The sequence below is a fragment of the Platalea leucorodia genome (genome assembly GCF_965183815.1).
Source record: "Platalea leucorodia genome assembly, chromosome: 12".
NCBI classification, from domain to species: Eukaryota; Metazoa; Chordata; class Aves; order Pelecaniformes; family Threskiornithidae; genus Platalea; species Platalea leucorodia.
The window spans coordinates 8,087,919-8,325,285 of record NC_138834.1 but is presented as its reverse complement, the minus strand read 5'-3'; the positions used below and the strand labels follow the sequence as shown (position 1 = coordinate 8,325,285).

The 237,367-nt window shown below is 44.5% G+C and overlaps 11 protein-coding genes across 28 annotated transcripts; 5 read left to right on the top strand and 6 right to left on the bottom strand.

Annotated features, from left to right (window-relative positions):
* The first annotated feature begins 12,615 nt into the window (after window positions 1-12,615).
* Window positions 12,616-89,868, top strand: HECTD4 (HECT domain E3 ubiquitin protein ligase 4). 3 transcript variants are annotated; one of them, XM_082324639.1, is made up of 76 exons: window positions 12,616-12,952; window positions 24,687-25,204; window positions 27,760-27,849; window positions 28,216-28,346; window positions 30,599-30,707; window positions 31,362-31,500; window positions 32,464-32,634; window positions 33,811-34,003; window positions 35,378-35,539; window positions 35,635-35,748; window positions 37,133-37,273; window positions 37,656-37,888; window positions 38,304-38,449; window positions 40,556-40,626; window positions 41,307-41,412; window positions 42,046-42,166; window positions 43,089-43,211; window positions 44,453-44,577; window positions 45,633-45,786; window positions 46,088-46,188; window positions 47,263-47,461; window positions 48,911-49,057; window positions 50,272-50,376; window positions 51,202-51,365; window positions 51,711-51,944; window positions 52,192-52,384; window positions 52,560-52,664; window positions 52,746-52,834; window positions 53,405-53,580; window positions 54,025-54,160; window positions 54,306-54,447; window positions 54,562-54,728; window positions 55,302-55,448; window positions 55,770-55,954; window positions 56,499-56,652; window positions 56,778-57,058; window positions 57,375-57,564; window positions 58,697-58,778; window positions 59,420-59,622; window positions 59,813-59,948; window positions 60,643-60,825; window positions 61,092-61,262; window positions 61,670-61,839; window positions 62,267-62,382; window positions 63,301-63,404; window positions 63,689-63,850; window positions 63,984-64,132; window positions 64,407-64,486; window positions 64,613-64,776; window positions 65,322-65,559; window positions 66,004-66,140; window positions 66,313-66,439; window positions 67,062-67,199; window positions 67,332-67,468; window positions 67,638-67,798; window positions 68,268-68,449; window positions 69,880-70,085; window positions 70,392-70,522; window positions 70,767-70,972; window positions 71,930-72,109; window positions 72,422-73,725; window positions 75,446-75,653; window positions 76,562-76,785; window positions 76,867-77,018; window positions 77,222-77,328; window positions 78,228-78,351; window positions 79,126-79,316; window positions 79,950-80,096; window positions 81,252-81,371; window positions 81,514-81,669; window positions 83,581-83,684; window positions 84,614-84,835; window positions 85,312-85,478; window positions 85,955-86,150; window positions 86,634-86,856; window positions 87,348-89,868. In XM_082324639.1, the coding sequence occupies exons 1-76, from the start codon at window positions 12,782-12,784 to the stop codon at window positions 87,482-87,484; spliced, it is 13,278 nt and encodes a 4,425-aa protein (XP_082180765.1). In that variant the 5' UTR covers window positions 12,616-12,781; the 3' UTR covers window positions 87,485-89,868. The 3 variants fall into 3 exon arrangements, with proteins under 3 accessions (XP_082180765.1, XP_082180766.1, XP_082180764.1); XM_082324640.1 differs by having other exon boundaries at window positions 43,089-43,217; window positions 48,938-49,057; XM_082324638.1 differs by having other exon boundaries at window positions 43,089-43,217.
* On the bottom strand, window positions 80,110-101,043 carry TRAFD1 (TRAF-type zinc finger domain containing 1). Of its 2 annotated transcripts, none has more exons than XM_082324645.1 (11): window positions 100,863-101,043; window positions 99,356-99,491; window positions 99,229-99,282; window positions 97,758-98,031; window positions 96,470-96,739; window positions 95,655-95,728; window positions 95,244-95,459; window positions 92,656-92,962; window positions 91,841-91,916; window positions 91,577-91,696; window positions 80,110-80,608 (listed from the first exon to the last, which is right to left on the bottom strand). In XM_082324645.1, the coding sequence occupies exons 1-11, from the start codon at window positions 100,910-100,912 to the stop codon at window positions 80,506-80,508; spliced, it is 1,680 nt and encodes a 559-aa protein (XP_082180771.1). In that variant the 5' UTR covers window positions 100,913-101,043; the 3' UTR covers window positions 80,110-80,505. The 2 variants fall into 2 exon arrangements, with proteins under 2 accessions (XP_082180771.1, XP_082180772.1); XM_082324646.1 differs by lacking the exon at window positions 80,110-80,608 and adding an exon at window positions 93,274-93,400 and having other exon boundaries at window positions 90,874-91,696.
* Window positions 101,044-101,240: 197 nt separating this feature from the next.
* NAA25 (N-alpha-acetyltransferase 25, NatB auxiliary subunit) lies at window positions 101,241-134,382 on the top strand. Of its 4 annotated transcripts, none has more exons than XM_082324642.1 (24): window positions 101,241-101,360; window positions 104,760-104,845; window positions 105,784-105,922; window positions 107,596-107,714; window positions 109,656-109,730; window positions 110,609-110,716; window positions 111,165-111,243; window positions 111,759-111,870; window positions 113,013-113,102; window positions 113,462-113,631; window positions 114,407-114,519; window positions 117,178-117,385; window positions 118,000-118,086; window positions 119,493-119,673; window positions 120,318-120,417; window positions 124,883-125,034; window positions 125,342-125,467; window positions 125,780-126,023; window positions 126,246-126,369; window positions 126,732-126,794; window positions 127,272-127,369; window positions 127,592-127,702; window positions 128,146-128,292; window positions 131,038-134,382. In XM_082324642.1, the coding sequence occupies exons 1-24, from the start codon at window positions 101,303-101,305 to the stop codon at window positions 131,158-131,160; spliced, it is 2,913 nt and encodes a 970-aa protein (XP_082180768.1). In that variant the 5' UTR covers window positions 101,241-101,302; the 3' UTR covers window positions 131,161-134,382. The 4 variants fall into 4 exon arrangements, with proteins under 4 accessions (XP_082180768.1, XP_082180767.1, XP_082180769.1 ...); XM_082324641.1 differs by having other exon boundaries at window positions 126,729-126,794; XM_082324643.1 differs by lacking the exons at window positions 105,784-105,922; window positions 107,596-107,714 and having other exon boundaries at window positions 126,729-126,794.
* An 843-nt stretch (window positions 134,383-135,225) lies between these two features.
* ERP29 (endoplasmic reticulum protein 29) lies at window positions 135,226-140,489 on the top strand. 2 transcript variants are annotated; one of them, XR_014229559.1, is made up of 4 exons: window positions 135,226-135,361; window positions 137,261-137,399; window positions 138,584-139,446; window positions 139,550-140,489. XR_014229559.1 is itself a non-coding variant. In XM_082324954.1 (3 exons), exons 1-3 carry the CDS (start codon window positions 135,242-135,244, stop codon window positions 139,084-139,086), a joined length of 762 nt encoding a protein of 253 aa, XP_082181080.1. In that variant the 5' UTR covers window positions 135,226-135,241; the 3' UTR covers window positions 139,087-140,489. The 2 variants fall into 2 exon arrangements, 1 of the variants encoding a protein (XP_082181080.1); XM_082324954.1 differs by having other exon boundaries at window positions 138,584-140,489.
* Window positions 140,490-141,543: 1,054 nt separating this feature from the next.
* TMEM116 (transmembrane protein 116) lies at window positions 141,544-153,991 on the top strand. The gene is made up of 10 exons (XM_082324951.1): window positions 141,544-141,584; window positions 141,706-141,769; window positions 145,604-145,735; window positions 149,709-149,813; window positions 151,370-151,419; window positions 151,858-151,941; window positions 152,021-152,159; window positions 152,639-152,783; window positions 152,893-152,966; window positions 153,511-153,991. The coding sequence occupies exons 1-10, from the start codon at window positions 141,571-141,573 to the stop codon at window positions 153,709-153,711; spliced, it is 1,008 nt and encodes a 335-aa protein (XP_082181077.1). The 5' UTR covers window positions 141,544-141,570; the 3' UTR covers window positions 153,712-153,991.
* Window positions 153,992-154,638: 647 nt separating this feature from the next.
* Window positions 154,639-157,383, bottom strand: LOC309596442 (disintegrin and metalloproteinase domain-containing protein 20-like; the record flags this gene model as incomplete). Its single annotated transcript, XM_082324656.1, has 1 exon — window positions 154,639-157,383. The coding sequence occupies one exon, from the start codon at window positions 157,381-157,383 to the stop codon at window positions 154,726-154,728; it is 2,658 nt and encodes an 885-aa protein (XP_082180782.1). The 3' UTR covers window positions 154,639-154,725.
* A 1,607-nt stretch (window positions 157,384-158,990) lies between these two features.
* LOC309596443 (disintegrin and metalloproteinase domain-containing protein 9-like) lies at window positions 158,991-162,651 on the bottom strand. The gene is made up of 2 exons (XM_082324657.1): window positions 162,613-162,651; window positions 158,991-161,323 (listed from the first exon to the last, which is right to left on the bottom strand). Exon 2 carries the CDS (start codon window positions 161,304-161,306, stop codon window positions 159,015-159,017), a length of 2,292 nt encoding a protein of 763 aa, XP_082180783.1. The 5' UTR covers window positions 161,307-161,323; window positions 162,613-162,651; the 3' UTR covers window positions 158,991-159,014.
* Window positions 162,652-165,696: 3,045 nt separating this feature from the next.
* Window positions 165,697-189,942, bottom strand: MAPKAPK5 (MAPK activated protein kinase 5). 8 transcript variants are annotated; one of them, XR_014229513.1, is made up of 16 exons: window positions 189,665-189,942; window positions 184,934-185,007; window positions 183,578-183,653; window positions 182,282-182,379; window positions 180,699-180,811; window positions 177,934-178,019; window positions 177,223-177,318; window positions 175,883-175,963; window positions 171,898-172,085; window positions 171,730-171,798; window positions 169,458-169,578; window positions 168,686-168,816; window positions 167,917-168,038; window positions 167,453-167,557; window positions 166,231-166,699; window positions 165,701-165,789 (listed from the first exon to the last, which is right to left on the bottom strand). XR_014229513.1 is itself a non-coding variant. In XM_082324658.1 (15 exons), the coding sequence occupies exons 1-15, from the start codon at window positions 189,698-189,700 to the stop codon at window positions 166,605-166,607; spliced, it is 1,491 nt and encodes a 496-aa protein (XP_082180784.1). In that variant the 5' UTR covers window positions 189,701-189,942; the 3' UTR covers window positions 165,697-166,604. The 8 variants fall into 8 exon arrangements, 7 of the variants coding, with proteins under 7 accessions (XP_082180784.1, XP_082180785.1, XP_082180786.1 ...); XM_082324658.1 differs by having other exon boundaries at window positions 165,697-166,699; XM_082324659.1 differs by having other exon boundaries at window positions 165,697-166,699; window positions 167,923-168,038.
* Window positions 189,943-190,910: 968 nt separating this feature from the next.
* Window positions 190,911-201,990, bottom strand: ALDH2 (aldehyde dehydrogenase 2 family member). Its single transcript, XM_082325236.1, has 13 exons — window positions 201,847-201,990; window positions 200,535-200,639; window positions 199,011-199,151; window positions 198,648-198,727; window positions 197,989-198,100; window positions 196,993-197,121; window positions 196,377-196,490; window positions 195,898-196,000; window positions 195,007-195,191; window positions 194,484-194,648; window positions 194,012-194,169; window positions 193,120-193,234; window positions 190,911-191,469 (listed from the first exon to the last, which is right to left on the bottom strand). Exons 1-13 carry the CDS (start codon window positions 201,970-201,972, stop codon window positions 191,437-191,439), a joined length of 1,566 nt encoding a protein of 521 aa, XP_082181362.1. The 5' UTR covers window positions 201,973-201,990; the 3' UTR covers window positions 190,911-191,436.
* A 2,124-nt stretch (window positions 201,991-204,114) lies between these two features.
* ACAD10 (acyl-CoA dehydrogenase family member 10) lies at window positions 204,115-219,751 on the bottom strand. Its single transcript, XM_082325520.1, has 15 exons — window positions 219,669-219,751; window positions 218,574-218,784; window positions 217,912-218,060; window positions 216,891-217,085; window positions 215,119-215,277; window positions 214,171-214,330; window positions 213,584-213,725; window positions 212,724-212,792; window positions 211,735-211,916; window positions 210,994-211,144; window positions 209,600-209,745; window positions 208,581-208,754; window positions 207,325-207,680; window positions 205,169-205,237; window positions 204,115-204,876 (listed from the first exon to the last, which is right to left on the bottom strand). The coding sequence occupies exons 2-15, from the start codon at window positions 218,737-218,739 to the stop codon at window positions 204,799-204,801; spliced, it is 2,196 nt and encodes a 731-aa protein (XP_082181646.1). The 5' UTR covers window positions 218,740-218,784; window positions 219,669-219,751; the 3' UTR covers window positions 204,115-204,798.
* On the top strand, window positions 219,708-235,686 carry BRAP (BRCA1 associated protein). Of its 4 annotated transcripts, none has more exons than XR_014229630.1 (13): window positions 219,708-219,989; window positions 220,178-220,336; window positions 221,144-221,345; window positions 222,160-222,349; window positions 223,875-223,988; window positions 224,484-224,632; window positions 226,851-226,926; window positions 227,547-227,685; window positions 228,178-228,287; window positions 229,955-230,044; window positions 231,957-232,060; window positions 233,316-233,827; window positions 234,433-235,686. XR_014229630.1 is itself a non-coding variant. In XM_082325521.1 (12 exons), the coding sequence occupies exons 1-12, from the start codon at window positions 219,908-219,910 to the stop codon at window positions 233,674-233,676; spliced, it is 1,776 nt and encodes a 591-aa protein (XP_082181647.1). In that variant the 5' UTR covers window positions 219,708-219,907; the 3' UTR covers window positions 233,677-235,686. The 4 variants fall into 4 exon arrangements, 1 of the variants encoding a protein (XP_082181647.1); XR_014229631.1 differs by having other exon boundaries at window positions 233,316-233,836; XR_014229632.1 differs by lacking the exon at window positions 234,433-235,686 and adding an exon at window positions 232,772-233,064 and having other exon boundaries at window positions 219,709-219,989; window positions 233,316-233,452.
* Window positions 235,687-237,367: the final 1,681 nt, after the last annotated feature.

Below are 237,367 nucleotides of genomic sequence, written 5' to 3'. Positions count from 1 at the left end.
TATGACAATGCGCTGAAGTACATACAAGAATAAAAAGTCTATGCTCGGATGACACTGAGGAGGGGACTTGATCCATTATTCTCATCTTCCCCTACTGAGATCATATCAACATTTAATGCTAAAAAATAAAAGCATTGTGAGGTGTCGAAGACTGGCACAGGTGGCATGAGGAATAAATATTTTCATATTCCTCTTTATCAGCTGTAATGTCATTTTTTGCAGAACTTTGTCCATTACATCTGTACAGCTAAAAGATTTAGTCACTGGTGACATTCTGTGTTTCTGCATTTTGCCCAATTAGCAGCTCCTAACACTTTGCCCGCAGAATTTTTTTAACAATCATAATAAACAACTTCTCATACTCTACATACACTGAACATATTGGCCTCGTGATACCAGCAGAGGTAAAAACTGCCATTATAACACCAAGAAGCTGTACACAAAGGTAAAATGATTTATTCAGTCCATTGGAGGAAGTCAGTGGGATGCAGAGAGCCACACCAAGCAGCACTAGGAAAGGCTTTAAACCTCATGAAGAAAATAGGAGACTAAACCAGAAGCAATTACATCTTCATTTATTTTGTCAGTCCTACTTGATCTAGAGGTTTTTCGCTCGCTTGACAGATGCACTTAGGATGTAATTGTTTTTAAAATTAAGGCTTTCAGATATCACCATGTGCTATACATGGTATCCTATTGTTCAAAATGCCCATTTTCACATGAAGAATAAAATACAAAGATAAAATGTACAAAACCAGTCCTAGGCAGCAAGTTTACGTCCTTGATATACAAAGGAGGAAGGTTATTTTTCAGAATAAGGAAATATGAAGGCCCTAAAAAGAATGATGCATCCTCAAAATGTTTCACTGGAGATGTTTAGGTAAAATCAGTATTCAAATTACTGGTGTGAATGTCCTGCTAAGCTGAAATGAAGATCTGTTTCATGCGATTTCATAGAAATTGGTGGGTAACCATAACTGCTCCTTAAAATAAGCACAAAAAATAAACAAATGCCCCTCTAGAATCAGAGAACTGAAACAACAGCAACTATTACTCAAATGACAGGCACATGGCAAAGCTTCTGTACATTGCACATTATCCGCATGGCTTCCCTCTGGACTGACACGGAAAGTGCAAAAAGGGCGTTTGGAGTTTGGAGCTTTGTGTTTGTGTGAGAGAAAAAAAACAAACACATGCACATACTAGGGACACAGAGGGAGAAAACGGAAAACTGCATTTTGAGACTGCTGATGCAAGAGAAAACTTTGAGAGCACTTTTTTTTTTTGTCAAAATACGGGCTTTGTTCAAAGCACTGTGCACAAAAATTTGTGGTTTACTTAATCCAGCACTCTAGGAAAAAAGACTTTTTCACTCTTTGTAAATAAACAGGACTTCATCAAGGCAATGTCTAGCATCATCACGTAACCGTCTTCTAACACAGGCAATCCATTAATCTCCAAACTGGTTAACAGCTTGAATAAAAAAAATGAAAATAATACAAATAACATCCCAAATTATGTGGCTTGGGCTTACTTGAAATAACAGCTGATTTCACAAGTACCTGAGAAGGGTGTCCCAGCGTGAGCCAGTCAGTGCAGCTGTCTCCTGGGGATTTATAAGAATACTCATTAGAATTTCTGTCATTCTTCCCATCCTGTCACCCCAAGCTGCAACTTTTCATGTCATTCAATTGGCCACCGCACCAAGCCTGGGGGGACTGGATAATCAAGCCTAAGAAATGGCTTTTTTATGTGTTTGTCATGCACAATCAACAGCCATATGACAACAATCTGGAAGAATGGAGGAACGAGCACAATACACGTAATATGGTCACCGTATTGCATGGGAAAGGCTGGGCTGATGCTGCCTGTTTGTGAACTAATAATCTAATGAAGGCGGTGATGCTGGTATAGTCCTCCAAATAGTCAGTTGGCTTTGGATGACTGACAGATAGCGCTGCTCTCAGTTCTTCTGTTGATTGATTGCTCATGGAGTTATTTTAGTTGAAGGGCAATTAACTGTTCTTCATGGTTTATCTGTAGGCTACTTGTGATGTTGTTCTTTTTAAAGAAACACTGCTATGTTGTTAAGCATAAAGTCAAGGGTTTATAAAACAATTCCAGAAAAGACTGACTTTTACCTGTCAAGACCAGGATTTTATTAGCACTTGACATTCCACTGCAGCATTCATAAACTCAACTCTACAATATTACAAATGAAGAAACTGTCCTACCTGTAGCAGCATGAAAAGATTTTCAACCATCCTGGCTTCATCTGGGGGCCAGCCCATCACAAGTCTGTGGAATGATGAATTATTTGGCCTTTACTGGTTTATGCCATCTGGCTGTAAGGAAGAGAGGGAAAAACAGGTGAGTCATAGTGAGCATAGGAAGATTGCACCTCTCACAGAAATCAGCAACAAATCCACTTCTCTAAGAAAACCACAGTAGACATCTACATCATTTTTTGTTTGTCTCCCTCATATTTATATCCCATCAAGTTGTTCACTCACTGTGACTTTATTGTATAATAGTTCTTACTCTTCCTTTAAAAGTAGGTTATTGGCTACAAATTATAGGAAAGAGATACTGGAAAGAACAGGAGAAATCCTTCAAGAACAAAAGGAAGGGGAAGTAGGCACGATGGGAAGCACACCTTTGGAGATGTGGGCACTTATAGCTGCAAAACAACACCACACAGAGAGCAAAATTGTTCTCCCCAGAGGAAAAGGCATTCCAATTTGCGCTGCATGGTTTCATTTCTCAATTAGTGGCTTTCAGTTTCAAGTTTGTTTTGAATGCCTGTCACCACTGAAGAGAAAATCAGTACAGACTATAGCATTTTCTCAGGCCAGGGATTCACTGACCTGGCTTCCTTTTCTTAGGAAAAAGGGTAGTTATGGCTGCCATGCCTGTGAAAACCTGCTAATTAAGACTTCACAGGATCTTGGAACTGATTTCTAAATTTCGAGTAAAAGACAAAGATAATAAAAGTTCAAAAGCCACCTCATTTAAAATTCTCATTTAAAATCCTGCTTTGACTCTTTTCTTTGGTGTCCTGTTGTTTCAGACTCTCTAGTCACTGTTATCTCTTTTATAACACCCTCGCAAGTTATCCTTACTTAGAGATGTGCTTCTGAAAGGCAACTCATTTTTGGATGAATAACATGTAAGGAGTTGTGGGTTTTATTCCCAATATTGCTCACTCGGCATGGGCGACTGAATAGATTCTTTTGTCAGGATTGGCATACCTTTTTCTAAAACTTATATAAAGATCCAGCTCTCACCTTTTGTAGTAAGCAGCTGCCTCAGGCCTTTCATTCTGGATGACACCTATGAAGCTGGAAAAATTCTGCTTCTTGCCATCTTTGAGGAATTCCTCCCTCATTCCCTCCATCACTCCTTCTCTCTGTGGACAAGCTATTACATGACATTCCCAAAGCTGCCTTTTTTTGTTTTTGTCTTTTTCCTTCCTACAGGTCCTTCTGCTTTCTCCCTGCCATGGGTATGGAAATTACTTTGAACAGAATATAGGAAATTAGTAAATGGACTATGAAAACCATCTAATCCTGCACCATGAGATCAGCTAAGTCCCCACCAGGCGCAACAGATACTTGCCCAGTGCAGTGCCAAAGCCCTCCGTTAACAGCGATCCCACAAGCTCAGAAGGCAACCCAGTCTCCTGCTGAACACGCCATACCAATGGGAAATGTTTCCTGATGGCTGCCCCGTATCTCCCCAGCTGCAGTTTAAGCCCATGACTTTTTGTCCTCTCAACAGCAGCTTACTTCTTCTCTCTCTGCTTCAGCCTTTCACTCGTCTTCTCTCTGCCTTCTCTTCTCGAGACCGAACATACCAAATCCTTTCAAGCTGTCCTCACAGGCTGTGTTTTCAAGATGCCTGATTGCTCTCATCAAGACTTTCCCCCAGCCCATCCACGGGCTTCTTGAAACACAGTGATCAATTCCAAATGCAGCTATCCAGGTGGTGCTTCATGTTTAGCTTTTCAGCAGTTCTCTTCTCTGTCTGTAAAATATCACAGTAAGATTTTGTTTTTGAATGAAGCTTACAGCTGCTACAGAATTACAGATAATAAGAAAAAATAAGTAGTATAGACAAATTCTTGCCAGTCATAGTAATCCCTGCTTTCCACCCACTTACTTATTCATACATTTCATTTTGCTGTATTTATTATATGTATTTTAAACTCTCAATGTCAAAATATTCCTAACCTTACCGTATGATGGATAGAGACTGAGATATATGAATGAAATTAAACTAGCCTAGTATTTATAAGTTTTCCTAGATAGTTTGACTTTCTGGTACACTAGAAAGCCATGAACACTTATTGTTTATTTTATTCCTCAAATGTTTTCTGTAACAAATCAAGACTTTTATCAACAAGAAATGAAAAAGCCAAGATGCACTCATTTCAATTTTTTTATTAGTTCTGCTTTGTCACAGAGGAAAAGCATCCTTATTTGTGAAGAGTAGCTCCTGAATTGGAATAGTTTGAAATCTGTTTAGGGTAGGCTGATTATTACTGCAGCAGAAAAACACTGAAGCCTGATGCATATATTTAGACACGAGAGAGACAGATATGATGGGATATTTATGTAAGAAATAGAAGTTACAGAATACCCGTAGTAGTTAATTCCTGCGTTTCTTGACCTGACCTCTACAGTTCATAGGAAATATATCTTTCACTAGCATAGGAAGGATATGAGCACACCGGCCTACCTATCCTTTCTTCTGACTTTTCATTTACCTCCAATTACCAGTTCATTTCATTTCAGTGAGCCATTGTTGACGACGTTAAAAGAAAAAAAAAAAAAAGGAAAAAAAAAAGGGGTGACAGAACTGTCTAATGTCTTCGTGTCTGTCAGAATTAGGGAAATTCCGATGGGGCAGATACCTTCACAAGCCGTTACATTCCTCCCCACACTCATGGCTTTGTGCCAGTGCAGACCATCCATCCCAAGGTGAGAGTGAAAGAAAAATGCTGTACTGGGAAGCTTCTCCCAGGAATTTTTGTTTATCGTTCTGATGGGATGAGTGGGATGTACAAAGGTGCTAGAATGTATGTACCATAATTTTAAGATCTCCTCGGTTGCTAGCAATGATATAAATAAGGATAAATAAATTATAAATAAAATAGAAGCTCCTGTAGATGTCACAACAATATTTTTCGGCAACACTATGCAGACTGTCCCTAAGCCAGTTTTAATGATATGGGAGATCTTAAGAAAATGTACCAGTAATTGAAATCAACTCATCCTGTGAATGAGTCATATTTAACGAAACTTCATTTTGAAAAAAAGGAAGTATAATGTTAAAACGGATTTTTTGAGTTTTCTTTTAAATATTAATTTTATTCAGCATCAAAATTATGAAGATATTATATCAAATAAAAATTAATTAAAACAACATAACATATGGATTAAATTAAAATATTATATGATAAAAAGTAAAATTGAAATAAAAATAAAACTGAAATAAGTTAATTGCCCTGAAATGTACTTTTTCCCCTGAAATTTTACATTGCAAATGTCAAAATTTCAGCTTTTTGTTCTGATTGGAATTAAACATTTTTGATAAATATTCCATAAAACTCCGCCCAGTTCTCAGTCAACTTTAAAACAATGTCTGTGTAGGGCCATCCTGATGGGGAGACCGAACTCATTTCTCCTACGGATAGAAGTTTTGTAAAATACAGATCTTGTTCATTACAGCTCAATATAAAGTACCATGAGCTTAGCCTCCCCACCCACGCCGTGAAGTTAGCCAGCTAGTTAACCAGCTGGCTAGTTAACCAGGGGCAGACTTCCCACGGCAGAGTGTTGGTGGCCCAGCCACAGGGAGCTCCTCCCCTCCTTAGCACCTGCAAGTACAAGGTATGATGCTTCCCCGCCTTGCGATGCAGCTGCAGCTCCTAGCCCCATGCTTCACGTTTTCATCAGGCTTTGGTGATGTGAACATCCTTATCCTCCCCCGGGAAGTCTGATGGCAGGTTTGACAACATGCTTCAATCAGCGCTGAAGGAATATTTCAGGGAGTCTAATGAATCAGACGCAAACCCTGGCAGATCACCGCACCCAGCTCCTGGAGGAGCTAACATCCTGTTTGCCTCTCCGTGCCCAGGGGCCCTGCGCTGGGACAGCAGCGTGATCCAGAGGTTAACGCATCTGATTTTCTGTATGATGTACTGAGATGGACTTTACATTGTAATTCCTCTTAAAATACAAGTGTGAAGTGTTCATACTATTTAACGAAAAGGAGGCAAATAATTTAAAAATGAGAGGGCTTGAACATGTTTAATGGACCTGTTCTCATTTTTTAACTATCAGAGATTTAAAATTATGATATAGGGCTGTGACTCCAAGCCGGACTTATGCTGATTTTACTAAGATTAAAGCTGAGGTCTTTTAACACAAAATAGAAAAAAAAATGGACATTTTAGATGTCTGCCTTGGAACAAAGGACATCTTTGAGTAACCAGGCGATGCTCCTAGAAGAAAAAACAAAAGTCTGTATGTTCTGTGTCAGTAACTGGAATTCTTGTTATCAACGAATGGCTCACAAACACGGAGATTTGCAAGATGAATATTTCAACCGATTTACTTGGAAAATTATAGAAAATTATTGAAATACAGACGTAGAAACTCAAACTATTTCTTGGGAGTCTACTAGAAAATCAGCTTCATGCCACTTTTTCTTTCCAAGCGTTTTAAATAAAACTTGATGTAAAATACACAGTATACATGAAGCTAGAGATAGTTCTGATGAAAGATATATTTTGTATTTGTGTCTAAGTATCAGCCCCATCTCTATGCTGACCACTTTCAGCATTACAATAGCATTGCCAAGTGGTCCTCTCTTTTACAAGAGGAAGAAAACACTGCCAACCTTGCAGCATACATTGATCCAAAAAACTACCATTTTTGTAATTCATTCTTGAGAACTAATTTTAAAATCCTCAGATCTCAGCCGCACTATTAGGGATTTTGTCAATTTAACATTACAAACCCTGAGAAACACTTTATAAAGTGGACTTTGTGATAATTTGTATGAATTATATAAAACCACCTTGTTACATTTATATTTTTACAATATTGAGCAGAATATTGTAGAAGACTTTTTATTTTTTTTTTTCCTCATTTTACTGCACCAGTTTTCAGGGAGGTTGAATTTTAAAACAGTACCGAATAGCTGTATTTAAAACCTACCTATTTTTGGATATTAATAATGAGTCTTCTGAGACATTAGAGATTCAGAAATTCAGGACAACTACTGAGGCATCTGTTCAGCTCCCAACCACTCTTCCTCACTGATGGGCAGCATTTAAATACTTCCCTCCATAAAAGGCTACTTGTGTTAAATTCCTGAATAAGAAAATGAGACATGAGATTACCGAGAGTACTGCTAAATGCCAGCTTTCTTTGTTTCTGCATGTGAAATACCGCAAACAGAATTTAAGCGTAAGTTGTTATTTCATTTACAAGCCCAGTATGAGTCAACAATATCATACAGCTGCAGAGAAAGCAAAGATGATACTGAGACACTTAACAGGAGTATTGCGTAGAAGACACAGGAATCTGTCCCAACAAATTCACGCTGGTAAGCCTTCATCTAAAGCACCAGCAGCTCAGGAGAGATGTCGGCAAGTTGGAGGAAATGCCAAAGACCAGAAGAATGATCAGACTTCTGGAGTACATGGCCTACAGAAAGTTTGAAAAGAAGGGGATTATTTAGCGCAGAGACGATGGAGAGGAGTTGTGGTCACAGCGTTCATACAAGACTGCACGTAAGAGGAAGGAAATAAACTGTTCTCTGTGTCTACAACAGCTGCTCTCTGTGCCTACAAAAGCTGAAAAAATGAAAAGGCTTAAATTACAGTAACACAAGTTCAATTAAGCGTTAGGAAACTCCCTAACTGTAATGACAATTCAGCAATGGAAGAGATTGCAGGTGGAGTCTCCATCACTCTAGATGGGACAAGTCTGTGTCACAAGGAGCGTAGTTACAGCTTGGCTCACAGCATCGGATTAGGTTGCTTCTAAGAAAACATTCCAGAATTTTATTATGATTCTATAAGTTACATTTGTTTCATGTCCAATTTAACTAAGGCTATGTTTGCAAGGTAGGTGAGTCATACTCATGTTTCCTATAATAAAATTGTCCTTCATTTTAATAAAAATCTCTTTTTATTTGTTCTTCCTTCCTCAAGCCTCCCTTGCTATCAGTCAGAGCCTTCTTCAGAGATTATTGCTAATATATCAAAATGAGAAAAGTGTGAATATATTTCCTTTGCAATTAAAATACATTTCTGACGTTTGAAATTATTTTATTTCACTGTCTAGTTTGTTCTTTCTCCTCTGTCAAATACTGATTTTTCCACTTCAGTCCTCTCTAAGTTTTACTTGGAGAAAAATAGAGAAACTGTATTTTTTAATCACAGTTAGTGTGCCCAGAAATGCCAGTATTCCTTGCATAGTAGCCTTATTAATCATGGCATTCAGGCTCTCTAAATAACATATACTAGGCAGAGGAGCCAGGATTCAGGGCATGGAAATCTGGTTATTGCAGACCACATAAAAATAGCAACTATTTCTTCTGTTTCACACATTTCTTAGTGCTACAATGGTCATTAAAACTGAATCTGCCATTTCTAAATTAACACACAAAGCCGTACAGCAAAGCTTTAGGATGAAAAGAATTTCCACCATATGTTATAGCTGTTAATATAAAATTAAACTGGAGGGCAAGACAGTGTTCCTTTACATTCCTTTATATAATAGGCAAATGGTCAATTCAAAGCATGAACAGTGAATTTCCATTTTTCGGCTCACAGGACTTAATTTTTGCCCATAGACCATGAGCATCTTCTGCTAAATCTCAGTACCCGTGATGCACAGAGAAGCACAGGGGCACATCCAGCTGCAGGACCGGGGACCTGCACGTAAGGAAGCTCATTCCAGAACCGGCCACCAGAGGCAGAGGCGACCCCGCCACAGCAGCCGCCAGCCAGCTGCAGAGAGCTGACCCACCTGCTCAAAAATAATTACAGCAAAAGACTGGTTTTCCGTGCAAGCCTAGTTACAAGTTAAGGGGTTTATTTCTTCAGCTCGACGATTTATGTCACGAAGTTATTCTAGTCTGTTTTTTAAGTCACACCATCTCCTGTAATGTAGTACAAGGCTTCTTTGTAGTTATTGCAGTACACCTCTGAATGCTACATTGAAGTTAGCGGCTGACATTTTCTGGTGACATGCAGAACAAAAATAATATTATTTTTTTCATTATATTGTACAACATCTTCTGCAGCAGACACCAGACAAACTGCATTATATTTGCTGAATTCATTACAGGATCAGGGCCTTAACATTGACAATTTCTTGCAGAAAGCTATGTCAGCATTCCATGCTATGTAAGCTTATAGGTTGTAAAACATACTGTTAATTCCTGAATATCGAGCACCTAAAATAATTTAGTAAAACTTACATTTACCAGTAATTATTTTGTTTACCTGCACTGAGGCAGGACACGTTTCTCAGTTTTATGGCATTAGATTAATTCAATAGCTGATATCAAACTTTGAATTGTCAAATCAATACAATTCAGAAGAACTCCAAACAAGCAAATAAATAACTATGGTAAATATCCCCTGTGTTCTGCTTAGGATGTCTTCACACAAATACGGCTAAAAGGGATTTCTAAAATGCCTGCACAATATCCAATTCACAGTTAAGTGGCCTGGTTTTCACTCAGGGGCAGCTCGGGTTACTTACCACACAAAAACACAGGTATCAGGATCCTCGCGGTGAGAAATTGTTTGCCAGTCCCCAGTCAAATGCCAAAGCACAGCCTCTGGCCAGTGCATAATTTAGCCATGCACCTCTTTCCATGCTTGGCCTGGTATAAATGCATCCAGAGTCACACATACCTCTCTTCTACTTCTGAGTCAGCTCCTTATTCAAATACAAGGCCCTGGTTTGTATTTCAAAGCAATTAGTGGATTCAATCGACAGCTATATCAAAGCCTGACTCTCCATCTGGGAGCTACTGTGACAACCATATTCCTCTGGGATAAAGCGGTCCAGAAGGCCCTGGAAAGAGCGCGTGAGAGCTGGAGACAAAGAATTTTCAGCCTGGGGCTTACCCAGCCTATGAAACAGTCCTTTGGAGAACAACAGATACATCCAAAACTCGGCCACCTCTAGAAAACACTGCAAACCTCAAATGAGTGCTGCTTGTGAAGTGAACATCCCATTTTACTCCCAGCTCTGCTATTGGTATCGATTTTGTGGAAGATACTCAACTAGTACCATGGTAGTATCACAAAATCTAAACACAGAATTTTTTTCAGTGTTACTCCCACTAAAATGTATACACACTTTGCGTTTCTCTTCCTCTATTCCTGTCTCATGTGAATGAATGAAAACAATGTAAAACTCCTACTCTGGTAACAAAACAATAGCACCAGTCGCTATCTTGCAATGAAATATTGTGACTAATCTAACCTCAGCAGCTTTCCCATTCCTCCGAGGAGACCTTGTGAGCACAGCTTATCTCAACTGCCAGAACTCAGCTGCCACGTCCCACCTGCCATAAAATCTTCAAATCTCAGCATTCTCTCTCTTCTGAGCGCTAGCAGGGCACCTGCAGGAGGATCAGGGTGGATTTCATATCTATGTCTATGTCCATCTGCAGCCGTTGTTCTCAGTGGCATGTCTTGACCAAAAATAACAGACGCCCATGAACGGTCTCCCCCTCACAAAACCCTTTGATACCAACTCTCCCACACTCTTCCTGTTCAAAAATGAGACTCTTTAGTGCAGAGGAAAATAATATCTATTTCTATAATAAAACCATGCCTGGATACTCTTTTGCTCTGCGATACATGAGTGGCAGTGATATGCCACCAAATATAGTGTACTGAGCTATTGCACAGATCTGTAACCAACTACTCACATGAACTTACCTGAACCCTGTGTTGTCTGAACTGGCCTCAAAGACAAACTACGCGATTGCGTGAATGCTCACGCTGCCAAATCAGTGATACGAAGACGCTTTGTGTGGGTCATAACTTCCGTGGTGGTTCATTACATGGAAAAAATGCTTCTTCCCAACCAGATTTAATAGGACATAAAGCATTGGCAGTAGATCTCATTTTACGACAGCTTTGAATATGCTTTTCCTCCAATACCACAGCGCATTTGTTATAATGCACTAATATATTAAATAATTTAATCTGATCAAACAGGTAAATAAATCTGTAGGGCTCCATCTCTGTTCAGTTGTGCATAGTCACTGTTTCATGAAAAGCAGCCACTTGGAATGGGAATCCCCACAGTAATTATACACTAAAAATATTTAACATTTATCATCATGTCTTTCTCATTAACATGATTTGTCTCACAAGCACGTACTTTGCTGAACAGTCAGGTACGCTGCCTGTGACACTTCGTGCCTCTCTGAACAGGCTCGGGTGGAGGTCTGAGGCAACCGAGTGTGAAATCAAACTGATGGAAAATGGGCAAGGTTACACAACGGTGCCCCAAAGACAGAGACTGAGAGAGAGAAGGGTCAATTTTTGTTTGGGTCTCATTTTTTCCACATATACTGTGGCGCTGCGAACCTTTTGCTTCGCACCCTCTGGCATCCTCATTACATAGATCAGCCTGGAGGTATGGATTTGAAGGGACATACCTGCTTGCTCACAAGTCCTTCGGGAAAAGGCTCCCTGAGAGGTGACAGGAGTCCTCTGAGGCGGTGACGGACGGGCAGACAAGGGAGGGGGAAGGAGAGAGGGAGGTCATTCTGGAAGGAGAGGGGGGCAGACAAAAAAGGGTGCCAGGAGGGGAGAAACTACTCTGTGGGGAACGTGAGGCACCAAGAGGGATCAGTCCTTAAGGGAAAAGGGTAGTTTCAGAGGGGCCCTGACTAGCCAAGAACGTGAGGCTGAAGAGGGAAACTGAGGGGAACGGCCTCACCCTCGGGGTAAAACGCTGAGGGGAGCGGCCCCGGCGGGGGTGAGGTGAAGCGCTGAACGGAGCGCCCTCGGTGCGGCGTGAGGCGCTGAGGGGATCGGCCCCGGCGGGGTGAGGCGCTGAGGGGATCGGCCCCGGCGGGGTGAGGCGAGGCGCTGAGGGGAGCGGCTCCGGTGCGGGGTGAGCGGGGCGAGGCGCTGAGGGGATCAGCCCCGGCGGGCTGAGGTGAGCCGCTAAGGGGAGCGCCCTCGGTGCGGGGCGAGGCGCTGAAGGGAGCGGCCCCGGCGGGGTGAGGCGAGGCGCTGAGAGGAACGGCCCCGGTGCGCGACGAGGCGCGGGGCGGCGGTTGCCGCCCTTGGGGGCGGAGTCTCCCGGGGGCGTCGCCCCAGCCCGCGGGGCGGCACCGGGGGGCGCCGAGGGGGCGGGCCCGGCGGGGGAGGGGCGCGGCGGGGGGCGGGGCCCCGCGGGGCCGGGAGGGGGGAGGGTGTATTGTTCCCCGCGCGGTGCATGCCGGGCCCGCCTCAGCCCCCAACATGGCGTCGCGCTGTCACCTGTGTCTGTGAGGAGGGAGCGGGACGCGGTGGCTGCGGGCGGGCACGGCGGCTCCCGGAGGTCCCCGGTCCGCTGGCGCCGCGGTGGCAACGCGCCGCTCCTCGCTGCTCCCCACCGCGCTCCGGCTGTCCGGCGCCCAGGCCGCTGGGGACCCCCCTGCCCCCGCCCTGCCCCCGCCATGGGGGGGTAGCGGGAGCCGCCTCGCCTCAGCCCTGCGGAGCCCCCCCGCCGTCCGCGTCATGGGGTCCCCGGCGGGCGCCTCGGCGGCGGCGGCCACCGACTCGGCCCAGTGGCTGTCGGTGAAGGAGGAGACCATCTTCCTGCACGACGGGCTGATCCGGGTCACCGACCTGGCCGAGCTGCCCAGCGAGATCATCGGGGTGGCCGAGCCCGGCGACACCGAGCTGGAGGTGAGCCGGGCCCACGGCCTCCCCCGAGCTGAGGGGAGGGACGGGGCTAGGGGCGAGGGGGTGGTGAGGAGGAGGAGGAGGAGGATGCCCTCGAGGAAGGGGGGACAGTGGCAGCGGGGGCCTGAGGAGAGGAGGAGGGTGTTATGGGGGGCGCCGGGAGAATGACTAGGGGAGGATGGGGGGGCCGGGATGGAGAATGGTGGATGCGGATGCAGGGTGAAAGATTTGGGGTATGGAGCCAGCTGGTACTGAGGCAGCCTACTTGTGTTAAGTCAATCTAATTTATTTCGAATAATGATGAAAGTGGAGCTGGGCAGGAGGGTGCTGAGGCGCTAATGAAGATGGAGGGTGAAGTATTGGTGCTACCTCCTTGTTTTGAATCAGTAGGGTTAGGAAATCCAAACCACGCTCCTGTATTTCAAGGTGGCCTTTGGCTCGTTTATTTATGATTTTGTATCTTTTTGCTGTTACTTTTAGATAGCTTGTAATTAATCGGCCTTACAAGAAGATGCTTAGGGTACTGGGGTGTCTGGGTGTTGTATTTAGGCTGTTGACAGTGATCGTTATTAAAGAGGCAGGAGGGCAGCTGAGATTTTCATTCCAGCTTTTTGCCTTCTCAAAACTGCTGGTGGTTTTGGCTGCAGGCAGATGGTACAGCTGTTTTATCTTAGGAGGAGCCGGTGAAGGACTGAATGTCACGGATTGTAGGTTGCATCTATTTTGTAGACTGCATTTTTTTTTTTTTTCCTCCTGTGTGCCTCCCTTCTCTTCTTTCACCCCGCCCTCTTCTCCAGCAATGTGGCTTGCAATGACACAGGGTCTTTGTCAGAGGAGCTGAGTGGTGTGAGCTGAGAGGGGATGGTTCAGCAGGAGCTTTATCTGTGTGCTACGTTAGGTCACAAGCATTTAGGCCGCAAAACCCTTTAGCGAGGCTTTGGCTACTAACTGGGGTGTTGCTAAGAAGAAGCCGTGAGCCAGGCTTGCAGTTCTGACAACATCATTGTTCGCCTTGTGCCCTGAAGTCTTTATGGTGTTTATGAAAACTTCCCACAGCCTTATCGAAGGAAAGATGTTTTTTGCTGAATGTGCGTTTTCTTTTCTGTGTGATGTGACACTGGGGATTGGGATGGGAACGTTAGCTGCTCCCTTGAAATGGATGTTGGCAAATATCACATGAACAGGAAAAGAGAGACTCTTAAGGTGGATGACTTATCTCGATGTGTATAAGCATGGAATGATTCTCCCTTGTGATCAGAGTCCGCTCGGGCATTCAGTGCAGCTTGTATTCAAGAACATATTTCGATTCCATTACATAGTTCTAGAAGCAGCATTGAGTCTAATAACTGTGTTAGAAAAATACATGCTCCCACAGCATTATTTGTGTTATATTGTAATAAAAGAGGATATCCTTTAAAAAAAAACAAACCAAAACCCAAACCAAACCTTATTTTTAAGATCTTGCAAGCTAGACCAGAAATATGTTCCAGCATGAAATTTGACACACAGCTTCACTTGACAAACACTTTAGCTCTGGAGAATGTTTTGTTAGTGCTAGGAATGTCTATAAAGCTATAATTGTTTGTGGGAGATAGGGGTGGAATTAGTGTTACTGTGTCTTGTCCTTTATGACACTTTTATAATGAGTTTTTCAGCAATCCAGTGCCGCTGATTCACATAATTTTTCCCGTTTCAGAGATTTTTTTTTCTGTAGTGCATGTTTGCAGTGTGAAACTTTACCATAGCAAGAAGTCTTATTTATTTATTTATTTTACTTATTTTGATATGTAGTCTTAAGGCACAGAATATTAAAGCATTTTATATCCTTCCACTGAAAAAGTTGATGACCACAAGTGGCTTATTTTTCAGATCTTGTTTGTAAAATGGTTTATAGTTTTTGGTATTGAGGGGGGAGGGTTAAAAAAAAGTGACATTTAAAGTGGTGTAAATGTAAATTATTTAGCTCATAACTTCTCTCTGCTTTTTTTTAAATGTTGTTTGTTGTTTGGTTTTGTTTTTTTTAAAAATATAGGGCTACCTTGGTAAACTGGAATGGCTTTGAGGAGCCATTTTGTGGAAACAGGTGCATGCATCTTATTGAAGCATGGCCATGCAATCGACTAATACACTGAATAGCTCATTTGCACTGTCTCTATTCCTACTTGCAATGTAATAAATATGTTTGAAAATGGTCCAAATAGAAATCTCTTGGGATAGGTTATTGGACAAGGGTAGGAGATGCTGCAGCTGCTGCTTTGATTAGTAAACTTCTTTAATACACTACTTGTGCTTGATCAATGGTGGTCAGAACCCTTACTGAATTTCTGATACGGCATGCTTAATTAAAAAATGTAGTATACTTAAATGGATATTGGGGGGGAGGGAAGTGTCATTCTGGTCTGTTTTGCTTAAATATCCCTTTAAAGAGCTTATTGGTGAATAATGTCAATGTATTTGGATGTGTTTCCTTTGTCCTTCTGTTCAAAGGTTTTGTCTCTTTATAAAAAGAAAAGCAGAGGACAAAACAGTACCGGTATTATGCCAAGAAAGTCTTACGAAAAAATATTATTTTGTTATTTTGACTCCCATACAACTTTTACTTATTTTTTAAAATATATTTATATGTGTATGTATGGTTGGGGTTTTGGGTTTGTTTTTGTTTTTTCCTTAATGGTAGGTTATGAAAGTGTTACTGTTCTCTTTCACGTAAAGGCAACTTGTTCTAGGAGTATCTTTAGGTTTAAAGAGTGTGGGGGTTTTGTTTTTATTTTTTACATGATGTAAATAAGGTATGCCAACTTCTTAGACTGTCAGCATATTTACAAGGAATATGTATTACCAAAAAGAAAGGGGGCACTTTTTTTTTTTCATTTGATAGGATTTTGTAATGATATGCATATAAAAGCTGCTCCTGGTATGGGTTTCCCAATAAAATCTTCTAGTCAAGAGAGGCCTGGATTAGTTAGCAATTATGCAAGCCTTTGCACCCTTATTGTAAAGCTTTTCATACAGACAAATGACTTTCAAAGTGCAAAGTCTTCTGCTTCTTGGAGACAACCTTATGTGACTAACAAGTGAAGATGTTGCCATGACATTTTGTCCGGTCTCTGCCCTGGATGTCAATGCCTGCACAGGAGGGACAGCTTAATGGAAGATGAGCTGTTCTTTAATGTGCCACAATGGAATCTGCAGCACTTCCAGAATCCTCCCAATCAAACACCTTTCACAGAGACAATAACCCCTGGGAGCGGGGCAAGAGGTATGTCTGAAGGCAGAGGTCCCTTAAACCATGTAGTTTTAATCTGCCAGTACGCCAGAGTCAACATGCTGAGACTTATGAGAGTGCCAGCAATATAATTGATGTGTTAACCCTTGGTAACTTAATAAGGAGGACCCTGCTGAACAGTGGTTGTTCACATAGACTACGACACAGCCATCTGATGGCCAAAAAGCATTCACTTGTATCTAGGCAGTTTAGTTTGGTTGACATACGTTACTGTTGTAATCGTTCCATTTGAGGAGGCCTTCTTTCTGATCTTCACATTTGTGGCCGGTATTTTCATTGGTTTTAAATTTGTAGTATCGGCAATTTTTCAGCTAACTACTGATAGGCTCAGTTATTTTTTTCCACAAGGAAATAAATGGGAAGAAAGACAAATCTTCAATGTATAGTCCTAGTATAAAGTAGAACAACCTTATGTGTCACTCTACTTAACTTGTAAGCACTCTGTTTTACATAACAGCCGAACAGAGAGAATAGTCATTTGGATATGTGTTCTTGCTGCTCTGCTGCATAGCCTGGAAAAGTTCTAAATACCTGATTTTTATTTTTTTTTCTTTAATGTATTTTTAACATGAAGCTAGAAGTGTAGCTTCTACCTTAGTACCTGTCTGGATCATGTACATATCTGTCCTCATCTGATGTTTTGACTCTTGTCAAGCTCTGTTATTGTAGGACAGAGTATGAGATACCACTGGGCAGCTGTTGCTCTGCACTGCAGATACGTGGTTTTAATCAAATGTAAGTTGGGGGGGTGGGGGGGAAAGGTGCTGTCCTTTCCTTTTGCCCCCAGTATGGTCTGGGCTAGCCCTCTAGGGAGAAGTTGAACAACTAAAGTCCAGTGCTATTTTAACAGCATGTGCCAATCCTGTGACTAACTTGTGTTCTCTGTCAAAATGATTTAGACTTGAAGGTATCTGCTAAACTTGAAGCTCTCACCCATTTTGCTCATGGACTAGAAGAAACGTTTTGTCACTTTTCCCTGATTGCTGAAGGAGAGAGTAGTTCTCTGTAATTATCTAGGTCAGTGCTTCCAAATCTTTCTGGTTGTGACCTTACTTCCATCTACAAGCTTCACCTCTGTCAAGAGAAAAATCCCTAATGCCAGCATAAACAATTGACTTTTTACTAAGTGGATGACCCCTCTTGGGGTTACGACCTGTAGCTTGGGAACTGCTGATCCAGGCATGTATGTCAGGCTTGTAACTTTTCTAGTCCTGCCTTTTGCATCCCCTTCCACTTCAAATACTCCAGTATTCCTCTTTGAGAGTGTTTATAGTTTTCAGAGTAACACCAGATGAAGCTAGTTCTTGAAGTTAGTTCTGCACAGGAAGATAACCTTACAAACGTGAGCCTTGGGTGTTACTTTGGCACAGGAGTTGATGGTGTTCTTTCAGGCATCACTGTAAGTCTCTCATTGCCTTTTGAGAGGGCTCCGAAATCTTGATCGCTTTCCTCTTAAGCTTGCTTTCATTGTATAATTGTGTAAACCACCGATATTATGTGATTTAATTTTCAGCAGAGTTGCTGTTGTTATCATCAATTGTCATAAAATGACCTGTTTGAATTTATTAAACTTCTATAATGTGGGCTACCATGCCTCTTGGCTTTTTCTTTTTAAAGTCATGTTTTAGTTATCCTAGTAGAGAAATAATAGAAAACTTCTAAAGAACGATTTTGCAAATATGTTTCCCAAATATAGTTCTTATTACCAATTGGAGTGGATTAGTTGAGTGAGCTACGCTCTCAGATGTTTAAATTACAAAGATTTTTCTTTACCTTTTGCAGACATTTTCATCTACTAATTAAATAAGAGCCAAAGAAATATTTTAATAAACAAATGAACAAATAAAGAACACTTTAAAAGAAAGTAGCATTTTTTTGTGTGTGTTTACAGCTTGCTTGTACTCTGTAATTAATCTCCGATATCAAGGGTATTTGGTAGATCTGTACAGTTACAAAAAAAAATGTTCGGTACAATATTGTGTATGCAGTAAAAGATACAGGTTTCTTAGTGCTTATTTCTGAGCAAGTAATTAGGTTTCTAATGCTTTCACAAGGGAAAATAGTTCATGCTTTTAGCTGAGTTGTTAAAAAGCTGTGCTGCTATATACGGGATTATGAATCAGTAGAGGCTTTAAACAAGGTGATATGGTTAAAATTTCCTGGAGCAGAAAAAATCAGAACAATCTTGAAACTTGTAGTTTTCAACTGCAACACTAAAAGCCTGATGCAAAGTATGCAGCAGCTGCTAAGAACCTATAAAATTTCAATATCTAAAACATCAGGATGAAAACATTTGCACATATTTATGTATTTTACAAACACACAGGTGTATCGAACAGAAAGCCTTGTAGAGGGTTTATAAAAATGTTTTAAAAGAAATCAAGGCAGTGTTTGTGCTGAGACAGCTTCCTACTGTGTGTCTTCAGAAATTGCCATAAGCAGAAAGGCTATTACCCAGCAGAGCAACAGAAAGTGGAAGACCAGGAGTATGTATACAGTGTTGTGTATGGGAGCAGTTTAAATTTTGGTGTGTATTTCAATTTTCAGGGTACCTTTAAAACTGTCAATTCTGGTATTTCTCTTATAGAATAATCTATAAATCTTGTAATTCAGTCTTCTTTACATGATTTTATTTGTATTTCTAGAGACAAAAGAACCAAGTAAACAAGTGGTGCTCCTTATATCTTAACTCTCTGGTACAAGAGGAATGACCTTATAGCTGTAATGTGGTGTTGAAAGTAATGTAGTTAAATTTTTTTTCATGCCGCTGTTAAAGATACCTTGTGATTTTGAGGTTGTTTCTGTTTTTGTGTGTGGTTTGTTCCTCCTGTGAGATGGGAATAAAACTTGTTTAAAACTCAGGGGGGTATTACGGATCTAATTGATATTGGTGAATGTACCACCATCTTCAAGAAGTGGTTATCTTTATGTGTGAAGTTCAGCCAATTTAATTATGTACAGAAAGAATTAAATACTATTTTGGAGACTTAAAGGCTTTCACTTGCAATATGTAACTTTAGGGAAAAAATACACCTTTGTGAACAGCTTCATAGCTCATCAGTTCCCTGTGTAGTAGAATTAAAACTGATCAATGAAGCCAGCATATTCAGCCCAAGACTGTCGCTTAAGCTTGTACGCTGGGAGAGCTATTGCAAAAAGCCCTCGTTCATGTCTGTTGCTGGCCATGCATTTTCTTCTTTCTTTTCCATTCTACTACTTTCCATTCTACCTGCTGTTCCACTTCAGGGAACTGGTCTAAACCGAAAATCTAGCTTAAAAAAAACCAAACCCAACAGAACAAATAAATAAAACCCCCACAGGCACTACTGCCAGCACCAGGGGGAGGATGAGAGAGCAGGAATTTTAGCCAGAGGAGCAAGGTGCCTGTTAGTGGCAGCTCACTTTTAAATTTACTTAATGTGGTCATAAAACCTCAGGCTAAAACTCTACATGTAGATTAGTGTGTCTTAATTGTGGTATGTCTGGTATTTACTATCAGTAGAGAAACACTTTACCCTAATAAGAGTGAATGCCACTGACTACTTTCTGGAGCAGTATTGACAAAAATACTGTTTAATGGGAAGAAGTGTCTGGTTAAGGTCATGTAGTAGGATGAAACAGGACAAAAATTGGATACAGCAGGAAAGATGACATCCTCCCCATAGCTGATGATCTAAAATTAGATACCCTTCGTGCCTCTCAATGTTGAAGATGATGTCAGTGACCAATTAGAGTGATTGACTTTGGATCAACCATTTTCAAATTAGAATATTTATTAAAATTGATTTAAAATATTAAACAAAGAAATGATATTTAAGGACAAGATACTGCAAAATTAAAGTAGTGACAAACGTTTTACTAATACAGTTTTGAATTATATGTAACTTCAGGCTGTTGAGCGTGAGACTTTAAAACAAAACTTTTCAAAGGTAGTCTTTGCTAACTAGAAGTAGACAAAGTTGGGAAATAGGTAATGATCACAGTCACGGTGTGTGAACTGTAATTTCAAAGTGACTGAAGAGTAGGTTTCTCATTTGCAAAAGGTGTCAATGTGATGTTTACCCTACTTACAAAATGAGATATAGAAGATCTTCTTAAAAAGAGATGTTGGTTTATTTCTTCCCCTAATTCTAGTGTCTTGGTTACACTAGAATTTATAGTAGAATTACTTGGTTACATTAGAATCACACTTTTTGCACTGACACTGCATATTTTTTTGTTGTTCATTAGAAGTTACTCTTTAAAACTTTGCATTTCTATTACAAAGATTTTTTTTTTTTTTCAACATTATTGATTGTTCCTAAGGAACATGTTAGTATTTCTTATCTAAAAGCAGAAAATGGACTATTCTAACACTACCAATGTATGTAAGGTAGACAGACTTTAAATTTTTCTCTTAATTCTCTTTACATTTGTCATTGCAAAATGACTATGTTATTTTAACTGCTACTGAGCATCTTAACTTTTTCATGTCCTTGTTTTCATAGTATATTAATCTGCATTATTTTTGTAGCTTGGCTAGTTATCTTTTGCTAATTCTGAATATAATCTGTATGTTCAGATTTTGTTTAGTGTTCTTCCTTTAAGCATCTGTTTGTTTGTGGTTTTAGTTTGATGGTGTTACTGTTAAGCTGCTATTTCTGTTAGAGATTGTCTTTTGAGATGTAAGCAGATACTTGGGTAACTTGTTTTATGGCAAAGCAATGTGATTGTTACGTCCTTTTCATCCTCTTAGATTCTGTTTAAGCCTTGTTAGTCAAAAATTATTGGTGCTGTGAAGTGATTGATTATTTACTGGTTCAGGTGACTGCTTGTGATGTTCTGGCTTTTGGTTTTCTGCTTCTGAGATCTCAAGTCTTGTATAGGTAAATATTGAGGCAAGGTGCCCAAATACCACTAACAAAAGCATGCTGGAAGTGAGTCCTAAATCAGAGCTTAAACTCAAGTGTAAATACTGAGGCACCAAGGAGGCAGGGAGAAAGGGAATTTTACCTCTTGCTGAATGAGGAATAGTTGGTTGTTCAGTGAAGTATTGGAGAGGACAGCTTGAGTAACAGACATGTGCATCTGCAGGGAAATGCATCGTTATTTTAATGAAGCGAATGGTCAGATCTTCTGCATAGGAAGAGAATGAACTAATTTGGGGGAGAAGGATTAAATTTTGCTGGGGGATTTAAAAAGGGAGATTTGGCAGAGTATACCAGCTTTTATAGCGTGAAGAAACCCTCTTCAGTGGGTGCAGCATTTCCGTTCTTCACCTGTATCGTTTCTAGACACTGGTAGTTGTATTGTCTGTTTCAGAAGTTGTGAATAAATGTGGTGTGGTTTTTTCCTTGCATTTTATTTTAACTTGCTTTGACTTCAAATAGCTTCAAGATAACAAGCTTTGCCTGGAGATATGAGAAAAGTGTAGTCAGCGTGCTGAGGAAACCTTGGCAAAGGCTGTGATTCCTTTGTGAAGTCTTTAGACTATCCAAATGGGAGCTGTATATGTAGTATGGACCGAGTGAAGCCTTGTTATTAGCGTTGGGTTAGAAAGAGGAGTGTTTTGCTAACCAGTGAGAACCAGGATGGTTCCCTGGTGTGCGGCAAGATCTTAGGAGCATGTCTGAACCCTGAAAGCTCCCAAGTTGGTTGTCACAGCCAGTCACTGTGAAAATTTGGTCTTGAAGCTCCTTTTTGGAGGTAGCTCTGAGCGCTTACCTCTAGTCAGTAAAATGTGTTTTGAGGAAAACAGACTTCGACAAAATATTCTGGAGAATCCTGTATAGTAGATGACCTTACACCTTTCTCCTAATATCCTGTTATTTTCTGGAAGTGCAAATGCCTACTTGGACCTTCAGATGATGTTGAATGGTTAAGTTTTTTCACTGGTTCCATAAGCTGTGTATGAAAACTAGATGATGTAAATTGCTTTGTTTTCAAAAATCCGTAAGTCCCATTTTGGAACTGTCTTCTAAATCTGTTGAATTTAGTATACTTCATAGATTGTTAACCCAAATTAGTGCATATTTCCTTTATGAAAGACCAAAGCAAAACACTCTTAACAGTTCCAGACAGACCATACTATGCTTATAAAACAAATTATAAACTGTGAGATCCGTGAGAAAATAAAACTTCAGTAGGGAAAGGCTTTTCATCAGCATATCTGCAAATATTTGACACTGACTTCTTGCCTTGATTTATACAAGACAGACTTGGAGATGTAGAGCAAAATCAAAGACAAAAAAATCCATCTTCCTGCTAAACTGTGGGACCTGAGGAATAAGAGCGTGTAACAGGGTGCGACGAGTTTTCGTAAGCGTACCTTCAGTGGGACCCTAATGAGTGACAAAATTTGCAAGGTTAAATTATATCCAAAACGTGGACCTTTCTGCAACAATTTGGTTACAGTTTTGTTGATGAGAACCCACCAAATGTAACGTTGGTAACTTGAAGGAAACTGAAAACACATTCCTCAGTTGCAATTGGAGCTCAGTCTTTGGTTGCATTTGCAATTTGGCTGAAACAAAGCAATTTTCATGTGTTTGAATATTTGAATATTTAAACCTGCTTGTTATTACATACTGGATACAGATTTCATTCAAAGTCCACAGGAGGTTGTGCAAAGTTTGTGAATTAACATAGTGGTATACTTATAATTTAGGCGGGCGCAACTTTTTGACATATTATCTGGCATGGATTGCAGGGTTCCACTGCGCTTATGGGAAGGGGAGAAGACTACAGGCAGCTCCCCCCGTCCCCTGGCATTACAATCTAAAAGGAAAAGCCAGCTAAGCATACCACAATTTGTCTTTTGTGGTGTCTTTGTTATTAGCGTAGCCAAAGACCATAGACCTATTTTTTTCAGCATTTAACTCTCAAGATGAAAACATTAATTCTTTTTCCTCCATTTCTGCAGCTTGTTATCACTTAGTTGAGGATCTGTCACGTATTTAGTTCAGGTCAAGAAAGTCAAAAGCAAACTGTTTTAGAAAGTGATTGCATCTATAACAGGAAACTATTAAACTTATTTTTGAGACAATAGAGCACACAAATCAACATGAGGTAATTAGTTTAAACATGTAATATGTGGTTTAGGGATTAATATTCTTAATCTCTTTGAACAAATTAATTAAAAGAAGTTCATTAGTTTTAAGAAGCTCAATACTAACAACTATTCAAGTGTAATTATTATGTGAATTACTTTAAAGTGAACTTTTCATGACTCTAATGATGTGTTCTACTGAAAAGCTGTTTCATTGACTTTGGTAAGGGTGTTTGTAGAAATGGCAGATGTGATTTGTCCTGAAGTGTTTTATGAAGCTGTTCAAAATTCTACAATTAGACATAAACATAAACTTCTCACATTCCTCGCCCCCCCTTTTTTTTTTTTTTTAAATTAAATGATGGAAGGACAGCTTTACAACATAAAGATGGGCCAAAGAGACTGTGTTTGGGGGTGGATGAAATGAGGCAGTGTGGCATGCAGGCAGAAGCCCTTTGGACACTGGATCCAAAGTATCAGAAAATGTTTGGCTCATTGCTTTCCTTGAGCTTGCCATAGCTTAAGTAACTTTGCTGATCTCAACTGTTGTTGTATGCTGTAGGCAGAAAAGTTGTCTGTAAATTACTTAACCTTCAGAGTTCTGTCAAGTACCAGGCTGGGTACTAACCCATAGATACGTTTCTTTCTGTCGTGATTTACTTGGTTTCTGTTGTTCCAGCTTTGTCTCCAGTTTTACTTAGAAGTGCCAAAAAGGCCTCTTTCTTCTGTCTGAAATGATGAGACTTTTAGGTTTTTAAACTATGGCAGCAACTGGAAATATTTTGAGAAAGGTGTAGCTAAGTGCAATATGATAAAATCGAGGAGGGAAAAAACAGGGGAGGGAGTGTATAACAAAAATTCTTGGTTCATTTTAGAGAACTGGTTTCTTTGTTTGAAAAGCTCTAAAACTAGAACATATACATTCTTATTACAAAATATTGTTGACCTATTAGTTTCCATAGAAGGGCTCTAAAGTCAGCCCCTGGGACCCTCCACCCCCTCAGTCCTTTTGAAGTTCTTAGCAAAATTGCCTCGATTAAAAATAAAATGCTCCAGGGGAGGCAAGTCTTTCTTTTCAAAGGTACTATTTCATATGTATTTTTCTTTACAATCTATATTGTTGTTGTTTTAGCATCACGATTGAAAGTTTAAAATCTCTGTCAGCAACCCCCAAGCCCAGTCTTCAGTGACAATGCTGACTCAGCAATAACAGACTCCATACCACTTGCATGTTCTTTGGCCTCCAGTGTAACTTTATTCATACCCAGAAATTTAAAAAAAAAAAAAAAAAAAAAAAAAGCCACAATCTGTTGTAGAGGACAGCTGATCTAGAAATCATACTACAGGCATAGATTACCCCCCCCCCCCCCCTTAAGGAAAAGAAAACCTATATTAAACTATATAAACTTTTTCCCTCCTTTCAGATACTAACATTTGAGACCAAGAATCCGACGGAGCTGGCTGAGCGCTTACGATCTGTGTGTGGAAACCAGAGCAATGCTTATGCTCGACTGCTGGAGTACCGACTAAATGCTTTGCGTGGACTCTGGAATGCCCAGCGCCAGCTAGCCTTGGAGGAGCAGCATGACCGGGAGAGCTCGGGGGATGAAGAAGCGCTGGCCCTGCTCAAGCGTCAAGGCTTGTTACAGCAGCCTGAACAGGCACCGTTTACTTCACGAATGGGGCTTCTATTGGTCTTTCCCCTCATTCAGTCTCAAAGTAGAACAGACCCTTCTCTCTGTAACATAACTGCTGAGGTGCTATTGAATTGCCTTCGAGACTGCCAGCCTTTGAGTTTGACTAAGGAACCAGCTGACTGTCTTAATGGGATAGAGTCTTTGCTGTGCTCCTGGCTGGAAGACACTTCTGCTTCAGGCCAACAGATTCCATACAAGCAAAAAGAAAATGCTGCTGCTGCCCTAGTTGCCTTGGCTTGTGCAAGGTAAGGAAACTACTGAAATGACATGTTGTGGTTGATATTGGTAGTGAGTGTTTATATTTAAATGCAAGAATCAAACCTGATGTGACCACACTGTTGATACTAATTTTGGGGTTCCGCTAGTCTTTTTCTTTCTAATATTTAAATATTGGCTTGGAAAGGGTGAAACTGATAAGCTAAGCGTTTATTTTTTGCGTGTGTTTAGCATATGTAAAAACAGAAGGATCTAGGTTAGAAATGCCTCTTGTGCATATTGCTGCTTCTACTGCAGTGATCTGTTCTAGGAATGGTTCCAAATGTTTTTATCATGGAGGAAAGTTGTCTCACTTTTCCCTTTGTACTGCCCCTTTCATCCTGTAGCTTATGCACCTTCATTTGGCTGTAGAAGGCATTACTGCCAAGTTTCAAGGCAATTCATTTCAGATTTCAGGGTTGCTTGTGAAACATCTGGAGGCATTTTTCTGATTTTGTTGCCGGTGAAGAATTCAATCAGTGTAGGCTGAACTATCCTGTGCCCTGCATGGGTTTAGCACAGCATCAGGTGGTTGAGGACGGAGTGGACATAATAGCTTTTGATTAAAAACTTACTCTCTTTAGGGGATGGGGCTTGGGGAGAGGGGGAGGAGTATACAAAACTTAGCTTCTGCAAAGTACGTGGGTCTAAAGTCACTATAGCCTTTTGAAAATCTTTGCTTTAATGTTTCTCAGATTGCAGCCTTGTCTGTCAAGTTTAACTCTGATTTAAGATGTTGGAAGTTCTCAGGAGATGTCATGATTTGCTTTAGAAAAAGGTTTATTCAAATGAAAAACACTTAATTTCTAGTGTACTTGTTCTAATGAAGTCAATGAGAAATCTACTCTATGTGGCAAACTCTTCTGCACCGACAACTGCCTTATCTAAAAGGCAATGTACTTGAACACAGCTCAGATAAATTGGATTTGATAAACATGATCTCATTTATTTTTTTTCCAGATGTCAATTTTCAGGAAGTATGGGATGTTCTTTTGCAGCTGAATTTGTAAAAGAGCTAAATTTCAAATACAGCTTTTGAAATGAAGGTTGATCTTATATTTTCTTTGCAAATGTGTCTTGCATTGCTTACAGAGTTGTAATATCCTGACGTGCTTTGTTCACCTATGAAAGTCTTGCATTTTTCCTTTAAATATGTAAGTCATGTTGCGTACCATTATGAAGAAGAAAACCTTCAAAATGAGGCTATTATTGAGATTCCTAGTTGCAATCTTGTGTGCTTCATATTACTAAGAATAAAACAACAGGGTAAATATTGCTTTAAATAATTAATTGAGGTGCTTTGAAGTATTCAGTGTCAATTTTCTCCAAGCTGAGGTTTATCAGTGAAAGCACACAGCTGAAAAATGACAGTGGGGAAAACAGAGTTTGGGGTGTGGAGGAGGAAGGCTAAGGAGCGAAGACTGACCATGTGTGACAGAAGGCAAAAGGCTATATTCAGCAGAGTGCATGGGAAAGATCTCTCCAACTGATCAGTCACGCTTCTGAAGACATCAATTCATAACTGTCTACTATCACGCCTAAGATGCAGTCAAGATTCTCGTATTTAGCTAGGCTATTATGCCCAGAAATAAAGCCACTACGTCTTTTGGAAAATGACTTCTTCCTACTACCCTGACCTTTAAAACAGAAACTGTAAAATACATTTTTTTAAAGACCTCTATATCTCTTTATTTCTACAAAAAACAGGTGTTTTCCATTATGTTAATATACAGATTTCATAGGTTCTCCAAAAAAAGTATTCAACTTATAAATGAACAAGATTATAATTAGAGTTACAAATTCCATATGTTTGTAAACACCACAATAAAATTTTAAAGCAACACCCTTTTGGGCAAGATTAGAAACAACTTCTACTTGGGTTTAATTTTGTTTTCAGAAGTATCTAGTCCTTATATACATTTAAGTGCATCACTTCAGAAGGGGAAAAGCTTCCAAATTTGTGTTTGGAAGCAAAAGTCATCAGAATCTTGATAATAAATTAATTAGTCTGGTCTTTTCTATTTTAGTCAAGAAAGCCATCTCTAGCTATGTCTGCAGCAGCTCTTACTAATACTTTGGCTCAGCCCCAGGAAGACCCGCAGATTGTATTTGAAGATCTAAATATGATTAATCAGCTACAAGAAATATTGAAAGTAGTTGTGTGTAATAGATGCAAGATTGAGGTATTTCATCATGTGCCTAGATTGCCTTTACTATACGTGTTGTTTATGACACAGCCGTGGCTGCTGATCTCCCCGCCTGCATGGTGCTTCATCCTCTTCCAAAAAGATAGCGTGATTCAGGCTGGCAGTTTGCCAGCATTCTTCCTTTATGTTACCCTCTCTTCCTCTTTTCACTTCCTCCATGAAGAAAAGAAATGCAAATTAGAAAAGAAGCGCAAATTAGAAAAGAAGCTTGATGACATATCTTGGATATTGTCTCTTTATGGTACTGGATATTATATTCTACATAGATGCTGTTGTCTGTGTGCATTCAGTCTTGTCTCAATAGACATCTTTAATTCATGTTTTTCTTATCCTTTTAGAGGGTCGCTGAAAACCTTTGTTCATACAGTGCATCTATTACAGAAACAGACTGATCTAGGATCCTTGCCTGTGGCTGATGTATTATACAGGTTTGTAGTGACTTTTCTAATTGTGGCATTTTTACATCAGCTCTGAAAATGTGTAAGTGCATTTAAGGATAAATGTCTTTAAATGTGATTAAAAGGCTTTAGAGTTATTGAAAGCTCTAGCAAAGATCGAAATTTAGTCAATTGCAGAAGGAAGACATTAGAAAGTTGAATCTGAAAGGATCTACTAATTGTTTTTTTGGGTGTTAAGGTTTTGGTTTTTTTTAATTAAATATTGATGATTCCTTTAAGTGGCTTATGAACTCTGACAGAATAATTACTTAAAATAAATCTTCATCCTAACTTTTGATTTAGCTAGTTTTTTCTATCACTGTTCTCTATGCGTATTATTTTATTTTCTGCTTAAAGGTTGTTGCTTTTGGAGGGAGGACCTGGATCGCCCTCTTGTTTGCTCGGAGGAAAGCATATAGTGTCTTGGGGCTTTGAAGACATGTTACCTGCACCTGATGCCAACAGTAGTTCCAGCAGTGAAAATAAAGGTGAACTATTTCATGACTGTCGATATTAGTAGGGGAGGTCAAGATGCTTTTAGTGGTGATAATTGTTTAAAAATTAATGTAAAGCTTTAGAGTTGGAAAAGATTTCTCCATTTTTGTTGGAAGTAATGTAAAAGCAAGTACAGTACATATCAAATAACTGAAAGCTGAAGGGTTTAGAATGACCATCTGGAGAGAGAACTGGGCATCACAGGAGTGTCTCGAAGCCTGATACATAATGAGAGGGGGAGGGCAGCAACTGCCTGGGCATTTTGTTGTCTTAGCCTGTACATTCAAAACTGAAGTTTTGAAAACGTGGTCCTAATTTATAGCAGTGCTAAATTGTTTACATTGTTTGCCTTGTCATACCTATTCCCATTAACTTAATCTAGCTAGAGATGTAAATGATTTGTTTGCTCTTTAAAGTTGATTTGGGGATCAGATGGAAAAAATTAAGAGGCTAAATCTTAAGTCTGCTGTGTTAATGGTAGCATGGCTTATCATTTTTTTTTAAATACAAGATAATGGGGTTCAGAAGAGTGTTGCTTTTTGGTTGCTGAAGACCAGATGCTGTTTTAAATTGTCTAGTAATCAGGCTGTAGGAAACCATCAAAGGCAGTCAATATAGTGGCCCTCCCTGACTTCAGGGGGAATTTTACAGAGAGGTCAAACTGAGTTTGGATATTATCCACTCGTTAGTCTTGCAATAAGCGTAATTTTTTTGTCCTGTGCAGTATCACTGTATTCAGTAGTATCATTGGTAGAGCATGTTTATTTTTAGAAGTACAAGTGCATTGCTTTTTTTTTTTTTTTTTTTTTTTTTCCCTTTTCCTATTCTGCTTTTGTTTTGGTCTGGTCTGTTTTGTATGCTTTTTTCCCTCTTTTATTTCTTTCCTTGAATTAATTCTCGGTTTTTAGCTTTGTTTGCTTACTATTTTTGCACTGAATGAGAGAGTTCACATTGCTTTAGAAATATTAGTTCAAGCTTTGATGACATCTCATTAAGTTCAATGCAAGCCATAGGAATTTACAAATCTGAGTTGTCATTTTAGGCAAATTTAATGGAGACATCTATATTTCGAAGAGGTTTTCTTGCTATGAGAGTGACTAGAGTTGTTGTGTGGGTTGGTTTTTTTTTTTTTTCTTCTGTTCCTAGCTGACTGTTCAGATTCTGTGAACTTAAATAGGTTGATTGGAGTGGTTTATTGACAACTCTGTTACAAGGTTTTGCCTTGTGTCCCCTATCTTGATTGTGAGTGACAAAGCTATACTTGAAATACATTTTGTCTTAATTTAACAGTGTCCAGAGGTGGAAGGGTCTGCTTACTAGCTTTAAGAGAAGCCCAGAGTTATACCAGAGATTAGATCAAGGCTTGATATTAGATAATTCCTTCCCCATGAGCAGTATATCAGCGGTGCTGAGCAGAAAGGTTTGCATAGTCATAAGCCTTGCTTGTATTTTATCTTGCTGCCAGTTCTGAACAGCATTACCTGTTGCAAAAGCAGAAGAGAATGGTCTTCTACTCCTTTGCATGATTCTGAAGGCATTTAATAACAAGTACTCAAGTTGTTTTATATTTAAGTAAAGGAATTTTACACTTGAAATGAGTTTGGTTGAATAGTCCTGTGTTCCTAAGCATGGTTGGGTATGCTAGTCTAGTTCCCACTGTATTTATAATTTTGAATAGTGTGCAGAAAAAGCCAGTTCAAACTTACTGTTGTGGTTTTTTTGTTTGTTTGTTTGTTTTTTATGGAAGCTTGGGCCATAATACCCAAAGACAAGTCTTTAACACTGAAATGAGAACATGACACAGGAAACAGACATTATTCAGAAATGGATGATGTACATTTGAATAATGAAAAACCAACACTAATGTCATTTATTGTCACTCAGCTTCTCTTTTGAGACTAGCACCTAATTATTGTTGTTTATTTGGCAACGGCAGGTTTAAATAGCCCTAGTATTCATGTGAGTGAGTGAGGCATAATCTGAGCACCTCCGTAAGTCTTGAAAGAAATGTAAAGAACCTACTGTAAAAAGAATGGACTTCAACTATGTTGCAGTAGCTCTTAGAACACTGAATAGTAAATTCATTATTAAAAATGTTTCTGACCTGTTGGTAAGGACCTGTCATGAGCATCTATTGGTTTTCAGTTGCCACGGTAGCTACCACAGCAGTGTAATGACCGTGGAGAATTTCCAGTTTTGTACGTTACAGAGGAGGTCTCTGCTCTATTCTTTCTTCCTGATTCAGATGCAGACTTAGGGCGCTGTCTTGCAGCAGATGGGCTCTATCTTTATACAACTAATTCAGTGGGCAGAGGAATAAGCAAACTAGGATCTGGATTACATGGTACTTTGCGGTAAGTGACAGTTGAATATTTGCTATTCTGCAGATCTGTTTAAAAAAAAAAAAAGTTATTGTTTTGGTAAACCACTCTTAGATGTTAGGTGTAACAAGACTAGAGTATGTTCTGCATTTTCATTAAACTCTATTTTAATGTTTTGGTTTTCTCATCTGAAATTCTTCTTGAGTATGTTCTCTCTAGAATCGTAAGATAATTTAGGTTGAAAGGGACCTCTGGAGGCCATCTAGTCCAGCCTCCTGCAAAGAGGTATACTAGCAGAATAGCTAGTACTTTAAATTTGATTTGATTTTATTAATGTATAGTAAGTTGGTTTACTCTTTGCTGAGAGGCATATACTAGAGACTAGTTTTGTGACCTTTTTATTTATAGTTGTACAGTTGCTGAATTTGTAAGGCTTTTTTTTCTCATTATGTCATTAATTATATAAATGATTAGTGCAGATGTGACTCACTGTACCTTCTTGCCTCCTTATTGCTTGGAAGCCATGAGGCTTCTTATGCTTTAAGTCTTACAACAGAAATAGCTGCCTTATGCTGACTTGAAGTTACGTTCAGTCAAAGTTCAGGAATGTGGTTGTGAGTTGTTCTTAGAATAACAGAAAGTAGCACAGAGTTTTAAAGAGTGTTAATGTGCTGCTTTTTTTGCCAGAGGTTTTGTGTACTGCCGTAATGAGGAGCTGGAGACTGGGTGGATTGCTTTTGGCAACAGCAAACTTCTTCACCGGCCCGTCTCCTTTGATAATAAGCCTCACTCCCTTTTCCAGGTTGTGGATCAGCATACCCTTCAGGTAAAAGGAACGGCTAGGGTGTTCATTGCAGGGTTATAGTAGAGTAAGAAAACGTTCTTAATTAATCACAATCATTGCTAGCTTTAATTAGTTTTGTCCTTGAAGTTTCTTCTTTTTACTTTGTGAAAATGCCTTTTTATAAAGCCCCATTGAATGCATTGCATGATAGAACTTGTAAGTTATGTTACGGATATTACTGTTTCCATGTGTTAGTGTGTGTGTGTATATGTGCATGTATATGTATATACATATATATGGATATGCATATACAGACGTACACTGTACTATATTATGATGGTATTGTAAAAGCTAGAATGCAGTATGGTCACATTATAAAACAATCAAACAATAGCAAAATGGACTTTGACTTGAACTGAAAACATAGTCTTCCTGAACAGCTCATTATTCTTCTACTCTAACAAAATTCAGGTATTGTTTCTGATCTAATTGTGTTTTGTAGATAAACAACTGTCATCCTTTGTAAAAATGGATAGTTTGTTTACTTTGAGTTTTTTCCTGCCATGGTTTTAAGGATGGATATGCACGTTTATGTCCAGTGTGTTTCCTGAAACTGAGAATGTTTGAATTCCCCTTTTCTTCCAAAGTTTCAAGTAATGTTTCAGAGAAGTTGCAGAAAGCAGATAACTCTTTAGTATATATATTTTCCTTATGGTACTATGGGTATGCTCTCAGTCATTAGAGAGGAGATGATCCTTTTATTTTTAGATATGTTAAATGTTTAGATATATATGCTGTTTTGTATGCAGTAGATCCATTTTTGGAAAACATTATAGAATAGCTCTTTAACAAATAAATGTAATAGTACTATTATGTCCAATAATAAGCCTCTCCTGGACTAACTGCACTTGATCGTAATTTATTTATTTATTTTTAAGTACACTGTTAATACTTCTAAGAACAAACTTCAAAATAAGAACGATTAAGATGCTCTCTGTCTCATAGGTATGTCAAATAATCCCAATGCCAGTAAATCACTTCCCAGTTGGCAGTACTATGACTACCGTGCATCTTTCTTCAGATGGCACATATTTCTACTGGATTTGGTCTCCTGCAAGCCTCAATGAAAAAACGCCAAAGGGCCACTCTGTCTTTATGGATATTTTTGAACTTATAGTAAGCAAATTATGTGTTTTCAATGACTCTGGAATTGGTGCCGTGACTACTGCTTAACTAAATACCAGCATTTTCAAATCAACGTATTAGGTTTGCATATTGATATGTGTAATCTGAATAATGTGTTTATGAAATAACTTTTAACTGAACAGAAGGTATATTGTTCAATTCTGTCTTCAGAGGACATACAACTATCGTATTCTAGCAATATGAACTGTCTTGTAACATAAAACGTATTTTATTATAACTAGCAATTAAGTTTTATGCTGGGACAGTAATTCAGTGTATTAAGATTTAAAGCATTGTTTACTGTGGATCTGCTTCATTGTGTTAAAAGCCAATCAAGCCCCACAGGTTACAAATACAATTGTTTTGTCTACACTGCATTTTATAACCTAATTTATAACCTAAGTTTTTTATGTTTTATGGCAATTATTGGTTTTAGTGTAAAATCAAATGCATTTGTATATACGTGTGTGTATATTTTAATTTGACAATGAAGCATCTCGGTCTAAAAATTGATTCACTTATGCAGCAGAGCTTACAGCAATTCATAACCCTCCAGTATTGATAATTGAAATTGTACGAGGATTTAGCTGTGATGGAGTACTTTGAGTGCAATGTCTGTATATCTGCTCAGCAGTTGCTGTACAACAGCTGCACTTAGTGGAAAGATGGAGCTAGAATTGGTAGGCTGTGGTAGTACAACTTATGGAAAATAGCTAATGCTGCAAATCAGATCTTATCTTCATTAAGAGATGCATTCTTTAGTAAAACATCCCCTGAAGATTATGGTCTAAGAAAATCATCGCTTACACTTTTTGGCTGGCAAATTATTTACGGGCCTCTTTTTACAAAACTTGCCAGTGAAACATTGCTAAGAAAATACAGGAGGGTTAAATATTTTTAAGTAAAGTTCCATAAATACAGTTAAGATTACGACAAGCAGTTCTGTCTTTAAGGACAGACCAAACAGAAGATATTCTATTGAACCACAACGTTGCAAACAAAACAAGTACTCATCTGTCCAGCTTTTGTAGTGCTTTTTTTGCAAGAAATCCTGACAGCAGAGTTTAAGTTTGTATCCCTACCTGATAGACTGTACTGTTCAGTTAAGGCAACCGGTCTCCTACAGATTTCAATATCTAAAAGTATTTTTCTTCTCCATTTTAATAGGTAGAAAATGGTGTATGTATAGCAAATCCTCTACAGGAACGAATTATATTAATGAGAAAAGAGGGTGAATCTGCAAAGAGTATAAATGAGATGCTTCTGAGTAGGCTGTCTAGGTATAGAGCCTCCCCGTCAGCAACGTTGGCTGCTCTCACTGGCTCTACAATCTCCAATACACTGAAGGAGGACCAAGCAGGTCAGAAGAGGTTTTACTGACTCTCAGTAATTTTTCATGGTTTGTTTCTTAACACGTATAGTATCGGTTCTAGTAATTACTGACCTCTTAGGACATGTAAAACAAAAAGTGTGCTTTTTTTTCCCCCAAAAAATAAGTTTTTGAAATATAGATGCAGTATTTGCTTAATGTTTGAATTACAAGTTCCTTTGATAAATTAGGCATTGATTGTGAGAAAAGCTTAAGACTGAAAAACAGGAAGAGTACTTGTTAGCACCCTTTTTTCCCCATGTATTCAATTATAGGACTGGTTTATGCAAGATTTGATCAAACTGATAATTGCATTTCTGTACTGGCAGTTCAACTGGGCTTCTAATTGTTATGCAAAAATAGACTGCAGTTTAGACAATGAAACTCTTGTTTCACAAGCAAGTGGAATACTATAAATTGGAGGTAATTTGAAAAATGTTTGGATATTATTTTATGGGCTTGCTGAAACTACCCGTTAATTAGGGAATCCTGAATGAACAGCATTGATGGCTTTCAGAATGATCTGGGGCTTTATAAGATTGGTCTTAAGATAAGATCTTATTCAGTTTATCCTGAATTACTTCTCTTCTTCCTTCATACGTACATGAGGGTTTTTTCTTCAATTTTAAACAATTAAAGGTATTTCCATAAAAATAAACTATACAGGAAATAGATATGCTTACAGGGAAATTGGCAAAGAGTTAGCTTGAAGAGCTATTTTAAAGCCTGTGTTTTGTCAGTTAACGACTAGAGTGCTACAGAAGAAGAAGAGTAAGTGGTTATTCTTGGCTAATTCTTTAGTCAGTGCTCAGAAAAGTGTTGATCAGCAGTGGCAGGAGCTAAATCATTATGACTGTATACGTTTCATGTGGAGCAGGAGAACTTAAAATAGTAAATGCGTAGTGAATCTCAAATGATCTCTCTATGTTAGAAGATTATTTGGTTCTAAGGTACTGCTTTCAATGTGTTTATCACCATACAATTCTTAAAACAGTTTTGTTTATACTTAAATTTTAAGCTCCAAATTTTCCTGGTTTGGAAATTAGAGACTGCCATCTTTTTTTTTTCTTTTTTTTTCCTTTTTCTTTCCTTTTTTTTTAAGGTTGTTCTCTTTAGTTAAATAACCTATGAAACTGTATCCTTATGGGGATTGGTGTTGAATGTGCGGGGTTATGAGGCCACCCCTATAAACAACTACTTAACGCAATTTCTAAATGCTGCAAAATGTAGCTTAAATGAATTTCCATATTGATTTTTATGAAGCCCTAAATAGAAATCTGCCTTGTTTGCTGCCTTTTATTATGAGGTTTTTAATGTTATGAAGAAATACATGTTTGTGTCATGTTTTTCTGTTTAATATTTCAGCTGCAAACACTAGCTGTGGGCTGCCACTGAAAATGTTAAGGAAGACTCCAATATACACATGTGGAACGTACTTGGTGATGTTGGTCCCACCCCCAGGTGGATCAGGCAGTTCTGCAACACGCTCGCTCTTTGGAGGAACAAGTGCTTTGTCATCTTTAAAAAGTAAGTCGGATACATTTGTGGCAGATTTTAAGTCCCTGGTTTTCTGAAATTCAATAAACTTCTCAGAAATTTATTGGAGACTTTTTTCTATGTAGTTCTTGCTTCAAGCTTGGTGTTCAATATTTCGGATGGGCAGTTCACAAGCCGAGCAGATCTCATTGATGCTGCAGGAAGTTCACTTGGACGTGGTGCTCTAGTTCCAGGACTTGGTAAGAAGTAGATCTCTTCTTCTGGGAATATTCTGGGAATAATCTATCTGGATTTTAATTTGCAGTAAGCAACTCTGCAGTTGGTGAGATTTCATGTCTGTGGTGAAATTTTGTAAATTTAACATTGTTGAAAGTTTGGAATTCCCTGAAGGATTTTCCAGTATCTTGCTTTTGCAGTTTCAGCTGCACACAAGCTCAAGAAAAGTGTTTTCTGTAGCAGAAAAGAATCTTGAAAGAAGTCTGATTTTTTTTTTTTTTTTTTTTTTATACCCTGCTTATGTTAGAAGGTGCTATAAAGTTTAGAGTATCTTATCTCTATATTTGAAAATACATAAATGCATCTTATCTGGAAAGATATTCCCGATATTTCCGATTTCCCTATCACTTTATGACCGAAACATCGTGAGCGTTTTCTTCAGGGCTTTTTTTTTTTTTTTTTAAACCTGCTTAATATAATAAAATAATCTTTCAAACAGGGTCCATGCTACTTAAACACTGCATATCATTGCTAGCATTTTAATGAGCAGTGTTTTTATGTTACCGAAGAAAGAATGTGTTTCTTAAAAATGTTTGAGATAAATAGTTTTAAATAATATTCTAAATGCTAGGATGCATGGATAGGTATAATTGTATGTTAGCCCGTTAGCTACTGTTACTGGAGATCTACCTCATTTGAAACATGTAGACAAATGTTGTTATTTTTGAACTTTTAAGATATGGTAAATGCATCTATCATAGAACAGTTGTGTCCATAATCCACTCAACCCTTTCCTTTTGCTGTTTTGGACCTGCTTGTGTTTGTAGGCTTTACACTTTTTAGGAGATGAGTCTCTAAGTTTTTAAAATTTTTTTAACAGTTGCACCATGCAAACCGTCAGTTTTATTAAAGCTATTATGTATTAACCACAAGGCCCATAAAACAGGTTCTAAGGTGCTTAATTGTCAATAGCTGTAGTAAAATAAATTTGAAACTTTTTTCCCTTATACTTTTTCTAGAAGTTACTGGTATCTGCTGCCAGACTCAACTATTTTTAGTTTATGCACTGTGGCAGTGTGTGATAAGTTTGTGGAGGAATAATATATGTTATGTACTTATCCTTATAAATAATGAGCACTGTGGAGTATTTACCTGAAAAGGATGCTGTTGTACATTTACTTGGAACATCAAAGGCGATGTGCATTTGCTTCAGTCCTTTGTTAAGAAATCTCCTTCTAATGTTTTTCATTCCAATGCATTGTTATTAAATTGCTGTCAGATGACAGAACTTTTAAAGCAAATAATTTGGGTTTATATCTGCTATAAAAATACTTTAGTCTGGTTTTCTAACAAACATTCAACTAACAAACATAAAATTTGACGTGCAAAATATTTTCCTTTTCTTAGGTGCCTGTTATGATACTATGAATAACATGATATGGACATGCTCTAATGATTATATTGATCAGTGGTGTAATCCCGGGAACCAGGCGTTCCATTGCGTCTGTCAGAGGCTGGGAGTGAGTCATGTCATTACAGAGCCCAAAGGTGAGCTAAACCTACAAGTCAGTGTTTTATACGAAGTGGAAGTGAAATGTACGATTATCATAGCATAAATATACAGAAACTACCTTCTGAAACTTTCTATTAAGAGTTGAGTTCATTCTTGAAAAGTTGTTTATAAATATTGGTCATGATTTATCTTTGCTTTAAGAAAGGAAAAAGTAAAAAGGGAGATGTGTTTGGAAGTTTCCAGACTCTTGCTACCTTTAGCACATTAAAAAGTGATGTGGGCAATTCTTTTGTTTATCATGTGGGCGGGTGTCCTGAAGTTAGAGATGATGACAATGATACATTGCATTTTAGAAGCAAATGCTAATGCTATAGTCTGTGTTTGTAGACAGCATTTGAACTGCTTTTCTTCTTCTAGGGGATGCAACAACCACAAATGAGGTTATTAACCAGTTACTGCACCATGTTGGTGCCATGTGTATCCACCAACTCAACCTGCTTGCAGCCAGCAACAATCTTCCCATAACAAATTTTTTGGGCAAGCAACATCCAATTGAAGCACATCACCTCAGCAGTATTTGTGACATTATGGAAAAAGCTATGGTGAATGGAGATACTTGTATAATACGCTGCATCCTTGTCGTCTTTCAGGTACAAGGGCATCTTAAATGTACTTCACAATAAACACTAAAAAAAAAAAAAAAAAAAGTTGTTTTAGAGTAGAGGCAACCACTTGATTTTATTAGGGTTTTTTTTTCCTCCATTGCATTCAGTTTAATGGAGATCGACTTAGCAGTGGCTTTGCAGTATCTTATACACCCATTTAAGAGTCCTAACTTAAATGCAAGTGTAATTGTCACTTTTACAGATTAAAATAAAATCCAGAGAGGTTACTTCCTTATTTCTTTCTTTTTTTTTTTTTTTTCCTTTTTTTGGTCCAAAGTCAGTTTCTGACTCTTGAGATTTCTAGTGACCTAGACAAATAGTTTGAGAAACTGACTGCAGAAAAAAAGTTAATGTGAACGATGTTTAAGTTTTTAATATTGTTATGTTTAATTTTTCTTAGGTGGTTTTTAAATTTTTCTTCAGCCCACAAACCGAAAGAAACAGAGATATTGTTAGAAGGTCTGGCCTATTACTTTGGCAGTTACTGATGGCACCAAGGGATCAGATTTGCTCTGAGATTCAGAAGGAGGTTTGTCTAGCTATTAGGTAAATATTTGTTTTGTCAAATTAAACCTAACTTAGAATTTAGGTTATTTGAAAATGTTGTAACAGATGAATATTCAAATTGTATTCAGCAGTTTAATTTTAAATTAATGTGATAAAATTTAGGTTAACATAGTATGATAAAATTATTACGATTTGTATCTGTGGAAGAAGGGAAATACAGTGTGTTTGTCATGATGACAGTGAAATAAGAGACAGTAATTACTTCTTTTCATTTGTTGCTTTTTATTGGCTTGCTTTAGGGTTTTTTTTTAATGTTTATTATAATATAGCTGGTAAATTCAAGCAAAGTTTTCTGCATTTCAGTGATGGCTAGAATGACGTCTGTATTTAGCTTATATACCTTATTGGTGTTCTGGAATAGGCAAAGCTAACGTTGTCAGCTGTTATACCGGTGTTTCAAGTGACAATACTGAAATTCTCCTAAACAAAAAGAATGCAAGGGGAAGCAGAATGAATAATACTTGAGGAATGCTATAAGATTGAAGGCCCAGGGGAAAAAAAAAAAACAGGCAGGGTACTAAGACTGTCTTGAGAAAGTAGGTTTATGTTTAGAAAACAGGAGTCTATTCTGGTGGAAGGGTGGGCATTATGTCTCTGGGCTGGTACACCAGGTCATCAAACACTTAACCAGGATGGTTGCTTTAGCTCCACATCATATTAGCTACTGCATCTCTTGAACCTGATGCCGTGTAATTTCCTTTCTCCAGCTTGTCAAAATAGCAGAATGACTAAGTACAGGGAAGCAAGCAAAAAGTGTGATTGTGTATCACGAAAACGAGATAATGTAAATCTCAAGGACAAGGAATGCTGTCTCAAAGGTCCTAAGTACAAATTTAATCTGCTTTCAAGTGGGAAGTGCTCCAAAGGTTGAGAACAAAATCTTCTGAAGATCAACCTGCGTTTTTTTTTTGTGTGTGTGTGAATCACGACATTCCAAATTTCAGTGGCTTTATGCAGCTTTGTAAGTGAGTGAAGAAGAATAGTGTATCTTTATGATTATGTAGCATTTTCAGGGTCTTCCTTTTTGATAGGGAAAAGTGTATCCTGTCAACTGTATGGGCAGCTGCTGCATTTTTCCTGTGTTTAACACTATATCCTCCAATGACTTGTAAAAAAATCAGAGGTGGGGATTAGGTAATATCTCCTTCCTCTTGTTTTCTCATTGGGGGGATTCTGATACCAATGGAAGCCTCAAACTGAGCTTGCAACGTATGATAACTTTTCCTGATGTTTGTATCACAAGTTGGTCAGCATGAGCCAGAGGGAGGGAAGCTGCAATAATCTCTGCTCTCAGTATGACTCTGACAAACATACCAATTTTCTTTTCTATGAGAGTGTTATTTAAAAAGAAAAGAAGAAAAAGTCTGCATAATAGTTTCAACACTTCAGACAGTCACGAAGTACTCCTTTTAAGTTATTCTGATCTTCTATCTTGATGTGGTAATTCATGTAGAAAGCACAAAGTTCATCACAAGTTACAGGGGAAAAATATCTCCACAAGGAGTATTCATACATAGCTGTGTTGTTTCCGAAATGCTACTTCTAGAATCTTCTGCTTAGCTTAAACCAAGACTTCTATAACGAGCCAGTATTTAATAAAACTGTAACAGTAGTGACTTCTTGATTACTGTCTCTTGCATTTTCCATTGTTCTTATCACAGATAAGCCACAGCTTTTACCCCGTCACCAGAGTTGTTGGAGTCGTTCTCTAAGCCTTCATCCATTTGTTCTGACATCTGTCTGTTTCTTGAAAAAATGATTGTGCTGTCACATACACAAGTGATTAACGTGGAGTTTCTCAGAGGAAAGCAAATAGCTCTTGAAGAAGCTTTGGGACCTAAACAATAAAATATAGTTGATTACAAGAGATATCTGGAGAAAACAGCTGCATATTTCATGACTAATACAAATGTTAAAATATGGAGGATGCCTTTCTAAGTTGGAAGAAGCTATTACATAGTAATTCCAAATGTTACATCAGATACTAAGCTGAGATTCTGTGACGACATTTTTCACATGTCCATTGAAATTATTTTGTTTTCTTTTAAATACATTAAATAATACATGGTTTTATCTTTTTTTTAGCTCAGGTTTAAATATCCTGTATCCTGGAGAAGCAGAAATCAATAATTTATTGAAATTGGTCTTAACTGAAGGTGAGACTGTCTTATTGACATGTGAGAGTGTTTCTTCTAATTGAAAACAGAAAGTGAAAATACTTCTCGACCTCTGGAGGGAGAACAGTTCAGAATATTGAGCACTAGTCTGCTTTAAACCCACCCTATTCTAGGAAATTACGGAATGCTTCGTATTCTGAAGCTGCCTTCCAAATGGCTACATGGTCAAGCGTATGTTAGCTGTAGAAAAGGAAAATTTGTCTCAATCAGGCAACTGTTTGAAATTGAAAAGGATTAAAGTTCTCTTTTGTCAGTATTAATAATGTTTCTTGTCCAGGTTTTGTTTTAGAACACCTGGTTAGCAGTTAGTGTTACCCACGGCAATTACACAGTAACCAGAGGTAACTTTAGTCCTCAGAGAAAGGGTAATAATCTACTCGCATTTACCATGGAATGGGAGTCTGGACTTGGAAGCAGCTGATGCACAGTAATTTGTTACTTCATAGGAACGTGTTCATGTGTCAAAGTCTGTGGAATTTAAAACAGTGCTATGTGCAGAGTAAGTTTTAACAGTCTGTAATATCAACAGGGAATTGGGTTGCACTGTAAATATAGTAATTTCTGAAAAGTAGCATATATTAAGCAAGATATCTGAGGAAATAAAAATAAATTAATATTGTAAAATGCTGTTTTGCAAAAGTTTTTGCATTCCATTTTAGGAGAGAGAAACAGTGGTCTCTCTCAACTTCGTGACGTTATCCTGACTAATTTAGCTGAACAGCTTCAGAACAACAGATTTGGAAGTGAAGATGATGATCATTATAGGTAAAATGCAACAATATGCTCCCCCCTTTTATAATGTATGTTTCTGTTACTTGCTTTAGGGAAACTTGCATAAAATTCTGACGAAATTGCTTGTTATCTTACTAGCAGTGTGAACTGAAATACTATCTTTGTGGCCGTGGTGGGTAGGATTTCATTAGGACGAGGGAAAGAGAGGTTTGATGTTTTAGAGGAAACTTTGGAGACTTTTGTATGCAAACTTAAGTTTGGATTCCCTGCTACTTACCATGTATATGGTGAATGTGGATGATAATTCATAAGTACGATATTATGATGTTGCTCTCCATATCACTATGTTAGGTGACTTTTCAGCAGTAAAACCGTCAATCTCAAGTACCTGTTCAAGTTGGGAGGAGTCTTTTTTTTTTTTTTTTTTTTAGGAGTCATTACAAATGGTAGATTTATATCAGCGCAGTGCAGGAAGTAACTGGTAATCCATTGCATTGATTGTTGTTAAACATTTCAGGCTTGGTTTTCTTTGTGTCTGAATCTCTAAAGTTTGTTTTGGTTTCACATAATTTGTGATACAGCTTGCAGAGACTTTTGAGATGAGCTATACAAAATACACAATAATTGGACTATTAACATTTTTAATCTCTCCTGCATTTTTTGAAGACTAAATGATGAGCTGTTGCACTACATTCTCAAGATTGTTGTCCGAGAATCTTGTGTCTTAATCACCAAGTGCCAAACTGTATCTAAAGATGATTTTCAAAGGCTTCTTTCAACTGTGCCTGTAAGTAAAATGTATTTTGATAAAAGTAAATTTGCCTCGGGCTTCCTTTTCCCCCTTAAATCCATCATCTTTACTGAGTATATAGAGGTAGAACTTTTATAGTTGTGTGTCTTACCAAATACAGGAAAAGAATGTCTTTTGTTTATGCTGTGCAGGAAAGGAAGAAACAATTTCTTACAGCAAAGCAAGTCATATAGTAATGCTAAAACAGGTTTATATATGAATATATTTCCCAGTTGCTCTGGTAGCTGTTTCAATTTAAAGGAAGTTTGTGTATCTCAATCTTCAAAGCATTACAACAATTTAAAAAAAAACCCAAAACAAAAAAACACCAAAATAAGCTCTCTCTACAGTTGTGTATAATGATTCACAGACAAAAATGAGTGAAAGTTAACGTTATTTAATGGTAAAAGTATGCGTAGATGTGTTCAGCAGGATCAGCTCCCTGGTCCGGCTGATGGCAAAGGCGGGCGAGCTGGCGTGCAAACACTGGGGAGGGGACAGGAGGTCACAGCCTGCAGGAGGTGGGAAGGGAGTAGTAGCATGGAACATCGCCTTCAGGAGTGTGAATTAAATTTAGCTCTATGGTGGCATTATCTTTCAAGAATTAATTAATGTTACAGGACTGGAATATTACTATAATGTTGTCTACTTGAATAAAACGGTACTGCTTCTTTATATGTTTTGCAAGTTATTTCACAAAATTCAATATTTTGCAACCAGTTTCTTCTCTTAAATATGTATTAACAAGCTCACTTTAAATCAGCAAAAAGAATTTCTGTTCAAGAGAAATTATTTTTTGCTTTTGCTTGTCCTCTCCCCCAACTTTTTTCCTCTTTTATATTTCAAAGTACAAGGATTGCCTGAATCAAGGTTGATTAAAGGGTTTAGATAATGTAAAGTGTACTTATTTATGTTAAAGGCTGCATCTTCATGTTTGCGGTATCTGATGGCTGTACAGAACCACCTCCTCAGTAACACTATTTTGATTAAACCTGATGAAAATGATGACAGTGACAGCTCCTTGCAGGGAGAGACATTGAAGGTACAGGTAAACACCAAGTTTTATTCTAGTATGGCTCTCTACAGTCAGTGTTCCTGTGACACCTCTTGTTTCTGCAATGCATTCTACTTACACTGTTTTGTTGATTCTTTTCCTCTTGATATATTTAAATTACTGTAGACAGTTTTGGGTTTTTTTTTTTCCTGTTCTCCAGCTAAAGTCTGCAGTTGTTGTGTGTCAAGTTGGGTTCAACCCAAGAAGCAGCTTGGGTTCTGTATTGTCAGTGAGAGCAGAGACTCCCCTTCCTAAACATCCATATAATGACATTTAAAATGTATTTCAATTAATATGAGCTAGTAAGAAAATGTATCTGCCAGGAATCCTTTCTGGACACGTTGCCACCCCCCCAGTTTCTCTTGTCCAAATCACTTAGGTGGTCTTTGAAAAAATATTTTTCAAATTTAAATAGGAAGAGGTTTTCTCGTTTGCCTTACCTGGCTCCTGCTTTTTTGCAGTTTAACTTCTAAAGCTTGTGTAGAACCACCTGCATCTGTTGTCTGAAATAGCGTGAATAATGTTTGTGGCAAGGAAACTGTTAGAGGACAAGGTTTGCGGACGGTGGTTGTTTTGTTGGTATAAGGTTTATTAAAATGGTGTCATTTCGTATTACTGCTGGAATAGTCTTGAATGAACTCATAGAAGCCAGGTTTGTCCTAGCATGCAGGCTGTCTTGTCACAGTAATTTTTGTAACAGCAACAATTCCTCTATAATGGTATTGACTTCTGAACTTCTGGTAATGTTTGTTAAGCTGGGTTTGTCTGCTACTCTTTGAGACTTTGTGTGCTTGTAATCTGCTGCAGTTGAAAGTTATTTGTTCACGCTCATTGAGTAAATGCTAAATATTGCAGTACTTTTCTTGTCTCACTATTCACCCATGTTTTCATTGTTCAGTTTCTCTCTCTACAGTGATCCTCATACCTGCTAGGACATTCTGTCACCAATGCTGTACCTTGGCTGGCTAACAGCTCTCTCTCCTGTGCTGGACTTGGGGATTCCTTCCCTCTAGAAACTGGATGTGCATCCTGTAAAATATGCACCTAGTTTCTCCCAGCACTTTGAGGCTTAGCATTAATCAAATTTAAGTCTTGGATGAATCTACTGCTGCAGGCCTGCCAGGTCACATTATCATTATTTTAATTTGGAAATCCATCGTTTTGTTCTGTTGTCGGTTTTTTTGTATTCTCTAAGAATTTAAGTATCCTATAATTCTTTTTGTACCTAGGAGCTGAAGACCAGCATTTTGTCTCTTGCTACGCAAATTCTGACAGGATGTGATGAAGTCTTAGAAATGCTGCAACAAGTCACTACGGCACTAATAAACAGTGACATTTCTGATAGAGAGCAAAGGTAAGACAAGTATGAGTCTGTTAACTTGAAGAGAGTAAATGGTTGCTTTTTGTGGCTTGCTGTACAAGCACAGTTAGTGTTACTTGTTCTTTATGTTTTAACTTCATGCTTGAGCTTTGAATGTATAGGAACTGGTTCTTACTATAGCATTTGCTTAGCACTTATCTTTTGAAGAATTTAGAATCTGACTCTCCATGTCAGTACTACTCTTCAAATTGCTAAGGTTTTAGTGAGTGACAGTGGTATTTATGAGCAGAGTAACTGGAAACAAACTGTAGTTAGTCAGCTGGGAATATTCCTATAAGCCAGGGCAATTTTTAAACTTTTAAATTCCTGACTTACATCTCTAGTAGCTGGACTAGATATTGTACCCGTGACAAGTCTTGGATGTTGTTATGATACCCTGCATGTTTCATCAGATAGCATAACATTGCCCTTCCCTCTCTCCCTTCCACTTAAAAATATATGTTGGGAATGGGACGTAAACAAAAGGTGTGAACCTTTTCTCTAGTTAAACAAACACCTCCCTCTCCCACTTCTGTTTCAGGTTTAGGTTTCTATGCTTTTCTGTGCCTGCAAGAATTAGTTTTGTTTATTGACAATACACAGTTCCTTTGAGATGTTTTCAGATGGGTTTCATGCTCAAGTACATTTTAATAGATACAGGTTCTTTTAAAGTGCTTTGAGCTACGTGTGCTAGCAGCCTGATGTACATACTGAACAAATACATTTGTGTTTGATGTGGACTTTCATCTCATGCCCATGGGAGCTTAAAATTTTCTAAGTAGTTATTAAACTCTTGATTTACTGTCTTCTGATCTATCATTGTTTAGTAAGAATTGACAGCAAAGAGTAGGACGAAATTTGGAGAATTTGTAATGTTTTCAAGGTATTAAGTTTTTGGTTGTTTTTTTAAAATATAATGCAAATGTTCTCTGCTGAATTTTGAATTGCCTACTTATGTGGTCTGATACAAGATTAAACAGATGACTAAAAATAGTAGTGATACTATATGAAAATAGTTGTTACTATACAAACCTTGACTCTCCTTACAGATTAAAAGGCCTGGAGCAAATTACAAAGGCTACTATGCTTGGTCATCTGCTTCCCGTCCTACTGACATCTCTGATGCATCCAAATTTGCAAACTCTAACTATGGCTGATGCCTTGATGCCTCAGCTGGTGCAGCTGGTTCTTTACACAAGTCAGGTATGGTCTTTGTGTCAGCAGTTGTCTACAATGGAAAAAAAAGATGTGGCATGCGTGTTCTAAAATGCTGCAGATCTTGGTCAATTTTCTTCAGTAAGTGATCCACAGATTATAGTTCAAGAATTGCTTAGCAGCTACAAAAGTTGATAATGCTGAATATTAAATTTTACTTGGTACAACAGCTACTAAGTAATGATTTATTGTCAATAACAACAGTGCGATTGTTAATATATTTCAATAACGAGATCTTAAAATGATTTACTGTTTGCATGTTTCTAACACTGTATATTTTGTGCCACAGACCGCACTGCTGCTTAAAACTCAGTCTCCAGTTTTCTCAGAACTGAACAGTTCCCCCAGTGGTGCATCAGAACAGAAAGGGAAGCTGTTACCTGATGAGAGGTGATTTTCTTTACATTTGGGTCTTTTCATAGGATAAAATATTTTAGCTGTAATGCTCATTTGACCATTGCTGTGGGATAAATCTTAAAGCAGCAATCTTTTTTTTTTTTTTTTTTTTTTTTATTAAGGGCAAAGCTGTAATAGTTTGTAAGGCTGTCTTGGAGATATATAAACCTTTACAAAAGGCAATTCTAAAATTTTTTTGCATATAGAATTAAATGATTAATATCTTCAGGTTTTTTGCACAGGGTATGCTTTGTTTTGTTTTTTCCCTCACCTCAAGCATTAGGAATTAATTCTAAATGTTCCTCTTACAAGAAATTAGGCTAAGGAAGACCATCATGAGAAAATGTAAATTGCTCTGGCAGCATGAGATACAGTATTAAAACCATTGGAAAGATACTAAATGGTTTCATTTACATAGAGAAATGTAACGATTTTAAGTCCTGCATTTAAATCCCAAGTCTCAGCTCAGAGTTATACAGCTTCTGCTTAGAAGCAGAAACATGCAGCTAAATTAAATAACAAATGCTTATCATAGCTATTTGCGGTGTTGCAGAATTTGTAGTATTAAACAGTTTGTGATAATGTATAATATGCTGTCTGAAAACTCTGAAGAATTTATTTTCAATCCTTCTCCAAATTATAAGCTTCAGTGAAATATTAGGCATATAGTTTTATGACAGTATAATCAGTTTTGGGTGCTATCCCAGGAGGGAAGTTTTTTTTATGCTGCCAATTGTGTGTTAGGATCCGTATATAGTACCATTTACTTTTTTTTATGGTCCACTTAGCTTGTTTACCATAATTGGGAAATTGGAAAGCATAGGGAAAAGTTCAGATTTTACAGGTTAGAGATTGGCATAGTTATTTCTATGCTATGAACTCTGTATTCATGCTATTTGTTCTGCGTGTTCCCTCAATACAGTTATGCTTAAAATGAGGAGTCAATACTTTGTGTTGCTAGGTATCAATACTGAGAGGTGATTTTAAGTACTTTATAGTTTGATGTCTGAATATATAATAGAAATCTGTGTTTTGAATTTTAGGACTAATTTTTCACTCTAATTTCAGAATGCTGGAAGAGAAAGAAGAACCGGGTTTTCTTACGGGTTTGAAGATCCCTGCTCCCTGGGCTGCTGGGAAGACTGTAGAAACAGTTCATCCCGTCAGGGATAACTATAAATTTAAAGAAACTGTACATATTCCAGGAGCCCGCTGTTTATATCTTAGATTTGACAACAGATGTTCTTCACAATATGATTACGATAAGGTAAGCAAGGACCAATTCAGAAATCATTTCTTTTGTATATATTTCCATCAGCAGCACTTCCCATTTTCATCTTTTCTGCCCCTTGTCTTTCATGGCACCTGATTTCCAGTGATCAGGAAAACGCAGGAGGTTTTTATTGTTAGGAGTTTATTAGCGCACACTGTAATGTAACAGTTTACATACTTCAAGGCTGTAAAGTACAGGGATGCGGAGAGGTTATTTCTTGTGTGGCACAATTGTGAATAACTTTTCAAAACAATTCTTGAGTTTCATCTTAAGGTTAGACTTAGCTAAATGATAGAAAATGTACAAAGAGTCGTTGACATGAAAAGGCAGGAAGACGAAGATAAATGATTCATGTTTAATTTCTATTGTTTTTGAAGAAACAATCCAAAAAGAGTATATGCTTAATTCTTCTTGTGTATCGTTTCAGAACATAATATCCAGTGATTGCTTCAATGTTTAAAACCTATCAGTTATGAGGATCATTTGTTAAGAGTTAGGCTCTGTAACTAGGAAGTTTCCTCAAAAGATGTCAGAAGTAGTGGTAGTTATGAAATAGGAGAAGTGTAGTAGGCACCAGAGGTGTGGGGTTTGAGGGCGGGGGGAGGTTTGTTTTGTTTTGTTTTTGTTCTCCCTCAGATATTCATACCAACTCATCATTTTTTTTTTAGTTCATTTCATGATGGCTCAGATTGTCAAAGTTTGACTTCCTTCTTATTTTTGCTGTTGTTCAGTTTTCCTTATTTCTCAAATTTTAATCTAGCTGCCTACTTTGTAAATCAGCATGGTTTGTTTAAACTGGGCAGAACTGGAAACATTACTTTTTTTTCCCATGATGATAAATGACTTGTTCACATGGATTAATATAAACAAGTCTTTTCAATTTCAAGAACACAACTAATAGCACTTATTTACTTTGTATAAGCAGAGAGCTACTTGTGCTGCTTACTAATTGTTGCCATATATTCTTTGACATAGAGCAAATCCTGTGGTACACACTCCCATTAGTTATTTATAAGCGTCTTCAATATTAATGTCACCTATTACTGGTTAAACTCCTCCAGAAAACTTTGGGCCCCGTCATGTTCCCACTGAAGTCACTGACAAAAATATTAACTTTGATGGGGGAAGGATCAATCTGTTTATTAGTAGAGAGGCAATGTGTTCTAGTTAGCTCAGCATGAGGCCTGGAAGTTAGGATTTCTCCTGACTTCAGCTCCCAGTTCTGCTGCTGACTTGCTGTGTGACCTCGGGGGCAAGTCACTCAATTTCCTCTCTGCCTCAGTTTCCCCATCTGTAAAATGGGGATAATAATACTTGCCTACTCACCTCACAGTGCTGTTGTGAGGATTTGTTAATGTTGATAAAGCGCTTTGAAAATATGAAGCGCGGTGTAAGTGCTAAGTATTATTATTATTATTAGATTTTCTTGTTTTTCTCTTACAGTCTAACAGTGTATTTTATGTTTTGAAGTTGGTGATCTATGCTGGTCCTAACACAAACAGTAGGAAGGTTGCTGAGTATGGAGGCAATACACTGGGATATGGCAGCCGTAGTGTCTTAGGAACTGGTTGGCCGAAAGACTTAGTAAAGGTACAGTATTATAATCCAACAATATTTCACGTAGAAAAATCCCCTTTGGAAACCGTGTCGAGTCCATTTTAAACCTTGTAGCAATGAAGTCCAGGCTTTTAAGCCTACAGTTATCCATGATGAGATTACTTCTTAAGTGGGCTGTTATGTCCTGGGGGAATAACTTTAAACTCAGCTGTATGTTATGTGTGATTATAACATCTCTTTGAGGTTATCTTGTTTTGTTATGTCTTACTGGAATTCATTATCGGTATGTCTCAGTCCTGGAGTCTCTAATGGCACCACTGTTCTCATAAGTATGTCTTCCTAGGAGAAATTCTTGCACAGTCTGAGGCTGTGCATATTTTCTTAAGGTCCGTGGGCATGACTGCCTTTTTTTAACAGTAACCCGCAAATATAACAAGTAGTAAATGTAGCAGCTTTCCAACCATTTGTGTTTGGGTTTTAAAATTACATTGGATGCTTTTGGCAGTAAAGCTAAGACAGAAAAATCCCCCAAACTTCTTGAAAATTCAGTATTTCAAGAATTTTGCAGTATGTTCTCTCAGATTGTATGCAGTATGATTTTTTTCTTACGTGTTTGTGCTGCTACGTTGTCCCACACTAAAACTGGGCTTATATACATAACAAAAAATAATTTCAAAAAGAAAACCAAGAAGTAATAAACTGGAAAGCAATTTCAGACAAAAACTCCATTGTTCACAATTAATGGAATTTCATTTATTTTTCAGACATATAGATTTTTATATTGCTCTTTTAGGAAACTCTTCTATTAATGTGTTGACATTCTTCTCCTTGAAGAGCTTGTCTGTCTTCCTTCAGGAAGAGAACTGTTGATTATTGCATGGTTTCTTGCAGACAGATAATGAAAGCGTTTTGATGAAAATCAACGCCAAGTAACACAGACTGATAAATTCTACTTTTGATTCTACAGCTTACGGTGTTTTTTTTTGTTTTACTGTAGTTAGCCAGCAGCAAAATTAAAATCAAATTGTCCACTAAAAGATATCCTTACAAAAAAGGAAGACTCTTAAATCAGAGTATATCATTGGAGATAAAAATAATACTTAGATAACTGTCATTAAAAACGTTAATTCATAAAGTAAGCCACTTTTATGAAAAGCCTGATTGTTTGCCTCAATTCTTAAATGTATCTTCTTCTTTTTTTTTTTTTTTTTTTTTGTTTTTTCCCTCCTCCCCATCAAAATTTTAAGGTGGAAGGAGATACAGTCACCTTCTCCTTTGAAATGCGGAGTGGTCGTGAGCACAACACTCCAGACAAAGCTATGTGGGGCTTTGCTTGCACTGTTCGAGCACAGGTACTCAAACCTGACAGATTCCACGGGATAGGTTCCGCTTCGCTTTATCTTCTGTCTGTTACACACTTCAGATCAGATAGAAATGTACTTCAAAGTTTGAAGTTAATGTTTGAAATTTAAAACAGTAATAGTTTTCTTATTTTGGCAATAAGAAAAATCATCTTTCTACAGTGTAAAGGCCCTAAGTTTTAGACGTTTGGCTTCCTTAGCTAGAGAGAGCCTGTGGCATGGTCTGTAGCATGCTTAGGGTTTTATGAAGATAGTTATTACCAAATACATCTTACCTGTCTCTTGTCTTTGGCACTGGACTTGGATGAAGTCACTTTAATATCTCTTGCTGCTTGTAGATCAGGATTTCTTTGGAGAGATGGGTATCTTGTAACGACCTGGAAATCAGAGATTTAATGGGGGAATAATGATTCCAGCCTTTAAAGAAGAGAAGGGAGGGACGCTGGGATCAAACAAAAGGAAACTTGAATCCCACCACCAGGAAGCTAGGATTAGGCCTGTGAGATGACAGATCTGCAGGCCAAAGAATGACTGAACCAAAAATAACTTTACCTTTTCTTCTCTTTCTTGGTTCAGGAAAATAATGTTTAAATCCTTTGTTTCTTGCCTTGAGTTGTTCTTACAAATTGCTTTTAATTGTTAAGCATTTTTTCAGTATAACTCTGTGTAAGAGACATATGATTGATAGATAGCGATATCTATATCTTTTATATAAAAGATTATGTATAAAAATATAAAATCTCCTATCTTGAAATGTATTGGGGAAGGACTTCATGGTTGATTGATTAGTGCAACTTATCACTATTCCTACTACAGGAGTCTTCAGAGGATGTGTCAGGAGGCTTGCCATTCTTAGTTGACCTGGCACTTGGCCTTTCTGTATTAGCTTGTTCTATGCTGCGAATATTATACAATGGACCAGAAATTACCAAAGATGAAGAAACCTGTCAAGAGCTCTTAAGATCTAAATTATTACAAAGGTAAAAAAAAAAAATTGATCTGAGTTCCCATGTGTTTTTTTTCTGTGAGAAGGTGACTTCTGTAGTTGTGCTGAAGTCGTGTGTTTTAAGGTGATGTTTTGATAATTTTTCCTGCAGAGTGTGTTCAGCAGTTCTGTGTTGTCTAAAATTAAGGAAATGTTCTCTAGAATAGGGGTTTTCTTTAGAGTAAGTAGAGGAGGATTGGGCTAGGCTTGGTACAAGCCACACTTAATATGTAGTCTGTCCTTGTAACGTGCTGTTGACTAATGTGTCTTTCTGAATGAGGGGGAGAGTTAGGAGGAGGAAAAAAAAGAACTTTTCATCTGTTTTTCTTTATTTTTCCAGGTGCCAGTGGCAGGTGGAAGCTAATGGTGTAATATCTCCAGCCCTTACACCAAGTCCTTCTCCGTTGCCTCTTACTATAGACGAAGACAGAGAATTTACATATCCCTCTGATGTTCTAGTGCCTCCCGTTGGACATTATTTTGATCTGCCTAGGATTAGGCTGCCTCCAGGAATCATGATTAAACTCAGGGAAATTTCTGGACGTGCTCGGCCTCAGTTTAGACCTAGTATAAAGTAAGTAGTCGTTGGTTTGCTCTATTTTTCTAACTTGACTTTTATTTTTTGAAATGTTTGGTGCCAAAGTAAGTGAGCTAAAAAAGTGATGGTAAGGATGTGGCATGCCTGTCATGTATGATGGTATGCATTTAATATTCTGTAAGTACTTGTTTGTGAATGCAGCATCTAGTGAATTGTAAATATGAATTGTCAAAGTTTGTCCGTTATTCTTGCTTAATCAATTTGACTTTCCCTATAACCCTAGGGAAGTGATTCAGCCAGAAGTAATGGAGGAAATGGTAGTTTCATGTGTGATTAAACATTTGAATTTGGTTGATGCACTCCAGTCCCTGATAAATTTCCAGTATCAGGAAGAACATGCTGAAGAATATGACTTACTTTGTAAAATTATGGGAGAGACCTTTAAGAAGCTAAATGCCATGGAGAGACAATTGCAGGTAAAAATGAAAATACACAAAAACCCAGAAGGCTTTTTTTGAGAATAAAGGTGTATTAATAGAATTTTAGAAACATAGAAATACAAAATGTACTCAGATTTCTTCTTTTAAGATCTCTTTTACTCCTCAAGATGAACAACTGCAGTAAGTGTTATTTTTTTGTCTCCTTTGTTAGAGTGTGGCTGAGCTGGAGCAGAAATGGCAGAATGAGGTAGATGATGCCATGCATGGGAAGCTGGAGAACAACGTCCCGTTCTTTTATGATTATCACTTCAATGAGGTAAGCATTGTGGCCGCTGTGCGTGCTCATGCTTCATGCTGCTCTCAATACACGTTCATCCTTTTCCTTCACTTTTTTTAGAGCAAGATGAAAGAACTAGAACTTCTGTGTTCAATGAAAGAAGTTTCTTTTGATGGAAGTGATCTTGAGAATGTGGTCCTGGCATTAAGGTTAGTAGCTGGCTGCAGAGCATACCATTTAGGCAAGGTACTTAAGACAGGCAACTTTAAGCAGCTGTGGAATTTCAGTGAGTTCCAAAAGTAGGTATGCAGGGTTAAAGTTGCATACATACATAGATGCTTGTTGAAGTGGGCACTCGGACGTCATTGTACCCTGTGACACTGTGAAGCAGAAGCTGGCACTAAATGTTGCAAAAAAAATTTATGCCTAATTCCATTAAAGGCTGGTAGACCTATAGAAATAAAACAGTCTTTGGGAGCAGGAACATTCAGATGAACTTCTAACCAGGGATGCGGATACTTTAAAACTTCATTCTCCTGTCTGTCTAGCAATAGCTGATTAAATCCTTCAAAAAATTTGTGATGAATATATTAATATTAGTACCTACAGCTACTAGTACTTACTAGCAAATCACTTGGTTATTTTTTTTCTGCTTTCTACTTTATTGGCATAGAATAGTTTGATGCTATATGTCTTCTTTCTCACAGTAACACTTTACTTCAGAAGGCATTAAAACGTAATTGAGTTTTTGCTTCTTTATTTTTCTTTCATAATCTTAGGGAGAAGTTTTTTCAAGAGGTGAATTCACTGATACAGAAGACCTCTCATCCCCTAGCAAAAACAAAAACATTAGTTAAGAGCTTGATGAACAGAGCAGAGCTGTTATTACATGTCACTATTGCAGCACAGTCTGGAATCACAAGAAGTATATCTGGTACCCCTGCAGAGACTCCAGGTACATATCTCATTACCAGCATTGTACTTTCTTTTTATTTCCTGAAGATATAATTTATTCCTTTTCTCTTTTTTCCTTTTTCACTTAAATTAAAATTAAACCTTTTTTTTTAATTTTTCAAATTAATTAAACTCTTTTGCAGTATATGAAGTTGAATCTTTGTTTTCTGATTGCCATGATGATGGTCTGAGTAATAATATGTGGAATTTAAACTCTAGTCTTCTGAATTATTGGAAAAAATGCTTAACCTAATCAAAACTAGCTTGAAACAATACCTGAAAGCAGGAAATTCGTCAGAACTGAGTTGCAAGTTCTTGCGTAGACTGTGTTTTCGCCATCCTATGTTGTAGCTTTCACTGGAATGTCCACAGTGATTTTAAAAACAGTTTGCAAATAACCTCCTACGCCAGGAGTGACATTCTTTCGTATTGTGTAATATTGCAGCCTGTAAATCAGCATCTGAAACAAAAGTGATATCTCACGCAGTCCGCCAGCCTGTCTTCCTTCGCAGCATGTCGGCACCATCTGACTTAGAAATGATTGGTAACGAAGATATCGAGTTTGCTAGATCAAGTCAAAGGTATACAAGGGTTTATTCCGCTAAGCTGCTTTACAATAATGTGGCCTGTGTTGTTAAAATCATCATAAACTTTGCAAGCATAGCACTTTTATTTTCCTTGGATCAATTTAGTGCTGCCAGGTGTAATTATCCTATATTCTCCTAGGCGACGCCATGTTACCAGCCATAGAAGCAGCTCTTTCACTCTTCTCCAGTCACTGACTATTGAGGATAGCAGAGATAAACCCACGTACAGTGTTTTACTGGGGCAACTGTTTGCTTTCATTGGAACAAATCCTGACCAAGCGGTATGTCATTTTAAATGTGCTAAATCATTACATTTTCAAATTCAAACTTTCACAAAGAAAGGAGGTGTCTTGCCTGTGTCTCACTAACAAAACCAACCAAACAAAATCTCGTAGGTATCCAGCAGCAGTTTCCTGCTAGCTGCTCAGACAAGGTGGCGTCGTGGGAATACGAGGAAGCAAGCCCTAGTGCATATGAGAGAGTTGCTGACGGCAGCTGTTCGGGTTGGTGGTGTGACGCATCTTGTAGGCCCAGTGACCATGGTGCTTCAGGGAGGCCCAAGGTTTGTTTGTTTCTCTGAAAATAATTAAATGTTTTGGTGTCTGTAGAAGATAATAAATTGCTTTGTGCAAGTAAAAACCATGAGAAGTGACTAGCTGTGAGGGCTCAAGTTTGCAGAACAAAGCTTGCAACAACCACTTTTATTGGCCCTTGTGGGGTGAAAAGGCAGAAACTTCCAAGAAATGCTTTTATTTGGCAGTAGATGAAATTTCCTGTTGTACTGGGACAAGATATCCACAGATATGTATATAGGGTATCTTACTTTCCTGACTTAATTCTAAACTTGTGTTAATTAGGTATTAGTGGTAGATTTAGCTGATACTAGTACTGTCATCTAAATTTGATAAATATTTTGTTTGTAGTCAAATTTCAGTCATGTCTGAGGTAAAACTACCATACTATCTTGTTTACATATGCTTTGTACTAAAACATTGTGACTTGCAGTTTTGCTTCTAAGTCTTCATTGAGTAGTTCTTAATATGTGCTGATTATTTTTTTTAAAGTTATATTTGGAAGTTTGTTCATTTTATTTAACCTAGAAGGCCTACCATTTCAAATATCTAACTACCAACAGAATTGAAGAGCTCACGTGCGGCGGGATGGTGGAACAAGTCCAGGAAGCTTTTGGAGAAACGATGACGTCTGTGGTCTCGCTGTGTGCTCGCTACCCCATCGCTTGTGCAAATAGCATTGGCCTCTTATGCACTATACCTTACACGAGGTATGAAAATATTTCTCTCAGAAAGGGAAGGAGGACATCCACAGCTGTGCTTGTTAGGTTTTGACTTAAGGAGAAGCATTATATGGTATAAATATACTCCCTTTCTTCATAATGAAGAGTATCTGAGAACATTCTGTTAAATTTTCTCAGAGTACAGAATTTCATGTGGGGAGGACAAGGGAGAGACAGAACCATCTTTCTGCAAAGTGAAGTAATTAATGGCTAAGTAAACAGCAAGTTCTGGATTTTCATCGTGTCTGTTGTTAGTGACTGAAAGTAAAATCTGACTTAATTAAAATCTGAATTTCTCTTCTCATACAGGAGCGAAGAGAAGTGTTTGGTACGTAGTGGCCTCGTACAACTTATGGACCGGCTTTGCAGTTTAAGCAGCCAGACAGAATCCAGTTCAAATGAAAAACAGACCAAGAAACAGAAGGTGGCCACCATGGCTTGGGCTGCCTTCCAGGTGCTAGCCAATCGCTGTGTCGAATGGGAGAAAGAAGAAGGTAGGAACACTGCCAACTATATTTCTACTGCGTACTTCAGAATTGTGCACGCGCCTGAGAAGTGGTGTAAATGTGTTTAAAATAGGGCATTCACTCACCATGACTTCAGTACTGTTTGAGTCCTTTAGAACACACAACTGGATACAAAAATAAGTTGATTTTCTTATTGTTGTGTTTTGTTTTGTTTTTTAAATTCTAGCTTTTCCTCCTCATGGGAGTGTGTGTGTTGCACATAACTCCAGGTCTGCCACCTGGCTAGACATAACCATAGAACCAGGAGACCCTGAGTGATCACTTATGCACTTCTCCTGTGTTAGGATTCACCCATAACATATGTAAACTTATAGATACGTGGCTATTGGCTAATGGAACACAGATGTTGTGGCAGGTTTTATTTTTAATTAAAGACATTTTATATATAAATGTTTTGCGATAGCAAAACAAAAATATTTTCTACTATTTTTAGTTGATGGGTAAGGCATTTGTAGATGTGTACATTCATTTTTGTTAATTACAATTGTTTATTCTTGCATTACTTTTAAAGGTGGTTCAACAGAAGCTGTTCACTCTGGTCTGGCTCGTCAGGTTTCCAGCCTTCTTACCAACCACCTCGCACGAGCCACGGAGTGTTGTGGTAATCAAGCTGCAGGAAATGACGCACTTCAAGATGTTCTCAGTCTTCTTAATGACCTGTCAAGGTATTTTTTTTTTTTTTTAATTACATTGTGAAAACAAATCAATTTATTATTTACAAGAGCATCGTCGAACTATCAATTTTTTTTTTTTTCCAAAAAGCAACTACCTGTTTTTTTTTCCCTTGCAGGAGTCATATAGGTAAAGCAATCCTGAGCCAGCCAGCCTGTGTGTCCAAGCTTCTGTCACTTCTCTTGGATCAGCGTCCTTCTCCAAAGTTGGTCCTTATAATCCTTCAGTTGTGTCGTGCTGCACTGCCTCTGATGAGTGTTGAGGACTGTGGAAATGTGGAATTGCCTCCCTGGAGTTACTCTGTACCCTCTCTGAACAGTGAACAGGATGATCCCAGTGACCCAGCCTCCAAGATTGCCTCTCTGCTCTTGGCAAAGCTGGCGGATTATGTAGTACCAGGTACCAGCATCTTTTTTGGTGTTATGCTAATTTGAGAAATTGCCAAGCAAGTCATGTTTGTGCAAGGAGCTCTTGTATTGATAGAAAACTCAAGTAGGAAAAGGTATATGATATGTCAGTGTTGAAATATAGGACAGTTCTGTGACTTTCCATCTGCCTCTTAATTTAACTGTTCTCAGACTAAGGTGTGTGTCACAGTGATGTTTTAGATGCATCTTGGGTGTGTTGATGTTAGTTTCAAGGGCAAGAAAGTATGTTGATGGAGCTGATGGTTGTGTGTTTTTCTTTGTTTTGGCTTTTTCCTTTCTACTTCAAGGATGCCAGACGGTTCTTTCTCCAACTGCCTCTGAGCCAGATATTGCTTTGGCAAAAGCCAGCCCTAAAAATTCCATAAAAGGCGATAAAGATCCTGGAGAAGAAAGCGAGGCAGTGGATGGTAAACTTTCAATTTTTATTCATAAACGGGAAGACCAGTCATCCCATGAAGTCCTTCAGCCATTACTAAGGTAATCTTAACTCACTGGATTGGAATCAGCAACCAATTTCACCAGTTCCATTTCTTTTCTTTTTTCAGTGCTACAGCTGTAGAAAAATGCATCCTAGACATAAGAGTAAATGGGAAAGCAAAATGTCTTCCCAATTTGTTGCATTTACTGGCAAAATAAGAAGATAATGCAAAAATGGTTTATAGGGCTGATGCTTAGCATACTGTTACCTGGATCAAAATGCATACAACTATACTGAATTTGTGGTGAGGCAGCAGCAGCAAGAGTCTAAATCCCAATGCTTCCTGGAGTAGTCTGTTTTGTAGGAGACTACTTACAATGATGAGAACAGCAAAGCTGAAACAGAGCAGAGTATACAGATGTTTAAAGGAGGAGGGGGATGTGAAGTGTGACGTTTTGCTTTTGCCTTGCTTACAAGCCATGTAAGCCACTTGCAAAGGAACATAAAAACATCTTAATCTGTCTGAAGACAGTCACATGAAAAATGAGCTACTTACTTTTTCCATCAGAAAAATTGAACGTATCTTGTTATGGTATTACAGACTATGTAGGACTAACAAATAGAACTATCGAAGTAAAATGGCTTTAAAAGCATTGCTTTTAATAATCCATATGCTGGATAATAATTTGCTATTACAGCTTCTTTAGTAGTCTTAGTACCCACCTGGATTTTGAGATCTCTGAATGTCAAACAGCCAACATGATCACCTCTTGCCTTTTGTACTATCTGTCTCATCTTTCCCCACTCCAAGTCAGTTTTGAACCTGTGCCCTAAAAATGTTACTAAAAGGTACAGCTGTTGGGTGTTCTTAGGCGAAAGGTTAACTCGGAGCCCTCAGGCATTTGTGTTCAGTAAAAGCCAATTTCATGATGCTTCTTTTTGAGGGGGGAAGGGTTAAATTGCTGTGCAAATAACTACATTCATTAGTATTAAATTCCTTTTGTAAATTACAGTGCAATTGGGTATGTCCTTAACTATCAGGTATTTCTATTACTGTTGAGCAATTCAGTTGCAAGGGTTGCTTTCAAATAATTTAAAAACACACATAATACATTAAATTGGACTGTATCATTCAGCTGTTTTTTCCACCAATGAAAACAAAGCTAATGTGTTTTGTTTTCACTTTAATAGTAGCTCAGAAGGTCGTCCATTCCGACTAGGAACTGGAGCCAATATGGAGAAAGTGGTGAAAATGGATCGAGACATGACAAAAGTAAGAAAAGGAATAACTAAAGAATTATTCAACATCATAAAAATTGGTGGCCAGTCAGAATTCTTGTTTTTTACTGATGTTAAATCTCCTTTGTTAAATGTTGTTTAATTTACAGAACTGTTCAGAAAGATATCTTTATATGTAATGTTAGCATTATGTAGTTATTGATGTAAATACAGGGGTAAATGATGAAAAAGAATTTCAGCTAATGCTTCCTCCAACCGCTGTAGGTCATGTTTAAGCCCCTTTAATATTCTCTTTCCTGAAGTGTTTAATGCATGTTGATAGTATGAATTTTAAACCACATATTTAAATGACATTTTTTTTCAGACATGTTCTTGAGTATTCGCACCAGAAATACTCATGTGTGGCTTTTTGATCAGAGAAGAGAAACTATACTGTTAAGCGAAGAATGTAATATTAAAGGCAATGAATCCACATTGATCTCTGATCTCTTTGTAGATGAGAAAAAGCAACAAAGAATTTGTCTTACGACTGTGACTAATACACATACAGGAGGATGTTTTGATGTGTTCTCAGTACTTTTACGTATGCAGAGGGAGGAGAGTTAAATGCATCACATAGTGTGGCCAAATAGAGCTAACATTAGTATTTGTCTTATATGGAAATTTTATTTTCAGAGTGGCTGCTGTGAAGTTATTACAGAAGAAGCTGCTGCAGCTCTTCGAAAGGCAACTAAGTGGGCACAGTCTGGTCTAATAGTTAGTGTTGGGCCACCCATAGAAACCATCAATCCAGAAACTACCAGTGGGTTGTCCACTGGGGACAAAAAGAAGACCGCACAAACATCTATTTGCAGAGAGAGGAATTCTGAGCTTGCCAGGTAGGTCACTTTGATTCTGTAGAGTCTAGATCCTGCTTTTCTGTATACCAGTATTTGTAGTGCACTAGAAAATAATCTGGGTATTCATAAAATTCCCTTTTTTGTGCTGTGTATTGTTGTTGACAACTGAAGCTTCTTTTCCTCCTCTGTTTTGAAATTAATGGGCAAATTGCTTTCTTCTCCTGTATAGGACGGACCCCGTGAGGCCGTTCATTAGTGGTCATGTTGCAAACAGCATGGCAGCAGAGGTGATTGCTTTGCTACATAGCTTGTTGATGGCACCAGAATCAAATGCAGCTCAGATATGGACAACAACTGCTGAAAAAGTAAGCAAACAGAAGATTAAGTATCAAAATCCACACCAAGCATGTATTGAGTAGTTAAGAGAACTTAATTATTAGGAATTTCCTAAGCCACTCCTTCCCGATTTACTACTTCTAACACTTCAAACCAGGATGTATAACTGCGTAGAAGCAGCCCTTTCTGGTAGATGGTATCTATCTGACATCTTAGGGTGGAATAAATAATCAAAATTTCTCCAGCATTAGAGAATGTGTTGTCATTCTGTAATTCACCTGTCATTCTTGTCAGTAATTAATAATGCTGTTTGTTTAGGGAGTTATCTTGCCTTTGCCGGATAGTTATTCTACCTTTGCTATTCAGTCCTCTGCCATGACCTCTGATGAGGGTCTAAAGCGTTGACTGGGAAGTGTAGCACGTTGCTTTTATGTTCCTCTGAATCCTGTAGCACCTAAGCTGTTGCTTAGGCTAAATCCTTGAGCGAAGACTTTTGCTAAGATTACGTATGTAACTCTGTGATTCTAAAAGTTATTAGGGAATGGAGCCAGCTTTGATGGTGTTCACACTTCAGAGAACTTAGAATATTCTGAGTTATATAATTCTCTTCAAGAACAAAAATAATTCTTCTGAGACTGTGTGTGGGCTGGATGCTTGGGGCGTTGTTTTTTGTTTGAATTGTGCTTTGAAGTCATTCTCTGGTATTTTTGCTTCTGTCTTCAGGTTCTGTCTCGGGCTCTGATGTACATTCCACAACTTGGGAAATATGCAGAGAGTATTTTGGAGAATGGGAGTAGCAGTGGAAGGAAACTTGCTAAACTTCAAAGAATTGCTCGGCAGGCAGTAGCTGCCCTTTGTGCTCTGGGTGGCTTTAAGGAGACAATTAAAATAGGTTCTGAAGTTCAGGTAATTTAGCGCCATTCATGTTTTATATCTTAAATGACAGTCGGTGCTTTTGATGGTGTTTTGCCTGTATTTGCATACTCGTGAAGCAGCGTGCAGATTGCCTGCGATTGTGAAGCAGTTGCGATAACAGTTGCGGAGATGGCTATTGCGTGTTACTCCTGTTTCCTAAAATACCCAGCTCGCATTGTGTGTGGAGTTGGTGTGTGGTGTTAAACACTCGCTGTTTGCAAAGCCTGAAATCTCACGCAGACCTTCTTTGGTTGTAGGTTTTAGGTAAAGGAATAGCAGGAAGCATTGGAGTTGTGGCATCTATTAATGAACAAGAAGGTATAGCAACGGTCAAATTTCCACCTACCAGTATAGACAGTAGAAAGACCTCACAAGCATCAGACACATTAACTATTCCATTATCTAGGCTCTGTGTTCCAAGATCCGAGGTACGGTAGCTTTAATAATCCAATATTAAGTATAATATCAATTATTTATTTTTTTGTCACAGCATACTGGCAATTAATCTATAGCCTATAAAAAGTCTGTTTCATCTTTGATTAAATATTATTTGTAAAGTTTGCCTCGTTATTTTAAACATATCTTAACAATATCTATATTTAAGTTCTCATTCAAGTAACATGGATATTATTCATCTTTTGGTGCTTAAAGATGTTCCATTGCATACTGTGTTGGGTTTTTTGGTTTGGTTTCTGTTTTTTCTTTTTTTGACTGGTGTTTGATGCTGGTTTTGTGATAGTACAAAATGAGAATTAACTCCAGGTAATAAAACGCCCTCATTTCTTAGAAACTAACTACTTGAATTTAACTTTTTACCGTGCCCCCCCACCATCAGGCATTGCCTCTTCATAAACTGTCCATTACTGAGAAGGTAGTACAGGCAGTCCAGTCCATGTTGCTCCCTCAGGAGGGAAGTCTATCTATTCACACCTCACTTCCTGCAACAGGAGATGGCTCAACTCCAGTAATGGCAGTGGTCCGGCTTCTTGCTGAAATAAGAACCAGGTGAGTCGTTGGGTTTTGTGCAGCACCCCAGTCTGTTTTGATATTGTACACAAACGTTCAAGAAAATTGCTTGGGTTCTTGTTTTCTTCCCCTGTGGGTATTGACATACGACAGCAGGGGACAACGCAAAAATTCTTGTTTGCTTCCTTAAGTACATTTAGTGTCTGGATGTTGTTAAAATGAGCACCAAAAATAAAGTGCCCCTATAACACCGACAATGCATTGAGCAAATGCTTCATACAAGTAAATGTTATAATTAGGGGAAAACTGTCATTGTGGAAGTTCTAATAGATAGCTAAGCAACCAAAGAAATAGATCAGTCGGCGTGCTGTCTTTTGAAATGGTCTTGAATTCAATACGTGTAAAGACAACTTTGAATTCAGCGTACACTTTTGTAATGCTTTAAACATATTATTTTTCCATTAAGAGCATGCCTGGTGATGGCTCAGCTGTTAGAAGACAGCTCATTCTGTGAAGAATTCATTCAACAGTGTCCAGCTGCTGTAGAAGTTCTTAATTTGGTAGCGCAGGAGTGCAGCCCTGGTAGGTATTCAAGGTGTTCTTGCAGCTTCATTGACGTATTCAGTTCAGAGACATAACAGCTTTTAAAGTCATTTCAGTGTTTTGTCCTCCAGCTACTTAGAGTTTGATAGCTAGCACAGTACAGCATGTCTTGTTGTAGCTGCAGAGCTGTTAATGTAAGAGTAGCTAATAATCAGACTAAATCATTTTAAACATTAGGCATAAGGTTTAGGCCAGAACGTGATTATCCTATGCATCACAGAAGATGCAAGTCCTGGGACTAGCTCTCTGCTACTGTGCTTCTGAACCCTCTCTGCTTTTCTTGCTTCCAGTGTAATTTGTGTGCCTTGACATTACCACTTATATGTTTTCTTTTTATGACCTTTTTGCTGTTTTTAACAATGCTTTCTTATATTCCTTATCACTGAGCTTTTGATTCCCTTCCCTCTTGATTAAGGATAAGCAGTGGGCCCAGCAGAAGTCTTAGTTCAAGGGCAAGTTTTAGGAACATGTCAGAACCTTTCATTGGAGGAAAAGTGGCTGAAACGAAGGATGTTAGGGTAGGAACCAAGTGGATTTCAGTAGGATCTCCAATGTAAAAGGGAGCATACTGATTTTTTTGACAGTAGGCATAAATTCTTTTGACTTCCTGCTTTTGCTGGGTCATAAACTTGCTCGCTAAAGTCAACTTTATATCTTAATTAACGTAACAATGTCTTTGCTAACCAAGTATAAATTAAACACGAGGAAAACAATTGCTTGTCTACATTAGATTTTGTCCTTCGTTTTGTTGATTAGTTAAGTGAGACTATTTGATCAGATCTCTTAAAATGCAAATGTCATAGTTGTTTCTGTATACTGGTATTAAGATTGCATTGTTGGACTCAAGTAACTAGATTTGCTTGGAACCTCATGACTTGGTTTGGTTTGTTGTTACAGGGGAGAGGCTCCTTGTTGTAGAAATGCAGTGTGAAAGATTACGAATGTTGTATCGTGACTGTGCTCGACCTCCCCCTCCTCCGCTCCAAGCAGACAGAAGACAGGTGAGCACAGAAACAGTGCTGAGTCTTCTGCCCCTTGCAAATGAAGCCAGCCACTGAGTGCAGAGGGGTCTGCCTGTGGTGGTGGAGCCAAACCGGTTGGATTCTTATTTAAACACTTCACTTAATGTGAATTTCTGTAATGGGATGTGATTTGCTGTGACTGCAGTCCTGGCAGTTGCATGTATGGTATTAAATGTGCACTTCATGAAAGAATGTGTCATTGGATTTCAGTAGATGACTTCAACTGCAATTGGTAGAATGAAATGCTCTGTTCCTGTTTGTAGCCCAAAGAAATCACTTGGAGCCCATCAAGAGTGTTTCCCCCTGTGCGAGCATGCATGTTTTCATCGCATCTCACGGCTGTGACCTTTTTGGCTGATCCTAGCGCAGGTGGGGGACTTCCTCGGGGCACATTTATCTATGCCACTTCACCAGTTCCAGTACAGGTGAGAACTCACAACTGTACAACAGTTTTTGTGTTATTTAGTACTCAATAGTGCATGAAAAGAAAAAGAAAGACAATTTTTGATTTTACCTATGTTTTGTAAATACTTTTTTAAAAATTATTATTATTTCCAGGCACCATCATTCTACTGGGAAATTGAAATAGTTTCCTATGGAGATACAGATGATGACACTGGACCAATAGTTTCATTCGGATTTGCTACAGAAGCTGAAAAACGGGATGGTGCTTGGACAAACCCAGTGGGCACGTGTCTTTTTCACAAGTACGTTGGAGATGATGTACATCAAAAATCATGGTCTTGCTCAATACATTTGTAAGCTTCTTAAGGAGGAGTATTGTGAGCACATTGTAGTAGGCAGCACATACATTTTAACTGAAATGTTAAAATGATGAACTAGAATATCTCCTTATCAAAATAAGGAGAGTTGAGTTTGCCTTTTGTCAGTATCACAGCTACCTAGACTTCAACTGGTAGCGAGTTGTAATCCTTATTTGTTTCAGTGCACTTCTAATTTTCTTCTTGTGTTGCTTCTCAGCAACGGGCGAGCAGTGCATTACAACGGCTCCAGCTTGCTACAGTGGAAGAGTGTTAGACTGGATGTGACTCTGTCTCCTGGTATGTAAGAGTACAGCTAACTTGCTTATCTGGTAAATCAGAAAATCCTCTAAATGTAAGGGAAACAGTGGATGGGAAAACAGATTAAATCCATATTCTTCTTTGGGGGATTATCTTTTTCTACAGGTGATGTAGCAGGAATTGGATGGGAAAGAACAGAAGGAACTCCACCCCCTCCAGGGCAGCCAGCTAAAGGCAGAGTTTATTTTACGTATTGTGGGCAGCGACTTGGGCCGTATCTAGAAGATGTCTCTGGTGGAATGTGGCCAGTCGTCCATATTCAGAAAAAGGCAAGTTTTTAACAGAAATATGTTGCTCTATACATATGCTTTCAGAAATATTGAAAATATTATATAGAAAGTATTGAGCCTGCTTACCTATCTATAAAAAAAGTAGAGTGACAGTTTTTACCTTTGAGTTCAGTTGAGGTATTCCATTACCATTCCCAGGTGCATATATAGTTTTTTTTTCATTATTTTGAACTTTTTCTGCCCATTAGGAGAATAATGTGCAGCTGGCTTGATGAGATGGCATTATCTGTGCTAGTACCCTTCTATTAGTATTCCTTCCCATCAGTGACCTTGCTTCAAAGTATACTAACTAAGCATGCTGTATCTTGAAGCTAGAAAAAAGGCAAGTTCAAAGTTTGTGTTCAGAAGCTTAATACTTTCCCTGTTGCATCCAGTTTTATAGCTAGCGATGCTGGGAAAACCATATGGCACGGAGATGTGATCAGCCTATCGCTTTGGCTGAGTTTTTTTTTTAAAAAGAGCAAAGAGAAGGATCAAAACAAGCCACAGCTCATGTTAATGCTTTTATGTGCGTCTCCTTTCAGAACACGAAAGTCCGTGCTAACTTCGGGTCTCGCCAGTTTGCCTATGCTGAAGGACAGGCTCACAGGAATGCTGCGGATCTGTGTATTGACCTAGCTGAAGAAATAAGTGCCAACTTTGAAGCGTTGCCTTTTGCCATGGCTTCTGATAGTGATAACGATGCTGGCACCAGCATAGCATCTGACCCTGGGACCCATGGACCTCCTTGTAGAATTGCTGCTGTTGCTACGGCTCAACAACGTAAAGTGATGATTAACTTTTTTTTTAAAATCTCTTTCAGGAGAAATTAAAATCAATTAAATAGGATTTAAGCACATCCTGACTGCAGTCCTTAGGTACTGCCTATTTAGGTAAAGCAGTACAACCCGCACTGTCAAATACATCCTTATTTGATTTTAGACAAGGCAATTAAAAAAAACCTTACTTTGGTCTTCCTTTATATGGATGCACAAATTATTCGCAATTAATGCAACTACAATGAGAAGTTATCTTATTAGGGCTTTGAGAACATTGAGATGTTATAGTTGATTGAATCAGCCAATTGGTTATGCTATGTCAAAATGCATTACATTTCCACAGACTGATTGGAGACCACGGAATGCAATATATCTCAAAACTTCATGGAATATTTTTGCATGCCTTCTAGTGCATTATGATCTCATGATTTCCATATGTGTCTTGCAGAATATGACAGTGACACATCTTGCCACTATAAAATGGAGCTAAGCTATGAGAACTTTATCACATCGGGCCCCGATCCTCACCCCCCTCCTATTGCAGATGATGAAAGCGATGATGATGATGACGATGATATTCCCCGGGTGAGGAACATGGCAAGCTCTGCCTGCTATAATTTGTAGTCTAAATACAGATCTTGTAATTCACATTTTTAAGTTTTGCCATACAAGGGTTTTCCCTGCTTCCTTAAGGAAAATATGGCTGTTGTTAACTTGTCTTTCTTTTTCGTGTTCTAAATAACTTTTGTCTTTGTAGGAGGATCACTATGCCCTGTTGGTTAAAGCCTGGGAAACTAAAGTGTTCCCTACAATTAGAAGAAGATTCCGTAATGAGGCTGAGAGGAAGTCCGGGTTGGATCAGATTAAAGGAGCTTTACAGTTAGGTATGGCTGTGTTTATTTCCACACACATTGTTTTATATGATGTGCAATAAGTGTGAAGATAACACCTGCGTTTCTTTTATATTTTACTATATTCAGTGCTGGAAAATTTAAAGAGAAAAATTCACTTGGTGTTTTTGTCAAGTGCTTAGAATTTGGTTTGGGGTCATAATTTTTCTTTAATGCTTTTACTTAAATTGGACTATTTAAATAGAGAAAATGGCTTCAGAAATAGTGGCAGAATTTGTTGTGCTGTTGTGATGTGGATGCAGCAATACTTTGGAATAATAGTTTGGGAAGATATTATCTACATACATTTTCTGTCTATGACTGTATCAAGGTAAAACTTTTGAGGAACACTTTCATAAGGGGGGATTTGTAAACAAACACAGTTCTGGCAAGACGACCTGTTTGTGGGAAAGTCACAGTAACAGCAAAGTAGGAATTCTGAGCCCGAATGAGAAGCATACAAGTGTCTCTCAGGAAAGCTCCACTCCCTATCTATCAGCCTGACTGAAAGAATATTTAAGTAATTAGATAGCTCATCTGCTTATGATGTTAATGAGAATAAGAACTTACTTCAAGTGGCTGGGGAAAATAACTAGTACTCCCTTTTGTCTACCAGGAATGGTTGATATAGCACGACAAACTGTAGAATTCCTCTACGAGGAAAATGGTGGCATCCCAAGAGACCTCTACCTTCCTACTATCGAGGATATCAAAGATGAAGCAAACAAATTTACAATTGATAAAGTACGAAAAGGTAAGGTCAGCAAAAAGTATCTTGAGGGGAAAATAAAAGCTAAGGGGCTCTGGTACTTGGGATCTACTGCATAAATTGTCAATCTGAGGAAAATGCTGTACCTTAAAAATTGTGTTGTCCCTTTCTGACCAGGTCTCACAGTGGTGACTCGCTCTCCTGACAGTAACAACGTTACCAGTAGTGCTGTTGGAACAGCTTTACCCAAGTTTGCCATTCGTGGGATGCTGAAGACATTTGGTCTTCATGGTGTTGTTCTGGATGTTGATTCAGTGAGTAAAGATACATTGGGAGGGCTTTTAATATATCAGCATCACACATCTGTGAGGAAATATGATTAAGCGTACTAAACTGCTTAGAATGCTGATTTGGTGCCCTTTTTGAAGGAAAAAAATATTATCATTACTGTGTTTATTGACAGTGTTGGGTTTGGTGTTCCAGGTAAACGAATTGGTGCAAGTAGAGACCTACCTCAGAAGTGAAGGAGTTCTGGTGAGATACTGGTATCCTATTGACATGTTAGAAAGGCCACCTGCTGGTTACAGGAGAACTGCAACAAATGGATTGGTTACCCTGGATAACACCAATATCCAAATTCACAGGTAAAAAAAAAGTGCAGTTAGAAGGCATTTGTATAAATGTTAGGATTAAAGCTGACAAAGATTCATGTTTTAATGGGTAGTGGGGTTTTGATCTTTTTGTAATAAAGGAAATTGGTTAGAATTGTCTTGTTGGAAGGATTTTGCTTAGTCATGTGAAAGTTTTTGTACATACTGGTCTAACAGGTACCTTCCTTGAAGCTTAGGTTTCTTGTGCCATCAGTCAGTTGCTATCTAAAAGCTCAAGAACTCAACTGACTTTGTGGAGAGTTGGCTTCTAATTCAAGTGCCTTAATTTGGTACCAGAATTAGATGGGCTATGGGCTATCTTAAGTGAATAAGAAAGATTTTGGTCTACTTGAACCTTTTAAATAATTAGGTATATATGTTTGAATTCAGGGGCAGGTTGCTGGATATGTCTTATTTTAAGTGTGGTGAAGCAATTTTATGTTTTGATGTTTGTGTTTTCTAGAGAGCTTCTGCGAAGTGAAGCTGCTCTGGCCAAGCTATACTGCCGCATGGCTCTCCTCAATATTTTTGCCCCCAAATCTCCGCATATGTTTACTCGGCTCTTTCATATTCCTGCTATCCGTGATATCACTCTGGAGCACCTGCAGTTGCTATCCAACCAACTTCTTGCACCACCTCTTCCTGGTAAACGCTAATTTTTATCACAGCTCTTTTCTGGTACAGTAGTTTTCTGGGGACAAAAAAATCTAATTAATTTGGCACTTATTGATTAATTAGTTAATAATGATGGTATTTGAAAAAATGTCTCAATGGACTCCTGACCTTAGTGATAGGGTGCTAAACTGAAGTTCTTGCTAATGATCTAATTAAAAGTGTTCAAGAGAGTTCAGAGTCCCTCCTAAGATTCCCTTCAGTGTGCTTCTGTCCCTTTGTCATCGGCGATCTTCTGTTTTTATTTGGGGGCGGGGGGAGTATCCGTATGGGATACTTGTACGGAATTGAGGATATTTTATAGTTTGAATCCAGCGTAGTAAAACTAAATGCCAGTTGGGTCTCACAGTTTTCAAAATTCAACTCTTCTTCATTTCACAAAGTGGTTTGTCCTTTTCCTACTGGAATCACAGATCTGGTTAGAGAATGTATGTGCTGAATCATGGAAAAGAATCTTTGGCTAATTCAAGTGAGTGTTAACAAAGACAATTGTCGTGACAAAGCTATTCTGCATGCAAAGAAATGTGTGTAACGTGGCTGGAGCATAAGGAGGAAGTAGGAAGTGCTAAATATAGGCTATTAATAATTGAAAGTAATTATTTACCATTGGAGAGAGTCCTGTTCCCTCCTCCTATTACTTTGAAACTTGGCTACCTCTAACAGATGCTGCATTGTAAAAGATCCTCTTGCAGAGTACAGCACTACTTTGCATGGCTTTGAGAATAATTTTACAAGCTTTTATTTAGTTTTTCCTCTTTAAAATACGTCTAATTCTAGTCCTGCTAATACATGCAGTTTCCAAACTGGCATTTTGGTGAATTGCCCACTCCTTTGTGCGCTGCACTTTGTTTTTCTTTGACTTCTCCCATTAGCTCCAGAATGACAGCCATGAGATGTCGGGGCTTGCGACCCACTCGGGGCTGCCCAAAAGCTGTCTTGTTCATATCTGGGGAAAGCTTGAGAACGGATAAAGCCGCTTTCAGCTCATCTAGAATGGGTGGGGAAGAGAGCGCTTCCGGTCGCTTGTCCTCATTGTACCTCACTCATAAATTGAAATATCCCTGCCTTCATACATGGGCCAAAACGAGGCAGCTGTGAGCCTCAGCTCAGTGTACGTCCGGCAGACCCTCCCTAAGGGTTGGCTTGAGGCAGGTGAAGAGCACAGCTGGCATTTAGAGGGCCACCCCATCTGCAACCAACTATGTCGGGGGGTGCAGGCCTAGTCTTGGGTGGATCCTTTCTACTGCTGACCTTTGGGAGGAGTTTTGCACTTGCTCAGGAGTGAAGATAGAGGCTTGTAATCTTCCAAGTGTTTTAAAACTCTTCCCACTGTCTGTTTCCCAGGCTACATAAACCATGTTGAAGGGATCTCCAGATTTGTCTTATCTTACTTGTTATTACAGATGGAACAATCAGTTCAAGTTCTATTCTTTTGGCCCAGTCCCTGCAACACTGCGTCCATTCCCAGAACTGTGCTGCCACAGACCTCTTCTACCAGGGCAATTCGCAAGCCATCAGAGAGTGGCTTACTGTTGCCATTACTCGGACGCTGCATCAAGGAGAGGAGAGTTTGTTAGACCTCACTAAACAGATCTGCTCCTTTTTGCAGGTAAAATATTTAGTAATGTTTTACGAGCAGTAGAGTTTTCCTTTCTAAGGAGCCCTTGCTTTATGCGTGATTCAAACTTCCATAGTACTGTCTCTCACACCAGATTGTTTTCTGGATGGATTGTATTCCTATTCTGATCACAGCGGGCATGCTGAAAACACAAGCAATAGCAATACTCTGGATCATATTAAAATGAAGCGGCCTCATATTATGTCGTTATTTACAATACTATATTTTATTTGAAAAAAGAAGAGGGAGATGGTTTGCTGCTGCTTGGGGGCTTTCATTATGAAATTTATGTTACAGACGGCACCAGAACAGTTTCCTGCTGAAGAATTCCCAATTTCAGAATCCAAAGTCAATATGGATGTTAATTTTCCTGGGGCTGCATTTGTAATTGTGTCCTGTAAGGAAAGTCAGTCTGGATTCCGCAAAGAGTAAGTAACTGAGGGACCAAGAGTGGCAAAGACGAAAGAAGTGCCGCTGAGCCTCTGTGAACCCTGAGGATGTAGTTGCTCTTGTTTTGGTTTGGTTTTTTTTTTTTTAGATTTTTCTCTTCTCAGAGACTCATTTTCTGGGTGGTGGGATAAATACCGCAGTGTGTTTCATGTTTCTGTGATTGGGTTGGGATTTTTAGTAGCTAGTTACAGTCTAACCGAACTGTTCTTGCTCTTTTCTTAGTTCATCCCTGTATAAAGCTCCTTGGGCTCGAGTGCTTGTCTACGGGCTCGGGCATAAAGTTAAAAGGAATGGTCAGTTAAACCTAATTGAAGCAGTGTGCTATCCTCGAGATGCCTCTCCAACCAACACAGGCCTAACACCTCCCCCAACAACCAATCAGTACCCTTCGGTGATCACCCCTACGGACAAGGTCCACATCAAACTAGGTAAAAAAAAGAAGAAAAATTAAAAAACCTTTTTAACTCTATTCTCAGAAGCGAGACAAGCATCATCATTGCCTCTGTAAGACCTTCCTGTATTGTCACCAGTCCTGCCATTGGTTATGACAGTATTTTTGTACAAGGTATTAAGAAATGTGTCCTGGCAGAAATACGCAACCATTCTTAACCAAGAAAGCATGGATTTATAAACGTTGGAAGCCATCTGACTCTGATTTTGTTAGGTCTGTTAAATCTGTCAGGATCTACTTTTTTCCTGATTTTTGTGTTCCAGGAGTTCACAAAGCAGTGTTTTTGAATATTTCTGCAGTGTTCAAGTTGGTGCTATTGCTGTTTGAGATGCTGTGTTTCAGACGGAGATTAATTTTTTTTTTTTGCTTTTGTAGGTGATTGTTGGGCCCTTTAATATGCACAGGAATAGATATGCAGTATAGTAATACATACATCATCCCAGCTTCTCAAGCAAGAGCAATCATTAATATTCTTTTTACTCTTCCAGCCTAAGGGGGAGACAGTGTGATTTATTTAGAGCAGTGAAGGTGACTTGAGTGCAGTACGCTCTTAAAACTTTCCATTGGAGGTCTTTAAGTTCTTTTGCTGAACTACAGCATCTCTGATGTTTTTCTCAATACTGATCAGACACGTCATACTACAAATAAATGGTTTTGTGGAAGTCCTATATATATTTAGATATGTACAGGCTAAAAATAATTTTATTTCTTATGTCACGTAAACAAAATGTTATCTGTATGTTTATAATTACAGATTATATCAACTTAGCATTATAGATAAACATTCCTATTTGTTTATTACAAGGTACTTAATAGAGAAAATTCTCATTTAGCATAAATTTAGCCTCAAAAAAGTCCTAAAAGATATGTTACTACTTTTATCATGACTCTAGGCATTTGTAAAGTAAGTATTTTCTTTGACCTTTTTGGTTAGGAGTATCTCCTCCTCCTGGAGCTGTGTTGGTCTTGCATTCTCTTCCCCTTGAATTCCCCCTGGCAATGGCATTCACAGAACAGCTGTTAACTTGGAAATTGGAAGATGGGGATGGAAAATCAGAAGACGAACTGGATACTATTCCTGCTTCTGTTCTTTTGCAAGTAGTGGAATTTTTAGGTGAGAATGCAGTATTTACTTAGTAACGAGCACCAATAATGTGCGGGCTCAGATGGAGAGGCTAGGAAAAGAAAAATTACAGTCACAAAGTATTTCTGAGCTCTTCCATTGTATTAAAATTTTCTTCAAACTCCAGAAGTTTTCTGTTGATATGCACTTCTTGGAATAGCCTTCCTGTCTTTCTTACTGCTGACATAGGGCCATTGAAATGACCTCTTCTTGTGCTTTTTTAATGTTACTGTTGCAACTCGTATTATAAAGCTACTAACAGTGAAATACTGCTGACTCCCATCTCTTGCCTTCCACACACAGGGAACTTTCTCTGGACAACTGACATGGCAGCATGTGTGAAGGAATTAATATTTCATCTGTTGGCTGAGTTGCTTCGCAAAATTCACAATCTGGAGCAGAAAAAAAATCCAGCGGGATTGTCATCTTCTATTGCCCTTCAGCTGAATCCCTGTCTAGCTATGCTTATGGCCCTGCAGTCAGAACTTCACAAGCTGTATGATGAAGAAACACAAAACTGGGTGTCTGGCAATGCCTGCGGTGGCTCTGGTGTTGGAGTGGCTGACCAAGGAAGGTTTTCAACGTACTTTCATGCTCTGATGGAAGTCTGCCTTGCTGTAGCAGAAGTAACTTTACCTATCAATATGAGTGTAACGGCTAATGTGATGTCTTCAACAAGTGCCCCAAATCTTAGTGACTCTTCCTCCTCATCTTCATCTTCTCCAGGACAGACGCCACAGAGTCCAAGCTTGCTGTCAAAGAGGAAAAAAGTCAAAATGAAGCGGGAAAAGACATCATCTTCAGGCAAACGGTCTTCATCCAGAGCAGCTGAAACAGATGCTGCAATCCTCAGTATAGGAGGAAGCAAGCCTGAGGATATGTTGTGGTTTCATAGAGCATTGACTCTGCTTATAATTCTCAGACACCTAACCAAAAAGGATCCACAGGGATTGGGTGTGACAAATGATGCCGTAGCAGATGCCTGTCAAGCACTGGTAGGTCCCACAGCTCATAGCCGCTTGCTTGTCATTTCTGGAATACCAACGCACTTGGAGGAGAGTACTGTCAGAAGTGCAATCAGAAAGGCATGTAATGCACATGGTGGGGTCTTCAAAGATGAGATCTACATCCCTTTGCAGGAAGAGGATCCCAAAAAAATCAAGGACAAAGCGGAAGGAGGAGAATGCAGAACCGAACTGGAAAAACCAACTGTTTCAAGTAGCGCGGACAGTTTGGATATCAGCAGCTCTAGCAGTGTCACACCTGCCATGAGCGTTAGCGCTTCAGCATCTACAAGTCAGGCTTCCCTCTGCAGCTCGCAGGGTATATCTCGGACCGTCAGTGATATCTCAGTTGACCAGTTTCAAGCTGGACTGGAACTGGCCATCCCACCAGGATTGCTAGAACCACATGTTGTTTCCAGCCAGGAGAGTTTGGATCTTTCACACTGCAGTACTGGAAGCCTTGGCAGCCTCGGCAGCCTCGGGGAACCACTTGACAACGTAGAAACGGCGTCTGTGTCTGACGTTGGATCAATGTACACGGTCACATCTCTGGACAACCAGCCGCTTCTGTCACGGCCAATCAAAGGTTTTGCTGTAGTGGAGGTAATAGCCGTCAAGCAGGAGAGGGTGCCTTTTGCGTCAGTTTTTTCTGAATGAGATCCTATTCTAGTAGTTTTTTTTTAACCTCTGGCTTTGAGAGATACTATACTTCTTGTGGTTTGTGTGTAACACCATGACCTGGCTTTTAAGGAAAAAGTGTGCTGCATGTTTTCTTCTGTAAAGATTCTTCTGCTTGACTGAGGCCACAACTTGAATGATGGAGAGTGAAAGGTACCGTTAGCAAGGTGTAGCTCAGCACAGGTCAGAGGTGCAGAATAAATGTCAATGTGCACGCGAGACTAAGGAGACTAGGAGTTTGCAGCTTGGACAGGACGGCTGAGGAACACAGAACTTTTATTCTCCATTGACTCTCTGTATCATTCACAGTCTTACAAGCGTTCACTGTCTCTCAAAGGACAGTGGGGACCTCACAGTGGAGTTATCAAGTAGCAATTTTAAAACAGATGGAAGTACTCTTGCGTGTTCCAAGTTGTAGAGCTCATTGCTGCGCGGTGTTGTGGAAGCCAAGAGTATAAATGAATTCGTAAGGGATTAAGTTCATGGAGGATGTGAAAATTGGTAGCTATTAAGCACAGCAGTCAATGCAGCCTTCAACTGAGGAAATCTTTAAACCACTCGTTTCTGGAGGCTGAGAGAATATGTAAAGGAAAAGATCTATTCACTTCCTCTTTCATGTAACTTTCTTCAAAGATTTGCTACTGGCCACTGCTGGAGATTAATTTAGAGATAGGTGGCCCTTTGGTTTGACACACAAAGCAATTATTTAATGTTTAATGACTACATTTTCACATATTTTAAACCATCTCTAGATTCCTCTACAAAGTTACTTTAGAAGAGATGGTAAATTTTGTTGATGTCTGGTTCCAAATTCATTTTTAAAAGCATTGTAGGTGGTTGTCATTGACGCCAGATCACTCCAGGTTTTCAGCTACGCACAAGAACCCTTCCTCTCTGTTGTGACACTAACTGCACGCTGCAGATTTATCAGAAGCTTGCAAAAGCACAGCCATTTCTGCTACCTTGTGAATTTAGAGGGACATTTTTCCATAGTCTGGGATTGTATCAGTTTCCCTTTTAGAAGAAAATCAGCTTATTCAGATAGAAAATCTTCAGTTGCTATTCTTAAGCTGTTAATTGACATGAAGACGCCAGAGTTGAAATAAACCATAAAGTGTGTACAGAAAGCTGTCAGCGTATTCACATTGAGACCTACTCCAAGTCTGTAGCTGCTCTGGTAATGAAGCATGGTGGTTATTCTCGGAATCAAAGGAAGTTATTGTTCCTGTTCCCAATTTGTGTAGCTGAGACTTCAAGGCCCGTGCTAATTTAGATATTTCTTTCTAATCGGAGAATTGAAGCAAGGACAGCAGAGTTGCAAATAATGACAGGTTACCTATCTGAAACTTTCAACTTCTTATCTGGTATTTCTAAGGGCTGTCTCCAGACTAAGAAATGGAATAGCTGTTTCAGAGCTGTGCCTGATTAACTCACAGCATGGTGATTTCAGTGGCCAGGTGTTCTTAGAAAGGATGTTTTCTAGGCTGAACCTGAATTCTGGTGTCAAATTATTGATGGAGAAGAATGTTAGAAGAGATGCGATAGTAATTATCTAGATGGGGAGGGGAGAAAGCTTAAGACCCAAATTCATATAAATGGAAGTTAATTTGTCTTGTCCTGTTAACTAATTTCATTATTTGTACAGATAAGGTCAAGAGCTAAAATAGAGAAAATCCGAGCCAGTCTGTTTAATAGTAGTGATCTCATTGGTTTGTCAAGTCTGGATGGTGAAGATGAACTGATGGAAATGTCAACTGAAGAGATTTTAACTGTTTCTACTGTAAATCAGAGTTTATTTGACACACAAGGGAGCCCAGCACTAGAAGATTATTTCAATGATAAGTCAATAAAAGGTATGTGGTTTTCATATTGGCCAATATCTTACTTGTACTGTGCATTTTTGGGGGACATCCCAGGGTCAGATTCTCCTTGCTGGTGTAAATTCAGTGTGACTCACTAACTGATGGGTGACAACAAGGGGGAACCAGGGAGTAATTTCAAAGCAAGTTTCCTCCCTCTCATCAGTTGGCAAGCAGCTATTTGCAATCTGAACAAACAGTAAAAAGAAGAAGAAAAAAAAACAAACCCAAAACAAAACCAAACCACCAAAAAACCCCACCAAAAACCAACTAACCAAAAAAAAAAAAAAAAACCCAAACAAAAAAAAAACAACCCAAAAAGCTCCCCACCAACCCACAAAACTACTGAGTTGTTTAGTAACTTTTTTGATAAAATAGCCACTGTAACAATTTACCACTGTTAGACCCAGCATAGTTTTAGAGTAGAAACTGTTCAAGTAGAACAGCTAGTCTTTCATATTCTCTAACAGAATGAAAGCTATACAGACCCTAATATGCCTGGAATGGGCCAGAATCCTGAATTAAGGAACAGGGGAGGATAACACTTGGAGGAAGTTCAGCTGACTACTAGTTCAATTGATAGGTGTCAGCGTGTACCTACACAACATAATTTTTATACTGGCTTCATAAATAATCTACTTTTTCATTACCACTACAGTCACTCAAATAATAATTACAGTATGTGGCCAAAACAGGAGAAGGCATTCAATTCTCTGTCATAAATGAGGGGATTGGAGTGCAGAAAGTTCAGGTCTGCTAGTAGAATTTTTCCAAGTGATTTTCTTTCTTGGAGCAAGGGGCATGTGATACAATATTTTAGCTGAATGCAAAACGTTTTTTCACATTTCAAATTCTAAACAGTTGTCATGGTATTTTGTGCCATACTGCATTTTTTTAATTAGGTGAGAAATTGGTCCCAGGTGCTCGAGAAGTCCTCACAGAAATATTTAAAAGCTGCATCCATTCTGAGCAAATGCTGAGCCTAACTCCAGCGAAACCCATTAAGGTTGCTGATATCTATCTTAGCAAAGAACAGATAAATTCTCAGACGCCTGGAAACCTTCTTCATGTGTTCTTCACAAATGTCCGCCCTCCAAAGAAGGTGCTAGAGGACCAGCTTACGCAGGTAGTGCTTTGAAAACTATTTTCAGCATCTTTTTGTGTAACTTGAGAGCATTGTATAATTATTCACTTTCTATGTTGGAAGATTTTAAGGAAATACGGTGTGCCCAAGCCGAAATTTGACAAGAGCAAGTACAACAAGACGGGCAAAGAACAGCATCCAGTGAAAGTTGTGAGCACCAAGCGCCCAGTGACTAAACCACCTACAAAGGAAAAGTCTATGCTCAATAGTGTCAGGTTGGTGTCTTCAGCCTTTTGACAGTTGCGAAACATTTGATTTCTCTTTAGGAATCCAGATTTTTATTCCCCCTCCCTCCGTATGTGTACGGATTGGAAGAGGGAAATGTGACTTTGAGATTATAAAAGACCTTCAAGGAATGTTTTGGCTTCTTGAACAGACAAAAGAAAACTTTCATCCTAACATTCCCTTTGTCCCTTAGCCGAACAGCCTTAAGTGAGAAGAAACCTACCGTAAAGCCAAAATCTCCTGAGAAGAGCAAACCTGAAGAGAAGGACCCTGAGAAGTCTCCCACGAAGAAACAGGAAGGTAGTAGCTGTATAGAATTTTTCTATAGCATTACATCGTAGAAAAGAAATATGGTTTTTGTATTGGCATGCTTATATGATGTCACGATAGATTTGGTTTGTCTTTGCTCTTAATGAGGCTAACTATTTTTTTTAAATAGTGATTTAAAATGCTGCTTTTATTTGTAAATCTGTAAATCTGGACTCATCAACGTAAGTGAGAGCAAACCACACTCATGCAGTTCATGCAACAGTGTGCGTAGCCTGTGTGAATACACTGGGTAGAGAACTGACTTCCTAAGAGGCATAATTTCAAGGCTTTTTTTGTACAGTGGCAGATTAGGATATCATGGGGTGGAACTAGGTGCTTTTAAATCATGTTTCTCAACTTATATAGGAAAATTATTAAGCTACAAGAGGAAATTTGGATGAAAGAAGCTTCACATGCCTCACAACTAGTCTATCCGTGGAGGAGACAGCACAGCCATGCCATGACAGGGGTTAGTTCCAGGGTCTTGCTTGATATTTCTTTCTCTAGTCAGGTGGAGGAGTGAATAGACGTGAGCTTGGACTCTGCTCTTCACTGTAGGAAGTGCCAGGTTAGTTCAGAAGAGGGGAATTTAGGCATTCAGCCAAGTATGGATCCTTGATACCTGGTTAGATACATTGGTGGAGCTATTCCAGAGGGCTGCTGGGGGATTTGCATCCTTGAGAAGAAAGAATGAGTGCTGTTTCCTGAAGGCCAGCTTGGACCTGAATAGCATGATGTTTAGAACGACTCAAGAAATGAGCCATGGTGGGATGGGTAGAACCAGGAGAAAGCTGGCAGGTAGCCACCTTGTACACCGACCGTTTTCCTGTGTGGTGCATAGACTTTATAGTAAGTCATTAACTATTTGATGGTCATATCTTTGCTGTCAGTTCCTGAGGAGAAGTATTTGACACTGGATGGATTTCACAGATTTGTGGTTGACCGATCTAAACAGGATATCCGTAGTGTATGGAGAGCTATTCTGTCCTGTGGATATGATCTACATTTTGAAAGGTAAGTTTTGCAAATCTTTTTGTAAAGGCAATGCTGATTAATTGTGCACACTTCAAAAAAAACTTGATCCCAAGTGTTCCTACTCCAAGTATCTGTAACCAGTGTGTTACTAACACACAAACTTCTGTTTGTCACCATGGCTGCAAGGCCTGTAGAGAAAATTGTTGGTTATTTTCTTAAAACATGCTTTAAAAGAGTCACTATGATGTCAGAATGCAGATTCCTGACTGTCTTGTACACAACATAGCTAACAAAATCGTATGCCATACTGTCCTTTGTCGCTTCCAAACTGTATAATAAACTGGCCTGATGAGAATTATAGATCCATCCGGCTGTCTCTGATTTCTTTCCACAACAGATTTCTGTTCTGTGCACTGGGTAGTTGTTTAAACTGGCAGTGTTGTTAGTGGGTCAGGAGTAATGTAGAAGAGGGAACAGGAAGAAAGTCCCTTAAATGAATCCTCCTTATCTCCCTGTGTCAAGCCACAAGCTAATTGCCACATCTCCTTCCCCTATATCCGCTTCAGAGCGTAAAGAAGATAGTGCAGTAAGTAAGCTTAATAGGCAGTTCCTTTTTTTATTATTTAATAACAGTGAGGCCAGGTAGGTGATAAATCAGTTCTTATTCTCAAACTGGAATTTTGGTAATGAAACAGCTCCACTTAAGAAAAGGGGAGAGAAGCAGAACGAGCTACCTGGGGTTGTGCGCAACGTGCTCTTAGTAAGCGGTATTGCACTTACGTTTCAACAGGTCTCATGCCTTTTACGTTTCAGGTGTGCCTGCATTGATGCAAGACATGCTCAAAAAGCGTCCCGGAAATGGACGCTGGAAATGGATGTAGCCCTTGTCCAGTATATTAACAGGCTTTGTCGTCACCTTGCAATTACACCAGCACGACTCCATCCCCATGAAGTTTATTTGGATCCAGCTGATGCAGCAGATCCCAGAATTTCCTGTCTGTTGAGTACGTATAGATCGTTTGCATAGAGGCTTGCTTCAACAGAAGAGCTGGGTAGTGCTCCTGAACGACCTGGCTGTCGCCCAGGTCGTTGGGACATTCCTTGGAGGTTGCGGATTGGAGCCTCTGTGGGCTGAGGGGGACACTGAGCCTAGGTCTTCTCTCCCCTTGGGTGTGCTTGGGCACCGCGGTGCCTTTGGCAGCATTGTTGGAAATGCACTGCAACTGTTCTCCGCTCTCCGAGCGTACCTCCCAGATCAGGCTGGAGCAGGAAGATAGCTGGTGAGTTTAGCTTGCGGGGGAAGGAAGGCTGGATTTTGATTCTGGACCTAGGCAGACCTTAGTCACCTACATCCTGTTCCAAGCACCAAGTTCCTTTAAAAGGGTCTCCAGATAATGCAAATTCAGTGATGATGAAAGATACTGGACTCAGACACCCAGAGGCTTGAGGTCCAGGAAGGAACATCACGGATCACGGCTGTTCTTGCATCTCCAGCCCTCTTGTTGATGTGCAGGGATCAGGAGGGGCTGCTTTAGAAGGAAGCTTCTCTGGCTTCTGGACTGAATCTGCTGGGAAGATGGACTTTGCAGTAGGTAGGGAATCTCTTTATCTCTCTGACTGGATGTTTCCCACCTCAGATGTTCCCGTCGAAAGTCTACGCCTACGGTTTGCACTGCTTCAGTCTCTCAATACAACATTGGAGACGTTCTTCTTGCCGTTGGTGGAGCTTCGGCAGACCGAGATGTACGCTAATAGTATTGCTGCCTTACTGCAGGAGGCCAAAGGTCGGTTTCTGAGGGATCGTGATTATTGCCTGAAAGGGTGCACTAAGCACCACAGTGAATTTCTTAGTATGTTTTGCAGAAGCTTTTAACGCTTGTATACATGTGACAGAAAGGAGAACATGGAGGGGAGAGGGAAAGAGAGACAGTGAGTGGTTTCAGTGTGCTGACAAAGGCTTATTGGCTTTGTTCTCAGCCCAGTAAGCTGGCACACGGTCTGTCTGAGGTGACAGCCAACAAACGGCACTCACCCAAGGGCACTTCTCAGTGTGGGAGCGTTTGTTCTTTCTCTTGGTTTGTTTTTTTTAAAGGCGAGGGGGATTATTCTTGCAAGTAGACACTGTGCACCTTTCTTGACCATGGAGGGAGTTGGCCCGTCTTTTCTCTCTGTGGGCGGCCTTCAAATGTGCCTTTATCTTCTTGGGCGTATCCATAAATTAAAATTCTTGTTAGTCAACAAGCAGCAGATCAGGTGAAAGTCCCAGGACACGTTGGCATCCTCGTTGTCATCAAAGCTGTAGAATTAGAGAGGTCAAGAAAATGCTTACCGTGCATGAGCGTTTAAAATAGTTTTTACAAGCCTTCATTAGACAACAAACAAAACCAAGATTTAGGTCATTACATTTCCCAAACTTGTTTTCTGCTGAAGAAGATGATACAGAATTCACCGACGGTGTCAATGTGTGTAAGCAGGCTTTTTATTGGCCCAGCTAGGAAAAAAACTTGTAAAGCCAGTACGGAGAAGTGAGGAATGTTCAGAGATTTGTCTTTATAGAGCCCGTATTTATGGTGCAACGTGACAGCCCTATTTTTTTATCATGTTTTCTTGCCTCTAGCATTACTGTCAAAACATCTCAGATTTCTGAAAGCTATTTGGCAAAGGGTTTCTGATTTGCAGATACTCTGGTGGAGTTGCTAGGATCTGTTTATATAACATGAGAAGTGTGTTCATCAGTGTTCTAACCCAATGCGCTGCTTCCAGTAAACGTTAGTAACAAATAATTAGGAAAAAAAAAAAGTGAAGAGGTGGATTAGCCATATCTTACCTACCTAAGGAAGATGAAGTTATGACTCTACCGTTGTCCATTAGAGAATTTCAGAAAATAAGATTGTAAAGGGATAGATTAACTAGACTGAAATATGTGTTTCTTTATTTAGGCTTAATCTTTTATGACACAAAGGTAACTGTAATGAACAGAGTGCTGAATGCCACTGTCCAAAGAACTGCTGATCATGCAGCTCCGGAAATCACCCTGGATCCCTTGGAAATAGTTGGAGGTATGGGAAACGCTTATCCTTTTCAAAATTCTTTTTAATCCATTGCAACAAGTCAGATCTGCTTGAAACAAGCTCAGATGCTTATTAGTGCAAAATACGCTGAGTATGGGGACTTTTTTTTTTTTCTTTTGTTTTTAAATAGGGGAGATCCGTTCTTCAGAAAATTCCTATTTCTGTCAGGCAGCGAGACAGCTAGCCTGTGTGCCGTCCTCCCAGCTCTGCGTTAAACTTGCCAGCGGTGGAGACCCCACGTACGCGTTCAACATTCGGTTCACGGGGGAGGAGGTTCATGGAACAAGTAAGTCAGGATTACGGAGTTACCAGCGTGGGTGACATCAGGTACAGTCGTGAGGGCTTGTTCCAGGTGGAATCCAAGTTTTCGCCAGAATGTGGCTGGTGTTAACTTTAAAGAGCAGCGTCACCTTTCTGGTGTTTGTAGTGCTGCAGATGAAAAAGAATGAAGCTTCCAAGAATTAAGCAAGCCAGATGGATAACTTTCATATTTTAGCTAATACAGCAGAAGTATGAGTGCCTGGGCTGCGACTTGGCTAACGAGAGCAAGTAAATAAAGTAAGAGTAAGTTGTTTGAAGCATGGGGAGAGCATTTAGTAAGATGTCTCTTCAGGTTGTTTTGATGCTCAGCCATGGTAAACCCAGACTGTGCTGATAAAGATTTTTTTTTTTTTTTTTAAGTACTTTCTTGCCAGTAATGAGCTGGGTAACGCTACTGTGGCTTTTATTGTTAAAGTAATGTGAGATTGTATAGCCAATAGGCTAAGATACCGTTAAATACTAGTGTAGGATACGTGATCAAACATAGCTGTCAAGGAATAGGCAAGCGTTGACAATTAAAAATGGTCAGGCCCAGGCAAGGTGGTTTTGAGAATTGTTTCCAACTTGACATCAGAAGTATGAACTTCAGCTTGTCCCAGCCAAGCTGAAGAGATGCTGAGTACGGTAAGGGTTTTGTTGCTTTAAAAACTGTCCTTAATTTTTGCCGCAAATAGTATTAAAATTGCATCTTGCTCATTTTTGTGAGGAGACGTGCAGTATTTCTTGTAATCATTTTAATAATTTTCATGTGACTGGTTAAAAGAATGAACCTCAGAAAGGAACAGACATTTAACTGCCCAGACTTCACTCTAACCACTACAGAGACAGGCTCCTCAGACATAGCACTACTGCTCTTCAACAGAAAGTGTTAAGCAATAATCTTACTTTATTAAACAAGATTATTATGCCTTTTCTTCTCTTGACACTGTATTTTAATTTGCGAGCTTTACGTGAATGCTGTTTGGCCTCATTTGGGTATTGACTTTCTTTGGGGGTGCTGGCTCCCTTGGATGCTACGCAGGTTGCGCGTACTCCGGGAAGAGACTTCGTTTAAACACGAGCCGAGAAAATCTTGCTTTGCAGATCTGTTGAATAATTGATAGGGTATCAAGGGAAATAGCAGTTGCGTCTCAAAGAAGAAAATTGATCGCCACTATCTAAATTAATGCGGTCTCTGCGTGCTGATTGTAAGAGGTCCTTTTTGGAGACTCGTGGGGGTATATGGAGTTAGGGAAGAAAAGCCCCAAATGCACTTCTCGTATTAGCAACTGGTGTCATCTATCGCATTGTGTAAAGGAAAATTCTTGTCAGTGTGCACCTCTTAGCTGAACAGAGGGCTCCTTGATGCCTTCTCTCAAGGGGAATTCTTTTCTTTTCAAGGTCTGTGGTGGTTACTGACAGTATCTATAAAGAGATAAATGTTATGTCCACAGCTCAGCATCTGTAATGATTTCTGATGCGTTGCCTCGCTGCTTTTAGCAGTGGAAATGCTCGGTTGCTCTGAAGACAGCACCATTCATCTTCTAATCTAACAAATTCCATTTGCAGGCCAACTGGTATAACAAATGCTTGTGCTGGTCTTAGGCATAGAGTGCTGGAGGACAAAGCAGCACTTAGGAATTCAGCAGGAAGCAGTTCATGAATATTTTTTTGCCTATAACTAAACTATTTAAATGTGGACTTGCACGTGAATGGTAGGCTGGCATGGCCGGCATCTACCCCACCCTTTAAGCCACGTGTCGGCGCAGTCGGAGAGGTTAAGCATGCGATCTAAGGCGTGAAACGCGATTTCAAGAAGAACGGCAAATTCTGGATTAAAATGTGGTGGTGACAAACCCCGGAGGGCATTTCATTGTTTTGCCCCTCTCTCTTTCAGGTGGATCTTTCCGTCACTTCCTCTGGCAAGTCTGTAAAGAGTTACAGAGCTCCTCGCTCTCCCTTCTCCTGTTGTGCCCAAGCTCTGCAGTCAATAAGAACAAGGTGTGATACCTCAATGCAAGAAACCAAGTTGCTTTTCTCTTTTTGAATGCGTGTGTTTGAACAGGAGTAGAACACATTCAGTTAGCAACACAGAGAGAAGCTTCCGATCAGCAGCCCCCGTTAGCCCAGAGAGGTCTCACGTGCCTAATGAAACCGAAGATGACTGTTGATGAATCCCCTGTTGCACTTCAGAGGGTATTGCAGGTACCTGAAGAAGTAGCCAAGTAGCAAAACTGCAAAATGTAGCAGAATTAAAACTCCTGGTCAAAGTTCACTTAGAGTGAATCTGGTTCAGTTGTCCCATTTAGAGATTGTCCGTCCCAAACTGGTGAAGTTGTATTCTGCTGGTATTGCTCCAGGAATGTCGCCAGGAAAGTCACTCGCATTGCGAGTAGAGTCAGAGGCTCCATCCGTGCTATTTAATGCATATTTAGTGTCCTCCTGTTTTGTGCAGTAGATGTATTACAGAAACAAGATAAAGCTTAAGGCCCAAAGAATGTACGGTAGTTGAGGCATAGCTCCTTCCTAGGAATATTCACAAGGTAGGAAAACAGCCCGCTTCCCGCAAGGCCAGCTACGTAGCAAAGCTGGCTTCGCGTATCCAGGCTGAATTTCAGAGACATCCCCCAGCTGAAAGGCTTAGATATCGAACTGGTGACATAAATACAGAAAGGTCTTGTGAATGCTGATTAACAGAGCTTGTAAAAAGTGGGGCTTGATCATTAAATTATAGTGTGATGTGATCACTGTATAATATATACGGACTCCATGCCACGCTTGAGCAAATGCTTTTGTAGCCAACTAAACAGTATTCATTGTGGTCAAAGCAGTATTTTCAGAAGGCTGTTAACTCGTGGCCCTGCAGGGTATGCACCAGTTGTTAAATACTGGTTTGTGTGCTCTATTCTGGTTTGGTTTTTTTCCTGAAGGGGAAGTACATTTTGACGCCTGGCCCTTTAACCTACGCGGAGGAGCAGTTATTCCATTTCTTCGGGCAGCTCTTGGGTATTGCAATTCGAGCAGATGTTCCTCTGCCACTTGACCTCCTGCCCTCCTTCTGGAAGACGCTGGTGGGAGAGCCACTGGATCCTGACGTTGATCTCCAGGAAGCTGACATCCTCACCTACAACTATGTCAAAAAATTTGAAAATGTAAGTAAAGTTGTTTGTGTTTTTTTTTTTTTCCCCCCTCTTCCCTCCTTTTTTTTCTCAGGGTTTCCCCCATAAGCATGTTGTTCTAGCAGCAGCTAACTTTACTGCCTGCCCTAAAAGGCAATGGTCGGCTTCGCTGTCTAGCAGATGATGTTTTTCATGTGAGCAGGGTCGTGAAGTGTTTTGACTCATCTTCTGGGGGCAGGATTTTACATCCTGAGGGCTTGGAAAAGCTGCTCAGTCTCCTCTGCTGCCAGGCACGGTGGAATTAAGGCTTCTGAAATGTCTACTGGAACTTGGCAGCGCTAAACCAGAAAATAACCCACCGAAGCAATTGCTGGCTTTCGCTGTCGGCGATGTCTCCGGACGATGGAATGAGTGCACTTTGTACATCGTGGCGATACCTTGAGCGAGTCACAAGAATACCGCAGTACGACATGCCGGTCATCGGACACTATGCTTGTGTTTCCTGACAGATAAATGATGAGACAGAACTGGAAGCTCTGTGTGCAGAAATTGCTTCTCAGCATCTGGCAACAGAGAGCCCTGACTGTCCGAACAAGCCGTGCTGCAAATTCACCTACCTGACCATTGCAGGGGAGGAGGTGGAGCTTTGTCCCAGAGGCAGGCACATTCCAGTGGCGTGAGTAACAGCTGCCTTGGCAGGATGTTGCCCTGGGTTACATGGGAAAGAAGCATCTCTGGGATAATTTTCCAAGCACCAGGCTCTCCGGAGATGCTTTTGTAACAAGCTGAAGGCTGGAACGATCTGGGAAAGCTTTACATCTCTTGGCAGGAGCTTGGAATCACTGGTGCTATTTACTGCCTTTTGTTCTGTAAGAAATAGCCAGCTGAGGAGCAGCGCTTATCGGCCGTTTGCTGCCTTCAGGGAACGCCCGCAGTTAGGAGGCTTGTGAGAAAGGGGCAAGTGTGAGAGACGAGGAGGAAGCTGAGGAAAGCGGAATTAAATTGGGAAGCATCAGAACGCAAATAGCTTAATGCTCACTCTCAATTATTCCAAAGCAGCATCTCCCTGTAAAAACCCTTCTGTATGTAACGGTCTGGGGTAGGGCAAGAGGGCTCTTCAACGCTCTCCTGTTTTGTCCTGAATCCTTGCAGGTGGGAGAACAAGGATGTGTACGCAGCAGCGATCCGGAGCTTGAGGATGCGTGAGCTGCAGACTCCGGAGTGCATGACCGCAGTGCGCGCTGGGCTCGGGTCTATCATTCCCCTGCAGCTTCTGACTACGCTGACCCCTCTAGAGATGGAGCTGAGGACGTGTGGGCTTCCGTACATTAACCTGGAGTTTCTCAAGGTGGGAAGAACGACTTCTTTGGCAAAACTTTCCTGTCTGACACATAGAGGAGAGGACCGTTTTGAATTGCAGATAACTTCTGAAAAATCTAAAATTAACCTGTAACAGACAACTTCTGGTCCTAAATACTTCCATTTCGTTACCATAAGAATTACGCCATAAGAAGAACTGTTCTCTCGTGTCAGAAGTTGTAGAATATTCTCAGCCATGGGTGTTAGCGTTGGTTCGTCTTTTCCTTAAACAGCAGCAATGCTGAACTGCCCCAGTCCTGCACATTAAACAAAAAAGTAATGTCCGCTACCTGCCCTCCAGGGGGGACGCGCTAAGAGGAGCCCGTTACAGAAGCTGGTGGGCTCTGCCATGGCGGGATTCCCTAACGATTTTGAAAAGGCAGGAGAACCTGGGGAGAGAGGTGGAGTCAGTGGGGAAGGTTTGCGAGGGAGCAGAAAGCAGCAGCGGGCTTCTTGTGTTCTTTTCTCTTAGGCGCACACCATGTACCAGGTGGGCTTGATGGAAACCGATCAGCACATCGAGTTTTTCTGGAGCGCGTTGGAGATGTTCACGCAGGAGGAGCTCTGCAAGTTCATAAAGTTCGCCTGTAACCAGGAACGAATCCCCTTCACCTGTCCGTGCAAAGACGGAGGCCCCGACACTGCCCACGTCCCGCCGTACCCCATGAAAATAGCCCCCCCCGACGGAGCCGCAGGTACGTTTGCCCTCTGTCTCCTAAGGCAAAGAAAATCCGTTCTGCTCGCGTCGTGGTTCTAGCTTTCAGTTCCCCTTTCTTTTTAATTTAATTTTTAATTTAAAAGTGTATTTAATGCAGAGAATGACAAGAGGGAGGCAGGTAGTTATGGCTGTAAATAAGAAGAGAGCGAACTGGTTTTTAAATGGCGTAAAAATAAAATTTAAAATAAACTTTTAAGTACTTAAAACATTGCCCGCTAGAAACGGTAAGAGATTTTGTATAGTGTTTGTCTCGTATGCTTCTAAAATGATTGGACTGTCGGAAAAATGCCGGCCTGAGGACTGACTGAGAAGCACAGCGGTGTTTAAGGTTCAAGAGACGCGTTACAGGCAGGACTCTGGTTATTTTGGTACTTCGCGGTAAGGGGCGTGGGGGAAGGACGCTTTTGGGGAATGAGGTGGAAAGCGGAGGGCGCGTTCAAACCCCTTCTGGCGCTTCCGCCCCCGCAGGTTCTCCAGACTCTCGGTACATCCGTGTGGAAACGTGCATGTTCATGATCAAACTTCCTCAGTACTCCTCGCTGGACATAATGCTGGAGAAGCTCCGCTACGCCATCCACTACCGGGAGGATCCGCTCAGCGGCTGAGCGGGAGCAGGGGATGCCTGGAGGTGACGGGCTGGCGTGCTTCATGGCTCTGCTAACGTTGGAAACCCTTCAATTCGCATAAAAATACCTCCTGTAACACTGTGTGACGAGCGGGAGGTTGAGTTTCTTTTCTGAACTTTTGTTCCCGTTACAATAATTACTGGAAGACTTACATTTTGTATTTGTAGACTTTGTGGTGGACTGGTTATTTTGCTGCCTTGTTTGTGGAATATTTGTAGGATAGTTTAGTAAAGACCAGTTTGTGTATAATTTAATTTCAACAAACCTTTAAACATGTACATTTCTAATTTTGTAATTTAGAACGATATTACCCATGCAAACACAACAAAAGTGAGGGCGTTCTGAGTTCAGGAGCACTCGGAGGCGAAGGCTCGTAGATCGCTCTCCCCTGAAACATTTTTGAATACAAAAATGGAAAGAATCGGGTGCGGGGAGGGAATCGCTGCTGGGCGCCTGCAGGCACAGAGCACGGCACCTCTTCTGTCGCAGGCAGGGATCATGCTTGAGTTTTAGAGCAGAAACTCTGCTGCCAAACTGCATGTTTACGTTTCCACCATTTTCTTGTAACTTTTTAAACTAGAAGCAAGCACACGGGTAGCTGCCGCAGTTAATTTGGGGTTTCAGCTAGGCACTTTTGATTAGGAAGACTTCCAATTGAAAGAACAGTGAAAGGGCCGCAATTCAGTTGGGTTCTTGCCCTAGATGTTCTTGAATGTCTGCTTTGCTCAGTAACAGAATAATTTATTGTAATTAAAATATTAGCAGAAACAAAACGACTTCTCTCTGTATGGTGTAAAATACCACCGTTCAAGCTTACGACCTGTGACTCTCTCCTGTTTCCGAACAAGCTTTCAGAACGCTCAGCCTGTGGTTTAGCACCTGGAACTCATTTTTGTGCTCAAAAATGATCTCTGATCTAAGAGCAAATTGCCCTAGCGGCGTGACACCCGGACGGAGGATGAGGCGGGGGGAAGGCACAGAGCTGGGCGTTTGAAGAGAAAGCTTCTATTTTCTGTGGAAAAGATAATAGCAGACTACGGCGAGAGAACAATTCGCCAAGTTGAACTTTTGTATCTTGTGAAATACGTTCTGGGCCGGTTTCAGACCGACGCATCGACACGCCTGTCTTCCTTCGCTCGCGTCAAAGCGGTTGCCCTGCACCGGGTGCGTTTCCAAGTACGGCGTTGCTTTGTTGATCGCTCGGAGCCCGGCACGAGCGAGAATCGCCTGCGTGCTGAAGACCCGAAGAGGACACACCGAGATCACCGCTGTGCTGCTCGGCTCGGTACTATACCTACATTAAGTGCCAGTACTGAGCTACGCCTTCGTTCTTTTCCTTCCGATGTGCTTGGCGCACATCGACCAGGCGAAAGGTCGACGATGGTGCGTAACTGTACTTAAGGTGGTGTTCTACGTCTCCTTAGAAGACAGCATACGCTAATTCGGCTTGTCGGTGGTCATGGGAATTGAAAAAGCTGTATTTATTGTATATTATTGTGAATATTGGGAATGGTGAGCGTGTGGTACTTGGAAGCCGTGAGTAAGAGAGGAGAGCCTCAACAAGCGTGTATATTCTTGTTCTTCTGTGAGCGAATGGAAAAACGTGCGTGCACCAGTTGTAGAGGTAGTTGTCGGCACCCAGAGTCTGCAGATCCTGTGGTTAGGAAGCTGTTACCCTCCTCTTGCATATTGCCCTTTCAAAGGAACAGATCCATGTAGGAAGAATATTTACTCTTGAATCTTGTCCATTTCCTGGTAGAAGCATATATGTAGCTGAGAAATCATTCAGAGTAAGCGCAAACACACGTGGAGTTTACAAAAACCGAGGGGAAAACTAAGCAGAAGGAGCGGCTCGGAGCCGGTTTATTCCCACCCGGGCCGCGTGCTCCCAAACGGGTGCCGCGAGGAACCGTGAAGGGCGGCGGCCGAGTGTCACGGCAGAACCGCTGCCGACGAGGATACCGGTGGGGTTTCTTTCTGGCCGGCGGATCCTGGCTTTGTACCGGGTTTAAAATCGCCCATTTCAAGCCCATAACGCTTTGGGTGGACTCGCAGTGCAGACACCTCGCTCGCCGGGGCTCGGGAGCTCGGTGCGCCAGCGTTTTCCAAGGCTGTGGTTACAGCTGTGAGTAAGAAACTGCTGCTAACGTCTGTCTTCTCCTTCCAGAGAGCACATTTGAGTGGAACATATCCGCGTCTTGGCCCTGCAAAGCGTGCTGTAAAGTTACTTGATACATATTTATTACAATTAATTATTTATGATTACAAATAACAAACTTTTAGTCAATGCTGTTTACACCTCGCTGTGTAAATGAAGCTTCTTATACAGGAAAAATGTCACACCAATAAATAACCTTCATTGACCTTGGGGTTTGTTTTTTTTTTTTCTGAAGAATGGTCTGAGCCCTGCAGGAGACGGAGTTGTGGTGGGGGCTTGGGCTTGCTTTGGTTTTGTTTCGTTCCGTTCCTGGGAAGCGCGTGCTGCAGTGGTTCGCCTGTAGCTCACCTGGCCTTTAATTAAAGCTTTTCTAATCATCATTACTTCCTTGTGCTTTAAATGAACTTGACATTGTCTGTAATAGGCTTGTTTGTCACAGCGAAGGTTGGTTTGTGATGATTTTTTTTTTAATATATATTCATTCAGAATGTAAAATTATGCTAAACAATGGAAAAACTCTGGAGCTGGGTATTAGTTCTAGCTTGGTGTGTGTCCATCTTGGTACCGTACACAGCATTAACCTGTTAAGTGCTCTTGGCCATCCAGTGTACACCTGCATAAAGGAGATTCTTAACATCCCTTTAGATGTTGTGTGTCCTTCTTTGGGGCTGGAAATAACGAAAGAAATCCTCTGCTGCTGAAGCTGCCCTGAGGCAGAGGATGAGAGCCGCTGGAAATGAAGTGGCAGGTTATCTGCTTTCAAATCCCACTTTTATGGGTTAGTAATTTGTATTTACTTGGAACAGAAATGTAAATATTTTGTACAAAAGGGAGAGCAAGCACAATGATTGCTAATATTTCTCTTAATGGAGCAAGTGCAGTTTTTCTCACGCCCGAGGAACAACGCAGCCGCGCCCCGCTGTCAGCTCGGTAGTTGGTGATTTTTCACACTCCCAGTTTCCGAACGAGGCGTCCCGTGAACCCTCACAAGCCAGAAGAGCCAGCTTAGATTCCCTGTCCTTGCCATAGCAGTTTTCCCCCAAATGCCATCGTAAGGTTGCTTGCCACCAGTTTTTAAATACCTTTATTCTGCTTTTCTTGTATAAATAAACGCTTACATTTGGTGGAAGCGTCCGTAAAATGTCTTTATTTTAAAACCAAGACCCCTTCAGCCATCGTTCGTCCTCCACGCCGCAGCTTGGTGCCGGCAGCAGCAACGAGGCCTCCGGCAGCAGCCTTGCCCCAGCAGGGCGAGCGGCTAATTAGCCCCGCTCATGCCATCTGCTGTACCCAGTTAATTAGCCAGATGCCCATGGTCATTAGCCAAGCCCTGCCTGCTCCAGCTTTTGCATTCCTAATACCCTAACACTGGGCCAAAGCACGAGGGGTGAAACAGCTTTAATTGTGCAAATTACCCACGACCTAATGCAGGTAGTAACAGCGGAACAGCAGTTAGCAAAAGGGTCCGACTCGGTGATAAACTTCCCCAAAGAGCGTTCGTGATCCCGCCTCGCCTCACGTAACAGATTTTTTTACTACACAATGGTTTGGGACATCGTTAGATAAATTTTATTACAAGGAATTTAAAAAGCACGGACTAATACAGCATTAAAAAGCGTCTTACAACACAGCCCCGGGCTCAGAGCTTCTCCGCTGAGAAGCGTAATCCCCCTCTCCGTATAACAGCCGAGGACGCGCAGCCCCCGCGGCATAGCCCGGGTGGTTCCCAAGGCAGCAGCAAATTTGCCATTCTGGGACGTTGCTAGCATAGATCACAGAAGTAAAAACCTGTAGTATACTCTCACAAATTAAAAATACATTTTTTTATATATATATATATATATGATGATCGCGGCCTATAAAAATTTAAATTCATAGAAAGTCTGCAATGCCATGGCGATACAGGGCTTTACCTGCGCTCAGACAAATAAGCACCGGAGTGCAGAGTGACAGCGGGCAGAGCGCTACGCGTGTCTCCCGTAAGCGGTGGGTCACTTCTCTGGCTGAGCAGATGCTGGGCTCTGGGCTTTTGCCTAAAGGGAAGGGGGAGAAAAAAGTAAAGATGCTGTTTTCAAAGAGTACTTGCTAACGAGCGAGCGCTAGAAACCTCCCTGTAGCAGGAAGGAGTGTAAAATAAGCTCGTCGTCCTGGCAAAGCCGTCACAAAAAGACGGTTACCTTTGCGTTCCTGCGCCTGAAGCCGACGGGGCCATCCGACGTCCCGAGGCGCCTTCCTCCCCCATTGCTGGTGCGGCTGCAGAAGAACAGGGACAGGCTCAGAGGAAGCAAGCCTACCGCCTTCCGCGCTCTTACTGCTGCATAAACACAGCGCCTTCGCACCAGGGCGACTTTGGAAGGTGAAGGACGAAGCCTTCGTGCTTCTCCTGAACCCCGACCCAGTTATTTTTGTGGCAGAACCACATCCCAGCCAGCAGCCCTCAGGCATTTCGCTAACACACACTGCGCAGCAGGGAGGGAAATAAAAACCCAACCGGCGACCGAGGCGAGGGGTGCGGCAGGCTGAGTTAGGCAGCAAAGGAAGTAGGTGATGAGCCATAAAGGCATCGCGCTAAAATGTTTGGATTCCATTTTAGCTTTCTGTGCGTTTTGAGTTTTGAAGGAGCAAAGAGAAAAGCTGCAAGTGCTACGATGGAGAGGGAACAAGGCGTTATCCTGCCCTGTCTCCCAGTGCCCATTTTGTCCGTTCTATTTGGATGTAAAAGCCAAAGTTCGCTGTTTGAAACTCAGGAAAGCGCCAGCCAAATTAAGCTGAGTGAAACCAAACACGAGGGCATCCAGATTTGCACCATAAGGAAATGAGGCAGAGGACTGGAACGGACTTGTCACTCCTGCTGCTGCGGGCTTGCTGCCACCCGAAGATCAGAATGCGCCAGGCCTAAGGCTGCGCCCCCGCTTTCAGCAGAGCAGAACTTGCTCATACGGCGCCACTGATCCCTTACGCTTCAGGGCGTAAGGGAGGAGAAAGGCATTACCTTGGTTGGGTTGGAGAAGTTCTCGAGAAGCTGGGTGTGACGGCTTCGGAATGAAAGTTCTGAATAGGTCTCGCCCGTGGCGCCGTCCTATCTGCAGATTCACTTGCACCTCTGTTCTTCGGTCTTCCCTCGCTGCCAGCCACCTTCCCGGGCTTCCCTCTCGCGTCGGGAGCACCGCCAGCTCTCGCCGCAGAGGGCAACGGTGCCTTCCCGGCGTCGGCCGTCTCTCTCGGTGACTTGGTCCCTCGCGCAGGATAGCTGAGCCTCTGCTGCCCGAAGCCTTCTGTGCACCAAGGAGAAACATCTCCTGAGAGGACAAGACGACAGCACTTAATAGGAACAGTAAATGCAGCATGAGACACTAGAGACTATTCAGAAACAAAACTAGACCTAATTTCCACTCCAGCGGCATAGGGCTTCATAACCACCATCTTTGAGGATACCGAGTTTCAGCGATTTAATCTTTCTTAAGTAAAACTAGACCAATCGCAGGGGATCGAAGGGTTTTTAAATTTTGGAGACAGAAGAGGGTAACACATCTATTCAGCTTGGAACATGCACAGCGTTCCTGCAAACGTAAAGGAAAAGGGTGTGCGTAAGTCTGTGTTTTGCCCACACCTTGATGCCTGATTCGTCTCCGAGCCAGCTCTGGTGATTCTCTTCTCCCTCTGTTGGCTTGAGGAGACAGCAGCTGCTGAGATGGAAAGCTGGCTGCTGGGCTGGCTGGGCGCAGATCGCAATGGTGCTAAAGCAAAACACACATTCGACTTTAAATGACAGCTCATTCAGACTTAGTCCTGTAAAAACACTGCAGAGCACCATCCCTCAGACAGATTAAGGTTAGTAGGGAATTGCTTTTAGGAAGAGGCAGATATTGCTTGCCGACACCCACGTTTTCTCGTACGCAGAGCTTAGGAATAAGCACTGGCTGTCACAGGACCTAAGCAAAAGCGGAACTGGCAGCGTGAGCCAGTCCTGCTGAACAGAACCAGCCTGTATTTGGGGCCTCACTGCCAGCCAGCCACCAACCAGACGCTCTCTTATTCAGCCTCTGCCTCTCACACCTAGAACTGACCCTGCAAAGCCAGTCCCAGGCGTGGGGAAAGCAGCCCCGAAGCACTGTCACTGTAATTCTGATCAAGTTCCTGATATCAACCCGGTATCGGTGCCATCATAAAATCCAAGGACAGAAATCAAGTTAAAAGTGATTTCCAAGTCATGCCGCCCGCAGAAGTGCCCTTGCTGGCTCTCCTTGTCATAAAGTCATGTTTTTCTGCAGGTTAATTACATCAAGGAACAACAAAACAGGCAGACAGACACCCATAGGACACAAAACAAAAATATGAACTAGAAAGGAAAACATTTGTTACCTTTGTTAGATACCAGGAATACTATGTGGAACACAAAACTTTAAATACAGGGCGTCCTTTTCGTGGTTTGCAAACAAACTATGCTGTGGCAACTCAGCTCCCGTCACTAATTCTTAACAAGTCCTGATTATCGTACACAAACATCACCAAAAATATTAGAAGCTTGTAGATAAAGCAGTCTTTGCATTCTGCATTTCCAAAATAGTTAGATTAAAAAAACAGTCTTCCAACAGGCAACCATAATAGGAAGTGGATGGGACTTCTCCTTCGTGGCAAGCACTGCTATTTAGCAAAGGAAAAGCTATGGAATTTTATCAGATCTCATTTCTATTAATATTGAATTTACTATCACCAAGGGGAGGAAAGGCCTAGAAAAACAAACAAACAAATGCAGCTTCACTAGTTTGCTAGTCAGGGCTGTAGGAACTGTTAACTTCCCAATTCCTTCAGCTGTGAAACAGAAAATGAGCAAGCTCAGCATTTGCAGAACTTGTCTGTAACAGCAGCAAATTCCAGAGGACTGTCTCTTCCACGCGCACACCGCTCCCCAGATCTGCTCTTTGGGCGTACAGAAGCATTAAAGCACCCAGCGGTCCGGCTGGTATCTGTCCAGCATTCTTGAAAAGCAGTAACAGCTTCAGCAGTACCAAGGCCTGGCGTTCTTTCCACGTCAGAAGCACCAGACAGCGATGTACAGGACAATCAGCATGCCCTAGTAAGCGCTCTGCAGCACCCATCATTTCATAAACCCACCACTTCTCTCTTAGGCTGAGCTTTGGATATGTTCACGCTCTTACCCTTCCTCTCTCTGCACATCCCCCCGCCGAGACATTCCTCCATCTCCCAGATTTGTAGTCTGCGTTGTCTACTTCCCCTCTCACCCCACGGGTCATACGCCTGTGCTCCTCTCCCACCTTAGCCGTGATTCATACATCCTGGTTTCAACATAACTTTTACGTGCAAGTCAAACATTTATATTGCGCAATTTCAGGGCCTTTTGTTTAGCTTTTGCTATGAGGGCTTTCAAAAATGATGGTTATTGTTCAGTAAGAGCCTCCCATCCCATTTTAGATGGGACCCAAGAGGCTTTGTTTAGGAAGATCTGACACAGGGGACAGTTACTGGGATTCCTGAAGCGTGCCACAACAAGAGGCCGCAGGACTTGGCACAGTTCTTGACAGCTGGCTGTGATACAACAGATCAAGTTCTGTTTAGTACCTGGTGATGAAAGAGCGTCTCCTCTTCTAGTTGGACGCCACAAAATTCACACGGAATCATAGTGTCTCCTTCTGCCGGGGCAGCTTGGGGCTGGGATGAAGAGAGAGACCTACAGCTTTTGGACCCAAGAGCACGCAGACCGTCGTATTCTCGTGGACTTGGAGAAGAACTTCTTTTACTGAACGAGGCAAAGGCACTTGCTGGGTTACAACCTGTCTGTTATGCAAGCAACATGGAAAAATTAGCTCTCCTGTTGAGCACAGATGGACTTTAAAAACCACGCTTTGCAAAGACAAAATTGCTAGAGTTGTCACAGTATCACTGAGTGACGACTGCAGCCCTGTTCAGCCACGGTAGCACAAAAAAGTCTTTACTGCAAACCCCTAGATACAATACAAGAAAGTACTAAACCTGATGAAGAATCAGGTCTTCGGCAGGGTAGAGGTCCTCGCAAAATTCACATGGCAACATGATGATCTCATCGTCTGCAAAATAAGTAACAACGGTTATATCCTCTGCCATAGAGAAGTCTGATGCAGCTGCACCTTGCAGTTGGACTTATCTTCAGAATTCCTAAGGAACAGACTCCTGTTTTGTGCCACGGGACAGCAACCAGAGCACATGCTAAGGAAACAGTTACTCTAATCCCACTTGCTGAATTTCACATAAGCAAATTCACCCAGAGTGAGAACAATGTTTGGGGGTCAAAGATAATATCGAACAGTCTGGTAAAAAACCCTGTTACTGCCTTCAATAAATCCTTTAGCACCATTTCTCCTTTCCAAATAAGCTGGCACTTCAGGTCTCCCCCAGATCCTCCCGCTCACGTTGACTTCAACAAGAAAGTTGTCACCTACTCAGTTGTTACGAAGCTCTCGCCTCATATCAAGGTCAGAGATTCACTACACCTTTTATTGCTTCTTCCCTTGCTCTATTGCTTTAGTAATACCTCTTTGAAAGAAACTATTTTAAACACTAATGTTGCCAAGTTTTGAGGAAGTGGAAGATAAAATTTAAGAAAGGAAGAATGGAAGTCATGGAGAGTCTAATCTCCTGTGTATCAATTATCTAAAAATGATTTAGAGGGAGTCCCAGAGATACTCATTTTGACATTTTAAAATACCTAAATAATCTTTGACATTCCCAGTCCCAGAATCCTCTCTTTCCTTCTCCACTCTCTCAAACTTTAAGGGAAAAAAACCCACCACAACAGCATTTATCCTTACTTTTTACGTGGTTTGATGTGCTAAAAGACACTAAAGAGTCACAGGAGAAGAGATTTGACTCGTCTGTTTCATTAAGACGGGCCGATGGCAGAGACTCTTTGGTGTAGTAGTTTTCCCAGAAGTCACCGGGAATTTCAGCTGCAGTATTATTGTGAGGATTATTCTCATTTTGTAGGCTAAGAGCCAACACGTAGTCTAAATCAGCATTCCACTCTTCATAAAGTGAAGAACGAGTGTTTTCTTTTCTCTCCAGCTGCTCCAGTTCATCCTCTTCAAAAGACAAATACCATAAATGTGAGAGAACGTTAAGCCTGCAACAAGCAGTTCACTTCTGCGCACGAGACTAGCTCAACCGCGAGGGTTTCACACGTGCACGTGTGGACACTCATGGAGATCAGCGTTTCAAAGCCTAGGAGGACACCTGCGTCAAAACACTCATTCTATTTTTGTTTGTAACAAGCCAAAAAGGAGAAAAAGAAGAAAGTCGTTCCTCTTACTCCAAAAGCTTGAACTTAAGCTTCTTGGGAGCTTTACGAAGTCACTGAGGAACCTTCTGTGACCTACACCGTGGACAAGGTCCAATTAATATACTGTAGTCTCGGCCCTTTTACAAGGCTGAAATGTTTCCGCTTTGTTTCTTCAGTATATTGATAGGAAAACAAATTCCTTTTAATGATATTACACTTGACAACAGTGGGAATTGTACAGAAGAAAACCACGGAATCTTTTCTGGTAGGAAAGCTACGGGATGTCACTGCAGAAATGCGCAGCATTACATACGTGAACCCACGTCCAGACCTTACCTACCCTTCTGTTGAACTGGAGTAGAGAGGAGTGCAGCTGCTCAACAAAAACGGACAGAATTTGCAGTGAGCAAACAACTCCAATTTCATTTTTAAGCCAGATACTCAGAAACAAAAGAACAGGCAGCGGCCTGGGCTTTCACACCGGGTACCTCCGCAGTCCTCTGTTTAGCTGGCTTATACCTTTGCCGTTCTATTCCACGGCAAAACGGTCCCACTCACGCCTGGAAAGCGCCTCTGGAGCTTTCATTATTCAGTATTTTCACAGAAAGCAATTACAAAACATTAGACTTGGATCAGCTGCCAAATGTCAAATTAGAAGCCAATTATTGCTCTTCTCTACACCTTCCCTCACTTTTGATTTCTTTGTGCTGCTGCAACATTTCTTCCGCTAATGTCCTTAAGTGTTTTGTCTCCTACACAGCTGCTCTAAATCTGCTTTTCTAGCACCAGGGGCATTCTCCACAAAGGCCCGGCACAGTTACCTGATCTCAGTCGGTTTCTAATGTCTCGAAGGGTGTGCAAATCTGCATCCTCATCCTCAAAGCCAGGCACTGTTCTGCTTCCTCTTACTTGTTTCACTTCTTGCCCACAGACTGGAGGATGCTCTTTCAGATCTTTCACCATGATGTTACGACCGCACCCACCACATCTCTCGGTCCTAGCTCCGCAGTAAATTTCATGGTCCTGGAGCTTGTTGAAAGTGAGCTGTATGTCACAGTACTGGCAGACGGCGGGACGCAGAGGGCACGCCGACGCCTGGAAAAAGAAAGAGGGGTTATTCTTAACACATGGAAGACTGAGGCAAAGGAGGAGGGAGGTTCTCAGTTTGCTTAAGAGCTGAGCAGTCTATTGTTTGTTTAGCCAGATCCAAAGCTACGCTAAGGAACAGCCTGAAATAAGATACTACGTGAGAAATATAAGATCAGCACGTCATATAAGCTGCGTAGTCATAAACATGCTAGCTGAAGCACTCAGAATACTCAGAACATTTTTTTTTTAATCTGTAACGCTTGGACCGCAGACTCACATGGTGCTTTTTGAAGTTAGCTTTTACATACAGTCTTGACATCCAGTACTAATCACATTTCATTGAGTACTGCTAAAAACATGCTCGTGTGTGTTATATTAGGGAACAGATTTACAGCACATTTACTACTCAAAAAGAATTGCTTACATGTGTTCGTTACCCGACACTGAATGACAGGTAAGCTGCCCTTCAAAAGGGGTTAAACATAAACGAAATACGTTATAATCACAGATGCTGCAATAATACATCGTCATTTGCTTTATAAACAAAACTAAAAGCACTACACACAAACGTGCAGGATAAACGACTTCCAAGGTTTTGAACTGGACACATCTCCAAAGAAAATCCTTTTTTCCTCATTGATAAGCAGACCTGTGTGGCACTTCCAGAGCTGCCTTTAAATGAGCCCATAGGAAGGGAAGGTGCTGACATTTATAACAAGATTGCCTGTGACAGCAGCCAACTGGATTCAGAAACTCAGAAAATCCTACTGTGTCCCATTTTAGTTTACTTTGTAAGCTATTTTAAAAGTCTGTTTGGACACAATGAGTTATTAAAACTCACATAACGACTGCAGCGGAGTCAGAAATGTGTAATGTTAAAGGAATGAAAAAAGTCAAGTTAATCACGTTCTGTACTTTGGAAATAGCGTACCATTTTTCATCTTCCTCACTAATAAGGACAAAAATCACCCATTATCACAGATACCCCTTTTATAAGAAGGCCTGAGCAGGCTCCACCACTTTAAGGCTGTTTCCAGCCACTTTCTGTCAGAGGGTGTGAATTTAGAAAGCACAGTTCAATAAAAAGGAACCATCAATCACAGGTTGGAATCCAGGTCTCGGCTGACAGAAAGGCTCTAGAATCAGTGCTTGGAAATACCACAGAGTACCTGCCAAGCGTCTAATAACACAAAGTGCACCAACCTCATGATCCTTCAAGAGACATTTTTCTATCTTCATCCTACATTTGCAGGTAACCTACAATAAACAGACCTCGTTAGATTAATTGCCATAGAAGTCAGCGATTTTAGAGGAGAAATTTGTTTCTCACCTGCACGTGTTCAGTCTCAAAATGGTTCTTCATTTCAGTCTTTGGGATTAATTCACTGCAGTAGCGGCATACTTCAATATTTCTCCTACAGTGGATTTCATGCATGATGAAATTAGCAACAGGAATATCCTTTTTGCTAGGAGAAAGTCACAGAGGTTACTTTTCAGAAAATACACTGACAACAATTCCAAGTAGTTTTTCATAACAAAAAAAAATCCTAAGACAGCTTTCTATGAACTCATGGGTTAGAGAACTGAGTAACTAAAGAGAAAGGCAAGCCCAGCCAGGCCTCCATGTTCCTTTATAGTTGGGATATTAACACATATAGCATGCAAAAGTCACAGTTTTCACACTGCATTAAGATAAAATCAAGGTGGATTTATCTTCTTACGTGAAAGATAAATTTTGCAGCATAAACAAGTTATCATCAGGTTCAAGTTAACAAACTAATCCAAGAAGATCAAAGTTTCTTCCTGAAAATAACTTGGTTATGAGAGGTCGAACAGTGCTCTGCTTGGAAAAAATAATTAACAGATCCTGTTAGGCCAGATCTGTTCAGGGAATGATAGCGGTAACCATATTACTCCGTAGCCAAAATTCCCCAACTCACCTCATTTCCATGATACTCATTTTCCTTTCTTAAGGAGGATGCAAGGCTTACGAACACAAAAGGTGCAAAAAGAACTGAGACACTAGGAGCTTAGCCCTTATTCCTGCCTCAAGCAGTAGCATCATTCCCCCCCTGCACACAAGAAATCAGCCTTCACAACACCAACATTAACTTTATAACCTATTGCTTAGTGCCTTCCTTGTCTCAAAGGAAAAACACTATGGCTGTTCAGTTTTCTCCCTTGCCAGATCCCAAGCAGCCAACAGCCTAGCAAAGCAACGCAGTCCAACAGCAGCGTCTGAACCGCGCATACTCGCTGCCTGCAAGCAAACCGGACTGAGGTTGCAAGAAACTGTTTGGATTCCCATGTCTCTTTAAGAAAAAAAAAAAGTTGATTTCTTTAGTTGCTTGTATTCAGGACGCAACTTCTGAGGTTACGTCATTATCAGTAAATGTATTACCAACACCAGCGCTTTACAGAAAGAGAACTGTTATCAGAGAAACAACTGCCACAACAATATGTGCCTATTGATTCTATTTTCGCATCTCTGAGCCACGCAGCTGCTAAAGAACAACTCGCAGTCATGTACCTCATGTGTACCTCACTGAAAATCGAGTCTTCATTTCGACTGGAATACTTTCGTTTCTATCTAGTTGCCTGTTAAGTCAGAAACGTGAGTAAAGGTTGGCAAAACTACTTTATAAGACACCAATACCTGACAAGGTAAAACCAAAACCCAAACATTTCTAAAAAGGTGGTATGTTCGTTATTAATTTGCACCTTTATAGCGTTTCAAGGGAATACACGCCGCTTACTTACTGGATCGCCAGCCTGCCTGCCGAAGGACAGGCCCGACACAGAGTCAGCCCTGCCAACCGTGCAGTTTCATTTCTTACCAGTTGCCACACAGCCGGGTTTCCGCCTCGGTAACTGCCGCTATAGCCATTTTCTGTCCGGGGGCCGAAAGCGAGGCACCCCCTTTCCCTCAGCCCCTCAGGGTACCGGTACCTCAGCGCGGGGAAGGGACGGCCCCGGCCCCTCAGCGCGGCGGGCGGCTGCTCCCTGCCCCCGGCCCGGGGAGAGGGCGGGGGGCGGCCGCGCCTCAGGCAGCGGCAAGGCGGGAGGGAGGAGACACCCCCGCCCTCGGCAGCGCAGCGCGGCCCGGCGGGGAATCGACCCAGCCCGGAGAAGGGGAAAAGCACCGGCCCCGCTCCGCCGGCTCCTCGGGAACGCAACGGCGACCGCGGCCCCGCCCTGCGCTTCCTACCGGCCCCGTCACCCCCGCCCCCGGGCCGGCCCGGCCGGCGGCTGCGCACTGCCGTTCTGCGCTCTCATCATGGCGGCGCGGGGCCATGTGCAGGACCCCAACGACCGGCGCCTGCGGCCCATCTACGGTACGGACCCCGCGGCCCCCCGACCCCGCTCCCCCGGCCCGGCGGGCCGCCCCGGCGCCGCGGCCTCGCGAGGTTGCCCCGGCCCGCCCGGCGGCGCCCGGGGCCGGCGCGGAGGGGCCCGCGGGGCGGCCCGGCCCGGCAAGCGCTGGCTGGCTCCTCCGGCGGGGCCCTCCGCCCGCCTCTCCCGCCCCATCCCCGGCGGCGGGGGAGCGCGGCCGCGGCCGCTCCCCCGCGGAGGCTCTCGGCCTCCCGCCGCCCCGTCCTTCCTCCCGCGGGCGCCTCCCGGCCGGGCGCCGTTACCCGGTGAGCCCGCGGCGTGCGGGCGTGCGCGTGTGCGGGGAGCCGCCGCGGAGGCCGGGGGAAGCCCGGCCCCGGCTCCCACCCGGGCCTGGAAGCGGGAGTTTGGGCGGGCCGGGGAGGACCCGGGCTCCCTCCCCGCCGCCCGTCCTCCTGCGGGCAGCGGCGCCGTGCCCCCGCTGCCGGGCCGGGGTCCCCCCGCTGCCGGGCCGGGGTCCCCCCGCGCGGAGCCCCGCAGCCGCGGCCGGGGTGGGCGCAGCCCGCTCGCAGGCGGCCCCGCGCTCCGGCGGGGGGCGGCGGTGGCTTCTGTGCCTTGCTCTCGGTCGAGGTAACTTTGGCCGGCGTTTGTTGTCTGCTGCGGGGAAGTTAGAAATCGAGGAATTCATAAAAGGAGCAAGAGCAGTCACGGAAACCTTAAAGTTGGATGGTGAGGTGTTGTGGCACGGGCTAAGGGCGGTGTTATGAAAATTAATTGGGAGACAAGAGTGAAGTAGCGAGAAGGAGGTGGTCTTGTGAAGAAACCTCTTGTATTAAGCTGTCCCCAAGTATTTCCAAGGGTATTACGTGCAATTGGGATTGCTTAAGAGATGGTAGACAAGCTTGTCTCTCTTTATGCAAATACAGAGAAAGAGAAAAGAAAAACACTTCCCCAGGCTACGGTGCCGTTTCTTCCCTCAAATTGAAGGCTGGACAGAGATTTTGGAAAATGTTCTCAATTTTTTAAACACCAGAAAAAAAAATCTCTCCCTTCAGACACGTGGAGAGCTGCCCTCATTTGGGGATGAGCGTGCTTTGGGAACGTCCTGCGCTGCTCGGGCAGCGGGGACGGTGCGGCGTAGGCTTGCATCCGCGATGGGTTCCAGTGAAAATGGAGGAAGATGGTTTTGTCTGATTAAAAGTGTAAACACATAGCTGTCTTAAAGTTCATTGCATAATTATGAGCGCAGCTGTGCAGTTTGTCGTTGTGTAACAATTTTTTTCCTTAGTTTTCTGTGCATGCTGTGATTGCCATTTTTATTAATGTGCAATTATTTGTGTTATCACCTGTGTAACATCTTAAATGTTCTTAAAAGAAAAAGCTTGGTAAATTCAACCGATACTAAAGCAGATGGTGTTGAGATGTTATTTCACTGTATTTATTTCAGAGAGTATAGCTATTGGGGAGAGAGCTTTAAAATAGCATTCTGCTAGTTCTAGAAAGGATTATCTGCAGCGTAAGATTTGAATTTCAGGCTTTGGTGCTGCAGAACCAGAAATGAAGTGTCTACCCTTACAGAGGTAAATACACAACTTCCCGAAAGTCAGGAACTGGAGATGTGCAGCATGAGGTCGAAGTCTGGATCTTGGCACGGTGCTTTTCAGTTTGCACCGTGTGCCTTGGTTACTCAGGGTTCCTTGACAGTTACGCTTATCTTTCATCTTGATTTGTTCTCCCTTCACCTGAAGGTTCATGTGTTGTGTTTCCAGCCATTGAACATCTCCACCTACAGACTTGCAACTAATGTAGGCTTAAGTTTATTTTCCTTTAGCTTGAACTCCTTTGGAAGTTGCCAGCTACTTTGGCTTCCAACAAACTTACTTGTTGTTAGCAAAATACAGTCTTTTTATTCTGCTGCAGTTTAGAGAGGTTTGTGGTTTATTTGATTTACTTTAGGAGACCTAAAGTGGAGATCTTATCAGCACAGTTGCTAAACAATCCAAGACAGGCAGTGCAGTGTGGCAGATAATTTGTGTGTAAGTGAACCGTGCAACACAGATCCTTAAATCAAGAAGTCTCTGCTGGTGTATGAAGAGATCACCAGGATGTTCTGTTCCACAGAAACCTCTTCACCGCGGAGTCCGTGCTAAGGTTTAATGTTAAAAGTGATGCGCAGGTTTTCATAAGTTAAAATGGCCATCTAACCCATGTAAAGACAATGTATTACAGTTTCAAACTATATTTTATGCAGCAACATTTTGTTTTGGTTAGTGTGGGCAGGCTGCCTCGTTTGAGGTTTTGTCTGTGTGGTCTCAGGAGTCCAATTAGCTCCACTTTAAATCTGCAGCACGCACTTGGCCATGGAAGCAAATGTTAAAGCTGCTGAATATAAATCTCATTAGTAGAGATGCACGCTTTGTACCATATACCAAGGAATTACTAAAGGTCACCTCTCTACTCAGTAAAAGAGTTCTCCTTCGTTATGAGAACTACAGTCCTGACGAGAGAAGGATGTCATTTCAATTAACTGGCTTTAGCTCTGTTCGCAGTTTGGTAGGGGAGAGGCCAGAACAGCGTGAGCAGCCCCTTCCCTGTTGGCACGTCAGGCGCAGCTAAGCTTTTCTGCTAGGTTTTGGTTAGTAACTATTAATTTTTGAGGGAGGGGAAGCATATAGAGGTCATGTTCTAATCTAAAATTGCTTGTTTGTAATTGTGCAATAACATGATGATGCACTGTAGGTGAAACTGAAAATTATAATACCAAGCTGAAAAAAGGAGAAAGTGGTCTCGAGACAAGGATTTTCTACCGTTGAAGTTTTACTAGATAATGGGATATCCACCTAGGAAATAGCGAAGCTCCCACTGGGAGTTTTTTGTCTTTAAAACCAGTCTGGTGAAAGCATAGCGATACTCTGTTAGGGGACAGATTTGCTCTGCCTGAAGTATGGATCATGTGGACAAGTAGGTCTTCTCGCTTAATGCTTCAATAGATTGCGAGTGCTTAGTTTCTAACCTGCTGCCTGTTAAAAGTCATTGAAAGTCTCCCAAAGGCACACCAAATTAACTTCTACTTTTACTGAAGCAAAGAGCCTAAGCTCAGTTGCCAGCAGAGAGCTGTTGCTGCAGAACCTGCTCTATTATATGTCTCTTTTGTTGCTGTGATGATCTATGTGGAGTAATTACAAAAGCTTGTTTGTTTGAATGACTAAAACTAGTACAGCGAGATGAATACTTCATCTGCAAAATGACATGTTTCCTGAACGTTTGGCTTAGTAGTAATTGTACAAGGAAAATGCGGTTTGCGCTACTGGCCTAACAGCACATACTCCACAGTAAAATTAGAGATAGCTTTCCAGAATGGTCTTGTGTTCTGGTATAATACTGTATATGTTGTTCTTATGCAGATTATCTTGATAATGGCAATAATAAAATGGCAATCCAGCAAGCGGATAAACTGCTCAAAAAACACAAGGATCTTCACTGTGCAAAGGTAAGTGTGGTTGCGGTGCGCTGACCTCGTTTGGTGAGCGCGGCCCTGAGACTTGGAGTGCTTCGCTGTGCCTCTTGAGCAGCGTCCGTGATCTTCCAGAGACCGAGGTGTTTTCTGAACCCTCTGGAACATCTCGGGCTGTTGTAATTCACACAATATCGTGTTTGCCTGAAGACTTGTACAGATCCTCTTGGTGACTAATGACAGTGTGTAATTGGTTACACCCAAGCTAATTGTCTAGCTCCCTGTCAGAGCCACTGCAAGCAACCTTGGCACGTGGGCTGTGCCTTAAAATTGCCTCTTCTAGACCTTAGGTTGGGATACTTATCTGTAGTAGTTTGGACCAAAACAGTTCCTTGGGAAGCGTAGTCCTTAGTAAAACATAATAAGGTGATGTTGGAGGCGTTTGCTTTTCTGTTTCTTGCTCGCTGCCCTCCTTGCTGTGCCCCTGTTGAAGGGAAAGGAGTTCTGTTCTTCAGTTTTCTGAACATATGACTATCTTTCTACTTTTCTCTTTTCCCTGTGGGTTTTCCTCTACAGTTCATACCACTTCTACATTTTGAAAGCTTCCCAAGCTGAAGCGAGTGTCATTGACCTGAATCTCATTTATGTCACTTCTCTCTGGCCAGTTATTGAAAGAAAAAAATGAAAATTGGCAGGACTGGTCAGTTTTCAGTCTGCAGGTAGGGAAACCTGAGTGGCAGCTGATGCCTTGGAGCAGCCTGCATGTTTGTTAAGAAATGTAAAACCACACTATTTGCAGCTTGCGTTTAGAAATTTTCCTCTACAGCCATATGGATTAGAAGCTTAATTAAACCTGAAGTTCTGTAGAAGTAACGAGGTGGTTGGGCAAAGCCTCTCCTCACCAGGAATGAGAGGATTTTCACTGGTAACTGCCAACTGTGTTTTTAACAGCTGCCTCTGTGTTGTGTCAATAGGTTCTAAAAGCAATTGGCTTGCAGAGAACTGGCAAGCAAGATGAAGCTTATGCTCTGGCACAAGAAGTAGCAGCACTTGAACCCACAGATGATAATTCCTTGCAAGCACTAACTATTCTTTACCGGGAAATGCATAGACGTAAGCTTTTTCCTTTACCTCTCTTAAAAATCATATATGTTTTTCCGGAAGTATTTGTGACCCACAGTGTGCAAAGTCCAGGGTTCGTGTATAGGCGTGTTATTAAGAGATTCCGAGAATGTAAATGATGCCTGTTATAAATGTCTCCGAGGCTCTAGTGATCACCGTAAAGCGAAGAACCTTGTTTAGGCTTCTCTCATTAACATTACCATGTACACAGTTCCTAAATGAGTGGCATGCTAATAATCATCCATCACGATCAGCCTATGAGTTCACTTTTTTTTTTTTGTAATGAAAGCTACTGGAATTTGTTGTCAGTATATGTGGTAGAGATGACAAATCACACGGTCTGTGGTTTGGAGTGTGCTTAATGCAGTGAGACCGTAGTCGAGGGGTTCAGGCCTCAAGAAGGTGTGTGACAAACAGAAGGGAAATCCTGGCCTCTCAATTTGACCGCATGAGCTTTTTCAGTACGGTTCCTTGTATTGATATGGTATTTTACAAATACTAAATGGTGAATGTTTGAGTGACAGAGTAAAATTGTATGTGCTTTTCTGAAAGAAGCCAGACCTTATATACTGCTTATCTACAGCTCTAAACAGTTGTTGTTTCTGGCAGCTTCTTGTGGTTCTTGGTGGTGGTAGCAACGTTTGCTGTTGAATTGCTGGAGCAATGACAATGGGGTGAAACAGCTTCCATAGAAATGGGTATTTGGTATCAGTCTGCAATATAGCAATTGCTTATGCTCTCCTAGTTTATTTCTTTCTAGATGTGTGTGTATGTATATGTGGAGTTAAAGCATCATTTAGTGAATAATACAACATTTTTGTGTGTATGTGTGACTTCAATATAAACAAACCCTTGAAGATGTCAAAAGCCTTTCTATGATTCTAAACAGCTTGCATAATCGTTAAGCTCAGGTTTCTAACTTTTAGGCTTATAACTCAGAAAGGAAATAGTGGGTGTTAGGCACTTCCACTTTTGGTCCTGCAGGCAAATTGTAATTAGATGTTTTATGTATGTGTGTCGAGGATATATAAACTGAAGACAAATTACATTTAGTTTTCTAATACTACACTGAGATATGATTGTATATGTAAGGAAAAAAACCTGGAAGGATGAAAATGTAAGAAAGTTTTGCGTATTATAATATCATAAGTACTTAGTCATGATAGACCTATTATTAAAAAGTACAGTGTGAAGTATTGTACTTGTTAAGAGTATTAAAATAGGCAATTGGGAATAACAGGATATGACTAACATAAGTAAACCTGTGATAAGAGTAACTAATTTGGTATTAGGTTCTGAAAATGTTCTGTGTTTTGATAGATAACTCATGTGGAGCAGTCATTTTGCCAGGAGTAGAAATCTTCATTTGGTTTAATGCTCCAAAATAGATAAACTTTCTTAAGAAAAAGACTTAAGTGCTTCTGAGCAGCTCAGTTGTTGCTGTTAACTCTATTTTGAGGTTTGGTTGGTTGGGTTTTTTAAGCACTTTCGTCCTTTGCCTGATGTTTGTAGTGCTTGGGGTCGTGCGGGAGAAAGTGCCATTTCTGTGGTTGATGAGTGTAATTAAATTACTGTTCAGAGTATCACCAATGCTATCTTTAGGTAGCTGTGCGTTAAAATTATTCCCAAATTTGTCTTAACTCAAGCATCTGGTTTTGGTTTAGCGGAACTGGTAACCAAACTTTATGAGGCAGCTGTAAAGAAGGTTCCCAACAGTGAAGAGTATCACTCTCATCTCTTCATGGCCTATGCCAGGGTTGGAGAATACAAGAAGATGCAACAGGTACAATCAACAATTTGTGTTCTGGTCATTTTAAGGTGTCTCTTTCTGTATATCTTACTGTTAATGCCTCTTCATATTACAAGTAATCTTCCAGAAAGCTCAGCTGGGTTAATGCAGAAGTTATACTCTATGTTAGTTTTTGCAGAAAGGCTTAAAATTAAAAGACCTTTATTTAGGGGGTGGGTTATCTGAAGATAAATGCTTTATTTTCCTTACATGGGAGAGGACAACGGTGCCTTTTGTGTGCATATCTGGTCTGATAGAATATGTTGGTTATTTTGGGAGGTTTTTATCAATCTGTCTTGAACAGTACGGTGGTTACGTATGAGGCAGTGTATTATAAAGGAATTCTGGAACAGATACAAGAGGATCAAGCAAGATCTTCTGATCCCTGTTTGCAGACTTGATTTGCTCCTTAGTTTGCTGTTATCTTTGGGGAGAGTAATCTTCGCCATGCTTTTAGCTCTGGGCATATAACATATAACTGGGCTGGTATTGGTTGTAATTCAGTGAAGAAAAGCTAAAAAGCACTTCCTTAAAGTACATCTTACTTCTCGGTTGGCAGAACAGTGTCATGCTGGTTAGTTTTGTTTTCATCCCTTCCAAATTAGGTGCCTGGAGAATGCCTATAAATGGAAGATTCTTTTCAAAGCATGCGTGCTCACTCTTCTGTATAAAAGAGCACAGAAAGCCAAGTAAATAAGCCCTAAACTCCCTCTCGTTTCCACTGTGTTAAGGTGACTTGAATTTTTGTACAAGTTAAAATAACTAAAAGAATATATTGAGCAGAAGTGTTACTCTCCATTGTAGCCCAACTTGTATGCTGTTTGACTTCAAGCTGTAGGCAGGGGCTAAGTCATTAATGTACATGAAATTACAAGCCTCATATGACAATCTAAACTTCAGAGACGTGTCTGTATGTTAACTGTGCTCCTGTCTACAACCACGAGTGGAAAAAATGCCAGCCTTGCACAGATAACGATATTTAACATTTATCTGACCTTTTGTATGTTTAAAATGTCATACAAACATGTATCAGGTTATCCAGACATTGTCAGAGGGTAGGAGGTTCCAAATTGGCCTGTGCATTTGACCTAAGGACTTAGCATCCACACGCTCTTTGCATCTCTGACTGATTGGAGAGTGAAAATAAACCTCAGTGTTCTGGGGCGTCGCAGCTGAAAGTACTGGAAAATGCAAACTGCGACTGCAGTCAGGACATTGGCACAACAGTCTATCTGTGGTAGTAGTCTGTATTATATGTAGTTTCTGAAAATTAATTACAGATTTTGGATGGGTAAAAGTGTTGTCCTTCAGTATATACAGACACAGGAAATCTGTGAGAGAAATACGTGAATAACTGTTTCTGTGTTAGGCTAGAGAATCTTGAATACTTTGGCTCAGCTTTGATACAGCGAAGCTTTCGGCTCGACCTTTGCTTAACCACTGCTTTGCACGTATAGGTGACCTCATCTTTCGGATATCTGAGTATGCGTATGTATGAAATGAGTGTTGAAGGGCAGTTGCTTACGAGGGGTGTGTGGTTTGTGCCTTTTAGCACTGACTGAGCATACTGGGGAAAATCAGCACTGGAAATATCCTCCTGGCTCCTCAAGAATAAGTCTTCTGCTTCCCAATGTAGTTACCACTTCTAATTAAAGCTGTCATCTGTTTAGGCAATCGTACACACACGTGCTCATTGCCGTTCCTTGTCAGACCTGCACAAAGTACTTGATCTTTGAAACATTTTCACCCTCTATTTTCTTCTTTGGAATGTGTGTTAGGATGGAATGGCTCACGGGTTGATAAAAATCCTCCCATCTAGTTGCTAATTCCGAGTTGTCTGCTGCCATCCTTGCTGCTTAGCTTGCGTTGTCTGTCATGAGAGCTCATGAACAGATACGTTTCCGGAATGATGAAACTTTGTCTTATATTTTTCAGGCTGGAATGGCACTTTATAAGATTGTACCCAAAAATCCTTACTATTTTTGGTCTGTGATGAGCCTGATCATGCAGGTGTGTACAGTGTTGCAAATGAGTTTGACTTTTGCTGCAGGTATAGTGCAAACATAGCAATGTTACAAGTGAAGATATTAGAAATATTGAAAGTAAAATGTCTGTCTGAACTGTTTCTCTGTGATGCTGGGAGAAGGACTGAGCCCTCCTTAAGCAGCATTATTGATGTGATTCAACATGAATGCTGTAGTGTTTTTATAATGCAACTTAACTGGTCTGCCTTGCCACGTTTATACAACTCGAATTACTCTCTTATCTGGACCAGTACCCTGCTGTCTGTTTAGTTTGGTTTAGCTAGAGAGCTGATGAATAAATCCTCAAATATCTGCAGCTCCTTAGGCAGAACGGTTCCTCTCTGTAACTAGGTTATAAAGGCTCTAGGAAGAGATAAATGAGAGCTCTGGACTTCGCATGTCTTTAAGGCTGCGGAAAATCTGCAGGAATACACAGCAGATCAGCTGTGCTGCTGTTAGTTGAGAGAGCAGATTCAGGCACTGATCAGAGAACCTGACAGAGTGTTGGCCAAGCAAAAAAACAAGCATGGAGGCATTAATCACATTCTCTAAAATACCATGCCATGGAAAACAGAAACACATTCTTGCTACATGCTATTTGCCACGGATATTGTGTGCCTAGATGCGTGAGTCTCTGGACAACGTAATGAAGAGTGAGCTTTTCAGTATAGCGCTAGTTTTATTGCTGCCTTTTAGCAGAGCAGTTGCTCTCTGCAGGTGACAGATGGCAGCTCTGAATGTGTGGTTTGGGGGGGATCGAAGCACCTGGGTGGGTTTTTTTGCCTCTTCTAATGTGAAAAAAAGCAGTGGGTGGGACAGCACAAAAAGTTGATGAGCTGTTACAATAATTCTTCTCTTCCTTAGTCTATTTCAGCACAGGATGAAAACCTCTCAAAGACGATGTTTTTGCCACTAGCTGAGAGAATGGTGGAAAAAATGGTGAAAGAGGATAAGATTGAAGCTGAGGCTGAAGTAAGTCTTGCAGATGCTTTCAGCTTGATTTGAACATTATTGAGACAAGGACTGCACTGTTAAAGGAAGTTGATTATTTTAACAGTTTTCCAAGATAATCAGTAGTGTTCTGGAAGTAAATGTGGATGTAGCAGAACAGAAGGAAAACCAAGATCAGAGGGTTGAGAGGGATTTGGAATTGTGCGGCCAAGGAAATTTTTTGGCATTTGATTTGACTGATGAAGTACTTGGTTTTGCTCCCTGGGAGGCCCCAAGAGAAACTTCAGGACTGAGAATGGAAAAAAGACCTAAATTCCTGAATGTTCCACCCTCTGGGATGCTAAAGATAGCTTTGCAGGCCTGGCTATCTCCTATTTCTAATGACAGTAACACAAGCCACTTTATTTCTTGGCACACCTGTATATTGTTTTACTAGCAAACTTCATTGCAGCCTAATCTTTCTTTTAAGGTCGAACTGTACTACATGATTCTGGAACGTTTGGAGAAGTATAAGGAAGCCTTAGATGTTGTGAGAGGAAAACTAGGAGGTAACTTATTCTGTCAATTAATAATCACAGTTGCGTGGAGGAACAGCAGTTCTCCTTTGCTTCACACTTGTCCACTGGTTACAAAAAAGGCTGTAAGAAGCCTGACTCTTAGCACCAGTTTCAAACATTGACGCAAACTCTGGAGATGCTCTCGTGCAAGCTGGTTTTAACCATTCCGTGTTATTCAGTGATGAACTTGGCAGCAGTATGCTTAGCAGTAGTAAATGGATAGCATGTTAGTTTGGTGTAGCTGCCATCTTTAAAAAAAAAAAAAAGTTCCTAATATCCTACATTTTTGTGGACTCTTTCTGGTGATTAAAATGCAGTTGCAGTTTTAAGGAATTGAGATATGAAGGTTTCCATAGCAAATCTGTCCTTTCTATCCTTCAAGGGCCTCTCTCCTGTTCTCTTACATTTACTGTTTTGCATCCTTGGCTATAATAAGAAGCTTTGTGCAGAAAGTAGAGAAGGAAATGCATTGATTAAATAAACTTGCCCTTCTGTTTTGAATTTAGAGAAGCTGACAAGTGAGCTCCAAAGCCGGGAGAACAAGTGTATGGCAATGTACAAGAAGCTGTGTAGGTGGCCAGAGTGCAACGCGCTGTCGAGAAGGCTGCTGCTGAAAAAGTGAGATGATATTTCTGCAGTCCTACTAAAAAATTGAAGAAAAATTCTGGGCTAGTTGTGAATTGCCTTGTTCAGTGGCTTTTGTAAATGGCGGTTAAAATAGAAGAACATCAGAGGATCTCAAAGCATTTCCAAACGTTTACGCTCCAAAGCCTGAGGAAAAGGGCAGCAGAATGGAATGTTAAAGGGACATGGTGAAGGTCACAGGGAGAGTCAGTGTCAGGGCTGTAGTTGCTTCTTTTTGAAGGCTGACTTTAGCGACACATTAATGCGATAGAATTTTCTTTACCTCCTTATTTCTAAAGGCTGTGCTGGTTGTCCAACTCTAACTTTCATGGTGGGAGAGGAGGAGAACTGCATTTACATTTCATTTTCTGGAACTTCATTTCTCTCACTTGGCCAGACTTCATACTGGGAAATGCATGTAATGCTTTGAACAGATGCATCAGGAGAGAGCGTACTAGTATGATCAAGTCTGTCTCTTGGAACTGTCAAGAGAGATTTGTTGTTTGCTTTTTGCATTTAGCTGTGCCCTAATCTTAAGTAGAAGTTAAATACAGAGGCTTGAAGAATAGAAGGCTCTGTCTGCATCCACTGTCCACGGGAACAGCAAAATGTTTCCTCTCTAGAGGAGTTGTTCTTGGTATTTAATATTTGTTAAATATAGTTGCAGTGGGAAAAACTGGAGAAAATAAGCATCAGCTTTACAGGACACTTGAACACAGCACTGACTGTGTAGAACATCATGTAAGGACATCTTCAGCTTTACCTCTTTGTATTTGGCATCTCCTGTTCTATACTCTTAAATTGCTCTGAACGTGGGCAGGAGAAACTTCTGCCTTAGCATTTTGTGGGGATATTCATGAGCTCTGATTGGAATGTAAATGTTAAGAGAATTTGTAGCTTGCCTCAATTCTTTATCAAAGTTGTTTCCTTTAATATGTTTCAAGAAGTTCAGGATAATAGCATTCTTAAGATGTGAGAGCTTTTCAAGGAGAAATTATTCTTATTACCATTGGTGTTTTGTAATAAGAATATGTGCTATTCCTTAAATTCAGCTTTTGCATGGAATGCAGTTTTAGAAGTGAGTTACTGTTTTGGCAATTCCCTAAACTTTGTTCTGTGCCTGATTTTTGTTTCAGCTCAGATGATTGGCAGTTTTATATAACTTACTTTGATTCAGTGTTTCAACTCATTGATGAATCCTGGACACCTCCACCAGAAGAAGAGCAGTAAGTTAACAGTTTTGCTGTGGGTTTGTTTTTACTTTGTGCTACAGCAGATTGTTTGCTTTCATGTATTCAGTACCCCGCTGTCTGCGTCTTGGGGTGACTTCTTAACATCGGACCCCAAATGATGTGTTCTTCCTACTTTGTTTTGGAGGCTGGCAATAGTTTATTGGAAACAGCTGTATAAATAGTGGTTTGTACACTATAGAACTCTTCCAGTTCCCATTTTTCATGGTGATTAAGCTAGAGAATCCATCATGCCAGATTTCCTTAAGAGTATCCTGGGAGTATGCTGAGCATGTGTTATCAATGCCCTACCAATGGGAAAAATCAAAGAACCTTTTGTCTCTTTAATTGCACAGCTCTTTGGAAGGAGAGGTGCACTATTCTATAGAGCAAGCTGTGAAATTTATAGAAGAGAGGATAACAGAAGAATCTAAGAGCTCTCGGCCGCTTCGGGGACCATATTTAGCTAAACTGGAGCTGATCAGACGTTTGCGATACAGAGGTTGTAATGATGAATATAAACTAGGTAAGAGCCACTAACTGGATGATAAATGAATCTTTTGGAGAGAACACAAACTTGGAACAAGCTCTTTGCTAAATCACCGAGTTAAATACAATGTCTGTTATGAAAATGTACGTGCTGTTGTCTGTATGTAAAGCATTTTGAAAGCATTAGAAGATGAGCCTTGAAGAAAGGCAGGTAGTTCCAGACTGCTCCAGGGCTTGTAAAAGTAAGCATGGAAACTTTCAAAAGGACCCGTGGGATCTAGGGGCATACAGTCGCTGACGTAATGAAAAGTGCATTCCTGATGCACTGCTATTGCAATAAATCCTGCTGTTATGCTGTAATCTCTGGGTGTTTTTTCATTTAGGTGTTTTGGCAGCAGTACCAGGTTTTGCTTTTTAAAAACTGGCATTTAAAAATCACATTTAGGGAATCAGTGAAGGAGAGAATGTGATTAGAGCAACACCTGTGCTACTTATTCTTTCTGTATTTCCATCCAAAAATAAGTTACTGTTAGATAAGCGGAGGCTGTGTATGCATGCCTGTTACGCTGAGCTCTTATCTGCCAAAGTAGCTTGAATGAAGCTCTTGGGGGTTTTTTTATGTGTCCTTGGTTACCAAAGACATTGAGCCTCTGTTAAAATCTGCAGTTGTGCAGCTATCTGCTTTCTAAATCGCTATGTAATCTTGGAAGAGGGGAGAAAAAAAAAAGCATTAACAAAGATTTCTCATAGTGATTTTACAGATTCAACTTTTGATGGAGCATATTAAAGAGATGAACTGGCCTTTTTCCTAGGTGATCCAGAAGAACTAATGTTCCAATACTTCAAAAAATTTGGGGACAAACCCTGCTGTTTTACTGATCTCAAAGTATTTGTGGATCTCCTCCCATCCAGCCAATACACAAAGGTAAGGAAAGATAAAGAAGTGGTGGCAGGAACTGCAGCACTTGTTTGCACTCTGGGCCCTTTGTCTTAAAATACCTGTGGATCATATTAAAAGACTGGAAACATCAAATTTTCACCTTCTGTTTGAAATTCAGAAAACTCTTTGCACTGCAGAAAATATGGCGAACATCTGAATACGCTGAGCAATTTCATACAAAGGATTTTTACTGGAGACTAAAAACTAAGTTTGATCCTGCAGAGTCTCAGACCCAGATGTAGTATTCATTTGGCTTTTTTATTACAATTTTAAGGTGTCAGGGTGCTTTGAGATGGTCTTGGTTGAATTCTGGTATTGAAAATTAAAAGCTCATAATGCTGTTGAAAATTTACAAGATACGAGCTTGTATCTTGTAGTGAAAAGCTCCCTAGGAATCGGAGTCCAATTAATAAGCTACCCAATTAGCTCATCTTTAAATGAGTAATCTCTCATCACTTTTGTTTGTAGATCACAGCTTACAAGGTGGAGTAATGTGTAAACAATAAAGAGAAAGACCATCCTGTTCATTCATTTGCAGTTCCCATTGCTGTGTACTGTAACTTTCGTTTTACAAAGACATCCTCTACTTTCCCTTCTTGCTCATCACTTGTTTTTCCCATTAAAGTTATATGTTCAATGGGAAAAATCCACTCCCTCATCCGATGCAGGTAGGATGTCACAGAGATGTTTTGCTTGGCTCTGCTGCAGTGCTAAAGAACGGACGCATTAATACTGATCAAGGGGTGACCAAGAGACCTATGGCAACTTTTCCAGAATCCTTCTGAGACAAGGCCTCTTTCACTGAAAAGACTATTTGTGCAGAGTCAGGAGCAGCTCTTGAATGACTTCAGCAGCTGGGAATCCTGTCGCTCACCCCGTTGTTGGTCTAAGCCATTGTGTAAAGCGATCGGAGCTGGGGAGGGCTAGACGGAGAATCCTGGATCAGCCAGAGGCTGGTGATAAAATGTTTGTAAACAAAGTGTAGATAGTGGTGGTGTTTTCTTAGTTTATTAAAATACTTTTTGACTTCTAATGCAAGCTCTTCCCACAGCCTCACTAATAAGGAGAATGGTGGCCCTGGCATGTATGGGCTGCTGCTGATGTTTTATGTTAAAAGGTGTGTTTTTACTCCGCTGGCAAGAGGTGTGGTCAGTAGGATATTTAACTCATAGTTCTGGAAATGGTGATACCGTTGCAAGGTAACCCTGAAGTCCTGAAGCACTAAACTGGTTTAAACTGGTTTTCTAGGAAACAAATTCTAAGCCTGGAGTGAGGGGGAATGGTATTTATAAATAATAGTTTAGGCTACAGTTTTGTCATAGTGCTTGTAAAACCATGACTTTGAATAAATTCTCTATAATTTTCTGATTGGCCTTAAAACTGCTGCTGATTTAGTGCATATATCACTGCGTCGTACTGACATATTAGAAGGTCTTTCCAGCGTACGGCTGTTGTCTCTGAAGCCTGCACCTGCAGCAGTTTAACTCGGTCAAGGAGACGTGTGGCTGAGGAGGGTTAGCGGTGCTAAAGGGCTGATGCGTTTTGGAAATCTGAAAGTTTAAGTTAATTAAAGAAAATATTTCTAGATTGTCTTAGATTTATTCTTGTTTCTCAGCCAAAGATGCTATACACAGCTTGGGGGGGGTCTTTTTTTAAGAGTTCTGAATAGTGTTACAGTTCAGTAGTTGAGAATGTGGCGATCTTGCTGGGCCACTAGGCACACGAGATTTTCCAGAAATAATCACCGTGACATCAGTCTTGACTTCCTAGAGGCGTAAATTGGAGCATGCAGCCTAGTGATTCGGTTGACCTTGCCCAGCTTGGCAAAATCTCAAACTGAAAAGATTTGTCAACACAGTCTTCATCAAAGCCTATGGGAAAACTGGAATTTGTGTGCATGGTGCTATGTGTTCCTCCCACCTAGCTGTCATGCTTTTTTCCTCAGTCATGCATTTCATATAGTTCTTGTGTTTCAAGACCAACTGTAGTCAAGCTGAATTCATTGGCTTTAACTCAGTTTTAAGTTTGTAAACACTGTGGGATTTTAGGGCAACAAAACCCCACTGTCCGGCCCTGACTGCATGTTGTGAGGAGTCTGCTGTCTCCTATTAAAACTGTAAACAATGAGAGGCTGCTTTTCTTACAACTTAATTCAAAAAATAAGTCATTAGTCAAAGATTATGACCTCACTGAGTACAGTGCATTACTTCAGAGTTAAGAGAAAATGTAATAGCTAGTACAAAACCACTATTTCCTGGAAGTGTGCTGTGAAGCCTTTCAGTAACTAATTATTTTAATTGTGCATATGTTGTTACTGTGAGTGTTAACAGGTGCTTGGACTCCCTTGTGTGTCAATGTATTGGAAACTTGCCTGTGATTTTTTTTTTTTTTTTCCTCCATCTGTTTGATGAAACTTACTAAAAGCTATTGAGTGCAACCAGAACTGTGCGCTCATCGCCTTTCAAAACAAAAAAAAAGTCTCGAAGCCAGCTCTTTAACCACTGATTTCAGTGTGATGTCAGGGTTACTACTGACATTTCCACCTTGCCTTTTTTTTCGCTTGATTTGAGGGAGGAAATGATGCTTTCCGTTCGTGCAGTCCCAGATGCCCTGCAGAATTTAACAGCAGTGTTTCCCTTTCAGTTCATCAGTCAATTGCTGGAAGTAATCCCTCTGTCGGCAACAGCAGAGAATGAAATCGCCCTGCCAGCCGATATCAAAGCCCTGCAGCAACACTTGTGTGTGGTGCAGCTCTCAAGGTTGCTCGGTATCTATCACGCCATGGATAAGAAGCAAAAGCTGACTGTGGTCCGGGAGCTGATGTTAAGATACCGCCATGGATTGGAGTTTGGTGAGAAAAATCTTGAAACTAATGTTGCCGTTCGCTTGCAGCTTTTTATGAGCAAAAGTTCAGAGCTCTTTCAGGGGGACAGAACAGCCCAAATGCTGATGGCAGTCATTGTGCCGCTAGATAATACGTTGCTTTCTCCTTTATCTATATCCTTGGGTGTACCTGAATTATCCATTTCCCCCCCCTTTTTTTTTTTTCTTTTCAACTGTGTCTCTTAAAGATAAACGAGACATTCCTGGGTAGTTCAGATGGTACGTTTGTATCTTTGCAGAATTGTCTGTGCCTTTAAGCAAAGCCAGGCTTTATCACTGGTGTACATAGGACAAATACATGGGCAAGAATATTAATTTGTAAATCTTGCAGTTGTAGGAGAGTCTTTTCTTCTTCCAGCAGATGTCAACATATGAAGTAGCCCAAAGTCCACTCATGTTGTGAACAAATGCAGCATGTATACAGCTGTTTCAGTTTTTAAGACAGCTCTGGATTTTATAAATTAATCTGTGGCTATTGTCTGCCAGATAGCTGTGTCATTTGATAATGCTGACAATGTGAGAAGCAGCTGACAGCACTGTTAGTAATTCAGGGGTAACTTTTTTTTTTTTTTTTCTTTTTAGGCAAGTCTTGTTTGAAAACTGAATTGCAGTTTTCAGATTATTACTGCCTGCTTGCAGTTCACCTGCTGCTCGATCTGTGGCTAGAAGGTACGTTCCTAAAATTGTGTCTTGCTTAATACTGCCCTGGATGGATGGGATAGGGAGACCGTACCCCTGTGGCCAGTATATACTTAGCATGGCTTGTTAGGCCCATAGCTTTCTGGGTTTTTTTCTCAATATGAGGTATTTCAGGAGTCCCTCTATTCAGTTGGTGTTTGATACGAACCTCACTGACCTCTAAAGGGATTTAATTTTTCTGATTAAGTCCTGTAAGTCCTGGCAGAGTTTTGCTGATGACTCTTGCAGCTCAGTGCTGGCTGTCTTCAGAAGCTTGTTCCGAGTTTCCCATGTGTAATGTTTTCTCTCCCTTTGCACGAGTTCTGCTGACAATTCCCTTCTGATATCAGAGGTGTTTTGAGATTATTTCTTTCCCTCCCTGACATACATTGTCTTTTGGATCCCCTGCTTCTCAGCCTTCTGCTGAGACCTGTTGCCCTGTCTTGAGTATTCCTGTGCTCCACATCTGCTCTGCCTGTTAGTCTCCTAATCCCACAGAGTCAGTCTCCAACGGTGGCTGTTCGTATCCCTGCCCTTCGGTGTAGCTGTCAGTTACGCCTTTGTCTTTCCCAAGGAAGATTTAGTCTTTAGCCTAAGTAAATCCATCATCAGGTTCCTGGCAGGTCACTGGTGGAGCATGGGCTCTTGAATTCCTGGCTCTGTGCTGCTCTCTTGCATAGAGCTTGGGAGTGCTCTGTACATAGAAGCTAGAAATCCTGAAGAGTCCAGGACTCATCAGGGAAGGTCACTTCTGCAGCGTGCCCATGTGCGACTCCTTTGCTCTATACAAATTTCCCAGGAGACCTTAAAGCAGCCTTCCAGTACCTGAAGGGGGCCTACAGGAAAGATGATGGACAGGGACTTTTTACAAGGGAGTATAGTGATAGGACAAGGGGTAATGGCTTTGAACTGAAAGAGGGTAGATTTAGATTGGATATAAGGAGGAAATTCTTTACTGTGAGGGTGGTGAGGCACTGGAACAGGTTGCCCAGAGAAGCTGTGCATGCCCCATCCCTGGAAGTGTTCAAGGCCAGGTTGGACGGGGCTTTGAGCAACCTGGTCTAGTGGAAGGTATCCCTGCCAATGGCAGGGGGGTTGGAACCAGATGATCTTTAAGGTCCCTTCCAACCCAAACCATTCTATGATTCTATGAAAGGTGAGGTAGATACTCCCTGCGAGGAATTATTCCTCCACCTTTCCCTCGGAGAGCAGCTATAATGCTGGGGTGGGGGTTATGTTTTAGGGGCAGCAACATGGCTGATGAATGCCATCTGCATGTTTAAGTGCATGGGACCATTTTGTGTAACAGGAGGAAGGGAAGCTTCAACGCCAAAGTGAACGGTGTTCGGTGCCTCTCTCTGATCACACCTGTCTGTGTGTTTTGTCTTTGTCACCAGGTGAAGAGACAGCTGTGTGGCAGTGCCTAACTCTCTTAGAAGAAGGGTTATCTCATAGTCCTTCTAATGCTCAGTTTAAATTGCTGCTCATTCGAATCTACTGCAGGCTTGGTGCATTTGAACCCGTTGCAGAGCTCTATTCCAGCCTCGATGCAAAACACATACAGCACGACACCATCGGGTGGGTAGTATATACTGAGAATAATTGGTGATGGTGACCCTCCAGTAACCAGTCCCGAGATCTTCAGTTTCCTTTGCTACTGAAAGTTAGCAGATTATCAGATTTTCATATGGTGTTGTGTAGAAGTGTTTTGGAATTACATGAGACACGTCTACTGAAGTATGCTCCCCTTCTTGTGGAGTATCTTTCCTGTGTGATTTTGATCAGTTTTGGATTTTTGGAGTATTAACTAAAGGGAATCTGAAAGAAATTTGTGAAATTTATATCTTGATGCCAGTCACAGCTTGGTGTTCTGGCTTGTGTCATTGCTCAGCAAAGCTTGGGAGCGCTAGTTAAAACAAACATACCAAAAGGCCGTGCCTTGGTTAGTGTGTTTGTGGGTATGTAATTAAGTAAAGCTCTTGCACACTTAGCAAGCTGGATGGAGGAACTCCCAAGTGCCCACATACTGTTTTTTTAAAAAATTAAGAATTCCTTCCATTACTGTTAAAAGCTTGAATTTTAAAACTAATGTTGTGATTGCCATCTGTTAAACCTCCAGACTTTTCATCAAAGCTGGACTGTGCTGCAGTTCACTATTCAGAGCTGTGTTTGAAATTCAGGTTTCCCCAGGTTTGTGTGCTGATATTTGTGTTGTGTTGCAGCTATCTTCTGACGCGCTATGCAGAGTCACTGGGCCATTACGCTGCTGCATCCCAATCCTGCAATTTTGCACTCAGGTTTTTCCACTCCAACCAGAAAGATGTAAGTTGAAAGAAACCTGTGTGTCATTAACAGAGCAGTTATGTCAAGATGCCTTACGGAAGTCTGTGCCCCATGTAAGGGCTTACAGAAATGTAGTGGTTGATAACAAAGAGGAATAATACACGTAACTTTGTTTATAGCAGAGGTTGCCTCAACCTGTGTTTCTCACTACAAGAATTTGTAACTTACTGTTGTATGGGGTTTTGCTTTAGCTTTCTTTCCATAAAAGTCAGTTTTAATACTCCTCCAAACCAGGTATGATTACTTTTAAATGAATGGATTGTAATTTTATGCAAGAATTTAAGTGAAATGTCATGTGGCAAGTAAGTTCTGGTGTCATATAACTTCTAGCATTTTGGAAAGTCATGCAGCAGCCAGGGATGGCGGGTCAGGACGGTGATGGCATACTCATGAGTCCTTTGTGTGACAGTCACTGAAGCAGCATGTTTTAGTGATGGCTGTCCTGGGCACACGGGGATGGTGAGGAATGCACATCGCTTTAAAAGGTAGGGAAGGTGCAAGGAACCAGGAGGGAGGATTTCAGAGGGGGAAAACCGAGTCTTGAAGTCTCAGCTTCACTGAAGGCAGAGCAGAGCCCATGACTAACTGCATTATTTTGAAGTGATAGGGTCAAATGCCAAAAGCTGGTCTTGTGCTAATGGGAACTATCTGCTTTATTCAATTCACCCCAAAAAGTGGTGTGAATGAAAAGAAAGTTGTCTTGAATGAGAGTCTTGGTACTGGAATGGAGGAGATAGTGAGGGGAGAGTAGCTGAAAGAGATCTCCAAAGAGATCAAGTGCTTCCTAAAATGCACGCCATGCCCTAGGCATGTAGCATGCTTGTAGCTTGCTGGTTAGTAAGCGTACTTGTCAGTAATCTTACTTGGAAAGTACGCTCTGATGTACATTCTGATATATTCACAGGGAAAATATCAATTCTATTTCAGAATTTCCGTGGAATCCATGAAAAATGGGTTAGGTGGGAGAACGGTGGAACAACACATTCTTGAAGTCTTGGTGGAAATATATTGGGCAAATAGGAGCAGAACTAGTCCAGAATTCTGGTAGGGAGGTGTATGCGTGTCAGCCCATCTCCCTAAAACTTGCAAGGCAGCCCTATTCTGAGGAGTGGGAATATATCCTGTATATTTATATTTTACAGTTTGATCACTGTTGAGAGGTAGGTGAAGAAAATTTATTTTTACTTCGTAAGAACCAAAGGTGCGATACAGTTGTAATACTTCCAGTCAGCCACTGGCTAAGTTGGCTCCAAAGGCTCTGCAGTCACACAACTTGCTTTCCCACCATCCCAGAAACAGATAAAAGCACAAGACTTTTCTGTACTGAATAGTAAAGATGCTCACACAATGATCCCTCAGAAGAGTACCCTTGCTCTGTTGGCAGCCCAGGTTATTCCTGTGTACGAGATACCAGCTGCTGTTTACCTGTGCCTGGAAGGCAGATGCTGAGTTACTGTGGCCTGTGTCTGACACAGAAACGTCACTGCAGGGAGCGGGATACACAGAGGAGCATGTAGATTGTGCGATGGGAGCTTGCTCTTATCCGCGTCCCTCACTTGCTCATTGTTTAAGCACTGATTCTACTTGCTAAGAGTCTTTGGGGTCCTGGGTGCAATGTGTTGTGCTAGAGTGAAGCCCTGGAGCCAGACAGCTTTCTCCTACGTGTCTGTTGTTGACAGTGGTGGCTTTTTTCCCCCCTCTTTTCTCTTTCTCTTTTTTTTTTTTTCTTTTTTTTCTCCCCTTGATGAGGAGTAACTTGTTCGGTCTTGTTTCAAAGTCACTTGGTGAATGTTAATGAAAAGCATACCTGGAACCAACGGTCTGAAGCACGACTGCTGGGTGTCAGGTGAAAAAAGTGAACCGAAAAAATTATTGAATGTCACTTGTCTGTTTGGGAACCCTGCGTTGTAAAGCATCAAGAAATTATCTTTCCCTGGAAAACAATCTGAAGTAACTTCAGGTGTGCTTACCTTGGAAGAAGGTTATTCTCTTTGGCATGAACGATGAAGGTGCTTGCAGCAGAGAAGAGCTGATTGTCTCCAGTAGCTCAACACCTGTACGCAGGCGAAGACAGCCACGTTCCAAGTGCTGTTTCTGGGAAAATGCTACTCGACTCGTCTTCCAGAAATCCTGAAAAGGCAGTGCCTGAATGGTTCAACCTGCCTCACTACCACACCTTAAAAGGTTGAAACTGCAAGAGGGGCGAAAGTGATGCCATCAGCATTATGTAATTCTTCATCCTACAAGATAAGGATGTGCCTCTGGAACCCACTTGCATCATGTCTCATCTTGGAGGCAGAGTATTGCGACCAAAGGACCAGGAGCCATTGTTGATCTTGGCTAGCCCAGTCTCTCGTGTGTTCTGGACGTTTCCAGTGGTTATCACCTTAAGATCCTTTTAGTTAGGAAATGCATCAAAAGCTGTACTAATTTGCAAATAGCAAGTGTCCTTTAAACCAACTGTAAGGTGCAAATTGCAGGAAGTGAAGGCTCAGTTCAGGGTACTGTTCACCTAGGATGATGGCATGACAAGAGTAGAGACGAAAAAAGTGTCCCAAGTATCACAAGGTCAGAATCTGCTACCAGTTTCTGTGCTGCTGTGGTTCTGCTGGGGTTGCCCCTTCATACTAAGCTGATACCAGCTGATACCAGCTTCCCATTCGAGTCCCATAAAAGCATCTAACTGCAACGTTAAAGGAGGACTATCCTTTAAAAGTTACCTTTTTACGTGATTTCAGATACTGCCTGCTCTCTCTCGGTTGATGGTTAAGATAGCTGGAATGTCTGCTACAGCATAGAGAACGTGTCCTGCCGCACGCTGCGCGTGGGACTCTGCCTAGAACAGGAACTGTGGGATATAAACGAAGTGGTCTGGCATAAAAATATAGCTACTGATTCAAACTGGTTACTTTGGATAAATATGTTTTCCTTCTGACTTGCTGAACTTAACAGCCTGAAGTGAATCCTGTTTAAGAGTGGGTCCCGTGAGTAACAGCCATTTAGGATGCTGTGCAGTCCTGACATAATATTTCTGCTCTGGGAGATGATGCCAAGGACAGGGAGGAGAATAGAAGGCAGTATTGCTATATTTGGCGAAAAGTAAAAAGGCAACTTTATGCTTATCAAGATAGTCCTCCTTTAAATATGCAGAATCACAAGTAATCTCTCTAATTTTCTTGTGTCCGTCCGTCTTTAATTTCTCCAGATACTGCAGGCAAACAGAACACCAACGTATCCTATGGGGATTTAAAAACCACGTCGATGCAGTTGAATTAGCGCCCATAGCGCAATCCCGCAGCCTGACAATGAACTCTGCAAGGCTGTTTATCAGAGGGTATGTTGTTGAATATTTGGCATATTTTTTTCATACAGTGCAAGTAACCAAATTTCTTAGGAAAAAAAGACAGAGCTACCGAGAGGACATTGCTTATTTTAAAGGGGAAAAAAAAGGTGGCTTTCATCTGTTCACACTAGCTTCTAGTCTCTCAGAGCCTTCCAGACAGGTTAAGTCTGTTAGTACCGTATCAAGTTCAGTTAACCAGGGGCCTTTTTGGTGCCTCTCATCTTCAGTGCATTTCATAATATTGTTCTGAAGAAAATATTTGATTTGCCAGAATTTCTCACTTGTGGAGTAATTCTGATGTAAAAACTAGAGCCATCTGTCTTGATCGGGAACATAAATTGTTCACTCTGTCTCTACCGTTAGAAATTTTCATTCAGTACAGTGCTTGTTTGGGGCTCCTTCATCATATAAATCTCCTTCTGGAGATTACTTGGACGGATGTGAAATATTAGTTGCGTGCCTTGTATTGCTGCATTTCATCAGAGGGGAAGCAAACTATCCCATGGACCCTGACAGTTTCCTTTGGTGTTTAGATTGTATTGTAATGTGTATACACTGCGTGATATCTTGTGACGCTGTATTCAAAAATCTAATAAAAAAGAGAAATAAAAAAATGTGTGAGTAATTTTTTTAATCTATGTTGTGGTAATATGTGATGCACATCCAAGTCAGTTCCAGAAAATCTGGGATATATTTATTTTGCCTGAAAGTACTTCTCGCAATGAAACAATGATTTGAATAATGCATCTCAAAAAAGAAAAAAAAAAAAAGCCTTCCAAAATCATCTCTCCCCTCCTTTAAGTATTTTTCAGTCTCAGTGGCAACAGCAGCCTGATGTTTCTTAGTGTTGGTTTGGTTATTAAATCACACTGCCTGGTGGAGCATCTGGGCATTCTCAAATTAAGGTAGCAAAACTGCTGGGGTGACTTGGACAAGCGAAAGTGCAAGCTTCTCCCGGGGACTGAGTATCTGCCAGGTTCTGTACCTCTGGGTTGATGAAAACCACAGAAATGCAATTTCTTGGCAGTGACCTTGTTAAACTCTGGTGGTTCTGAATTTATGGAAGTAACTAATACATCGATGGTGTGTGTTTTCTTCCAGACCTCAGAATATATCATTCAAGCCTACAAGTACGGTGCATTTGAGAAGATCCCAGAATTCATTGCGTTTAGAAATAGGCTGAACTCTTCCCTTCACTTTGCGCAAGTTCGCACGGAACGGATGTTGTTAGACCTCTTACTTGAAGCGAATATGTAAGTATGGCAGCGATAGGTGAGGTACCTTGCCCGTGAAAAAACTGGAGATTTGTGCACAGGCAGAACACTGGCCAAGTGAGACCTTAGTGAGTTGCGCTTGCAGCTCTTTGGCAAAAACCTGTGAGCTACTTCTTTCTGCTTCTAATTTGCTCTCCCTTCAGCATCCTTGTCAGTACCGTGCATGTGTAACATTTCTGGCATCAGAAGAATTGAACAGTGGAGAGAATGTGGTTTGTTAGGGAGCTGTGTTTTCTGTTTCCCGTGATCAAATGTTTGATTTAATGTTGCTTGTTCTTACATACAGATCAACCAGCTTAGAAGAAAGTATAAAGTCCATGAGTCTGAGCCCAGAGGAGGATGACATTCCATGGAAGGATTTGCGTGACAACAGAGACCTGACGGTCTTGTTTAACTGGGATCCAAAAGACAGGTGAGTAGAAATATCCTCAACGGTAGAGTCATACCTTTTCCTTACAGCACACGTGGCGAAAGAAAATCCTTTCAGGGCAAGCGCCATATTTAAATGTTCTTTAGGCTGGCTAACTGCAAACTTAACAAGCATCATTCATCACTTCTAGCAGTGCTGCCTTTTTACGTATTAATACAGTTTTCTGAATTTCTGACCACTCCTTCCTCTTCATACAGTATTCGATAACTGTGGGTAGGCTTTTGTACCTGAGTGAAGCTTGCTACTTTGCAAAATTGAAGCATTTGCCTGAAAACATTTGGTGCCTTTCTCTAGGGACATTTCTGAAGAACATAGGAAACTCTCACTGGAGGAAGAAACCATGTGGTTGCGAATCCGGTCTTTAACTTTAAGGCTAGTAAGCGGACTCCCAACTCTTAGTCACACTATTCAACCAAAGAACTCTGAAAAGACTGCAGAGAACGGCGTCTCATCCAAGATTGATACAGTTCGATCCCTGCTTCAGCAGCTGGAAGCGGCAGTGGATTCAGGGAAGAAGTTTCTAGAACAAAAAATTCAGGTACCCATTAAGGAAAAAGCTATCCCCAAATATTAAATGAACGTGAATGCAAGCAGAGAAACTGAATGCATCTTGTAACGTCCAGCAGGCTGCAGAATGCACTTAACTGACCCTGAGTTTGTAGTGTATGAATCTGACTGAGAGATGTGCCAGAGACAAACACTGTGTTCTGGATAAGGAAAAGCTGCAACATCTTTATCTTTTTCTTTGCTTCTTGCCTAGTATCCTGTCCTTGGCCCTCCTCCTACCCGAATGGCTGGCTTCTTCAGTAATGGCAGCTGTCAATGCCAGACTAGCTTGTTTTATCTTGTTAGTGATATTTATGAACTAGATACCAATGGCTTAGGTAAGTGTTGGAGGGGCAGGGGTTTAACCAGACTGTCATGATGTGCGGTGGGAGGGAGCGAGATGTGTCTCCGTTTACTTTGAAAACTATTAGGCGTTGGCTGATGCGGACCCAAACTGTCACTTGCCTGTTAATTTTTTGAATGACACTCAGTTATCTGGGAGACGACGCCTTAATTTAATGTTTTATGCGAGTCTTCATTTTTGTACAGTATATGCTGATGTCATACTGGATCCGCTTTGAAAGCAGTTGTATTTGCTTTTGACTGCTAACACTAAATTACGTTGAAATGCCTCTTAGTTTTCTGGAAGCAGAAAATACACAAACTTGTAGTTTATAAGTACTTTTTTTTCTTTCAGAAGACTCAGCAGAAATCCAGGAGAGGATAGGGAATAGTTTCAAGTCTTTAGTAGAACGACTAACAGGTAAATGGTAACTGAAGAATAAACACTGGTAGCTTCGTGGTGCTCTGAGGATGTGCTGCTGAGTGTGTTGCAGTTACGGGGAAGCGTGTTAATGCATCTGCAGACCCCTCTGAAAGAGAACAAGGCTGAGATTCCCCTTGGCTTGTCTGGTCGTGAAGCTGTTGCATGCCACAGAATGTCGTTATGTCCTATCATTTCGCTATCTTGCAGCCTAATCTTGGCAACTGTTGTCTCCCTGGTGCTTAGTCCAGGTGTGCTAATAAATGGAGTGGAGATAGTGTTTGTAATGAAACACAATTCCGAGGAAACTTCAGAGCTGGACCTTGTCAAGAGGCTTTGGCCAAATTTGTCATTAGCGGCTTAGCGGTCAGTCCTCTGACAGCTTTGCACGCTGCACTGAGATACATGCTGTACAGAAAATACGCACTTAAGTTGATCTACGTGTCCTGAATAAGGCTTTTCTTTTCTTCTTTTCAGACTTGTTCAATAAATGTAAAGGTGATTTGATTGAAGTCAGAGATGGCACCTTGAAAACTCATCCAAACCTGTTAGAAAACCTAGTCTTCTTTGTTGAGGTATTTTTTTTCTTTGGAAACTAGAAATTTTGGAGTACTTTAGGGTAGAAATGTTGGGACTAAAACACAGTGAAAGTTCTTTGATCTCAGTCACTCATGAAAACAGAGTTTCCTGTTGCATATTCTAACTACTCTGAGTCTTATCAGTAGGAACACTAAAATTTTAGAGTTCAGAAGCCTCCTGTAAATGCAACTTGTAACATACTTGTACCTTTTTTCCAGACGATCTCCATTGCCCTGTGGGTATCAAGTTACTGTGACAGTGTCCTCCGACCTTTTAAATCCAACCTGCAAAAAAAGAAGAAGAAAAAAAAAGAAAGCAGTGTAGCTATGGTAGACAATATTCCTTTCTTTTCTTCCCTCACCCCCAATCCAACAGTATATTTATACTGAAAGAAAAATCAGGATAGATGACATGTTAACAAACTGTTTTTCATAAACTTTGCCCTGTAGAGGCTGGTGCAGTAGCTTAGAGATTACTCAGGACTAACTTTTAAAACTCCTTTTCTATGTAAAATCAAATGGTGATGCGCCACATCTCTGACATCATGTGACAGCTTTTTAGTAGGAAACACGGTTTAGAGTACCACAGGCCTTTAAGCCTTGACCGCACTACGGTGAGCTAGTTACCTGGTAGTATTTATCTGGGTATGTAGATTATAGCTTAGCATTGCGGGGGAGGAGTAGAATGATAGACGTTACAAAGTGAGTTGTCATATAAAATAGTCATTTGGATAGGTGTTAATATGTGTTTATAAATGTGTTTGTTTTTATAGCCACCTGTATTTACACATTTTCTGGATTATGTTACTGAACTACAGACATTAACTTCCAATGTAATAGATCACATCAAAGGGCTTGAAATAATTCTGACTGCACTAAAACTTGAAGAGCTGTCCCTCAAGGACACTCTGCTTTTACAGGTAAGAACTTGCATCGTTATTTGTGTGCTCTGTACGTTTGTGTGTGACCGATAACAACCTGTATGTATGTGCCGATGGGATAACTTTGTTGAAAGCTTCTTTTCCCCTAAAAGTTTTACTGGAAGGGAAAAAAAAAAGGGGGGGGGAAACAAACAAAGAACCCCCACCTCTTATGATTGACTTAATTGCTTTTAACCAGAGATTAGGGACCAGACTGCTGGAACACTTAGTTTTAGAGTGGCTAGTTAGGGTTTTTTTATAGTGACAGTGACTTTGCCTCTTCTGATCAGCTCTAGCTCACTGCACAAAATAATCTCAAAAAATGAGATCTAAACACAGAAATTTGAAAATACTTTTATTTTGTGTGGTATGTTGGTGAAGAAAAACGTAAGGTTTTAACATTATTTTGTTGTCTGTGGTATGACTTACTCTATTGTCTGTATTTTAGCATGCCAAAATGGATGCAAAATACTTATTCCAGGAAACATTTGAGATTCACCTACTGCTTATTAGTCGCTTCTCTGGAAACAATTACTTGATCTTTAAAGAAAAACAAGTGGCAACTCCCCCCCCTGCAGCTATATAGGGAAAACCAACGGCAGGAGTAATACGCACTGCGCATGCCGAAACTCATGCCAAATTTAGACATGGGAAGCATGGGCCTAATGAGGAAGCTCGTCTTTTTAAGCCATGGCTATTGGAGAAGCGTTAAACTTTGTGATAGACAAGTTAATGTTACTTGGAATTTCCTTTATGGTGCTCTTGAAATGCAGGTGGAGATAAAAGGTGCAACGTAGCAAAGTGGTGGAATAGGCATCATCTTCTGATACACAGGGGAGAGGGGCTGGGGGAGTGGTGAGTCGTGCTCCTTGTCAAGGAAGGATTGCAGATTCCAGGAGAAAGGTTTGAGAGGGGAGTCGTCTCCTCACCAGGATTAGTTTGAGGGGTGGGAGAGACTGATTTAGAAAGCACAGGCAGAAGTTGTGGTACGCAGGACCTCCACAAATTCAATTAGGAATCGGCACTTAAGACAAAAACAGGTCTTCGATAGATTTATCTCAAAAGAGAAATTTGGCCTACAGGACATTGGCATTCGTGTTTGGATGGGAGACCTCTGAAGGCTTTTGAATTGGGGAGGATTTAAAAGCTGCACCCACATGTTTCAGAATTGCACTTAGAATCATAGAATCATAGAATTGTTAAGGTTGGAAAAGACCCTTAAGATCATCGAGTCCAACCGTTAACCTATCACTGCCAAGTCCATCACTATACTGTGTCCTCGAGCACCACATCTACCGTCTACTTCCGTCTACCTAACCTGCTGCTAGCCACCTTGTATTTTTTCAATTAGATTGTCCTGTTTATTTTGTAGCACGTTACTTAATTTCCCTTTTCTTGTCGCTGTATGAGGCTGATGTAGAAGTATCTCAAATATATATAAAAAAAAAAGAAACTGCGAAAACTGATAGAAAGCAAGGAAATCCCTTAGATTGTATTTAATGCAAATTTGAATAAACCCAAAACAGTACGTTTTCTTAATATCTTCAAAGAATCTTCACTTTAAAGGGATAAGACATTTTCAGATAATTGTTGTCATTTTTGTGGTTCCTCACTGAGTCAGCAAATCCCTCCATCTTCCCTTTGATGCAGGGCATCAAATGACTACACAAGGCAGATCTGCAAAACCCAGCCGTTAGATTCACATGGATTTGAGCAGAAGCGTCTGTGGGAGTCTGCAGCTTTCCCTGTGTTTGTTCACAAAGTTTGCTATTCTGTTTGTTGTTTGACATTGTTGCAGTAAACCCTGATAAACACAGTCTGTATAGCTCTGCTCAGACCTGGAGCTGCGTTTGCAGCTCTGCGTGTTCAGAGCTAAAAGGTGCTTTTGAAAAAGTCCTCGTGTTCAGGTATTAGTGAAAGTTCTGGTGTGAATGGAGTGATACTGTCGGTGTGTCAGCTGAACCTTGCCGCTGACGCGAGATTTTCCCACATCGGATTGGTTTACTCGGACTGTGCCTCGCAGGCTTTGCTGCAGCTATCTGTACGAGTGTCTGCAAAAGGCATCCTGATAGCAAGTCACCTCTTGACAGAACAGTGGTTTTGGCTGCTGCTTTGGGCACCAGGATTTGCTCTTTCTGCGTGCAGAAGTACAGCATAGGTCAGTGCTAACCTCCCTCTACCTGCAGGAGCGATGCCAATGGTGTTGCGTGATGGTGGTCCTCCTAAAAGCCTTTTAGCTCGGGCATTTTGGAAAACTGCACATGAATAATTGCTTTGGGAAAGCTAGGTACCAGTGTTGCTGAATTAGTGACGTCTGAACCTGTCCCAGGCACGGTGGCTCGCTATGCTTTGGAATTTGGTGCAAGAGTCTCTTAGCTGGTTGGTGTTCATTTGCTGCTTAACTTCACTTTTCTATATAAGAAATTATCACTTTAATAAATGCTGACTAAAGTATAATGCTACACGCACTCAGTTTCATCCACAAATATTTTGCACAAGGATGTTTCCAGAAGTTTTGAAGAAATGTTAATGTGTTACCAGCCCCATTTGGGCAATACCAGTATCTGCAGGAATCGTGGCTGCTGAGCAGGTGCTGCTTATTCTGTGCTGATGGCATTCCCTTTGTAAACTTACACCGTGGTCCTCTTGAAATTCTTATCAGTGTCTGAGATGGTGGGCGAAGTTTAATGGGAGGATTTAAACACTTGCTGTGGAGTGAATGATTTCTCTTTTTGCATTTTGCAGGAAGAAAAAAAGTTTACAAAGACTGTGCAAGGGAAGGTCCAGAGCAGTTACCATCACTCAGTTCAGGAAATTGGCGAGCTGCTGAAAAAGAGACTTGATACCATTAAAAAACTAAAGATTTGAGAAATGCATCCTTGACAGACTCCACAGGGGAGTGACACCAGAGTCCCAGACAGAAGCAACATCCAATATACCATCACTTTAATCCAGAACTTCCTCATAATGCATGAAGGACTTAAAATCATAAAACAATTTTTTTAGGTATTACAGATATATTGAGCTGATTTAAATTATTGTACATAAGTGAGAAGCAGGGACCCTTATCAGGGTTTGACCACTTTTTATACATGTTCATAAGCATATTGCAACAGGAGAAAATTAACTTTCTTCCCTTTTGATCTCTAGAAACAACTGGAGATGGTCTTTAGAAGCAGCAATAGAAATCCAGTGTAAAGCATATATCTCAAAGGAGTTGTATTTTCATCACCATACAGTGTTTATAATTTTTGTATGGTCCTTGCCTTAGAAATGCAGAAATTGTAGATGCCCGCGTTCAGCCGCCTCCAATGAAATGAGCCCGTTTTGGAGCTGCCTATTTTGTCCGCAAGCCACCTGCTCCTACTGAACCAATGCAGTGTGTGGCGAAGCAGGGAGAGGGGAGGCTGCGCTGGAGGAGCACCCTCTGCACCCAGCCTTCCAGAAGAGCCCAGCCCTCGTCGCGGGGTGGGAGGGAGCCATGCCTGGCGGTGGGGCAGGTTCCTCTAAGGAGAGAACCGCCGGAGGGAAGAGGTGGTGTCAGCGTACACACAGGTTGTTTTCACGTTCAGAGAAATTGCAAAGCTGATGAGGAGCAAACCTGGCTGTTGAGCTTTAGAGAGAGAGATGGGAATCGGTGTTTCAGCAAAAAAGACAAAACCAGAGACCTTGTATATAATGGCTGCAGTGAAGTCTGACGCTGCGGTCTGATTTCATGTCAGTTTAATGTAAAACAGCAATCATCATGACTTTCAAAAAGTGTATTTAGATTACTGAAACTTTAAGACTTAAATATTTTAATAGAAATTAAATCCTATTGGCTTTGGTTTTAAGTTGGCAGAGGTGACTTTTGCTTCCGCTGTGGTATGAGGCTGAGAATACTTTTTGTACCTGTATGCTTGCTTTTTGCAGTTGATCTTTGATTATTCAAGTACTAGCTCATTAGGCATTCTGTTAGAAAGTGCAGTCGCATCATCTCCTCCCACTGAATCTGCGTTTCTGCTGGGTTGGTTTTTTTTGGTTTGGGGTTTTTTTTGGTTTTGTTTTTATTTTTCATTTTAAAGGAGTAATGCAGCCTAAAATTGGTAGGCAAAAAAGTTACATGTACCTGCAATACAAGGGACAGGTCAGGCTTTACAGATTCCTCATCTTCTGATTTAAAGCAGCTAGTTTCTGAAGTCTATATTTAAAGTTTTAAGAGAGTTGACAATCCTACCTTTGTCATCTCTTCTGAGTATGTTTTGTTAGTAATGCTAGAATGTTGATGAGAGTATTTTTTTAAAATAAATCCCCTGTATAAAAAAAAAAAAAAATTTCACATAGCTGCTCTTGCTGGATTTAGTTTTGCTTTGCCCCATCCTGAAAGGGAAAGAAGAATGTCTGCAGGTTGTCTAAATTGTAATGGATGTCCTGATGGTTTAATTGCAATGTCTGGTAAGTGCTCTGGGCTGGAGGAATACCAAAATGTGTTAAGTCTGTTTTATAGTAATACTTTTGCTGAAGAAAAAAAACAAACAAACAAACAAACAAAAACACAAAAACAACTGAATTCTTATATGTTGTATAGAAATACCTTTTTGGAAAGAAAGGTGTGCTCCTTAAATTAAAGCAAGACTGATGACTGAAACTGATGCTTTGAAATGTGTAGGGTAAGTGAAAACAGTCCCATTGCTGAGATGATGCAATTCAGAGAGAAGCACTGAGCCAGAAACCTGCACTGCCCCTTTTCATTCAAGGAGGCGAATTGCCATTGCTGGTGTTCCTGTCCCCTCCCTCCCTCCCCCGTGGCAGTGCTACCTAGAGAGGGCTTTGCGCAGACACCGGCATTGAATGCGAAGCTGACACAGCGCCCTCCTGCAGAGGGGACAGTCCAGGGGCTGATTTATGCTGGAGTTTCCTTCCACGGCTGCTACAACAGGTTGAACTCAACCAGTCGTATCAATTAGCAATGGTGAAAATGTAAGTAAGTCAAGTGTAAGGTTACTACAACCAAGCTTTTAAAATCCTCCCATGTGCCTGAAAGCAGAACTTGCTTTAAAAAAAGGTTTTCTGCATCAGCTCCCTTAAAAGCAGAATCGAAACTGCTGGGAGGGGAATGTGTCATCTGAAGTGAAGTCTGAGAAGAGATGGAACCATGGCTCGCTCTCGCTTCCCGTCACGGCGTTTGGCACAGCGCAGGTCCCGCGTTGGCTGGTCACTGAAACCATCCCTGTGCCAGCACAGGGGCAATGCTGACTGCTTCTCAGTGTTAGCTGCTGTCCCGGTTCCAGTTCCAGCCACTGGTGAACGATAAGCTTGTCAAACAAATGCAATTTTTGGATTACTCAGTGTTTTCTAAAACCAGGTGCCATCTCTTCACAAGCTGTAGTTTCTCTATAGGAGACGGTGTACAAAAATGACTATGTACTGACTGTTTGGGGGCTTGGTTGAGGGAGAGGGAAAATTTCTCTCCCCCTATAAATTGTGTACAGTTAAATATATTATATATTTCTTACGAAAGAGCATTTCCCCTCCAGAATATGTCCCACAGGGATCCAGTAAGAAATTCAAGCTATAACCCATTGCTGCTGTTCCCCCTTTTCCACTCTTGGGATTTGTTTTTGTTTGGTTGGCTTTTTTCAGATTTTTTTTTTTTTGTGATGAATTGAAAAACATACCTAGAAGAAGCTACCAAGACTACTGTTTACAGACTGAAAAAATACTGCTTTTATACTACTGGGATCATGAGCCAGGATCCTTTTACAGATCTCCTCAACTCTTTGCTTCAAATCAGTGTCTGATGTAGATAAAGGTCAGGAGTCCTACCCTGCTTTGTCTACATACAGGACAAAATGTACAATGCCTGTTTGTGTTGCCCATCATTTTTGTACTTTTTAACTGTTCAACAATTGCATTTATATTTTGCAATCATTGATAATCATGACTTTATTTTAACCGCTAGTAATCGTAGAGGGGATTTTTTTGTTGTTGTATCTGCAGCCTTATCTGAACTTCTCTTCCGTGACTATTCATTGTTAATTTATGACTGTAGAAGATATGTATGCCTCAGCCTTCTACGGACTTAAGTGACACAACTGCAAATGATCTGCTTTAAACTGGATGGGTTTATAATTTATATAAAAGTCAGTTTCGTTACAAATCAGTATTGCTGCCTCTTTCATTTTTCTGTCTAGGTGCTCCTGAAGTGCTTGCCTACACTGTCTAGCGTTGTCAGCCCCTTGGTGAAGCCAGATTATCCTGGTGCAGGGCAAGCAGAAAACCAAGTTACGTGGAAAGAGGGAGGATGGAAAGAGAGGGGAAAAATGCTCATTGCTTTCCACCTGCGGACTGGTTTCAGAATGATGCCTGCTGGGGGAGGGAGTTTGGATGTGTCTGTTCTTTGACATGATCGTCTGTCAATCTGTTCAGGCTTTCTGCATTGCTTGCTTGCACTTATTCTGGCTTTCAGTGATAAGGAAAGTAAGGGCTGGCAGTGCACGAGATCTCCTCTAGCAGCACAAAACGATGCGCTTGAGAGGGCTGTGGCAATGCTACGGCAGCGGCCACCCTGCCTGGCCTGTTGCTGTGCACGTATAAATCTATACACCGCCAGCTGCTCTCTCCTCCCGCTGCTGATCTCTGCCGTAGCGCTGCAGGCTGTCCTGCAGGGCCGGATCCTGCCTTCGGCCCTTCATCTCCCGCGACTTCGCTGCTGGAAGCTGCCCGCTTCTATTTACGCTGTCCGGCAGCAGCAGCACCGCGTGCTGCCCGCCCAGGGCACGGGGCTGCCCGCGCGCCCCGCCCGTTCCCCGCGCGGCGCGGAAGCGGGACCCCGTTACGCCGGCGCCCGAGGCCCCCGCGGCGCTGCCCCGCTCCCGCGCGTGGCCCCGGGGCCGGCGGGGCGGGGCGAGCCCCCGGCGCTCCGCGCGGTCACGTGGCCCCGGCAGCCCCGCTCCCTCCGCGCTCCGCCATGGCTGCGGCGGCCGCCGCCGCCTCCCTGCTCCTCTGCCTGCTGGGCCTGGCGCTGCCCGGCGGCAGCGCGCTGCACACCAAGGGCTCCGTGCCCCTCGACGCCATCACCTTCTACAAGGTACGGCCCGCCCGGCGGGCGCTGCCGGGCCTGGCAGAGCGCTCGGGGCGGGGGGGGGGGGGGGGGGGGAGCGGCCGGCCGCTCCGGGAGCGCGGCGGCCATGTGCACCGCCGCGGCGGCCGTAGCAACAGGCGGACAGCCTCGGGGGGCCGGGGCGGCGGTGCGGGGGGCCGGGGGTGCGGAGCGGGCTGCGGCCGCGGGGCCACTGCCCCCCCCCCCCCTCCGCCGCCGGCGGCGCGGGGAGCGCCCGGGGCCGGCGGCAGGGCCGAGGCGGCGGGCCTGCCGCGCCGTGGCCAATAGGAGAGCGGCGGCCGCGGCGGCCAGCCAATCGGCGTGGTCCAAGTGGAGCCGTGCCGCCGGGGCCCGGCGGGGCAGCGCTGCGGCCGGGGGCGCGGGGGGCCGGCGGTAGCGGCGGGGCTGGGGCCGGCTGCCGCCGCCGCTCCTGGGCCCTGCGCCGCGCCGGCCCCCCGCGCCCCCGGCGAGGGAGCAGAAGAGCCGCGGTCGGCCGGCTCCTGCTCTGGCCGGGCCGGTGACCCGGGGCAGGACCGTGCAGGGGAGCGAGTCGGAGCCGCGAGCGCTCTCTGCGTGGGCCGGTTTCGCTTCTTTGTTGTTCATGACACAGAAAGCAACAGGCTTCTGCCAGACCGAGGTCTTGCACAGGTTTTTTTTTCTCCACTAAATCGCTTTGAAGTGAAGGCATCTTCCTGGAGCGTGGCAGGACTGCGATTCCAGCAGCAGGTGGTGCGGTGAGGGTGCCGCAGGCCCGGCGTGAGGCAGAGGGCGAGACGCCGATCGGAAGGGAGTCGTCGAATGGCGGGACTCAAGCCTGCGCTGTAGCAGCATGAGCTGAAGGGACAACAATCAGCTGAGCTGTTTGAAAAGTATCTGCCCTAAACAAACTGCTCAGGCATGAGCAAATACTGCTTGCCACATGCCAGCCCCCCGCTTGATTTTTCTGCCGTGACGAACCATTTGTGGTGTTTTAAGGGCGCTCTACAGCCCTTAGGAGCTTCCAGCTTTTCTGCAACAAGAAGAATATGAATTGGCAGCGTGCTGAAAGAGGGACGTTAAAAGACCAGCAGAAATATCCAAGCTGTAAGACCTGCCCCGCTCGCTTCTTACCAGGCCAGCAAATAAAGCGATCGGCAGGCCCGGGACTGAAGACCTCTGTTCACCGTTGCGGGCAGCTGTTAGGTCAGCGCCTGAGCAGCGCTTGCCGTGCACGTTGTAGGTGGGGACCTGTGTTGCAATCTGACCCTGTGCGCTAGGAAAAAAAGATTTTGCAAGGTCTTCTCCTGGAGGGATTTAAAAAATCCCAACCCGGGTGACCGATTCCATTTCCAAGCTCGTTTGAAAGGGCATTACCCGAGCAGAGCAAAATTCAAAAACAACGGCGCAAGCCAAGAGGAATCAGTTAAAACACGAATTCTCCGTTTACTGAACCAGCACAGCACGTCCAGCATCTCCGCTCCCTCCCTGCGCCTCCTCTCGTAGGGAAGAGCTGCAGTTCTCGTGCTGGGATGCTTCCCAATGACATGAGATTTGGCCTCTGTCCTCTTCATGTCCCACTGGAATTGTTTAGCTGACTTCCTTCCAAGATGCTAGATTTACCATAAGCAAATCGGGTGTAATTAAAGGCATTATCAGATCCCCAATCACGTACCATCTTTATCATCTGCCGTAGGAATACACGCATCCAAAGCTCAGTCTTTCCTCCACACTGCAGTGAGTCATTTTTGAAAGGCCACAATTATAAAATTTCCATTCTCCCTCTGCACCTGCTCATTGCACAGGAAAAGAAGAACAGGCTAAAGCAACCTTAGGTGACTTAAAGATTACTCAGAGCTGAAATGCTAAAGTTTTGTCTTTTTTTTTTTTTTTTGCTTCTTGTTGTTTTAGGTAATTCCAAAGCATAAGTTTGTCCTTGTGAAATTCGATACACAATATCCATATGGTGAGAAACAAGATGAGTTTAAAAAGCTGGCAGAGAGCTCAGGCTCCAGCGAAGATCTTCTGGTGGCTGAAGTGGGAATATCAGGTGAGGAGCTCTGGGCAGATGAGTACAGTGTGGCTGGCTGTGGAGGAAATAAAATTCACTGCAATTTCTGATAAAAACAGGCTCTGAGGTAATTCTGATAGCGAGAAATGAGATGGGCTGGGCCCTGTCAGACCAGAGCCCCAGCTGCGGCTGGTCGCTGAGCTCTGCCGCTGTGCCTCCCGCGGCGAGCGTAGGAGTGCTGCTTGTCTCCTTTCGGCTGGTTAATGAAGCGAGTCAGCCCACGCAGCTAAACTGGATGCCACCCTCCTCATTCGTAGCACTTTTTGTCTTTTTTTTTTTTTTTTTTTCTTTCTTTCTTTGCTGAGAGAAACCTTTTCATCCATTTCTAGGGAACAGGCCTTACAAGGATCATGCTTTAGCCACAAGCCTGGTCAAACAGAGCAATCGTGGTACGATTAATTCATTGTAGCAAACGCTCCGTTTACTGCTGGTAAAGCACAGAAAGTGGTCGTTGTGCTATGGCTGGCGTAACTTGATGTGCTTGTAATCGGCTTTAAGAGAAAAGCAGTGATGAACGGATCGCTGTCACCTTACTCACTCTTGCTTTGTAGGTAGAATTAAGAATTTAAGCTTAGAGGAATTGTCTAACTGGGAAGTTTCGCCCACGCTGACATCTCTAAACACACATGGATTTAGCTAAAGTAGCATAGTTGAAATCTCTTTATGTTTTCTGTCCTCAGGAATAAATGCAATTTATGTAAGATGACAAAACATCTTGTAGCTTGGCGTGCTGTCAGAACTAAAATGTATAAATGTACACTCTCTGCACATAGATCAGGAAAAAAATCCATTTAACTGTAAAATCAAATAAAATCAATGGATAGAGCAAAACAAGGAAAAAAAAAGGCTATTAATTTCCCATAAGGCAGACAGGGTTTGTGCGTAGAGGTCCTGCCCATGTCTTACGCTATCACAGTCACAGCAAAGCACCCTTAGAATCTTGTATTTTTCTTTGGAAAACCTAACGATGGTTTGCCTTGCAGAAGTGATTTTCTGGGGTGCTTTTGTTTCAGCGTATGGCATTTCCTGGCAAAGAAGTTATTAGGAAGTGTTGAAACTCTGGAGACAAATATTTATCAGTTTGTGTAGGAGAGGATCCTAATTTAATTTTTTTCTTTTGATTAACGTACTGTGCTTTTCTGTGTTTTGTTTTCTCTTGGTAGATTACGGTGATAAACTGAACACTGAGCTGGGAGAAAAGTACAAGCTGGATAAGGAAAAGTTCCCTGTTTTTTACTTGTTCCAGGATGGTGACTTTGACAATCCCTTACCTTACAGCGGCCAAATCAAGGCCAGGGCTATTCAGCGCTGGCTGAAGAGTAACGGCATCTATCTGGGGATGCCAGGCTGCCTGAAAGAGTACGACATGCTGGCCAGCAAGTTTGTGAGCACTACTGAGAAATCGGAACGCCAGTCCCTCCTGAAAAAGGGGCAAGAGATTTTAGAAAAAACAAAAGAAACCGAGAAGAAGTCAGCCGAGCAATACTTGAAAATTATGAGCAAGATGCTGGAGCAGGGAGAAGAGTTTGCTGCTAATGAAGTCGTCCGAATCACAAAACTGATCGAGAAGAACAAAATGAGTGATGGAAAAAAGGAGGAGCTCCAGAAAAGCCTCAACATCCTTGCTTCTTTCCTGAAGAAGAATAATGAAAAAGATGAGCTCTAATATGTTGGAGAACTTTGTACAAGCTGTGAAACACTGTCAAGAGTCCTAACCAGTTCTCCTTATGCAAGCAAACTTCCCGCTGACTTCAAGAGAGCAGCAGATTTCCTTCTGGTATTCTCAGTTTAGAAGATCAAGAGGAAGACATTCCTTAAAAACACAGTATTCTATATGTTGGAAAAATCACCTTAAAGCAAGATGCCAGCATTGTGTAATATCATTCAATAACAGTGTTAAAGTAGACCAAAAAAAAAAAAAAGCACTAGATTGGCCTGAAGCACATTCCTGGTGGTTTTTACAGCTGTTCCCTGGCAAACAAATAACAAAATTCAGTCTCACATTCCATCTTAGATGTTGTAAAAGGTACAGATTGGGTGCCCCTCGCATCCCCTTTCCCTGTTCTTAGTGTCCTCAGGTTTTATGCTCTTTAATCTACCCCTCCTCCTACCCTTTGTTTTCCCAATAGGGCTCTTTCCCCGTGACTTGTTCTCCTTACCTGTTGTTGACTGAGAGACCCGGAGCTTCCTTTTTCTGCCTTCTCCTTCAGCGGCTCCTGTCTCTGTTTGGCTTGGGTATCGGCCAATGCTGGCAGGCATAGTCGAGACGGGTCCTTCATGTATCAGAACTTGCCCCTCATCTTCTGGCTGGAGCAGCCGTTTCAGCAAACATCATCCCAAAATCCTTTGTGGTACCCTGACGGAGCGAGTGATTTGAGCTCTGAGCAAGGGCGGAGTCTCCTTGAGGTGCTATTACACTGACTCCCGCCAGTTTGTGCAAAAACATGTTTTTTCAGAGGTAAATTTGGATGAGTTTTCTTATGGCTGAAGAGCACATGCAATGCCTGCACATTTTGCTTGTCCTTCCCATCCAAGCTTCATTGACAAGGTTCAAAAGAAGGGGGGTGAGACCCATAAGGACATCTGAAAGTCTCAAGCCGTAGTTAACATGAACAAAATATTTTCTCCAGCCTCGTCTTCAGAAGCGATTGACGCTGTCAAACTAAAGCTTCATCAGCGTTTGGTAGCTGTAAGTATTTGAAAATGAGGTCTTGTAACAGGAAGCAGAAGTGTTTGTGACCTTAGAAGCCCAATCTGTGTTATTTTAATGGAGATACCTGGCCCAGGGATCAAGTCAGTCCTCAAAACTTGATACTGCATGTGGTGTTCACGCTGTGTGGAATTCAGATGGCCGCTGGACGATGCTGTACTCCTGATCAGGGTTATAGAGAGTTGGAAAGAGAAACACCTGAGTGTTTTACCTTAAGACTACGCTTTAAGCCAAGCAAAACTGATTTCTGTGGGAGCTTTGCTGCCTTTTGAATCCTGGGGTGGGTACAAGGAGCAGATACTGCTGCAAGATAAAATGTATTAATAATGCTATAATAAATAAAAAGTGGTTCCAATTAATAGCTGCTTCTTAAACGGCTTTCTAGAGAAACTGCTGCTGATTGCTGCTGTTAGAAGGGAAGGCAAAGGCTGAGGTCACCCAGAAGCGAAAGGAATGCCCCAGAGATGAGGGGTTTACTCGAAGCGGTGGGAGGGTGTCCCTCGGGCCCAGCGCCCTCTCCCTTAGGAGGGGAGGAGGAAGGACCCCGAGCAGGGCGGGCGTAGGGGGCGGTCGAAGCTTGACGCCTGAGGAGAGAGCGGCTGCCCCGGCCCGGGGAGCCGCGGCGCGGCCGCCATCAGCCCGCGCGCCCCCTCAGAGGCACCGCCGCCCGCGCGCGCCTTAAAGCAGCTCCCCGCCCGCGGCCGCTCGTGACGTCGCTAAGAGGCGGCGCCAGGGAGCGGGGCGGGGAAGCTAAGCAGGGTCGCTTCGGGTCGGCCGCTGGAGGGGTGGCCGGGGATGCAGTTCCCCCGGGGTGCTCGGTGCCGCCGTCCCCGGTGAGCCCTCCCGCCAGGGCTGGGTCGGGCTCTGCATCCCGCTGGGGGTGCACGGCGGCGGAGGCGCCGATCCCCCGGGACCGCTGTTCCCCTGCGGCTCCGGTCCCCCCTCTCTACCACCGGGCGCTGCCCGCAGCCGGCCCCGACGGCGGGGGCCGGGCCCGGGGCGGGCCGGGCGCGGGGTGGCCCCGGGGCGGAGCGCGGGCGGTGCCCGCGGCCCCGGGAGCGGTGCGGCGGCGGCGGCGGGTACCCATGGCCCTCCCGGCGGAGGCGGCCCGCCTGGACGGGGGCTGGCAGGAGGTGAGCGAGCCCCGCCGGCACCGGGACCCCCGGGGGCAGCGGCTCTCCCCCCTCCCGGGACCCTGCCCGTCCCCTCCGGGACCCAGCCCTGCGCCCCGCTCCGTGCCCTGCGGCACCGGCAGCCCTGCCCGCTCCTCTCCGGGGCTGCGGGCTGGGACCGGCCCCCCGGCCCCCCGGCCCGTGGCCGCCCGCGGAGCCGCTGCCGTGCCTGCGGGCGCTCCCCGCCCTGCGTGGGGCCGCGTCCCGCTGAGCTCGCACCCCTCCTTCTCCCCAGGTCTACTCGGCTCTCCAGTGGATACACTTCACCATGGCCATGCTCAGGTACAACGGGATGCCGGGATGGAGTTACTATTGCAACGACGATTTTCTCTGGAAAAAGAGAAATCGGTTATCCCAGCGAGGCAGACGTGCTCCTGTTCCAACCTGTGCTTTGTTTCCCCAGTGTTATTGGTTCCAGCTCAATTATTGCCTACGCCGTCTTTCAAAATGCAGTGCGGTCCCCCGAGGTAAGGTCTGTGCCTCCTTCTCCCTCCCTAAGTCGAGGTGTCGGTACCTTGCAGATAGGTTGTGTGTGTAGCGAAGACCCGCATGGGTCAGGAGCAACTGCAGGTCTCAGGTTTATGTGGTTAAACCTTGTTTAAGAGCTGGAAGGCAAAGGGCTTGCCAAGAGTTTGGCATTTTGTCGGTGATACGAGTTGAAGGGACTAACCTTGAACTGCCTCTACATAGGGAGAAGCAGGTTCCTTAGCCCCGTGCTTTCTGCCGCTCCGGGAAAGCCCTCCAGTCGTTCAGACGCATCCTGGGAACAGGGATCTGTTAGCGCATCCTCCTCTGTGGGACAAAACGCCTGGAGGGCTGAGGGGCTGTGTACAGAGCTGCTGAAGCGCAAGTTGGAGGTGCATCTGTAGGAAATTTATTTACAGGTGTCCGTTGTTGGGTATTTCTGAGTGGTTTTTCCAGGCAGGTGCGCTACTAAAACTGATAAAACTGAAAGATGCTGCAGAGTTCAGACGAGAGGAGCCCAGGCTGAGCAGCGGTTCGTTGTGTTGGGCTCCGCAGTGGGGCTTTGAAAGATTCACCCTGGCTGCACGCAGGAGCCACCAACATTTGTAATGCTGAAGCAGCGGGAGTCGGGTGCAGACTTCCCTCGGGGTGGGACTGTCCGCACGTGCGCTGCGGGTCTGACATGGACGCGGTGCCCGGCACGTCCCGAGCGCATCACGCGTGCAGGTCGCGTGTGCAAGGAACCCCGTGCGTCTGGGATGTATCAGAGGTGCTGAGCGGGTGGCTGGCACATGCGCAGTAACCGTAGACCTCCATCCCAAGCCTGCCAGGCTTTTGCTGTTCACCTGCAGTCCCTCTGTCCGTCCAGGACTTACCGGAGGCAGTGCACAGAGCTGACCTGTGTGAAGCTGGGGTTCGTTGTCCAGGATTTGCAGATGTCTGGCAGCCTGGTCTGTGGACCACGCAGATAACAGGTTACTGCTGGGAGCAGTAGGACAGCAGAGCTGGCAGCTGTGTTGTAACAAAGCTGTATTTGCACTTCCCTCGTCTTCAGTGTTCTTTGTACATCGTGGGTTTGATCCGCAGCCCAGAGAACAGGGCTTCCAGGGAATGCAGCGAGTTATCCCCAGAGAAGGCAGGCATGCAGTGAAGCAAACAACTGACATGTTGTTGGATGAAGTAGGGCAGGGAGCAGAACATGAGTCCAAGTTTGCAGGGCAAATTTGCACCCCTTACAACGTGCAGGGCAGTCTTGCTCCCAGGCAGCCAGCCTCCTGGAGACGCTCTGCCCAGCACATCGAGAGTGAGCTGCGGAGATCTCCGTGCATTCCCGGGGAGAAATGAAGGCTGGGACTTTGCCTTAGTGCCAGGATGGAAAACCTGCCTGAGCTTGTGCTGCGCAAGGTGCGTATCAAAGGCTCCCTCTACCGCGTCTCCTGCACCTGGAGAGCTCCAGCCACAGTTCTCTCCTGGGGTCCTCCACTCTGGTGTGATATGGAGCTGGGGGTGGCAGGTGTCCCGGTGTGACTCAGCAGCCTCGGCCCGTTTGCTTCCATGGCTGGAAGTCTGCATTACTCAGGAGCCCTTGTGCTATTAGTCATATGATGCGGCTGTGGCTTGGGCTGCTTGTGAGCCACACATGGCTCCAAGTCACAGATGGACCCTTCCTGCTTGAGGGACTCCAGATGTGTCTGCTCAGATTATTTCTGCAAATCCGGATAGGAGGGATGGATACCAGCTGGAGCAACTTGTCTGCATCGGGCTTCCAGGCTCTTGTTCTGCTGCCAGGGGAGATCTGTTGCTGGTGTTTCAAAAGTGGCAAAATCTTCAGTAACTTCCCCATCGCCTTGTCCCCATGTTTCTGGTCTTAAGTGGAAATTTGTAAACAAAGGGGCTGGAAGAGATCCGTATCAAAGCTTGCCACAAACGGTTTATTCCCTGAGTCATGAGGCTCCAGAGTAAAATGTTTAAAAATAAACAGCTCTGGAGGCTGGGAGGAGAACAATGTTATAAACACGTCCCCTCCTGCCCCCAGCCTAGGAAATCAAATATTGCATTCTTGAGGCTTGTTTTCTGTCTCTATGGGGTCAATGAAACTCTTCAGCCTGAGCTAAATCATTCAGAAGAGATGACGGCAAGCAACGAACAGAGAATTTCCTCTGTCATGTCAACAGGTTCTGTGCAGGCAGATGTCCCTGGGCAGCGGCCAAGCAGAGCTAAATCAACATGTATGCTCCAGCCTGGCAGCTCATCTGAATCATTACGTCCTTACATTCCCTTCCTCTATTTTGTAAATACCATTTGTTTGGTTTTTTTTTTCTTTTCCCTTTTGCAAGGAAGAGCCATGCTGCCTTTCACTTATCACTATGTCACCTACTTCTTTATTTAGGTCTGTGCCAAAATAGCTCCTCAACCAACCAGTGGTGCCTCGCTCCGAGGACACTTGTTGCTAGAGAAAGGGGTCTCCTGTTTGATTGCAAAAGCTGCTGCTTTGCTTATTTTAGAGCTGCTTGGTTTTAACCTGCAGTGCTTGCAAACTGGACGACGTCCCCAGCCTGTCATGCCTATGGCTGGGGCTTCAATTCTGCACCAGCAAGGAGCAGCCTGGTTAAAAAAGGCATCCGTAAACGTAATGACATACAAACTAGCTCCAGATATTTAGCTAGCAACAGCAGTTTGATTTACTGTGTTGCTGGGCTGGATGGTACAAATACGGAACTGGTTGGACAAGAATGTTGGAGGAGAGAAATCCTGCAGAAGGCAGAGGACCTGCCGTGCTGCTGCGTGGCGGTGGGGGGCCCGGGAGGACGCCGGGCAGATCTCCCTCAAACTATGGCATAAGGACAGACCTGGTTCAATCAGATCTACCTTACTGCTTATCAGTCTTGCTAAGCTCTTTCTCGGTGCTCACAGGAACAAGACAAGTATCACACAACGCGATGGGTGGCAAACATTTACTTGAAGGACAATATTGAGGCAAATCTCACCAAAAGCTCAGTTCCATGAAAAAAATCTTAAAATCAAGGCCTCCTGAAATGTTTTTGTGCTGTGTTTAGCATTATAATTTCCTGTAGGGAAAAAAAAAATGCCATCATTTTCTCTCCAGGATGCTGAAAATTAGGTACCAAAGACTACAATTAAGAATCTAGATAATTAGGCTGCTTTTCCAGAGTGTCTGCTCTCCCACTAACAACAAAAATGTTGGCCAGAAGTTTGCACAAATGTTTTCCTACAGTGTTTACAGTCCTTTTGGCCAGTGCACACAGGCTGGAAATGGGCTGGAAACGGCCATTAGAGGGGACGTGACTCTGTTCCAGTGAAGATGCAGCAGAGCGACTGGTGGCTCTCATAGTGAAAGTTAATCTGGCATGTAAAATAGATTCAGCCTTAGTCACCAACTGAAATGACATGAAACACATAGGAAAAATGTCTGTTTCGAGTTATTTCAGAACTGAAGAAGGGTTTGTATTTAGCAGAAGTTTAATTTCTCTGTCAGTTGATTTAGCAAATAACATTGCTTCTCCCTGCCAACCTATCCCATCCTACAAAGCTGTAATATTGTGGACCTTTGAGATATTTTCTGTAAGAGTTGATGCTGCTCTTGGATCCTGGGGTGATGCTGGTGGCAGAAAGGGTGATTAGAGCGGGGTATCTGCCTTGAAACAGCTCCGGAGAGTAAGAATCAGCATGGCTTTTGTCTGCAAGGAGAGCTGCCCTGCCAGAAGAGCCAGGGGATGAAAGCATATCTAGACGAGGGGGTAAAGCTGCCGCTGTAGGTGGTCACGGGAGTGTTGTGACCATTGCCCAGACCTGCTGACCCATTTCACTTTTCCCAGGTTCGTCCACTTTTCTACCTGAGCCTCTACGACCTATTTCTGGGCATGTGCTGGCTCACCGGGGCGCTTCTCTATAGCACACCGACCGCCAAGCAGGATCTCATCTGCTATAACCTGCAAACGACAGGACAAGTGAGTAGCCTCGGCATTGCCATTCCTGCTGTTACTGCGCACCCTTTGCCGTAATGAGCCTCGCCGGTGATCGGAGCGTGGCCGTGGGGGACTGTTTCTGGACAGGCTTTGGCAGAGACTCCCCGTGTGAACTTGACTTATCAGATCTCTTCGCCTTGTGTGTAAAACAGAGATAACAATGCTTGGTTTTAGGTACATCTGGTTTCGGAGAGGCAATGAGGAAGGCAAAGAGAGCATGGGATTTTGTGGTTGCCACGTTTGGGTTGCTTGTGTAAAGTGAGTAGATGGGTCTTCATCTATTTCCCGTTGGACCCGTGCCGACAGTGATCTCTGTGCCTCTCACATGGCAGCTTTTCTATTCCTCTTCACGCTTCCTCCGTCCTGGGCAGGAACAGACACATTCTGCAATTTGCTTGAGCTCAGACTTACAACATTGCTCATATAAACAGCCCTGCTCTTGCTGACCTGGCCCTGTTCTCTCTCAAACCACCCTAAGGATGCTCAGGGGCTGCTCTGTTGGTGCAAGCTCAGTCTTGTGCCCCAGCGATTCGGCTGCTTTCCAGCTGATTCCGTGTGCTGGAGACTAATTGGAGCGGAGTGAGTGAAATACCGTTTTCCTGACAGTTTGCTTTTGTCTCACCGAGTTCCCATTTCAGCATTAGGATTTGTAAATCGCTGCTCTTGAAAAACTCTGCAGGGTACGGCCAAGCTTGAGCCAGAGCGGTGGTTCACTAGCGGTGATCTCTGGGCTTAACAGTTTCCTTCTAAATGACCCACAAAAACTTGGCTGGGAAGAACAAGTGGCTGTCGGGAGCCTTGATGTGTGTTGTGTGGGCTCAGGCAGCTCCCTATGAGCGTGATGGTACCCGCAGATAGGAACTGAAACATCTTCGCTGAGCGGCAGCATCTGAAGCTGGAGAGGCTCCCCACCTACCTCGCAGAGGGCAGGGAAGTAGCTGCGTGTGCGGTATGGAAGTGGCGTTGTGTGTCTGGGGATGGCTGCTGTTTCAACAGCTGTTCTTGTGGGTAAAACCGTAATATTTGTGATGGTGAGAGCAGCTGTTCCGCTCCTGGCTTATCTCTGGTTTCTCTAGCTCCCCTGTGCCGCTGTGGAAGCACCGCAATATGTTCACGTCGAGAGAGGAAACGGGGGGGGTGTAGCTGGGCCACTTGGGAATGACGCAGAACAATGTCAAAGATTTTTTTTTTAGATGATGGTACAGGGGCAAATGAGAAAAGCCTGGGAGAGGCTTTTCACAGCTGGAAGGTGGAAGGAGCATGCGGGACTGAGGGTGTTTCTGAGCTGTTTCCCTTGCAGCTTTGCCTGGAGGAGAGTTCTTAATGCTGGTGTGATCTTTTTATGGCCTGGAGAAGACAGGCTGCACTGCTAGAGGAGAAATAGGTTGGATATAGACAGTGTGCCCTCATTTCTCAGCAGAGACACTGGGAGCATCCTATGCTCCCATGCATTTCTGACTCTTTTCTGCCCTTGCTTTTCCAGCCTGTGGCCATGCTTCTCAGAGACACCAGCAAGGGCTGGGGGCAAGGCGCGAGCTTTACTTTTACACTGGGAAAGGCAGCGTGGGTAGGCAGAGGTGGCCTTGGGCAAGTCCTTACAGGACTTACCGCTGCCTCAGCCCCATGGGGGACAGCCAGGGTGCTGTGGTGGGGTGTGCAGGGTGCCTGCCACATCCCGACCTCAGCCACAGGGCCACCGGGCTTGCCTCCTGCGTGCCGCCAGCAGATCACTCCCGGCCGGGAGGCTGCCAGGGTGGCAGAGCCGGCTTGCCTCTGGCAGGAGTTGTCACTGCTGTTTGCTCTGGAATAAATTAAAACAAACGGAGCACTTGCCATAGCAACCGTGCCTGCATGGTGCACGTGACACGGTGCAGGACACCTTACTAAACACCCCAGCAATGCCCTTGTGTGGTGGGAACACCTTGTGTGTAAGCAGGAGCCAGTAACAGGTTTAACCAGCGGGTTCTGCAGAGCATAAGTGATCTGTAACCAAATGAAATGAGTAAATGTCTCCTGGCCGCATTCTGCCCGTGCTGAGCGGAGAAGTCTCGCAAGGGTTGCATTCCTGGGTGTCTCATAAACACGCGCGGCTTCTTTGCCCACGAACACCTAGAAGATGTAAAATGCACTGAACGACAAGGGTGAGGACAGGCCCGGGACTGCTCAGCAGTGGTGTTTGCAGATGGCAGCCCTTGGAGACACTCACACCACAGTCCATGTGATGTGGTTGTCTCAAGGGATTGCCTTAGGAGCAGGACAATATTTTGCATTATTCAGCCTGCTTACCATCACTTTATCACCAAGGCCTGTCGTTGCAGCGGTTGGAACTCCCCTAACATCCATACCATGTCGTAAAGGAGGAGATTGCTTTGTTTCTTGGACTTTCCCTGTTTCAGCCCCACACTCTTGGTTGATATTAAGTGTAAATACTGCTCCCTTCTGCTGTCCCTTGACTTTGTTCTCTCCTCCTCCCTGTCTTGCCTTTGCATTACAATAATAAAGTCCAGGATAGAGATTGTGGTTATAATTGCACAATTCCCCCACATTCTTCCAGTTCAGTTCCAGTGGCCTAATAATGTCCTGGCAGGCTCCGCTCCCGCTGGTGAGCACAATGGGGAGCAACAGAAGTGCTATAATGAGGGACTCTCATGTCCCCGGCCCCTGCTTTATCTCCTCATGGTGAGCGCTGCAGGGCTGTCCACAGCCCCGAAGCTGGGGCTCAGGAGAGCAGAAGTCCCTTCACTTTCTGCTGGCAACTTCACAAGTGGCTTTTGCTTCCCTCTTCCAAAAAAGAAGGCAGTGCTGACATTTTGTGAGCCTCTCTAAGGCGTTTTGAAGTGCAAGAGAACGATCTTTGTGGGCTGTTTTGATGACCTTCCCTGGAAGTAATTGAGGAAGGGCAACAAACCCTCATTAAACCTTGTCTAATGAGCTGGAAAGTCACTGTAAAGTTCCTGCTGCAATGTCGCAGCCCCTTGGACTCAGCCTCTTGAGTCAGCCAAGAGCGTTTGCAACCTCAGTGAAGGAGACCAAGTTTATTTAGTGACTACTTTCCCAGACTTAGATGATACCAGGGCGGCAAACCTGTGCTACTTGCCTCTTTGGCAAAGGATAGCAAATCCACAGAAAAATTCACTCGTCCAGCCCTTCCTCTGTGCCTTTGCCGCTGAAGCATCTGTTTCCTGTAACAAACACAGCCTGCGCTTATGTATAATATGATTAGGCAGCACTGTTTATACTTGACTGCCTGGAGCAACCATGGATTCAGAAACAAATACAAGACAGATTTGGGTTTTTTTACAGGAAATTTTAGATATTTGGTCTCATCTCAAGCTGGAATCAAGGGCTGTGAAACTCTCAGTGGGAAACAGTGTTCTGTATCTTTTCTTTCCTCCTTTTTCCCATGGAGAGAAAAGGGCTCCTGGGATGTTAATTCAGGCTTAGCGCAGATATTCTCTGCCCTCACTTTCTTCTTTAAATATACTGTTGTTTTCTGTTTCCATTAATTCACCATGTAGTAAGCTTATTACGTGAGAAGCAAATCGAAGTGCCGCATCTGTGTTGTGTTTCCTAATGGATGTAGCATACAGAGGGTCAAAGTGCTTTTGAACCCTTTGTTGCCAGGATTTTGGGCCAAAAAATGAGCCAAGTCACAAAGATTTGTATTTCTAAGACAGTCTGCTGTCATTAGTTCTCCTGCCCCTGGTTTGGGGCCAAAGTGAAGCTGCCTTTGTGCTGTCTAAGGTGGGAACCCCTCCTCTACCCGCCTCTTCCCAGTTGGTGTCCCACTGCAACCCAGTAGACATGAGCACAGGGGCTGCGCAGGGACCCTCACCTTTGGCAGTCCGCTACACTGTTTAGCATCTGGCCCATGGGCTTTGGGTTCATCAGCGATGAACTAGAAGTGCTACAGAAACCATTATTATAGGACTGAAATACTCTCTGTATTTCTCAGATATTCTACGTGGCCTCTTTTCTATACACTGTCAACTACACCTGGCATCTGTACATGGACCTAAAGATGAAGTACAACCAGAACCTTCACAGGATGCCCCCCCAGGTGAGTAGGACTGACACGCAACCACTGTTGGGTACCAAGGTCTAACTGTGTGGTTGTGGTGGGGTGTAGGAGGTGCATACATAACAGTATATCTCACCACAAGGACTTTGAAGACCCTTCTGCCCTACGGCTGTGTGAATTGACCTATCTTGCCCAGTGAGGTCAGCAGAGATACAGCAAGGTCTGCTGTAGGATCTCGGTGGAAGATTAGGCTTGCAAGACCAAAGCAGGCAAAGGCCAATGGCAGTGTACATCTCAGAGCAGAGAAAGCTCAGGACTGGGTATTGGTGAAGTTCTTCTGCAGTTAGAAGAACAGCAATTTGCACTAGCTGAGTAACTGGTTTGTTGCTGTCACTGCCTTCTGCCAGTGCACAGCAGAGGGGACGAGAAAGCAGGGGGTGCCTGAACAGTCTGGAACTGAGAACTGACAATCTCAGTCCTTCCCAGGTATCATACAGCGTTCAAGAGCGTCAGTAAGTACTGCAAGAGTTTGCGATAGGAGGTGTGACGGAAGTGAGCTGGTGATAAAAGGACCAGTTGGCTCTGTGAACAGTGGCCAGTCCTCACTTCATCGTCACTGGCCTTTACAAAAGCCCTTTGGGGAACCAGTGTAATCGCTGGGAACCGAGGAACAAGGACATAGTACTCAGAGAAATACTCTCTGCGTTGCAGGCTAAACAAACACTTCACGTACCGCATGACCAAAATCTCTCCTTGCAGTTGTTCCGTTCCTCTCACCTGGCTAAACAGTGAGGCACCGTCATTGCTGTCACCGGTGTGTTGCTCCTGATTTATTGCTGCAAGACAACAGATTCCTTATGCAGCTCTTCCCATTGAACCCATCAGCCCCATTTCCTTATATAGCCTTTTTCTTCCTCAGAGATTTGCTGTGCACAGCAAATTTTGTATACCAGGTACACCATGTGTCGGTTTGGGAGCAGCAGGCTGGGCAGATCAGTCTATATTTCAATTGCTCTTGTCCACAGTGTTTGGATCTACTTGTAGGACTGGTTTCCTTCTTGCTGGCCCCCAATTCGAAACATAGCACCTACCATAAGTTCCCCACCACTACAGCTGTGCCCAGGGTGTATTGTCGTAGCCGGTGTGTGGATGCCAGCTGCCAAAGTACGTTTCCTGGTGAGCAGAGGCCAGGACACTCCAAATTGCCTGTGTTTCTTCATCAGAACATGAAGTTTCTGAGGAACAGGGCCAGGTTAAGGGAATGAACAGTACAAAAAATGAGTAGGTTACACCAAAGGGCTCATCAAGTGTCTGCTCCTCGTCCAGTTCCAAGTTCCCTTCTCAAATCCTCTAGTCTTGAAGGAGAACAAGCCAATTAGCAGGTGGAAGCATTGGTTGTTTCTGTTGCGAATCAGCACAGAGCGAACTCTGCACTGTTGATTCAGTGCAAAGTGGAAACAAACATTTGTGCTCCGTCTGGGGATTAATCAGCGTTTGAAGAACCCTCAGCTGCTGAAGTGCTCCTTGGGAGCTGGTTCCTGTGAACCAGTGGCTGTACAGAAATGATATTTAATTAAGTTCTTTGGACTTTGCAGGTTGTAGATTATGCGGGTTGCATTGGCCGAATAGCAACGATCTCATCGAGGTAAGATTTCGTTCTCTCTGGCAGAATTATGTGGTTTTGGTAAACTGTAGTGTGCTGATCTCTGCTTCCTACTCATTCTGAAGCGAGCTTTACTAAAACCAGGGTGTTCGCCAGGTAGCTCATCAGGAACAGCAGGGTGAGCTAACGAACTCAGAGCAAGAGGCTCTGGATGTAAGGACCTTTCTCCAACCAAGTTAGTTATAACTATATTAACTACGTGTAGTTTTTCAGAAAGAGCTCCCTTTACCAATGTATTGCGTGCATGAATGAAAGTGCAGAAGTTAGTAAAGCTGGTAAAATACTCTTCCAGAGCAGTGTCGATAAAAACAATTTTAAAGTCCTCTGTAGTGACAGGAGAAAAACCAAGTAGTGTTTGGTTGGGGATGGGAGCAGTGCAGTGCGATAACTAATAACTGCTGTTGTCCTTTCTCGTCTTAGCCTGATCCCTTTCCTTCTCATGGTGCCTGTGTTTTGCCTGGGCAACAGCAGTAATTGCTACCAGAACTTCAGCCAGAAGCATGGGTAAGCTTCACGCATCTCAAACAGCCTCACTGCTTCTGAGTGACGGCAGGAGCTGAGGCTGTTCCCTTTCTCCCCACAGGTGTCTCTTGATGCACACAGAAATAGCCATGCCCACCAACGAGCCGCAGACCCTGAGCGGTTCTGTTTGCCGTGCGATGCATTTCTATGGCATTGGGGTCTTCCTCATTTCCTTTCTGATCAGCTTCATAGCCATTCTGGTAAGAAACATAGTCCTTGCACAGTAGCCGTTGCGCCCAGATGATCAGTGTGAGATTTTCCCCTTTTCATCTTTATGTCTTTGCTTGGATGGTACCAGCAGCGAGGCAATGTCAGGGGAAGAACGGTGTGGTGCTGCTTCCCTTGTGGAAGGGGTGGTAGGGGAGAGAAAATATCATTGTGCCACCATAAAAATCCATCTGGAGTCCTGTGTTCTGTCAATCCATCCCAAAAAGGATTTAGCAGGTAGAGAAGGCTCAGAGCATGGCAGCAGAGATGCATGGGTCAACAAGAGCCCAAATCAATTCAGAGTCTTCAGTTCAGAAAAGGTCACGTACAAAGCAACTGCTCTCTCCAGGGAGCGCACCGCTGCGTGAAAAGGTTGGATAGATTGAAAGGGGATACTCTGTCCTAGATGAAGAAGCCAGATCAGAGCGTATGCGCAAAGTACAAACAATGATGTATGCTTGTTCTTTTTTAGGTTATACTCAGTCAAGCCCGAGGTTTGTACAAAAGGTTTGTAAACTCCACGGGATTCCTGGGGGATCAGCAGTGGGCCATGATTAAGATGGTCGAACAACGAGTGGTTTTTTACCCCGTCGCATTCTTCTGCTGCTGGGCCCCAGGTTAGCAGAGAGCTGAGATATTTTCACAACATTCTCCTAAGATATAGTGCCTGGCAATGAAACTCAGAAGAGGTGGGGTTAAAGCCAAATTGTCCGTCCCTTTTCACAGCTGTCCTCCTTGGAATACTGAAGCTGACAGTGTCAACAAACAGCAAAATCTACATGGCTCTTCTAATTCTACAGGTAAATGTCTTCCTCTGCAACCTCCTATGTTTTGCCTTCTCTGCTTGAACAGAAAAAGGAGTGTTTGCCTGTTTCTAATCTCTGCTAGACAAAGCATGTTTGTAGCCGTGAAGATCATAAGTCTGGTTGATTTATGCTTTTCGTTGGTAAAGATCTTTGTTAGTTGTTTTATGTTTTTCAGAGGCTTGAAAAGGTCTCAGTAACTAAAATCACAGCACCATGGAAATTGTTGAAAATAGGACTAGAAAGGATCCCCAGAAATCAGTTCGTTTATTCCCTTTCTATGAAAGTCTCCAAATGCAATTCCTCCATGACTCTTGTCCAGGTGCTTGATGTGCTTGAGGCAGCATTTAGCAAAAGTTATTTTAATAACCGTGAGATTCCTATATCATGCAGGTGATAAAGGAATAAAAGTGGATAAAATCATGCTGGCAGTGGGAGGCTTGGCATAACATGCCAGGTTTGACAGCCGGGTAGGGAGCTGTGCGTGCTGTGCAGTGCTGGCTGACAAGGGAGCCCTGATCTCCCCTGTGGTCTCTCCCAGGCTCTGACAGCAGCTTCCCAGGGGCTTCTGAACTGCATCGTGTACGGCTGGACACAGCACGTCTTCCTCTCCCTCAAACGCAACGCCTGCCGGGACGTTGACACTCAGACTCCTCTCTTGCGCTCCCAGAAGAAGTTCTACGCCAGCACGCTCCCCACCAGCCCGACGGACGCAGAGGGGTCCACGTCCACCCTGCTCTGATGAATCCCTGCGTCGGAGGAGAACAGGCAGCATCCTAACGAGACCTCGTCGTGTTTTAGCAATGTCAGCCAGACCCGGTATCGGGCTGTCTGCTGCGAACTGTCTCGCCAGCAGCAAAGTTAGCTGTAGTGCTGGAGGAGCCTGAGCAGAGCTGTCGGAGACAGACACTTTCAGTGAAGATAGTTATTTATTTTACAGGTTTGTATGGATTGTAAATGGATTCTTTAAACATGGTAAATCTTTAGTGCGGACTTTCTCCTTATGGAAATATCTCTAGAAATGCAGCAAATTATATGTAACAGCTCAGAGATCTGGTACAGCTCCTTTGCGGGTAGGTGGTCAAAGGATGTTTTACTTCTCTAAGTATTTCCCATTACAAATTAACAGTAAAGCAAAGGTGAATATTTTTCAATCTCTGACTTTTAATTCACTATAAAAATAAGAACATGTACCATACTAATGGCCAACTGCAAGGAATGAGAAATTACAAGGCAGCATAGAAAAATCAGCGCTCACTTCTGTGCCTCGACTTTTTGCACATTTCCCTTCTGTTCTTCGTGCCAACTCCTGCTCAGCTACAACGCTCAGAAAAATAAGCTGCTTCAACCCAGTGGAGCATCTCTCCTGAACCAGGTGAGCAGGATTTTGCATGAATCTGTCTATACTCTTCTAGATGCTCAAGTGAATGATTTACTAAGGTGTCACCGTTCTATAGAAAATAAAACAGATCTTTAGCTGCATTGAAAACAACTCTCTAACTTTTACACTCTTTATTTTCAAACAGCTTCACTTTTTGGGTCCAACCAAAAATTATTTACATAGTAGGTAATACAAGAAGAGGAAATACTCAAGTTTTGTGTAATTAACTTTCATACAGTTTACACAGTTACGTTGTGTAAATCACTTTGTGCAAAATCTCCTGGGACTAGCAGTCCAGCTTCAAGGGCATAGCCACAGGGCCTGCAGTCCTTTCCAGACCTCAGCTGGTGGGTTTCCCACTGCTTTCATGGTTTTTTAAACAACAACTTCTTCTTCAATACTCTGCTCCTCATCTGCAGGAGTCTCACGTGTCTCTGTGGCTAAACTTGTACTGAAAAATGCAGCTATTGCCTTTCTGTATTTGCTCACAGCAATGAGGAGAGCAATTATAATGAGGGCAATGGGAACTGTGATCCCAATTACCATCCTGAACACTTTATTTTGGACAACCTCCACCATGGACATCATGAGAGGCGGTGGAGGGCCGCTGTCCATGCTCCCTCCCAGGCCGTGGAACCGGCAGTCCGGAGGAGCCCAGCCAGCTTCACAGTGGCAGTGTTCAAGGTTGTTGCAAACCCCTTTCCCCCCACACAAAACCTTCCCGTTGCACTTCGTCCTGACTGTGGCATCTGTGCACGTCTTGTTAATACAGATCTTTTGTGGCCCGCACCTGGTGCCATCAAGCCCTCCTCCGATATCAGGTGTATCAATGCTGCCATGATAGGCTACGCCCCAGCACCAGTCCTCAGGCCCTGGCATCTGAATGATGGTTACAGACTCCTCCAGAACGGGTATCCTCTTCACATTGGCACACTGCAGCCTTCCACACAGAGCGTTCTGGGGTTTACATCCCACAAAAGCAACTTTGGTCCCATCGCCGCCACAGTTGCCAAATCGATCCCCTTTTATGTTCTGCTTTTTGAAGCAACTTTCTGGAGCACCTCGAGCTTCCTTCCCAAAGACTTTTTGGCACAGGTTGTCATAGGTCGCGCATTTCCCCCGGTAGCAATAGCCGTCGTTACTGCATGGCGTCCCGTCATGCACATGCACATCCTCTGGGCACCACTCGGAAGTCCCGTTGCAATATTCAGGCAAGTCGCACTCATCCGCCTCCGACCTGCACTTGTGTCCTGCAGCATGAAAGCGGCATTTCTGACAGCATTGCCCAATGGAGCAGACAGCGCCCGGCTTCAGCCTGCAGTTTTGGTGACAGCAGGGGTTACGTCGGCAGTCCTCCAGGCCCCCACAGTCACACTGCTCTCCCTCATCGATCACCTTGTTGCCGCAATGCTTAAAATAGAAGAGTCTGTGGGGCTCTGGGATGTTGCGCAAGCAGTTGCCATCCCCTCTGTTGATCAGGTCTAAATAGCTCTGCTGGCTGCAGTCACTGAAAGCCTTGGCGCCGTTGAGCGAGTCTCCCGTCATGTAGCACTTGGTGGCTTCTCCACACACACACTCCTTTTTGTCATGCTCCATCCCCAGGTTGTGACCCAGTTCATGAGTAAAAATAATTGAAAAGGTTATGAAATCTCTCCGTATATGTGACACAACACCTGATTGATAACCAGGGTGGCAGATGCTACCTACGTATGCCAGCCCAACGATTAGTCCAAAGTCCATGTAAGTAAATAAATGTGCAATGTCATATTTCATCCTCCGAGAAAGATCCCTATTTCCCCAGTCGTTAAAATTTTTAAGAACTTCTTCTATATCCTGGCTGTAGTTGATGAGGTTGCTGTGCGTCCAGATCTCCAGCCCGATCAGGCAGATGCGAATCTTCAGAGGATAGTAGTATGTTTCAGATAAATTGATCGTATCTGTAACCAGAAGCATCACGGAGGTCTCATTGCTCCCTTGGAAGGAAAACAGATAGCGGTCCACCACGACAACTATCTCAACGTACATGGTGTGCCTCAGTCTCTGAGACAAGTCATGCTTTCCTAAGGCTGTTTTAGCTCCCATCCCACCCAGCTGCTTTTGGATCACCTCATCCGTCAATCCGCACATCAAGGGCTTGTTCTGGGTCTGGGTCTTCTCTCGCCGATAGAGAAGGTGCTGGAAGGTGAGGGACCCCGGCACAGGTTCGATGCCATAGCTTAGGTTCCCGATTTCCAGCTGCCCCCTCAGACCCGAGCAGGTGCTCAGCGTGGCGAGGGAGCCGGGGCTGCCCTCCACGTAGCCCAGGTAGAAGCAGTCCTTGGGGACGTGGGGCTGCTCCACCACCCTTGTCCCCCTGGGGCTGTACGTGATGACCGGCAGGTTTTTCACCATTAGTCCTCTCTTCTGTGTGAGGTGGATGATGCGGTTCTCCCCCTCCACCATGAGGACATAGGACACTTCCCCCCCTGCGGCTTTTCCCACCCTGGGGGCCAATTTCCTCGGCCGGACTATCTCATGGACAGCATAGCCTGGCGGTGGACGATGGCTGCTCACCCCAGGGAGGAGAGATGCCACCAACACTGCCCAGACCCCCAGCCTGAGGAGCAGTACTTTTCCCTGGCCGCCATGATGTGCTTGGAGCCACTGCATCGCCAATGCCTTCAAAATGGTGGTAAGACGCCTCGGGGAGGGTCCTGCCAACCCCCGCACGGACATCTTGACCCTCTCTCCTTTGAGGCGCTCAGAGGGTGGCCGTGCTGGAGTTATCCCCTCAGGGCTGGCATGGGACCTGACGAAGGTGCATGCCATCCTGCTGCCCCGAGGGGTGGCTGTTCCCCTCACTGCCCCTTGAGAAGGTTCTGGAAGCGCTGCCGCCTCTCCCAGCTGCCATGCTGCCAGCCGGCTGCAACACAAGGCCGGGGTGGAGTGCGGCTGTGGCATGGGGGCCATGGGTGCTCCTGTGAGGTGACAGGGATGAAGAGCACTCATCCTCGCTGTGCTTCGCTCACCAGAGCACCGTGGGGTGGCCGTCATGGCCAGGGAGCTGCGGTTGATCCTCAGAGCCGGTCCCCTGCCACTCACTGAGATTTGGGGAGCCAAGCGTCCTCACCGCTCCCCTCTTCTTCCTCCCCGAGGGGGGATCCCTGCCCAAAGACTGCCTGTGGAGCATGAATTTGAGAATTATCCACAATAACACTCCTCACAGCAAATTAACTTTACAAATGTTGATGCCCCTTGGCCACCACGTCGCCTCCTTTGCCAGTCTGTAAACCAGCGGGCTCCAGACATTTTTCTTCATCACATAACCTTATCAGTAAAAATTTTCTGAGCATGCACTCCCAATATATGTATATTTAGTTATTTATAAATTATATGCCTGTACTACTGAAGTTGTTCTAATATTTTCTTTGGAGACGGGGCGGTTACCCCCGCACGCCTGGCCTGTGCCTGCTGGCTGTCAGGCACGGCTAATGTAAACAGAAAAACACACTTCATACATACACGGGAGCACCGGCAGGCAGCAACCTCTGCAGCTCTGAATTTACCATTAACCAGGTCTACCTGAAGGTGAGCAATAGCCCATTCCGGGGCTAAATTCCCTTTTCTAGCACGAAGCGCTCCTGCTCCCCAGCGTTCATCTGCTTCTTCGGGAAGTGCTGAAGTGATTTTTTTTTTTTCTTTTTTTTCTTTTTTTTTTTTTTTTCCACCATTCCTGTTCTGTTTCAGCGCTGCTCCTGCGCCTGCTGCTCCCAGCTTGCACTGACACCTCCGCAGCAGCCTGGCTTTTTTGTCAGCTCAGCCTGGCAGGGATCGGATGCCGCAGTTTCTTTACCTGCTCAAAGCCTTCCTGCGAGCTCTTGTCCAAATGATCCTGCCAGATAAGAGTACAACTTTTCACAGAGGCCACTGACATGAGCAGTAATAAATTTTTTCCCCCTCTTCTTTCCTTATTTCCTTTCAGATACATTCCACATCGTTTTCTCCTTTAATGAAGCCTCAGAGCCCTTTCTTCCCTCCTCCTGTCTCCTGCTTAACACCACCTGATGTTTTCGGCAGCTCGTGTTTGCTCCTGGGCTGCGGTGCCGCAGAGGAGGTGCTCAGGTATGCCCGGGATGGGCTCGGAGGTGGGTGCTCCGCCTGGGACCCCGGCTCCGGAGGAGGTGGCTATAGGGTGTGGAGATAGAGTCCTATACAGTGGTGTGGAACCCCTTCATCTGGGCTATAGCGAAGGGTCTGTGATGCAGAAGTTAATTTGCTCCGAGGGAAGAGCAGATGTCCTTTGGGGACTCCATGTTCAGTGGAGAGGGGGACTCGCTGCTGCAGACCCCATGCTCTGGGCTGAGAGACGACTGTTGCTCTTGCCTTGCGAAAGGCTCTGCCTCAGCCATCCCGGGATCCTCCTTGCTCAGCCTGTGTCTGTCAGTGTAAACCAGCAGGCGGATTTTAAATTAACCTGGGTGCCCCTGTCATTTTTGTCAATGACTTTTTTTCTCCTATGGCGTGAGGTCAAGCAAAACGATTTCATTTTGCTATTCTACAGAATAAAAACTAGGTCCCCTAACTCTCTACTTGCAGCTAGATTAATTTTAAATGAGTCCACCGCAGCTAGAGTCTGAATCTAGTGACTGACTGAGTCCAGCTTTCCACTGCTGCCCTGTGAAGTCCTACACAGGGGAGTTTTGACTCTCAGCTGATTTTGAGCCATCTTCTTCCTCCTGGTCCTTCGCATCCTCCTCAGAAGCCCGTTCTCTAGCCCAAAAGCATCCAACGAGTCTGTTTAATGCTTGGGTTACCCTGAGCTTTCTCACGTACACAATGACAAGTGCTGCAAACACCAAAACAGCCACAGTTATTACAGTACTCCCAATGATGAACCTAAAAAGCCCCTTTTTAGTGACCGGTGCAGGCCCACTGTCAATGCTTCCTCCAAAGCCAACAAACTGGCAGTAGGGAGGTGCCCAGCCGTTGTCACAGTGGCAGTTTCCTCTGGTGTTGCAGACACCTTTTCCTCTGCACGTTCCCTTGGCAGAACAGCGGGATGTCAAGTACTTCTCCTCAGGGACACACGTCCGATTAATGCAGATCTTCTTCTCACCGCACCGCGTGCCATCCTTAATGACTCCAGCATCCAGAATGTCCACGCCCAAGTGGTAGTCTGTGCCCCAACACCAGGTATCGCCCACCGGGGTTTGAATGATGGTTGTGTGATCTTCCAGCTGAGGTAGACGTCTGACATTCGTACACTGCACCCTCCCACACAGGACATTTTCTAGCTTACATTTCTGAAAGTTGACATCTGCCCCGTCTCCCCAGCAATTGCCAAACCGATCCCCTTTCATGTTCACCTCCTGGAAACATGGTAGCGGAGCAGGCTTTGCTTCCCTGCCAAAGATACTCATACACTGCAATGTGCGAGACTGGCATTTGCCTGAATAACAGTACCCATCCTCAGCGCACACGGTCCCGTCTTGCTTGGCCACATCTGCTGGGCAATGCTCGGATGTCCCGTTGCAATACTCGGGCAGGTCGCATGGACCGGCACTCTCCCTACACACTTCTCCTTCTGGAAGAGGTTTGCAATTCTTACAGCAGCCTCCAGAAGTGCAAATGGCTCCTTTTTTTTTTTGACAGGTATTGTCACAACAAAGGTCCAATTTACACTGTGCTTCTGAGCCACAGTCACACTCCTCCCCCACGTCCAGGACACCATTCCCGCAGCGCTGCAGCGCAAATGTCATTGCCGGTTCTGGGGCGTTATTAAGGCAGAATCCTTGCCCTGATGCTATAAAACCAGAATAGTGCTTTTTGCTGCAGTTGCTGAATTGATAGTTCACCGTGTCGTGTGCGCTCATGATGCATTTAGAGGTGTTTCCACATCTGCAGTATCTGTCATCGTGCTCCATGCCAAGGACATACCCTAACACACGAGCAACGTGGACAACAGTGTCCATGTAAGGCTGTTTTGCAAACGATACAACGGCAGAGGCATGTTTTCTATCACATGCACTGGCAAAGTTGGATTTGCCACCCATGTGCAATGCTCTTGTACTGTGATCAAAGTCTGTCGAGGCAAATAGACACCCCACGTCATGCATGGCGTACATAAGGCTTTGCTGCTTCCGCCAAAGATTAAAATTATGAAGGACCTCAGTTATGTTTTTGGTAACACTGATAGGGTTCTTCTCCACCCAAACCTCTAGTGCAGTTATCAAAACACGAAGGCGGAAAGAATAAAACAGCCCATCCACCAGATTGATTATTTCAGTAACTTCCAGCGTCACATTAGTTATACTTCTGCCAAAGGCGTCAAACCCTTCCTTGTCCACCACGACAAGGAGCTCCAAATACCGCGTGTGCCCCCGGGGCTGGAACTGGCCTCCTGCTGTACCAGGGTCTGGAAATTGTCCGCCTTTGTTGGGCATTTTGTACATCACCGTTCCAGGAACCGCCTCCTCCCTCTGCAACAGAAGATGTTCAGCCATGGAGGAAGCTGCCAGGGGCTCGATGCTGTAGCTTGAATTTCCAATCTGCAGCAGTCCTCTGAGCCCAGAGCAGGTAGTCAGGGTCACGACGGAGTCCGGGATGCCTTCCATGTAGCCATGGTAATAGCAATCTACTGGCACGTGAGGCTGTTCAACCACGATTTTCCCTTGGGAGTTGCGGGTGAACACAGGGAAGTTTTTTATAACAAAATCTTTCTGCCTGAGGTGAATCGTGTAATTTACCCCCTGAATACTGATTATATAGGACACTTCGTCCAGGCTGGCTTTCTCTGCCTTGGGGCCAAGTTTCCTCGGAATGACTATCTCGTAGGCTGTGTAGCCCCAAGAGGGCGGGGGGCTGCAGTCTGCGCTGGGCAGCAGGAGCCCCCGGAGCAGGAAGGAGAGGCCCAGTCCGAGGACGAGAACCCCTCTGCCCATCAGGGCACGCTTTGGCTGTGTCCGGCTTGGAGCCATGGTCACTGCCTCCCAGGCTGGAGGAAAGAGAGGAAAAGGTGGATGTTGAGACATCAGAAAAGCTGCCTTTAACTCAGCAGCCAAGATCCCTTCTCACCACCAGGACAACGTCCCTCGGGGTCTGTTCTGTTCTCCCCGCTCAGCCCGCAGCCAGGCACAAGCCTCCTGCTCCCTTCATCCAACGTGCCTTTTCTTAGCTCTTCCTTGGCTACCTGTCCACCAGGGAGGCAGGGCATGCCGGGGGCCAGCCAGCCTGCCATCCAACTGCAACGGAGCAAAGCAGCGCCAGGAACGGGGCGGGAAGTCGGGGGAGAGCTGGTCTTGGGGCTGGAACAGGAGGGCCAAGGGGCGACCGTTTCTCTGGCCCCGCTTTGAACGCAAACATTCCACAGGGAGGCTGGGACCCGCGCCCCGGGCACCGATGCGGCCCCCCCCAACACCGGCACAGACCGGAGCAGCATCGCATTAAATACGCCCGATCTCATCGCTAAGAGCCTGCTGCACCCTACTTGGGCTGACCCTGTTTGCTGAGAGCTGACGAGCCAGTGCTGCTACAGCAATTTGTTTAAAAGGGGATTAAGCATTGATAAGTGGAAAGCAGTAGATTACCAGGGAAACAATGATTTGGTTGCTAATGGGACCTTCAGCTGCAGCGCTGAGAGCCTTCAGTGTCTGTTGACAGATATCCTTGCAGGGCTCCTCGCTCAGCCCATGTCACTGACTGTTTTAACTATTTGAGGGGCATTTTCTTGCTGGAAAGGGAGAGGCATTCTTGGGGCCACACGTCCTTCTATGAGTAGGGGAGAGTCCTTTCTTGTGCCACTTCTATAGAGTGCTTGCAGCTGGTTTGGCTGCCTTAAATACTCCCAGGATGCCTGGAAATTGTTCTCTCACTCCCCTTCCCGACGCTACGGATGCTCTGACAGTCACTCACCCTCCAACACACTATTAACTTCCCAAAGGTACCAAGCAGATGGATGTTAAGTCTTACAAAGAAGGTGGCCTGGTGCATATGGGCTCTCACAGCCGTCCCACCGCCTCTTTTCACGCCACTTGTGTTCTGAAATGCTCATGTGACAAGGGCCTATCTGGTTGCTGTCAACAAGCCAGTCAAACCATGCTCAAGGATAGTAAAAATATTTCCAGAGCCAGGAAGCATACAAGTGCTGTACTTGACGGCACTAGGCTGCGCTCAGAAGGGCTGGCTGCCTAAGAGGCGAGGAGAAGCCCTCCAGTGCTCCCTGGCAAAGCGCATTGCCAGCCCGAAGGAAAGCCAACCCGTTTCTCACCTACCGGCGTCTCTCACCTTGCCAGTCCAGCCACAAGTCCCTGCAGCGCTCCCGCTTCAGCCACCTTCAGCAAAGCACAGCACCCTGCGAGGATCATCATCCTGAAGAAACCGGTTCCTCGTTCCTGCCCCAAAGAACGCGCTTGGCAGAACGGAGCTGTTTGTTTGTTATACCTGTGTAACAGCTGTATAACCTATACCCTGTTATACAGGGGAAACCGTCATTGAACACAGAACAACTCATCCCTCCCTTCCCTGACTGCCCAAAGTCATAGCCACAAGAAAAATCCTATAGACCCTGGGGGGTTAACCTGCAGTATGTGCTGCTGCCATCTAACGGAAAGCAGTGTTTTAAAGAGGCAATTTCAGGTTATGTTGCCAGGCAGAGCACACGATTTTCTAGGGCTTTATCCAGCCTATCCTGTCAGCCATTCTTTCATCTCAAAGCCTCACGGCACTCCTGCAAAATACAAAGCAAAGAGCTTATTCACATTTGTAAGGCGGGGAGAAGCGCGGTGGCGGGAGAAGCGGGCGGCTGTGCCCGCCAGGCCACAGCTGTCCTTCCTCCCTTCTGTACTACGGGCACTTGGAAACCAAACAAAAGCAGCCAGTAACTTTTAAGTTTAGTAAAATCATTTATATACACCAATGCGCAATATTTACAATATAATACTGATCCAAAATAACATATTACAGATAACACTGAAAAGGAGAAATGAAAACATTTTAATACACAGAAGTTAAACGTGGCATATGAGGACAGACTCAGATTTCCAAAAGAAAAACCTGAAGTAATGACAGCAAAACTTTGACATGTTGCTATTTCCAATCAAAAACTCTTTTGCCTAGTCAAGTTCTTCTAACTTTTTAATATATATATATATATATATATCTCTTAAAATAATCAAGTCACAGGAGAAGTCAGATATACATAAAACTTTGGAGAGGTCAAATGATTTCGGAGATTTTTCTCTTAAATAAAATTCTAAAAGAAACCTACAGAGCTTTCTCATATCCTTTTAGTGTTTGTACAAAGAATGTCTTCTTTGATCCCACACGACCCTTCCATCTCCAGATATTTACAATATTCACAGTCTGCTATGAAGGATCAGTAGATTTATTACCAAGTAAAACCTTACATAATCAAGACAAGGTATCTCGCATTTATGTCAACTGAAAAATAAAAAACACAGGAAGGAAAAAGTAAATACTACTTTAAAATACGTAAATTAATCCATCAAAGTGTATTTAATTTTGAAATCTAAACCGTAACTTTTTGAAGAGTAAAATAATCAACTTTTTCATAGAAATAAAACCATTTGACCTTGAATCTTCAAATTGTGTTTTCTTAATCTGTCCCTCCCTACCTCTGTTTTAGCTCAGGCCATTCTTATTCATCGCAGACAATAAAAGCTATAGTAAATCCATAAAAAGCAGTTCCTTATTCACAAAAGCCCTTAGAAATTTGACTTCCCTCCAGACACCAAAACATTTCCCGGTCGGTCACAGACGTACCCGCCTCACTAGCACTAACAGCTCGCAATTATTCTGTTGTGCAAGTTAAGGGACCACGAGGAGAGGAGGGACCCCCTAACGCACGGTCAGATCCCGTCTTCTCTGCTCATTTCTGAGCTACCTCGGATGTCGGCGAGCAGGCGTTGCTCTCACACCCCAAGGTGCTCCCCACTACACCCAACGCACACCGGTACTGCAGAAACGGGCAGAAGCCGTTTCCTACAGACGGTTACACAACGGCGTACAAACCTCGCTACCGTCATCTTCAGCACTAGAGCAACCTGCCAGAGAAAAATCAGGTCCCAGCGTGTTACACCCCCAAGTTGCGCACAAGGTGCTTGGAGGGTATCAGGCTACGGCGTGGCAGTAGTCTCTGCTGACTGCACTGTGCGTCGACCATGAAAGTAGCTACAATCTGATCCGTTTTTCTGCTAACAAGTTCTGGCTCCCATGAAACTGCCCGAGTATTTTCCTCCTCGGAGGGCAGAGTTGCAAAGTGCTTTTGTGGGGAATTTTTTGCACTCCCATTCAAATAAAGGTGATTTCCTTCTTTCTTTCTCTATTTGCCATACTTAAAGCTTCCAGTACAATGGGATTTCTCAGAAAAAACACATATTTCAAGTTAAAAAGGAAACGATCTATTACATTTAGAGATTGTGTGGATGTTGACATGACCTGGAATTTAGGGCAAGGACAGAAATGCATATAGAGCCTGCAAACTTGCCGATACTACCAAGAAATGACAAATACTCTTGTCTCTTGCTAAGTCTCTACAGCTGTCAGATAGATGTCAGTGCACAACTATTCCATGTAGTGTCAGAGGTACAATTCTGGCTTACACAAAAACTCCCTGTTTCCATCAGAGAAAGTGATGGTTAAGTAGGGACTGTGGTTCTTACTCTGCAATAAATCAGGCATTGGAAAACTGTCAACAGGACTAAAAGAAAGCTGACAAGGTGCCGACGAAGAATGGGAAATGAAGTATCTATCTCCTTCATGTAGAAAAACTAAGTCACTGTTTACAAAATTTTATAGAAAGAGGCAGACACTGGTTTGCCATCCAAGCTAAAGTTTGCAAGGAAGTCTGGTATAGAAAAAAGACAAAAAAGAACAAAGCTGGACTGCCATAAGAGTAAATCGGGAGATTCATGGCTCAGGTTTGTAAATGTAAACCCAAAATTAATGAGCTATGAAATATAACAATAATGTTCAAGAGTCATTACTAATAGCCCTGAATTGGCACTTCAGTCTGCAGACCAAACTCATTCAATGTCTGCACAGGTTTAGTACCAAAATATCTCTATAAAAAGCCTTCGATCAGTCTCAAAAGAAAGAAAAGCGTCAGAAGGTAGAAAACTAGAAATATGTACAGATTCTTTTCATTTGTTTGTTTAATTAAGATTAAAAAAGCAGCTTTTGGAGCCAATGTTCCAGACTAGTGTAAGAATCTGCCCTGGGCAGCCTCATGGTCCAGGCAGCATAAGGACGTGTGTCAAGGAGCAGCCCTGCATCTGTTGCTCCCTCAGGAGGAGCTCGAAGGCATCAAAGATGGGGAGCTTGGACTCCAGAGGGTGACACAAGAGAAGGATCACCGGTGGATTCACACAGCAGCACTATGACCCTTGCCAGGATGATCTCTTTCAAACAAGAGGACAAGTTTGGAACCGAGTGTTGGATCTTCTAGAAAGGAAAGAATGGAGTACATGGGTGGAACGCACACAACTGCTGATCTGGGGCCAAAGCAAACGAACCCCACACTTGTTGTCCGTAGAAGATCCCACCATGAAAATAAAAGTAACTTGTACATAAGGAACTAGAACGTTCTTGTATTCCGCTGTTGAACACTATGATAAAAAGAGGAGTCTTATGCTGAATGGCCAGCTCAGCCTTAAAAAAAGTCTGAGGAAGATGGGGAAGAAGAAAGAAAGAGGGCTACTGATCAGAACTGAAAAAATACAGCAAGCATATGGACTCAGGTGCCCTTGGCAAGGCCAAGCGTGGCTCTTGGGTCATCTAGCGAAACAGAAGGTTATTTAGTTGCCTCTACATAAAGACTCAGAATTTAGGCGTAAAGGGCAGCTATGAAGTTTGTGTTTCACAGCACTTGCTTCAAGTACTTACTGAGCAGGGTGTTGAGAAACTGTGGCTGTCTCGTTCACATACATAGTCGTTGCAGCTGGCTGTACGTATAGCAGATGGAAGGCAGCTTCTGCAACTGGTTATTAAGAAAAAGAATGGTCTTTAACAATATAATTTGCCCCGTCTGGGGGACTCATGATTAACAGTACATAAGTGATCATATATACCTCAAGGAACTGAGTTTTAAAAAAATATTACAGTACCAATGATTTTTTTGTATCTACAACTATACAGCATTTTCAAGCAGTATGGAAATTTAATGAAATAATTATGATTTATTAATTTACATAAAAATACTTTTTACAGTTAAAGAATAAATCTTAAATGGTAAAAAAAATAAGATTAAGAAGCTCCAGCTATTGAGAGTCATGGGAGTTTGTCTGCTCTTCGATAACTTGCTTTACTATTTCTGCCAGTTTTAGTCGATCCACTTTATCTGTGAATCCTCTGCCTGAAAAGAGAAGAACAGATAGTCAGCACAAGGAGGAAAGCAATCACGGCTGGAGTCATACACTGACTGAATACCAAACAATGCTTCACACAGAAACATAGTACAACATTTGCAAGGGAACCAAAATGAGTTATGATCTCTACTTCCATTGCAAAAATAAAATTGAGCACTTAAAAACCTAAATTAAAACCAAACAAACAAAAAACAGAATGAGGGAAGAGGCATGGCCAAGCCCTTGTGAACCTGGCTGATGCCCCCGGTCCCCTTATATTCATCAGCATCTGCTCCTGGGGGCTGACCCTGTTTTGTCAAGGAGCCATCTGAACACCCCCAAAGCAGCTGGCCTAGTTTAATTCTGTTTCCTATGCAAGCGGAGCAGAAGAGATGTTGTGCTGACACAGACGAGGGCAGCAGCCTCCAGCAGAAAGAGGGTAATAAACAGCTGGAAGGAAACCAGCTCAAACAGCTAAAGCACTTTCTAAAGGGATGCTCCATCTGTGCTGTTATGTTCCTACATGACTTGGTGCCTTTGAAAACTCTACCCTGAACCTCAAACAGAAATTTTAACGTAGAATTTTCAACCTCGTTTCTAGAACATCCATGCTGGCAGGTGGGCTAAACCAGTGTCAAAACCTAAATCAGTCTGACACAAATTCAAGAAACTTGTTTTTATTTCCATATAAGAAGGTCACTGCTTCCCCTCTTTCACCCGGCATTAGCACCATTCTCCGAGGAAGAGAAAGAGCTCCTCACCATTCCAGCTGAAGCTCTGAAGAGTGTCTCGCAGCAATTTACACTCTCGATTATATTTCCATGCCTCCTGCATCACTTCATTCAGCTTCTCATCTTCATTCTCTCCTATTCAGGAGAACAAAGATAAACAGGAGGTTTGTCATTCTGCCGCGCAGCAACACTCAGAGCTTCAGTAAACAGTATGTGCAGTTATTCCTCCTCGCCTCACACAAACTAGGAAAACCATTTGAAAGCAGATACTCCTATTTGGAAGTTATTTTAACAGCTCTGCATGTCACTGGTGACACTAATATTAGGCATGCACCAAAATTACAGTCCACAGACAACACTTTCCTCTTGAGACTGACTAGGACAACAGGAGCTTTGTTTATCCTTCCTCACTACTGACACAGACTGATCTTGAGGCACAGTAAAAAGTCAGTGTCTCGCATGTTTAGGAACGTAACTTTCTTAAAAGTGGCAACCTTTACCAGCCTGCGGTAGAATGCACTGAGCAATCACATCTCTGAGCTTTTCCAGAGCCACGTTGGAATCGTTACTTCCATTCTCAGGGTCATGGATATAAACACCATCCTTTGGCTTAGTGCTGCAAAAGAACAAGGAGGAAACAATTACAATGTGAATGCAACTCAAGTCCGTTACTCTTTGCATAACTGCACCAGCATAATGCTCTCTTTCACTCTCTGGAAAGCTTGGACTGGGAGCTAGATTTAGCATTAATTATAACAGTGTTCTGCATTATGAGACTACTTCAAATATGAAGAAAAATAAAATAAATATTCCTTTAAGTTAATTCAAGTAAGGGTAATCCTAAAACGCATTATCCTGTTTTTCAGATAAATAACTCGAACAAAGAGAGAGAGATTACCTGACTTTTTCAGTAAATAAATGTCAGGATCAGAAAAAAATATTGGAATTCTTTCTCCCAGTTTGCCCTACCTTACTCAACATGTGACTCATCTTCTCATAACAGATCTGTTCTGCTACCTGTATAATATAATATCACTTTTCAATTTCCTTCCTGCCCTCGCTGGCATATCTTGGAAGACACACCATCTTGTGCAAGTATTACTTGACTCCAACTACCCACTTCAGCATGAAGAGTGTGTCAACCAAATCAGAAATTCAGGAGCGCGGTTACAATTGAATGAACCTGTAACATGCTTAAAGTCACTCTCCTGGCATCACGGCTGCCTACATTTTGGTCTTTCAAAACCAGCTTTAGAGAGTTACCCCAGTAATTTTCTTTTGCGCAGGATTGGGTTGTTGACGGAGTGAAGGGGTTTGAGACTGACTTTGAGGTCCTGGATTCTCATGTTCGCAAGCTGCTCTGCATGAGCCTGTTGTATCCCTGCAACCATTGCCTGCAATGAAGAGAGTTGGACTTGATGTTTTAATTAGCTTCTTTGTGAATTAAAGAACAATATATGGACAATGCTAGCCATGGACAAAAAAAAAGATGCACCAAAATCCTATTTATTTCGGAGATGCATAACAAAAATCAGGTTTGCATTATGCAAGATGTGATTAGCACTACAGTCATTGGCTGTGGGACAAGATATCCCGACCTCACAGGGGCTGAATAGGACAAAGGATCATCTTGACTTCTCATGTTCACAAGCCTAAGAGTGCTGACTGAATTTCTCTTTGAGCAGAGTTTAAAGGAAGCAAGAAGGGCTATTCATTTGCTGCTAATTAATGAAACATGGGGGGAAAAAAAAAACCAGAAGAGACCTACAGAAGAGTCCTCAGGCATGTTTACTGCCACACTCTATTCTCTACTTGTTAGCACATGGCTGCTTTTTACTGCCAATCTTGGAGCATCTTCTCCTAGACCAAATTTCAAATGGAACCATTTCCATTTTCTTACAAAGAACTCAGGCTCTCATTAAGGCAGAAGAGGAGCTCTTTGCATTAACACCATGTGAAAGAAAACACTCAAACCACCCAAGAGCTACCCAGCTCTTCTCTGCAACATTCTTGATAAAATAAATGTTGTTTAGACCTTGTCCATCATCAGCTGGGCAGAGGGTAGGATGTTATCAAGTGCCTCGGTGGAGTTGAGCCAGGGATGGTCCAGCACACCTTCAATGGTCAGCCGTTCCTCGGGTTTGACCTTCAGCAGCCTGGGAGAGGAATCAATCAGTCCATAAAGAGGTCTTTGTTGATTTACAATGTGCTGCTCTGTCTGGGATCAGAGCATTTAGCAACCTCTGAGCATTACAGAGGCCAAAAAAGAAACTCCTCCTAACAACTAAAACACTAAGCTGACTCAAAAGCAGTCTTGACTTTCTACCAGCTTCGCTGACCCTTGCTGCAGCAATATTTTAATGCTATCACTGCTCATTCAGCTATATGCAGCAACTAAGTGTAAAAGAAAGGTGCTGAAGGCCATTTTAGTAATACTTGTGTACTGCTGAACTCTATATTCACATCCTCCCAGATGGGAAATTATCTTCCAGATGAACTGGAAACGATCCAGGCCAACACTCTCTGGAAATGCATATCTAAAGCTCATCCACGTCATAGTCTATGCTCATACCAAGGACTCTGAGCATGGTGAAGTAAGCTGGAAACTTCAAAGCTGGAAACCTGTTGGCTGAATCAACTGCTTTCACCATGCAACCTTCGCTTTTCTCCCCTTGCAAAAGCCTCAAGTAATGGACACTTTGTCAGGCTACAGCACCTTAAAATAAGAAGGAACTTTATTCTGAGGTCTCTGAAAACTCCATGGAATTAAATTTTACTAGAATGAAACCCTGGAAAGAGATTTTGCAGATAAACTCATGTTCTTATGATAATCACATCCGTTTAATAAAAAAAGTCAAATTTCACACAGAGTGCTGACAAGTTATCCCAAGAGTCTAAATTAGAAACAGAATGACTTGATGAATTTGTCACACTTTCTTAGACAATACCGTAAATCAGCTTCCTGGCTGCAAAGCAGAATTGTTTAATGTACCAAGAAAGTGGAAATAACTTTTACAAAATGTCAGCAGGACCACAGGCTAGCCCATAAATTTCACTTGCAAGGCCATGCTGCCAAACAGGTCGTAAGTTCAGTTTTAATACAAGACCCAAGACACATGCATTCCTTTTCCGTAGGTTTTCAAAGTCTTAACCTATTATCAAGCACTCCAGCTCATAAAGCTTGAGGTCAGGAATCAGCTCGACATGCTTGAAAGGAAGCAGCTGCTTGAATGCAAAACATAACCTCCAGAAGCAAGATTCCATATGAATAGCAGTCTACATAAATAAAATGTAAACTTATCCAGAATTCTGTAAAGTCTAAATGTATTCCTGCACCATGAACACAGATTCAGACTCATTGGCTGGAAAAGACAAGCAGGAAAGGGAGTCCTGATAACGTTAGTGCGAGAATTAAGTGAACTGAACCCAAGCAACAACATTCTGTGAGCTGAGTTTCATGGCCATTTTAAAAGACAATGAAACCTATTGACCGTGGAGCTTCTGAGTGAGAATAAAGAGCTGACCTTGGTATAAGTGGAAGTTTCACTGCAACATAATCTGCAGTTTATTTGGTGAAAGGTTGTGGGCTCTCCAGCACTGCTATAAACAGGTCCCGCCACCCTTTCCAAACAATGTTAAGTCCTTGGAGATTTTACAGTACGTCAGAGGAGACAGTGACAGTTTAAAATTGTTTAATGGATTGATTTTTTTTCTATTTATGTTGCTTTTATCCTTCCAGTTCCTCTGGTGATACAATCAAAGGCAGTAAGTGTCTCCCACATTTTAAAAAATAAGTGAGGTCAAGACCTAATCAGTGCCACATTCTTGCTTTCAAACAGGATCACAGTCTTTGAAACATCTGCAACTGAGATGTGCATTGCATGAAAAACAGTTTCCATTAGCATTTAGAATAAAATATCGATGCAAAACCTTATCTTGTAGTCTGACACTTCATGACAGATCTTAACGTCCCTTTCCATGCCTCTCTCTTGATTCCTTTTAGACTGTGTATTACATGTACAGGGTTTTGAGGGACAGATCTACCAGTTCCTATTACAGCACCTAAATGCCCCCCGATTTTAACAGGAGTTTAGACTTTACCACAGGAGATACGTGCCTACAGAGCACTTGCAGATGTGGCAGCTGGTTGTCTATATTGTTCTGAAGCAAGGTAGTGTACCCACTCCCCTTAAAGACTAAAGGCACAACGTACTCTAGCAACTTCAGAGACAGGAGACATCAAAAATTGAACACAACAGTTGGAGAGGAAAAAAAAAAAAAAAAGAGAGGGAAAGAAAAATATTTACCAGATTTCATTTGTGCTGAACATGATCGAAAATTTTTCAGCTGTATGTGCTGCAGACAACTCCCCCCGCCTTTGGAAAAACGAGCCCTTTGTGATAATGCACTTCGAAGTGATTTTCCAATTTCTTAATATAAGCAGAGCAATACAACATTTTCCTCAACTGACTCACTTTCGCACAATGTCTTTCGCCATTTCTGAGATCTGGCTCCACTCTTCCTCTGGAAATTCAAAACTTCCTGTCATGATCTTTTTCCGCATGTCCTTTGGAATTGTCCGACTATGGTGTTTGGAGTAAAACGGAGGGTATCCACACAGCATCACGTAAATAATGACACCCAGGGACCACAAGTCACAGCTCTGAAAGCAAGGAAATGATCACTTTGGGGCGCAATTTGCAGCAAGCAGTGGTGTAGCTATGTTAAAAGTTCTATGTGATTCCCTAAGAAAACAGAAACACAGCTCAGCCTCCTCCTAAAGGTCCATCTGAGGACTTTCGTGGATAAATATGGCAAATATGTAAGCACAAGATAACTCCATGCTGCCAAGCTAAACTACTTCCAGTACCAAAAAGTAGCTTGTTTACAGAAAGCGCTCCTGTAAGTCAGTGCTATGCAATGGTAAATTGTATGGAAACAGCCACCGCGTCAGAGGCGTGAGCAAGCTGCGCATTTATTACATCTCTCAGGATATTTGAATCCTAGTCTCTCAATATCAGAGCATAAAACAGAATACAGTCATTTTTTAGAATATGAGTCTAAAAAAAGAAACACCATCAAACAAGCTAGCAGAGGTACTTAATCAGAGAGGTCTGTAATGAAAAAGACACATCGTGAAAGCCACGGAGATGAAGCTTCAGAAAGCCAGGAGCGGTATTTCACGGCTGCTTACGCTGTGCTCCCTCCTGTCCTCCCACCCCAGCCTGCAGCTCCCTCCCCTGCCCTTGCACTAGTGTTACTGCTGATGTGATACACAAGTTGTTCATCCAGAAGGTGAATCCAGCCAAAAATCTGCTCAGTAAAGAAGCAGAAAGCCAGATCTATTCCCCATCTGGATCTCTGTGCATCCACGCAATATAGTGACTACTCGGGAAGAAGGGAAGAGTACCATAACAGCCTAGACTTCAACTCAAGCTTCTGTTGGACCGTATCCTTAAGGATACGGCTCTGTTATCACTTGGTTATGGCACGGTACAGGCTGGGGCTGGCAGGACCTGCTCTGACCCTGGCCATCCATTCCCAGTATTTCTTTTGTACCAACACTAGCGTTTGTGCAGCTAATCATTTATTTCCCCTGGCTTGCTTTGCAGCCCTGTCAGTCCTCCAGGGGACTCCCAAAGGCTTATGCCAGCACAAGGATGGACAGGAACACACAGCCAAGCGTAAGCAGAAGCCTGAACTCCAGCCAGGTTCAGGTGACTGTGGAAAGACACCAAGGGCAGATTTGGGGAACGGAGGAGGTTCTGCGATCTGTTTACACAGACAGAAGTCTGCACAGCCACCAATTGAAGCGACCTCAGCACCACCCGGTCTGCCCCAGGCTGTATATTCCACCGCCTACTCTGGGGCAGCACCAGTGTTCATGAAGCTGCACAGATGAACTCGGCAAACACCAGTAACTCCAGTAACTGTTTTTTGACTGGATCAACACCGACCCAGGAAGAGGCCCTCAAAGGTGAGACTGTTTCCTTCTGGAGGGAATAATCCTAAATCAGCTCATACTGATTATTAAATCCTACCCTTGGCTTTTGACTTCTACAAAACATGTGCACGCTGATAACGAAAGAAACATCAAGGAGTTACCCCACATATGTACGCTTTTCAGCAAGTTGTTTAAGCCAAACTCAGATGGCTCTAGAAGTCTAAATTTCTATTTAGGTACCTAAATTCTCATCATTTTGCCATTGACCAGAGATAATTTCTAATAAAATCAATGGGACTTTAGGCACATAAGTAGGAAACAGGTGTCTAAATTCTTCGTGGATATGGTTCTCAGATTCTGTTTCCGAAGAGTCAGCCCCTTCCAGCCATGACATATACACTTATATTTGATCCAATACACACACAGCTTAATCAAAATACTTAGGAAATCAAAGATGTCTTTTTTCCTCCAATTTAAATCTGTGGGATACAACTACTGATCATAAGGGTGGATCACAGGCATTTCCACTCAGGCTCTGAATTGCTGTGGAAGGACAGTGTACCTGGGAGTTTATCACAGTCTATTTTGGGGAGCTAGGCATATGCCAGATGCTGCTTTTGCAGTGAGTCACACTTGGCAAGGTAAGGATGAGGCCACTTCTTTCAGCAGCCTTTCCAGTTAGTGTCACCATGGCTGAAAGCGGTTCAGAGCGACCCATCAATTCTTTAAATGAAACACGAAAACAAAATCACTGTATCACATTGTAAATCCCAGAAGATCACGGCAGCCGAACCTTGTCAGTATGTGAGTTAACTCCAGTTGGTATCTGTTTTCAAGGTTCTTCCATTCAGTCAAAGAATATGGCCCATATTTTGCTTCAGGTGCCATGGCCAGGGCTGTTTGGTTCATTAAAAGAACAAAACAGCTGTCAAACTGTTAGCAACATGATGAGTGAGCAACCACTTCCAGGTGTCTCTGGAACTGCATCTACTCTTTTACAATGAAAGGGAGGGAAGTCCCTTGGAGAGGGCTGTTACTGGAGAGTAAATCTGCCTGGATCCACAGAAGTGGAGTTCTTGAGCCTTGTGAGACTTTCAAAATGTATAAAAAACAACTTTCCCTGTGACCAGGGTTCACACGAGAGAGGGCAGAAGAAACTCTGTACTGAAAAGACTATTGGTACCTGTCTGAGAACTCTTTTTATAAGAAGTGTCTGTCTTCAATCATCAAGCTGTTTCTCCAGGATGGAGAACAGATAATCATAACCCTGAAGAGGGCAGATTCATGATTAGGAAACCCATGCGGATTAATTCAGTGAAAGCCATCTCTGCCCATCTTTGCTTTAGCTGTCTATAGAAGGCTACTAAAACGTAACACTAGATACACCAAACTACCCCCTCTAGCATGTGGTGGGTTAAGCAACCATCCTTAAAACTGCAATCAGTGTAGATACTTAGCACTGCAATCAGAAACGAGCTAACTTTAATCAAAATTGACACTCTGAAAGAAAAACACTCAGTGGTTGAAACGCTGCTAAGCCGGCAGGAGACAGTGATGATAAAATGAAGGAAAATGTTTTGGAACGACCAAAAAGGAGTACAACCTTTCTGTCGACACTTTACAAGACTCTAGCAGCAGTTGTTATTGCCCGTGGCTACTGCTACGGACAACGCAATACACTACTGGTCATTTTGCAGAAGATCCCTGATACAGACAAGGTACCACCACAGCTGCCTGAACAAGATAGCCGAAATACTGCTTCGCACATCCAGAAACTCTGGCTGACGGCAGAAAAGAGATTTCCTTTGAACCAGCCTCTTGTGGAGGTGAAAAAACTTCCCACGTGGTCACACTCCAGCAGAATCATTCTGCTCTCCAAAATCTTGTTAATGTTTAAAGTGCTCCTTTAACAGTGTTTGTATATTTTTCCTTTAATTAGAGGATCATTAATTAGGCTTGGACCAAGCGTGCATTTCATTATTCGCTCTATCAGAAAGAACGCAGAGCCAGCAGCGCCTTTTAGCGTGTCACTTCTAAACTGAGACACAGCTACCTGCACAGATCATTATCTTCTAATTTGCCAGTTCAACTGAATGAAACTTGGTCTGAACCTAATACATTTAAGGGAAGAAATACCACTGTACACCTGGTCACTCCTTTTAGAAAAGCCAAAGGAACCACAGTTTTGAGAAATACAGTGCTAAAGATACTACTTCCTTACAGTTGAAAATACACATGTACACAAAACAGCAAGCAACGTGACATTTCCCTATCGTTTCCTGTAGCTGCTGCTTTTTACTCAGTGTGAGATATTTGGCTACTTAGGCCTATCCTTGTCACAGAGATCAGAATAACTTTATTGCTCCTGGCCATAAGTGCATAATTTCAGGGCAATAAAGTTTATTGCCTTAGGTGATAAACTGTGTCTATAGACTACTTCTACAGCAGATACATGGGGGGGTGGGAAAGACACTGTGTTTTAAAGATACTGACTTGCGGACTGTTTCGTAGCTTACCTTGTTATAAGTGTAAGGTGTTGGAGAGGTGGGGATAATACCAGATTTTTCTTTCTGATGCCGTCGTTGTGCCTCCAATACCTATTGCCATGAGAGGAAAAAAAAAAAAAAAAAAGCAAAATATATCTCTTCTAGAGGCACCACAAACAGCAATGCCTATGCCAAAGATGTCCGATGCTTTTCCATTCAGTGGACTTATTCCAGCTACTGAAGACTCTGCCAAACTCAAACTGTTCTTCCTAAGGAAGACTGGAACTTTCTACATTGGGAAAATTTCAGCTAAAATATTTTGTTGCTTTGGATGAAAGCTCCAGTTTTGCCTGAATTAAAGCAATTGCTCACATCTCTTTTGTTCAAAACCTCTAACACCTCCATGCTTTGGAACTAGAACCTCAAGTGTGTTTGGAGGGTAACCCCAGCTCCAGAGATGTCCCTTTTTGCCTCTCCCATGAACAAATCGCATCAGATTTGTCCCTTGCTGATCAAATCTGTGTTTCTGGGTTTCTAAAAAAATCTCAGTTTAAATATGCTCAGGAAAAGCTTTCCACCGGTTTGGTAGTTCACTTGTTTTATAAACCCTGTCCGTAGTGCACAGGGCCCTTCACCAGCAGGCTCCAGCTGAGGAAGCATTTTCAGGGCACTCGACTGTGGCTGCATGGTCTGATCTTCGCAATTGCTCTTCCTAGTCATTGAAGGCTGCTGGTACACCGCGTACTGCAATTAAATATCTATCTGCAGTTTTCTTTTCATTTTCTTCTCAACTCCAACACAAAGCACAAAAGAGAGTTGGGAAAGGAGCACTACAAAAAACAGCCTGTCTGTAATTACAGATTATATCTTAATGCATACTGACAAGGGGGCCAAGCCAAGGTGAACGGGTAACCCTCTGGCACTGCCCTCCTTTTGAGGAACTGCCTTACAGAACCTTTTTGTTTCACCATAGTCCTTTTTAATGTAATCTTGAACGAGCCTGAGCTGGAAGAAGGACTGCGAAGCAAGGACTTTACCAAACCAACTGCTTTAATGCAGTTGAAGGCCAACTGTCAAAATCCTGGAGTAGTCTCACTGGTGGGAGTCGGGCCTGGGAGAGTCAGGAGGCATCAGCAATAAGTCAGTGCTAAGAACACAGTCTGGGAAATTTGCCTCGTGATCTCCTGCTGTAATCAATAGATCACTGTGGCAGTCCCTCTTGAGAGGTGGCTACTATACAATTACTAAAGATTCATGTGACCAGGAGCCCTTAACAGGACAGCAAAGGCTTTTAAAATGACGTGGTTATGGAGGCACAGGCAATAAAGATCATGATTCCCCTTTAGCCTAGAACTGTAATTGTTTATTACCTGAGGTGCTACGTAATATGGAGTGAACTGTGGTGTCATCAAGTCACCTTGGTCTACTTTGGCAAATCCAAAGTCACACAATTTAACAGGTGCATCCTAAAACAAGGAGAAGAGGCTTAATTACAAAATCTCATTGTATTAGCTTTTCTAATACATATCGCTCGCCTTGTATGCATCTTACCTTTGCCACAGGTACTCCTCTTTTCTATTTACACTCTTACCGTTCCACAAAGCAGCTAAAAGGTCATAAACCGACCTTTGAAACAATCATTTTTGTTTTCCTGGGTGCTCTGGGTCAAAAGCAGTCCCCCTCTCAGATTTGCAAAGCACTAAGCACATTGCAGGGGGGTCACTGCATACGCAGGGTGGTTATGAGCAGGAGAAGAAAGAAACAGGCAAGTGCTTGGATACATCAAAGCACCTATAATGCATGTTAGGACATCCTGATGACACCTAGGGAGGAATGTGGCAGAGCAGATCTCCTCAGCAAAGCAAGACACTATGTTGAGGTGGAGAACCTGACCCATATTTAACAGCAGCAGCACGGACAGCCTGTACTCCAAGCAGATCAGAGTATGGAAAAGCATGAAGCCAAAAATTTTTGTCACAAAAACGTTGCATTAATGTCATTTTACAATTATGCTGAAAATCAACATTGAGCCATTTTACAGAATTCAGCAGTAAACAAAGAATACCAAGTCTTCATCTTACCAGAGAGTTATCCTTGAAGAGGAGATTCTCAGGCTTGAGGTCTCTATGTGCAATGTTTAGTGAGTGGCAATGCTGCAAAGCCAAAGCTATCTGAAAAAGGGCACAATAAATCAACTACAATTACAGAACTCCTCCTTTAGCCTGGACAGTTATTTTAGCTTTAAAAAGGACATTGCTGACATAGCTTACACCCCAAACATTTTCACTCCACTTGGGTACAATTCTGTGTTAAGACAAGCCTGGCCATACTGCGCAACAGTGCGGTAAAGCGACGATCGGGAAATTAAGCCCACCAAGGTATTCAGTTTGCATTTCACTCAAAGCAAACAGAAAATAAAAGCTAAGTTGTACTGGGCTTCCCCATCATCTTAGTTTGACTAACTCGGGGCATTATCGGCCCCCCAGAAGTGAGACAGATCATGACAGTGTCCTTTTATATGCTGCGCTAGGCCTACAAAGTCACTACGCTTGCTTGCACACTCTCCAGCAATTCCATTCTGTTTAACAGTCAACAGCGAGTTCTTGCTTCAATATTTCAGCAAATATTTTATTGCATTTGTTACTGACTTAGGAGTCAACACTCAGGCAGTTTTATTCTTTAATTCTTGATGGTACTGCCTGCAATTTACTCATTTCATGAGATATTACACAGAAATGCATTACTCGATTCTTTCAAAGACAGCTTCTTATACTGCTGTGGTTTAGAAAGCAGTAACCCAGTTGTGAAAGTTCTACCGACTGTACATTTGAAAGTGCAATTCATTTAAAGAAAATCAAAGCATAAAGACTTAAACAGCATTACTGAAACAAAAGTAAGCAAAGCCACACGACCCTTAGTTGAAAGTGGCTTCTGTAGGATCCCACCCAAACGCAGTACCCCGGGTGAAGCGCTGAGTCCTTAGAAGAGCACAAATTACGGTGATAAGGGAACTTCAGGGTTAACTTAGCTCAGAAACAAATACAAACACATTCCCAGAGAAAACGAGGTAGCTTTGTGACAAGTTTTTAACTATCACTGGGTACAAGGAACTAGGACCCATAGTTCAAGACAATGATGAAGAACCACTAGATGAAAGAATAAGACTTTAACGTTGCTTTCAAACTTCATTTGTATAAACATTAAAGCAAAGAGTTACTTGGGACATGAATAACCCAAGTGTACAAACAGTCAGAATTCAATTCAAAGTCTTGTCTTTCAGTATAGTTTTAAAAGATTTTCCTAACATGTTTATCCTGGAGACTGCCTTGCATTGTCAAAATCAAATGGCCCAAACGACATGAAAACAAGCTGTCAAGAATAATTCTGTACTTCCACCTAATTTCTTTGTTGGGTGAAACCAAAAAGGTAACAGCACAATTAGAATTTCATTAGAAACAAGTCAGAGCACAAGACAGAAAAGTAAGATGAAATTATTTGGCCCTCTTTTTTGCCTCAGTACCAAACATTATCTCCCCAGTGTAGGGGGAAGCAAGTGATCGGGATAGGGATATATTCATAAACAGTCACACCAATTTATGACAAATGCTGTAATATCTTGTCTCATGTTTTCTTTCCTTTATTCACTGCAGTGATCACTGGTGCAGGAGGAGGACATTTACTGATTAGTATCTCCAGTATAGCCTCTCAGCTACAGTTCGTATATCTTTTGTTTGGAATGCCAATATAACCTCTGCAAGAAGCAAACGATGGCAACTCCAGCCCTCGGCTTCAAGCCGTGGTGCCAAATCCCATGCAGAAGAGCTCAGCTATTTTGACAGCAAGATCCTTCTGCCTTGTGGTTCCTTACAGCAACCTGCTGGTCCTCTGCTGTGGCTCCCTAGAAAGGCTATCACAACATACAGCCATACCTTCTTTCCTGCAACCCTCCCATTAATCCGAGCTTTCTTACTGGGCACCACAAGTCATTCAACAGCTTGGAAGTGAAAGGGAACAAGTTCACCCCAGAACTGAGAGGAACCGAGACTGGGGATCCCTACACTGAATCCGATGGAGGCCCTTCTGCTTCATCATCCTGCCTACTCTACAGCATATAAGCTAGTCACACCAGATGCACTGCTAAGAAACAGAGAGCCTGATGGACACCAAAACCTCTAGTAATAAATACTGTGGAGGCTATAAAACACAACATTCAAGAGTGAGTTGCGTAGAGAAATGGAGAAAGTAAAATGACATCAGAACAAACAGCACAGAAAACATGCACTATAGTGGTACATTCCTCTTGTTATCTTCCATGATAGGCAGGACTTCCATAAACCCCAAAGCAGAACCCAGCTTGAAAACCACTGGCCCAGGACACAAGTACATCATTGTCTGCTACCCTGCCCAAGAGGCGAGAGAAACGCCAAGTCTGTGTCATGGCCAAGAGCGATTCTCAAACTGGAGCCCAGGAGCCACGCGGGGTCCGGTGAGAGCCTGTGGACCGTTGGAGGTAACACTTTTAGAACAACAGCGAGGGATACAGCAGGAAGATTGTGCAAGAAAAGAGCTCTCTTTGGTCAAGTGTTCTGTAGACCAGGTTAGGAAAACCATTGCTAAGGACAGCAGAGACACCAGGGTCCCAACCCAGAAGAACTAGCCCACACCTTCAAATTCTTTGCTTCTATTAAAACTTTGGCATTGTCAGGTTATAACAAAGCAGGCAATGATCATCGGATCAGAACTGAGGATTATTTTAGCTTCCTTTTTTCCCACCCCCCCACCCCAAGAAATTGTTAAATACTTTAGCCATTATCATTCATGGATTTGCTTATACATGGGTGTTAACTTGCCTGCTTTGTTACTTGGCTTGCTTGCTTCTCAGTAAAGTGCCGGTGCTGGCTGATTCTGTGAAATAGCTCTCCCCCTTCCATCATCTCCATTACAATTAGGAGCCGAGCCCTGTTCAAAAGCATTTCATTTTGTTATATTAAAAATAATAAAAAAATAACAGAATTGCTAAGCTAATAATGCATACTTCATATCTATTGACGCAGGCCAGAAGAGAGACATATACTTGCTTCTCCTACAGTTGTTAGAGCTATTTTGGTTCTGTGATTTTGCCTTTAAGCATATAAGCTACAGGATTTTCTGGCTCCCAGCACAATCTGACTCACTGATTGTCAGCCAGGAACCTACAGTTTGCTCTTCATGTTGGGCTCCCATATCCAGCTAGAACAAACACCATGGACATGTCTACATGGATGCATTCAGACAGACGCACACAGGCTCCACCCACGCCTTCCACCAGCAAGCCAGTTTGGACCTGGAAGCCATTTAGACACATCAATGTATAACTCTGCCCTCAAAGAATAATAAAGCAGGTAGAGTCTTGCATTAAACAGGCTGAACAGCTTCCAGGCTGGAGCTGGCTTAGAGCACAGCATACACCCGTCTGCACCCATCCTTGCAGACATGCCGATCTGCCTAGGCGCTGAAGATGTTCATGGAAACTTAGAAGGCTGAGGAATTCTCTTTAATGCTTTTGAGTCTGGATACTCTACTGTACCTCATTATTTTAATTTACAGTTTTATTGACATAATTATGAAGGACAACGAATAGGAAGTGTGGAGATCCTCAAGAAACTGACTTCTAGTTCTTCTCGCCACACAGCAAAATCAGATACAACAGAGACTAAGACAGGTCTCAGCTCTTTAATTCTCCCAGCTCTGATTTTTTTTCTCAAGTAATATCCAATTAGAAGACAACGTTTTTATCCCAAGTGATATTAATGTATGAAAAATAATAAGTCTGCTTCATGTTTTGCTGTGTTCATTTTAAGCAGGACAACGTATTGAGAGTTTACCAGGGCAGAACCTACTATTTATAGAAACAATTCTCTTTTCCTTTTTTTTTTTTTTTTTTTTTTTTAAAATGAAGACTGGCACTCTGAGTTTCCCAGTGGCTCACAGGCATCACCATCATATAAAAGGATCTCACCTAGGATTCTAGGTAGCAGTCACAGCTCAATCCTGCTTTAACAGTGCTTTGAAAGCAGAAGGAGGCTCAAAGGTTACAATTCAATTCCAGCTACTAAAGCAGTATCAAAGCAGGACAGAAGCTAGAAGCTAATATACTCTCTCAGACAATGCAGGTATCACAGGCTGAATCAATGAAAAGCCTAAGAAATGAAGATGTATTCAAAACCAGTAGTGAAGGACACAAATTCATTTAAATATGCAAAGGTCTGGGCATTGACAGGGGAAAAAGCAAGCGTTGCTTAGTCTGAAGTATAAATATCATCTCTAGAACACCCTATAAATATTAATTTTGGTCACACTGTAATTAAAAAAAAAAAAGCAAACTCCACTATACCTTGGCCTAAACATGGAAAGCAAGCTGTGGGAATGAATCACCCTATGTAATCTTACCTTGGGCTGGATTCATGTGGGAACTGCACACTGTTAGCATAAACTTCAATAATTTGAACAATATTTGGATGTGTTGCACACATCATGTGCAGACGTACCTTGAAGAGAAGGGAAGAAACGTTACTGTACACGGTGACACGTACTTGACCAGTTCTGTTCCTCCCTCTGTCCCCAAGACTATGGCACACACGAGCCCGTGCGCTGCCAGCTGTGCTCAGCACCAGTCATACCCAATTTAACATTATTCAAAAAATAAGCAGTGCCTACAAGCGTTCATATGAGTGACCAACAGCCATTATACTACCTGGACCCAGTAGGACAAAAAAAATCATACATTGCCAACCTATTTGTTACAGACCATGGAATCAAACCCAGCAGAGTTCCAGAAAAAGCCCAATCTTTGATTTCTTTGGGTTTTTAAAATAAATTTAAAACTAGAACTAGCTTTAAAGTAGCAATAGAGATACAATTGAAATGGAAAATTCAGGAATAAAACTTGAAATTCCATAATCCGTCTCCTTTTATTGCCTCAAGGTCTAGCACTCACAACACATGAAACCTCATCTCCCGTTCTGACTTTCTGAAACAGGAACCTAAGGAATTTTCTCCAGTTTAACGCTACCTAGACTGCTAAATCAAGTCAAGGCTTGATGCTCCTTGTCAACAGATTATTTTTCCCTGGGAAATTTAAACGAGAATTTGCTTGGTAACAAGAAATGGAAGCTGCCTAAACCTTGAGGACAATTAACGCTTCTTTCATTTTCATGACAACTTGAATGACTGCCCATCATTTCAATAGACTGACAGCTTGGTACCTTGGCACGCTCTTGCCAGCCACAGTAAGTCACAAACAGTATCAGTGAGCTTATTTAGTTTCTCGTACGCAGATAAACCCGTACCATTTAGAGTGCAACTTGAAGCATTCTTGGCAATTCTTAGAGTAGTGACACCCAAGAGTGAGATGTATGGAAACAAAAACAGTTCTAAACTAGTCATGTTACATTACACGGGACACAGGGAGAACACTAGTGTTAAAATCCAGCGCTATAAATTACACTTGTACTTACACAGCTAACACCTACAGCAAACTCGGAGTTAGAAAGACCCTGTTTCACCCACCACCTCACCCTGTAGGAACTGAGCACAGCAAGGCTAGAGGATCAAACCCAAGGAATCTTGCATAGCAAGATCTGCAGAACATGCGGGTTGGTTTTTTTTAAACCATTGCAAGAATTCACCGAAAGGGCGAGACTTTGCGGTGTGTCAGAAAGCAGACAGTATAAACAGGAACTATACCTCATTTCTAGCTTTTGGACGATCAAGAAGAATTTTCAGTGCAAAGCGTTCTTGAGAGGATTTTTTCACGCAGACTCTGGTATTACAGCAATAAAATTATTCAGTCAGCAAGAATGTTAAAGACACACTTCAAGCAATTGATCTGTAGTTATGAGTTTGCTCTCCGCATGGGAATTAACAGGAACGCCCGCAATCTGGAATATACAGGGCACCTGTCACCACGTCCCAGCTTGAAAGCCTCAGTTTTCAGCCCTCCGCAACAATCTAATACGTTCTACAGAAACACCTAACACAAAATTATATTTTCAGCAAGGCAGAAAAAGTGCTTCAGAGCAATGGGTAACTGCAGACAAGCAGAATGCACTCTAGACATTCAGCCTGAAGAGATACTTTTGATGAAAAAACCCAAACCACACAGCAGCAGCCTGAATATCTCCAATGAAGGGTGTAGTCTGTAATAAATAAAGTGTTTCTGAATGGAAATCCTTGTTTTAGCGAGGCCACCAACTGTGCCGCACACGTTTTTTTCTCTCTTTCCCCCATTTAACATTAACAATTGAGCTGCTTCAGAGGGAAAGGCCCACATATTAACAGGCAGCTAAAAGAATAAAAAACAAAGGAATATTTTAATAAAGATCAGAGGCAACACAGCAACAGAAAATGAATGAGGAGAAACCAACTGCCTGGACAGGAAGATAAATGGTGCAGAAGACAATCGCCCTGTCAAGCGCCCAGAAACAGAGAGGCGCAGACATTTGTTTTCCAGCGCTTGTGCAAATTCCCGCTCCCAAAAGGGAGAGTTCTTGTTGAAAAGGGAACGTATGTTTTGCTTTACACAAAGCATCCAGTTCCTGCAGGGTTTAGAAATTCACGGTGGGCAAGTCTGGTCTGAGATGCAGAGCTCGTGGCAATATCTGCTTTGGCCCTCACATGATGATGTGAAAAAATAGCTGGTAAAAATAGCTAACGGGTGCAGAGTGCAGATGCCCCAAGTGACGATACCGTAGACGGGAGCAGCGACCTTTGCACCGCACTGACACTAGTATCAAAAGGACAAAGGTGTTTGAGAATTTTCTGCTGCCACCATTTCACAACCGACTCCTCTTTCTGCTTTGCTTTGGGAAAACGGCAGCGAGATGGGACAAGGCAGAGGCGAGGAGAGTTTCAATTCAAACATATCCCATAAAAGACAATACCTCGCTCGGACATCAGCTACAACCCGCATGGAGCAGAGGGACATTTGTTTATAAAGAGAGTCTTCCACATATCACATCGCAATTAAAATACATACTCACTTCTCCACAGCTAATGAAACAGGCTGAGATTACATACAAATCCGCAGGTGTATTGTCTTACCTAACAGGACCACTGATCCCAGCTCCCAGCTTCTGAGTCCAGTTAATGTTGTACTCCTCTAAAATGGAGGTTTCCTATTCAAGAAGGAGCAGGGGGAGGGGAAAGAGAGTGGAAAAAAAAAAAAAATTACTACATCGCTTCCAAAAAAAACCAGCTCAGCAGACCTGATTTGCAAGATACCTGAGCAGAGAAAGAGCCTGCTTTGGAGTTTTGCTTCACTTAGGAAAAATAAATACAAATGCTCACATAATAATGTATTTCAGTTTAAAATTATTTCTGTGCAGCTGAGACTGCTCACCCTGGCATTCTGAAACAGGATTATTGAGAAGAGTAAATGGGATCTTGCACCTTTAATACAGAAAGGATATCAAGGGAATTCCCCCCACCCCCACCCCGACTCTTAAATCCAGCTTTCTACCTAGAAATGATCAATCGTAACTGAATACAAAGGCCCGGTTACAGCATTATTACGTACTTTTTGGTCATACGGTACAGCAGAAAATGATTTTGCTGCTTTCTTAGGGTTTTCAAACCTTTGGAATCATTATACTGTAAATTAAATTACTGCATATCTAGTTTTAGCTTGTCTGATAACGAACCAGCTCCTGTTAATAATCCTTCTGTCCAAATCCATATAAACAGGGTTTGGTTTTGTTATGACACAGCTTGGGTGCTATCGTGCTTAAACATGTCACAAGGCGGGATGTAAACGTAGCTTCAGCGCGCAGCATTTTGATTAATGCCGCTGCCATGTGCTGTGCCACAGATGGTGATCTAACAACAGAGCAGGGCTGAACGGTGGGAATGTGTGCAAACATAAGGCAAAGAAATACACGCCATACAATTCTGCCTTTGTTCTTTCATGAACGTTGCTACCTATGTTCAGGATCATCTTTCAAAAAGCCACGCTTTCTGATAAATTGCAAGAAAAGGAGGTGGTAGCAAAAGCTAGCACCAGAGAAGCTTAAGCAAGCAGGTAAAATACTTCCCAAATACACTGAAAACAAATGGAAGAGTCCGCTGCTTGCAAAGCACTTTATTCTGATCCGATTTTCCCCTTCTGTTAACTTCAATTCAAAACATGCAGCATTTCAGGAATCACTCGTGCTACAAACGATGATAAAACTGAGAACACTCGTGCTCTCAACTAAAGTATGGAAAATGGCAGTCCCTAACCTGGGATCGCTGGCCTCTGCTGCAACAGTCGTGGATTAACACCATTGCCAGGCTGGAGCCAGACCTCAAGCCACACGGATTGAAAACAAAGCAAGAGAGGAAAGCTGATATTTAAGGCAAGATTTGAAGGGATTAGAGAGCGCAAAAGACAGATATGAAAGGAAAACTTGCCTTTTAACGCAGTCTGGAGTGGGTATTACATAAATCATAAATGACTAGCGTGAAAGGTGTAAAGGAAAAAGGTGAAGTTAACTGGAGGTTTTATGAAGGGTTTTAAAAGAAAGGGGAAGAAAAGCATAGTGGATTCACACACGGTTTGTTGTTTTCAAGTAGAAGCACAAAGAAACTTTCCTATCAATTCAACAAACAAATTTCACTTGTGAGAAGCGTATTAGGGAAAAGCTAATTTAATTTTCCTGATATTCAGATACAGAGATTTGAAGGCATCATAGGTGGAACGAAAACACAATTTTAGAAGAGCATTAATGAGCAGAGAGAGGGTTTCTCTGAACTGGGGAGTATCTCCTCAGCACATGCTTTCAAGATCACACTTACGTGTTTAAGTTTTGAAGACAGTCAAACCACTGAACCGGAGAAGCAAATGCCAAAGTACTCTGGAGCAACATCGCGATTAACAGATAACAATTCTTTCTTATTTTTTATAGAGCTTTGAAGTCTGCTGCTCCTGTTCCAAAACTTACCTAACCCTTTCAACTGCACAGGTTGGTCTAAAAAGAGATACTGTCTCCACATACAAGCCCAGTCTTGACTAAACAGTTTCTGCTGCCTCGTGCCACTTCTGCGGTGGCACAGAGACTGCTTGCTTTATCCCAGCTGAATAAGTGGAACAGAGAGGCTGATTAGGAATTGGAAAGTCTGTGATCTATGAATCAAATGAGGTGAGAATAAGATCTGATAGTTCTCAATTCCTGAAGGACAAGTTCAACAACTACAAATAAGTCCATTTTTAATAAAAAACTAACTTCCTCTTTCATATTCTGCATATTTGCCATTGTTTTAAATAAAAAAGCCAACATTTTTGTTTTCTGCATTTTTATTTGGACTCCAATCTTCATTCAAAAGCAGCTTTACAACTTAGAAGTAAAAATGAATAATCTAGTGATCAAGAAACACTATTCACCATTTCCTAATGGTATGAAGAGCAGCACTTGAGAACTTTGATGTCCGTCAATGTACAGAATTGCTCACATCTTCTAGTTCAGAAACAGGAGCTCCAAATCTAGCACCAAGACTATGTAGCTGCAAATCAGCACGAGTTCGTAACATTCAAGCAGCATGAAATACGTACAGCTATAAAACTGCCCTCTGAAAATATCAAAATCTATTTCAACTGGTAAGCCTAAATGCCTTGCCTCTTCATTTAGATTAATGTACTGTGGACGCAGGCAGCAGAGGGTATGGTATCCTGCACTTAGCTCCACATCTGGAGAATAAAACGCCTTACAGTAGCACTGCTGCACAGCACTGAACTTGTAGACTGGCTGACGGGTCAGCTGGAACTAATCTGCTGCGGCTGGGAACAGAGGAGGGAGAGGGTGTCGGCGAAAGCGCTTTCAAAAAAAATCTGCAGTGGTGCAGTTTCTTACAGTAAGCCCTTTTGCTCCGACTGCTAAAGGAACTTTAAACTTCTGATAACTCCTTACATGAATTTCCAGTGGGCAAAGGGAATAAACTAACTTGAAATGTATTCAATTACAAAGAAGTTTCACACGAACTTTAAGAGTTGAGTTCTCTTCAACAGCACAATTCCCTTTCAGCAAGCTCAGGGTACCTAAAACAACGGTTCGAGCACCCTCCCATGCAGAGTCAGCAGTCTGGGATGCTAACAGCCTGGAAAGGCAGGACTCTCAGATTTCTCCTACCTTGATGTCCAGCAAGCTGCTTTCAGACAGGGTTAGGCATGCATCAGGACTGCTCGGGGGAAAGCTCAGGCGCTTCTCAGTTTCCACTGAATACCAACGGGAAAAGGTTTGACATAAGCTACTTTAAGAATAACACATACTCACTACAGTCAATTAAAAGTATACAGGCTGCTGCTTGGACAAACTCCACGTATTCAACAAGTGAAATGCCAAAAACCACTGTAACTCCACCTCCACTGCTCCCACACGCAGCCTTTCAACTTGGGGTAGCTTGCCTTAAACAGCGATCACTATCTTGAATCACAGACCTTATACCTGCAGACGCAGGTGAAAACCAATCAAACTGGAACAATTACCAAGCAGAAAAATCAGCATATTATATAAAAGTATTAAATTATGGTTTAGGTTCAGACAATGCCTATAACCCAAAAGATTTGCCCAGAATCTGTTCTCAGTCAGAACCCCTCCAAACGGAGAGGGGCAGGAGGCAGATGCAGGACCGTCCCTACACCTACACAACCGCTTCAGCTTTTTTGGTTTTTGTTTTTAACCCCCAAGAGCTCTGATGTAGATCTTTACCTTCACATGAAATACCACAGAAATACTTGAAAAACATTCTTGTTGAAAGCATTCTGGACAGCTACTTCACCTGCACTATGCCAAGACTGATAATGAAGCAGGATGAGACAGTATACAATTTCGATACTTGATCTCGTAGCTTAATTACAATCTGGGTTGTCTGAACGCAGTGCTTAGACCTCCTTCTGCTTTAGGCTTTTTTAGTTCAAAAGGCAAGACCCACATATTTTAATCCAATCCAGAGTTCAGCAACACGAGACTGTGTTGCTCCTTCTCTTGCATTGATTTTTGCCCCCAAGGAGCTTTGTGAAGACAAATCCCACCATGGCAGAGAGCAAGGCTAAGGAAAGGTGGCAAATGTCAATACACAGGGTCTTTTTACCTACATATTTAAAGAATTCATTAAAATAAGCATTTAGGAAGGCATCCAGAATCTGCGACAGCAAATGCTTTGCACAAGGTAAAGAGCCTGCAGAGAGTCTTTAAAACATTGTTTTATTGTCACTTTATCTCAAAAGGGTTTCCCCAGCTTCTTCAGGAAATCTGCTCAGCCAGGTCACAGAAGGATTCACCGGGAAGCGCTAAGCTCACACACTGATTCTCGCTGTAAAAAAAGAAATCCTGAATCTGTTCAGCTCCTCTGCCACCACTCGAAACACAAACATCCCACACGCCAGATTTGTTTTCATGACAGCATCCGAACGGGAACTCGGAGACGGACTGAGGCGACAGCGTTGCCTCCGCAGCCGGGGACTGCTGCGAGGCAGAGACCCCGGCTCCCCGCCGCCCCGAGGAGCCCCGCGTCCGCTCCCCGCGCTCTCAGCGGCTCAACGCCGATCCCCCGAGGCCGGAGCCCGCGGAAGCCATCTGCCTGCAGCTCCGAGTCCCCTGCCCGGTGTCTGGCGCTCCACGCCGGGGCTCTGCGGGTGACGAGCCCGAGGGCAGCCGGGCCCCGGCGAAGGGGCAGCGAGGGGCAGAGCCGTAAGAGAAGCGGGGGACCGGGACCCGCCGGGCCCCAGGGCCCTGCCCGGGCTGCCGACCTCCCCTCGCAGAGCCGGGGACGAGACTCCGAGCGCCGCTGCCTCCTGCCTACCTTGATCGTCTTGTCCATCTCGTGATCCTCCGACATCCTCCCGCGGGGCGACGGGCGGCCGGGGGGGGCGGGAGCCGCCGGCCCGTCCCCAGCGAGGGACAGCGGGGCTGCGGGGGCCGAGGGCCGGCGAGGCGGAAGGGAGGGAGGCGGCCAGGGGAGGCCGGGGAGCGGCGGCGGGGCCGGCCCGGGGGCGCTGGGCCGCGCTAGGCAAGGAGCAGCCCCGGAGGAGCCTTTGTGCCACCGCCGCACCGCCTCATCCCCGGCCGGGCGGGCCGGGAAAGGGGGGGGGGCCGGGACCCCGCGGGGAGGCGGGGGAGCGCGGCGGGGAGGGCGCGGGCGGGCCCGGAGCCGCCGCTCAGCCCGGGAGACGCCGCCGCCGAGGCGCCGCCGCCGCCCGCGCCGCCCGGGAGCCAGGCATTGCCGGCACCCTGAGACGGGCACACCCGCCGGGCGGCGCGCCGCGCCGCGCCGCTCTTGCCCCCGCCGCGCCCCGCGCGGGAGGCCGACCCGCTCCTCCCGCCTCCTCCCCGCTCCCACCGGGGAATTTTAGGAGCCTCCGCCACGGCGGTGGCGCGGTTTACAGGCGGCCGCCGCCACCCCTAAAAACGCGACGCCGCCATCAAGGCCCCCGCGGGGCCTTCGAGTCGCCGGGTGCCTTGTAATGACGTGGGGGGGGGGGGCAAGGACCCCCGGAGGGGCGGGGCCAAGCGCGCCGCTTGGCCCCGCCCCTCGCCGGGAGAGGGCGGGGCGTCGCGAAGTCTCGCGAGATGGCGGGGCGCGAGCGGCCGCCCGCCGCCACGGCGGGGGACGGGCGGCGCCGGGCCGCTGAGGGGGCGGGCGGGGAGGCCTCTCTCAGCCTTCGCCTCGTACCCGCCGCTCCCGAGGGGAGCGCCTGCCCCCCCTCGCACGCCTGCCCCCCGCGCAGGTCCGGCTGCCGCGAGCAGCCCGTACCGGCCTCTCCCACCGCAGCCCCAGGGCGCTCACTGAGGCACAGATCCCCCTCGCCCCCCCGTCCGGTACCTTCTTGTGCCGGTACGGCCAGCTCCGCTGCTCCTTTGCTGCGGACAGTTAACGGACGCAGGGCTTCCTTTAACATTAAGGCAATATGAGGAAAGCGGGCAGCGCAGAAAATCACCAAAACCCTTAAAAATTGCTTGAGGCAGGGGGTAATTGAAAATACAAACGTGTGGGTGCACTTGGGCTCCTGCTTAGCTCACTGACACAAACTGCTCCAACAAAGGTAGGGTTAACTTCACTAAAACAAGAGTATTTATTGTGAGTAGATACAATGAGAGCAGGTGGGAGCAGCTGAGAACAAACTTGTACCTCACAGATGGACGCTGAGCGGTTGCTCTCCGGCTCGGTGACACAACCGAGCCTCGGTTCACTTTGCTGACAGACGAGGGACGTATATGTTGGGTGTATGGGAGTACAGAGCTGGCTGTGTAAACCAACAAAGAATTATTCTAAAACGTACCACAGATGCGCATTTAAATGATTTCTTGGAAAAAAGCATATTCACCAGATACAGATGCAGCAAGGGTACACCCATGTAATGCATTAGTACTCAATTGACTGTATTTGGTATTTTAAAAAGCCAAGTAACATTTTTTTAACAAAAGCTCCTTCAGGCACCTTCTAAAGAAACATTTCTTAACGCAGAGTTACATATTTTCCACCCAAGTTTTGTGTGTGTTAAGAAGAGGTTTCCTTGATTTGTATCTCATGAAGCTGCATAGGTGTTTCCAAACGCTCGGAGAGGCTGCTGTCCTTTAGGAGTTTTTCTGTGGAATTTTGATTGTCACCTAGGGAAAAAAAAAAAAAACCAACAGTCACAAGTTATTTTCCTGGAGACGATGTTCATTTGTATTCACTTGAAGGCCGAGAGGCAGCAGCATCATAGAATCAGAACCGTTAAGGCTGGAAAGGACCTCTGAGATCACCGAGCCCAACCTGTTAACCTAACTGCCTGGTCCACCTCTAAACCCTGTCCCCAAGCACCACAGCCACACGTTTTTTGAATACTTTCAGGGACTGTGATTGCACCACTTCCCTGGGCAGCCTGGGCCAGGGCCTGACCACTCTCCGTGAAGAAGTTTTTCCTAATATCCAACCTAAACCTCCCCTGGTGCAGCTTGAGGCCGTTTCCTCTTGTCCTATCACTTGTTACTTGGGAGAAGAGACCGACCCCCACCTCGCTACAGCCTCCTTTCAGGTAGTTGTGGAGAGTGATAAGGTCTCCCCTCAGCCTCCTCTTCTCCAGGCTAAACAACCCCAGCTCCCTCAGCCGCTCCTCCCCAGCCTTGTGCTCCAGACCCTTCACCAGCTTCGTTGCCCTTCTCTGGCCACGCTCCAGCACCTCGATGTCCTTCTTGGAGTGAGGGGCCCAACACTGAACACAGCACTCGAGGTGCGGCCTCACCAGTGCCCAGTACAGGGGCACCATCACCTCCCTGGTCCTGCTGGCCACACTATTCCCAATACAAGCCAGGATGCCATTGGCCCTCTTGGCCACCTGAGCACACTGCTGGCTCATGAAGCGAATCAAACCAGAGGACAGTGTACCCCAGCCAGCGGGCAGTGACCGGGATCACCTTGGTCTGGAGACCTATCTGGAAGGCTCAAAGAGAGGGGGAAGCTCGACGGCTGGCTGACAGCATCTCTCCAGAGACGCCACTGCTCTTTGGGAGGTGGGAGCGGGCACACTTGTTTGCTCTCACCCGGAGCTCCTGCACCAAATCGGCCCCCTGCCAGTCAGTCACAAGCTGGAGGCCCTCAATCGTTACGCATTTTGCTGTACTGTAACCGCGGGGCCACGGGCTAAGCACCTCTGCCCAAGAGCTCCATCACCCTGGAGACACTGCAGCTGCAAGCAGCCAGCGTGACAGCCCTTCTGCCTTGTCTTACAGGAAATTACTCAGCCTGCGGTGACGGGATTGCCTAACACCAGGAACCTCGGTCTCCCACGTGGACCCAAGGGCGTATCGACTCAAGATGAGCGGCATTAAGTGCTGGTGGTCACCGCTCAGATTCCCCCTCTTGAGGGATGAGTGCCCAGCGTTCACCTGCCAGTTCGTAGCTGCAGAAGCTTCTCCCCAACAGGCATGCACCCCCAGCACATGCTCCTTCTGTTCTCCACAGAATAAACTCACGGAGAAGTCCATACACTTGCATTCTTTACAGTGGGAAACAGCTAAACGGTGCCAAGTGGCAGGCAGTTGGTAATCCGTTAGGTGACATACCCTTGTCTTCCTCAGCAGTACAAAGCAAAGCTAGCTTTCTGTTTTAAATACAGTTCCATGGAGTTCTGTTTGCGGTTACTTAGAAGTGCAGCTCCAAATTCGTTTCAAGCATTAGAAAGAAGAATTGCAACTCTCAGGCCAGCCTAACAGGCACAAATGCAATTTGGAGCTATGGCAGAGGGTTAGGAAGACCTTGGATACCGGGATACTCACATTTTTCACCTCTACATATGCCTCCAGACCGTATTCTCCCAGCTCTCTCCCATTCCCAGAAGCTTTGTAGCCGCCAAACGGGGCTTGTGCACCAAACACATCATAGCAGTTTATCCTGAAATGGAAACCAAGAATTAAGCACCTGCAGTTTCAGAACGGCTTAATGGAAGAGCTCTTTCGCAGCAAATAGACATCTCGGCTCTTTACAACAGAGGGACAGCTGAATTTGTAGGCAGGATTTCCGTATTTGTCAGTTCTCTCAGCCAACAGAATTAATCAATACTGGAACCTTATCCTCATCAACCAGGAAACAGAACATCACAAAATCAATTCACATCTTTCATTATCACAGGACCAAGCCTCCAGGTTGCCACCCACACCCCCTTCAGAGCACAGATACCAAAAGCACCTACTTGTTCACTCAGTACCGTTAAAAAACCCCAAAATACAGCGAGATACTGGATCTCCAAAATCTCTTGTGCTAGAACAGTAAACTGGTGTTGAAGCACTGACTTTGGCAGAGTCTTCAGCGCGGCCTCGGAACACAGAGGAGCATCCGCTGCAGCAGCCAGGACCGCAGTGAGGCGCTCGGTGATGGAATCGCTGCTGGCACGCGGAGCCCCGCAGCAGTTGCGGTCACTGCCAGCTGCAGTACTGGATTTCTTTTCCCCCATCCCATTCTTTAATTCACAGTGGGAGCATGGAAGCTTAATATACCTGAATTTTACCAACAGTTAGCGTTACCATTGAAGGTCTGACATTACATTCAGCGAAGTACACATCAAATTGGATCCAAAGTAGAGACAGGCTATCAAAGAGCAAGCTTAACGAGAAATGGCAGCACAGAAGGAAGCTTCCAGCAGTTTAGGGAGAAGGAAGTGCCAAGGCTCACCAAACTGTTCCCGCTCGCAGGCCCTGTGACACATAGTTTGCTTTGTCAAGATCCTTTGTAAAGACTGCTGCTGCTAGGCCGTACTTGGAGTCATTTGCTCTCTCAATGACCTCCTCAATTGTTTTGAATTTCAGAATCTGCATGACCGGCCCAAATATCTGCAAAATCCAAACAGAGCATGTGATAATCTGTGTAAATTGATCACGGGGGAGGCTGTGGGTGATGCTGGAGTTACGTATGTATGCTAGAAGTCACACAGGGCATCAAATTCAAACTATCGCTTCCTGTATTACCAAGTTCCAGAATGTAAGCTGAAGGGAAGTTTAACGTGGTAACTTTCTAAGCAGCATTGAGTTTCGCAGTTCACAAATACCCAGTTCTTGTAGACCCGTGGTTTTTTTTTTTGCATCAGAGGGGGCAAAATGACAAAGAAGCAAGAAGCTGACAGACACAAAGGCGCTGTGGGTCTCACCTCCTCTCTGGCAATCGTCATGTTGTCCTGCACGTCGCCGAAGACAGTTGGCTGGATGAAATAGCCTCTGTCCGCAGCAGGGTTGCCACCGCACAGCAGTTTGGCTCCTTCACGCTTCCCAGTACTAATGTAACCGAGAATCTTCTTAAACTGCTCTTCATCTACCTAAGAGCCATGAGGAGAGACAGATCAGCTTCACCTTCACTGGGGGTAAAAAGGGTTTCAGCTACAACCTGCTGTGCATGCGGCTGTGCTCTAGCAAGTCCTCCTTTCAACAGCCTGCCAGGCCAGCTTCAAAGGGAGATGATAATTTTTAAATGCCAGCGTCAAGTGGAGGTTTTGGAATAATCAGAATGGTTAATTAACTTCTCCCTCCTGCACAAGCAAAGAGGTAATGGGCACAGATCAAAGGAGATTAATCAAGAGACCGAAGGATGCCTTTCATGCTGATCTACTGAGGGACAATGACTCAATATTGGGACTATTTAATGAGAGAACAGTTCAGGACATTTCCGGCTCTTACCTGAGGCCCCTGTTCAGTTTTAAAGTCAAACGGGTTTCCAACCACCCTGGACTTGGCCTTCTCAACACTCCTCTCCACAAACTCATGATATATATCTTCCTGGACGTAGGTTCGAGATCCAGCACAGCAGCACTGCCCTTGGTTGAAGAAGAGGGCAAAATGGGCTTGATCCACAGCCCAGTCCACTAAGATTGGGGAGAGGAGAGAAAACAAATAAGCAAATGAAACCAGTCAGAGTCAGTAAGTGCCTAATTTTGAACAACTACCATGCAGACTGCTGGAGTATCAGTGATACAAAGTCCTTTCGGCTGACAGGCATTTTCCATGCTTTGACAGTTACGTACAGACTTAATCAGTATGAAGGTCTATTAAAGCACCCCATAGTAGAGAGAAAAATCTAATCTGAGGCAGATTACAGTTCTCATTTGAAATTATCAGGTATTAAAGACAGGTTATTTTAGATCTAGAAGAGTTTCCTTCCTTACTGCCATATAAAAGCACGTATGTTTGCTCATCCAGACCAAAAATGAGTCTCTATGCAAGAGATGAGGGAACCAGAACTTCATAAGAGTAGAAAAGAGCGGTACGCACTAAGAGAAAGAAATGAAAACAAAAATGGAACTAAGACTGAAGGAAGATACCAAAACAATTCTCATTTGTTGATAACTGAACTTCACAGCACTGGGAAAGAAGTGGGAGTGAAGAAGTGCTGATACACAAATACGGCAGCTACAGCAGGAGGCACGGAGGCTTCACCGGGCGAGAGCAGCCAGGCGGTGTCAGCGCTGGAGACCCACACCGCACAGGAGAGGTTTCCTTTCCCCTCCAGCTCTGCCTGCAGAAAGCCAGTGTAAAAGGTACAGATCAAACACTACACCAGCAGGTGCTTACTGTCTGCATCGGACATGATTATGTTTGGACTCTTTCCTCCAAGCTCCAGTGTCACCCTCTTCAGGTTACTCTCTGCTGCAGCCTTCTGGATCAGATGCCCAACCTGCATCGTGAGAAGAACAGGTATTGGGGATTAATTCCTACATACAGCAACACCTGGCAGGGCGGCTGGTTTTAGATCTCATCAGCGGTTTAATAATAATCCCGCCATTGTCAGGGCTTTAAGGGAACAACTGAAGTCTGCCCAGAGTTTCACCTCTAGTAAGAAGCAGCTCAAGGGAAACAACAGGAAATATTCTAAAGAAGGCACCTAAAAAGAGTCTTATGTAAAAATAAATGCCACACCCTGAATTCAGCTGTATTTTTTTAAAAAGAAGTGTAGAAGGCAAGGCACCTCCAGTATTTTATACAGAAAAGGTAGTACAGCAATGAGATATTCTCTATATCCCAAGGGCTTAAAGGCTAAGGTACTCCCTTACCTCCGTGGAGCCGGTGAAGGCCACTTTGTCTACCTCCATGTGGGAAGAGATGGCAGCCCCTGCCGTGGGCCCATAGCCGGGGATGATGTTCACCACGCCTGGTGGGAATCCAGCCTGCCGGTTCACAGCAGGAGAGAGCAACGTTATTCCTTTTACAAATCAAGGATTTCACCTACCCTCATCTGTTGGTAACGCTTCAGTAGGCCTCCCAGAAAGAACAGAGCCTTTTCTACTTCACTTTCATTTCCCAGGTCTTCAGTTTTAATGTTCAGTTCGCAAGAACCAGGACAACTCCTCTCTCCACCCCGCATCCTAAGCACGGTTTGGAGCTATTGTTAGCTTTCTAATCACCCTGAAGTTTATTATTTAACTGACCCTCAAAGAGTCCTTCCCTAATCAAGATTTATGTCCCCTGCATATGCATTTATAAGGACAAGGGGGTTTTTTTGCTAAATCAAATGCTCAGACACCCAAGACAATCCAGCCTTTCTTCGGATCAGACAGCCCTTCTCTGTTCCCGTCACATGCCCTCCGCGGCTCACCCGTTTGGCTGCATCACACCGTGCTCCAGCAGCGATAGCGAGGCAGCGGATGGAAACCCAGCCTGTTCGCTCACCTCTTTGATCAGATTAGCTACGTAGAGAGCACTCAGGGGGGTTTGCTCTGCCACTTTCATCACAACCACGTTCCCAGTAGCCAGGGCAGGCCCAAGTTTCCATGCCTGCATCAACAGCGGGAAGTTCCACTGAAAAACAAGGAGGTATTTGCTGGTCTGAACTTGAAAGTTTCAGATTAATCAGTAAGTAACCAGTAAGCTTCATTCAAATCAGCTGCAGCACCTATGGAAGCAGTCTTTGATCTTTCCCTAGCTGCTCTTCAGTGTTTGGCTCCTTTTCAAGCACTGCCTTCTGCTTGTCCAGGGAAACCGTACTCTGAAGTGTGAGGTCTCTCAGTACCACTGCAAAACCCTAACTTGTTTGGAATGACTCTTTACTGTCAGTTTAACCGTTAAACGCTCTTTTGAGGCATTTTGAAAGAAAGCCTGTTTGTAATGACAGAGCAGCGCACACAGACCGGTGATGCGTTTACATTCAGTTCTTGCTCAATGCAAATACGAAAAACACGCAAACACAGTATGCAACGATCAGAACCTGGCTACCCGTATAAAGAGGGAACACTATCCACGCATCATTGTGTAAATGTGGTTTCGTTGTTGACAAACCACCTTGCTACCAGTTACAGAAATAAGATCACGTACATAAAGCTGAATTTTGCACGCTAATTCTCTACTTCCTCATCACACGGAATTTTGGTTTTAATGTTAGGTAGTAGCTTAAACTTAGTTGTGGTTCTCAGCCAGGTAACTCCTATAAAGGGGTTTACATTATTTTTTTTCCCAGCAGATACAAAGTAAATCTTACTCAGAGCCCATGAAATCAACAAGTAGTTCTGTACTGCCAGAGCAAAGTAACAGCCCTCCCAGCTAGCGCAAGCGTAACTTTACCACTGGAGGAAGCAGCAGTTAGCAACAGATAATAACTTGCATTTTAAGACTTCATGCCACCACTGAATTCTTGAAATGCTGCAGGAACTCCTGATACATTTTACTTACCGGGATTATCTGTCCACAAACTCCCACCGGCTCATGTCTTGTGTAACAGAAGAAGTCTCCATCTAACGGGATGGTTTTGCCATGGAATTTATCCGACCAACCTGCAAAGTATCTAGGAACAATAAAGTTTTGGTCACTGAATGTAAAATAAGTCTCCTGTCACCAGAAGATAAGAGAGACTTGCTCCAGCTTTCCTCCTCTCTTCAGTCACTTCCTAAAACACATAGCAATACAAATGTTTCCCAAACAGGTGATTTTAAGAAGGGACAGGAAATACAAATATTTGTCTCTCCGCCTTTGCCAGCACTTTGCACAACATACATTCTATCATTCCTGTGCCGTAACACAGATCACCTCCATTAGTGTGAGTCCTGTATATAGCAAGAGAGAAACATATAAGTAACAAAAATCCTTTGGAAAGTCACAGGAATTACAGCCTCATTCTTAACAAAAAATAAAACCAGAGGAAAACAGGGTGTCTGACACCCTGCCCTGGGCCAAATGAAACCAACAGGTCAGATCCAGCCCTGACACCCACAACACCTGGATCAGAGGCACCTGGGCTCTGCCCGAGCAGAGGTTCAACGACCACGGGCCAGCTGAGCCCAAGCCTGGAGCATGAAGAGCTACCGCGCTGTCCCTGTAGCCTCCATGCCTACCTGAGACATTTGACTACCATGTCCAAATCCACCAGGTAGGAGATGGAGTACGGTTTGCCATTATCCAGAGTCTCCAGCGCCTACAAAAGACAATGAGATTGCCTGAAGAGCGAGGTGGGGAAAGTCACGCGTATAGATTTACATTCGATTCTCGGTGTGCAATTTGGATCAGTTCTGCACGTTGGCCTTTTTGCTTTCAGCTTCCCCAGACTACTTCCCCATCCTCTGTAGCGCTCTCTCACAGTTCTAGCCGTGGCTAAAGTCCCCATCACACCCGATGGGCACAAACCACCCGTTTCTGCCTCCCGCTCCCCAAAGTTAGGGATCGCAGCAGAGAGCTCAGCCACAGAGCGTGATACGCACCGCCAGGTAAGCCCGGTCCCTCTCGATCAGGTCAGCAAGACGATTCAGCAGCTTCCCCCGATGAGAAGCATCCATCCTCCTCCAAGGCGAGCCCAGCTGGAAAGCTGCCTTGGCCGCCTTAACGGCCTTGTCCACATCTGCCTGCAGAGGAGTTCAGGCAAGAGGGTGAGCAAGGAGTAACCAGCTCCCACTCACTCTCTCAAAATACATCTGAAGCCCTCCCTGGTCTCCAGGAGAAAACAGCCCCCAGCCAGACGGCACAAGCGGCTGCTCGCGCCAGCCTTTTTGGGGGCAAGAACTGGCGGCCTTGACGGCGGCCTCACCGCAAGGCACTCATCGGTCCCAGGGCAGGGGAGCGCAGGGGCTGCGGCCCCTGGGCCGCTCGCCCCACGAGCATCGGCCTGGGCAGCGCCGCACAGCAGCACGGCCTCAGCGCAAACGCTGCTGCTGGACCGGCCGCAGCTTTCCCGCCCAGCCTGCATCCGCAGGGAAGAGGGAGCAGAAGGGGCAGTGAAACAGATGGGTGCAACAGCTGCGCGGCCACCACCTCCGCCTGTGCTTACACTGTTATATCAGCTATGCAGAGTGCAAATATTGTGAAGTTATTTCCGCAATGTCACCTGCTGGGTTAATATTTGCACCCTAGAACAAGGCATGGAAAAAGCTCCAGGAGCGTGCTTTTGACACTCTTTCAGGAGTTGATTTCGCCAGGGCAGTCTAAAGGAGATTTTTCCTTGATCAAACGTCTCTAATCCATCGGTTTGCCCTGTCAGGGCATTAACTTGTTTCTAGTTGGTTCTCTGTTCTGGCTTGCTGCAACAGCCTCGCCAGGACAAGCCAGTCTGCCACGGACAAGCAAACAACAAAGGGTTTCCCTCACTCACCCCTCCCTTGGGGAATACAGACAAGTTTCCAGACTCCAGGAAGAATCCAAAATTGCTGGGAAACACCACCTCAGCTCTGCCACAGACTCCTAGAAGGGCCTTGCATAAGGCATGGGATGATATTACATGACTCTCTTCCCCACCTTCGCTCTCTTTTTCTTTTTTTAATTTCCTAGGGCTGGGGCTGGTCTCCCACTGCGTGTGTACAGCAGAAAGGGGCTGTTCAGGTGAATCCCGACCTTTTGTCTCCTCTGCTACCGTGACTCTGGGCGACACCGCCAGCACAGCACCCACGGGACCGCAAAGGTGTCTGCCTCCATCCCTGCCTGTCCCAGCAACCGCCACCCACGACTGCTCCCCAGCCGCCCAGCTCAGGCTCCACTGCACGCCACATTCCTCTCCACCTTTTCTAGTCCTGGCTTGCCACTGGTAAGAGGCAAAGCCAGAGGGTTTTTCTTGAAAACAGTAGTCAAGGAAGAACACAAGCAGCGCTCGATGTGGTGTTTGTGTAGGTCAGACACTACTGCAAACACGACGCTTGGCGGCTGCCTAGGCGAGAGATGAGTGAGTGTCTTCCTCTGCAATCCCTGTGAACCTGCTCACGCGGGAAACAAACCAATCTCGTCAAGAGAACATTTACCTTATCGCCCTCCGCGACCTGGCAGATAACTTCTCCTGTGGCTGGATTGATAGTGGGGAAGGTTTTCTTACTGACTGCATCGTGCCATTCATTATTTATGAAAATCTGCAATGAAAAAAGCAAAGCAGTGTTAAGCCTTAGACCCAGACCTAGGTGAAATCAGTAAGAGCTTCCGTTGTTTGATGGCATCTGAGCAGGCTGTTTAATTAAAAGGAACTCAACTTATGCGGGCTCCAAAACTGCACCCATATGAAGGAGCTATTTTAGCCTAGAAGTCCAGGACAAAAGACACAGCCTGACGTGAATTAAAAGAATTCACATCTCGGCAAACAGCACGTGAATTGGAAGCGGTTCCTGTCTCAGTAGGTCCCTGCAAGACCTGGAAGCCTGGCTGGAGCTGCGCAGGGCCACCGGGAGCCTCAGGGAGCTGAACAGTGGGAAAATGCTTCAGGCCCGGACCATACAGTTCATTTTGTAGGCAGCACTAGAGCTTTTGCCAGCATTTCCCTGATTAGCTGATTTTAGGCTCCCCGTGTACCGTTCTGAAACCGAACCAGGCACCCACTGCAGCTTTTCACCAACTCTTTCTTTCTCAGTAAGGGCGAATTTGTTTTTTCAGGTCCATGGCAAGAATGTCAGTGCAAAGATCACGGTGCTTGCCGAGCACTTGCCGATCACTCCGCCAACCCCCAGCGGCCTGGCCACGGCCACTGGGAAGGAGTGGCTCGGCGGCTTGGGAGAGGAACGCGAGCCCTCGGCCAGCACCTCGCGCAGAGGATCGGACGGCGTTTTCCTTGGGGCTGCTGAGCAAGGAGAGCAGGGTCTGATCTGTGCAGACAACCAGCATCAAGCCTGGCACCCTCCCCTCCCTTCGCATGCCCTCTCGTGTACTTTTCCCCTTAGATTGTTTGCGCCAATGGCAGCCGTTAGCTGAAACAACCGCGGGGACCGGGGTAAAGCCCGATGGTAGCAGGACACACGCCTGGCGCCTCACGCCAGCTTCTCCACCCAGACTTGCTTTTTTTTTCCAACAAGATTTCCTGCAACGCAAGGCTTTGGGCCCAAATGTCCGACTGCCCCGGCACCTGCCCGGCTCAGCGTTAAACCGGGGCGTCCCCAGCCCCGCACCGGCCCCAGCAGACCCCACAACCCCTCCGGGCCGCGGCCGAGCCGGGGAGCCCCGGGTCCCCCCGTCCCAGCCCCGCTCGCTCCGGGGGAAGCCACCGCTGCCGGGGCTGCCCGCGGGCAGCGGCCGGGACTCGCCCGCCCGCCGCGGGGACGCGGCCGGCTCCGGCCCCCGGCGCGGCCCTACCTTGTTGCAGGCGATGTCGGGGCGCGGGTTGGGAGCCGGGATGGGGGAGGCTGCGGCCGAGAACGGGGCAGCGAGCCGGGCCGGGCCGCCGCCCAGCCGGGAGACGCGCACCGCCGCCCGCAACATCGCGCTGCGCTGCGCCGGGCCGGGCCGCGGGCGCGGCCCCCGCTCCTCCGGGGCGGCCCCGCGCCGCCCCCGCGCCGCCCCCGCGCCGCTCCGCCCGCCTCGGCGCGGCGGGGCCCGGCGGGGCTCGGTCCGGCCCGGCGGGGCTCCCTCCTGCCCGCCTGAGCCGAACCGGCTCGGCACGGCTCGGTTCGGGCGGTGGGGTTTGGCTCAGCTCGGCTCAGCTCGGTCTCGTTCAGCTCAGCTTGGCATGGCTCAGCTGGGCACGGCTCAGTTCAGCCCCAACCGGGTCGGTTCAGCCCAGCTCTGTGCAAATCACACTGGCTTGGTTCGGTGCACCGGGGATCCCTCCTCGGTGTCCGGCACCGGCACTGGCTGCCCCGTCCCTGTCCCTGTCCCTGTCCCTGTCCCTGTCCCTGTCCCTGTCCCTGTCCCTGACCAGGGAACTTTGCGCAGGCAACAAGAAGGAGCAAGGCAGAGGGAAACCAGAAACGTCTCTGTTGCGCTGCTTAGTTTGCGGTGATGAGGCTGGGGACCCCTGGTTACCTGGGCATGCCGCCATTAGCACGTGCACAGGAATCAAAAAAAAGAAACTACTGTGTATCGGGGAGGTAGAACAAAGCCAGCCAAGTACTCTCACAACAGGAACGTTACTCAGTGCATGCAAATGAGAGGCTTTGCAAAATTGCTCCCAACAATGGCTAAAGGCCTTTTCTGCTTGTTTGCTTAAGATGCCTTGCGCAACTTCAGTGTGCCTAAGTGCAGATTCACAGGCAGGGAACAGAGATGTTCTCAAATTTTTGTCGCCATCGCTACGGAAGCCACAGACCAAGAATATAAAGAGGTTTTAACCTCCAAAACAAGCCTGTGGTAATTACCCTGTATCTGACAGCACCTCTTTGGCTCCTTTAGTGAGGGGTCTGTGAAGGGTAACTGGAGGTGGATGGCTCTGGGTTATTAAAGGGGCCAGAAAAATGATGTCAATTCAAAAATAATATAACTCACTGTCCTGGAAGACCCAGGTCGCTGAAAGCCTTGTAGTAGCACGGTGGTAGTTCCTGCATCTGCAGGTCTCCGGGCATTTCACTCAGGAGGGGAATATCAGCCCTGTTTTGCAGGGAGGAACCACGAAGGCCAGAGAGGCGAAACGACTGCCCAAGGTTATCCAGCAGGACTCAGCTTAGGCTGCGTGTTTCCTAGATCAGCTGAAAAGAAATCCTCTTGCGCTGGATCTCAGCCTCTCTCGTCCTTGGCCGGCCACATCCCCTGAAAGGTGACTGATTCCCCTTTCTGCCCCAGACAGGGGGTCCTGGGCAGCCCTTCAGGAGGTGGCACTCACAAGGACTGCTTGTTCCAACATGTTCTCCCTGCTATTGCAGACCTGTATGCATTAAACCACTTTTGGGAGATGCCAGAAAGACCTCTTTTACCCGTAGAGATGTGCCTGCATGCGCTGTGTGTCTCCCAGCGGGACCGGGCCAGGCTGCGTATCCCCAGGGCACATCTCAGAGCTGAGCTCCAGCCAAGCCGTGCTCAGGGCTAAGCTCCCGTTCTGCTGATACCTGGACGGACAAGCGATGACACTGGGCATTAGCCCTGTGTTAATGCTTTTGCTCCTCTTGAGCAGGACCCTTCCCTTCCCTGGGGCTTAGCAGACAAACCCAGCAGCACTACAACCACATGCAAAGGAGGAAAACACCTTCACGGCAGACCCAGTGCTCTGCCTCAAACTCTCAGCTCTGCAATAGCTGGCTGGGATTGAGCCTGCCTGAAAGACGAGGTGGTGGGAGGCGCAAAGGCTGGGTGCCTGCTAGGAAATCATCCCAACTGTCTGGGCTGGGCAGATACCGGCTCAGATCCAGGCTCCCTCCCCCTTCCACGGCAGAGCCAGGTGCCGGGGGTTGAGGTAGAATTTCACCCTGGAGCCTGGGAGAAACCAAAGCTCGGGTTACCAGGCTTCCCTACAGCCCTATGGTCCTGGTGTTGAGCAGCCAGCACGGCCGCCCCAGGGCTCCTCCGCAGCACCCCTCGTGCCCCTGAGAGCAGGGGTGTGCTGGCCACCCTGGGCAGAGGGACGTGGCCTTGTGAAACTGGGTTGTGAGGCTGCGCCCGCGCCGGAGAAGCTGGAGAAGAATTCAAAGAAGTGTGCCCATCACTTTAATATTGAGTTAATACCAGACTACATACAAAGAGCCCAGGAATTCCCATGATTGTTCCCATAGTTCTCTCCTTGCTGCTGGCCGCTGTGAAGCACTGAAAGCCCCCACTGATCCAGTCTGCATCCTCGCCGATCCCCAGAGAAACCCAGAGAGATCCACTGCAGTCATGCGACCATGGAGACCTCCCAGTTCCTCCCAGCTCCAGGGGCTGCCTCAGCTCCGGAGTCTCCCCTGAAGCCATGAGTTCTCAAGGACCCGATTCAGTTCCCCCCACCACTGACTGGAGTCCTAGAGGCTGCAGGTAGCTGGAGGTGGTGTGCTGAAGGAGGAGAGACACCCTGCTCCATTCTCTTTATTCCCAAAACCAAGTCTTGCACTTCTGCCTGGTCGTTCCTGACAAACTCCCCCCCTGCAAGGCTGGTACTGACTGCCTGCAGCCTCATGACCCAGGGATGGATTTGCCCCACACCTATGGAGCCTGGCAATAAAGGCACAGAGCCCAGATACCAGATAACAGCAAACACCACTGAAATTCAGAAGCTCCCGGGCTGCTGTTAGCACGACCTCTCCCATGCCAGAGTGGCTGGTTCAGTCTCACGTCCGAGGCTCCCAGCGCTGCGGCTAGTGGCTCAGCTCTGGTTCGGAGAGCGCTGTGAACCACGCGGGACCTTCAGCCAGACACGGAGCTCAGGTCCGAGCGAAGCACCAGGCTGGGGTCTGCACTGCTGAGATGCCCTGCTCCAGAGACCTGTGTGAGAGCGAGATCAAAGCCCACGCAGGGCAAGTAAGGGGCTGCAGGACCAGGGAAGCACGGCAGAAAATGACCCAGCCCCCTCCAAATGCCCTGGGAAACGCAGTGCTGGGGAAATGTCCTCACCTGGGATCCCACAACAGACAGGACAAATCACCCCTCGTGCTCACGGGCCCCAGACTGCAATGCCTCGTTCCCACTGTGGAGGAGGCCCCAGAAGGGAGGTGTCCCTGCGTTGCTTTATTTGGGCCAGAGAAGGGTCAAATGTTAGGTGCATGCGTCTGCTCACCTGGCTGTCCTGATCCATGGCCTGCACAGTCATCGTCAGAGCCACTGCTTTGCTCCGGGCACTCTCTGCCTGATGGAAGAGGATGAGACACATTATATCCTCCTACAACCCCCTACCCTGGTGCTGGCCCCCTCCGATAGCCAGTCCTGGCTCCATCCCAGGCACGACACTGGGAGCGCGGCTGTGTGCCCGGTGCTTTGGCCAGACGCGCTTACGCTTGCTCTGAGAGAGAAACTGAGCTTTGCTCTGCAACCTTGGAGAGGATCTCCCCGGAGAACTGCGGGGACAGGCAGCTTTTGGGACCAGTGTGTGAAGCCTGCTGGCTCCCCGTGCGGGACGTGGCAGGATCAGCCAAGACGCTGCCCTGTTTTGCTGAGAGCGCCTCAGCCAAGGGCATCTCGCTACCAAGCTCACTGGGCCGAACCTCCACCCCTGCCGTGCCAGCTGGCATGAGGCGGGCTTGCCCTTGCCCTTGGCCCTTGCCCAGCTTATGAGTGCTGTGACAGTCCCAGGCCAGGACTACTTGGCTGTTTAACACTCCATTGCACTATCTTTCTGCTGCAGGCAGCAAGACTCCTCCCCTGGCTTTCACAATATGCTTCCACAGCAAAGGTTGACAGAGCAGGGACAATGCCAAGGGAAAGAAGAGTGGGGTGGACAGGGAGATGGCAGGGATGAGGGAGCTCTCTGGTCCCCCAGACAAGGAGCAGTGTCTCTACCACAAGCCCAAGGCATGGAGTAGAGAGCGTGGCAGTCCTGATGTCTGGAGACTTGGTGACTCTCTCCCAGCTCCGAAGATGAGTGTTTGGAAGAAGGACGAGGAGATCTGCTCATCTCAGCACTTCCAAATTCTCCAGAGCTGCTGCTTCCCCTCCTTTCCACCCTCTCAGGGGATCAGCTGCTAAGCACCCTGAAATGCTGGGGTTTGCTGGTTTCTGCCAGAGCACAAGGAAATGCTTCTGAAGGGCTGAACAACAGATTTTTTTTTTTTTTTTTTGGCAGCTAAAAGGCAGTTAAGTAACCCACTAGAATTTGATAATGTCACCAGAATACATTAAGAACATAATCTTGGTAGCAACCAAAGGATAGGGATGTTTGCTTTCATGACACACTCTGTGAATGATTACTTATGACACCACTCCCAGCATATCTGTTTGCAACACCAGCCAGCCCACAGCCACGAGCACACCGAGCCGCACCGTGGCCACCAGCAGCACTGGGAAGTGGAAGCACAGAGAAACCAGACAGTTTGCAGAGCCTGGGCAGGGGACCTAGGTGTCCCGATACCTGCGTATTTACCTGACGTGCCTTGCACTGGCAGAAGGAAGAGGCGCATAATTAAAGCTCTACAGTTCGAGACCCAATGCTGCTCCCATCTCTGCCACTGACCCACCACATGGCAAGTCACTTTGGTAGCTTGTTTCTGCTTCCTCACCACCATACCCGGAATGACCAACATCCCTCCATTTTGAGGGTTCAGGGCTTAGGCAGCACCCGCTCTGTGCAGGAGAGCCCAGGATGGTGGCAGGGCCAAACTCCACGTGGCATCCCAAAGCCCACGCTGCCAGTCACACTCAGCTTATCACTGGGCAGGGACAGCCCCTGCCAGGGAGAGCAGGATAAGAGAAGACAAAGGAGGAAACGAAGCTGTGGAGGTGCAAGCAGCTCCTTGCCCTGTCGGAGGGACTTCCCAAGGAAGCGCCAGGAGGGACTCTTACAGAGAGAGTTAACTTAGCCTTTCCCACACAGAGGCAGCAGCGAGGCTCCAGAGCCCTGCCAGGGGAAGGGAATGAGCAAGCGCTGGAGTGGCAGGTGTTGAAAAGTCCAAGCCCAGCCAAGCTCTGGGGACTCCACCAACATTGGTGGCAGGACCTTGGTGGAGCAGCACCAGCAATTACAGCTGGGCTGGCGTTAATCTGCTCATCTTGGAAGGGAGTGCCAGCTTCTGAAATTGCTGTTTCTCAGAATATGAACTCTGTGACTCGAATGTAGCCAGCAACGGGAACCCACCCCCCTTTCTGCAACCCACTGGACTCTACAAGTGCCAGGTGTCTGATGTGATTAGGAAAGCAAGGACACTCAGAGGCGTGCCACAATCCCCTACTCTGGCGCAGGTGCAGCAAAGCAAAGCTACTTTAGGGAGGAAGATGTCTCACCTTCAGTTCTAGAAGAGGACGTGGAGTCCATCTGGGCTGGGAAATCAGAAAACTCCACTGGACCCCCATTATCTTTCCCAGCTTGCAGCAAAGACCCTGGGCCACTCCCAGCAGGCTGGTGGGGGGAGTGACCAGGGGGACTTTGGGCTCCCGAGCTGCCCCAGGACGTGCCCAGGTACCATAGCTCCTGCTGAGGATCGGCCCTCGCCTGGCCCAGGTGCTGTAACGTCGTGCGAGATGCTTTGTGGTGGGGAGGCTGTCAAACACACGGAATCCTTCTTTTATGGCGAACTCCCAAGCCAGGTCGGCCACGAACTCTGCATCGTCCGGGCTGCTTTCACCTGGGGCTGGCCTCCCTGGGGACAAGAGAAGAATAGGACATCTTTGTTTGAACGAGCCCGTGTTAGGCAGTCACATCCCAAACAGCGCCACGTGCCCTTGTCTGGGCCAGCCCACCAGGACTGGAGGAGGCTCCTCTCCAAGGAATACGAAAATAATGTCTTGTTTTTCTCTGATAAGGACTCCCAGGCCAGACCTGATGTATGCAGATCAACAGCACTGAGAGTTCACACCACCTCCTCGCTTTCCAGTCTCTCTTCAAAGGTGGTGCTTAGTTTGAAGGTCTGAGAGCTCCACCTGTAGGACACGGGTCTGAGCTCTGAACTCTGGCCTCTGCTCAGTTCTCCCATGAAAGAAAATCGATCACACGGCAACCTCTGATCAGCACAGACAGCAAACAGGAACAGACCAGACCTTGCATCCAGCAAAAAGCAGCTGCTGGGGAAACGCCCTGTGTGTGCACCCCTTGGGCCCTTTTTTTCTGTTTGCAGGGCACAACCTGCCTACACAACACAGCCTGCCTGAGAGCTTATAGCAGCCTCACACCCTCCAGAGCCTGTGCTGGAGCAGCAAGGGAGCTCTGTGCTTTACAGGACACACCGTTCGCATCCCTCATGTCTACATGCGGCAATAACTCACTGCACGATTACTCCCAGGTCATTCACCTCCAGAGTGAAACAAGATCTCTCATTTTGATCCCTTATTTCCCACTGTCAGACATGCCACGCTTTGCTATAGCACCTGGAAATTCAGAGCTCTCAGGATTCACAGCCAGAAGTGCCTGAACCCTGCAGCGCACGCTGCTGGTCTGACCTCCCCCAGTTCAGTGTAAGAGCTCTCCCCACACCGGTGCTCGTGTGTCTGTGCTCTGGCTGCAGACCTGTGCAGAACAGGGCCGGCGTGGTTGGGTTCCTCACCTGCCAGAGCGCGTTTGTAGAGCCCCTGCAGCATTGCAGCCAGTCGGAAAAAGGCAAAGGCCATGTAGAAATTCCAGTTCTCGGGGCGCTCCACTCCCATGTGGCCACAGTACATCTGGGAATACTCCTCTGCTGTGGGGACTCCCAGATGCCCCAAATCACGCTTCCTCAAGCCTGGAACACGTGAAGAGGCAACAGTGAAGCAACAGACAGTGAGGAGCTCAGAGCTGCTAGGGATGCCGTGAGGCTTGTGGCAGAGCCATGCAGCTGTGGAGCAGCGGAGACACCTGTACCCATCCAACACCTGCGCTGCTGCCATGCTGTGTCTGTACATAACAACGGGGGTTTGGCACCAACGCACATAGGTGAAATGCATACGGGGCAGTTTTCTTCACTGGAGTGAGATTGTGAAAGCAGTGACTGATGGATCTTCCTCCTAAACAATGGGGTGATTTTCCTCCCTGTTTACCCCTACACTGTTCTTTTTAACAAATGCATAACTTTGTGGACAAACCCCTTCTGGGCTGGCCTGGTTCACAGCTTTCCCACCCGAAAGAGTTCCCCAGCTTTACAGCTGAAGTGAGAGGGAAAATAATGCAAACTAATTTCTAAGCACAGTTTTGCAAGCTGTGAAGCAGCGTCCTCCTCTCTGGGGCCATCCCCGACATGAATGCTAACAAAGGTCCGTGTGCATGAACAGGGTGACAGTACCAGCCAGGGTAGGGAGCACGTGGCAGAGTATCTGCCAAACGGGTGGCAGATATGAGACAAACCGGGGATGGGGCGATCATGGCACAGCGATTACTGCGTATGCAGAAAGATGTTTCCGCCCTGGAGGGATGCAGGGTTCTTCAGGGAGGGGAGAAAGGGCAGAGCAGGGAATATGGGAGGAGACCCACAGCCCTTTCCAACTGCAATGAGCCCAACTGTCAGCTGAGCTCTCTGAGCAGGAGCTAATCTGTTTCTGAACTCTGTTTCCCCTCTCCGTGTGTCAAATGTGACTTTGCCCCTCTCTGTACCTCTCAGTGCATTAAAGTGAGGTGGCAGGAAGTAGGCCATACAGTTATTCGCCAAATCAGAGATGGGATCTCCTAGAGTTGAAAGCTTCCAGCCAAGGACAGCAAGGACTTCTGGCCTGTCTGGATGAAAGACCAGGTTGTCCATCCTGTATCAGAGGGAAAAAGAGATCAGAAAAGTCTCAAGAGGGGAAAAAAAATCCTAGTGCTCAGCAGCAGTAGGTGCTTTCCAGTGCTTTTCCCTCTCTTCAAAAATTGCCGAGTCCTTTGGGAGGCTGCACAAGTGAATGATTAATTTCTGCAAGCATAGGTCAGGGAGGATGGAGATTACTCAAGTGACCTCCCTGGTTAATGATGAACAGAACTGTGCTTTGAAGAATGAAACCAAATTATTCAGGGCCTCAGATCATTAACAGATGTTACAGGACAGGCTAGCCAAAAAGTGAAGAAGGCAAGTCACTGTCCAGGGGGATCTTCCGGTCATTTCAAAGGCACATAACAACTCCAGGCCCTGCATTGTCACGTGCTGTAGATTATGCACAGTACAGCCTTCAACAGTCTGAGCCCCAGGAGAGGGCAGCAGCCTACTGAGGAGGAAACAGAGGGCAGCCATCCTGCCAGGGTGCAGAGAGCTCCCCAGCTTCCAGTCACACAGGAACCGTGCGCGCTAAGCCTCACGGGAAGGAGCCTTGGCCCGGAATTGGCACACGCCTACGCTGCAGCTTCACACCCGTGGCAGCCAGGGTCTGACAACACAGAAGTAGCTCTCAGCATCCCTCACCTCTGTCCTCAGCCACCACGCACCTGCATGACTTCACCCGTAACACTGCCAGGTTTTGCCATACATCCTGCAGCATCTCACCAGCCACCCAAACCCTTTAAGCACCAAATATCATTAGCAGCACGCTCCAGGACTGATTTCTGAGTATTGCAGAAAGAGTTGATGATCCCCCAGTGTTAGACCAGTGTTTGCAGTGGTTGGGCAAAGAACCTCTGAAACACCAACTGAGGCAGAAAGATCAGAAACGGGCATCAGGAGTCCAGGCTTTCAGTTCCTGCCCCGGTTTCCCTGCTCTCGAATGCGCGCTGCTTTAAACTGCCACAGATCAGTAGGCAGATAAACACTGGGGAAAATATGAGAGCTCTGGGTGCAAGACAGCACCGTTCAGAGCTCTTGAATATGTTTCTCATGACAGATGAGAAGGGTCTGTGGCCCTCTAGGTCTCATTACCTGAGGGATGCTGAACATGACCCAGAGCCCAGCTTTCGGACTGCTCTGAAGCTGCTGTGCCAGCCCAGCTCAGCACCTCTCTGGAGTTTGCATATCGCTTTACACTCTCTCTCCCTCTCTACCGCCCAGGATGTGCTCCAGGGCAGTGCTGTCAGCCAAGCAGTACCTGAAATCACCATGCACGACTGTCATCTTCTGAGATTCAGGAAAATGCAGAGGCAGCCACTTGATGAGTCTCTCCATGGCTGGGATAACATGAGTTTCCATAGCTCGATACTGCTTTGTCCAGGTCTTAACTTGCCACTGAATGTAATTACCTGTAAAAAGGGAACGAAGGCTCTCAGGGAAAGGGACAGGCACAAAGAGGCTTCAAAAGAGATGCATAAAAGGTGCACGCAGAAAAAGTCAAAGAGGCAAGCAGATCTCAGTCCAGCACCCTGAGATAAGCTCCAAGAGTTTAATTGTGATTTCCAGGGGTCTCATACATTCTTAACTGGGCACTGGATTTGATATTCTGGTGGAAATAATCAGATCCTGGGCAAAAATGTAACTTATCCACCAACTCTGAGAAGCTGAGATAGCCCTGCCATCTCCCTGAGACAGACTGGAGGAGCTAAGGAAGTTTGGTCAGAGATGGTAGCAAACAAGTTTCTCCTGCACCCACAGTGCAGCTCTTGCTCATGGCGGGAAGCTCTGGGGACTAGTAACAGGAAACACGGGTCTGGAGGATCTAAAGCAGATCTCCACACCCTCCCACCACGCCTGGGGATTCAGACAGCCTGATGCCCATCTTCGCTTTCCCAACTGCCCCCAAGTTTGGCCCAAGCCCTGTACCCGAGCCTATCCCTTGAGATGCTGATACACAGGAGAAGAAAACAGCGATAGAGGATACATAGCCTTCTCTCACCATGCTCCCTGAGGTCCTCCAGTTTGGCTGCTCTGAGGTCTACGCTGTGGATCTTGGAGAGGACTTGACTCATGGCAGCATAAATAGCCCTTCGCTGGCTAGGCTGCAGCGCAGGCAGGGAGACGTCGCTGTAGACATGGCCAGCGCAGTGCTCCATCAGGTAGAAAGGTGTGCCAAGGGTGCTGGGGAGGCAAGGTGGAACCAGCAGGTCTGAGGTTAAACCTGCTACCTACCACCCCTCAAATCTCACCTGCACCTTGAACGTGCCCCCAGGCCTCACCTGCATGGCAAGGTGAAGAGCAGCCTCAGCAGCACTTGAGCACTCACGCCCAGCTGTGGCCTGGGCTCAAGCCCCACAGCGCAGGCTGCCAGCCTGTAGCACATGGCTGTGGCATGACCAGTCCCGTTCCCTCCAGCCCCAGGAAGCTGAGCTTGGGGCCGGGCTACAGCACCAACCATCTCCCCGCCTCCCCTGCAGTGCGCTCTGGAGCCGGGCTGTCGCACGCAAACATCACCAACAGTGGACACACATTTAACTGCAGTGCAGAGACTTATTACTGCAGCCAGCAGAGATCTGAGCGGAGCTGTGCTGACTGCAGGCTAGACAGGGTGTCTCGGTCTCAGACTTGCTGCTATCGCAGCTGTAGATCTTGGGGCAAGCCTGAGGACTGGCAGTTAGAAAAATTACCTCCTTATTGGAAACCTGAGCACGCTGAGTCAGCGGAAAGCCCTACAACATTGTTTTATAGCCCCTTTTCAAAGGAAGACAGCATTTTGATTAATTGCTAAAATAGGACACACCTAAACCAAGCCAAATAAAAGTGTTACTGTCCTTTGAACTTCTAGAGGCTCCTCTAGCCCAAGACTGGGCAAACGCTAATTAGACCAGTGCACTTTGTGAGGTCTGGCTCCTTCTCTCCTCTCCTCATCTTTGGGGGAACCTGGCTGAAGTTGTCAAGCACAGTGTGAAAGCTGAGGGACAAGATTACCTTCTGTCCTCGCAGAGAGCAAGTACAGTAGGAACAGGAACACCAGCCTCAGAGAGTGCCTTCAGTACCCTGCCAGGGCGAGTCAGAGAGCCGCGTCAGCACAGAAAGGCATTAGGGAATCAACACGAGAACTGCATTGTTGCTAGGCAGACACGCAATGTTAAAGGGAGTCCTGTGCTCAGTTTTAAGCACACTAAAATAACATGGCTGGGGGTAGCGGAAAGCAGCACACCAAAATTTTTGTATGGCCCACAGCCTCGAGACTAACATACTCCGAAAAACCAGGGGGAGACCACAGCAGCCCCCCCACAAGTGTCCTGCTGCTCTGCTGCTGAGGCAGGGACCTCTGGCACAGCAAACTGGTTTGCAGCATGACCGCTCCAGCACGGGGCTAGCCCTTAGCTAGGCTTCTCGCTGCGCAGTTGCAGTGTCGTGCTGCAACCTCTCTCCCACCCAAGGTGCCAGACGGGACAGTGAGAGCCTGCGTCTCCCAGCGTGTGCTGGGAGAGCTGCGGTGTGCTCCGTGGACTGGAAGGATCGCAGTGCAGGAGTGGGGAGGGTGCTTTTCACAGGCACAGGGTCCTAACTGCATGCTCACTGCCAGCTGCAGGACGGTAGCACAGCCTTGTCTCTCAATCCAGGACTGCTCACGCTAGCCGTAGCAAATGGACGGATCACAGACTGGGATACGGAGCTGTGCAAAATGCAGGGGAGGACAATGTGGGAGGCAGGTGTGTGAACTGTGTGCGTGATGTGGGACAGAAAAGGCGAGGCTGGAACAGAGCACTAGGAGGGGCTTGTTTGGGATCTACAAGACTCCTCCCTGGTCAGCTGGCACGAGGAGCGCAGCTCCTTCTCACCTGTATTCCCTTCTGACAGCAGGGCCTGAGGGATGCAGGCTGTCAGAGGGCTCCTTCTTCAGCACAAGCAAGCGATCTCCAAACTTGACGCAATAGGTCCGGGTAGACTGTCCGTGGCCAAATTGCCGTAACACTAGTGGGCCTGAAGAGTTGAGAGCAGAGGGTCAGCAAACAGAAGCATGAGCTGGGATTATTTCTCACCACTTCTCCAGGTTTTACTTCCCCTTCCTGCGCCTGGGTCTGAGATCCCACTTGCGGCAATCGGGAACCTACACTTTGCTCCCGTGTCCCAAATCCCTGGAGAGCATGGCAATTGCTCATAGATGGCTCACAGGCCAGGAATATTCCTGGCATCTCTTTGGGAACTTATGCTCAATCCCTCCCAAATGAGGAAGTCCTAAAATGCTGTTTCCCATTTCTGAGAAACAGTGATGGATCACTGAAACCTGAATGGCTGCAACATTTGCTTGGAGATTAGGAGCCTTTCATTAATACTATTTTTCAATCCATCTGTCGTAGGATGGAAAGAGCCAATGGCTCCAGAATATGCGAGCTTTGAGGCTGAAGAGCAAAAAGCACTGCGATACCTGTTGCCTGGTCACTGAGAACATTTTCAAGGTACTTTTGCAGATGATCTTTTGGGATTTCCATGCTTGGTCTCACTGAACGAGTATATGGAACAAACCCTTGCAAAGGAAAACCCAGATAGGTTTCCAGCTCTTTGAGTGCTACTTCTGGATCATCAACCTGGAAGCAGGAGGGAGAAAGAAACACTGGGTGATAGTTAGAGGATAAAATTGCCTGGGAAAAAAAGAGCTCCGCACACTTCTGAGGCATTTATCTGTGAGTCCCACAGCACCGATCCACTAAGACACACAGGAGTTCACTGGTCAGTCCCTGCCAGCACAGAGTGCCATTAGCAATACTCGCTGAGCCTCCCGCCTTGGTCTCTGTCCTGGAGACGTTCCTGTTACTGTGGCATAGGCACTGTGAGCTTGGGCTGGGCTAAGAGCTGGAATCCCCTGTGTGCGGTCCAGGGGAGAAGAGTTCATTCTTCCCACCAGTGCCTTGCTTGTCCTTCCCCCTCACCAAAGTAAAACCCCTGTGCTCACTATCCCCAAAGCCTGGGGGTTAACCAGCCACTCCCCAGCTGACAGATCCATGAAGCCTCAGAGCTTCTAGAAACGTATTAAATACGTCTTATTTTCTCACATCAGATGGATGTGGTTGTCTCAACCATACGGTTGGGGCTGTTTCTCTAATAGGAAACAGGTCCATAAAGGAGAAGCGACTTCTCTGAGTTTACACTGGTTGTAGGGTTTAGAGCTGTGAATGAAACAGGGCAGTGCAGACTTTGCCAGTAATCCTCCCCTTTAACCCCGCCACATCCTGTAGGAATAAGGACAGGCTGAAACAAAAGGCTTGGCAACACGAGTCTGCCACTGTGATTGAAAATCCTGGGCCATTCAAGTCAAACACAGCTTCTGGACTTAGAAACCATCCCCAAAGCCTGCCCTCGTTGCATTGCTTTGTACCTTCACCGTTTGAATGCCAAGCTGGGCTGCTGCTTTTAGGTTCTGGCTGCTGTTGTCGAGGAAGATGGATTCCTGGGGCTGAACGCCCAAGCGCTCCAAGCACAGCTTGTAGATACAGGGATCTGGCTTGCGCATTCCTTCGCGATAAGATTCAACCATCTACGGCAACAACAAATAGATTATGCATGAGCCTACTGTGACCACAAACATCTGTGCAGTGTTGGAAATGAAGGATGGGAGGGTGGGAAAGAGACTGACAGTCTAACTAACGTGAAATAAAGGACACGGGGAATGGAGGGCTGACAGAGCTGGATAGGACGTGATTCAAGTGACTGCGTGGGTGCCAATTGCTTGGCTGTGGCTCTGTCAGCTCAAATAAGATAAACAGGATCAGCCAGTCCTTGGATGGAAGATATCCAACGAGATGTCACGATGTGGGAGACTCACTGGATGTCCCAGACTGTGCTGAACCAATTGCTCAGTGCTGTCCAAGAAAGCCTTGGATTGCACCACCTTCCAAATGATCTGGAAAAGCAGTGTCCTGACCACTGCACCTATCAACCACGCCAAAGCGATCTTCACAGCAGTGGAGATGTTGATCATAATCATCTGCCCAAACTTGGATCAAAAAAATCTTGAGTCAGTCTCTGGATAGTCACATTGCCCTCAAAACCACAAAAAAATCAAGCAATATTTCACCCCTGCACTGATAGACACTCTAGGAATAGAAATGAATCTATCAGCTAGACATAAAAGCCAATCCTAATGGAAATCCACATTCAATTAATTTTTTTTTTTCACTAATTACTGTGCAGTGCTGTTGCCTGCTGTTACAGAAGAGCCACACCGCATGAGTGATGACACCGGATAGCCCATGCTTATTAAAGTGCTTTGAAACAGTCTGGGATGAAAGGTACCACAGAACATCACAATAGAGCATCACTCCACTAAGAGAACTTCATAGGCACTGGTGTCACTAGTATAACGCGCAGAAAGCCGAGTCGATAATGACATAATGTTGACAAGATGACTTTAAACAGTCCCAGGTTTTAAATGTATTGATACAACTCTTCTTTGCATATTTTGTTGTCTCAATCAAAGCTATAAAACAAACTTAAGTAAGTAATGAATAAACTCCTGAAATTCAAAGATGTGAGTTGGGGCACACAAAAAACCAAATTTTCTGTCATGCTGAGGCGAGTCCTCATAACTCCCTGTTCAAGTGAAGCCACTCGAACCAGCCTCAAGGTTCATGGCTAATCTGGTTCACCTTTCCAAAAGTGAAGTGTGCTGGGAGAGGGGTCTCTGCCTGCTCATCAGCTCAGACAGATCAGCATGTTGGGGTAGTGGGATTTTTCTAATATGGGGGATGCTTTGCAATTGGGATGAAACAAGCTTTAAAAGGGTAAGGACGAAATACACAGGAAGCAGGGGCACTGGGTAATAACATTTATTTCTTGTAGAGTGTTCCAGCTTCCAAGTCCTTTATTGACATAACTAGCTGTGCCTGTTACACGTATACTTGTGGTTGCGTGGGCATTTTGCAATGAATTTTCAAATGCACAAGTACCTGCCACTCACTCAGACCCTCTTCAAGGCCCAGTCACTACAGTGAATTACGCCAGGCAACTTTTTCACAGATTGTTACATTTATGTCTACTAATACGTGCTGCTGGTTGCCGTTCATTTGGTACCTGCACGTAAAGAATTTCACTTGCAGCTTTCTATAGACCTAGCTACAGAAATGCATTTTGGAATCCATCCAGGCTTACCACATCGAAGTGCTTTCGGTCTAGGGGCAGAAAGGCCTCTCCATTCAGCAGAGAGAAGTTGTTGCTTAGAAGAGCTGTCTTAAGACCTTCCGCACGGATACACTGTACTGCTTCTGCCATTATGGGGAGCTGTTTTATCATCTCATTTCTGATTAAGTCCGAGAGAAAAGAGTCCACTGGAACACAGACATTTGCCTAAGAAACCAGAGAAACCCCCAAGAATGATAATTAACCATAAATGGTTTTTAAGCAGAGAGGAAAATAAGAGTGGTTGGGTAGGTAGGTTGCCTGCTCATCTTATCTTGCCGTCCTACTTCCTTTGGCAGCAGAAGGCAGTCAGGGAATCTCCCAGCTAAATTGCTTAGACCAAATAAACAAGCGTTCTCACATTACTAATTCTACAGAAGCAGCAGCAGAGATAAAGGGCTGATTTTGGGAAACAGAAATGCACTAGGACTGTGCCTGCCATGGTATCAAGGCAGGTTAGAGATAAAGACTGCTTTACCATTCAGCAGGCAGGAAAGGAATCTGCATTTTAGACTGAGCTGTTTCAAAAAGACTTGATTGAAAAGAAGACTCTTGCACTGTGTTCCTGGAGCTGTGGTGGAGGGGCTTCTACTGATCTTAAGAACCCTCCCTGGAGACCATGGCCTCCATCCATTGAGCATGCCCATGTAGGAACTAGCAGCAAAAGACTTTTAGCTGATCCCTGACTCTCTGACTTCTCATCTCGGCTGATCCTAGAGGTGTCTTGAAATAAAAAAAGTTATGAAATATGCAGGAAGAGGCTGGTGGAAGTGAAGGCAAATTCAGCCGGTCATCCTGCCTGGGTACCAGAGTGATGATGGCAGTGAAAAGTCTGCCCTGATCAGACAGCAATGCTTCCTAGATGGTAAATCCAGACCCTTCCATCAGAGGATTTCTTTTAAAAGCTCCTCTTTCCTCACTGAACCACCACATCGCAGGATCCCGTTTCCCTGCAGTCAGGAAGCACAAAGAGCAGAGGGGGGAGTTGGCTTACAATCTCAAAGCACTGCTGTCCCAATTCCTGCAAAAACTCCACACTCGTCAGCTCTCCTCTTGTGTACTTCAGAGAGGGACTATTTTCCCCTCCAGAGAATATAGCTTGCTGGATGGTGCCGGCTGGAATACAATTCCGGGCCTCCCAGTCTAAACAGAGAAAAGTAAGAAAGCCAGGAGAGAGCATGCATGGCATCATCAGAACTGGGAAATTAGCTTGAAATCCCTCTGAAGTCTGATACATCGACCAGCATTCATGAGAACCGATGTGCTGGACTGGGGTAATTTACCCAGACACGGATAGATGAAGTCTGGGCATTCCCCCAGCTGAAGCACCTCACCGCTATTTTTGGTGTGGTACCCTTGGGGTGAAAACACGGAGTTCTTGAAGTGTCCTGAAGGACTGTACCAACATTGGGTGGTATCAGCTGGTGTCATTACAGGACAGTTTCATTACCAGATGGGTCCAGGCCCTGATCTGGAGCTGTCAACGCGGTTGCCAGTTGCTGTCAGTTCTAGTACATCTGATGGCACAACGGGGTACCATTGTCGTCATCGCAAGTTCTTGAATATCTTACCAGAACCAGAGGCAGCTGACAGGGACACCTGAAATTTATTTTCCTTCCATGCATAGAAACAACAGGAGCAAATGAGAATACACACCCGCGGCTGTCTTGTAAGGGGATGGGAGGAGCACTCCGCTGGCGTCAAAGATCACGGCTTTATAATGGCACCATCCAGATTGCCTCCGCCGAATTAACCCCTGCGGGTGCTGCCGGATCCCAGCACAGAGCAGGTAAGGGGCGCGGGCAATGCTCCTCAGGTACATGCTGTGAAAAATTCGCAACTGGCCTGTGCCGAACCAGGAGAGAGGCTAGGATGCAAAGTATAGAATGACAAGAGTAAATATTTATTCATGCACATGAAGTGTCCCAGCCAAATTGGGGCACCTGAATGTGGTGTTACACTGGGTCCTTAAACCCTTCAAATGGTCAGGTATGACATAATTTGACTAATCACTAACACCCACACTACTGATTACCCATCACAGCAAAACTTTGCAAAGTGACTACATTTTTGCAACGTTCTTTTTGCTTGTCTATTGATCCAGATGTCCCTGGAGTCAGTCCTGCTATAGTTACTTTTCTATGATCCAGACAATGCTGAGAGGGTTTCAGAGACGTGTTAGAGGGGGTATACGACGCTGGCATTATCTTGATTATGCAGGGGTATCCTTTATCCTTCATGGACAGCTCTAAGCCATGAAGCGAAGTCCTTATTTCCAGGGCCGGGCTGTCTTTTAGTTTCTTACTTAAGCGTGAACCACACCAATGCCTGGCACAGCCCTGAGCTGCGTGATACCAGCGTGGTGGGTGTAAGGGGAAAGGAAGAAAAGGGTTTTGGGGGGGTTTTGGGTTTTTTGGGGGGGTGGGGGAAGTGCTTCGGCCTAAGGGGATGGGGCCTGGTCCCTCCAGCTTGGCTGCGTTGCCACGGTAACGGGGCGTGTGGCTCTGATGCAGGCCTGCCCAGGCGGGACTGTCACCCCCCCTTCCACCCCCAGTGTCCCATCCCTCCTGAAGTCAGCTTTTTGGGGTGCCGGGGCACGGAGGGGGGGGCGCGGAAGGGACTCCGTCCCTTCCGCGCCCCCCCCTCCGTACCCCGGCCTCCCTAGGCCTCGGCCAGGCCAGGCCTTGCCAGGAAGAGGGCAGGCTTCACCGTGCCATTTGACCCCAGCCCCTAAATCTCGCGAGAACACACCGGGAAATCTCGCGAGAAGCAGCCGACCGCCGCTGGCAGCCCCCCGCCGCCGTCGCCACCGCCGCGGCCGCCGCTTCGTCGTCGTCGTCGTCGCCGCCGCCTCTACGTCATCGCGTCGCCGACGTGACCCCGGCGGGGTCAGAGAGGAAAGGTGCGGGAGGCGGAAGCGGTGCTTCATCTCCCTCGGCCTCCTCGGAGCGCGGTGGCGGCGGCGGCGGCGGCCCGCGGTGCCCGGGCCCATGAGCGTGTCCCTGGTGGTGATCCGGCTGGAGCTGGCCGAGCACTCGCCGCTGCCCGCGGGTTTCGCTTACAGCGCGGCCGGTGAGTCTCTCCGGTCCCGTTCCCTCCCACCCGGGGAAACGGGCCCGGCTGCGGGGTCAGCCCTGCCCGCCGCCCCCAGGGGCCCCGGGGGAGAGGGTCGGGGTCGCCGTCCCGGTGCTGCCGCTGGGTCCCGGTCCCGGGGCTCCGCTCCCACCACCCCGTCCCAACCCCTCCGTTTCCCTGCACAGCTCCGGAGATGGCTGCGGAGAGCAACGGGGCGGCCCCGGCCGCTGTGCCCTCCTGTTTGGAGGGGAAAGGCCCCGGGGAGCGGGCGGCCATCCTCCACCAGCACCTCGGCCGCAGGGAGATGACCGACGTGATCATCGAGACCATCCAGCCGCGGCCAGGTACCGGCCTCGGGGGGGAGAAATGCCTTTTTTCGGGTCTGTGGTTGTCGCCCACCCCGCTTGTGTGATGGCCCCGTATTGCGGAAGGGGAGCGTGGCGCTCCCCAGTCACTGGCCCCACCGGTGACAACGGTCTCTCAGTGTGGGGATGGCGGAGGTGCCGGTGGGTTGGCGGGTCTCAAGCCGGCCATGCAGTTTAGAAAACAAGTCGAGAAGTTAAGGAATGTGTGCTGGGGACTGGATAGGAGAGCTGGTTATTGCTGGCAAACGTTTCACGCTCCGTGAAGGGTTAATTTATTTTGGGCTATGCCATGGGCTGGTTGGTGTTTTGCTTGCCAGCGTTGCTGGCCCATAGGAATGGGACCGTTCGGCTCTGCAGACATTAAATTCCCTGATAGAGGGGGAGTTTCAAGACGGAAGCTCCCAAGTCGTGTCGAATGTCCGAGCCGCCATCAGAGCAGCGCAGGAGGAGCAGCTCGCTGCTGCGGGCTCTCCTCGCCCGTGCTCAGCAAACCCGTCCGGGCTGCTTTGTGCTGATACCAGCGCCTGCTGGGATTTCACCGGGCACGGTTCAAAACTCACCTAGCTTGATCCGCAGCACCGGGTCCTGCCAGGGGCTCAACCAGGTGTCTGGCAGCTCTGGAGTTTCCCCTGGAACAGCAGAGATGAGAGGTGTCTCGTTCTGCTGCTTTCCAGGGTTGTAATTTGACTTCTCGGGGTGCTGTTGCATACACGCAGGCTGTGCTTAGGGAACGGCAGACGTTTCTGATGAGCCATTAGTAATGTGGAAACTTTTGGTTTGTAAAAGATGAAACAAAAGCTGGCATGGAAGGAAGAAAATCTTCAGAGGCTGCATCTGCTGAGGACAAAAATAAACATGACGATCAAAGTAAAGAGCGTGAGGCTGCTCCAGACTCGCCTTCAAAACAGCTCCCTGACCAGATTTCCTTCTTCAGCGGGAATCCCTCAGTTGAAATCGTTCACGGCATTATGCATCTGTACAAAACAAAGTAAGAATGCTTGACTAATTGTAGCTCTGGTGGGAACAGTGCTCCTGAATAATAAGGGTGAGTCTGTCACCCCGGGGCTGTGGCTCCCAAGCTGGGACAAACAGGAAGGGTGACTCGCACCCGGGAGGGCAGACAGGTCCCTGTGTGAATGGTAGAGCTTGAGGCTGGGCCAGGTCCCCCGGCCGCGCGTGCTGCCACTCCAGGCGGCGAGGGCTTGTGCCGGAGGCTGTAATGGTGTAAGACAAATGCAGGCTCTTAAAAAATGACGTTAGAAAGCAGCTTCTCAAGGGATCCCACAATTAAATTGCGATCTCTGGGGTCCTGGTGGGAGCTGTCTGAAGTGGGAGGTTCCATCCTGTGTTTCAGGGATTACAATTCCGCGCCGTTCCCCTATAACTGCATGAGAACTTCCATTTTGGGTCTTCCTGAAAGCTATCAGGAGACACAAAATGGACATTTGAAATATGGACGAACATTGCTCGTTTGTTCTAGGAATAGTTCTGAGCATCTGTGGCTTGCCAACATCAACTGTTTCTATAGAAAAACAGATGTCAAATTATTCCTGACAAAACCATTGTTTATTGGAGCTGCCCAGTGTAATCCTTTGCTAAAGAGTAATAGTTTCACGTGGGTATGTTGGATGCTTACCACACCCCCTTGCTTCTCTTTCTTAATATCTACAAACATGCAAAAGAGGATTAAGATTGACAACAAAGCTGTTGTAGTAACTGCGGCTGTTGGAAGTGTGGTGTATCCAGCTCTGCCTTTGTCCTGTCTGAAATGACGTGAGGTTGTGTCACTGTTGCCTTATCAGCAAGATGACCTCTTTAAAAGAAGACGTGAGGCGCAGCGCCATGCTGTGTATCCTCACGGTCCCTGCTACGATGACCAGTCATGACCTGATGAAGTTTGTGGCCTCCTTCTACGAAGTCATCGAGCACATGAAAATCATCCGAGATTCCACTCCAAACCAGTACATGGTGCTGATAAAGTTTAGCTCGCAGGTAAGAGCTGGAAGTCCCTTTGCTGTAGAAGGGACAGCACTGTCACGTATAGCTGCTGTTCAGGCGTGCTGTCTGGCTTCGCTGGCCAGCTGTTAGCCAAGATTGCACTTCACCCTCGGAGAGACGGTCCTGTCCTATTGCCCGGAGCTTTCCCGGAGCTGCTGACTAGGATTAGTCCCACGCCTTGACCTGGAGGCAAGCGTCTGCCATGTTCTAGCTATCCTATTTCTTGTTGGCAGGATATTTTTAAAAAATGGTGAGGATACCCAGTTCTCTGCTATCTCAGAGCATATTCAAAAAGAGAGTGGTGCATTGTACTGCGCTGAGCCCCCCCAGCCGGTGGGACTTGGGTTGCGTTTCAGGAAAGACTTGTTCTGCTTTTCTGAGGAGCAAGGTGGCCTCACAGCCACTGCCAGGACAGTGTGAAAGGGACAGTCTCCCCCAAAACTGAGAGTCTAAGGGATGAATTGATAACCAGGTGACACAGCTCGCTGCTCACAGGTCATCTCGAACTGTGTAGCTTTAAGCATTCCCCCCTGCCAATTCCTGTGTGGACCCTCTCACTTGTACCTTCTTTTCTCCCAACTGCAAATGACTTATTTTGGGGTTGGGGGAGAGGTTTCCCCCAGCCGTGAATTCTGCGTGAGATATTTCCCACGCCTGATGTGCAGATGCAGTATTTGTGTGCATTTTGTGCTGTTTGCAGTAGTGGCAAAGATGTGTTTTGTATATCACCGTATCAGATTTCAGGGGCAAATATCTAGTGCTACACAGCCTTGCAGCAAATCTGTAAACTTATACTCAATTCACCCTGAAATCCCTGTTTCTTGAGAAATTCCCTGAAGCCCTATTCCCCAGTGACCCCTAAAGGCGGCAAACACAAATCTCGTGGGCCTTTATGCTTCTGGCTGGAGCGACCAGGAATATGGGCATGTGGCATTCAGCTAATTTCCCTCAATCTGGCATGATAGTTTGTGAGAGAAAGGGTTTGGGGAGGTTACTGGGTGAAAATGGATGATGTATTTGACGGGTTTTGTTTTGGTTCTGCCTGTTTGCAAGTGACTCTCGGGCATGGTTCAGAGCATGCCTGAGTTGTGACCGGTGAAATGGATCCTTTCCCACAGTTAAATTGTTGTTCCTTTCCCCAGCAAAAGTATCGGTGTCCTGTAATGTGGCCCTCTTAAATTTTTGCAGAGACGAAATTTGCTTTGCAAATGCACTGAAAGTGCTGACAAAGGGCAAAACAGATGCTGAAGGGAAATCCGTTATTCCTGCTGAATGCTCAAATATCAGAGTAGCTGTCACTGCTGTGAACTTCACTTCTTGTCTTCAAGTGGTAATGCTAAACCCTGTGCCAAGATGCGATGCCTGCTGGCAGGAGCTGACTGTCCAAAAGATCTCCTTTGCTATTACAGGGCTTGGTGGAGGGGAGAAGAGAGGATACAGCAGATTTCTCCTCCTCTTCCTCGGTTGTATCAGCTGCGAGTTTTCTCTTTTTAACTGTCTTCCTTTGTTTTGTGCATAGGCTGATGCAGATAGCTTTTATATGGCATGCAACGGCCGGCAGTTCAACTCTATAGAGGAGGATGTTTGCCAGCTGGTATATGTGGAAAGGGCTGAAGTCTTCAAATCAGAAGATGTAAGTTTGTTTTGTTTTGCTTTCCCTGCACTTCAGAGAATTTTAACAGCATTATTTGGACTGGGCAGAACGCTGCAAGAACTGCATAACTGTATCAACCCAAACCCCATTTCCCATTCCAGTGCTCTTTCTACTTGGGAGAGTTTGTTTGCTGTGTTTGTGGGCTTCGTGCCTCGCCACTGCAGTGTCTCTGATCTAAGCCTGCTGTGGGCAGTAGATTTAGTGAATCCAGAAAACAGAATGGGGCTGATGGCAGATGCAGCACCTGCACTGAGCGCATGCTGTGAAGAGGATTCTGGTTGTGGTCTATTGAATGTTGTGGATCGCTTTCAATAAATTTGTAACTGCTGCGTAGGCTCCCAGGATTACTTTGTCGTGTTTTTGTACCCTAGCACCAGCAGTAATGAGAGAGAAATTTGACTTTTTCTTATGTGGGTGCTTAATGTATGGTGATTGGAGGGTGCTGAGCAATTTGTCTTGCTTATTCTTTTGAAGGGGGCCAGCTTGCCTGTGATGGATCTGACAGAGCTCCCGAAGTGCACAGTGTGCCTGGAGAGGATGGATGAGTCCGTGAACGGGATCCTTACCACGCTGTGTAACCACAGCTTTCATAGCCAGTGTCTGCAGCGGTGGGAGGACACCACGTAAGAGGCTTTTCTTTATTTCCACATCTAAAACTCTGAGTGTGGTGGTTACGTGCTAACAAACCTGGGTCTCCTCATCAGAGTGTGGGGGCAGGAATTACTGCAAGTTCTAATGCTCTTTTTTTCCTGTGAAGAGACTCCCAGAGAGAAATCTCCCCACCAAAAGTAATCAAAGAGTGTTTCCCGTGGGCCTCACTGCTAAGGCAGGACGGGGGTTGTAGAGCAATGCTGATTATTTTAAAATATATTAGGATAAAAATACCGGGGTAAACAGCATTGGACGCACACACAGCCCTGTTTCGCTCAGTCTTGGGTGTCTGTTCAGTCATTCGTTTCCTCGGCACAGCTGAGGCTGCGCTGTTGACAGGTCTGCACATCTGGCTGGGGCTTGGCAGCCCTTTCGGGAGCCCTGCAGGGCAGCATCTGACTTAGATGCTGGGAGAGGATGAAGAAGGGTTGGGCAAGAGCAGGTGTACGGGGGGACAGGACTGGAAAGTGAGACAGAAGGGAGGCAGTGGAAGGAAGGGACGATGACAATATCGCCCAGTAAATCGGGAAGGGGAGGCAGCTGCTCTAGACAGGCTGTGTTATTCCAGGTGTGTGTGGGCTGAGCGATGGGAGGCCGTGTCACTGGCTCAGGGAGACCCTCCGTGGCACTGGGCAGGGCTGGGGGTCAGACCTGCGTCTGTCCTTAAAGCAGCTCTTCTTTTCACCACTGCTAACCCTGCCCTGTCCTTGCTCTTACCATCCTTCACATCCCTGTAGACGGGGATTTCGGTGTGTCTGAGCTCCCGACTGGCACCCAGGTGCTGCTATCAGTTGTGCGTATTTTGCGTTCTTCTGGACGCTGTTTGCTGTTTTACTGCACATCAGGCAGTCATAGATAACTGCAGCAGAAGGCTGCCAGTCTTCACTGTGTTTTCTTCTCTGTCACTGGTAGCCCTGATTGCCTGATTCTCTGGTGGAGCGTGAGGAAAATTTTAGCCCTCTGTACATCATTTGTAAGCCAAAGTAACAGAACCTCGGTAAGATTAATCAGATTTGTAGCTATTCAAGTTTACGGGCTGCTTTGCTCCACAAATCAAAACCAGTTTAAATTTGAAGCAGTGGAGCTTAGCCAGTGTAGGAGCAAGATCCAAAATAGCACTTAAATATCTAATACACAATTTAAGCAGAACTTATTTTCCCAGCCTAGAAGAACAATAAAAGAAGATCCCTGTCCACTTTGCTTAGGCGCCACGGAGGCTGTAAGTGCCTGAATTTGTATAGAAAGCTGACTGCAATCCAATTGTCTCCTCCCTTGAATATTTCTGTAGCTTATCCAGCAGCTAACGAAAAATACATAAACAATCCTGGCAACAGGATGCACAGCCTCAGTTACCCGGCTCCCTAGCTGAGCTTCTGGTGCTTAGGCTCTGGACAAAGGTTCCTTCTGGTCTTGGGTCTTCTGTCTTTCTGGCAGCACGGTGGTATAGTTTCAAAAGAAATGATAGTGGGGTGCCTGCTACTGATTCTTTTAGGGTACAGTTATGGGATATTCTTCCTGGAAGGGCTGAGACTGAATCCATTGGGTTGGGGTGAAATTGAAGCATCTCATCTTCTTAGGGTTGTTTTAAGTACTAAGGTATGTTTGCAAAGTGTAGTACCTCCCTCTGTTACTCGCTGTCCTCAGCAATGTGTAGTTACAGCATCCTTCCACAACAGTGTGTAGCTGCTGCATAAAACCCTGCAGGTAATGGAGAACTGAAGACGTCAGTTGGCAGCAGTCCGGAGGAGCAGTGTTTAGAGATATGTAACGCGTCTATACAAGTGCTTCTTGCAATGTTTATGGCTGAGGCAGGGAAGTGTTTCTTGAGCTCGGTTGTGGCTTTTTTGCTTACTGGCAGAGGCTGAGGTTGCTGGCAGCCCCACCGAGGCTTTTGGTTGCAGATGTTCTCTACACCTGGACTGCAGCAAAACGAGATCAAGCTGAGACTGTGAAATGGCTTCAGAAGAACTGCTCTTTGTTATTCTGTCACTTACTGGCTTTAAAAACAGTAGCCTTGTGTGGAATGGAGGCAAATTTGAGTGGGGTAAATGTGAGCTGAGAGATGCACGCCCGTAAGGAGCATCCCACTGCTTAAGGCATTTACTTTGAGCTCTCTGGCTCTCTTTTTTAATTACCATAATATTAAGATGGAGCTCCTTGTGTCTAATCATGATGCTTATTGCCCTCTAGGTGTCCTGTCTGCAGATACTGCCAAACACCTGAGCCAGTGGAAGAGAACAAGTGCTTTGAGTGTGGAGTTCAAGAAGTAAGTAGGTGGGTGGATGGTGAGTGAGATCTAGACTAGATCTGACTGCACAGCTGCTCTAGTTGCTTTTGGGGTTAATGCTGTGGCTGATTTTACCAGTCAGTGGTGCATCTGCTTTCCTTTTGAGTTGGAATCAGTACTGGGAAGGGATCTTACCTCCCAGGTTTCCTGTTCTGACAAATGTTTCTGATTCTTAGAAGTATTAGCACGTAAGCTGATCAGAGTGTGCATGATAAGATGAGTATGATAGGAGGCAGCTAAACTAACATTGAACTTGGTGATCCCTTGTAGTCTGTGTTCTTCAGAGCTTGCTTTTGTGGTCCTGCTGAGGTGCCTCATTCCTTAGCCAAGGCCATTCTTCCATCCATGCTTGTGATAATCTATCAATGTACCCAGCACCTGCAGGCTTGTAATTGGCTTGAATGAGAGGTACCTCCTTCTCTTTAGCCTTCCAGCTGAGCAAGGCTTCAAAGAAGGAGGGGGAAAAGCAAACGCTGTTCGCTTTCTAAGGAAGTGACTGGACGTACACAGCATCAGTGGGCCATCGGTGTCAGATCACACTTTCTCAAAGCACCGCTTGATGGGGTTGTATGTACAGAGCTTTCTCATTTTGTTGACAGAACCTTTGGATCTGCTTAATATGTGGGCACATAGGCTGCGGCCGGTACGTGAGTCGACACGCTTACAAACACTTCGAGGAGACCCAGCACACCTACGCAATGCAGTTGACCAACCACAGAGTCTGGGACTATGCTGGAGGTAAGCGCCCTGTCTTCCCCTCTTGCAGGATGACCTTGTTTGTAAAACGGCTTTTGGGACCCCTTAGTAAGAGTACTTGTGATAGAGTTTGCTTGGAGATTAAGGGGTTTGCGTCTGTACTAATACCTTGCCTTTTGGGAACATCCGTCTCCTCTCTAATAGCAGTTTTCGTGGGTCTGTAGCAGATGGAGGAGGGAGAACATGATTCCGTAATGAACGGGGGCAGTCCTGTAGTCTCTGTGGAATGTGTTTGTTACTCCCTTTCCATCAATTTGCCCTGAGGTTGGGAATGGGCTGTTGTAATAAATATCCTGTAAGGTGTCTGTGCGAAGTCTGCTAAATAACAAATACATCTGTTGTTGGCTTTCTGCCTTGCTAATACGCTGTTGCAGCAGTCTGCATGGTTAATTATGCTGCATAAAGTATTTCCACTGGTGTCAACCTGGGTGTTCTTAAGCTAAAACTCCCTGTGGTTGAATTTTCTCTCTTCAGATAACTACGTCCATCGACTGGTTGCAAGTAAAACTGATGGGAAGATAGTTCAGTATGAGTGTGAGGGAGATATGTGTCAGGAAGAGAAAATTGATGCCTTACAATTAGAGGTAAATATTTTGGCTTATTGGACTCTGCATTGTGCTGCTGTGTGGAATTGTTTCAAATCCAGATACGACTACAGGAAAATTACATCATCTTATACAGCAGACCTGCTCCCTGCCTGTAGGCAATCATCTTCAGGCAGAAGCAGGATGTTTTTTCTGCCTTTTTTTTTTAAAAAAAAAAAAAAAAAACAAAACCAAAACCAAACGCAACTCTTCTTGGCTCTGCAGAGCCAATGCAGCTAAGTGTAAGCTGGCTGCAGTTTCATCCTGTGCTCACCGGTAGACTGAGGATTAGCTGGTTACGCTGCTACAAACACTGAGGTCATTGGAGAGAGAAATGGGTCCGAATGCCCAGACTCGCTCACCAGACCCTTCCTAGTGGATTTGTGACTTGGCTTAAGAGCCAGGATGTGTATGGAACTGTCAATTCGAGCAGTTTAGCTTGTAAACTGGGCAAGTATGTAGGAATCCATAGCTGTGTGCTTCCCTTGGCTGTCAAGGAAAGCTGACAGGCTTGTCCGAGACCAGCCCTGTTCTCCTCCCTTCCCTTGAAGAGATAATGATTATTTTGTACCTGTTGGCCAGCTTCTCCTATCCTAACTAGAAGGGTAAAGGAGAGAAACTCAAAATTACTGCTCCACTGAGCAGATATACCGCAGCATGACTTCAGCCGCATTAGACACAAGGGTATCTGAGGAGGAACAGCCCATAGAGACCAGACTTCGTAAGCTTATTGCTCAAACAGATATTTGGTTGCTTTTCCATTAATTTTCTCAGTAAGGCTTAGATGCCAAACCAGCTATTTTTAACCCTTTTTTCTGGGACATTGGTGCTTAAAGTATGTAAGGCCTCTCTATCTAGCTTATCAGATCTAAATGTTTCTAGAGAGAATGAATTTGGCAGTGTATTTTGGCGCTCTGATATTACTGAGAGTGTTCCAGGCTTTTTGCACGTGTTTAATTCTGAAGCGAATGCCTAATTTGGTGCTTATTAGCCTGAAGTTAAGAAATGATCACGTTTTCCAACCTTCTCATAACTCATTTGCAGAACCAGGAGGGAAAAGATGGGATGTAAGGCATATATCCTTGTTCAGATGCCGAAATAACATTGGAATGGGCCGTACTTGTTGGAGAACAATAATTGTGAATAGTTATACACAGCTGAGGATGCTTTCCCAGAGACGTTCTTACAGTGAAGCTAGATATGTGCACTTACCCTTCTGCCTTGGGTTTTGGGCTGTGAATGGGGAACTCAGCAACTCAGCCTTTGGGATCTCCAGACGCTCGTGACAGGGATGGTTGATGCTTCATTTTCCTGTGGAGTGTAAATCTTGTAGAGATTTATTGCTACTACCATGAAAAATCTGTCTCTTCTTTAAAAAGTTCTTGGCATGATACTGGGTACGGCTTGGCGGAACTTTTACTTGATTCTTGCTGTTGTTCTCTAAAGGCTTTCCTTGACTTCAGAAAACCAAGTGATTTGATTTTGAAATCAAATTGGTGAAACACATCTGCTGGATCTGCAGTTTGCATGTATGTTCAGAATGTCCTGTATGCTCAATTTCATCTGATTAAATTGATTTGTATATTGGAGCCCTTTGGGCTTCTTAATCAGCATAGCCACCCTTACGTAAAAGCTGACTGTTCTGTGTATATCTTCTGTGTTTATAGTACTCATATTTGCTAACAAGCCAGCTGGAATCGCAGCGAATCTATTGGGAAAACAAGATTGTCCGAATAGAAAAGGATACGGCTGAAGAGGTGAGCTCTGCTCCGGGCATGTGCAAAACTCTGCTGAAACAGGCTGCTGGTCGCTGTTCAGCTAAATGGGAAATGGAGCTGTTCAGTCTCTCGTACAGCCTGAACATCGCGTGACGTGGCCTCCCGTAGCCTGTTTCACTACCAGCTGAGAAAATTGGCTCCAAGACCTATCCCTTATCTCGATGCTCAGATCTAGCAATTTGCTGCTCAGTGGTGCAGAAGTAGGTAGATTGCCACCGAGATTGAAGGTTGATTTAAATGTGCTGCTCAGGAAACTGCAGCAGTGGTGAAAACAAGTCCGTGCTGCTGCAGGATCCCTGCTTGCCGATGCCATCCGTCTCGCACTGACGTGTATCTCTAGGGAAGGTTAGTGTAGCATAGACAACATGACTTTAATTTGCTCGGCTGCAGAAAGTGGTAGCAGTCTTTCTGCTCCAAATGCATATTGATTTGCCCTTTCTTTTTGATCCCCTGTCTCTCCCCATCACCCTTTGGGAAAAGTTCAGAGTCTCGTCCTATAAAGCATTCCGTAGGCAGGACTGCTTCAAAATGTCATGAGCAAAAATCCAGTGAGAATATTTTAATGCTTTTCACTAGATCCTTTCAACTAGGTTTAAAGTGAGTCAGGATTTAGGGTTGAGTCCTTAACTGAACTTTCTGCATGACTTCTAATTAACCATTTCATATCTGCAGTTAAGAAGCATCGTAAATGTAGAAATTATGACTGTCAAAATAGCGGTCATTGACCTTGGTCTAAAGAACACTCCCAGAAATCTTATGGAGGGCTCTATAAAAGGAAAAGATACAGCGAAAATCATCTTGCACGTGACCAGGAAACACAATCCACAAAGCAACTTCAAAGTCAAACGACTATGATGTATGCCCCAAATGTGGTTTCATGTTTTAAGATCCTTATGATTTTATTCATGGCCCTTGCTCCGTGTAAGCCTTGTCTGGATCAGTGCCACTATGCAGTGTATTCCATAATCAGTGCTCAGGCTACTTCCCCAAATTAACCATCAGCTGCATAAACAGTCAGTGATTAAGGCCGGAAGGCTTAAAACCTGCTCTGCATTGACTCTGGCATCAGTGAAGGCACCATGTGTGCTGACACTGACGTTTATCCAGATTGCTCCTCCAGGAAAGCATTTTTCCTGTAAATTCCTGTCTCCACTACATGCAAGCATGCTTTTGACACTCGTATAGGGGAAACAAGTATTTCTGTCTATAAATCTCCTGTAAGCCTTATGTTGGAGGTTTTGACATGTTCTGTGCAGTGCCTAGAGAATGAGAGCTTGGTTTTCTTCAGCAGTAGCAGCCTCGAGTTGTGAAGCAGAGGGGAAGAGGAAGCCAACGTACGTGTGTTTCTGTTTGCGTTTTGCATGAGTAAGATATTCGTGTCAGTAGGTCACTGCCTTATGACAGCAAGCTGCTGAGTCAGTGCTGAGCAAAGTAGCGTGTTAATTTTCAGATTTTGACCATACTTATTTGAGGTTTAATTTAAAATGAGCAAAAGCTCGACATCGTAAAGCCTGAAGATGGAAATTGAAGTTTGCTGACAGACAGAAAAAAGTCTGAGAGAATGGCTAAATGAACGCTTAACTGCAGTCAATAAGAAGTTAAGGATCTGATGCAGCTTTTGTTTGAATGGGGTGCCTGGCACAGATTTGCAGCCTGAGTTGCTGCTCTGTGTGAGCAGCTTCCACGGCAACGTGGTTCCTCGTTGGGGTACTGCGAACTGTAAATGCAGAGGGTCTTCATCAAAATTAGGCCTTTTCTCGTCTCAAAGCTTTCGCTTACCTGGGTATAGTAATTGGTCAAAGTCTGGAAACCACTCCAGAAAAATGAATGTCATAATGGAAGTGCACAGGACTTTGATCTCTTTGAAATGCCTGTGTGTTTGTTTTTACAGATTAACAACATGAAGACCAAATTTAAAGAGACCATTGAGAAGTGTGACAGTCTGGAACAGAGGCTGAATGACTTGCTCAAAGAAAAGCAGTCTGTCGAAAGGAAGTGGGTACCGCTGCCAGCTTTAGTTCCATGCAGCCATTAAAACTCTGCGCACTGACATCCAAAAAGAAAAAAAAATCTTGTTATTCCTGGGCAATTTTGAGCTATTTAGAATGATATACTGAGAACACAGCTTATTTTAAAAAAAGCTCTCATTTCTGTAGGTGTTCACAAATTGAAAGTGCCTGTTGACTGGAACACAGCTTTTGGGCTCTTGGCTCTTTTTACATGGTCTGCATATTTAGCATTCAGTAATCCTTCCTCTGCCTGCTCAGAGGGAGACGCCAGTCTGTTTCACAATTGGCGGATACATCCAAAAAGAAAAAAGGCAGCTCAACAGAGGCATCTCACCCAGCACGGAGGGAAACGTAGATCTTAGGAAGTGCCTAGATGAAAGATGTCAAGCGTGGAGACTGCGCAGATCAGTCTGTTCCCGCTCCCTAGGTGGGACTGCGTGCTCTGTTCCTCCTAGCCCCCCAGGCCCCGGCACTGCTGCCTCTCCAGCAGTCCTGGTGGAGCAGGAGACCCAGGCTAGGGAGCTGTGGTTCACACAGCTCGCCTTGGTGAGTGGAAAGGAGCCTGTGTATGGTGCCAGCAAAACTTTCAGGGCAAAAGCACTGAGTTGTTAGGAGCAGGGAAGCACTGTCTGTGAAACGTGAGGCTACTGATATCCTTGGGGGAGCATCTGGCGTCTGAGTGAAGTGTTATTTTCAGGGTCTCGTACTCGGAGTGTGGTGGGAGCCAGCCTCTGGGGGTCCCTGATTGTCCTTAGCTCTCTAAGGACCCCACGGAACCTCTGGGCCCTTTTCGGCACCTGTTCCATAAGTTGCAGATGCCTGTTGAAGGTTACAGTCCCGTGCTCCCACGCACACCCTGTCTGTCACCTCTGTTGGCCTTTGGTACCAGATGGAATTGCCTAACTTGCAAGGGAAAGGATTCTCCTGGGTTGTGCGGTTGGAGGGACGAAGGAAGGGATTCTGCCTCACAACATCCTTTTCCCTCTGCAGGTAACACCACACAGACGAGCAGGTGCTAGCAACCCTCAAGCTGGGTAGAAAATCCTGGGGGGATTTCAGAGTCCTCTTGTGTTACCTCCCCTTGCCCATCTTGTGCCAGAAAACCAAGTTCCAGGTGGTCTTGGTGGGGCTGGGGATGGCTGGGAGTCAGTTGCCCTAAGGGACTGGAAATCAAAAGGATGCAGTGGTGTTTGATCTTGGTGTGGTGCACTGCCTTCCTGACTCCTGCTTCTCTTTGTAAGGTGTTCTCAGCTGAATAACAAAGTGGCTAAGCTTTCCAACGAGCTGAAGGAGGAGCAAGAACTGAATAAGTGTTTGCGAGCGAATCAAGCCTTGCTTCAGAACAAACTAAAGGAGGAGGAGAGAGTGTTAAAGGAAACCTGCGAACAGAAGGACCTGCAGATCTCTGAGATCCAGGAGCAGTTGCGGGATGTCATGTTCTACTTAGAGACGCAACAGAAAATCAATCACCTCCCAGCTGAGACCCGACAGGAGATTCAGGAAGGACAGATCAACATTGCAGTGGCATCTTCTGCCAGCTCCTCCACGGGGGGCACGGGCAAACCTTCTTCCAGGAGAGGCCGTGGCAAGAGGGGCAAGTGAGAATCGGAGCGCCCTGCTCCCGTCCTGGAACTGGCCGTGCTGGTGGTAGGCCTCACCTCTCGGGACTCCGGCTGGGAACGCCCAGTTCACTAAAGCTCAGCTAGAAATTGTCTTCAGAGCTGCTCATAAAACTGGCTGCCAGTCAATGGAGGTGTCTGTGGTATTTAAAAGCATTTCACTGCACTATTTAGCTATTTGTAGGCAGATCTTAATGACCATTTTGCCTTCCTACCTTTTCAAAGCCCCTCCTATCGCGCATTTGACTTTCTCCTGGGAGGGCGTACTGTTTTGGGGTGGGTGGGTGTGTACGTGTTAAACATCGCATTCCCCGAGGGGATGCTGTAGAGTAGGCTAGGCCCAGCGTGTAAGGCTTCTCCAGTTCTTCTCCTGGATTAAAAGTATTCTCAATTAAGAAAGGATTTTATTTAATAATCAGTGTAAATTAGATTATATACATCTCCTTTTAGCATATGCAGTCCTGACACTGCAGAACTGCTAGTGCAGGAGTAGAACTGTAGTTTGGAAATAAAAAGGAGTGAGGTGTGCAAAATAAACCATCTTAGTGGTGTAAGAAACTGAACGAGTCCGGAAGGCTTGTAATCTAGGACATTAAACGCTTTAAGGGACTTTGCTACTATCTGTTTCTTCGTTTTAAAGATGGCCTTTGAAAGGCCAGTGCTCGGTGCCTTTGGGGCAGAAAGCGTGAAAGTTTTTTTTTTTATCTTCTGGAAGCTGTTTAACGTTGTTATTTTACAGGCATTTCTACAAATTAAATAGAGCTGTCTTTGCAAAGACTGGTACACGTTACGTATTAACACCTGCCACCGTGTTCCGATCCTCCCGGAGCGGGGTGCGCGCGCGTCCCCTCCACGAGCCGCGCTAGGGGTGCGTTGGCGTGAGCTCCAGCGCTGCAATCCTCGAAACAAGGTGAGGAGAACGACTCGCGTAGCATTGAAAAACCTCTCGTCCTACCTGCCCGTACCCAGCCCTCGCAGTCCCCCGCCCGCGGGGCTGCCGTGGAGCCGAGCGCGCTGCCCTGCGACTGGACCCTCGCCGCTAGATGCAGCTGTTGTATCCGGTTACCGTGATCACTTAGCGCTGCCTGTTCTGCTCCGAAACCCGGCCCTGTCCAAAATCTCGGCTGGCAAAACTTTGGTGTTCTTTGCCCCAAAGGTATGCAGATCCCGTAAAGGAAATCTGAGGACAAATCTGGGGGTTTTGGTTTTTTGTTGGTTTTCACTTAGAATATATACCAGGCTCGATGCTCTGGGGTGGGAAGAGTTTTACCCTGGCTGGAGAAGCAACTGTCCTGGTTGCTGTGTTGTGCTCGGCAATCTGAGCGTTTAAAGGCTAATCCTTCGTTAAAAATGGCTGGGGGAGTCCCGCAGTTGTCTTTTCAGACCACAGCGTGATCCTTCAAACGGCAGGAACGGCCTTGATCTTAGTCTGCACCACTGAAAATGCAGCTCTGACTTACCAGCTCCAAACTAGAACAAAGAAATAAACCAGCTCGTCCTTTATTGCTAGAAGTTGTTCTTTTGGGCCAACTGAAAGGAATGAGTTACGGTAAATAGAATGACTCTCAGAAGGTGAGTCCTTACCCTCTGCTTCCCGACTGTATGGACTGGAAGTGTGGAACTTCCTCACTTGGAAATACCGGGCGCTTGTTCGTGCACTCATTGCATCCCCTGCTTGGGTTTGGAGATCTGCCCCAATCATCTGGAACTTCTACCTTTTCTAACTTTGTAGCATGAATGTACACTCTTTTCTAGTGTGTGGATTGTACAACCAGGCCTCTGCCTTCTGTAAATTATTCTAAGGACCTAGAGATGTACAACACCGCTTGCTCTCCTATAGAAACTATTTTATTTAAGATATATTTTTACACCACCTAAGATGCTCTGACCTTTTGCTGAAAGCTTGCTTTGTGTAGAACACTAAGATGCTGTACTGTATCTTGGAATTCATTTTCAAAAAACGTGATTGAAAATTAAAACAGCGTGCAGTATTTTTGTTTGTGTATTTGACTCATAGTGGAGGGAGGAGATGGCAGGGGGAGAACAACAAAACATGCGACTTATTCTTTTTGAAGCCGCCTACTTTTTAACTCGAAGGCAAAGCTGTCCAGAGGAGCTCTTTGTCGTGTTTGGGCTGGGGGGAGTTCGGCTCAGCAGATGAGGCAGGGTAGTTCTCTCTGGCTCATGAGGAGGGGGCAGCTTGTGTGGAAAAAGCAAGGGCTGTTGAATACTTCTGCGTTAAAGCAGATTATCCCCAGTCCTTGAGTCCCCTCCAGCTTCTGCTAAAAGCATCCCGGGTGGCAAAGCAACCTAGAGTGGCCGCCTGGGTGTTTATTCACTGCTGCCGACCCACCGGGCTCCCCCAGGCTCCTGCTGGGTGCGAGACTTCCCCGCGGCGGGACCATGCTGATGCGGCTTGAGCCCGCTCGTGGTGAAGGGAAAAGTCCCAGCAAAGGCCGGGCCGTGGCTCTTCCTTACCCCCCATCTGGACACCCGAGTGCCTGGAAAAAGCAGTGGTGCTCGGGCCTCTCCAGCCCGCGGTCAAATTTTGACATCTGCAACTCAAAGAACAGGTCAGCGTTGTGGCTGATGACTCAGTATCGCCACAGCAGAAGGTTGCAGCAGCATAAAACTCCCCCCAAGCACTGGACAGCTGAGATTGGCCAAGCTCCTGCTCTGATTAAAATCCTTAAAATAGACATTTTATTTATTTTTAAATCATGAAAGAAACGCACACCCCCTCCCTGATGAAGAGCAAAGGGGTTTTACCGTCTCCGCTGGTGCTGTGTCGGGTGCCTGGAGTGGTATCAAGGGAGCTCTAGGATAAAGCCTGCCTTGGCACGCGCCACGCGGGCTACGTGGCAGCAACGGAGAGGAGGTGTCCTAGCAGGAGCAAGAAACGGGGGACCTGCTCTCCCCCGAAGGGCTGCTGGTGGCCAGCACGTTCTGTCAGCTTCGCTGGATCCTGCTGTTCCCTCTCCGCAAAAGGTCCCTGATTCACAGGCTGGCAGAGAGGGAACAGGACGGCAAAACGACTCCTGAGTCTGCGTACGTGGGTGTGGATGGCAACGGCGAAAACGCCCGAGGCGGCCCAAGAGCCGCCGGTGTCAGCTCTGCACCTCTGTGGCGAGAGCACCCAGCTGCTCACGCGAGGAGGTCATCGGGGACCGCAGGAAAAGCTGCGGGATTTAAAATGGCCAGGGAGAAACACAGATGGAGCGGAGTGACAGCCAGAAGTCACACGAAGCTTGGCAGAGTCCTCCACGCTTTGAGGATGCTGAAATGATTCACTCCGGCAGCTGTTCCCGAGCGAGCGGAGGGGAGAGGCGGTTCGACGGGGTGACGGGTTTGCACGGCTTCTCATCCGCTGGGAGAAGCGGCGCCCGCAGCCGGAGGGACGGCGGGGACAGAAAGGGCCGTGCCCCCCTGCTTGGAAGGGAACTGTAGGGCAGCTGGGGGGGAGCTGGGGCCCAGGGCTCAGCTGTCACTGCTCTGCGCCAGGGATGTTCCCCATAAGCAAACGGCAAAGTCCAGATTAGGAGGCAAAAGCAGCGCTGCTTGGTGGGACTCAACTCGACGGCGAGGTGGGCTTCCCGCCCGCCACCCCCAGGACCCACAGGGTTTGTGCCCAAGCTCCGAGCAGGATCTGCTGGGGCGGGAGGGGAACGCAGCGC

What these genes read in the sequence shown, in the direction of transcription:
- LOC309596443 (XM_082324657.1), bottom strand. Translation starts at nt 161,306, where the DNA reads ATGGCTCCAAGCCGGACACAGCCAAAGCGTGCCCTGATGGGCAGAGGG.
- MAPKAPK5 (XM_082324658.1), bottom strand. Translation starts at nt 189,700, where the DNA reads ATGTCGGAGGATCACGAGATGGACAAGACGATCAAG. An exon ending in GGGATCAGTGGTCCTGTTAG is followed by an intron (nt 183,654 to 184,933) that starts GTAAGACAATAC and finishes CTGTAATACCAG; the next exon opens with AGTCTGCGTGAAAAAATCCT. An exon ending in GTCCAAAAGCTAGAAATGAG is followed by an intron (nt 182,380 to 183,577) that starts GTATAGTTCCTG and finishes CTTCTCTTCAAG; the next exon opens with GTACGTCTGCACATGATGTG.
- BRAP (XM_082325521.1), top strand. Translation starts at nt 219,908, where the DNA reads ATGAGCGTGTCCCTGGTGGTGATCCGGCTGGAGCTGGCCGAGCACTCG. An exon ending in TGATAAAGTTTAGCTCGCAG is followed by an intron (nt 222,350 to 223,874) that starts GTAAGAGCTGGA and finishes TTTTGTGCATAG; the next exon opens with GCTGATGCAGATAGCTTTTA. An exon ending in AAGCAGTCTGTCGAAAGGAA is followed by an intron (nt 232,061 to 233,315) that starts GTGGGTACCGCT and finishes TCTCTTTGTAAG; the next exon opens with GTGTTCTCAGCTGAATAACA.
- ERP29 (XM_082324954.1), top strand. Translation starts at nt 135,242, where the DNA reads ATGGCTGCGGCGGCCGCCGCCGCCTCCCTGCTCCTCTGCCTGCTGGGC. An exon ending in ACGCCATCACCTTCTACAAG is followed by an intron (nt 135,362 to 137,260) that starts GTACGGCCCGCC and finishes TTGTTGTTTTAG; the next exon opens with GTAATTCCAAAGCATAAGTT. An exon ending in GGCTGAAGTGGGAATATCAG is followed by an intron (nt 137,400 to 138,583) that starts GTGAGGAGCTCT and finishes TTCTCTTGGTAG; the next exon opens with ATTACGGTGATAAACTGAAC.
- ALDH2 (XM_082325236.1), bottom strand. Translation starts at nt 201,972, where the DNA reads ATGTTGCGGGCGGCGGTGCGCGTCTCCCGGCTGGGCGGCGGCCCGGCC. An exon ending in ATGGTAGTCAAATGTCTCAG is followed by an intron (nt 198,101 to 198,647) that starts GTAGGCATGGAG and finishes TATTGTTCCTAG; the next exon opens with ATACTTTGCAGGTTGGTCGG. An exon ending in CTGCGAGCGGGAACAGTTTG is followed by an intron (nt 193,235 to 194,011) that starts GTGAGCCTTGGC and finishes TTTCCATTTCAG; the next exon opens with GATAAACTGCTATGATGTGT.
- TMEM116 (XM_082324951.1), top strand. An exon ending in ACCTGCAAACGACAGGACAA is followed by an intron (nt 145,736 to 149,708) that starts GTGAGTAGCCTC and finishes TGTATTTCTCAG; the next exon opens with ATATTCTACGTGGCCTCTTT. An exon ending in ATAGCAACGATCTCATCGAG is followed by an intron (nt 151,420 to 151,857) that starts GTAAGATTTCGT and finishes TTCTCGTCTTAG; the next exon opens with CCTGATCCCTTTCCTTCTCA.
- HECTD4 (XM_082324638.1), top strand. Translation starts at nt 12,782, where the DNA reads ATGGGGTCCCCGGCGGGCGCCTCGGCGGCGGCGGCCACCGACTCGGCC. An exon ending in GTCCTTCAGCCATTACTAAG is followed by an intron (nt 57,565 to 58,696) that starts GTAATCTTAACT and finishes TCACTTTAATAG; the next exon opens with TAGCTCAGAAGGTCGTCCAT. An exon ending in GGCACGTGTCTTTTTCACAA is followed by an intron (nt 64,133 to 64,406) that starts GTACGTTGGAGA and finishes GTTGCTTCTCAG; the next exon opens with CAACGGGCGAGCAGTGCATT.
- ACAD10 (XM_082325520.1), bottom strand. Translation starts at nt 218,739, where the DNA reads ATGTACCTGAGGAGCATTGCCCGCGCCCCTTACCTGCTCTGTGCTGGG. An exon ending in GCTCTCTGCGAGGACAGAAG is followed by an intron (nt 211,917 to 212,723) that starts GTAATCTTGTCC and finishes TTGCCTCCCCAG; the next exon opens with CACCCTTGGCACACCTTTCT. An exon ending in GTCGTGCATGGTGATTTCAG is followed by an intron (nt 209,746 to 210,993) that starts GTACTGCTTGGC and finishes CCTCTGATACAG; the next exon opens with GATGGACAACCTGGTCTTTC.
- NAA25 (XM_082324641.1), top strand. Translation starts at nt 101,303, where the DNA reads ATGGCGGCGCGGGGCCATGTGCAGGACCCCAACGACCGGCGCCTGCGG. An exon ending in TGTGAGAGGAAAACTAGGAG is followed by an intron (nt 111,244 to 111,758) that starts GTAACTTATTCT and finishes TTTTGAATTTAG; the next exon opens with AGAAGCTGACAAGTGAGCTC. An exon ending in AACTGGGATCCAAAAGACAG is followed by an intron (nt 125,468 to 125,779) that starts GTGAGTAGAAAT and finishes GCCTTTCTCTAG; the next exon opens with GGACATTTCTGAAGAACATA.
- TRAFD1 (XM_082324645.1), bottom strand. Translation starts at nt 100,912, where the DNA reads ATGGCTATAGCGGCAGTTACCGAGGCGGAAACCCGGCTGTGTGGCAAC. An exon ending in ACCCGGCTGTGTGGCAACTG is followed by an intron (nt 99,492 to 100,862) that starts GTAAGAAATGAA and finishes ACTTTCTCCTAG; the next exon opens with CAAAAAGGATATTCCTGTTG. An exon ending in GTCTCTTGAAGGATCATGAG is followed by an intron (nt 98,032 to 99,228) that starts GTTGGTGCACTT and finishes TTCTTTTTCCAG; the next exon opens with GCGTCGGCGTGCCCTCTGCG.